General features: G+C 32.5%; 2 protein-coding genes across 20 annotated transcripts; both read left to right on the top strand.

The window, feature by feature from the left end:
* The first annotated feature begins 57,530 nt into the window (after positions 1-57,530).
* Positions 57,531-286,941, top strand: LOC143252947 (uncharacterized). Of its 19 annotated transcripts, none has more exons than XM_076505854.1 (45): positions 57,599-57,908; positions 61,436-61,489; positions 66,237-66,338; positions 66,671-66,769; positions 67,845-68,042; positions 71,328-71,513; positions 72,104-72,202; positions 72,553-72,651; positions 73,122-73,220; positions 74,477-74,575; positions 75,070-75,267; positions 75,650-75,847; positions 76,134-76,331; positions 77,358-77,456; positions 78,787-78,984; positions 79,319-79,417; positions 80,107-80,304; positions 83,929-84,027; positions 85,092-85,275; positions 99,423-99,515; positions 100,750-100,893; positions 112,357-112,480; positions 121,483-121,500; positions 122,928-123,152; positions 126,773-126,933; positions 131,493-131,704; positions 137,541-137,745; positions 159,605-159,701; positions 174,831-175,059; positions 176,208-176,459; positions 181,957-182,032; positions 182,374-182,580; positions 192,516-192,644; positions 200,403-200,503; positions 202,152-202,242; positions 220,785-220,931; positions 230,965-231,159; positions 235,080-236,396; positions 245,304-245,414; positions 250,971-252,926; positions 264,309-273,026; positions 273,689-273,775; positions 275,288-275,425; positions 277,873-277,960; positions 285,430-286,941. In XM_076505854.1, exons 1-45 carry the CDS (start codon positions 57,849-57,851, stop codon positions 285,605-285,607), a joined length of 17,865 nt encoding a protein of 5,954 aa, XP_076361969.1. In that variant the 5' UTR covers positions 57,599-57,848; the 3' UTR covers positions 285,608-286,941. The 19 variants fall into 19 exon arrangements, with proteins under 19 accessions (XP_076361973.1, XP_076361982.1, XP_076361976.1 ...); XM_076505853.1 differs by having other exon boundaries at positions 137,541-137,760; XM_076505858.1 differs by lacking the exon at positions 61,436-61,489 and having other exon boundaries at positions 57,531-57,908; positions 137,541-137,760.
* Positions 127,405-130,827, top strand: LOC143252949 (uncharacterized). The gene is made up of 2 exons (XM_076505875.1): positions 127,405-128,348; positions 128,559-130,827. The coding sequence occupies exon 2, from the start codon at positions 128,685-128,687 to the stop codon at positions 129,090-129,092; it is 408 nt and encodes a 135-aa protein (XP_076361990.1). The 5' UTR covers positions 127,405-128,348; positions 128,559-128,684; the 3' UTR covers positions 129,093-130,827.
* Positions 286,942-288,358: the final 1,417 nt, after the last annotated feature.

Below are 288,358 nucleotides of genomic sequence, written 5' to 3'. Positions count from 1 at the left end.
TGGTACAATAATCTTTTGTTATATCATGGAATATTGCTCGTGCTAAACGTCCATATTCTGATGGTGAATTTATTAAGAAGAACATAGCTGAAGTTCTTGCAGTGTTAGACCCAAATAACACAAAACTTCAGTGACTAATAGCACAAACACCAGCTTCATGCCACACTACAGAGAGATGTATCTCCCAGATCAGTGCTGATGTTGCAGGCAAAATGCAAAATAATTTGAAGAATTCCCTTGCATTCAGCTTAGCCCTTGATGAATCTACAGACATACAAGACAACTTTCAACTAGTGGTATTTCTTCATTATGTTTTCTCTGATGTAACTGTGAAAGAAGAGATGTTAGACTTAGTGGCAGTAAAAGAAACAATTTGTGGTGTTGACATTAAAAATATGCTTGACAAAGCCTTAACAAATGCACAAGATAAACTTGTTAGTGTTGCAACATATGGAGCACCTGCAATGGTGGGGAAAAAATGCAGGATTAATTGCACTTATGAAAAGTTATCCCAGCTTTCCATAGTTTCTCCCTGTTCATTGCATTATTCATCGTGAACACCTGAAAGTCAAATACTTCAAGTATGAAGATGTTATGAAATTTGTTCTTGAAATTGTCAATTTCATATGTTTAAATGGGAAGATCTACTAACAGTTCAAAAATTTTATTGAAGAATTGGAGCTTGAAGATAAACCCATTGATGTCTCTTTCTACTGCATTGTGAGATGGCCTTCAACCAGCAATGTCTTAATTATGTTTGTGTGTTTGTTGGAGCCTATTATTACTTTTCTTGAAGAAATGAAAAGGTTCTATCCTCATCTGGGAAGTGATGAATGGATGCAAGATCTAATGTTCCTTCCTGATATTATGAATCACCTACAAACTTTCAAGTTGGCACTTCAGGGAAGGATAAGATTGTTTCTGATCTTACTCAGACAATTTTTAGTTTTCAGAATAAAATAAGACTTTTTCAAAGAGACATATTGTCAAGAAACTTCAGTTACTTTCTCATCTGAAAAGGAGAGTAAATACATTCCCTGATATTGAAATAAGACTGCAAACTGGAAGAATACAAAGATAAATTACAAGGACTGCTTGATAATTTCCTATACAGATTTAAGGACTTGCAGAAGCTGAAGCCCTGCTTCCCCTTTCTTGTAAATCCATTCATGGTTGATGTGATCAATGATGGTTGTCCAGTTTTCGAACCTTTAGTTACAGAATCATCTGCTGTGGAAATGGAACCAATAGAACTACAGGAGGACCTGGATCTAAAGATGATCCATAAATCCCATTCTATAATTGAGTTCTGGAAGCAAGTTCCAGAAATAAAATATCCAGAACTGAAGAAAACCAGTGTGAGACTCATTTCAATTTTCAGCACAACATACTGCTGTGAATTACTGCACTCTGTAATGAAGTTTGTGAAGTCGAAGCATCATGCAATCCTTACAAATCAACACGTGATGGAGCTAATTCATACATCCTTGACAACACAACAACAGGAATTTCAATGACTCATAAGACCTCTACTAGCAGTAAATGGCCTGATAATTGTACCAATGTCTTTTTGTGTCAGAAAAATATTATGATAAGAGTAAAATTTTGTAAGGTGAAATCTGATTAAAATATTTCTAATTTTATTTTTTTACATATTTTTCTCCATGCTTTGACCAGATATTTACTAAGACAAATAAATATCATTAAAAATATGTTTTAACCCCTTTTATTTTTATTTTTGGCAGTCTCATTTAATGTTAATGAAATGCAAATTTGCATATTTTTCTTAGATGTTTCCATAGTTCAATATAGTTAAAACAATAATGAACCAGGATTTTGAAAACATTTGGTATAAATATATGTACGTGTACTTTGTGATTATTGAAACTAATACATTTTAACAGTTTAAAAACAACATACATGAATAAATATTATGTATATGTATTTTTTAATATTTATGTATACTTTATGTAACAAAATGTGCATGTAAGAATAAAAATGTGTGTAACATTTGTTCGTGTCATGCGAGTCTCAAACATTTGAAGTTTATTGTATGTGGCTCTTTTGTTAAACAAGTTTGGCCACCCCTACACTATGACAGTAGCTGTTTTAGTCATTTTGTTTAAACCTATTATTTTCTAATTTTTCATTAATGGGTTCTTACAGTTTGTTCTGCAATAAATATTTATTTGGTTATTTAACAAAGAAATATATCATTCTTGTATATTTGTTGTAACAAAATGTTATCATTACATTTATTTATAAATATTAGAACTAGAGTTTTGTATGTTATCTACACGTCTCTTGAACTGAAAATTGCTTAATAAAAGCATAGTATAATTTATAGTGTTTTTAGAGGATTGTTTGTGTTAGTTGAGTGCTTTAGTAATGCTTTTCATTGAAAGTTACATGCTGAGAATAATTTTCAGGTTTACAAAGCAATTTTGCTGCACGAAAGCCAGAAAGAGACTGTAGATAGAGATATATGTATGTGTGTGTATTGTATTGCCAAACCTGTAGTTTACAAACAGTATTGAATTGTATTTATGAAGTTATTAAGCTCTTAGAAGAGGCCTAATGGTATTTCTTTTATTTGCTGATCTAATCTGTGCAGATGAGTCTTGAATAGAGAAAATTATAGTTCACAGTGGAGGGTTTGGCTTATCAAGGGAAGCATTAAATCTCCACATCACAGATTATATTCTGAATTTTTCCTTTGCTGAAAAGCAATTTGTAATATAGTCAGTAAACAATTGATCTGCTGTATAATATTGGATAACAAATTAGGTGCAATATCATAGTATTGTTCACACACAAAATTAACTAAGGTTTGCGATATGGTGAGTAAAAAAAGGGACTTAAAAACCTCATAAACATGATACTTTTATATCACCATTATTAGAGGCTTAATTATATTTGATCTGCTGATGAGCTCTCAGTAAACAAAACTGCATTCCATGACATGATTTTGCAGGTATGTTCTTTTCTTTGTCTCTCTTCAAAGTCTATTTTTCTTATTCTTTACTCCACAAAATCCATACTTTTGGCTACTTTGTCTTTTCTATTTTGCCTGGTATTAAAGTCCATGCAGTCTTTTTTTTGAACAACTGTGCACTGGCATTCACGTGCCTTATCTTTCTTACCCACTTGACTCTTTTGTTCTGTTCTACAGCCATTCTTCAATTATGTTCCTTGATTCCTAGTAATTGGAACATCATTTACTTCTTTAGGAAGTGGACTCCTTAACTTCTATTTTACTTTCTAGTGCCCAGATTTTGTACTTTCTACTCTTTCTTACTACCCCCTTTTGCTTCCTCTTGACATTTCACTTTTTATTTTTGAAATATTTCATTGTATTCTGGAATATTTTATCAAGAGAGATTCATCCTCTTCACTACTTTAGCCCGTACCACCACTTCTGCTCTGTCCCTCCTTGCTTAGTTCCTCTGTTTTTGGAATGTATTATTGTTTGGGATGTTCTCCTCACTAATGTTTGCATGCCTTACTTTTATCTCCATTGCTATTATCAACTTTGTTTCTCAGTACATAGATCTTTGGTGATGTTCTTGGCTTTAAAAATTTTGGCTGAGGAAGCCTGACATTGGTCCTCATTTTCTTAAGTTTCATGTCTTTCCAAACCTTGCTCTTTTGTTTCTAGGCCTGCTCAGTCTAAATCTCCCTTTTGTATTTTTGCTTCATGATTTTTTTTCTTTATTTCATTCTTATTTTATTATATCAGGGTCTGGTCCATTGGGTACCTGCTTGTCTTGATTTACCAGCCTTTGGTCTCCATTTCTGGTAAAGAGGTATTTTTTTTCAGATTCTCACCTATGACCTATCTCTTTGCTTCTCTTCCTCCTTTTTCATTTTTTCCTTCCTCTGACCTCTTTTCTTTTCAGGATCTTGCAGATGTAACCTCAAATCTCTTGACCAAGAATGCCATCAAGTATTAACCCATACTCCTGGATATTACTCTTCTTTCTTTGTGGTCCCCAATAAGACTGGAGACTGGTACAAATTATTGACCTGTTATCTCTCAACCAATTTCTAGTTGGGTTTTTGTTCTCTTCAATGTCCTTTTTTGGTCTGTGGATAACTTAGGTTGATGCATCAGATGTTTTTTTATAGATTCAGACTTTCCCATTTCCAAAACATTTTATGCATTTCATCTTTATTGGAATTGAGTCTTCCAGCTACTTGTCCTTTGATATTGCATCTACTTATTATTTCTTCAGTCAAGTTATGGGAACAGTTGTCCACTTCATTCATGGAAAGGAAATGAGGTACCATTATTACATGGATTATTGGCTTCTCCTTGCCCCTTTTCAGAAGGAATTATCTGATGCCTACATTCTTCTGCATGAAGCTGCTTAACTGAGCTACCTTGTCAAGCATTCCAAGTCTTTACTTATGCCTAACTAATAGTTTATATACCTGCACATATTCTTGAACTCTCTTCTCAGTCAGGCGCAGCCTTCTTCACTTTGCCTGTGAGAAATAGAATGTCTTGTCTCCAAGATTTATGCTTCTTTTACTTTTGAAAACTCTGGCATCCTTTGAATTATTCACTTCTTTCGGCCATACCCATAAGTGCCTTCTCCAATGGACATTTCAGGATCAGTGGATCCATTGTTCTTGATTGTGCACCTCCCCATCTTCTTTTTAAGGACTTGTCTTGGTGGCATAGCTGTGTCAATATTACAATGAGCATTCCCCTGTCACTTACCCCACAAACTGGATTTTTACCTGTTCATATAAGTTTTTATATCAGGCTGGGGTGCTTCTCTGAATGGTGATATGATTCTGAGCATGTCAGTTTCGGAGAAATGCACATTCAACATCAGTATGATCAAACTTCTTGCAGTTTGATAGGCATATCAGCATCTTCTTTCTCTTATCATGCATGTGTTGGTCATCATCCACTCCAACAGCTTCATGGGTGTTACTTATACCAATTGTCAGGGAGTACCTGTTCCAGAACTCTTTGCTTCTATGCATTGGACCTGCTATTTTGGGTTCATACTTATTGAGTAGTTTCAGCATGTCATGCATCCATGAGGGTGGGCTCTTAACCTGATGGCATATTGCTTCTCTTAGTTGAGATGGTCTCTCCAGTGTTAGGTTTTCTGTTTGGTTTGTTCTTATTTAGGCAAGCCCCTCACTGATGACTTTGTCACTCCTCTCATCACCAAACTTCCACTCTTCTCATCCTCAGGCTAATGCTCTAAGTTAGGACTGTTCTCACTTGTTTTGGTATGCTTGTCCTCATTTTCATCTCCTTCCTTGTTTTCTCACTTTGATCTGCAACTCCTCTTACCAGGTCATGTTTGTGCACATTTTTGGCCCACACAGCCTGGGTTTTCTCTGCTTTTTAAGTTGGAGTCCAGGCCTCTCTCTCCCCCTCTTCTTCAGGCTTATTCTTCCTTTCTCTTGCTCTGGCCCTACCTGTCTGTTTTTCACCATTGTGTGTTATCCCTTCATTTTCACTTGTAGAATTTGTCCAGTTAATTGCCCATAGGACTAGACTCTACATTTGTGTATCCCTCTTCTTATCCCTTTCTTGTTGTCTTTCTTATTAATAGGAGTGACAACTTTTCAATGCTTCCTTCCTCTTAACCAATCTACTATGACCCACCTTTTGGCCTTTTTTACATAGCTGATGTTTGGGAGACTTTGTCAGGACAGCTGGTATGAGTAGTAAAACTTTTACCAAAATAAAGCAGAGAACAACATTTTGACCATTCTGAGATACATTTTTACTTCAAGTGGGTTTCTCGTCATCACAAATTACTTTCCCATTACTGCTAACTGTTTTCTTCCTCTGTCTTCATCATTTTGTTCCAGTCCTTTTTTGTAAGACTTAGACTACTAAGAAAGGTAATTGTTTTCTCTCCTTCTTGTCTCCCATCTTTCTCATTCTCACATCTGTGTTTATTTGGACCTGGATTGCCTTCCCTGTCTGGTTTTTGCTGTTTGTTGTTATTTGATACAGACATCTACCATTTGGTTTCCTGTCATTATCTGTTTCTGCCTTAAGACCCCTCTTCATCCAAGGATCTGTTGCCTCCTATTCTTACTTGATGGGTCTGCCAACTCATCTCGTTGGAGTATTCTTTTTTTGGATATTGACTCAAGCTTTTTTTATATTTCATCAAGTTTGTTACCTGTCTCATTTCTGTCAATCCTTAGATAAGATCATTCAGATTGACATATGCACAAATCTGCAAGTATTTGTCTCTAATAACCTGGCTGTTTTCTTTCCTATGGGAGTTTGACTCCTTCAAGTTGCTATATTTGATTCTACTTTCTTTTTTTGAGAAGTGTAAATACATTTTCTTTTTCATCACTCTTTTCCCCCATTATAGAATTTTGCCAAATGCTGGTGTTGTCTCCCTTGGTATGCTTGTTTTTCAAAATCTGTAATTAGTCACTGGTAATGAAAAGCATTTAATCCATCTGTCCTGGTTCTACCACTGCCCACTGTTTAGATGAGATGTTCAGCAGGACCACTAGATGTATCTTTGTGGTATTAAAATTTATCAGATGCTTAATCCAGGATACATCATTCCATGGACTATCAGTAAAAAAGTTAACATCAAGGAAGTGATTTCCCTTTTTTGTTTCTCACTTGGTGTCTTTCAGTTATAGGGTTTTGTAATTACCCATTACACTGTCTTTAGCAAAAGATCTTTAAGGGCAAGCATGAGACGGAGATCTGAGTACTTATTCAGATGTCTACAATGCAAATTCTTCTCCCTTCTTCAAGTGGAGCACAAGAGATCCTTGTAACTTGCCAGTTCATAGCCACTGGAGTGGTGAACTAGGAGTGTCTGTCACTAATTATATACAACACAATGCATTTAAAATAGGGTAACGGTAGCATTGTCTGTTTAGTGCAAGTCACTCATTAAACAGCTAATGTTACCTCTTCCTGCAGCAAGTCTTTGTCATCTCTGCTTCCACCTATCCAGTTGAGTTGAGGTCAGACACACATTGTACGGTCTGATCGTATCTTAACTACATTACACTTCATGGCTCATCAACTACTTTTTTGTCAGTGCTCTGTTGGTGGTGGAACAATTTTGCTTATCCCTCTGACATTTCCAGGTAAAGAGTATTCCTTGGTCAAGAAAAGATTCATTCTTCTGAGGGTATATCTCTATGGATTCCCTTTCTTTAGCTTTCTCTTTGGGCACTTTCTGAAGGGAAGTCATCTACCATTTCAGTGAGGGATTCTAACTACTCTGTATGTGTGTGTAGGTGAGGTAATATAAGTTAACATTTTCCTTACCTGAAAATGTATTCCTGATAAATACTTACCATCACATACTTGTCCATCTCACTTCTGGTGTACTTTCGTCTTACCTCATCTAAGACTGAAATTATTTTGAGTGCAAGTGCTTAGAGAGAGTTATTATTCAAGAAGGTTGTGTCACCCTTTTGTTGGTGGATAGCTATCATGCTAGTGTAGCTTGTTTAAACAAATTAATTTTAGACAGGGGTTAGCTCAGTGTGCCTGCATACTATTATCCGAGTTGCTTAGACTGTACAAAGAAATTTATTACTATAGATAAACACAAAACTGTCGAAGCTCTTTGTATTAAACAGTGCTTAGAAAGTAACTATGATATTTGTACAAATACAATAAAAACATTGTCAGTGAAAGACAGAAATTAGGGTATTAAATAATAATAGAAAGATTTGCATCACAAACACCCTCTTTCTACATTATTGTGATATGTAATTAGAAATCGGTAATTACAGATATTTTGAAAGTATACAATAGTGGATAGAAACATATCAATTTTGGTACAAAGTCTCAATATGATTTCAAATCTCACTATTAATATGTAGCATGCATGAAACTTTCTTGATGAATTGTAAGTTTAGTGGGAAAATACAGAACAAGATAATTTTATAAATAAATCTCTGCATATGCTTTGATTAACAATTAGGGTTATATTTATATATCAGTTTGTAAATGCCTTTATGACATTGAATTATCTCATTTTTATTTGGATTTGATTATAGAGGGCAATGTTCATAGTGTATAGACTTGAATAATATTGTTGCATTGCAGTTATTAAAAGTAATTCCAACTACTAATTGTTTATTTTTTTTGTCTTTAATGTGACATAAAGGGTTTTAAAAACAATTTTGAACAACAATATAAATGTTAGTGTTGAAAAAAAAATAAGAAAATATGAACAAAACTCGGACAAAGAAAAAAGAAAAGAAATACAAATATTTTTAAACTTTTAATTTCAACAAAACAACCCAACACAAGAATAATGTTTCTGGTTTGTTTGTTTTTTAAGTTAAACATTTAAGAACATAGATTCCATTCAAAAGCAAAATGCTTTTTAATTATGCCAATGAAAATATATATTTATAATTATACTTGGTTATTATTTCTCGACCATTTGAATATTTTTGTTCATATTGGCCTAAACAAGAAAATAGTTATCCAAATCAGGGTTTGATCCCTGTGGTGCTTATGGCAAAGAAAGTCTACTGTGCAGCTAACATTGAGACAGAAACCTCATCTCATGAGCAGTAATTGATGTTTAGTGAAAGAATTATTTGGCAATGAGTTGTGACTAAAGATGGGATGAACATTGAAGTTCAGTAATCAAGTACAAATACTTTATATTTTTATTAATACAAATAAATGAAATAGGCTGGGTATACACATACATGGGAATCTATTCATGAATGATTTTTTAGGTAATGTACAATAATGATGAAATAGTGGTCAATAAGATTTCAGTACATTTTAGAAAATGAAACAAAATTTGATAAAATGCAATAACAAAGAATTAGAACAAAAGATATATTTTTAAAGGAAACAGATATTATAACTATCCATTGTTCTCTATGAGCATGTCTCTCAAATGCTGTGTAAGTGTGGGAGCAGTAATCAGGTCTGATGGTTTTACCTTCAATGCTAAAATGCTGAGCATATTCTCAGTAGGGGCAGAGGATGCTGGAAGTCTCAGGTAGAGTATGGCTAGTATAATTAGGATAGGAAACTTTTGTTCATGGATCTTCCAATAATTGAGAGGGTTGCTTTTTTCAGGAATGGAAGGGCTGTTGAGGTAGGTGTTTATCTCTGTATCCTGTGAAGATGGGTAGGCTGGTTTCTTGGAGGCAGCAAAGAAACTAAAGAACTAGCTTCTTTTGTGAGGAGAAAATTTGCAGTCCTTTTCGATTTTATGATTGTAGGATTATTTTTTGAGGAAATTTTCTTGACTTTCTGCTGCAAAAGTATTCCATTGGATTCATATACCACGGGTCTAGTAAAACACCAGTCAAGTTTAAATCTGGGATTCAATGCTACAACCAAGCAGAAGACACTCCATTGTTCATTACAAGCCAGCCAGGTATGAACAAATTTCTTCAGTGCAGAGACAAGATTGAAATTATTTCTGGTCTACATGCTGAAAATCTTACTCATCAGCCCATAAACACATGACACTAAATAAATAGAAGTAACAAAGCTCTGACTTTGGAGGAAATATTTTGCCTCTTTGAAAGGTGTCAGGATTGTTACCAAGTCTGCAAGTATAGTTCAGTCATGAAAAGTATATTGATATATTTGTATCTGGGTTATCTATCTTCTCCTTGGGAATTTTAAGTAAGATTTAATCATTTTAATTTCTGAGTTCCATTGTTTTGGTGTTACTGACTGAACTCTGGCCTATCCCTCAAGTAGATCAGTTGCTTGCATTAATGTAGGACACAATGGCTGATGCTTTGGAAATTACTTTCAGAAGTGGTACTGCTCTTTACCACTCCATCCCTGACCACAAGCTGTAGTGTGTGGGAAAAGCAGGGGTCGTGTTTAGAAAGAAATTCGTGTAAATTGTCTGCTGATTTAGGTTAATCCAAAAGTTAATCTTCTGAGTCACTATCTGTAGATGAGCTATTTCTGTCACACTTGATAGTGTTTGTGGTTCACGTCCAGGCAAGTTGAAAGCCTTGATTTTGTTTAATGTATTATCAGGTGTTACATATGACACCTTGTTGTATATGTTAGAGATATATTATTTCATCATACTTAGCTCATTGGTTATCAAATGAGTGATGCCTCTTGAAATGCTGATATACCAGCATGACTATTTATTTGCATTTTCCAGTCAAATATTGAATGACTGGTGATTCCAGGAAAGTTGTGCATTTGTCTGTTACTCTAAATATCTACTGTGACATTGATGTTAGGTAGAAGTTGCAGTAGAGAGATGACATTTTTTTGGACTTCATCAAACCTGTTCTCAACGAACATTGTCAATAAATGCTTGTAAGTGGAAAGACATTATCAAGAACCCATGGCTACCATTATAATTTGAAAATTTGTTTAGCTCCACCAATAAGAAAGATTATAGTGTCATCAGCAAAGTTAATAAGTTTTCATTGATGTGCTTCTGACAAGTGTATAAACTTATATTTAGTTGATGCTGTACAGTATGCTGATATTGCAAGCTGCTGCATCTGGATGGAAGTATCAGAGTTGTGTGTAAACTTTTGTAGCTCTGCATCATGATTGTGCTAGAAACAAAAAAGGGCATCTCAGCCATATGATATAGAATATAGTTTATAATAAAAACATAAAATAGACTAAATAAAATATACAGTTCACCCGTATTATACTGTATAATTTACATAGCATTAATAAAAGTAATGAAGAGGCCTGCCGTCAGATCTTACAGTATGGTAGAAGTGGTTTGCTGATAATATTTACACTTTACTTTGTGAGTAAATATTGCAGTAGGAAGTATGAAGTACTCATAAACCACTGAAGGCAGTTTACTAGACATCTCAAATCCTTTCAATTGACTTGACTGTATTTGGATTAATAACCATGTAATACAATAACATTTAAGGTGAATAGAGAATATGGACTTGGTTTAACCTTCTTGCCACAGGCTTCCTTCACTGTGCACGTAACAATATTTTTAGTAAGATATATTCAAAATTTAATTAAACTGCTTTTATTCATGTTATACCAAATATTATAGCATAAAATTGTAACTAATAATCCATATTTTAATAATAAATAAATTTTAAGTTTTAAATTTTTAGGAACTATTTTTAAAAGATCCCATATTCCCCAAGTATGAGAAATATGATTTTTTATCTGGGCATCCCTCTTTCTGTATTTATTTACCACTAACCCCTCAATGAAACAGGAAATTTAATATACATCACTTACTATAATGTTGTCATAATTCATGGCAAAACACAATTTTCATAGTCTTGAATTTTGTTTGGTTGCATAGTCATCAAATACAAAATCAGATCCTTTTGTTACACCCACCTATCACTCCCTCTTTTTTTTCAAAATTTTGATAAAATTTCATATAACTTGTTTCCAAGGAAAATTTGGTTTAGGAATTTTATGTTGTCAGAACTTTATTGATATACTTATGGTTTGACCATATTTCTGATTGAAAACCTATATGAATAGAATTTAAAATGATAGTCTTTAAAATGAAATTCATTAAAACGGCTTTATTTTGCCTTGGTTAGGTACGTTTATTGTCAGGTTAACCCTTAAATGGCAGCCATCATTAATTGATGCTGCTACCTACAACATTCCTGCTGTTTAAGGGTTAAAATTATAAACTCCATGACAAAGTAATTATATATTTTGTGCTTTTTTTACTTAGTTAAAAGTTTTTTCATAAGTTTGTGAACTTCCAAACTATTTCTGTGATTTTTATTTTGTGTTTACTTAGGCTGTATTGAGGATTTTAAATTGTTCAGTTCTGCATATTTGTTCATGATGTGATTATCTGTACAAAGGTGAACAAAGTCATTACCCAAAGAAGCTTTCTTATGATTTTAGATTACACTTGTCCATCATTTCAGATGACACTTTTATACACTTTTTCAATACAAAAAGAACTAATTTAATTGCTACATTATCCACGTGATGTCAAATTTTCTTTATTGTTTTAGGAGAACCTTAGCATATATTTTTGTTATAGTAAATTCTGTGTTATAGTCACCCATCACAGTTGTTTCTTTTTTGTATTTCAGTTAGGATTTTAAAAAAATTTCAAAAGTTATGTTCTAAAAATTCTTATTATCGGTCTCCAAGAAAAGTGATACAAACTAAACCACTTGTTTTCATGAATTAATTGTTAAAAAAGGCAATTGTTTTATATTCATGACATCAAAAATAAACATTACCATTGTTTGTGTCATCAGTAATCAGTGTGCCACCATGTTTGAGGTGCAGCCCACACAGGTGTTAGTCCCCTTAATATGCTTTATTATAGATATAAATATACCATATTAGTTGTATTTTTTTTGTTATCAAACATACCAACATCACTTGTTGTTAAAAAAAAATTAGATTCACCTGTTAACAGCACTCTCCTCAAGCTTCCTTATCTCACTTTATATCTGATGGCCATTTTTGTCCCTTTGGTTTTATTTGCTCACATAAGAAGTAAATTTTGAGCAGTCATACAAATTTTGAGCAGCCAAAGATATTTGAAATTTGTGGATTATGATTTGACTTAGCTAATTATTTACAGTGTATATTAGAATTATTTTAATTCTGTTTTACTTATTTAAGTTACTTTTAGACTATATGATCAACATTGTTTAATTCCAAATACTTTATTATTATAGTGGAATTCAATTAAAGAGGCCCTTTCAGTTTCATTTGTGAATTGTGAAAGTATTTCTATGTTAAATTATGCTTGTTTGAAAGCTAGTGAATTTTTCTTCAGTGATAAGACATCAAATAACTTGAGAGAGAGTAAGTACATTCAGACTAGGGATGGGTTGAATGGAAACAAAGAAACTTATTAAAAGTTTAACACATTAACAGATGTTCAATGCTTGTAATAGGTTTTGTCATCATCAAGTACAAGTAGTTTACTTAGATACAGGAAACAAAAGTCATATGACTTGAGATTGGTTAAGGCTTAACAAAGATATTTTGTTGGGATTTGGTTATTTGTTCAAAATTGTAGTGTTTCTACTTTTCAATAGAAATGCAACAATTTTTTGAATTGCAGTGTTTGTAGACTGTTTTTTATCATGTTCAACAAATCAAATTAAATCTTTATTATATCAAATAAGTTTAGTTGAGTTTATTATTGAGTGAGTATGATAGGTAACTACAAAATGTTCTGATGACTCAAATCTGTATTGAATATACATATTTTTGTCAGATATCATATCTTACCTTCTATCACAAAACAGTTTTTGTCAATTAGTACTGTTCCCTATCAGGACAGATTTTCAATTCCTGCCATTAGCCTCCACTTCTGTGTATCCAAATATAAATATTTATGCTGCGTCAATAAAAGTGTGACACAAGCCATATTATAACCAGTTCCCTCTTCTCTACATTTGCTAGTCACTTGTTTATTGGCAGCAGTACTGTATAGACATGTTTGTTTAAAATTTGTTGAAATGTTCTTTTGTACTACAGACTTCATTTTTTTATGTTTTTGAATTGTGAAAGGCTGGTTCTTAACTTTTCTAACTTTTTCATTATTTTTTTTATTCAAGTTTGTAATTCTTACTATGTGCTTACAGTTTCAGGTAGTTGCAACTACCAGTTATTACTGTTGCTGCTAGGTTGTGACTGAAATTATTTGATGAGAGATGTCCACTTTCATGCAGTCTTCACCACTACATTAGGAATATCCTGTCTATCAGCTCTTGGGATATCTGATAGGGAGGACATAAATTGGGATAGCCTATTTCCTCTCCTCCTCTTAATGTGCTTCCAAGTCATTAGTGCTATTGGGGAATTTACCCAGACCTCCTTTACCTTTTTTGGAATTAATTCATCATGTTTGTACTGTATTATCCTTTTCTTCAGTTTCCTATGATTCTCAAGCTACCCTCCTTTGGCAATGAATATATGGGCCAATATTTAGTGTTCTTTCCTTCACTTAATGTTGGGGCTTCTGTCCAGTGTTTTGCAGATGAAATTCAATTGGGGGCTAGTATGCCTCGTGTGGCTCATACATCTGCATATCCTGCTTATAAATTTCTTTCAATTATCTTGATTCCCAGTGTCTGGAATCTTTCATTACATTGTAGGATTTAAACCCCTAATGAATTGGTGAATTTCCTAAAGCATCAGTTTCAGTATCAGACTGATGTTGTCTGCAGTTTTTGCATAAATTATTGACTATGGTCTTGCTAGCTCGTTCAATTCACATGTCTCCAGAAGAGTTTTTCAGATGATGTTTACTGTCCTGTGTAATAAAATGATATGGCTTTCATCTTAGGATGTGGCTGATATACTGATAGGACCTCTGAGTTTGGAGATTTATTTTTTAAGTAATGTTCTTGCTACTTCTCTGCACAAAATGTGCATGACACCTTTTTTACATTAAGAGATGTTTGGGCTTTTCCTGACTCATTGGAGGCATGAGGTAAGTCTGTTGTTTCTTTATCTCCCTGCCACATGTCTAACTCCTAGGTGGTCCCAGCTTCTTGTTCTTCATTGATTTACAGTAAAGTTGTTACTTGAGGTGTTTCAGAGGATTACAGAGTTGGGGCTAGTGGGAGCTATGCTTTTCCATTTTTGCCATAAATGAACACCATTTACAATAGATCCATGGGTTCTATAAGCTCTTTCAGCATGTCTGGCTCTTCACTTTTGTTCCCTGTTCCCATTGTTACTTCATTCAGTTTTTTTTTCCTCTCATCAAAAATCTTGTTTCTTCACCAGCATCTAGAATAGGCTGTTTGGGACTATCTATCGAAATAGACCATAGAACTTGGGGAATCTTTTTCAGATGGGATTTTACTCCCCTCTGTTTTTCATACCAAAAAAGTTGGGAGATTGGCAACTGGTTATAGTTTTATCATCCCTGAACCATTTCCTAGGTATACCCAAATTCACATTATTGTATTTCTTAATCCTTCAGTGAATGTTCACTCCTGGGTTGTTGATGATGAAGGTTGATATACTACTGTTTATTTTTCATCTTTGGCAGATTATCAGCATAAATTGTATACTTTTCTCTTGCTACTGGTCACTGCTGAGAATATCGTCTCTCACAACCTTCCCTACTCCAGCTTAATGCATTTTTTACTTTGCTTTTTGATAAGGAATTGTCAGTTTCCTCGATTGCAAGGATTCTTTCAACTAGACTTCACATTCATCCAGCTAGTATAAGACCTATTTTAAAGTCCCTTCACTGGGTGCTATTCAACCAAAAGAGCCTCATTTTAAATCCCTTAGATGTTCCTAAGGTATTTGAGTTTTGTATACATTGGGGTGTTCCTCCATCTATGAAGAATGAGCATCGTACCACTTAGTTGAGAGTAGGGCAGTGGCATTCTGTGTCTGTCAGTGGCATGGTGCACTTTCTATTGCAAATCTGATGTATGATCATTCACCCTGTACACTGCCACATTTCCCTCATTTTTGATCATTCAGATCCTAGTTGCCTCGTGTGTACAATCCAGGTCCTCTGATGGTTTTTTACTTCCCATGCTACCTAATGTGGTTCCTGTAATCATTTGTTTATTCCATGGAATTTTTCCATGTTCTAGGATCTCTCTCCCATTACTCTTACAAATTGGATTCACAGGTTCATTAAGCAGATGTATTTTTCCTTTTCACCTGAAGAGTGTCATCTCACTATATCCTTGGTTGCTGTTCCAGTCTTCCTTTGGAGGTTATTACCAGGGCAGGTGTGTGGACTATGCCTCATACCTTTGTTTCACATTATTTACATAAGTCTATTTTCATTTACCTTCTGTCACCATCTAACACACAGTGGTGCCATTATGACTCGTGAGTACAATGTTTTGTTTCCTTATTTCTTTACATAAGCCTTTTTTTTTGTATATTATAAATCCCACTCTATGGTGAATGGTGTCTGACCAGACATTTGTTTTTTTTTGGAAAATCTGCACCATCCATTTTATGACCAGACTCAATGTCAGTTATGTTGTAGCTCTTCATACCACAGACATGTTGTACAATTTCAGATGCTGCCAAGTGCTGGCTGTGTCTCCATTCAATTGTCATATATATATATATAAAACCAGTTACATCACAGGATTACGTTACTCACACTTTTGAGATGGAATGTTCAGTAGGACCATTTGTGGTTCTCTCAAGTGGTCTTTTGTTTCATAAATAAGTTCATTCTGGATTGTACACTATTGGACAACAATTATGAGTAAAGCAGACAGGGATTGCTGTCCATCTCTGATACTCTCTGATGTTGAGTATCTTCCTGCCACATATCTGATGTACAATTCCAGATGCTGCAAGGTGTTAGTTGAGTGACTTCATCAGTGTGTTAGCTTTGCTTTTCAGAATAGGGTTTTGCAGTCATCTGTTGCACTAACTCTGGTGATTCAGTCCTTTAGGCTCTTCAATTTATTTTTACCTTTCTTTTAGTGGAGTATGAGAGTTCTTGCTATTTATCTGCTCTGAGTCACTGAATTGGTGGACCATTAAGGCATGTCCTCCTGAGTGATGGTTGTTACCACTTAGTTGAGAGTAGGGTGGTGGCATTCTGTAAGTGTCATTGGCATGATGCTTTTTCTATTGCAAACCTGATGTGCAATTCCAGATGTTGACAGGTTTTGGTTCAAGCACCCCCACCATACAGTTTGTCTTCAGGCTGAGACATTCTTTCAATCTACTATTCTCCAGATGCTTCTGAAGGGTGAGGTGTTGGTTGAAGATGGTTTAGCTAAGTAAGTCATTATGTTTTCTGGTTAGTTTCACCCCCCCCCCTCCTGCCCATCATGGACTGGATCAAAAATGCCAAATGCTGCCAGGTTTTGGACTAAAGATACATCCTAGGTTTGCAGTCCCTCTTCCTACTGTTGGTTCCCAGCAGATCTGTTGTTCATTGTATCTGGGCACAATGCATGTATTCCCACTTGTGTAAGGTCATGTATCCTCCTCTTACTGTGGAATGGAAGAAATATACCTAATGGTACCAGGTTTTGGAGTGGAAATGTCATCCTGTGGGATTTCCACCTTTCTGCTATCAGCTGGATGTCAGTTAATGGCAGATCAGGTGTTGTAAATACACATAAGTGGAGACATATCTTGGTAATGGTAACTGTGTAGTGGTATTTAGTTGACATTAGCAATTTATTCACCAAGTAGGAAATGTTGAGATTATCTTGAAAAAAATTGTAGCAAATTATTTTTAGACAGAAATATGTATTTTCCAAATAACAACAACACATGATAAAGTAAATGCACACAGATAGCTTATTCACTTTGTGTCAAAAGTGCCAGTCAATAAAATAATAATGTAACATTTGAAAATAATTATGAAACTAATTCTTACCAATTCTTTTTATTTTATTTTATGTACTTGTATGGGGGTGAGAGGTGTAGAAGGTGTGAACTAATCAGTTTATGAAATGTAATTGTTTAATGAGCCTGTCACTCAATCAGTTAGCAAATATCAATAGTTGCTTAGCTTTACTAGTGGCTGTATAATTGGTTGGTTACCATTTTTCTGTTACTTCTAAATTCAAAACAATACACAGTTTTGCACTTTTAACTTATCAAGTGTCAGGTGTTATACACAGCAGCACTGTTTTGTCAGTTTTTGATTTTCACACTTTACCTTCCTTACTCTTCCAAAACTTGTTTTCAGTATTTCCCTCTAAAAAGTAGACCATTTTAAATGTGACATTTTCCTATAAAGTCTGTATTTTGTGGTAGCTTTGATAAAGCTTCACTTTAAAAGTAATCTGTTATAAATATAAAGACAGATCAAGATCTTATGATAAAACCAGTGTATAGGTAAGTGTATCAGTAAATTTAGCTTTGAATATATTTTATAGAACTTTGGTATTGGATGGTATTGGAATCTTTTTTTTTTACAAATTTTAATGTTTTAAGAATAAATTTTGCAAAATATTGGGCTTGGAATAATCCTCTTTTTGAGGTGATAATACTTATATGCATCAGTCTGCCTGAGTTGCAAAATAACTTAACATTTTTTACCATGTATTGGTGTAGACTTAGTCAGATAGCTCAATGTAATTTTCTGACAGCCCATTTAGATGGTAGATAAAAGCACCACTTTTTGTTGTTTGTCTTGTAAGATATAAATGTCAATTATAAACTGAGAGCTCTTCTCAGTTTTACCCCAGAATGTATAGTAAAGCAATTCCAGTTTAATGAAATTCTACCACAGTTGACATAGATGTTAGACCAGAGCTTTTGAAATATTGCTTAAATGTGATAATTTGGTTATTTTCATTACATAAGATGGATGATCCACAGTGTTGACAGGGACTTGTTCTAGCTTTAGGAACTGGATGACCTGCCATTGAACACCTATCCTTAGTGGGTGCTATCTTGTAGAATAGGAGAAGTGTACACAGAGTTGAATAGTAGTTGAGAGGTATGATAGGCAGCTCAAGCAGTTATTTTCATTGTAAAGCTCGTTTTTTGTGTAGTAACAACACAGCATGATTTATGCAGCTATTTTCTGCAGATCTTCTAAACAGTCCTGTTATGGATGCATTATGCATTTTGGGAATTCCACCTCATATGTGGTCAAAGTAAATAGGGCATACCACAATATATATTTTATGTAGCACATGTAAAAAAATGGCAATCCATTTTTCAGTTTTCATTACTCTCTCATATGAAACACTTTCATTTTATAAAACTTTTTTTTCTTTGTCCTTACATGAATATTCATTTACTTGTATATTGGAAGAGGTGGTTTCCACTGGTGTTTGTGTGTGGTTTTCACATCAACACCAGATGTTTCTATTTGCATTGAAGAGGACAGTTTGACCAATGGACAAACAAACTTGATCATTATCCTTATCCTGATATTTCAAGCTGACATAATTAAGGATATTGCAATGACAAACTCAAAACTTGCAGTTAGTGGCATTTCTTGAAAATGATTCAAAAGTATTACAGAAAATATGAAACCCTTGTAATCAGAGATGTCTTTCCTAATAGTTTCTTTCATGAAAGGTTCTCTGTTCATATTTCTCATCCCTTCTTTAAATATAATCACTGCATTACTTCCCTTATCTTGCTTTTTAACCTTGGGAAAGTGTTTAAGGAAAGGATATTTGTGAATGTCAAAGGCACTAAGATGATCCACATAGATATAATACAAATAGAACACAGTAACATGTTGGTAGTATTTTCATATAAACAGCCTGATCATATGTATACATATCACTGATTAAAAATAACTTCTTTTTAAAACAGAAACGATGAAGCCTGGATTGTTGATGACACTTTAATGGTGGTCCTACATTTCCAACCTCCTAGTTGTTAATCATATGTAGCAGTGTAACGTTATAGCTGTAATATATGGGTTAAACTTCATTTTCTTATTTATGTTGGTTTAATGTAGGTTTGTTTAAAGCAGTAATGTTAGCATGTTAATAATACACAAACATATATACACACACACACACTTAGTTATTGCGACTCTCAGAGAAATGAGTCGGGTGGTTTAAACGCATGTCCATTTTGTTTTCGATTTGTGCCTTGTTCTAGATCGTATTGTCATGGTAACGCATCTCTAGGGGTATTTATGGAAATTTATCGAAGGAACAGCCGTGCTCTCTTACTTGAGTATTAAACCATTCCTGTGGGATATTCTGTTGGCGTACACAATGGTAAATTTCTACCGAAGGGATGACATGTCCATCATTAACAGTTTGTACGAAAGCTAAGCCAAAAATATGTTGCTTCACAATTTAGGGTAAAAAGGTGGTCTGACTGTTTTGATCGACTCGGCGAATTCGTGAGACAAGTAACATGCAAAAGTGGGAAAGTCACCGCCAAATGGCGTCCATTATTTAGAGACTTGCGGAATACACCCATTTTAAGGAATGACACAATTCATAAGTCACATTCCCATAGATGTAGCAGTCTCCCGAATACATAGACCACATCACATCTTAGTAAGAGAACATCCTCATTATCAGGTGAGATGCCTAATTAAAATTGTCGTTCACTACAGCCTGAGGATGAATGGAACGTTTAGGCTTGTCTGTGTGGTTACGCACTTTTAGTTTTCAAGAACGTACAATTATGACGTTAATATTTGTAATAAGTCACAGTTCTATACAGTTACTTATAAAGTTTTAAGATTAACGCGAGAATCAAAAGGTGGTGTATTTCATGTGCTAGCTGAATGTTTCATTAGGTTGTGTGCAAAAGATTTATCATGTCTTTTAGTGAAGATAAAAATTCATACATATGTTTAGACTATCAGGTAAAATATGGTATTTATACTGACTTGAATCAAGATTATCTTTTTCATTCCAAGATTAACTACATCCTTTGTAGGTTCATATGTCACATTCTTAATGCGAATTATTCAGTCCTAACTTGCCAGATCTATAAAAGAACGTTTATCTTAAAAGAAAATGTATAAATATTTGAAAAAAAAAAGATTTTTTATTTCATTTTTAATAAACTAAGATTATAAGACATAAATTACAATGGAATTCAGTGTAACTTTTCATAACTATTAATGACAATATTATAATGACACGAGTTTTAAAGTTGCTTGTTCTTGTTAATATAATTAATTAGTAACATTCATCATATCTATTTGGACAGTTGTAAAATACGTTGTTTTATCCGAAGTTAGAATGTAATAATAAGTCATGTATTATTAAGCCACTACGTCAAATAAACAGTATTTTTACAGATAATCAAAAACTCTCACTAGTACTTTAAATGTATTTATATTACTGTAATTTCTTAATGGTAAGGAATAAAATATTTCTGTTACTAAATTCTCAAAACGTTCATTCATTAGCCCTATTTTGACGACTAAAATTCATATTTCACACCTCGTATTCTACCTATCACTCTTTAACCCTTTCGCTGTCCAATTATTGGAATAGACTTAGTACAGGTTACTTGTATTGGAGCTCTCAGTATAATACGTTTTTACCGGATTTATAAAATAGTTCTTGTTACTTGAGTTGTCGACCCTCCACTGTAGTAAATATATTTACATATTTCATCAGTATATAATTTTTATTCTTACTGTATAGGTTATTATTTCTTAAATAAACATCTCGCAGAAAGAATAGTAATACAAAAAAAGACTGCGGTTAAATTAGCATTTTTTAACAAAATATTTCTTTCAATACAGGATGCCTAGAATATATAAAATAATTTAGTCGCAGACACCGAAATCTAAATCCATTTGTCTTAGACCTATATTCGATAAAGATTTCAATTAACATTGTGTACGTTTTTTGCTTTAATTTAATTAGGACTAAACTTTGCTGTAGTTAATACAATCAATAAATATTGTTATTTTACGATCTAACGTTATTCCTTACTAAAAGGGCCTGGCATGGCCAAGCGCGTAAGGCGTGCGACTTGTAATCCGAGGGTCGCGGGTTCGCGCCGGCGTCGCGCCAAACATGCTCGCCCTCCCAGCCGTGGGGGCGTTATAATGTGACGGTCAATCCCACTAGTTGATGGTAAAAGAGTAGCCCAAGAGTTGGCGGTGGGTCGTGATGACTAGCTGCCTTCCCTCTAGTCTTACACTGCTAAATTAGGGACGGCTAGCACAGATAGCCCTCGAGTAGCTTTGTACGAAATTCCAAAAACCAAACCAACCTTACTAAAAACTCTGATAACCTTTCAACGTTATTGTACAAAATGTATGCTAAAGTATATTCACTTCTGCCTTTTCTTTACACTCATTGAAATGAAGTGCAAGCGCATACGCAGTTAGATAGTAAGGTGGGTGCGCATTTTCAAGACGGACAAAAATTGTATTATTATAATTCTTTAGTGTTTAATCTTTATATAAAGCCCCCACGGTGTGGATTTCTGTACGTGGTGAGGGGACCTCCCAGGGAAGGTTCTGTTCTTTCAGTTTACCTCCTCTGGGATTTAAACATTCACCCACGTGTTTGCCGTGCGTGATGACCTCTGAAGGGGAGAATAGGGGTCGAACCCTAACACTCCACTTTGGCCATGAATTCCTGTAGACGGGTGGCCTTGGGGTGGGCCCCTTCCGTCAATCGGCTGGTTCACTTGGGCTAGGGTCAGCCAAGTTCCAGTGTTGGATGTTCTCAACAGGTGTTGTGGACATTGTATATGATGCTGGTGTTTGGGTGTAATGCTGCAGTGTCCTTGTTTGACATTGTAATGCGTCCCCTCGTAGGGCTTCATGATGGGTGGGGTCAGTGGGCACCGAAATATTCTTTTTATTATGGATCCTCCAAATAAAAACTTATGTAAAATTGTGGAAAAACAGTCCATACATAGGTAAACGACTATGTCTTCAATATCCGTAACACCTGTTGTACCTCATTTTCTTACACTACATTCTCTTTCAGACAAGCCTTTAGGGCAAATGTTTCCCTTTTTCACTCAGAAAGGACTAGAGGGACTTGCTGGCTCTCCAAAGTCAGCAAAGAAGCTTTGCTATGGTGACATATTGGTGGAAACATCAACATCTCAACATTGTGAAGTCCTCTTGCATTCAAAGGCAATTGGGGACATAACTATTGAGGTTACACCTCATGCTACTTTGAATTAATCACAAGTACTTGTTGAGAGGGATTTGAAGATCATTCCTGAATCAGAGATTCTCGCTGATTTCTCCACTTGAGGAGTTTCTGCAGTGAGGCGTATCTCCACTCGCAAAGACGGAATTATGATGCTGACCAATGTCCTCATTCTGACATTTACATCACCACGTCCACCTGCCGCCATCATGGCAGGTTATCTATATAGTAGGGTATGGCCATAAATTTCCAACCCTATCAGATGTTTCCAGTGTCAGCAGTTCAGTCACTCGAAGACGTCATGTCATGGTTCCTTGATATGTGCTCATTGTGGTGGCAAGGACCACGATTCCTATGAGTGTAAAATGGACTCTCATTGCGTCAGTTGCAATGGCTCTCACCTGGCCTACTTTCTTTCTTGCCCTAAATGGTTGGAAGAAAAGAGGTGCAGCATTTCAAAATGATTCAAAACATTACTTACCCCAAGGCTTAAAAGTTGTACACCATTTCATCTCGGACGTATGCTGCTGCACTCTACAACTACAAACGGATCTCTACCTCAAACCAAATGAAAATTCTTTTGACAGAATCAACTTCAACACCAACCTCTGTTCAGAACATGCATATTCCACACTTCCTTTGACTGGGCATTTTCTCACGTACATCTTCTCCCACCTCATGTTGCAAAACGATCATTCATTCATGTCCTCAGTCACTAGAATCCTCTTCCAACAGCAAAGACCTGCCCAATCAACCCAGGGCAGGATCCATGGAGGTCTATAAACCTCCCTCGAATGGACAGTAGTGCATGGAGAGGTAGCACTGTGACATCAAAACACTGATTGCTTGATCAGTATGTGTCCACCCTATTTTTGCACTCAATACACCTTTGGAGGCCACAACCATCTGTGTTTCCTTGGGTCATACCAACACTGTTTGTTCTCTCTACCTGTTGTCTGGAGAGACATGATTAATCAGACCTTGATGCTCTCATCAAACATTTGCTGTCTCCCTTTTTTTTATCCTGGGGGATTTTAATGGACATCATTTCCTCTGGGGAAGTGCTGATATTGATAGGAGGGGTCATACTGTAGAGCATATGCTCTCTGATTACAACCTTTCTCTTTTCAATACTGGTTCTTGTACGTATTTCCATGCACCTAGTCAGTCCTTTACTGATTTTGATCTCTCAGTTTGCTCCCTTTCATTATTCTCCCATTTTTCATGGAGGGTTGACAATAATCCATGAGGCAGTGATCATTTTCCTATAAAGAGAGACTGGCCGTGGTCGATGCCACCCGACCCACGTTCCCCCGGTGGAAGCTGGATCAGGTAAACTGGCCCTTTTTCACTGTTCTCTCAGAACTTGATCCTGCCATCGTGTTTAAGCCATCAATAATCGGCTTATATAAGCAGCTGCTCAATGTATTCCTAAAACCTCGACACGTTTTTTCACAATATTCTCGTTCATGGTTGAATCCTGCTTACCACATGGCATGGAAGGCTCAAAAACGGGTCTTGGATACCTTTTGTTGATATCCCACACTCTCGAACCTCATTACATTCCAGCGGGCCCATGCACATGCTTGGTGGGCAAAACATTAAAGCTAAAAGGAATCTTGGATTAAGTTCACAACTGGAATATCTTCTACCACCAGTTCCAAAGTCATATGGGACAAGAGTCGAAAGGTCAGTGGGCAATACAATTCTGTTCCTTTCCCGATCTTACTCTCTGGTGGCCAGTAAGTAGCTGGTACCCAGAGCGTCGCAATTCTCTTGGTGAAAGCTTTTGCCAGGTATCTAGCACTTCTGCTTCTTTCTCCACCTTCATTTCCATCAAGACTTTGGCAGAGCGATCACCTCTTTCCTTTTGAGCTGGTTGTCTCTATAACTATAATCGTTCCTTTATACTGGTGGAACTTAAACTGGCCTTTCATTGGTTGGGCCAGCTAATATTTAGGCTAATTTCATTGTGTTCACATTTCCCTATTAAATGCTAAAAGTTTTTTTTATTTTTATATTCCCTTTTCTTATTTTCATCTTTTGAAGCTCTACTCAAATAAGTGGTTGAGTCCAACAACGCAAAATGCATATTTTTTCCTTATGTTCATTGGCCTTAAGATTTTAGCCAGCAATGTATTCGGAATCTGTTAAAGTATTTTCGAGTAACTAACACACTAACAAACATGCAACTACTAATACAGTAAAACCTGTCTAAGGCGGAATCGCACGGGACAGTGTAAAATATCCGGCTTAGACAGTAAACATACATTTCCTTAATTATAGGCCCAGCATGGCCAGGTGGTTAAGACACTCGACTCGTAATCCGAGGGTTGCGGGCTTGAATCCCTGTCACACCAAACGTGTTCGCCCTTTCAGCCGTGGGTCATTATATTGTGGTGATCAATTCCACTATTCGTTGGTAAGAGTAGCCCAAGAGTTGGCGGTGGGTGGTGATGACTAGCAGCCTTCCCTCTAGTCTTACACTGCTAAATTAGGGACGGCTAGCGCAGATAGCCCTTGCGTAGCTTTGCGCGATATTCAAAACAAAAGAAACCAATCCTTAAATTTTTTAAACAGCGCAGGTTTTCACTTTTATTTATTACCTGTAGTTTCTCTAGTTTTCCGTCAGCAAATGTGACCAAAAGTACAGTCAATCGTTTTTTTCGAATAGTGACCTCTGGAATAATGACGGCAGAAAAAATAACAGAATATATTTAACCAATACTTACTGTAACAAAATGCCCGAGAAGTTATTAATGTTTAAACAGATTATGAATTAAATAAGAAATTAATATTTAATCAAAAATATTTTTTCCGCCTTACTAAAGTTCTAATCCTACTTGTTGATTGATGAGGTAGGTGAAAGATAGTTTTCAGTCCGCGTTACGCAGGTTTCGCCATATAGAGGGCTTTTTATAAGAGAAATATTACGATAATGTGGCAAAATTTGATATTTCCGGCTTGTACAGGCGTTAATCAATTATCAAAACTTCCAGTTATAAGTGGTATAACTATAAAGAGATTGTTACAAATGCGTGAGTTGTTACAATAACATTGTAAATTTGGTCGTCTCCAGTTAGTGAGCGCGGTTGGCTTAGTTCAGTTTGAATGAGAATTCTAAGGGCTATTCCAACTATAGCAGCTCTGACTCCAGGGATTAAATATTTGTACCAATGTCTTTGTGATTTGTTGAATAAAACCATCGTAGTGAAGTGGCTGAAAGTAAGCGGTAGATTGTAAATCTTTTATTTCCTAGCCACCACATTATTTGTCTAAAAGTGTGGAGTACAGCCTTCTCTATTATTTATGTGGCCTTCCTTATACACCCTCACCCAAAATATTCAGGCGTCGTCGTCTCTGCCTGTGTGGACGTTTCAAAGACTGCTCTTAACTACAGGAATTAGTGAGAGCAATAGGAATGCTGTAAACTTGTTAGTGACCAACGTTATCAACTGTTACGGAGAAGAGTTTGTGTATTTATTTATTTGTTTGTTTCTTGTTTTGGCTTTCTGTCTTCAAAATTATTTTCTGTAGCACATTTCCTGAATCTTATATATGTAAAAACGGCTCGTTTGGGTTGAGAAAATATTTTACGTTGAGGAACGAACAACGTTTCGACCTTCTTCGCTCATCGTCAGGTTTACAAATATTAGTTTATGTTATGCACAAATAGTTGTTAGTACATGCATTTCAGGATCGCTTCATGTCGATCGGTTGTGTAAAAGCAGTGTTTAAGGTTGAATATTCATCTCTTCATAACACTGTTGTCAGATGTTTATTTTGGACCTCCATGTACATGAGGCAGTTAGACATTTCTCAGATTTAACTTTTTTTTTCTTTGATAGTTTCAGGAATGAAAGTGATGGTAAAAAAACGGTAAGTTTTATATAAATGAGCAACAAATACATACTTAACGATTAATTTAAAATTATTCAACTAATACAACTTATTGTTTATTTTTAACAGTTTATTTAACTATTTCATATTGAAGCTATTTCAGTTTAATTTTTCTGTTTGAATTTGTTTATTTATATCTGTTGATTGAATTAATTATACACCAGCCGCTAGCGACTGAATCTTCTTACACTAAATTAGGAAAGAAATTATTCAGTATGTTAAAATAATTGTTATTGTTTGCTCATAAATGGTAGAAATGATACACCTACTGCTAGACTTACGTAGTATATCATTTATGTAGCGCATACTTTGTATATTTAAAAGTTATATATGTGAATATATATAAAAGACGATACAAAATAAACGAGCATTAGAGTATACGAGTTTTTATGAAATACTTTAGGATAAGAAATAAAGCGAAATATTAACCAGTGCAAATGATGAACGTCGAACAGGAATGGATGTGGCCCTAATAGGGTTATTGAAATCGTATTCGTTTATACAGTGCGTGCTTGCTTCGGCAGTACACATACAAAAATTCAAAAGATACAGAGAACAGAGATAACTCGTAAAATCGTAAAGTGACTAAACACCAGTATAGGAGGGAGGAAGAAGTGAAACATTGCACGTGACTCTTCAAGATTCCGAAAATGATTTAGATACCAATAAAGCTGCGATGCGAAAATATTAGTGCTTAAACGTTATTTTAAGCAAATAATATGTTTATATAATACTGTATAGAATGAGTTGTGTGTAATTCTGGAGTATCAGTAGAATTTAAGTTTTCATTAAAATCTACTGATATGTACACATTGTGTACCATGGGATACTGAGTCAATTTGACAAACTTTACAACTGAAAGCATGGCTTAGAAATCCGTGTATTTTATTTAGATGCGTGGAAGTTGGTATAATGGCATACATATCACATCTCAGTAACACACTTGAATGAACATTACTGTTTTAAAAAAGGGACCATGGTAAAGCTCTTTGATTAATTACCTTTTTTGTGACAAAATTAGCGTTTTCAATAAATGTTTCAAATATATTTTTGATTATGGCATTCCTTGGAATTTCATTAATAAATCAACACTTGAAGAAGCGGCAAACTATAATTAATTGTATGTATTATCTTGTGTTATTTCAAGAAACGGTATTAGTAAACCATTCATAGATAAAACAGAAAATAAATTTAATTTTCGCTTGCCACTTAAGCGGCTTCATGCTAAGATTAATTTATTTCGAAACTAAATCCTTTGGGTTTTCTGGAAGAATGATACTTTATCAACAGATGGTTCATTTCTTTGTTGTCTAATCTTAGGAGTTTTAACAATTGGTGCCACGTGATGTTTAGTGAAAGGTAGTATAAGTTTTTTTTTTTGTCTATATATGTATGCTAAATATTTCTTTTATTTTCACCAAGGGTGAAATTGGCCTACTCTTAACCAATCAAAAAATGCATCAGGCCTCTAGTTTTAGGACTGCATTAACCATGGTGCAGATTTGGTTCCTAACAGCAAGGGGTTTTAATGACGATCCAAAAAGTCAATTTAACTACCTCTTTTGTCGATAAATCATCATATTTTATCTGTTATTTGTTCTTTTCTTACTCAGTACACCCACTCAATAATTGATTCCCGGCGGGCTCAACGATTGTATTTTGCATGGCAGGCATTAAAGTGACAGCACGAATTATGTTGTCTTTAGAATGATGCTTCTGTTGAATTCACTTCTTTACAGTCCAGGACATGCATGTAGGGCAAAAGTGTAGTGTTTCACGTTATGGTGATATGTATCGCATTCTGAACTGTACAGTATATTTGCTGTATATAAACTTCTAAACAGATGTTTTTACAAGTTTAGTTGTTTCAAGGAGGCTTGAGAGTAACGAAGAAAATGTTTATAAGACGTTTAATATAGGGTAAGGTAATTGACTAGTTTTCTCTGATCAGACATGGTTTTTGTTAGGTATCGAATAAATTCTCAGGCCAGTACTTCACTATTTAATAGCTTATTTAGGATACTTCATTAATCTCTTTCTCTGACAGTAATACCACTTTTTTTATTTTACTTTCCAATAAAATTATTTCTACAGTATAGTATTTTACTACTCATCCAATAGACTTTTCATTCAGAAAACTTTTCAACCAATAGTAGCAATGCAAATTAGTTTTAGAATAAGTTTAAATTTCTACCAATAAATAAAAGTTCCAAAGAGATCCGATCAATCAAAATAATATTCAAACGGCGGCCATCATCAATTGATGCTGTTACCTACACCATTCCCGTTGTTTAAGGGTTAAATCTACGCATTTCGTAACTAACATGGGTCATTTTAAATTCCACAAGTAGCGAAAACAAATTAATTTCATAACCTTCATTATATTTATATTAACGTATTTAGAATGATTGTTCAGTTATAGAAACTTGTATTTAAAAAGAAAATTAAATATTTTTTAATTTTATTACTGGTTATAATCACGAGAACAACAACAAAAAAGCCGTGATTACATGAGATAAAGAGTCCTCCAGTGGGACAATGATAAGATTACAGACAACACTAACATCCGATGTTCAATTCCCCGCTGTGGACACAGCGGATAACCCAGTGTGATTTTGCTCCAACAAACGACAACAGCAACACACACACACACACACACCCTTGAGATAAATGCCGATATTCAGTATTTACCAATGAAATTAATACAAATAGTTGACAAAAATTTAAAGTAGTCATATAATAAGCTGTCAGTTGACTAGCTTGCCAAACCTATCAGCACATTCTTTTTTCAATATGTGCGCGTTTTAACTTAATAACCTACATATCGCAAACTTGAAGCAGGTGAGTTTTAAGATGGATAAAGAGAAACAAAGTATTGTGTAAATAATTAAAATATAGTTTTCTAGATATTTCCTGTAAACTGCTAGTTTGGTGTCAGGTTTGAGAATTGTGATATGAGGTGTTGCATCTCAAGACCATTTCTCTTAATTACTCACAACAACATTTCATTCTTACGTCATATGTTTTAAGTTAGTAACAAATATATTAATAACATTTCTAATTAACAATTGATTGACCCGTATTTTTAAACTTATTTCTCTTCTTTTTTTTATTCTATTTGTTGAAAGTTCAGTGAATAATGCTTGCATGTCTGCTACTTCTTTCTCTGCTATTCAGTTAACTTGATTGAAGCAGGATGCACAATTAACACGTTCGCTGGCATGTGCCAACACGATGGGTCACAACCGACTTTTTTGTTATGGATCGCGTGACAAACTATTGGGTCACATAATACAAGTGTCTTCAATGAGCTGATTAAACAGAATATAGCTACCCATAAAAATATTAGAACCTAGGTTAAGGTAAGAATAAGAAGTGTTTGATATTAGGATAGGAATTATTAATGCTACTTGTGGCAGTTAACATGTTAAGAATTGCCTGTTCAGAAACTGAATTATTAGTAATCGTTTTATGTCACAAGAAGTTTGGTTTGGTTAATTCTGAATTTCGCGCAAAGCCACACACGAGGGCTATCTGCGCTAGCCCTCCCTAATTTCGCAATATAAGAGTAGAGGGAAGGCAGCTAGTCATCACAACCCACCGCCAACTCTTGGGTTACACTCTTTTACCAACGAATAGTGGGATTGACCGTTACATTATAACGCCCCCACCGCTAAATGGGCGAGCATATTTCGTGTGACGAGGATTCGAACCCGCAACCCTCGGATTACGAGTCGAGTGCCTTAACCACCTGGCCATGCCGGGCCCTCACAAGAACTTCACAGAATGTTTTTAGAAGGCGTACATTGCATATACAGATAAGAAAATTACATATAATAACGTGTCATCTGGGAACAACTCATTCTAAAAATAGATTTATTGCAATACCCAGTTCATAAAAAGTTTTACTTGTTTTGAATACAGCACAAACCTTCCTGAAAATGTGTAATATGCTACAGAACTTTACTATTTGTGTTATTTTATATTTATTAATAAGTTATTTCAAAAATGTTCTAGTTTTTTTCATTTCAGTTTGGGCATGGAAAGCCGTACAAGTAAACATTTTAATTTCAGAAATTTAGGTATTGTTTTTAACTTAATCTTTTACTACATATTTTTATTTTATAAGGTTAAACGTTGTTTTAGTTTAACTGAGATCGTAGTTGCTCTTATTTTTAAATATTGGTTTGACTTCGGTTTATTTTCATTTTGTAGTTTCATGTAGTTTTAGTATACTTCATGGAGGTGCACAAACTAGATTGGTGAGGGAGAGCTCACTAAGGTTTTATTTCTCTTTTCCTTATTGTCAATCCAACAAAATTGCAACAACCAAACTTGCTATTGTTTTATTTGTGTTTGTGTTAATAAAGGTTGTTCTTCCTGACGAACACAGAAATCGGAGAGATAAACAGTCACGCTTCGTAACATGGTATCATTTGAAACTTTCAGTTAGCGGGCCCTGACTGACTACTTTGAGGAAATCTGAGTAAAGTACTACAAATATAGTGGCATATTTGTTTTTGTACAGGCAGTTAAAATAAGGTTTGACGTTTTTGTTTTGTGTGAAATGAGCAATCTTTGCTGAGATGGTAGAGGAAGGTTTATCTTTAAAACATCTGCAGTAGTTACTTTATTTTAATAACAAATGCACTAACAATTTTTTTTATTGAAGTATAGTTTTTAATTTTACATTATAATAATTTCATTGTAATAAATATGTTGTCTACAGCGTTATAAGGATCAACCATCACTTAGAGCTCTGTCTCTAGTCAAGATGTACGAAACTAGTTTAATGATTTTGATTAGTAGGATACTGTTGCAAAAAGTAATGGCCCGGTATGGCCAGGTGGGGTAAGGCGTTTGACTCGTAACCTGAGGGTCGCGGGTTCGAATCCCCGTTGCACCAAACATGCTCAATCTTTGAGCCGTGGGTACGTTAAATGTGACGGTTAATCCCACCATTCGTTGGAAAAAAAGAGTAGCCCAAGAGTTGGCGGTGGGTGGTAATGACTAGCTGCCTTCCCACAATTCTTACACTGCTAAATTGTGGACGGTTAGTGCAGATAGCCCTCGAGTTACGCGAAATTCAAAAACAAACAAAGCAAAAAAGTAAATTATACCCCAGGATGAAATACGACTTATTTTTGTTATTAATACGATAAGTAAAGAACGAGACAGAAGAAACTGAAGCAAATCTTATAGGTTAAAATTTATTTTTGTGTTTAATTTACAGAAATTGAAATTATACAGTCATTCATTCTGCAAATCATAAATGATAGCAGTGTTCTGATAAGTTTAGTTTAATAGAAATGATCAAATTATTTCCTGTGAAATTATTTAATTATATCCTAAGGATAAAATTGAGTATGAACGTATATCAAAGTTTTCGAAACATCTAAATATTATCATGCTAACTTTACGTAACTAACGTGATATATTCAGCAAGGCTTTTTTACTGTAGCTCTAAAGAAAAACGCTTCCATATTTTAACTGTACAAAATGTCTGAAAATATTCAGGATGGTCTATTGTATCCAAATATCAAATCAGCTCTGTACTGGGTTTTGCACAAAGCAATTTTTAGAACTTTTATAAAAATCACTTCTCTTAATGCCTTCGTGGGTTTCCATATAATATGACGTATGAACGTCAAAAGTTTGTTGACTATGGTTGTTTTGAATTCTGAACTTCCTACTCTCTGGGCCAGAAAGTCAGATTTGAGTAAAGGCCTCGGTCAAAGCTAGTTCTCAACTTCGATAAAGACAGTCCAATTTTAGATGGTTCTACTAGACTAGATCAAAGCATTTGTTTTAGAGAAGTAATGCGCAATTATTGTAAATTTTCATTTTATACATTTATATAGAGAAAACGTTCTGAATATTAATTTTTTATTGTATTTAAAATTTAGTTATGTTACTGCTGTGATTTGTGAAATTTTTGTCAAGACAGTTTAATTATGTGATGCTTAGGCATGAATAGTATTTGATTTTAACAGTGTGGTATTTTCAGTTGAAACTGCTTGGCCCTAAGATAAAATAAAATAGGGCCTCTATCTAACATAAGATTCGACCAGAAAGTGTTACGAAGCTTTTATGAATTTATGAAAGACTGGATACAAATGTAAGTAAAATGTAGAACAATATTTATTTTAACACAAAATAATACGGTGTATACTAATAGCATAAAGGGCAAGTTATTTTGTTGGAGATCTGTATAAATTGAAAATCTGCAAGTTCTATAAAATTTTTCTTAGCCTGAGAAAGCATCACTGCATAATATATTTAGAACAGTGGTTTCCAACCTTTTTTATGTCTCGAACCCCTAAAAAATTTTAATATGTTCTCGCACCCCTTACAGTAATTATTTATTTAAGAATAAAGGTGAAGGTGGCCAAAACAAATTTTTATAATTAGTTTTTAATGATATATAAACAAAAACGAAATATTTGGAAAAGAAAAAATATTACAACAAACTAAAAGTTGCATGAACCCTACATGACCGACAAAAAAATAAATTTTCATGTTCACAAGCCAATTTAAATTTAATGACTCTTTTTGTTCCTGTTTATTTCTTATGAGTTTTTCAAAGCGTGGCACTTTGTTACTGATAGCAATCCGCAAGTTTGCCTGTGCACCCAAGCGTTTACGTTTCGTGTGTTGTTTGTTTACAGTTTTTCATTAAAATTTCGGTCTGTGCTGGTGACGGTACAAACGATAGTTTATCGTAACAAGGTAAAAAGCTACGTCTGTAACAAGAAAAATAAGAAATAAAAATCGAACGTAATTTTTGAATATGTAGGACAGTACCTTTAATATAAACAAACAAACAAAACTGAAATGTTATCACACACCCCCTGGAACGCTATCTTGCACCCCTGGTTGGGAACCACTGATTTAGAAATACAACGTTATACTTTTCCAAGGGATTAGCACAGCCCACATGCTGATCACTTCCATTTGAAAATAAGGGAGTTTGTACTGCGAAATAGCACCTGAAGTACTTTTGGAGAAAAATGTTTTTTTTTATACACACGGTAAAATCTTACGGCTATCTTCACCCACTGGCAGATCAGGTGTTATCTCTGGGCGCTGACACAGAATAATAGGTACTTAGAATGAACGTAGCTCAATGACTCTCTTGATCATCTATTTGAAAACGCCACAAACCTAATTTTATATAAACGAAATATGTTGAAATTTACATTAACAAAGGAGGTGGAAAATATACGAAAACAGTTCATCTATTTGATCTGTAGGTTTACTTATCCATTGGGATCGTGTATTATTTGTCTCTGATGTCGTTGTATAGACTGTAGAATATTTTCTACATTGTTTGTTATTAATGAAAATTTTGTATATTTGCATTCATTGCTTATCTTAACGGCCTTTAGTACTGACCAAGATACCCTTTCCTCTTGCTCTTTCATAATATTGAGATTTTGGTTTTCAAATAAGATATGTAGTTACCAAAGACTGTTTGGACAAGACTTGATGACCTTCCCTCGTTCTCTGGGGAGAAATTTTGTAACATTATTAAAGTGAGATAGTGGTATTCTGTGGTAAATGATATTGGTTTGATTTGTTTTGAATTTCGCGCAAAGCTACTCGAGGGCTAGCAGTGTAAGACTAAAGGGAAGGCAGCTAGTCGTCACCACTCATTGCCAACTCTTGAGCTACTCTCTTACCAATGAATAGTGGGATTGATTGTCACATTATAACGCCCCCATTGGTGAAAGGGCGAGCATGTTTGGTGTGACGAGGAATCGAACCTGCAACACTCAGATTACGAGTCGAGTGTAAAAGCACATCAATATGTGGAATATCAGTAATTCCACATTTTGTGCCTTTAGTCGAGATGTTCTTTGTTATATTCCGAATGGGTGATTGTTTGATTTTTTAGTTTCATAGATACAGTAGGGATAGCATGTTTATAAAGACATTGTAATTACGAAAAAAATGTTCCTGTTGGTAATTCAGACACATTTTTTTTGTTTTTTGTACAGCGAGTAACATTTATAGGTTTTTCGTAGACGAGATAATGTAAGTTAAAAGGTATTTTAGTGGTGTGTGAAAAATAACAGACTGATGCATGGCGCCTATCCTGTAGTAGGGAGGTTTCTTGAGGTATAGCTTATTCCTTTAATTTTAAATTGTAGTTATGTGTGTTTTGAATGGAACCTGAAATAAATTAACATTTAATATATCCACATAAAATTTTTACGCTGCTTCAAAGGCTCCTTTGTGATTCACCGATCAAGCTCCTCTCTTAACCCCAGTTACTTCACTATTTACTAAACTCTGGTGTCAGAGCGTGTACCATGTTTGGTCCTGTTAGTTTGTGAGTGGCGTATACAAGCATAGCTTGAAATGGGGCACCTCATGATCCTGAAGATAGTCAGAAACACAAAATATAATGCTAGATTCGTTAAAACGTTTTTATATGTTCACATCACACTTGAGTCGTCACATTTTAGCCTTTTTAGCAGGGGGATACGCCATACAGATAAGGGCATCCTTGAGCTACCTGCATGTTTGGTCCTGCAGTATCCAAATGCATGGTAAATGTTTACATATAAACAAAGAATATGGATTAGTACAGGATTTATTCTAAGGGCCATTTCTAAACATGTACTGCAACGAAAATAAATTAAGTTCTTTGTCAGTTATAATGTAGAGAACATACAACAAAATACAAACTTTTAGGTATTTGCAAAGATTAATGTAATTTCCTTATCCACAGTTTGAGAATAAACAAAAACTATACAATTATTCTGAGATATGAGTATGAGCAAGTAGATAGTCTAGTTATATATATTTATGATAAAAATTCCAGGTACAACGAAGTATGACATTCATTTAGAAGAATGAGCAAGGTTGCTCAATTTACTGCAGTGTTTGGTATTGCTGTTTTAGGTTTAAGTGTTATTTGCTTTTTGTAATAATTGTTATGAGTTATGTGCATGTACGTAAATTGTACTGAATTCGTTAGTCAGTCACATAATGTCAGGATTAGACTGACAAGTGTGAAGCAAACATACATGTATCTTTAAGGTGTAACGTGAAATGAATGAGCTCTTACCATTAGTTGGTTTGTCATGCAGACAGCATTTACGACTGAGTTAATGGAGTTTGATAGCTTATGACGACGTATAGAATCTTACTTTCAGTTATCATTTTTTAAACTCTGCATGTTTTACAAATATATATACATACATACATACATATATATATATATATCCTGATTGAATCAACTGGCATAACATGAACCTTTTCACTAGTAATTTGAAGCATCAATTTCCATGATAACGAATAGACATTTTTGAAACTGCATTATTTTTAGGTGTTGTACAAGCGTTATTTAATTGATTTTTTATTACATTAAGGAAAGTATTTTATGTTTTCAAACAAATATGTCTGAGTCCCCTTTTAGTACCTTCTATAACTGTCTTAATTAATATATATACATACACGTATTATCCATGTGGTTAAATAGTTCTCCATGATGACGAGAAAACCCACTTGTAGAGAATATATATATATGTGTGTAAAACGGCTGCTATGGATAGAGATTTTTTTTAATGCAGAGGAGCAAACAACATTTCGACCTTCTTCGGTCATCGTCAGGTTCACAAAGAAAGAAAAAGGTAACTGATTGATAGCTGACCACATGTTTGAAGGGGGTTGTGTAACTGAGTATAGGAATGTAGAGGGCGTGCTTAGATGTTTGATTATGTTTATTTTATTAATATAAGTATAAAGGTGTTCCTTTGTATTGGTTTGTTTTGGGCTTGAGTTGTTGTATAAGTAAGGCTTTTCTAATTTTGAGTTTGTTTATGTTTATTTCTTTATTTAGTATTTGGGTATTTTCTATGGTTATATTCTGGTTATTTGATTTGCAGTGTTCGAAAACGTGTGAAGGTGACTTTTTGTGTTCTTTGGATCTGGTTTCCATTTTTCTACTTGTTTCTCCAATATAGAAACCGTGGCAGTTATCACATTGTATTTTATAAATAATGTTGATGTTGTGTTTGTCAGTGTAGTTTTTACATAGTATAGACCTTAGATGGTTTTGGAATAAATTTAGTATCAACTGGAATGTCACATTTTGTTACTAGTTTTTGCCAAATGTTGGTTATTTTTCTGCTGATGTCGGGAATATATGGTATGCAGCAGTATATGGTTTCGCGATTTTAATTCGTGGGATATATTTACTTATGTTAATTGATTTTGCTTTTTGTCTAGGTGTGTGCATATAATGTTTTCTACGGTTTGTGGAGGAAACTTATTGATGTCAATGAAGTATTATTTTATTTTGTCTAATTCGTCGTTAATTTTATCTGGTGAGCATAGTTTTATGGCTGTGTTTATTTGGTTTCTTAGTATGTTGCGTTTTTGTTTTGTTTCATGGGCTGAATCCCAAGGAATGTATTGTCCAGTGTGGGTGATTTTTCGGTGGATTTCTGTTTTAAATTGTGTATCGGTTCTTGTAATTTTGAGGTTAAGAAATGATATTTGATTGCTTTCTTCCTGTTCACATGTGAAGTTAATGTTGGGATGTATAGAGTTAATGTGATTGAAAAAATTAAGTGTGTGTTCTGTTGATGTGAATCCCGTAATTGTGTCGTCTACATATCTGTACCAGTGTAGGGGTGGATGTAATGTTGTGTTAATTGCTTGTGTTTCAACTTGTGTCATAAAAATATTGGCTAGAACTGGTGATACTGGGTTGACCATGCTTAGGCTATTTGTTTGTATATAGTTGTTTTAATTTCAAGTCTAATCTAAATCAACTTAATCATAAAGCCTTAATGGCCAGTTTTGATGTTATATCCCTCTTTACAGAAGTCCCAACCGCTGAAGCCTGCGAGATAACTTTAGAACTCTATATTCGAAACCCTAACCCATCAATAGACACTCCCAGCAACCAAGTAGCAACCCTCATAGAATTCACCACGATAAAGACAAACTTCATGTTCAACAACCACAACTATATACAAACAAATGGCCTAAGCATGGGCAACCCAGTATCACCAGTTCTAGCCAATATTTTTATGACACAAGTTGAAACACAAGCAATTAACAGAGCATTACATCCACCACTATATTGGTACAGATATGTAGAAGACACAATTACGGGATTCACATCAACAGAACACACACTTAATTTTTTCAATCACATTAACTCTATACATCCCAACATTAACTTCACATGTGAACAGGAAGAAAGCAATCAAATATCATTTCTTAACCTCAAAATTACAAGAACCGATACACAATTTAAAACAGAAATCCACCGAAAAATCACCCACACTGGACAATTAATTCCTTGGGATTCAGCCCATGAAACAAAACAAAAACGCAACATACTAAGAAACCAAATAAACACAGCCATAAAACTATGCTCACCAGATAAAATTAACGATGAATTAGACAAAATAAAATAATACTTCATCGACATCAATAAGTTTCCTCCACAAACCGTAGAAAACATTATATGCACACACCTAGACAGAAAGTAAAATCAATTAACATAAGTAAATATATCCCACGAATTAAAAAATCACGAAACCATATACTGCTGCATACCATATATTCCCGACATCAGCAGAAAAATAACCAACATTTGGCAAAAACTAGTAACAAAATATGACATTCCAGTTAATACTAACTTTATTCCAAAACCATCTAAGGTTTATACTATGTAAAAACTACACTGACAAACACAACATCAACATTATTTATAAAATACAATGTGATAACTGCCACGGTTTCTATATTGGAGAAACAAGTAGAAAAATGGAAACCAGATTCAAAGAACACAAAAAGTCACCTTCACACGTTTTCGAACACTGCAAATCAAATAACCAGAATATAACCATAGAAAACACCCAAATACTAAATAAAGAAACAACCATAAACAAACTTAAAATTAGAGAAGCTTTACTTATACAACTCAAGCCCAAAATAAACCAATACAAAGGAATACCTTTATAGTTATATTAATAAATATAATCCAACATCTAAGCACGCCCTCTATATTCCTACATTCAGTTACACAACCCCCTTAAAAAATGTGGTCAGCTATCGGTCAATTACTTTTTTTTTTTTTTGTGAACCTGATGATGACCGAAGAAGGTCGAAACGTTGTTCGCTCCTCTACATAAACATTTTCACAATCCAAATCATCCGTTTTACATACATATGGCTAAACTCCCTTATTCTTTGTTAGGAATAACCAGCAATGACGTGAGTAGCACATGCTTTCTGAGAATAATAACATTTTGGTTTTGTATATATTGATTTGTTTTCTCAGTCTGGTCTTGTTTACTGAAGCTTCCAGTAGAGGCACGATAAACCAATGAATATACTGTTACATATTACAATTTATTTTGTTACGTATGCTACGTATTTAGATTTCAAATTACTAGACATTTTTATTTTCATTTAGAAGTTAATTAAATGTTAATGTGTATTAAATTTATGATATTTACCGACAAGATTCATACACACAATTTTCTTTGTTAATACAAATATATTTTAATATACAAACAATAATGAAATATACAATAACTGTTATTACATTACAAATAAGGATTTATATACAAAAGTTATACAAACATACAAACAGTAATGAGTCTGGAACTGTATACTTTGTCGACCATTCACGATTTACTGTTATACCTTTATTTTAATACCTACGATTATTTCAGTTTTTTTTAATGCATGTGACGTATATTGTTGGACGTGTACTGCGTAAGTCCCGTATCATATTTTGATTCATATTAACATTTAATTAATTTCTAAATTTAAGTATAAATTTCCTGTTATATGAAATCGTAATACATAACGTGCGTAACATATCTAGGGATCGAGTCCTAGATCTACATCAGAGACAAAATCAGTTCTAAATTGGAAATCAAATCTTAATTCAGTTTATATTCATCAATGCCAACAAGATTTGATAATGTTTGATTATAAAAGTTTTCTTGTCTCACCCTCCCTCAAACTACTGGAAAGTTATAACAAAAATGAAGTGCTCGAACTTGCCAAAAGTTACAGTTAGAGGTCTAAAAGTCAATGAAAAAAGAATGAAGTTTATCTTTGAGATTTTTGATATGTTGGCTGAGGAAGCATTACGGGAATACTCTAGTCTAGTATCTCCACTAGTCAACCAGAGCTGAGTGATGAAGATAAGTTAGAAATCTAATTAAAACTCAAACAATTCGAACTTGAACGAGCCTCTATATAAGCCGAAAGAGAAAGTAAATGTCTCAAGGCCGAAAAAGTTTGTATTGAAGCTGAGAAAGAAATTAGGCTGAAAGAAACGGAAATTAGACTAAGCTGTGATTGACCAAGGCAAAATGACAACCTTGAATTCAATCGATATATTAAGATACCAGTATTTAATGAAAATGAAGTTGATAAATATTTCCAACATTTTAAGAAAGTTGCTCAAACCTTGGATTAGTCCACCGAAAAATGGTCATTACTATTACGAGTTTTCCACTAAACTCCAAATTTATTCAAAAATCAGGTACAAAACTAAAGTCCATACTATGTAAAAACTACATTGACAAACATAACCGACATAATTTACAAAATACAATGCAACAACTGCCACGACTTCTATATTGGAGAAACAAGCAGAGAAATGGAAACTAAATTCAAACACAAAAACACCATCACACGTTTTCGAACACTGTAAATAAAATAAATACAACATAACCTTAGAAAACACTGAGATATTAAGTAGGGAAACAAATATATACAAACGCAAAATCAAAGAAGCCTTACTTATACATCAACAAAAACCAAAATTAAACCATACGAAGGAACACCTCTATACCTACACTAATTAATAACCTAATATCCACTTCCACACTCCCTACAATCTCGTACCCGTTTATACGCTCGTCCCGAAGACGTGTCCGTCAACGATCACATACAAATTATCTCTTTCTTCACCTGAAGATTACCTGGGAAGGTCGAAACGTTGTTTTCTCCTTATCAATAAAAGTGTTAATACCCATACCAGCCGTTCTGAGATACACGATTAATGATGAATGTTTGATTACGTTATGTTACAGTTTTACATCCTTTCGTTTCATATATGCGCTGCTGGCCAAAATCTTAAGGCCAATGAACATAAAGAAAAAATATGCATTTTGCGTTGTTAGACTCAACCACTTATTTGAGTAGAGCTTCGAAAGATGAAAATAAGAAAAGGGAATATAAAAATAAAAACCTTTTTTAGCATTTAATAGGGAAAATGTGAACACTATGAAATTAGCCTAAATACTAGCTGGCCAAAAGTTTAAGACCTTACTGAAACGAAGCGTTAATTGGTAAACACGTAACGAAATTTAGTCATTTGTGTTCAAGCATTAGCGTTGTCAACATCTCCCACTGACATCTCATGCGTTACATTTGGTGAAAACATGGTAAAGGCTAAAAAGTTGACGTGGCAGAATTGTCGAGCTGCAAAAGGAAGGTCTCTCTCAACGTGTCATCGCTGGTGAGATTGGGCGTAGTAAAACTGCTGTTGCAAATTTCTTAAAAGACACTGAGGGATACGGAACGAGAATTTCAAGTGGTCGACTCAAGAAAATTTCGCCGGCGTTGAGCAGGAGGATTCGACGCTTGTCTAGCAAGACACCAGCCGATCGTCAAAGGAGATTAAGGCCCTTACGGACGCAGAATGCAGCTCAAGAACGATAAGACGGTATCTACGAGATAAAGGTTTTAAAAACCGTAAACGTCTTCAAAGGCCACGCTTCTTTCCACACCAAGAAATAGCTTGGTTAAACTTTGCTGAGAAGCACCAAACATGGGACGTAGACAATTGGAAGAAGGTTTTGTTCTCTGATGACAAAAAAATTTAATCTGGATATCCCACCAGAGACATATTCTACACGACACAGCGGAGGAGGTTCCATCATGATCTGGTGTGCTTTCTTTTTCCATGGAACAATGGAGCTTCAGGTTATACAGGGGCATCAAACAACAGCTGGCTACATTGGCATATTGGAGAGAGCATTCTTATTGACTGAAAGCCCTCCATTGTGTAGAAATGACTGGATCTTTCAGCAGGAAAACGCTACAATCCACAATGCCCACAGGACAAAGGACTTTTTTGTTGACGAATAACGTGATTCTTTTGGACCATCCAGCGTGTTCGCTCGAACTGAACCCCATTAAAAATGTTTGGAGGTGGATGGCAAGGGAAGTCTATAGAAGTGGACGTCAATTCTAAACAGTGCATGATCTTCAGGAAGCCATTTTCACCACTTGGAATAACATTCCAGCCAGCCTTCCGCAAACGCTTATATCGACCATGCCAAATCGAATGTTTGCAGTTATTTACAATGACAACCGTGTAACTAACTCACTACTGAGACCTCTTGTTGGGCATTTCTTACCTGCTTAGGACTTCTTTTTGGTATGGTCTTAAACTTTTGACCAGCTAGTATTTAGGCTAATTTTGTAGTGTTCACATTTTCCTTATTAAATACTAAAAAAGTTTTTTTTTTATTTTCCCTTCTCTTATTTTCATCTTTCGAAGATCTACTCAAATAAGTGGTTCAGTCTAACAACGCAAAATGCATATTGTTTATTTATGTTCATTGGCTTTACGATTTTGGCCAGCAGTGTATTAATATTTCTCTTGGGACCGGTATGGCCAGGTGGTTAAGGCACTCGACTTGTAATTCGAGGGTCGCGTGTTCGAATCCCCGTAATACCAAACATATTCGCCCTTCCAGCCGTGGGGACGTTATAATGTGACGGTAAATTCCACTATCCGTTGTTAAAAGAGTAGCCCAAGAGTTGGCGGTGGGTGGTGATGACTAGCTACCTTCCCTCTAGTCTTACACTGCTAAATTAGGGACGGCTAGCACAGATAGCTCTGGAGTAACTTTGAGCGAAATTCAAAACAAACAAACAATTTATTCAATTTTTAGTGAAAATACTGCAGTTGGATTTTGCGTTTGTAAGTCTTATATTGTAAATGAACATGAAGTTTTAAATATAAGAGTTCTATATTTTATAAAACTGTTATAGTTTTTTTAAAACGACACTATTTTAGAGCTCAGAGCTCTTCGTTCACGGTTTTCAGCAACAAATTTTCTAACCCTTTTCTTTTTTATAGAATGCTAAAGATAAAACACAGAGGACAGGTAGTAATAGTTTTTTCTTAATTCTGCAATGGAATAGCTTTATGTTCTGAAGCTTTAAACTGGCCCGGCATTACCAGGTGGTTGAAGCATTCGACTCGTAATCCGAGCGTCGTGGGTTTGAAACCCCGTCATATCAAACATGCCCTATTAGTCGGGAAGACGTTTTAAGTTGCTGTCAATCCCACGATTATGTGGTAAAATAGTAGCCCATGAATTTGCGGTGTGTGATCATGACTAGCTGACTTACATTACTAAATGAGGGACGGCTAGCGCAGATAGTCTTCGTGTAGGTTTGCGCGAATTTCAAACCAGAAGAAACTTTAAGATAACGTTTGTATTTTTATAGTTAAAACAATAGAAAATAAAACATTAGAATATTTGAATTTTAAACTTTAAATCTGTTTTGTTATGTTTATAGTTACTTTAAATTTTGGTTTAATAAATTTGTTGTTTACCAAGCTTTAATATCCCTTTTTGTAGTATCTGTTTTATAAGGGCCAAACACAAGCCGTAATCCGAGGGTCGCGGGTTCGAATCCTCGTCACACCAAACATGCTCGCCCCTTTTAGCCATGGGGGTGTTATAATGTTACGGTCAATCCCACTATTCGTTGGTAAAACGAATAACGTTACGGTCAATCCCACTATTCATTGGTAAAAGAGTTGTCCAAGAGTTGGCGATGGGTAGTGATGACTAGTTGCCTTCCCTTTAGTCTTACACTGCTAAATTAGGGACGGCTAACGCAGATAGGCCTCGTATAGGTTTGCGCGAAATTCAAAACCCAAACCAAGCACAAGAGTGCGTACTTTGGATCCGCGATTTCATGGTTCGCTTCCCGTTATCGCTAACAACAACAACAAAAAAAAAGTGTTTCGCACTTTCGGTTCATGAGTGCGTTATAAAAGTGATGGGAACATCCCACTATTTTATTAGAGTAGTCCCTGAGTCTGCGATGAGTGTTTTTAATTAGCTGCTTAAATTGTTGTCCATCAATTCAGTATTAAGGACAGATATCGTAAAATAGCCCTGTTGTTTCTTTGTTCGAAATTCAACATACATTAGCAAAAATTATTCTATACATTTTTATAATAGTCAAATGGGCTTGAAGTGGCCTAAAGGTTAACATGCTCGGACTGTGTAAATCCAAGTGTCCCTGTACTGTTGTCACAAAAATGCATTCCGCATTTTGTAGTGTGAGTGCATTATAAGAATGATGGTCAAATCCCATTATACGGTCAGACAAGAGTAACCCAAGAGTTGATGATGAACGACGTTGACTAACTGCCTCGTCATTTTAGCATTATGAACTAAGCAGATGGCTTTTGGTGTTGCTTTATACATATAGATGTTAGATAAAAATATCACATTTTTAATTACGAGCTTTTGTATCTCTGCGAGTGGGAAAATGTTGTCATTTGTCAATTCATCTGTATATTAAATTAGTATATGCCGTTAAATTTGTATGTATATGAATATCATGATATCGTGTTTTTCCGTTCTTTTTCCAAAGAAAGGTTTTACAAATATTAAGGTAGGAACGTCTGTTAGAATTTAAAAAAGGCACGGTTCTAGGTGAACGTCAGAGGAATCCTCAGAAATAAAAAAAAGTTAAATAAACTCTTGCCATGCCTTCACGACACACATAGGGCCGATGCTTTCGAACTCCGATTTCAAGTGCTATAAGCAAATAAGAATGGTTAAGCTCTTACTGACCCTTAGTAACATGAACGCCGATATAATCACTATATTTTACATAACAGTGTCATAAGTTATGTCAGCATGAATATAAAAAAATACATCTTCAAAGAAAGATAATCCTGGTGGAAATATTAAATTAACAAATCGCGACATCAGTGATCACGAAAGCAAAGAGCTACAGCGTTAAAAGTATGCTCGTAACTTAATTTGAACTAATCTCTATCAAATCAGCTGGAAGAAGAGTTCACAAGGTGGGTTGCTGTGGTAGGTTTATCATATTTAGAAATATCTAATGAACAGAAACTCCAAAAACATGAGTAAAATATTGTCAAAGACACAAAAGTTTGATCGGATTAATATCTTTTATGGTATTTTTTAATCAAATCGGCGTGTTTATGTTGAGAACTAAAAAATACAATTTTTAATTCTACGTTAATATATAAAATGTATCAATACATAAATTAACAGGTATTTACATTATTTTGTACGCTTTGTGAGTGAGAGACACTTTATTATATTGCCAAATTTCATGTACTGACAGTTTTTCGGAAGTAGGTAAATGGAAAAATATATTTCTCTTCTTTTTGAATATAGCATCATGAATCATAATTTTAAAAAAGAATCCATTGATTTATCTAATTTCTATTATGTGCGTTAGATGGCAGCAGGGAGAAACCTGGCGATAGAGAAATTTTCATCTTGAAATTACTCATTTGAAAACATTTTGAACAAGATCAGTGTATCACTTCTATCTTACTCACATAAATTTTGAATGTCCTTTCATATTTCTCTTAAATGATCAGTATTCAGATTAATGGAAAAAGATAGTGAGCATTTTTATCAGGTGATTATTTCATTTAGGATTTTCAATATAATTTAACATACACTCTTGTGCAAATTAATTGAAACAAATGGTCATTTTACAATATTTTCAGCATGGCAGCCGGTGTAGGCTCGCTGAACCCGCTGATTTCCTTTAATAGTCATTTTTTCACACACGGCGTCATTAGCTGTGTTTTTCAGTACAGTCGATCTATTTTTGGGATATATGACGAGATTTTGAGGAATATTACGTCATTCGAAATTGCGTTAGAAGGGCAAGGAGACCAGTCGAGAAACAACTTCTTACCGACTCAGTGAAGAAAAAACGGTATCAATGGAGTCTGAAATACAAGAACTGGACGCAAGGACATTAGAGAAAAGTATTATTCAGTGACGACTCATTTGTTCGTACAGGGTCAAAGAAGTCTGCATGTTTGCAGATTTCCAGGTGAGAAACTTCGAGAATCTCACATCAATCAGTTCGTAAAACTTCCCTTGAAGATGTTTTGGGACTTTTTCAGCTACTATGGCGTCGGAGGCTTACATATCATAGAAGGTATGATGCGAGAACCAGAGTACATCGAAATTTCGCAGAGAAGAGTCGTTCCAGAATTGAAAAAGAGATCTCCAGATGGATCTGGCATTTTTCAGCAAGATCTGGCTCCGTGCCACACATCGAAATTTGTGAAGCATTTTATGACTACAACGCGTATAAAGGTGCTGGACTGGCCTAGAATCTCTCCGTACTTAAATCCTATTGAAAATCTTTGGGGAATTTGTAAAGAAAAACTTCGGGAAAAAGACTGTACTACGAAAGATAAGCTAATTGAGGCCATAATTGAGGTGTGGTACTGCGATCCAAAAATTAGTAAAGATTGCAGTCAACACGTGCACTCGATGCTAAAGCGGATTAATGATCTTCTGAAAATTAAAGCCGGTCATATCATATATTAATTTGTGAGTAATTTTTGGATTCTCAGAAATAAAACGCAAAAAATTGAAAAAATCGTAATTTTCCGTCTTGTTTCAATTAATTTGCATAAGGGTGTACTTGCTTAAACCTTCCTATTTGCTAAATAAGTAGTTGTATGTATTCTATCACACGCAAGGAACTTGTTCAGCTTATTTTGAAATAACTATTTTGAGAAAAATGTTATTTTCAAAATCATGCTAGGTTTTATTCTATTCATTGAATGAAACAAATCGGTTTTATGTTTTTTTTTTGTTTTTTAAGTTAGTCAATCCTACTAAAGATATTTTCATTTTATTTAATTTTTGCATGATAAAGGATACAGATTAAAGATACCATTGCTGGAACAGCATGTACGGTAATGATGTTATGGGTATGTTTATTTTACTGTCCTGTGTGCATGTGTAGTACTTATGCATAATTTGAACAATCGTACAAGAGTCTCATTGAAAGAATTCCATCATTTCTACACTTAATGGTCTATATTATAACACCAATGTTTTAACAGCTAACTTGTAACATATTCCTTCCATGTGTCTCTTTTCTCCGAATTTATTTTCTTTTGGGACAGGGGTCAGTCAATGATTCTGATTTCCCGTGGTGGATACAGCAGATATTCCAATGTGGCGTTGCTCTAAAACAAACACAATCTAATAAATTTTATTTATGTGTTTGTGTTGTTTTATTTTATCAAAGCTGTATATGTGTATTTGAATTTCTATTCCGCTTTAGGCTGGAGAAACGGTAAGTATAAATAAATTTCATAGCTTGCCATAACACGTGTATGTATATTTACGTTCGAGCTTCCGATAGCCGTGTTCGTGTATGAATAAATAAAAATACGAAAGAATATTATGATAACAGTATTAGGAATTTTATGCTTTTAAGCTCATTTTACATAATTTGCGTTGATTTTTATTATTTGATGAAAACTTCAGGACGTTAGTGCCGTTGGTGAAATTTAAGGTTTGCCAACTATTATTATATTACTTCGTAATTTAAATTGTATTTTTCGTTCCAAAACTTGACTTAAACTTTTACATTTAATTTCCATCATACATTCCAAATCAGATATTTCTGAAAATAAACTGTACAAGTCATCTACCAAATTAATTAACAATGACCATTTAAGTTTAAACCGTATTAAAGCTGAAACTAAGCTATAAAATCTCAGTCAAAACTGTTTAAACTTACAAAAGTTTGTTAAAGTATACCATTGTAACAGGCCCGGCATGGCCAAGTGTTCAAGGCACTTAACTCGTAATCTGAGGGTCGCGGGTTCAAATCCCCGTCATACCAACATGCCTTTTCAGCCGTGGAGGCGAATAATGTAACGGTCAATCCCACTATTCATTGGTAAAAGACTAGCCCACGAGTTGGTAATAGGTGGTGATGACTAGCTGCCTTCCTCCTAGTCTTACACTGCTAAATTAGGGACGGCTAGCGCAGATAGCCCTCGAGTAGCTTTGCGCGAATTTCAAACCAAACCATTATAACAAAACCCAAACCTAAAGGAATATTGCTTGCTAACGTAGAACTACAATGGAAATGAATATCAAATTTAAATCTTCTGAAAAGTTAGCCAGTTGCTTAAGTACTTCAATAATTTTGCTTAGAAATAAATATTGCAAAATCACCATAAAATTCTCAAAATATTATTTGTGAACAGCAGCAAAAATAGCTTTAAATATATATATTATACAGTAAAAACATAAAAAAATGATAGAGTGTTACTATTTTCTTTTTTATCTAGACTTCATTAGTCTCGGTTTTTATGTATTTTTAGAATATGGAAAAATATTATCAGACAAATACTAAAGGAAGTGGAATACTCAGGATAAAGATATTCATAGTATTTATGATGAATCCGTCGATTTTTATGACGGGCTTAAGAAATTGAAGGTCTTTATATCGTTCATACTGTTCATCGCTGGTACAGCGGTAAGTCTATGGACTTACAACGCTAATATCAGGGGTTTGATTACCCTCGGTAGACTCAGCAGATAGCCCGATGATTCTTTACTATAAGAAAAAAACATACACACTCGTTCATACCTAAATTTCAATACGACACCTAACTATAGTTGGGTGATTAATTTTCAATAATTACTCATAATTCATTGTGTATAGCTTTAAGATTTTATTGCCAGTATATAAATTCTTTTCCCCCTATTCTCCTTTTCGTTATTTAATGTCAATTGCATTTTTCCTACTGACACAAAACAAAATTCTATCTATAGTGGTATTCAGAAGTTGACTTTCCGTCAACTGTATGTTATGTAGCAACAAGCCGCTTGAGTACCGCCCAGATCTCTCTATTCGAAGCTCTGGAAGATCAAAATAGAATATAGGTTGTATTATTCGCGAACCAATTTCGGTAATTGGCTTGTAGCCCAAAAGAAGGGCCACACCTAGTTTCGCGTGCATCGACGTTAATGCTGTTGTCGAGCGAAGCCATTTCACTGTTGTGCATATGAATCAAGTTTATGTTTTTGTGATCGCAAAGTTTGTTTTGGGATGATGAAAGTCATGATGGTCATATTGTGCTCTATCTGATTATTTTTCTGCATATGTCACAAACATTTTAGAAAAAAACAATACTATTGAGAACCCTATGTTTAATGAGTTTCACAGTTCTACAGTTCCTGAGACATAATCGTTGAAAGTGATTCACTATTGTTAAGACATTCGATTCATAATCCCACGGTCGCGGGTTCCAATCCTCGTCACATCAAACATGTTCACCCTTTAACTTGTGAGTGCATTATTATGTGATGGTCAATCCCACTATTCATTGGTAAAAGAGTAGCCCAAGAGTTACACTGCTAAATTAAAGACGGCTAGCGGAGATAGCCCTCGCGTAGCTTTATGTAAAATGTAAGGAAACAAACAAATACTGTTGTTAATTAGTGATAACAACTTAATCATATATTTTTAATGACAGTCGAAGGTCTGTTCCCGTATTGTGCAATATTTAAGGAAAAACATAAGTTTCAAACAAAGCCATATCAAATTAAGACCACATTATCTTAACTTTGTAATATTTTTCAGGTAATGTGCTGCTATACCCTCTAAGGTTTTTATTACAAATATACCTGATTTTTAGTAGGGCTGTTTGTAATTGTGAACTGTTGATAACAGAGAAGACAAATGGCACTTGCTTTCCTTAGAAAATGAGAAACACAATTCTTTCTTTATTCATTCAACATATGTATATATATATATATTTTTTATTCAATTGACAATTTCATTCTACTCCACCTTCCCCCAAAAGTTTGCTTGTCTCTGGAAAAATGTTTACAGATGCACATGGTTAAAGGGCAGTTACTAGTTATTTATCCAATATACTAATTAGTCCAAGTATTTTACCAGTATAAAATACTCAAAATATGATGTTATCAACAAATGTTACTAATTTACTAACTATACACTATCAATTTTATTAATTTAAATAAGGAAATGTAAATATCAGGCTCAAGCAATGATCAATGAGTAACAAAACAAGTAACAAAGATAAAGTTTAACTGAACTTCTTTAATAACAAGTTTTGGCTTTTTTTATGAATTCACCTTACAATGCATTTAACTTGTGTTTCTTTCTTTACTCATTTAATTTTTATATCTATTCTTTTTATAGCACTTTAATAAAGTGCTATAATTTGTTAAAGAAATTTAAATAAACCATATTTATTCCACTTTCACCATCTTGAAGATGAAAATGGAAGTTACCCAAAATATTGAGGTATACCACAGGCTGTTGCTGCTCATGAAGAAACTTCCTCATGTATCACATATACCCATCAAGTATAATTCTCAAAAAAGTTAATAGATTAGCAGAACAAGTTTTCCCTTTAGTGAATCCATCTTAATTTTTTATGATATATTTCTCTAAATGATTTTGCAACCTTCTTTTATCAGATTTTTTTATATTACAAAAATAAGACTGATTGACTTGTAATTTCCTGGATGACTCTTATTACCTTTTTAAAAAACAGAGGTAGTATTATCACCTTGTGAAATGGCATTCCTTCATTTCTAATGTACTTTATCTACTCTAATTTAGTTTTGTTAACTCTTTAAGTTTGTTTATGCATGATTTCAACTCTCACATTCATAGAATTAATTGTGAAACTATTCTGAAAGTGAGACAAAGTGACTGTGTTTGTTGTCATATGTATAGTGACACTATGACTATATGTAAATCAATTTTTACATTTGTAAAATATAAGCTGATTAGATATTTTATCAATGTAAATCATTATTTTACTAAAGTGTGTTTATGGCTGCTTATAACTTGACTTGCTGGAATCAATGTCATCAACCTGCCATGCATTCTCATTCTCTAAGGAGTGACATAGTGAGTTTGTGTTTTGTTTTGATTCCCCTGTATCTCTCCATAGGACCTCTTATATGTGTTGAACAGGTACATCAGCTAGTGCTCAATAATCATCCACCGCTGACGTGTAATCTCATTGCTTGGTTGTAAATAGAAGTATGTGTACAAAGGTAACTGAAAACTGTATAAACTAGACACTCAAGAATGTGGAGGTTTAGATTGGATATTACTTGAAACTTAGCTACAACTTAAAAGTGCTATGAACTGTAATTAATTAAAGAGTTTTTATATGTTGTATCAACAAGAGGCTTTGTGATAATGTACTAACATAGGCATTTTTTTCCCTCTCAAGTTCCTTTTTCTAACTTATTGCATTGAGGATATATTGTTGAGTAAGAGGTATGAGGCTCATTTGTGTCACTTGTAAAAATCTGGACATGGAATTGTCAAACTGTGAGTTTAATTCTGTGCAACTTGTATGAATTCTTATAAGTCCTTTTTTTTTTTTTAAGAATCTCAGTATTAATGGTGACTGAATAACAAGTCTGAGGGATTATAATGATAAGGTATTAACACTTGTTAAGGGAAGAGTACAGACAATCCAGCCCACTGTGTAGCTATATGCTTAATAACAAGTAAATAAACATTCAGTTATTCATAATATAGATTATAATATTTGTTACAACCTCTTGGCCTACTAAAAATGAAGAAGCTCACTTATTTGATCTTTGACCTCCAGAATTTTAATCCTGTAAAAAATACTTTCTTATCATAGTGCTTTTTCAATTTTTAATTCTCAATCTTTTTACTTATTACCAAAAATTAACATTTACATTATTATCAGTATATGTTCTCAATTTCCAGAAGTCCCTCAATGCTCTGTAAATGTAGTTTAACACTTTGGCCCCCAAGGGTATCTTGCCAATACTTTTCAGGGTCCCACTAATCATTTTACAATAATATTTTTTAGAAAGAGTGTATATATAGTTATTGTGTCCAAGCCAATAAGGGGCCCTTTAAAAAGAAAATAGAGCACGACTCATTAAGACATTGGATTCATAGATCCCTGGCACCATGGCCCTGAAAGGACCTCTTTCTTTCTTCTCTCCCCTTTCCATTCAACTTCTATCAACCCTGCTCCTATTTTTCTTACTACTACTTATGGTCATCTTTTAGTTTTATCTAGCTGCCTTCAACTCTCTCTCCCCCATCTCTTACTCTCTCCTTCACACTTCATTAATAGACTTACTGCAGCCTGCATCTTACTGTCAGACTTTGTATCCTGATATTGCTGAGTTCTTCCATGCATCTTGCCATCCAGGCCTGCACTTTGAGGTCTGGTCTCTCCGAACCTTCCTTTCCAGTTTTTCCCAACACACGACCTACATCAAGTGTGCCAGGTGTAAAACCCACAATGCAACTCTAATGCCTAACCTTACAATGTGTGCAGGGCTGAAGAGAAACAAATGTTTTTGAGCACCCAGGTTGTCTCACAAGCCCTCTAGGGTGTGCAAGATATATAACCTAAATGACTGTCAAGTAGATTTGGATTTAGAACTCACCAATGGGTCATGTGGGAGCCAGCACATTAAACTGTTTTTAATGAAGTTATTTAGAACATCTCCAAACATGCAATTTAGCCTGCTTAAGTGAAGCCTGTCTCTAATACACAATTCACCCTTACTCTGAAAACTTATCTTGCAGGTCCTATCTTTGCAACACTGAGCATATTTTTGATATTTCTCAAAAGAACATGCCTATTTTTTTCCCTAAACATGTGAAGTAGTTTTTTATTCTCTTTAAGTGGCTCTTTCAAATTATTTTGAACATCATTTTCTCCTACATGTTCAGAAAAAAGTGAATGCACTTTGGCACAAACAGCTAAATTATGAGCATACTCTGTTATGTCCTGTACTTTAGTTCCTTGCAAGCAAAACCAGGTTATAGACTTTCTGTACTTCCATGTGCTAATAACATTATCCTTAAACCTCTAACAATAATGTTTTTTAAGCAGCTTTTCCAATTAATGTTTAACATCATTTGTTCTTACATGTTCTAGAAAAAGAGAAATCTCAGTGAAACTGGCAGTACTAGCTACATATTAGCTAATTGTCTGATCTTTTGTGATTTTGGAGTTCCTTCTAGCAAGTTATTATTGTGCTTGTGATGGAATAGGATATAACTGCTAGTGGCCAAGTTGCTGACAAAATAAGCATAAAAGTATGTACCTATGATAGACTAAAGGAAAGGTGACTAGTCAACACCCACCACCAACACTTGGGCTACTTTTTACCAATCAATAGTGGGATTTAGTGTCACATTTTAACATTCTCATAGTTAAAAGGCTGAGCATGTTCAAAGAATGGCCTAAAACTCATGATCAACAGGTTGTAACTTGTGAGTCAACCCAGGCCCCACAAGGATTTCAAGAAAGGATACTTCTTGTGAGAAAGGTTGACAACAACATATACAGACAAAAAAAAAATCTAAAAAATTCCTGCAACAGTGAAGAAAAGAACGTTACCAGCAGGACTTTGCTGCTTCAAATATCGATGCTCGGCCATTCTTTCTTTCATCACACAATTTTAGTACATGCTATTTTACTTCTTAAGTTCCTCACTGAATGTATCCATCTGTTTGGATTCTTAGGAATTTGGGGGAAGATTTTATAACTACAAGTGAAACAGTTCATGCTGAAGTCAAGTATTGAATATTCAGATTGTCTTTTTTGAGGTGTTGACTCCATCTTAAATTTCTGATATCCAGTACATTTCAGTTCCCGTTGTAAATATACGACTTCAATGTATAACTGAGGCACAGGTATTGGGAATTTTTATTGTTAGTCTTTCTTTCAGTTTTATATGAAAAATATTTTTACACTCAATGCTAAACCAGTTATGTGGCATTTAATACACCAACTGTATAGTGTTTCTGTCGTACTGAAGCAGGAACACTGTTGCTAAAATTATACATTGACTTCAATAATTAACATATCAGCAGCTAGGTGACTAACAACTCATTCTTCCTGTTTAAGTCATCTGATGTAAGACAGCTCCTGTAGCATGTAGTTTGTTTTTTGAATTTCACACAAAGCTACTCGAGGGCTATCTGTGCTAGCCGCCCCTAATTTAGCAGTGTAAGACTAGAGGGAAGGCAGCTTGTCATCACCACCCACCGCCAATTCTTGGGCTAATCTTTTACCAACGAACAGTGGGATTGACCGTCACATTATAACGCCCCCACGGTTGAAAGGGCGAGTATGTTTGGCTCGACGGGGATGTGAACTCGCGACCCTCGGATTACGAGTCGCACGCCTTAACCCACCTGGCCATGCCAGGCCCGGCATGTAGTAGTTTAAATAATTTTTGTATGTAAATATTGTTAGATAGAGCACCAGTCAAATCCACAACATTTACTGAGGCCATTTAAGACTGAGCCAGTACACGCTCACAACGTGAATATCCTAAGCGTTTTTCACATTCGAAGTTTTGGGAGACCGCCTCGTCTACAAAGTATAGAGTTGAAATATTTCGCTAAAGTACTGCACTGACAAGTTTCGCCTAAACTAACGTCAACATGTGCAAAACTTTTCTTACAAGTATTAGTTTTGTACTTTACAGATGATCCTTTTAAGCCAGACCATATAATGTATCCTGATGCGTACTGCATTAAAGCATAACTGTGGAACATATTATCATAATTTCTTGCTGTTTTTGATGAGATGATGACATGTTGAATGGATGTACGACAGTAAAACTATATTTCCACCAATTATATTATTTGTGATGCGGTGTATCACTTTAGATCTTAAGTACACAATTTTAATATTCATGTATTAAATTTTTACACGAACCTTTTTGTGTCGTTATTTATCAAAGTATAGCACATTATCTCAGTTTCCTATTTTTCCGTGAAATACTTTTTTTTTCGAGAAGAGTGAGATGAATGCTATGTAAACATTTCCTTGACTGTCAACATTATTTTTTGAAATTTTCTTACATTCCTCATTTGCCCGGCGAGGCCAGAAAATTAGGACGCTTGACTCGTAATTTGAGGGTGGCGGGTTCGAATCCTCATCACACCAAACATGTTTGCTCTTTCAATCGTGGGTCGTTATAATGTAGTGGTCAATCTCACTGTTCGTTGGTAAACGGCCCGGCATAGCCAGGTGGGTTAAGGCGTTCGACTCGTAATCTGAGGTCGCGGGCTCGAATTCCCGTCGCACCAAACACGCTCATCCTTTCAGCCATGTGGGCGTTATAATGTCACGGTCAATCCCAATATTCGTTGGTAAAAAAGTAGCCCAAGAGTTGGCGGTGGGTGGTGATGACTAGCTGCCTTCCCTCTAGTCTTACACTGCTAAATGAGGGACGGCTAGCGTAGATAGCCCTCGAGTAGCTTTGCGCGAAATTCAAAAACAAACAAACAAATTGTTGGTAAAATAATAGCCCAAGCGTTGGCGGTGGGTGGTGATGACTAATTCCTCTAGTCTTACACTACTAAATTAGGGGCAGCTAACGCAGATAGCCCTCGTGTAGCTTTTCGCGAAATCAAAAGAAACAAACATTCCTAATGCTGTATAAGTTTCTTCTTTTTTGTCAACTTAGAATTATTAGTTTTCCTCAGATATTTTTCATTATTCTGCAAACTTTTCGAATGTTAATAACAAGCCTGACATATTTTCAGATATTCTTCGGAGAGAGAAAAAATATACCATGAAGTTTTATAATATTTATATATTTGAGGACTAAAATTGAAAGTACATGTTTTATGAACAACATATTTCTTGAAGTAACGAAAACATACCAAGAATTTGCCCGAAATTCACAGTAGGAAGTTTTATTTGTTTGTTTTTTATTGTTTTATTTTAGTTTTCAGTTAAATAGTGTGTCATCAAGGTGTTATCAAGGGTAGTTTTCTTCACGAAGTCAACTGAAATGCCTTATCTATATCATAATATGCTGACATTGAATTTTAAAGAAACATTGACTGTATCATAAAAATAGCATAAATTTCAGTTACTATGGTGAATGTTTAAAGATAGAGGTAGATTAACATTAATCACTCGTATGTTACAGTAATGTTTTCCTATATAATTATATATATACATATATTGATTATTATGTATATTTGAATGCTAGTAGTTTGGTCGGTAGGTTTCTTTGTTAAATTAGTTTTAAGTTCACATACACAGTTTAAGCCGATACTTTTCTTGAACTTCTGAATAACATTAATTTAAACGAGAATGCAACGCTATAAAGTTTTAGAAAGTAGTTTCTGTGTTCATTAAATTTACTAAGATTCTAAAAGAGGTGATAGTCAGATTTAAAAACAATAACAACATGAATATTAGGTTACATCTGGAAAAAAAAATATTTATGTAAAATGTTAGCGAGTTGTTGTTTTGATTTTCGTATATTGTCGTTATTGATTTGGAAAGTAGTAGTAGCATATATATACCATGTTTAGAAAGGTTACGTAGCCAGAATGAGGCTAAAAAAAGGAAGTCGAAACAATATTGTGGTAGATTGGTGTCTTTATTTTGATGAAAAAGGAGAATTGAAACCTTAGTAATCCATATTTTGAATTCTAGGATTTTTATGCACCATCTCTCAATCAGAAAAGAGATCACTTAAAGGCTGGACAAGTCACATATAATAAAAATAGAAATTTATTTTTGTGTGTAGCAGCACAAATTGTTACCCTTACAGTTATGGTGTGAAATTTAGGTGTACTTTAACAGCATTTAGTTAACTCAGTAATGTGTAGATTCATAAAACAGTTTTTTTTTTTTTGTTTACTAGTACTACTTCAGTCTTTTGATTAAATACAAATACAACACAACATGCTAATCTTTCAAATACAAAACAGTAGGTCTTTTAGTTTAACTACGCCGTTGACTAGTACACAATTCATAAGTTTTATGTTTGTTTGTTTTGGAAATTCGCACAAAGCTACTCGAGGGCTATCTGTGCTAGCCGTCCCTAATTTAGCAGTGTAAGACTAGAGGGAAGGCAGCTAGTCATCACCACCCACCGCCAACTATTGGGCTACTCTTTTACCAACGAATAGTGGGATTGACTGTCACATTATAACGCCCCCACGGCTGGGAGGGCGAGCATGTTTGGCGCGACGCGGGCGCGAACCCGCGACCTTCGGATTATGAGTCGCACGCCTTACGCGCTTGGCCATGTCGGGCCCAGTTTTATGTTATACAGATAGTTTCAAAAAGTTTTATTGTAGCGTTTATCTGAATTTATTACGTTTGTTTCGGTTTGTTTCACACTTTCTTACAATTGGTTCGTTAGTCCAGCGTTTAGGTTAAAAACGTGTTTTTAAATTAAGTATTAAAGAAATATATAAAAAAGTGACTTTACACAGAGCAAAAGACACACCAGTACGGTAGAGAACAGTATTGAAAGCCATTAATATTACGTTCGACAAACTATTACCACTACACTCGAAAGTGCCATGATAATATTTTTATTACTTTAGTGATCCGGATGCAGTGTTTGTTATAGTGAAAAGCAATTTGTTATTTTTATTTAATTTCTAGTCCGATTTTATTAAAACTACGTCTGTGTGTATGTATGACTTTTTTTTAAATAGCGAAAACGTGCCTGCTGTCATTGTTGCGTACATACACATAAGTAACCAATTTTTAATGAAGAGAAACTATGCAAAACTAAAAATATGAAAGCATGTGTATATGTAAGGAAAATGTGAATTAATTTTTAAAGAAAACGAAATAATACTGATCTCATTTAAACAACGTCGTTTTTCATTACTCATTTTCAGTGGCGGATTTAAGGTTGTGTGGGCCTAGGGGCTAATAATTTTTATGTGTCCTACATTTCATGTAATTTAACATAGAATAAAGTTATCAATGGACCCCCATGATCTTAATAGATCATGAGCCCTAGGGCTGAGCCACCTCTAGCAGCTACCTAAATACGCCACTGCTTATTTCATTGTATAACATAGGGTTAGCTCATTTTGTTTATCTGTATTGCTTGGAAGATTCTGCTAAATTTGAATAGCTGATAGTTAAAAATATCTTCGTAAATTCACATCAAGTATTTGGGCATACACGTTATCGGGAAGTTCGCCAACCACAGGGGAAGAGCGTTTTTGCCAAAACTGTTCAGAGCTTTGAGTTTTTTTTTTTTTTTTCATCCTGTAAATGGTATATATATTCGACTTCTTAGTTCTGGCGTATTCTAAAAATTCACCATAACGAGACTACTACTATTGTAGTAAGTAATTTAGAGGTTTACGATTATTTAGCGAACGATACTTTCATTGTGCTCGAGCGAACGAATCGATTCGAACGGAGTCGTGTTTTTGACTGCAACGATTATCGAACTGACCAATTTTTTGTTTTCGTGTATTACTTCCAAGTGATTAATTTACCAAGAAGCTATAGAACTAACCAGCCTAATTCATTCTTCATGTTGAAAATGTTAATGAAAAGGTTCCCATCTGTCGGTAATGCAATTTATCAGTTGCAGGTAGGTAAGATTTATTATGACCGACTAGTTAATTAGTTCGTTTATTTACACTTACATTTATGGTGGTTTTTGTTTAAGTACCATTGTTTCTTACAGTTACTTTTATAGTGATCACCGTTTATTAAGTTCCAGTGTTTGTTATGGAAGCCTCTGTGGTGACCATTGTTTACGAAGTAACAGTTTCGTAGGTGTACTTTTTGGTGACAATTTTTTGCTATCTGTGTGTGTTATAAACTCTGGGTATTGCACATACTAGAAATATTTTTTTTTGTCGCTGTAGACATGCTTTTATACGTTCGTCTTAAATCTTGGTTTTAGCTACCATGTTAATCACTCTTTGTTTGGGTTGCACCACCCTGATGTTTTGATTACTCGTGTTGACAGCGTAGACGTGTGAAAAGTAGTCTTATAATGTACTGTATGTGTACGTTTGTGCCTCTCTCTCTTTCTCTCTTTATATATATAGTTTAAGAAGGTTAATTGTGTTGCAATCTTGGTTTCACTTAGAGCCAAAACTCTGAGCTACGTATATCGCTCATCGTGAAACTAATTGTTGATTATTTCAATCATGCTAAGAGCCGCTCAGTGCTCAGTAATAACGTAGGTAAATTTAGTTTTGTATTCTTTAATTTACGTCATATTTTGAAATGTAGATGATAGTGTGATTAGTTCCTAACAATCTAGTGTAGAATATCCTGCTTATAAAATAGTGTTTGGCATTATTATTATTCATGCCTATTCTTTCATCATTTCAAAAGTGAATGTTAATCTTTGCCTGCATGCGCAAAATTTCAAACGGGACACAGACGAACGCTCGGATAGACATCACATTAGCAATCGTGCACCCACACTTGTTAAAATAGCGGGTTATTAAATAGCGGGAAATTCTTCCATCATTTCAAAAGTGAATGTTAATCTTTGCCTGCATGCACAATTTTTCAAACGGGACACAGACGAACGCTCGGATAAACATCACATTAGCAATCGTGCACCCACACTTGTCAAAATAGCGGGTTATTTACGGCAACTTACGGGAGGTGCTCTTAATCATGGAATATGGCTAGTAGTGTATTGTTAGCTTGTTAGTAGTGTTGCACAAAATGCTATTGTTATTACTTTTTATTACCAAGGTTATAAGTTCGACTAAGAAAATCGCTTTTAGCCAAAGTAGTGTAACTTGGTCATGTGCATTTAGAGTTGCATAAATTGAAAGCAGAAGAGAGCTGTGCCTTTCCAACAATGTTAGTCCGTCAAGTTGACAAATCTGTGGTTTTGTGAAAATTTTGTTTCTACTGTGTTGACTTTCTTAAGTGCTTTTGCGATTTTAATTTGTATTGCACACTTAGCTCATTCCTACCATGATATCATTCATATTATAGCAGTATAGAATATTCTGATAGTTCATTTGTTTCAGATTTTAGGAAATTTACGTTATAAAGATACAAAACGTCTTATATTTTCCCTCTTTTGTAAGAAAGGATTTTTCTCTATTTATTACTACACTTTGTTATACAAGAACAAAATGATTTATTCATTGTGATTATTTTTAAGCATCGTGTTCTTTCTTTTCTTTTTGAGTCTAGCATGGCTAGGTTGTCAGTGGAATTGGACTCGCAATTTGAGGTTCGCGTGTTCGAATCCCCACCCCACCAGAAATGCCACGCTTTCAACCGTGGGGACGTTATAATTTTTGGTCAATCCCACTACAAGAGTTAGCAGTGAGTGATGATGGCTAGCTGCCTTCAAGTCTTTCACTGCTAAATTATGGATGGCTAGTGCAGATAGTCCTCGTGCAGCTTTGCCCGAAATTTCAAGCAAACTGAACTAGTTTATTTTTTGTTAGAAATGTCGCTCCTTGTGTTATCACTACGTTATGCTAGTAGGTGCGCACTAATAATATCTGAATTTTTTAGAACATCAGCATATGGATATGTAACCTGAAGAATACAGAAATAGTGTAAACCAGGAAAGTTGAATTTATTTATAGTTGCAATTGAACAATTGGGAAGGTGCTGCATTAGAGATGGTTTATTTTTATTGAACATTTATCAAATCTAAATCGTATTTAAATAAGAAAGTTCCTTTAAAATCCGATTATTTTAGCCAATTTTCTTTTTTCTTCATTTTTCTATGCTACATGTTTTCGTTAATTGCAAGTTATCTCACAAAAATACAAATAACATATTAGTTACCTGTTTTATTTGTTATTCTTTTAACTGTGAATTCAGTTGTCGAATCTTGGTCAAATTGAGTTTGGGTTGGCCTGTGATAGAGTTTAGGTTTTCGTAGTTTGTGAACTGCGTTTGAGTCCTTGCTATACCTCAATATTTCTTTACTATAAGTTGTGGATGCGTTGTAACAGATATAGTAAATTACTTAGTGTTAAAAATGGGTGGTAAGGTGCTATTAACTGACTGGCTCTTTTTGGCCAGTAGTTTGTTTGTTTTGGAATTTCGCACAAAGCTACTCGAGGGCTATCTGTGCTAGCCGTCCCTAATTTAGCAGTGTAAGACTAGAGGGAAGGCAGCTAGTCATCACCAACCACCGCCAACTCTTGGGCTACTCTTTTACTAACGAATAGTGGGATTGACCGTAACATTATACACCCCCACGGATGGGAGGGCGAGCATGTTTAGCGCGACGCGGGCGCGAACCCGCGACCCTCGGATTACGAGTCGCACGCCTTACGCGCTTGGCCATGCCAGGCCGCCAGTAGTTCAAAATTAGAGATAAGCGTAGATATCGTTAATATCTCTACAATATATACAGATTTACCAGATTAGCATTATTTTCTTATAATATTCTTTAATGATTGTCATTTCTTATACTTCATAACTAAACAATAGTATAAAGGTTGTATCCAACTTTTATTATAATTTAACACATTTTTTCACACTGTTATGTTAAAATAAGTGTGTAGTTAGTTGTTTACATATTAGCTAAACATTGATTTTTCGTTACAGAGTTTCTTATATTTATAATTATGTCGTGACATTTAATTAAAACGTTTTGATGTTATGTAGCAATACGATAAAGTTGGGGGAGAAGGGGCTTCAGTTACGATTTCTGAATATTTGCTGTTTATAAGTTTGATATTATGTTTCAAAATCAGACAGTTTAATAAAAAGATGACCGTTGTTGACGTTCACAAACTATGCCCACGTGAATACATGGACGGTGGTATTGGCGCCGGGATTTGGTGAATACCATCGATGGGGTTCCGCAGAGAAAACCAGAGCATGCGTCACCAAGAAAATCAATATTGACGTCTCAGTTGGAAATGCTGCATCGACGATAGATCGAATCACTTGGCAACGTAACATCATCAGAAGAGTGGTGGCAACCGCTTCGTTTGACAGATTGCTTAATTCAGTGCCTCGTAGAATTTGTATTATGTAATACAACTTTATATAAAGAGTTAAGAAGCTTTGGTCCTAGGTGAAGTTCTGTAATGCTTAATTCTGTCAATGTGGTGATTTCACTTTGTTTGTCGTTTTGAATCTGCCCACCTATTTCTCTACCTCAAGCTTCTATCCAGAGTTGTTCTAGCTGTTGCCATGGTAGCCGAAGATCAAGGGCAGGTAGGTTTTATAAAATTGACCAAGAATCCTTATGATAATGTTAACGAAATGCCGAGTGTAAATGTTTAGTAAAATATAAAATAGCAAAGCATTTTTTGTGCGCCGTACGATTTGTTTCATAATAAGGACATAAGCGCATTGTCGACCTTTACGTCCATCAGAAGAAGAGTGTGAATCGACATTTCTCTTCCTGTAGTGCAGGTATGACGTTATAGTATCGTACGCCATTCTGACAAGTGCAACAAAATGGTTTTTTATATACACAGAAATACATACATCTGTCTTATGTTTTTAGTTTACATTTTTTACCAGTTTATTTTTCAGAGCTTTCACTGTTCTACTAGATTTTATTATCCTGTATGAAAATTACCAGTTAACGAAATGAACTACAACACTCCAAAAAAACCTTATAGAAAGAGCTCAGCAGAACCAATCTTTCCTGTGGACTTACGAGCGTAAAAATGCTGTTTTGTAGTCTAGAAATACCTGCTAGCGGCCTCATATATTGATTGATTTTTAGAGGTTATGGGTATTTTTGGTGTGTTCTTCTAAGTTTCATTGTTTATTGCTTTAAATCTATCATACGAAAAAATCAATAAAATATGCCGATAATAACAAACAAATAGCATGATAAAAGTTGAATTTACAAAGAACTGTGCAAACTAAATGCAAGGGAAATAATATATTTCTTTGATGATTGTTAAAAAAACCCATCATTGTATCCTGACGAAATGGTAAAAAATAAAACATTGATAAATCTTTACTGTGTTTGTCTTTTAGCAGTATGCCCCACTCTAGTACAGCGGTAAGTCTTCGGATTTATAACGCTAAAATCAGGGTTCGATTCCCCTCGCTGAGCTTAGCAGATAGCCCGATGTGGCTTTGTTATTAGAAAAACACAAACTGTCACCGGTACTGATTTAGTATTTTATTATTGAAACTAGTATATGGTACAAAAATCTTAGATCTGTTTTTCAAAATGTTGAACAAAACTTTTTCTCTTTGCAAAGAAAATAGAATAACTAGGTTATATGTTTATTATGCGTTTGTTTTTTAAATCCAGGAAAAATTAAATCAATAAATTTATTAAAAACTAGACCCTTTCAACGTTGTTTCTTTTAAAGAATTTGGAAGTTTTAGTTGCGTCCATTTCATGCATATGAACATCGCAAACGAAAGCTTACAGAAGAAAACGAAACTGCAGTTTTATATGAACATTATCATTTATTGCACGATGAAAATAAGCCAAAGATCTGGTATACTGTGTAAATGAGAATATATACAGCTTTGCAAAAAATACATTATTTTATTTGGCTTTATATTGAAGATGACTAAGGTTATTTTGATTTGAAATGTGTTTTATTCTTTTCTCTTTTTTTACCTATATGTTGTGAGAGTGATTTTATGGACAAACGTTATATATGTGTGTTTGCATTTATGAAGTTATCTTTGTATTGAATTGATGACGACATTTTAAGTGACCAGCTTATATTCTTAAACCTAATGTTCTGATTATCGTGCTATTTCTTTTTAACTTCGTAAACTATAACTATCATACACGGTGACCTACTATTATTACTAACCTAACTCATTGTTCGTATTACGCGATCCTTGCCGTAGATGCGTTATACACATCTGGCCAAAATCTTAAGGTCAATGAACACAAAGAAAAATATGCATTTTGCGTTGTTAGACTCGACCACTTACTTGAGTAGAGCTAGTGTTTAGGCTAATTTCATTGTGTTCACATTTTCCCTATTAAATACTAAAAAGTTTTTATTTTTATTTTCCCGTTTCTTATTTTCATCTTTCGAAGCTCTGCTCAATTAAGTGGTTGAGTCTAACAACGCGAAATGCATATTTTTTCTTTATGTTCGTTGGCCATAAGATTTTGGCCAGCAGTGTATGCAAAAAATAAGCTAATAAAATACATTATTATAATCGAGGGAGCGTCAAGTCCTCACTACGTATGCATTATTAAACTTCCACTGGTCCAGTTCAAATCTCATAAGAATTAAGATAGCATAATATTGTTCAAATGAGGACTTGTGTATATTGATTTTAAGTTTTATAATATTTTGATTTCAGATATGATATATTAAAAATCAAGTAAGTTTTATTAGCAGTGTATTCTACTTATGTCTTTTGTATAAAAGAAATATTAAAATACCCCTCCATGACGCTAATCAGTATTTCATTTAGACAATATAAGATGTTTGGAAACCATGCAAATTGTACGAGCTGCAGTATACCAAAATCTGCAAATCTAAAAGTGAGTAAAACTTGGTGGGCAAGAGGTTGATATTTATGACTCATTATCCTCACTTCAGGCAAGTTTTATGACAACTTTTAGTATCATAGTTGTTTTGAACTGTATTTTTTGTCTGTATTGGTTGAAGAGTTGATGAATGTGCATGTTTGAACTACCTCAGCATCTCAAAGTTATATTTAGAAAAGAACTATAATTAGACTGCATCTTGTACCTACTTCACAGTTTCAGGATCTTGGTTCAAATATAACTTATGTTGCACTTCCATGTTCTATAAAATAAATTCATGGGTTAGAATTATAATATGTTGCACATTAAATGTGATGATGTTGTAATTTATATGCTGGTCTGTTTTTTTATAATGATTTAAAATGATAAAAATGTGTATTTAAAACTTTCAAAGGGCAGAATTCAGTTTTCAAATAATCAACCACAATAATCTGCTGGTTTTGTGGTCAATTTTACTCAACTAATGAACTTTTTATCTCATTATTTTCAGCTGCATTGTTCTCCATAAAATCAGCTGCTTCTTGTTTTTCAGTTTCTGGTTAGCTCTTCATTGCATCTTTGGTGTAGTTGGGCTCAAAGACTCTTTTGGGTTTTTTCTTCTTATCTTATTAACAATTGCTGGTTCTTCACACTTTCTGCATGACCAGGTATTCCATTTATATATATATATATGTATAATATGATAGATCCTCTGTCTGTTATCCTTTTGAATGGGTTCTTACTTCACACATGTTTTGCCTACATTTCTTAGCAATATATCCTTTAAAGTTTCATTTGAAACATCTATTGTGTTGTAGTTTATTTCTTCTGTTCTGTGTACTAATCCTTTCAGTAGTTCGGATGTTTCAGTACTACTCAATCTGATGATCCTGTAACTTCTAGAAGGTGTCTTTAGTTGTTTATTTGCAACTTTCATGGTTTCAACTTTCATTGCCTACTGTGGAGCTTTCTTTAAAGATGTACATGTGATTTGTTTCATCTTAATTTTCATACTGTTGTCTGTTATAGCACCATGAAATTGGCCACATGTCAATAAATCCATCATTTCAAGCAAAGTATCTGGTAAGATAACTTAACAAGCCTTTCCAAATTTTCTTCAAGTTCAGTTAACATCTCTTCTTTCCTTGTACCCCATTTTAGAACTTTGCTCTGGATACTCCTTTCTGGTGTGTTAACTCCAATTATGTTTGGTAAGATGACTACCATTGCTTGATAGTTGTTATGGTTGTAAGCTGAAATGTTACTTAAGACATTTAAAGTGGTCCCTTTAGATGGGAAGCAAGATGAATAGCTTGTTAACTATTCCAGCTGTTCACTTTGAAAATGATTTTCATCTGACCCTGATATGCCTTATATGGTATCTTTTCATAATAGTCTGTTAGTTTATTAATTGGATAATGTTTCTGAATTGGCCAGCTAAATTTTGGGACTGGTTTTACACTGTTTGAGAAAAATGAATTGCCATATTTGTGATTGTGTAACTGAATAGATATGATAAACCTCACCTCTAATGCTAAAAATGTTTTTGACACTGAACTCATAAATTCAACAAACATTGATTAATTTCACTTATGTATTGAAATAACATTTTTCTTCTCTGTATTTTAGTCTTTTTACTAATGAAGATAAACATAGTTGAAAAGATGAAAAATGTTTTACTTGTATGATAAATCAAACGTTTTGGAATATATTTATTCCATCATCAGCAAGACTGAAAACAATGTGTATTGATATATAAGTACAAATAAATTCTTAATGATATTGAAAACAGGAAGTTTAGTAATCATTGGAAGAGCAATAGATTTAATACACATAAACCATAAAGTAAACAGCAGAATACAACCAAACATTAAAATTATAAAAAATTAGTGCAAACACATATACACAAAACAAAAAGACAATTTGAAAAATAAATACTAATGTATCAGTCACAGCATATATGAAATATAAATTGATTAAAGAGTTTTTTAGTTGGAAGAATGTTTATCAGTTATTTAGATCATGGTGATTCTTTACAATTAGAAGGCTTTCTTTAAAAGAAATTCAAGATTTGTAAACTCGGTTGTTTTATGGTAAAGTATTTCATTGATATTTTGTAACTGTATGTCTTTATTACTATACTTTGTTTTTCCCCTTGTGAGTCTATCATTTATGTCTTTTCATTTTTAAATAAATTATACACAAGAGCTTGCATACTGATTATGAAGAAATTGTTTCTAGTTATTGAATGTTATTTCAAAAAAAATTGCTAGAATGCATATGTCATTTTTAAATTTAATATTATGGATCTAATGTATTGCTTTCAATTCACAAAGGGAAAACTAGAAAGTAAGTGCATTTTTCAATTTTTAACACATAGTTTTGCAGTTAATATTATGTAATAGAAGAAACAACATTTTAAAAACTTTCAAACAGATTTATTTTTAATCAGTATAACTTGTCCTTATTTGTGTAACTAACTTTTTTCAGACTGATGGTAATGCTAGCTTTCTGCGAGCAGCCAGGGCAGGCAACTTTGAAAAAGTCTTAGAATATCTGAAGGGGAGTATTGATATCAATACCAGCAATGCTGTAAGTTGACTATTTTATGCTGTTTGAGAAAAATGAATTGCCATATATGTTATTTCATTAAAGTATTTTTAAGAGAAAGCTGGAGTGATATTTTCTTTTTTTTAAACAAATAGGATACTACAAATCAAAATCAATTTTTATATGCTAACAACAGTATCTTAGATTTTTGTCTGTATTCATTGAATACAGAAGATTATTGTGTGTGGCATTTTGTGAAGGTAAATCTCTAATATAAACTTTTTTCTTATATTTTATTTAAACAATTAGAACATCTTGTTGTATGACTTATAACTTAGACCCTTTTCTACAATAAAAAGATGTATCTTGTATAGAATGGACTGAATGCCTTGCACCTTGCATCTAAAGAGGGCCATGTGAACATTGTTAGTGAGCTTTTGAAGCGAGGAGCTAATGTTAATGCTGCTACTAAGGTAAGTTTATGTACAAGAACAAAAGAAAAATTTCATTATGTCAGAGTGATTGTTTTAGAACTTTTAATTTTATCATAATCTTCAAAACTGAGTATTAGTCTGTCTCATTATTTTTATTTTGTTTTGTCAGCTCTAGGATTTTAGTGTACCATTACAAATGAAATGTGTTTTTTTTAAATATGTTTTTAAAAGCATAATTTCAAAAAATAAATTTGAGTGGATTTTTAGCTGCCATAAAGTGAACTAATGGAACAGGATTATACTTTTTTGTATCATTACATTTTTTACAGAATTAAGGCATTCTAAGTATTTAATTTCTGTCTGGTTACATAAAATATTTTATTAAAACCTAATTCTTAAGCATATTTTAATTTGAAAAAGGAAAGGGACAATAAAAAAGAATGAAACTTTGGATTAATAACTGACTTATTTTGTTTCTCACTTTTGTCTTAGAGTGTTATCAAACACTCAATATTTATATTTCTCTTTTTTTTTAATATTTTATGTAATATATTTATGATGTATCCAAAAAGTTGCCTCTATGATTAATTTTTATAAGGTACTGTGATAAAATGTGTCAATGTTAGTGGTAATATATAATTTGTTGGTACATAATCTACCCATGTTGTTAATGAAAGGGTTAATTATATTTTAGAAAATGTCACTTATTTTGTAAGAGAAAAGTATATGTTAATACAAAAAATGTTTGTTCATCAACATATCTAGGCTTTACATTATGTAATGATTTAATTGAAAATAAAGCCAATATAGATAGAGTACCATGTATCTCATCATGGTAAAAGTAATCTTTATTCCCTATTGTCACCCGCTAGTACAGCGGTATCTCTACGGATTTACAACGCTAAAATCAGGGGCTCAATTCCACTCAGTGGGCTCAGCAGATTTCCTGAGGTGGCTTTGCTATAAGAAAACATGCACACACACACACACACACACACACACACACACACACACACACACACACACACACACACATTCCTTGTTAAGTATTAATAATGGTTTACATGTGTGGATGAATGTGAAAATTGTACTCTCATATTTTTCTGCCCAACAGAAAGGAAATACAGCCTTACATATAGCCTCCCTAGCTGGTCAAGAGGCTGTGGTGAAGATTCTGGTGCAGAGTGGGGCCAATGTTAATGTTCAGTCTCAGAATGGCTTCACTCCTCTTTACATGGCTGCACAAGAGAACCATGACAATGTTGTTTGCTTCTTACTTGCTAATGGAGCTAATCAAAGCCTTGCAACAGAGGTTGGATATAATTTTAGAGAACTCTCTGTTAGCTATATTTATTAGATATTCTTCAAAAGGCACAGATTCTATTCAGGATTATTTCACTTTTATGGCCATACATAAGTATATTCTAAGAGTTTTACTAAGCATGTTTATTTTGTTTTTTATTTCAGGAGTTGCACAATAAACAAATAAATAAATAAACATAAAAAAATAGATACGTAAAATAATATACCATTTAAAGGTTCATTATTTTGTATATTTATACACATTTTTACACTTACTTATAAAAGCACTTATCTATCTTAGGAATCTTTCATTATATAAATTTGAATAGATTGTGTTTTAATACATGCATCAAAACTGTGTGGATTTGTACTTGTTTTTTTGGTAGAATTATAAAAACATGAAAATTTGAGGATTTTGCTTTTATGTCTGCAATTTTTCACAAAGGCTAAGCAAAACCAGTGCAAATTTTTGAAGCATAATAATAGCAAAAGGTTTATTACATTGTTATATATATAAAATTCAGTAAAATATTACCAAAAATCATAAGCAAAGAAGAAGGTAAAGGAATATGTAGTAACTTTTAGAACAGCATCCTCAGTTTACTTTAGATAATTATTATATATTCATATTGTTATGCTAAAATTTAGTGGTACAAGGTTTATTTCATTCTTTATATTTTTTCCAAGCTTTCTAATAAAACTTTGGTTATTCTGCAAGAAATGTTGCTGAGGTTGAGAGTATATGCATGATTTCAAATTAGTATACTTCATTTTATCAAAGTTGTTCTTCCTTAAAGTGATACTATAAATTTTTAAAGAATCTTGATCAAGATTTTAACTTTGTTTGGATTCTAGTGCAGGAAAATGCATAAGAACACTTGTATAGTTTATGAAATATTTTTAACCAACTGAACCTAGAATAAGAAAAATTACACATTTGAAATGTTAAGGTTTTATTTTTTATATTAATTTATTTGTTAAAAACAGCTCTTCTGTTGTAATTGTGAAATTGACACCATGACAAATTATGAATATTTTAAGATTGACCCCCATTTTATTTATACTTTTACAATATTGATTTGTTTTTAAGTCTTTACTCTGAGCTTTAAAACTACACAAGGAAGAAAGGCAAAACAAACATTATTTTTGCCTTGAATTATGAGCCATTAAAATATAAAAATAACATTTTTAAAAAAGTAAGGAACAACATAATAAACACAAGATATTGGTAAAGAAGAGATGTTTAACAATTCATTTAAGATTTCATTTTATGGTAATTCTTTGTCATTTTATTCAGTTTTAATGAAATTGGTTTAAGTAAAATATTGTTAAATTATAAGGTAACATCAAAATAATTTAGCTTAAGAGCTTGACTTTATAAAATTTATTCCATACGAAGATAGTTTGACTGTTACACATTTAAGATAGGTTACAGGGCTTTGTTGTTCCACATACTTTTAATTTATTATTTATTGAATTTGATTTGATATAGATTAAATATTTTCTTTGTTAAACTTAAAAATGTGGATGGTTGGAGCAAATCAGCTGAAAGATTCTCAGAAAAATGTGCTAGTTTACTACTCATACCAACTTGTTAATGACTTGTGTGCAGCTGCTTAGTTGGTCATGTTCATATTCCACCAATTTCTGTAACACTTTGGGCTCTTTTACCTTTTCTTCACTGTTTTCTTGGCTGAGATGAGATGAGGTTTCCCATAAGTTGTTCCTATGGATTCCCTGCCACTGGGTGTCAAACTCTAATATGCACATTCTGAGGGAGCTCAGCTAGTTAAATTTTGCACTGGCCCTTTCACCATTTCAAATGGAATTCTTACATTTCTATGTGAGAGGTGAGTTATCATCACAGATGTTAGCATTTGTCTAATCTAATAAAATATTTCTAATTAACCAACTTCATCACTTCTGGTGCATCATGTTTTTCCCATGCCTTGTCTGAGAATGAAATTATTACAAGTGCAAGTGTATAGGGTGCGTTACTACATATGAAGATTGTGTCAGTTATTTGTTGGTGGAGGACTATTGTCACGTGATGATGCCATCCTGCACTAATGCAGTTTATGTTAAACACATGAATTTAGGTGGTAACTAGTTGAAGGCTAGAGGCATGCAAGTTGTATAAGCAGACATAGAAGGGAAACAGCATTTCTGTATGCAGAGGTATCTATTTGAAATATATTTTCTGATTAGGAAAGTATTAACTTTGTAGCTGTGCAACCAGACAAATCCATGCAGTTTAAAGGAATATAATCTTTAGATAGTGCAATTAAATTCCTTAACTCCAAATAATAAAAGAACAATTATAATGTCCATTTAAAATGTAGCTCAGGATGGCTAGTATGGGTATTAACACTTTTACTAATAAAGCAGAGAACAATGTTTCGATCTTGCTAGGGTCATATTTAGATTAACAGAGAATGTTGAAATGTTGTTCTATGCTTTATTAGTAAAAGTATTAATACCCATACCAGCCATCCTGAGATGCATTTTTACTTTATGTGGGTTTCTCATCATCACGAATGTCCATTTAAGTTTATGAGCTAAAGGAAATTCCTGTTGTGACAATTATTAAATTTTCTGGATGGTTTCAGTCAGTGTTTTTTAAGTTAAAACATCAAAAATATACTTAAAAGTTAAGGTGATACATGTGTTTTTGTGACTTAAGTCAGAGGAACTTTCAGTTTTCTTTTTCTTCGTTAACCCAAGGCACTGTTATATAATATTTCACAAACATGCCTATTGTACATTTTTACATCGATTTATATGCATAAGAAGCAGTCATGAATTATAAAAATGAATTAGTAGTTACTCAGTATTTTGTCTCTACAAATTTCATTAGTGTGGATTATTTTAGTAAACAAAAAATTACTGTAACAATGTTTAAATAAAATTGAAACAAAGTTAATTGGGATGTTTAAATCAAATGATAATTAGTAATAATGATGAGGCTTAAACCAGAATTAGGATGTTTATTACATGACTTATAGAGCGACAAAATTTTGTAATATATTTTTACACTAACAGTATTTGGTGGTAAGTTCAGGTACTATTTTATAGGTATGAATATTTCATTCTTGTTTCATTTTAACTTCTTAAGGTTTTTTTTTATACAGATATCGTCCTTTTTTATACTAGTTATAATTCATCATATCAAATTTATTGTTGATGAAATTATTTTAAAATAATTTAAAGATGTAAGCTAGTGTTTTTAAAATTATTTGTTTGTATTTTATTTATTTTGTTCTGAATATTACATGTGTATGTTTTTGCTCCATAGGATGGCTTTACCCCCCTTGCTGTAGCTCTCCAGCAAGGCCATGACAAAGTTGTAGCAGTTTTACTAGAAAACGATGCCAAAGGAAGAGTTCGTCTTCCTGCCCTCCACATTGCTGCAAAGAAAGATGATTGTAAGGCAGCTGCTCTGCTTCTTCAGAATGATCATAACCCAGATATTACTTCAAAGGTATAGAATTTAAACATATTGTAACAGTTTCTTGTTTTGAAAATTACCTAATATAGAAAACACAGACATATTTAGAAGAAATACAGCATTCTGAGACTGTACTGTAACCAAGCTAAGTACATCCAATTTAAACTTGGCCATCTTGTAACTACTAATGCAAGGTTAAATGTAAAATGCAGAAACCTTGAATATATTTTGTATTTCTGATTTATCTTTCATAATATATACACAATGATATTTTTTATTATGTATTTGAGACTTTACAAATAGTAAATCAGAAAGTAGTATTATTTTCAACATTGGTATTCCAAAGGTTTAGAAAGTATAATTATATTAATATTGGCTGCTAATTTAGAATATATGTAGGACTATTAGTATTGAGGAAAATAATGAATAAAAATGAAAATGTCTGTGTTTTTAATACTTACTAGCAATAATCTAGCATGAACTTTGTTCATGTGCTTTCTCTGTTGTAATTTTATATTATTTGAAATATTTGTTTTGGTAATTTAAAAAGTTAACTTTTTATGTCTGAAAGACTGGTAAATGTATTGTTAAAGAGAAAATACATATATTTGTGAAATTTTCAGAGTGGTTTCACTCCACTACACATTGCAGCCCACTATGGCAATGACAGTATTGGTCGACTTCTACTTGAGAAGGGTGCTGAAATAAATTATGCTGCTAAGGTAACTTCATTCTTTAATTTAAGTTAATATTATCTGTAATTTTTTTTAGCTTTTGGTTATATGGTATATGATGAAGAAATATGTATTTTAAAGTAAATATAAAAAATAAATATGTTTATCTCCTATAATTCAAACTAATAAATTCTACTTTATATCTAATTATAAGGGATAAACATATTTATTTTTATATTTACTTTAAAATACATATTTTTTGTAACTATGAGTGTTTAATACAACAAATTTCAGCAATTTAATCCTGTGTTTTGAATTATAATTGTTAGTAAAGAAGTGTTCTATTATTATTAGTTGCTAGAAGTAATTATTTCTCTTTCTGTTTTTTCTGTTCCTAGCATCAAATAACTCCTCTTCACGTAGCATCAAAATGGGGTAAAGCAAACATGGCAACCTTACTTTTAGACAAAGGGGCTAAAATTGATGCATCTACTAGGGTAAGTATGAATCATTAATTTGTGTCTGCTGTTGTAAGTATAAGTTGAAATTTCTTAATTTCTTTAAGCTCTTGCATTAATTATTCACAGTTGTTTTGTTGGTGGTGTGTATGTGAAAAAAAAAAAGAGATAAAATCAAGTACAGTTTAGCATTTGCGTAAACACTGGAAATGAGTAAATGATGTGTATATATAGATATTATTAATAGGTAAAGTTAGATTGGGTTAGTGTTTCAAATTACGGATGAGGATTGATACAACACTGTACTTAATGCTAACTTGTTTTGGAAGTATCTTAAGAAAAACATTGGTTTTAAGACCTGTTTAAAGAAATGATGGCTTTATCGTTATAACTTTTTTTTAATAACAGTTTTGGAATTTTAACAGAAAGAGTATGAAATATATAAGATTGAGAAGATTTAGAAGTGTTTAATATAAAATGTTCTGATGTAAAATATTTTTGTTTTGCAGGATGGTCTTACACCTCTTCACTGTGCTGCTCGCAGTGGTCATGATCATGTTGTAGATTTGTTGCTTGAAAGAGGTGCCCCTATTACAGCTAAAACAAAGGTGCACAGAAAGTTAACAACTTTTAGTGTTTTTATTACTTGGGGTATTGTTTTATGTCTCTTTAATTTAAGTTGAAATATATTTAATTAAAAATATTAAGATATTAAAAATAGTTTTATAAATATTTTCAAAATGTTAAAGTTCTGTTATAATGTCAGGTTTATGTGCAGTAAAATATAACCTCTAAAATGTTGTGGAACATGCATTAAAAGAGATAGAAGAAAACTAACAGTAAGAATTATATTCCTTATCTATGGAATTTGAATTTCTTTAGATAAAGAGCATAAGGGTCAAGAAGAAAGTAGCAATAGAAAATTATGTAACAAGTTGTTTACTATGTTATGTGTACTATAACAATTAACTGCCTTCAACAGGTGAAGAATAAAAATAACTTATATAAGTTTGTAAATTTAAATCTGGTGATATGTAGAAAACTAAAAATAATTTGGAAGCAAACACTTTCAGTAGGTGTTGGAGTTTAGAGTACATTGTGAACTATAGTTTGTAAAAAATAACAGAAATTTACACACTTGTAAGCTGTAAATTGTTGTTATAACATTTTTAAGGACCCTCTTATTTTTAACTTTTTTTCCTTTTCATCAACTCTGCAGCTCATTTTGTCACTAATTACTGTTTGAGTGACATTTTGCTATTTTTATTATTTATCAATTTTTTGTATGATATTTATATTTGTAGTAGAATATACTAGTTAACAACTAACTATTTCTCCATTTTTATTCTATCTTTGACATAACTATTGTGGGTTATTTTTATTTCTATTTATGATATGGCTTGTTGATATTCATAATCCAGTTTAAGAGTTATATATTGGTTGCAGCACATTCAATCTGGTACTAAAATTGTTCTGACAGTGTTATAAACAATTTGTATATTATTAAAGTTTCTTCAGCTGGCAGACTGGTCAATGCATATTGTTTTAAGTAAACCATTCTTTTTAGTGTGTGCTGGCTTAAAAGCTTCTAGAGTTCAATTATAACATGTTTAAAATATTTTAATTAATTAAATGATTAACTTTAAAAATAGGAAATAGTAACATTTTTTTTTTAGTGAAAAATAATGATTCATCTGCTATTGGACTAACATTTTATAGCTCTTAAGATTTGTTATTGATGTTAAAAATGAATTATTTTTTTAAAAATTGTGTAATATTCTTTCTTATTTTTACATTAAATTGGATTTGTTTTCTTGAAATGGATTTAGATTTGATAATATAAATTCGGATTTTTTTTTTTCAGAATGGTCTTGCTCCTCTTCACATGGCATCTCAAGGTGACCATGTAGATGGAGCTAGGATTTTGTTGTATCATAAAGCTCCTGTAGATGATGTTACAGTTGTAAGTAAAATACAAAAGTAAATAAATATTTGTTAGTAGATTCTGCCCTGGGTAATTATATTAGGTTATGCCTCTTAAATATATACCATTCCAAAAAAATATAATTATTTTTTCAAGAGATAGCATGAGTTTATTAAATTATTCTTCAAAGTAAAATAATATTTTTTAAAGGAACCTATCACTTAGTTCTCTTTGCAAAATTTGACATATTTTCATACTTTCCTGATTATATTAAAATCATGTAATATGTGATTTTTTTAAAACAAGTATAGAGTATGTAGAGTAGTCTTACAATTTTATTCATAAAATACTATGGAAAACACTAAAAGAAGCAATGAATGAAAAACAAAATGACTACAGCACAAAATTACTGTAGATAAATTTTGTCAAAACATAATTATCTAAATATTTTAACTTGATTTTTACAACATGAAAAATAATACGAATTATAATGTTTTTACTGTGTTATTTAAAGAAAATAATTATTTTTTCAGGACTATCTTACAGCTTTACATGTAGCTGCTCACTGTGGCCATGTTAGAGTGGCCAAACTTCTTCTTGATCGTAAAGCTGATCCTAATGCAAGAGCCCTGAATGGTTTTACTCCACTTCACATTGCATGTAAAAAAAACAGAATTAAAGTAGTTGAACTGCTCTTGAAACATGGAGCTTCTATTGAAGCTAGAACAGAGGTGTGTTTCAGGGTTTGATATCTAATTCTGAGTTTCCTCAATAATTTATTTAATAACTTAAGAAGCTAACATGACATGAGTTAAATGCATTCAATCAGTTAGCTATATCATTTTTTACTTTAAAATGCCAAAAGCTAAAAACAAATTTAATCTAATGTTTCAAGATCTAATTCTAATGAATTAAAAATATTTTTAAATTTTAATTTTGATTTATACTAACTGAATCCAAAATTTTATGTGAGTAATAAAATTATTTTTTTAATGTTTTAGAAGTAGCAAAAGAATTGTATTACATTTTCAATGTATTAAAAAGTTTTATTTTTCCAAGTTTTATATTTCTTTTGGAGAAATATATATAAATGCATGAATGTAATTTTTTTAGTCTGGTCTTACACCTCTCCATGTGGCTGCCTTTATGGGAAATATGAATATTGTTATCTTCTTGATTCAACATGGAGCTGATCCAGATATTCCAACTGTCCGAGGAGAAACTCCAATCCATCTGGCTGCAAGAGCTAATCAAGCCGATATTATTCGTATTCTTTTAAGAAATGGTGCTCGTGTGGATGCTAAAGCTAGAGCAAGTGTTTTGCACTTTTTTTACAAGTTTCAAATTTTTTCCATTATTTGAGCATATTTTCTTAAACTAATATGAATTACATGCTTTTAATTTTGTTGATTTATTTCTTTGATTTTTTTTATATTTTTGGAATAAGTGAGAAGGAAAGATATGCGTGTGAGTAATAAAATAACTTTTTCATATAATTTATTCAGTTGTGCAGTTCATATGATTGTTTTACACCAGTTTTCGTGAAATTTCTTTTCTAAATTTGAGTACATTTGTATAAATGTTGTTTTTTTAATAGGAACATCAGACTCCCTTGCACATTGCTGCTCGACTTGGTAATGTGGACATTGTGAGTTTGTTGATTCAGCATGGGGCAGCAGTGGATGCTACAACCAAAGATATGTACACAGCTCTTCACATTGCATCTAAAGAAGGACAGGAAGAGGTGGCTTCTGTTTTATTAGACAATGGAGCATCACTCACTGCAACTACTAAGGTATTGTCTGTTTTTCATTTGAGAACTTTGTTAAAATTTGCATTTGCTAGCCAACGAATCATCAGAATCTTTTAAGTGCTCTGACTTCATCATCTGAGGTTCTCCAAATTACTACAAAGTTGGTACTTTTTGGCATTTTAACAAAGTGGCAAAATGCTTATTTCCGTACATTTAATTTATTGCATTGGTATTTAAATGCTGTAAATGCAAACAGTCAGACAGTGAACTTTAGTATTATATAGTTTTTTGTATAATATGAAAAACTTAAGGTCCTAAATGTAGGAGTTTCAAGTGATAAAAGCACTGTGACAAATTTCTTTTGCTTTAAATGGCCTCACATAAAAAATAGGTACAATCAAATATACAAACAGTGTTGTCCCAACAGTCATAATACTTTCATCAATTTTTCAATTTATAGACTTCTAGTGACAAGATTTTAGGTATTAATAATTTTGAGTATTATTGGTTAAAATCTGAATGCTAACAAACTAAAGATAGTAACTGCTAACTTCTAAATTTTCAAGAAGGTGTTTGGAAATTTGTAAAGTTATGTTTTCTTAATAACTATGCATTATATGCAGTATCTAAATTAAGAAGTAAAACTGTACATGTTGCTGTTAACATAACTTTTCCCAGAGAGCTAAATTCTAATTTTGGAAATTCATTAGGTTTATTAAATGGAAATATAGAAACTTTAAGAAAAATTGTTATAGGCTTTTAAATTTTTGTTTGTAGTGTAAAATCTCCTGTTGTAGGTAATACCTTTATGATTGTCATGACTGGACAGGTTATAAATTAAAGTCCTTTTATTGTAAAATAAATTTGTGTGTAGTTTAAATATTATTGAAATGCACTAACTGATACTTCTGTATTTAAAACTAGTGTATTTGAGGTTAATTTTAGTATGTTCTTTTATGATAATGTTTTTTGAGTTTGAAATTCAGTACAAGTTTATTGTTCCTATTTGGTTCAGTAACAACTATACTTCTTAAACGTGGGATATGTTTGCCTCTTTGAAACTTGCAGAAAGGTTTTACTCCCCTTCACTTAGCTGCTAAGTATGGAAATATTAAAGTTGCAAGACTTTTACTTCAGAAAGATGCTCCAGTTGATGCACAGGGAAAGGTAAACCTATTATTTTTTATTTTATTTTATTAAAATAGATATATTTGTATGCTTGTATATTTTTGGAACTTTTAACACAATGTGTAAATCATAGCTTTAGTAAAGCTTTAGGAAGTAAGTTATCCAACACCAGTTTTACTTCAAGTAATACAGAGAGTTGAGTACATTACATTAAAATGGTTTTGAATATGCATGTCTGCAAGTCACGTGACAACTATGGTTGATATAAAGACAAAGAAAGTGAAATATATCAGAACTACTTTTTTTTTTTTACTTAGTTTGGCATTTAATACATACTTTGATGTCACCAAAAAATTTTACATTTAAAAGGGCTATTGCATACAAGTCTTACTCTAGATACGTCAAGCAATGTGTGGCATCTTGTAACAGAATCTTGTATGAGAATCCATGAATACAAAGTTCAGTAGCGAAAACATTAATATTGTTCCAGGAAATTTTATGTAACAAGAAGAAAAAGCAACACAAATCATACGTACACAAGATGCTTTAATGACATATTTGTTTAACTATCACATACTTCAAGCATCTGGAGAATGAAATGAGTATCCAAGTATCCATATATTTCCTTACAAAAACATAACAGTAAGTTGTTGGATACAATGCCAATGGATTTTTATGTGATTGAACTGTTGAAGTGAATGCTGGAATGTGTGGTCCTTATGTAACAGATGATTATGAAAATTCTGTTGGGAGAATGACGTTTCATACATTGCAGCCTTATGATGAAGTCTTTTTACAGTAGTAACTACACTGCACAACCATTATCAAGATACACAGACGTTAATCAGAAGAGATGAAGTGTAATGATGTAGTAAGACTTCAGAATTTATTTAATGTAATATTCTTAACACTGTAGACGTAAATCATGCTATGGATCTAAATTACTTAATCCTAAAATTTATGATTGTATTGTTGACAATTTTGTTTTATCTTTAGTTTTTCTTTTTTTGTGTTAGAATGTATTTTTTATAAATATGTTATAAAAAATTAGTTACAGAAAATATAGTTTAGAATGGGTCTAGGCTGTGTTTAAACTTATATTCTTAAAGCTACAGTACAGCTTACATTGTACAAGGAAAGCTGTGTGTTTGATATCACAGTGTATACAGTCAAATGAAATAGGAGATGTCAACTAACAGTTGTTTCAGTGAGATTATTATTTTTATTGTTTAATCAGTGTGGTTAAAATATTTAAAACTTGTAGTTATAATATCTTGGTTACTGATAAAGAGCAGCTTAATTTAATTTTAGGGAAGATTTGATAAATGTTATGGTAGGGATATACAGATTACTATGTTTTGTTATTTAGAATGGTGTAACACCACTCCATGTTGCAGCACATTATGACCATGTCAATGTAGCATTACTGTTGCTTGACAAAGGAGCTTCCCCTCATGCTACTGCAAAAAATGGTTATACCCCTCTCCATATTGCTGCTAAAAAGAGCCAGATGGATATTGCAACAACTCTCTTGGAATATGGAGCTAAAGCAAATTCTGAATCTAAAGTAAGAAATTTTTCAAAATTTGAATAGTGTTGTTTTTCTAGGAAATAATACTGAAAGAAACCATATTTTTGTTTTAAATATTTTTGGGCTTTCATGGGCAAAATCTTATTTACAGTATGTATTAATTTTGTAATAGAAACCTTTTTTTTTTACTGAAATTGTATGATATTATTAAAGTTGGGAAAAAAGGGTCTTTACTTTATCAAATATTGATAATAATAAACTTCTTATTTCAGCCAACACTTTGTTATTGCAGCTTTGTTTGTGTACTTATAGTAATGTGTTTTTATACCATAAGAGGTTTTGTTCTTGATTATGTTTTTATATATTTTAGGCTGGTTTCACTCCTCTTCACCTAGCTGCTCAGGAAGGCCACACAGATATGACAACACTGTTGATTGAACACCGAGCTGATGTAAACATGAAGGCTAAAGTAGGAATTTGTTTAATTTTTGCTATCTCATCCTCCTAAATGTATGCACTTTAAAAATATGTATATATTCAAATACTGATTGGTATATTAATACTTGCATTGATGACTTAGAGGTCTAGTTGATAGAAATTAGAAGTGTTTTAACTTTTACAAAAGTTCATTATGACATGGTTAGATAGGAGTGCCAGGTTGTTCAGTGTGTTTGTGTCATCAAGACATGAAGCTTTCTTCTGAAGATAATCCTTCTGAATATGTATGTATGAGTGTAGGAAGATAAGATATTCAATGAATGTTTTAACTTCTAATTTAGCTCATTACCTGAAATATAAAGATTTAGTCAACAGAACCGGTGTTTTTGTGAGGACGTTGGTGTTAGTTTTGAGTAAGTATTTATTAATCTATAAAGGATATGTTTCATTGAATGTTTGTAGAAGAGAAAAATATGCGACTTATTTTTCTAAGGCTGTAAATAGACAATATCATGATTGATTTTTGATAGTAGAAGTTATATCATTAGTGTTACTGTTTTTCTTACCTGGTGAGAGTTATTAAAATCAATCAAATAACATCAAAAGTCTTTGGAGTATTCAGTGTTACTTATTTTTACAACTTTTAAACATTCTAAAGATTTTCTTGTTTTTTAAGCAATAATTCATATCATTGATGTGTTTGAATTATTGTATATTTAGAATGGTCTTACTCCACTTCATCTTTGTGCCCAAGAGGATCATGTAAATGTGGCAGCAATTTTGGTAAAGAATGATGCAGAGAATGATCCAGAAACTAATGCAGGGTACACTCCTTTGCATGTTGCCTGTCACTTTGGTCAAGTCAACATGGTTAGGTTCCTGCTCCAGCATACAGCTAATGTTAACTCTGTTACTTCGGTAAGTCTGCCGAGTTGAAGAGAAAAGTTAATAATGCATTTTCAGCTCATGTAGGAATTGAAAAGAAATTTTAAGAACATTTTCATAATCAAGTAAATTGTTATTATTCTTTGAATGTAGGTAAATTAGAGAGTACATTTTTTTTTTTTTTACTTTCAGTTATAAGTACATATTCCTAAGACATATTTTCTACCTAAGGTAGAAAAGCCAAATTTGATGTAGTGCTGTTGTACAGTAAATAGAATGGACTCTGTTGATTACAGATGAAGCTGTCTAAGTTTGTAGTACATACTAGAGGGATTTACACATTAGGTAAAAAATTTAGAAAAAGGACCTTTCCATGATGTTCCATTGTTTGAAAACAGTCATCAGTTTATAAGTCATAACCAATGTAAATGTCACAAAATAATATTCCAGAAAGTTTGTTTTGTAGAAACTTTAATCAAATGATTTAAGTTAGATTAATGTTATGAAAGGAACATGAAAGTGAATAGGTAGAACCTTTTCTTATTGCCAAACATATATTTAGCATTCTATTTTTGCAACTACTTGTTTAATACTAGAGTAAAATCTTGAGTAAATAACTAGCAACATAGTAACTGTTGCTCACAAGCTTGTTAATACTTTTTTTTCTCATTTATGTAGGGATGCTAGAAGTATATGTAGGAATATCACATAAATTTCCCTACTATGTTTGGAAAACACATAATAGAGCTTTATTATCATTATTAGGGTATTTTATCTATTAAATATGTCATTCTGGATGAGTGCATTTTCTCTTGAGGGTCAAATAGCACCACTGAATTAAAAATTATTGTTTAAATAAAAGTGTACTCATTATTCTAATATTTAAAGTAAAAAACCTCAGAGTTATTCAACAAAAATGATTTATTGATTTAATTTCAAACATAAAAAATTAAGAACTAGCAAATTTTTTATTTTATTTTGCTCTAAACGAAATTATTAGCCTTTATAAATTTATTGGACTTTGTTTGAGCATACTACAGTACTTTATAGTCCTCTATGAAGAAAGTAATAATAGTTTTTAACAAAATAACCATAATATAACCATCTAATCCGAATACACTGCTTCAGAACTTCTGTTGTCATAGTGTGATATCATTGCTTGTATATAAGTGTCAAGGTGTAATAGACTGGTGATTTACATACTTAATTAAAGCTATTGTTCTGTTCTTTACAATTGTATAAACTATTGTGGTGTTTTCAGTTCAGTATGAATTTGTGTATGGTTCTGAATAAAATGATAAATACTCAGCATAGTGTTATGTTACAGGAAGAAATGATGTTTGTGAACAACTAACACAGTTATAGACCTGGTTTCTTTTTAAACCTTTCCTTATTAGTTTATGCTACAATTGAATTATGATTTTGAAGTATGATAGGAAAAGAAATGTTTATATTTGGAGCAAGATGAGGCATACTTAGTTAAATTGTTTTACTCTTGACTCTATAAGGTTTTGTTTCACTGAAAAAGCTACTGTATTAGATCATTGATGACGAGAAAACCCACTTGTAGAGAAAAATATGTATGTAAAAACAGCTGGTTTGGGTTGAGAAAATTTGTAGTGGAGCGAACAACATTTCGACCTTCTTTGGTCATAGTCAGGTTCAAAATCCAGGCACAAAACTAAGGTCTATACTATGTAAAAACTGCACTGACAAACACCACACCAAAATTATTTATAAAATACAATATGATAACTACCACAATTTCTATATTGGAGAAAGAAGTAGAAAATGGAAACCAGATTCAAAGAACACAAAAAGTCACCTTCACATGCTTTCGACACTGCAATCAAATAAACACAACATAACCATAGAAAACCCCCAAATACTAAATAAAGAAACAAGCATAAACAAATGCAAAATTAAAGAAGCCTTACTTATACAACAAATCAAGCCCAAAATAAACCAATACAAAGGAACACCTTTATACCTATATCAAGAAATATAATCAAACATCTAAGCACGCCCTTTACATTCCTACACTCAATTACACAACTGCCTTCAAACATGTGGTCAGCTACCAGTCAGTAACCCTTTCTTTCTTTGTGAACCTGACAATGACCAAAGAAGGTAGAAATGCTATTCGCTCCTCTACATAAAAAAATTTTCTCAACCCAAACCAGCTGTTTTTGCATACGTATTAGATCATGTTTACACTAGGTGTTTTTGGTCCAAGAACTGTCTGAATGGACAAAAGAAACCACTGGAAAGAAATATAAAAATATACATACATATATAAAAAATTAATGTATAACTGGTTTAAAAACTTATTATGTATATTAAGTGAAAACAATTTTAAAACATTTAGCATGGTAATAAAGTTATTTTTATTCTATGCCAGTGAGTGTATATATAGTGAATTGCATAGTGTTTTTCCAATTGAGAAAAAGATAATATTTACAATTTTGTAAAATCAAACTTTATAAGAAAGTTTTACATTTGTATTGGAAGACATAAAAATAAGTAATTAAGGCTACAAGACAGATAAGCATTTTAAATTGTTTCTTAAAAAGAACACATTACAAAAATGAAATATTTTCAAAACTGTAAATTCATGAAAAGTTTCATTAAAATAAATATGCTTTTATATGCAGCAGGTATATAATCTGTACAATGCAATTCTGAAAATCCAAACTATTTTATCCAGTAGTTTTGTTTGTAATGCAATAAAACAGACCATACAGTAATTATATTAACAACATTGATCACCTTAGAAAGTTGAACATAAAGTGAAATTTCAAAATATATGATTTAGAAAAAACCACAACTTTTGTAGTAGTTTATTGTGAACATCAGATGTGTTTTACTGTATACCATCAGTTCATTTGCAGGCCTCAAATGTTATTGCTGATGTTATTGGATTCAATGTTTAAGACATGATTTAATGTAATTTTTTTTATAATAAAGAATCTGAAATTAATACAAATTAGAGGTGAATTATTGAAGTCTCTATGAAGAAAGATAGAATTATGTGATCATTTGTTTGGCCATATAACTCTTATTAGGTTTCATTGTCTTCATTATTATGTGCTAATGAAATTAAATGAGGGCTAAATTTCAAGTTGTCATGAGTAACTAAGAAACTCAAATGACAACTTTATGTCAATTATATCTCGAACATTTTGGCCCTTAAAATATTTAACTTCAAATTAGACATTATTTTACTTGAAGAGAGTTAGTATTTTATTTGCAATTCAGTGCTAACACTACCTGGAAAAATGCATAGTTACAGTTTATGGTAGGAAAATGTATTTCTGCTGAGTCAAATAATTCAGAAATATTATATTACAAAGAGACATTTCTGAGAAAAGTGTAAAATTAAGTGTTTACAATGAAGTTTTACATGTTAATCAACAAAATTACATTTTACTAAAAGTTATGAATGGATTGTTAAACAATATTTTATGCAAAATTTTTATTTTTCAAATGGGGCACTACAGGATTTTTAGTGTATGTATATGAGCATCAAAAGGTACATATTTAGGCTGCCCAGGAACGTTTTTACTTCATAGGTTGTATGGTTTAAGGGGTACTGTTGCAGTTTGTTTTTGGATGTGTAAATGTTTGTAACTTTTTTCTTTTTTCTGTTACTCTCAGCATGGGTACACACCTCTTCATCAAGCAGCCCAGCAGGGACACACTTTAATTATTAGTCTTCTACTTGAAAATAAAGCTTCTCCAAATGCTTTGACAAATGTAAGTGTTAATATTAAGTTCAGGGTTGAGCAGTTACTTTCTTTAACATACATTCTCACTTATGCATAATCTATATATTAATTGGAATACCACATTTACTGTTAAATATGAACATTCTTGGCTAGAGAATTAAATCTTGTGAAGAGACATACTTTTCTGATATCTTTAATAATTGAAGAATTAATATAAAATATGAATGTTTTGGTTAAATAGTTTAAATCTTATTTAACTCGCAGAAATATTTATCTGATGTCATTATTAATTAAAGTATTTCTACCAAAGGTGAAAGCTCTTAGTTAAAAATTAAATAATTACATTGAAAAATGTGCCTGAGAAGTTTCCAAGGGTGATATGACTTACAAAGTAGTATGAACATGAACTGTTGATGATAAGGATAAAAAATGAAATGTGTCTAATACAAAAATACAAAGTATAAAGAAAATGGTTATGGCTGTTTTGAGTGTGTGGGTTACATTTTAATGTTGAATGATGAACATAGAAAAATAAGTTATTGAAGTGCAATGTATAAATTATTTGGCTTTTTTTGGTAATAGAACTTAAAAAATAATTATCAACATTTTTAATGGTATATACAATGGAAATATTTATCCTACATGTATAACAGAGTAGCATATATTTAACTACAATAAACATGCTTGCTTATCAAAGGAGTTGTACATCAGAAAGTTTACACTGATAGTTGTTAGTTGTCTTGTGTGTTTTGAAATTTGTAATCAGCATCTTGTGGTTGATTATATTATGCACATCTAAGTACATTAGAAATCTGGTGGAATTGAAAATGCTTTTCTTACATATTTTTCATATTGTGCAAAGTGTTTCTCGTATAATGTGGTTGAAATACTCTTACTGTGCTGTCTCTTAATTATTGAAACCTTTAGGGACAAGATTCAGGATGTAGTGTTAAGAAATATAACAGGCCTAGCGAAATGTCTTGTGACAAGTATAATTAATTATAATCATGCTTTGCTAGCAGGTATGATGTTTTCATACCATAACAAAAATAATAACATTCTATGAATGTTGTTTAATTCTTAAATTAACAGCAAGGACAAACAGCTTTGTCTATTGCCAGACGTCTTGGTTACATATCTGTTGTGGAAACTCTGAAGGTTGTAACAGAAACTACTACTATAACTACCACTACTACTGTTGTAGAAGAAAAGTACAAAGTTTTAGCACCTGAAACCATGCAGGAAACATTCATGAGTGATTCTGAGGATGAAGGAGGTAAGTTAAAAGTATTCTGGATGCTTCTTATAAAGCTATATAGATGTGTGTATGTATGTATGTGTGTGTGTGTGTGTGTGTGTGTGCAGGAAAATGATGTTATTAACTCTTAAATATGAACCAGTTAATATTAACTTCTGATCAGAGCAAACATAGTCATAATACAGAAATCAAAATCCATCGAGTGGTGAGTGTAACTAATTAAATACACTCTTTACTTTTTGGCTTATAATGATAGGATGCATTGTTTTATTATTTTAGTATCCTCTTTGTTAAAGATAATTTTGGACATGATTTCAATAACACCTCATGATGTTTTGGCCAGATTAGTAGATATAGGTTAGTCCAGATCTGTATCCTGAGATAATATCGCAAAATAATACATTTAATAAGAATATTATAATAAAAATAGATGTATCTAAAATATATCTTGTAGTGATAAAATAAAATTGTATGGTAAACTTTATGTGCCAGAAAGTGAAAGGCTAATGGAGTACTTTTTGAGATTAAATTTGTAGATGTTTAAGTAGTTATGCTGGGATAGTTGATACTTTGAAACTCATATGTGTTTGTGCTGATTTTTCTCCATGTTATTAGCATTCTTTCTACCTTTATTCTTTACCACTTATAATAATGGTGAAAACTGATATGTATTTAAATTATTTGTGCCACCCAGTGGCTAAATGGTAAACCTGAGGATTTGTAATGTTAAAAATTAGCTGTTGATACCTGTGATAGGCTGAGCAACAGATAGTCCTTCTTGTGGTTTTGTGCTTACTATGAAGAAACAAACAGTTATGTTTCTGAATCTGATAAAAGTCATATCATGGCTGTAAATTTTAATTTTTTGCATTTAATTTGATGAGTTATATATTAAAATGCTAGAATAAAGCTCAATGTGTTAATTTGAGAGACGTCAGAATTGAAACTTTTGTTATATGAGGTATGTTTAACACTAACAACTTTGAATAATTCCATGAATATCATCTATCATTGTATATTCTCAATCATTATGTAATATTTGTAGCAAGTGTTATGTAATTTGTACATAATTATATAAATGAACAGCTGTATATACTGATTAGAATGTTTTTTGTTTTTTTTTCACATTCTTCGCAGAATATCCCATGAATTTTAATTATTGTTATGTGGTTTCAGTTATTGTTTCAGTTTTACATTTTTTTTTCTGTTAAGTTTTCCTAATACTTTGAATGTGATTATTATATGTTTTTATGAACTTTATTCAGTGTATATGTTTTACACCATAAACTTACAGTTTTGGAAGTTTCAAAATTAACTGGTTTGATATATAATTACTTAATAAGTCAGATGCTGTGAAAGCATCAGAAAGACTTTCAAAATGAAAAGTGGTTGTACTTGCTTAAAGCAGCAAAAGATTTAATAAAAGCATTGGATAATACTTTAACCCCCCATCAGCTCACCCTTGAAAAGTTATGTTATGGAATACCTGGGGTCCAACTGAATGCCAGCAAAAACTTACCATTATAATAGGCATTACAACTTTTATTAGAGTTAGCATGTAATGTGAACAACATAAAAATACATGTATTCAACAGGAAATATGTTGACAGATGAAGAAATTACAAAATTATGTTGTATCTAGTGTACAAATAAGTAGTATTAAACCGTTCCTTATAGAAACGGTGTATAAAAAAATGCAATTTTCATTGTACTTCTGTATTCAAGTCATTATCTACAAATATATGGTAAGATTACCACAATACTGAAAGTTTACATTGTGGGTTGCCTTAGGTCCAACCAAAACTCAATACAAATGTGTCCTGAAAATTGGTTATCAAACAAGGTTTATGTAAAATAGGACATTATAAGCAGTTGTCAAAGAGAACACTTGTTGAAAAGTGGAATATGCATACATGCTTACCACAATGATGCTATTAGCAAACAGATGAGATGATACTTTACTGCTTTGATGAATGAACCTCTACAACATGTGAAATAAAGGTTCACAAATGTGTTTTGTATGCTATATGGTAAATTGAATACACAGTGATGGCCAATGATAGTATGGGGTCTGCATAGACCCAGGTAAATATAAGATTATAGTTTCATACTCCATTTGCCTATTTCAATAGCAGTAGTGGCATATTGATCCAGGGTTTCTGCTTGATGATTACATAAATGGATGTAAATTTGTAATTCTTATATATATATATAAAAAAAAGTATATGTAACCAAGAAAGTCATTGGGGTCCATGTGGACCCCAAGTGTTGTGGTAAAGGTTAAAAGTTGTCTTACTAGAATTTACATTTTTTAAATATGTAATGTCTACTTTAGCTGATACTTAACAACATGTTTGTTATTAAAGCAGGAAGAAAATGTGAAAAGTATAAATAACACTCTTCCAGTTTAATTATACAGGTCTGTGAATTTAAACTTCATAAAAGTTGTTTTGATTTTAATAATGGATTTTCCATAATTCAGCTACATGAAGATTTCAAATATAATACAAAATGAGGATTTTTTACAAATCAGCTAGAACAAAAACTTACTTAGGTTAAATTTACAACAAATTTACCAAAAACATAAAAGAAAATGCTTGGATCATTTACAGGACATTTTGTTGCCATAGCAATGAATAAATAATATGAAAAAGAAAAGAAATAATGTGAAAGTACATGCACAAAAAAATACTGTTCAGAAATGCCATACAGCTTGTTTACCATTTATATTTTCAATGTAAACAAATAAATTTGACATCAAAATATAGCTAATAAATTAAATTTTGATATTATACAAGTTTTATATTTTTACTTTTATAAGAAAATATTTGAAAAAGTCCCCAGTGTTTCTTAGTATGAGAATTGATGTTTGCTTTCTGTTCTTTCCCTCTTCTCTAATTTATTTACCACCCCCTCCAATGGAATTTATTATAAAAATTACTTATTATAATATAGTTATTAGTCAGTCAAAGCATAAACAATTTTAGTTTCCAGTTAGGCCAGATGTAAAAATAGTTTTATTTGCTGTTACCCTGAACTGCTTTAAAATGTTGGTAGGTGAGTAAGTGTGTGTATGTATATGTTTTATTTTGTTTTTCAAATTGCATGTCAAAAAACTGTTTGAAGTAACTAGTTCTATGATCACTTAAAACGTGACACTTTAAACCATGAAAATAATTGCTGTGAACATTTCTTCTATGAAGAGAACTACAGAAATTTCACTTTCTTTCCCATCTTGCATTTGCTGGTCAATATTGACCTCGATTTAATGATGGTGAATTGACTGTTGTTGACAATTTTATGGTTTTTTCTTTTGATTCGTTTTACTTACCAAGTAAATTAAAAAGTACTTCCTTTCACCTGGATAAGTTTCCAGTCATAATTAATTTGTTTTTGGATTCAAATCCTCAATCCATGAAAACACTTTCTTGAGATGGATACACTTGTATTTACTATGTTTTTGATGTATGCTTGTCCAGAATAAATTCTTCCCTGATAGGTTGAGTATTAGTTTAGTATGATAGGTTCTGGGGATGAGATAAACCATGTTGTTTAACCTCAATGCATTGAAATTAATGAATAGTTTGAACAATTGCCAAATATTAAAAAAAAATTCTTTCAAGAAAGAAAACTTTTTCATCTAGCACTTTTCATCAGATCATACAAGTTTACAACAGCTTCAATATGCACTTCACAGCTAAATTTACAAAGACACAGTCTAGGTATATTTGACCATATTTCTTACTAACTTTATCTTGCTTGAACTACATTTTATTATAAATAGCAACTGAGGCTTAGAAGTTTCCCCACAAAGTGAGATATTATGATGTATTAATTCTTGAGGAAAATCTGGAAAATTCTAAGGCGTGATGCAGTAACACAACAATCACCAATTTATGACAACTGAACCACACAATGTATGATTTGCAGAATTATACAAACAAACCCATGATAAACTATCACTTCTAAAGATAATTGAATTTAACACTCATGTTATACTTATTGATGTATTGTGAGTATTGATGTGAGGGGTCGTGCTATAGAGCATATGCTCCTGAATCACAACCTGCCTCTCTTCAGTATTAGCTCTTACACTTACTTTCATGCACCCAGTCAGTCATTTACTGCTATAGATTTTTCTATCTTCTCCCCTTTGCTTTTCACTTGTTTTTCTTTGGAGGTTGACATCAATCCATGGGGTAGTGATCATTTTCCTATCATATTAAGAGAGATTGGTCATGGTCAGTGTCACCTGACCTGTGTGCCTCAGTGGAAGTTGGACCAGACCAACTGGCCCTCTTTCACTGCTCTCTCCGAACTTGGTCCTGCCATCTTATGTAAATCATTGATAGGTTATTGTGTAGCAGCAGTAACTAACTGTACTGTCCAAGCAGCTGCTCAATGTATCTCCAAAACCTCAACATCTTTCCCACGGCATCCCCGCCCTTGGTGGAATTCTGTTTGCTCTATAACATGGAAAGCTCAGAAATGTGCTTGGGATAAATTTCGTAGATATCCCATGCTTACAAACCGCATTGCATTTCAGCAAGCCCGTTTACAGGCTTGGCGAGTTAGATGTCAAAGCCAGAAGGAATCTTGGATTAAATATACCTCCAGCATTTCTTCAACCACCAGTTCAAAAGTCATATGGGACAAGATTTGGAAGGTGAGTGGATGGTTTTCTTTTGCCCCCTCTCTATCTTAATATTCAATGGCCAGGAAGTTGCTGATGCTCAGAGCATTGCCAGTAGGTTTGGTGAATGTTTCTCTCATGTTTCTAGCTCTTCAAACTCATCCCCTTCCTTCTAAGCTATTAAAACACAAGTTTAACATCTGCCTCTTTCCTCTTCAACTGATCACCTCTATGACTACAATCACCCTCTTACACTGGTGGAACTCAAACTTGCACTTCATCGGTCTGGCAATACATCAGTTGGACCTGATGATATACATTATGAGATGATATACCACCTTTCTCCTGCCTCTGTTACTATTCTCCTGGCTGTCTTTAACTGGATATGGCAGGAGAATGCCTTTCCTAGTGCTTGGTGCCAAACTATTTTACTCCCTACTCTTAAACCTGGGAAGGATCCAAAGATTTCTTTGAATTACCATCCAATTGCTTTGATGAGTTGTCTCAGTAAGACCTTAGAGAGGATAATTAATGCTCGTCTTGTTTGGTTTCTTGAATCAACCAACCTTCTCTCCCCCATTCGGTGTGGGTTCTGAAAACAACTCTTCATGATAGACCACTTAATTCACCTTCAAACATCTGTTAGAGAAGTGCCTTTTTGAAGCGATAACATCTAGTTTCAATTTTTTTTTTATTTAGAAAAAGCTTATGATATGGCATGGAGATATGGCATCTTGCAAGACCTTTACTCATATGGATTGTGTGGCAGTTTGCCACTTTTTGTCAAGCATTTTTTAATGAACTGCTGATTCTAGGTTTGTGTGGGCTCAACACTTTTCCATAGGAACTTGGAGTCCCCCAGGGCTGTGTTCTGAGTGTTGCACTTTTCATTATAAAGATTTAATGCCATTAGTGAACAGCTGCTCTCAACAGTTGCAAATGAGCTTTTTATTGATGACTTTCACATCTCATTTCATTCATCAAACATGGGGTTTATTGAGCAGCAGCTACAAACTGCAATCAATCATATACTTAAGTGGACCACAGCAAATGGTTTTCAACTTTCTCTCTCTAAAACTGTTTGTGTACATTTCTGACACTAGTGGGGTATTCATTCAGACCCAGAACTTCATACTGATGATGCTGTACTTCCTGTTGTCCCTGAGGCAAAGTTCTTAGGTCTTATATTTGACTGTAAATTAAACTTTATTTCCTTCTTGAGGAGCAGAGCAATACTCCATACTGAAAATTTATCATGATCTTATCCGATCCAAACTTGACTATGGGTCTATGGTTTATAGTTCTGCCAGAACCTCAGCACTGAAAATGCTGGATCCTCTCCACCATCAGGGGCCTTGGCTTTGCACTAGGGCCTTTCGTACTTCTCCTGTCCAAAGTTTGTATGTGGAGTCCCATGAACCTCCTCTGTATATTCGCAGTTTTCACCTGTCTCTTGTATATGCTTCCAAACTTTGCTCTTTACCACAGAATCCTACTTGGGGTTGTGTTTTCCATCCTCAGTGGGCCACACTTTTCTCTAATAGAAAATCTGCCATTGTTCCTTTTAGCCTTCGTATCTGGGCTCAATCAGAAAAATTGGATATATCTTTTGAATAGCATAGCAGAATCAACAGTTCAGCCTCTTCCACCATGGTTAATTATTACTATCCCCAGTCCAGTTTTTTTTTGGATACCAGGTCATGTTGGTATTTGTGGGAATGAGCTCGCTGACAGAGAGACAAAGTCCATCTGCTCTGGGTTTATCACCACTGGCCCTGTTCCATACATGGACTATGGTCCAGTTATCAAAACCTGACTGTACACCAGTTGGCAGTCAACCTGGAGTGAGCAACGAAATAAGTTTTCTTCAAATAAAGCCTTCTTTAGCTCTTTGGCCATCTTGTTCCTATGAAGATCAAAAGGGAGGAAGTAGTTGTGGCTAGGCTATGTATTGGTCAGTTTTTTTAACTCACCACTCCCTTTTATCTGGTACTGATGCACCAATGTGTGGTCTATATGGCTCTCAGGTCACAATCATACATATTTTATTATCAGGCCATCATTACAGCCAAGAACAACAATGTCATTTTAAACATTTTTAAGGTAGGTTTGCCCTTGACATTAGACAATGTCATAGGTGATACTGGCCTCTTCACTCATGTTTTTACATTTTGAACAAGAGGAGCCATTGGTCTTCTTAACTTAATTTAAAGTTTTTATTGGACTACACACTGTTTTAGCATGATTTCTTTTACACATTTTAATTTTTTTCGAACCTGTATCCAGGACTGGAAAGGCCAACTTCAGGTGACTGACAGCAAGTTTGAACTTAATGCTTTAGTCTTCCTGGCAGGTCTTACTTTTACATATTATATATATTTTTATGTTCATTTCCATATACCATTCGAGTATACTACATCTTGTTTGGCACAGATGGCCTAGTAGCTTTGTGCCAATAAACATACAATACCTACCTACCTACCATTCCAGAAAGAAGAAAAGTGTCATAGTTTAGAAAAAAAGAGGTAAGATAAAAAGTTTTTCAACAAAAATATCTGGACATTTATTTAGAAAGGTTTAAGGACTATAGGAATAAAATTTGAAAATTTTCATATTAAAAAGGTATTTTTAATCTTAACATTAAAATCAATTTACAATCAGAGCAGTCTGGTACCATGTAATTATGAGTAAAGATTTAGTTAAAAAGATATCATTGAAATTCTGTTTTTGTTTACAAAAGGCTTTTAAAGTTTATTGAAAGCTTGCGAAATTTCATGCCAATTAATTAAGTACTTTCAGAATCCTGGTGTGTATACTGCCATAGTTACATGGTAGTATCAAGATTGTATAAAATACATGAACAAGTTGTTATAAGGTTAATGCAGCAAAAAGATTTAAATTATTTGATCAACAATTTGAAATTATACACTGTAGAATTCCTGGTTATTCAGTGACTTTGTAGTATAATATATAAAAATGATGTGGCAAAGTTTAAAATTGTTACACTTAACTAAAGTATAATAGCTTGAAAATAATATTCAAGAGGGTATTATTCATAATTAATGCATTCTAATATTTGACAGTTTTACGTTTCAAGGAAATAACAAATACAATTTTAAGAATTTTAAGCAGACTGTCTAGTTTGCAAGCAACAAAGTCATAACTAAATCAAAAATTGTAAATCTAGTAGCACTGACCTAGACTTCACTAAGTCTAAAAGATGAGACTCATTATGCAGTCATCCACTCATTATGTGGTCATATGTCTATTATGCAGATAATGGCACAACTATTTTATCACATGAAACTTAGGACACTCCTCAAGTTATGTTATCTAGTAGTAAAAGTTAAACTTGTCATCCAATTTTTACAGTTGCATTTTATAGAATACTTTGATCATTATGGATTTTTAAAGGCCAAGTTCAAGGAATAAGTTGTTATGTACATCTTCTTAAGGTTCATTTCACCAACTTGTTTTTTAAAATTTTTGTCTTTAACTAGGAATAACACTATGCAACACAAATTTTGTTCCTGGATAATATGTGTTATTTCTTAATTGCTTATGTTGTAAAAGTACAGAAAATGGCCATTATTCCCTTCAAACTTTGCTTTTGTGACCTGGATTATGAAATTTAGAAATTAACCTATTTTTTATGTAAAAAAAGGCAAATTTGCACATTTTCATTGACATAAGGTCTGAATAAAACAACATATGAATCAAGATTTACATGTATTTATACTAAAGTTATACAAAAATGAACAAAAATGCTTTGAAGTGAGTAGTTTTTCAAGATTTGCAACTGTAATGCAAATCACTTTCATATATCACCCCCAAAATATAGTCTCTCATCATGTTTTTGTTATATGCTCCCAGGTCACAAAAGCAAAGTTTTAAGAGAAAAATAGGTCTTTTCCATTTACTTTAGGCATAAGCAATTGGGAAATAACACTTTCAGCCCAGGAACAAGAAAAAGTAAAAAATTTGTTACATAGTGTAATAGTTTATGTGTGCAACATCATTGGCTAGAAATTTCACATCTGCATCTAAATGTTAATTTTAGATTTATTCCATATCCATGGTGTATTAAATCACAGTACTAACAATTTGAGCTTAAATAGTTATTATTGTGTTTTAACCTGTATTGTATTGTATGCAATGTGTGGATAAAACTGAAAATTTTAGGCCAAGAAAGAATTAGCTTAGACACAGTGTTAGAAATAAACAAATTATTGTTTATTTAAAATTTCCTTTGGGCAAGTTAGAATTATCTTTCAAGTATGAAGTAAAATCCTGGGAAAGAAAATTTGTTTAATATAATAAGATTAACGTAATAATTAATAAGCACTTCTATGTGTCATTTAATTATTGTTTATCCTGCCAGATTTAAGAAAATGAAACTTTGGAAATTGAATTAAGAAAAACAGTTGAACAACACAAAGATTATTTGTATGATAAAGGCATTAAATATCCATATAATTTGTAAATTCTAAAAAAAAAGTACTTTGATGTTATGTTTATTTAAGACTGAACTCTGCAGATTAGATCTTATGTATAATTTCTTGTAAGCTTTCATTTTATGTTGCACAGTCTGCTATTAAAATGAGATGTTGCTTTTTTATATTAAACATATAATTGATGTAATGGAAATATGAAGTGATAAGAAAATTTACAGACCTATTCTCTTACTATGGGCATCCTTATGTGCACAGGTTATGAGGTTTTATTGAGTTACATTCAAAATGTAATTAAACCAATTTTTTTGTCATGACATGTTAATAAATGTAGCATTAAAACATAAATAATAATTCAAATGAATACAAATAACTTAATGCTAACTGAAAGCCTGTGAAATTTTTGTGAATATACATAAAAGATATTAGAAGTTATTGTATTTAAACTTAAACTTAAAGGTCAGTTTTGAGTTAATTTTGTTGGCATAATGAACAGATCCCATGGTGAGAGAGCTAAAGAGTACAGAATTTTTCATACAAGCTCTTGATTATTGTTACAATTGGAATTTTTTCTGGTTCACTGATTTCATTAAATGTTATGTTTTATTATCATTGATTGGAGTATGTTATATAATTGTTCTTTAGCTCACAGAAGGAGTTTTTAAGCATACATATCTTAGGAAAATACAAACCATGGGAAAAGAGTATACACAAATGGGCACTCATTTTAAAGTGGGAATAGAAATTACTTATGTATCATTCTTTTTATTTTATATTCATATGTCTTGTTTATTAAGTTTAACTTTGAATGAATACAAAAAGGTCATGTGGTTGGTAAAATTGACCAAGCTCATGTATCAAAGACATTATAGATTTGATTCTACCAATTTTTAATATTGTTTGTTTGTATCTTCACAAAAGCCCTTCAAAATAGAAAAGATGGAAAGCCTACAGAAAATTTGTCACTTTTTTTCATACCAGGGGAAATTCAGGACTTTTTGAAGTATTGTCTTATAAAATTAAGAACTTAAAACTATTACACTATAAATATATGGGTTATTAGCTACAATTTTATGTTATAATAATTGGTATAACGTAAATGAAAAGTACTTTAATAATATTTTAAATGTAAACCACAAAAACCTCATGACCTGAGCAGTAGATAATGCCCAGGCAGGTAGCGTTAATCTAAAAATGCTAAGACATTTGAACTACAAAAATGTTAAAGCTTGACTATTGTCAGTATTGCTAGTGAATCTGTAAAAGAATTTCAACTGAAAGTTTCAAAGAGGATGTTATTTACAAGCTCTTGATTATTGTTACAATTGGAATTTTGTCTGGTTCACTGATTTCATAAAATGTTATGTTTTATTAATGTTGATTGGAGTATGTTATATAATTGTTCTTTCACTCACAGAAAGAATTTTTAAGCATGTATAAGTTAGGAAAATAGAAACCATGGGAAAAGAGTATGCAAACATGTACAGAACTGCAAAGACAGTGCACCTTAGTGTGTAATTTAAATAGATTAGTGTTTAGACACATCTAAATTTGACTATTTCTTGTGAGAGGAAGAAGGTAATGTAGAAGAAATTCACCATTTAATACACTTTAAATGTAGATTTTGATTTACTATATTTGTAGCAAATTTCTTATTAACATGCTTTTTTAGCTTGTTGTTAACAAAGTGGGGAATTCCTGTGAATTAAAACGTTGAGAGGTTTTCTTCATCATGTATAGTTTAAACCATGCCAGTGAAGTTCTGATTATGTAGTAATAAACCTGCATAAATTATTTTTTGCACCATTAACTTATATTTAAAGGAACTAGATATTATCTTGTACTACAGAGGATTAATCTCATTTTATTTCAAGTCCTATAATATCTATTGGAAATATCATTGATTATACTCACTCCCATAGTCATAATTACACATCATTGTGCAAAACTACAATTTCTATTGTAACTAGTTTCTTTGAAGCAATGAAAAGAAAATCTTAGACCATAGAAATGCAAATCACTCTTATAAAATGCAGTTAACTATCTGTATAGATGCTTAAAAATATGTTTACCTGGAAAATAGGATTATTAGGTGGCCTGATGTATCTATATAATTGTATAAGGCTTAAATAATTGCTCTTTTAGATTAATTCTGGATGATTTTATCCTCAGAATGCTGAGATAATATAAGAGGTTGATGTTGCTATAAATGATATTCAAAAATTTACTTAAGGCCTAATTTGAAATTTGTATTTACATAATTTTTATACACCTAAAAGAGAGAGAAAATGACAACATTTTTGAAGGAATGGTGTGTTTGTTGTTCAAACTGTGAAAACCATAAAATTTACCCTCAGCAGCCATATTACTAACTTAAAATTGATTCAGTATTATTTCACTTGCTGTAGCAGTAAGTTCATACATTATATAAGGAAATATAATGGCAGATGAGGGCATGTTTATGATACAAGCTAAGAAGTATAGATGATGATGTATATGTGAATGAAAAGTTTAGTAACTAAATTATCTATGAAAAGCATGAATATGAAATGACAAAATGCTTGAAAGAAGATAATGCACAATATTATGTTCAGTTTGCACAGTTTGTTTTATTTAAACAAGCACAGATTTAAAAATTATTAATATTTAGGTAAACATTTTTTTTTTTTGCTAATCTCATCATGACCCTTTTTTGCATTTAAAATATGGTTTTACTGTCTATATTAAAAGAAAGAAAAATGTATAAATTTTTACATATTTTATTATTTCATTGTTTTTATTATGTTTGAGAATGAAAAATATGTTATTTCTTTGTATGTAATATTGCATGTTAATTTTTAACAAAATTGCTTCTATGGGACAAAACAGCTCTGATTAAGTAGTTAACAAGAAGTGTTCTTGAAGCTATTAATCATTCAATAAAATTAAATGTAGATGCACATTTAGTGTTATAGCTAAGCAGTTAGTAGAATTTAACTAGTTAATTATTGGATGCATTAATTATTTACTGTTAACTAAACATTATTCACATATAAGATTTGAGTATTTGGAATAATGAAAAATAGTAATAATTGGAAACATTAATTTTTTAGTTGTAATTTTGAACTGTTGATAACATATATGACATTAGCCAACCTAATTGATACTTGTAGGTAATCAATTATATCTCATACCTCTTGCTAGTACACATATTAAAGAGATTCAACAAATTTCTTTTCAAATTATATTGTTTATGATTAAACAAGTTTATTTGAATTGTGTGTTTCACATAAAACCTTTTATTAATAAATATGTTCAGTTAAACAGGAATGAGAACAAGATATAAACATAAAATTTAGAGAAGCATTTTCAAATTGTAGTTAGAAAATTTTGGTGACATTCTGGTTTAATATTACAACTATCTCTTTGTTCTGTATTTGTATTTTTTCATACTGAAAATTGTAGAGAAAAGAATATATTCTTATGAAGTAATTTATTGTTGGAGCAATGTACTGTAGTTATCAATAAATAAGCATTTTATTTTTTATGTTTATAAATGAGGAACCTTGCTGTTTTTAAATGACATGCTGTTATCCTGCCCTAATTTAGAATTTTAAGTACTTGTATTATACTGATTTGTGATTGTAATAATTGCATTTATAAATGTAGAGGTTGAGTACATTATATTAGAACAGTTTTGGAGCCTTAATAGGTTTTTATAATTTATGTTATCATGTCCAGGCAAGCTGTACATGAGAACCATGCATTGTAGTTTCCTTTGGAAAAGGCTATATTCTAAGGCTCTCACATCAAACACACCATTCCTCTCTGCAAGTTATTCATAATTCATCACGTGTATGAGAACAATGGTTTTCAAGTAGCCATTTTAACAGGTGATGCTTCTGGCTACTTGAATATTATATCTTTCTATAGATTAGAATGAATAATAAATACCTTTTTTATTTTCCATCTACTTGAGTTATGTGCTTCTTAAATGGATATGTCATTGAAGTAGGGGGAAGTTTTTAAGATTGTTAAATTGTGACTCCTACTGACATGAAAATATTAATGTTTTTTTGGCCATCCCAAGCTAATCCTATGTCCTCAGATGGAAATGCCAGAAATACCACTGCAAGACAGCAACTTGTGTAGATTTTCTAGAAGTCGAATTCATCTTGATAATGTTGTGTCCTGTTACATGGGATACTTTGACAGCTTTACTACTGACATTTGTATTAATGGATTCCCAACTGTTATAAAATAAAACACTTTACTTACCACAGCTGAGGTAATCCATTTTCGAATGATTCTGGTATCCTAGGTTGATCTGTATTCCTCTGTTTTCCATTAAGTACAAAAAATATCCTCTTCTTTAAAATTTGAAATGCTGATCTGAACAAATATTTATAATACAAATGTGTGAATATCTTTTAGCAGGAAGAACTGTTATGCAACCTTCCCAAATTCAGTTAATTTTCCGTCACATCACATTATCTACAAAGCCCTAGAGAATGTCAGAATTTAATTCTGATATATAAGAAGTTCCATCACAATTGTATATGATGGTTATCATGTGACTTGTTCATTTGAATTTTCAAAATCATTTTAATATAACATACTCAACTCTCTGTATATTTACTTAGAGGAGGAATGTTCATTGAACAATTCCTCTTTTCAGAACTTCTTTACAGTTTGTTTTATATTTAACTCTGTTAAACATATAAAAAAGATGTTTACATTGTTTAAACTTTTTCTCTTATTAATTAATATACAGTAGTGCTTAAATGGTTTTTCTTTTTCAACATTTTATCTACTGCATTTTTGTTTTAGAAAAAAAAACACCTGCAATTTTAATTCCTTTATTTGGGCTTGATTTTCACTAATGAACATTAAACTGCTTGTGGGAATCAGGTTGCAAGTAAAATATGTATTTTTCAAGCTATAACTCACAAACTAATTATCCAATATTGTTTAAATAAGATAGTAAAATGTCTTTAACATAGAATGGTTCTTAAAAGAGATTATAATGGTACAGCAGCAGGGTGGGTGCTGCACTGTGGCATGGGTTGATCTTGTCTCCTGTTCATACCTCCTTGGTACAGGTGATGAAATTGAAGATACTGCCCTGTTCGGAAAACCCACCCACGCTACTCATGTGTATCTACCATATTACGAGGGTCAAAAGTTGCAAACGCGTAAGTTGATCTCCAGTCACCCTCCCTCCCTTCCTGCCTTCCTGCTGGTGTGCCGGAATATATATATCTTTAAACAACTGGTATTTATGCTTTCGCTTTGGTTCTTTTTGGGTGCTTTTGTAGTGCTTGCGGTGATAGATTGCTTTCAGTTTATCTAAGTTTGGTATTTGTTTGACATTCCTTTGTGTCAAGAGTTAGTTGAATATTGATACCTTGTAAAGTTAGATTACATTTTGAAACATTCATATGAGAAGGTATTTGCTTCAAACAACTCTACTAAAACTAGATTTTTTCCTTTCTGAATGGAGAATAAATTTGCATTATGTCAACCTAACTATATTAAAACATAGAGAAAAAAATTCAAAATTAAAATTATTTAAGATTGAATATATATATCCAACATCATTCACTTTGTATCACTTTAATATATCAGTAAAAAGTAACATTTTAAGTTAAACATGTATCAGTAATCAATTATCGCCTTATAACTTTCTTGTAAATTAATTGAAAATTCATGCAAACAGAAATTCTGTCTATATATCTATAATATAGTTTCAGTTTTAAATTCGTAATGATGTTGGCTGCTGGGGGTTTATTCAAGATAGAGTTATGCAATCATTTCTGTTTTCTCTTTGTGTTTGTCTGTCTGTCAATACCTTTTGTTCCTACATATTTTTGTATGCATGAATAAATATCACACCTTGCACTTGTCTAAGTAAATTATTTTTAATTCTTGCTATTTAATAACTGAGTAAAGTTTAGTGAGATATTTGTTTTAATGTTTCTAATAGTAAAAGTAAACAAATAACTTGATGATATGCATGTGTGAAACAAATAAATAAAAATTATTCTATTTCAAATTAATAATGTGTTACTGTTTTGTTTTGAAGGTAATTTGATGTTCCATTTAATGACATTGATGTACATGCTATAAACCAAAATTTTGTGTTGCACTAAAATATGTTTTAATCTTTCAGATGTAACATTTAAAGAGTGTTAACCAAAATCTTTTTATTCACAATGGATAAACTATAATTTAATATGTAATTTGGTTTTGCCAATCACATTCTCTACATATGAATATATACAGGCACAATTTGAGCAATATTTTAAGTATAAACATATTTTTCTCTATAGTGTACATTTGGTTGTATTCTGTTGTTAGTTTTATGTTGTTGTGATCAACCATTAAAATGTACATACTGATGTTTTATACTTATATGTAATATATTAGGAGAAGATACAATACTTGGAGATCAGTCCATGCGTTATCTGACAGTAGATGAAATGAAATCGCTTGGAGATGACTCTTTGCCTATTGATGTCACCAAAGATGAAAGAACTGCTGAATCTATGTTGTTGAGTGCTGATTCTGGAGGTGAATATTTAGTGCAACTTGGTATTTAAAAGTGAACCTAGATTATTTTTATGTTTTATTCATTATTGTATGTTGTTTCAATAGTAAAAAGTTAATTTTAAGAACTTGTCAGTGAGAAGAAATAAGAATATTCCATCCACACCATGTTTGCCATATTGATTTTTGATGAGACTCTTTGCCCAATACCAAGGCTTATCAGGTTAGCTGAGGTAAGAAAGACATAATTATTTATTTATATCATTAACTGCATGAACAAAAATTGTACTGGTGTGAACTGTAATTATTATCAATTTTATTTAAGTCATCAAAAGTTAAAATTATGGTAACAATTTGTAACAGAATTTAAATTATTCTTCGAAATATAAATTCAGAAACATTTATTTACTATTGCAAACTAAGATCTAGTACCTCATACCAATGTTAAGATTTTTAGACATGCCACAAATATTGACCAAAATTGTCACACCTTTATGTATTAATGTGGATTGCACCAGACTATGATGTAATCATCATTAAACTATACTTTTTCCAGGTAACACCTTCCATGCACAGTAATCTTTGTGAGCACTGTCTTTGGACAATGGCCCATTCTTTAGTTTAGCATTGCTTTGTTTTTAAGAGCTGATGGAAGTTTTTAGCTTTTCTTTAGTTCTATTGCTTATGAGAAAGAAAGATGCCAAATTTTGAACATTACAATAAGAACATTAATTTGAATTACCTCCAGCTTGATTTTTTCTTTTAATCAGATTGTAATTTTGGGTTATGTGTTCTACTATATGTTTCATTTCCTGTTATTTTTACTAAATATACAGGTTTTATAAAGTGCTTTTCATAGTCATCATTATGTTAGTGATCTAGGCCTATCTGTGATTGACATATAAGGCCATATTTTATTTATTAAGGAAAAAAAAATATATGCATGTATATTAGACAGTTTCACAAATCACCTGGATTACAGATTCATGTTTCCACATGGTTTCTTTTGCAGTGATGTTTCCTGTTATTTTAACACAGTGTAAAGGTATTATTAAGTGCTTTTCACTGTCAACACACTAGGTCAACTGTTATTTATAAAACAATAACAAATATATGTATGTATCATATGGTGTCCTGGATCACCTGGTTTTGCAATTCATTTTCCGTTTTTTGACATATTTCAAGATTCTAACACTTCAACAGGAGTCATTCACTAATCTAACTGTGGCTGAAGTAACTTTGATGGCTGATGGTGTTATTGTTATTGTGCACCAGGTGGTTGATTCTACTGTGATATCAAATTCAGAATTCCCAACTTCCTGCATCTGCTACTTCAATCAACTAAGACTGCTCCATCTTTAGATAAAGTTGATCAATTAAATACATGCCAACTAGCATTTTTCTTGCTTGGATTTGATGGATATGTAATTTTTTCTCTTTAGTTATTTTTTTATTGATTCTCTAGGTTTGTTGTTGCACCTTAATCACAATAAGCATTTTCCTTCAACTTAGTGCTCTCTTGTTTTTCTACTTTTTTTTACTGTCTCCTTCTATTAATCTTTGTCTCTTACATACTGTGGACTGTCACTGGATAAAGGAATGATGCCCACAAACAGTGAGCTGAGCATAAAGCAATATATCAAAGACAAACCGATCAGGTGAGGCCTAAAAACGTTTATTTTATGTGAAAGCAAAAGTGGATGCATTAGGAATGGGGAGGTGTATATGGGGAAAGTTAATGTGTATCAGCCATAGGAAACAGCACTGGGTGCTTGGTTGCTTGGTTGTGCAAACAATTTGAAGAGTGCAATCACTTCATACATACTGATTGATTTTACACTTGTGTAAATGTCATGTTGCAGAGTACTTGGTGGAGAAACAAGGTACACAATTGTGTAGTATAGCTTTGACCAATAGGAAGAAATTTCCTAAGGAACTTGTCAAAAAGAAAGTGGTCTGTGGTTCTCATTTATTGTTGTACAATGGTAAGACTACTGCTGTTGTGTGGTATGACAAGAAGCCAGTTTATTTTTTGGCAATAAAGTATATCAGTGATAGTGATGTAACAGTATGACAGCGAGGAACACAAACAAATGCCAGTGCCATTCCCAGCTTTAATGAAGGCCTTTAATACCTATATGGCTGGCAAAAATAATAATGACCAGATGATGAAGCTACAAAGATGTAGATGCCATTACAAGTGGCCAAGATGACTTGTGGTGAAATTCGCTGTCTGGTTACATGTAATACTTATGTCATACAAAGCTGCTACAAAACACTCAAGGAAGCTGGAAAGCTGTTCATACCTTCCATATGTTTGTCAACAAACTGTGTCGTGAAATAGTGGTTACACAATGTCATGCACAGATCCCTATGTTACATTGAAAGTCCAGCTCAGATAAGATACAACTGTTGAATGAACCAAATGTTCCAGTACCCCTACACAAGGAGAAACTTCAAACAACAGATGCATTGTCTGCGTAGAGAAATACAAGTGGGCAAAGAGAGGGATTCTGGAAGCTAAGGACAAGGTCCTGTTAAAAGGTATTAAAACAGTTTACTGGTGTAAATCATATGAGGTGTTCCTGTGTAGTGGATCTAGCAATAAGAACTACTTTGAGGCTTATCATTCCAAAGTTTAATTCTGGCAATAAATCACTGAACTGTAGCACCAATGATGGTATGCTATTAGAAAAGTTTTGAATAAGTAAATTCGTTGTTTTGTACTATAGACTCAAAATTATGTTATATCATTCTAGGAAGTCACCTTGTAAGATTATTGTAGTTTTCAAATTTAAAAGTTTTCCAGAATGGTTGGAAATTGTTGGGTGCCCAGGGTCATGATGCTGAAAGGGTGAGGAGTGTGGGTCTCAAAAGGTTCACCATTGCTCACATTTTCCTTGTATGTTTTCTCTCTTAGGATATATTTTATTGCTTTCACTTATGAGATTTGTCACACACATTTTGGCTTTTAATGCCTCCCAGTCACTTTACCAGAGAGAGAGGTTTATATCATTTACTGAATTTTCCTTCTTCTTTATATCTTTCTTAGGAGGGTGATCAGATGTTTTGTTTAATCAACCTCCTTTCCATTTTTTCTATGTACAGTTGTTTGAATCCCATTCATTTCATTTGTCACATATGGGCTGTTTGCTGTTATATCACCTGTATTGCCCTTTCAAGGTAGTTGAAAATGTATTTTCTTGTTATAAGGTTTGTCTCCCTCTAGTAGCTTATCCTCTTAAACTTTGACTAGTTTTATTATATACTGCATCGTTTATGAATGATGGCCATTCTTGTCTTTTTATCTCTTCATATTAATATTATTATCTCCTGGCTTCTCTTACTTTTATCTCTTGATATTCCCCTGGATGAGATGTTTTATCCCCAACACTATTATATCACACTTATCACATTTCAATTTCATCTATCTTTTTTTTTGTCTCTCTCCTGTCAACATTCTCCAATCCTCATGATGGAACCTACCATGTGACCAGTGTTGACTCTCAGGAAATACTTTTTTCTCCTAAACCCCACATCAGGATAGAAGATGATAAGCCTCTTTGTCCCTTCTTAGTTTCTATTATTAAGATGATGGAACCTCCTCCACTTTGTCGTGTATATAATGTCTCCGGTGGGATATCCTTATCGTGCCAGTAATGTTGGAAGCCATCTGGATCATCCAGGTTAAATTTTTTTCTCATCAGAGAACAAAACCTTTGTCCATTCTTCTCATGTCTCATGTTTGGTGCTTCTCAGCAAAGTTTAACCGAGCTGTTTCGTGGTGTGGAAGGTGGCGTGACCTTTGAAGACACCTTTATGGTTTTAAAGCCTTTCTCTCACAGATGCTGTCTTATTGTTCTTGAGCTGCATTCTGTGTCCTTAAGGGCCTTAATCTGGTTTGACAATTGGCTGGTGTCTTGCTGGAAAGCCCGTCGAATCTTCCTACTCAACGCTGGCGATATTTTCATGGGCCGACCACTTGAAATTCTCGTTCTGTATTCCTCAGGGTCTTTTAAGAAATTTACAACAGCAGTTTTAATATGCCCAGTCTCACCAGCGATGGCACGTTGAGAGAGACCTTGCTTTTGCAGCTCGACAATTTTGCCACGTTCAAACTCGGTCAATGTTTTAGCCTTTGTCATGTTTTTACCCAATGTAACACAGGCGGTATCAGTGGGAGATGTTGACAACGCTAATGGTTGAACACAAATGACTAAATTTTGTTACGTGTTTACCGATTAATCCTTCATTTCAGTATGGTCTTAAACTTTTCACCAGCTAGTAGTTAGGCTAATTTCATGGTGTTCACATTTTCCCTATTAAATGTTAAAAAAAGTTTTTAATTTTTATTTTCCCTTTTCTTATTTTCGTCTTTCGAAGCTCTACTCAAATAAGTGGTTGAGTCTAACAATGCAAAATGCATATTTTTTCTTTATGTTCATTGGCCTTTAGATTTTGGCCAGCAGTGTATGGATGTAAATATATTTTGCTTTTTAGGCTATACTTCAGGAAGAAAAAAAAAAGCACAAAGTGTGAGTCTTCTGCACTCACACCTAGTTAATGCCTCCTGTCCCAATTTACTATAACCAATTGCAAATCTACTATTATGGAACCTTATACAAAGTATAGAAAATCTGTTTCATTCAGGTACCTCTTGTTATTCCCTTCCAACAGAGAAAGTGATACAGTAGAGTATGCTAGCAGTGATATAGTCCTTGTAGCGCACATAGGGGCTAATGATGTAGGAGAGGGTAAGTGAAAGAAGCTAATTATTAATACAAGAAACTAAAAGAAAATGGGCTATAATAAGTTAATTTTGTCAGAAATACTGCTAAGATTTACTTATAGTGATGAAATAATAAAGACAGTAGAATCAAATACTAGGCTTAAGTTAGTATGTGAGATCAGTTCAATGGGAAAATTTATTATTATTATTTTAATAGGATGAATGTTTTTACATTTGAATAGGGTAGGGGCTGACTTGTTTGCAAGAGCTAGAAACATAAGTATAAGGACAGATTTAAACTAGGACTAGATAGTGGTGAGAGGCAGAATATGGATAACTGTAAAGCACTGGTAAGAATAAAGGACTTTGAGGTGATGAAAGTAACTGATATTTGATTAAAGGTAGCCAGTGTTGATGGCTGGAATGTTTTTGAAACACAGGGTTAGGGATTGTGCAATAGGGACAGAGTACTAAATGAAGGTGGGAACCTACTAGGAACATGGTATTTTGAATTTATCACTAACTTTAATATAGGAATGGTTGATAGGGTGGAGATTGGGTAACTTCTGGATGAAGTGAATCATTGCTTTATTAGATTTGATGTTTTAGTGCATATAGAGTTAAGGAATAATGAGGCATTGATTTCAAATTTAATAAAAGGTCATTTTGAAAGGATGATATAACACTTTAATTAATTCAGTTTTCAAATTCCAATTAAATGAGATACTTATCATATATGGAAAATTTGAAACACAGGGTTAGGGATTGTGCAATAGGGACAGAGTACTAAATGAAGGTGGGAACCTACTAGGAACATGGTATTTTGAATTTATCACTAACTTTAATATAGGAATGGTTGATAGGGTGGAGATTGGGTAACTTCTGGATGAAGTGAATCATTGCTTTATTAGATTTGATGTTTTAGTGCATATAGAGTTAAGGAATAATGAGGCATTGATTTCAAATTTAATAAAAGGTCATTTTGAAAGGATGATATAACACTTTAATTAATTCAGTTTTCAAATTCCAATTAAATGAGATACTTATCATATATGGAAAATTTGAAACACAGGATTAGGGATTGTGTAATAGGGACAGAGTACTAAATGAAGGTGGGAACCTACTAGGAACATGGTATTTTGAATTTATCACTAACTTTAATATAGGAATGGTTGATAGGGTGGAGATTGGGTAACTTCTGGATGAAGTGAATCATTGCTTTATTAGATTTGATGTTTTAGTGCATATAGAGTTAAGGAATAATGAGGCGTTGATTTCAAATTTAATAAAAGGTCATTTTGAAAGGATGATATAACACTTTAATTAATTCAGTTTTCAAATTCCAATTAAATGAGATACTTATCATATATGGAAAATTTGAAACACAGGGTTAGGGATTGTGCAATAGGGACAGAGTACTAAATGAAGGTGGGAACCTACTAGGAACATGGTATTTTGAATTTATCACTAACTTTAATATAGGAATGGTTGATAGGGTGGAGATTGGGTAACTTCTGGATGAAGTGAATCATTGCTTTATTAGATTTGATGTTTTAGTGCATATAGAGTTAAGGAATAATGAGGCATTGATTTCAAATTTAATAAAAGGTCATTTTGAAAGGATGATATAACACTTTAATTAATTCAGTTTTCAAATTCCAATTAAATGAGATACTTATCATATATGGAAAATTTGAAACACAGGATTAGGGATTGTGTAATAGGGACAGAGTACTAAATGAAGGTGGGAACCTACTAGGAACATGGTATTTTGAATTTATCACTAACTTTAATATAGGAATGGTTGATAGGGTGGAGATTGGGTAACTTCTGGATGAAGTGAGTCATTGCTTTATTAGATTTGATGTTTTAGTGCATATAGAGTTAAGGAATAATGAGGCGTTGATTTCAAATTTAATAAAAGGTCATTTTGAAAGGATGATATAACACTTTAATTAATTCAGTTTTCAAATTCCAATTAAATGAGATACTTATCATATATGGAAAATTTGTTTACAAATATGTTATTGAATATTTAAAATAGACATATTCCTTATAGGAACAACATGGGGAAATTTTTGGAATTAAAACAAGGGTGGTTCACTAAGGGTATATAGGATAAAATTAAAGTGTAAAAATAGCAAAAATTTCTTTAAGTACATAAAGGGTAAGCAGAATATTAAAATAGGGCCTTTGAGAGATGATACTGGACAGTCATTTCCCAATAATTATAGAATGTAAAAGCTTATAAATGATAATATTCACCCAAAAGTTTTGATGGAGGTTAAAGATTGGATAAGTGGGCTGCTTGCTACTATTTTTTATAATCCCTTAAATAGTGAGTAGGTGCCAAAAGATTGGAAGTTGGCTAATGATAAAAAATGGTCCCAGCAATTATAGGCCTATTAGTCTTAAATCAGTAGTGGGGAAGTTATGGAAAATCTGATTAAAGGATGCTGTGCAAAGTAAATTAATTAAGTTTAAAATTTTGTTGGAAAGCCAAAATGGATTTTAAGAGCATTTGACAAGTTGACACACAAAAGGCATGCTAAAAAAGGTAGGTGTGAGGAATAGGTTGGCTTGTTGGATAGAAAACTAGCTTGACGAAAGATAGTAGAGGGTTATAAATAGAGTTCAATTAAACTGGGCTCATGTCATGAGTGGAGTATTTCAGAGATCAGTATTAGGAACTAATATTAGAAACTATGTTAATTTATCATTTCTCAAAAACAAGAAGTCTGTCATCACTACAAATACACCAGAATACATGTAATAAACATACGGTCTAATTTTTTCTTAATAGATAACAAAATACCCATCATAGATATAGCTACAACCACAGGAAAAAAAAAATTACTGGAACAAAAAATAATTCAGTTTTAAAATAGTTAACAGTCCAGAAAGCCATAATGTTAAACCTCACATTATGGATAATTATGTATTTTAAATTGATTTTTGTGTATTAATCATATCTGAAGTGTACAAAATGCAACACTTTATGAATATAGTTTGTATTACAAAAGATCTTAAGAAAAAGAAAAAAAGAGAACACATCACTACAATCCACAATGGTTCTTTATTTTAGATACCTTGGACATATGGTAAAGAAAGTAAATGCCAAGAATAAGAAGGTAAAAATTACACTCGCATCCATTGTTTGAAATGTCAAACATCTCTGATAATATACAAAGGATAAAAAACAGCTTAAAGGTAGAGCAGTATTGTTAACACAATGTCCACAGAGTTAGTACTTACTAAACCAATAAAAGCCCAATCATCATCATCATCCCTTTCTTAACCTGATGTGGTCCATATGGCAGCTATGAAGGCTCTTCATTGTGTTCAGATTTCTGTTGAGTCCTCACATCTGTTCTGTCCAGTTCTTTATTTTCTGTATCCCTCTCTGTTGTTTTATGCCAAGTATATTTTGGTCTTCCTCTGCTCCTTCTCCCAGTTGCTTGACTTAACAGTGTATTTTTATTCATTCTTAGAACATGACTGTGGTATTTCTATATATACAACTTGAGCTTTGCTGTGATTAATTGTTGTCCACTTCTTGCTCTTAACTCTCTCACTAAAGTCGGTCAAAGGAATGACTTTTTAGAGAATTACGTTCAGAGTTTAATTAAACTACTCTATTATTATTGTATGCAAATAAACTTAGCATCAAAATGAAATTAATAAGTCAAATCTTAATATTATAAAAGTTTTCAGTTTTTAGTATGAAAATTGGAATATTTGCTATCTAGATCTTCCCTCTTCTCTAATTTATTTACCACTCTTCCAACAAAATAAATTAACATAAATTACTCAAAATAATTTTAATATTAGTCAGGTTAAACATAAATTTTATAGCCATCAATTTCATTTGCTTACTGAGCCATAAACTATAAGATCCGCCCAATGTGCTGTGCCCACTAGTCGCATCCTCCCTTTCAGAAATTGTCAGTAATTCTCTTTAACATTTTATACAATATTATTTATAATAAATAAAAAGCAAAAGTTTCAGTTTATCAAATGACATATTATATTATGCTGTTTTCTGTAGAGAGAATTGTCTATTTTACTTCTAGTTCAAACTTTATTCCTATGGGAAACACATTGTTGAGCTTAGCTGAATTTTTAATGTTTCTTCCTTCTAGCATAGTTAGAAAGTTAGAGAAGCTGTTATAGTTATAGGACGTTGTCAACTTTTTGCATATTATTATTCTGTGTTCTTTGATTAAATGAAAAATAACTTCAGAAGAACCATAAATATAAAAGGTAGGGTTAAGGTTCATTAACAGATAACAGCAAAGTGTGTACTATATTTCTTGTTTTTTTGTGTATTCTTTACTTATTGCTATAAAAGTAACTAAAATGTAAAAATTAAAAACTTTTAGGTTAGATTAAGTATTATAAAGAAAAAATTCTTCATGAGGTATGTATGCTAACTAACAGTTTGTAAGTAGCTCTTGCTTTCAATGATTTGATATGGTAACATAAGTTACACATTTACTGAGTAATTTACAACTTGCATAGCAGGATTATTAATTAAACACAGTTGAAAGGACAATAAAACAAAATTTAAGTAGAAAAAGTTGTATAGTGTTACAAAATGTAAGCTATCTAGGATAAACAACTGGAATTTCCTCTTCCAATCTGCAGTCATGCATAGTGGTAACAAGGTCAGTCAAATTGACCAAATTAGGGTAAAGAAAATAACAGATAAAATATAAAGTTTTAGTGTAAAAAAGTTATGACATTTATTTAGAGGTTTTAGAAATTATGCAAATCAAATTTGAAAATTTTCAGATAAAGAAAAGTATTCTACATATATGATAGTGAATAAGTGCATAAGATTAGATATTTTTATTCATTTTACTTCCAGTTTTTATTTTTGAACTCATTTGAAATGTACATAATGATAGATATTTTATCTCTCTTATTCTCAAAGAAAATTATGTAAGTCATTTTATTAATACATGTCTGTGAATACTTTATCCTCCAAAAATTGTCCTAGTACTGTAGCTTTAATTTCTGAATGAATAAAATTTAATATTAGCAGGCCTTTAAGCATTTGGTTTTAACTACATTGTTTGAAACTTTTATGTTTTAACTTTAATTTTGTCTGTATCAGTAAAATAAAGGGTTTTTAGTCTAATTATTTTATTAAACCCCTTAATTTTAGGGATGTGATCTATTGTTATTAAAGATCTCTAATATATTATAACGATATATTAGAAATATCTAATAATATTAACTACAGTGTTTATAATAGTTCTATAACTATAGATTAATTTAATTTGACATAATATGAAATGTTTCAGTTTAGCCATTAAGGATATTTTACCCAAACATAGATGGAGATTGCTTTACTGGTTGTAAATTCTACACGAAAACTTAGATGTCACAAATTTGAATTTTGTGTTTCCATGTATCAGGTCATCCCATGAGTAATGTCCAAAAATTTAATACAGAAAGTGTATTGTCATTTCTGTCTTTGTAGGAGGCTTTAATGACTAAAAAATGTAGTGGGACATGTATAAAAATGTTCAACTAAAAGAAACTTTAACCCAACTTCACTCTTTCAGATCATTAATGGAATAAACCCTTATGAAGATGGATGTGCCTAAGGAGTGCATTAGGCATATAATGCTTTATGAGTTCAAAAAAGGCAATAGTGCAGCAGAAACTACACGAAACATTCAAGTTGTTTATGGTGCCGAGTTGCTCAATGAAATAAAATATCAAAGGTGGTTCCAGAAGTTCAGATCAGGTGACTACAGCGTAAGTGATGCACCATGGTCAGGCAATTCTGTTGTGTTTAATGATTATGATTGCACTGTAATAGTTGAAGAACTAGCACAGAAGCTAAATTCAACCCATTCAATAGTTCACCGTCATCTGCAACATCTTGGAAGGGTGTCAAAACTTGAAAAATGATTTGACAGAAGCTAACCTCAGAGCAATAGTGAACGTTTGTACTTCTCTGCACTTTCGTGAACGTAACTTACCTTTTTTTTTGGACAGGTTAGTGACTGGAGATGAAAAACTGATATCTTATGAAAATGCTAAGTGCTGCAGACAATGGCTCAGAGCAGGTAAACTGGCTAAAGCACAGCCCAAAATGGACCTCCACCCTAACAAAGTCTTGTTAAGCATTTGTTGGATGTTGTTGGTGTGATCCACTTTGAGTTGCTGCCATTCAATGTAATGATTACAGACTTCTGTTGTCAGCAGTCAGAGCACTTAAATGTTGCACTGAAAGAAAAGAGGCCTGCTTTGATCAATCTTAAAGGTGTTGTGTTACACTAGGATAAAGCACAGTTCCATACAGCAAGGCTCACATCTGCAAAGATTGAAGAACTAGACTGGGAAAAACTTTCACATCTACCATGTTCTCCAGACCTTACCCCATCTGATTATCATCTATTCCAAAGTTTGCAGAACTATCTTGATAGAAAAGAGCTTGGAGCACATGAAAGTATGAAAACTACTTTCTTTACATTCTTTTCCTTCAAACCCCAAGAATTTTATAGAAGTGGCATGCAGAGGCTTGTGAATCATTGGCAGGAAGTAATTAATAATAATGAAACATACATTATTGATACAATAACATTAAAAGCATTTGAAATCCTTTCTCTTTTTCTGAACCTAAAATCGGACATTACTTAAGGGATGACCTGATACTAATGTTGATAACAGCAATGTGTGTATGAAGACATAAATAAAACATCAACATTTTTAATTCTCAAATTAAATGTTATATTTTCTAGCCCCATTAACAGTAGAGGAAGACCACCTCTCACCTCTGCACATTAGGCATGATATTGAATCTGTGTTTGTGAGCAATTATGCTGCAGATAATGTTGACATCTCAAGAGCACCTGTTCATGCAGGGTAGGTAGAAACCTTTTATTTTTTCATGAATCTAAAAGATATGAAACTGCATGACATGAAAGTGTACATAATTTTTCTTTTTTCTTTTAGTTTTGGATTCTTTATGATTATTAATAAGTTTGAGCATTTATGTGAATGGTACATGCTCTTTTATAGAATCTAACCTTGTTTTGGATATTGAAAGTTTATTCCTTATTTATATGTGTAAACATATGTAGCTGTATTTCTTATGAAATATGACTTTTACATCTATTATATTCTTGCTGTAGTAAGGAATTAAAAATATTTAACATATTATTATTTTATATATTTGTTTTCAGTTGAATTGTTGATATGCTTCTTATTTCTTTTAAACATTTTTTAATCTTTATCTAGTGTTAAATTTTATGAGGCCATCTAATAAGAAGAGGCAAACCTGAAAGAAACAATTTAGTGTTTAGAAACATACCTCCTCTCCCACTACAGCTTGACTGCTAGAGTTTCATCATCCAATTTAATTATTGGGTTGATTTTTTCTCACTTGCTGCAGTCTTTTATTCCACACTTAATTGGCCTTGACAATTTTTGTCTGGTAACACTCTACCTTCATCAATATTCCCTTTATCTTGGTACTGTATATAGCACCTCATTCAGATAACGTTATCACTTTTTCTTGACAAAGCATTATTAATGGGTTTCTCAGAACTATGATCATTATTGGGAAAAAAACAAAAAAAAAAAAATATTTCCAGATTATCAGGTCTCTCCCATTCCAATTCTGATATTTAATGTTGCACACTGGTCAAGACAGTTGAGGCTGTCAGTAATCTTAATCATAGTGATGTAAAGACTAATATTTGGTATGATGGTGTTCTTCCAGAGACCTCTCAACATTGTGGAGAAAATTTAGATTCACTTCTTCCTATTCTTTATTTTATTCTGTAGGATAATGGTAAGTTTACGGACTTGGAGGACTGGAATCTGGGTTTGATTCCTGATAATGGACATAGCAGATAGCCCTTTGCTGCTTTGCACTAATGAAAGAAACTTACCTGGCTAAATGTTGTTTCAATCAGTGATAATAACAACTTTCTTTAAAAGAAATAAAAATGATTATCTATCTGTGATTTGTTTTTTCAATTTGTTTATCAAGAGTGTGATGTTTTGAGTCTTTCTCCAGTTGCTTATGATTCTGCTTCTTACTTGATGGTCGAAAGATCTGGGAGTGAATATTTAGTTTTTTTATTCATTAATGGACATTGTGGTTCATGCAGGAAGTTTTACTATTCAGTTAGTGGAGGGACATCTGTGTTATGTCTGGCATTTTTATCAGAACTATTTGATTTAGCCTACTACCCCAAGCATATTCTGACCTTCAAATAATATATTTGCTCTTCAGAATTAGGAGTTTGAAGTTAACCTGAAATTATCAATATCTTTTTGTGGTACAATGATGAGTTTATGGGCTTACAAATCTAAAATCCATTGTGATTTTTTCGTAACACTAAACTTTGTTGGAAGACATTTAGGATCACCAACTTCATAAGACAAACTGAAACCACTGTTAAGATGCACATTGATTCATTTGTTTGCTTCAACATTCATCTTTGTTGCTATTGGTGTCTCAAATTTCATTAGTTCCTACAGGGAGTTTATAGTTCCATACCTCTTTGAGAGTCCTTACCCCTAACATCAGTTTGGTTGGTCTGGGAGTGAGTCATGTTAGTTTTTTTTAGGTTTATTCTCATCAGTTGTTGGGCCTATGAAGACAGGCAGTTGGTATCCAGTCATTGATCTTTCTTGGCTTTATCAATGCCTAGCTTCTCCAAAGTTCACAAGTTACCCATTCCTTGATCTCAGTTGACATTTGTTACTGACGGTGTGAATGTCCAATTTTTTGTAACTTGCTCCTGTCTGCACATTGATATGGTGGTAGCATTCCACCACTATCAACATTTTTTGTGCACAAGGGTCAGATACTGCAGTTCAGGATTCTTACCTTTGGACTAACATCAGCACCACATGGGCTCTGTTGAATCATGCAAGCTTTTTCTCATCACCTCTATTCCATAACTCTGTGCACACACCTTCTCACTGACAACTGGTTACTGTTGGCACCATTTCACCAGTTGTCAGAATGTCGCACCCAGAATCTACTTTCAGAAATATTCAAGGCCTACTTCATTCTTAGAACTCAGACATTTATTTTTCCTGCAACTCAGTATGTTATTAATCTGGGTATTTTTTTTTTCTTGCAAATCTTAGTTGGGTATAGCTGAATCTTATCATGCTTTAGTTATGGAATGGTTAGCTCCCAACTCTTAGTCACTTCTCATTCTTTCACTGCACAGACAATCTTTCTATTTTTGGAATGCGGGGATCACTTGAATTTCTTATGGCTTTGGGATGAGCACAGAAGAGATTCTTTCAACCAAGAAATTATAAACGTCAATTCACTTTATTCATCACTTTTTTTATTCAGGATCATTATTCACTCTCAAGGAGTTGTTAAGACACTACTAAGATGTGGGTTATTCTGCTGCCATTACTTTGTGATCCATCCTTTCATGAATGCTTCATTTCAAGGATAGGGTGCATACCTCAACAGTCAGGAATTCCAGGGTCTACATACAGATGATGAAGCTTTCCTACAAAATGTTTTAATCCTTTTTTCTCTTCAAAATGTGATACCTCATGGTCTGGAGTTATTAAGGGGAAAATCGTCAGGCTTCTTACAGACATTTCCATGGTGGTGTCTTGCATTTCCTGTCAAGGAAGCACTTGGTCTGGGACTTCCTGTTTTTAAACCTTGAATCTCCTTTCTCAAGACCACTGCTATTGTATCATCCTACTAGCTTGCCATGTTCAGTTGCTTTGATTCAAACATATTCTCCTGACAGAATAAGGTTCTATTGGATTGGCTGTCATTTTGAATGCATTCCATCAGGATGGGATTGGATTACAACTCTAGACCTTCTCTTCAATATGTATGTTACCCAATTACCCAAGTCACTAAGTATGATTTGTTCCAACACATTGTCAGGTCCTGTTGATAGCACACGATTGGCAGCTACACCCTAGATTCTGTTTCTGCAGTACCTTTCACTTTCATCTCCTCTTTGGCCATTTCTCTGGAGGCAGCCATGATTTGACATAGTACACCCTCTATCCAGAAGCTTAAGCTTCAGGCGTGCTTGTTATTCATTCATTCACATGGGTCTATGTGCCAACCATAGATAACTTTTTAAACTGGTTCTTTTGCTAGGATTTTGCATTTTACCCATTTGACCTGCAGAAGATGGCCTTATCAATTCCCATTATATATAATGACAAAAATTCTTTGCGTTCCCAGTTCTCTCCAGATTTCTGAAGTTACTGTAGATCATTTGCTTAGGCCTGCAATGAATATTTATCAGCAGAAATGGTACATACACTACGTGGCCAAAAGTATATGTGGACATCAGACCATCACACCCATATGTGCTTGTTGAACATCTCATTCCAAGACAATGGGCATTAATATGGAGTTGGTTCCCACTTTGCTGCTATAACAGCCTCAAATCTTCTGGGAAGGCTTTTTACTACATTTTGGAACATGGTGTGGGGATTTGCTCCTATTCCCACAATAGCATTAGTGAGACTGGGCACTGATGTCAGGCAAGAAGGCCTGGCTCTCAGTCGGGGTTCATCCCAAAGGTATTTGATGGGATTGAGAACGGGGCCCTGTGCAGGTCAGTCAAGTTTTTCCACATCAACCTTGGCAAACCATGTCTTTATGAATAACTCTTTGTGCAAGGGGGCATTGTCATGCTGAAACAAAAAAGGGCCTTTCCCAAACTGTTGCCACAAAGTTGGAAGCACACAATTCTCTAGAATGTCATTATATGCTGTAGCATTAAGAGTTTTCTTCACTGGAATTAAAGAGTCTAGTCCAAACCATGAAAAACAGCCCCAGACCATTATTTCTTTTCCAAAAAACTTGACAGTTGGCACTGTGCATTCAGGCAGGTAGAGTTCTCCTGGCATTTGACAAACCAAGATTCGTCTGTCAGACTGCCAGATAGTGAAACGTGATTAATCACTCTAGAGAATGGATTTCTACTGCTCCAGAGTCCAATGATGGTGTGCTTTACACAATTGCAGCCAACACTTGGCATTGCACATGGTGAACTTAGGCTTGTGTGAGGCTGGTCCTTATAGAAACCCATTTCATGAAGCTCCCAACAAACAGTTCTTGTGCTGATGTTACTTCCAGAGGCAGTTTGGAACTCAGTTGTGAGATTGCAACTGTAGACAGATGAGTTTTATGTGCTACATGCTTCAGCACTCAGCAGTTTCATTCTGTGAGCTTTGTGGCTGAGCTGTTGTTTCTCCTAGATGTTTCCACTTCACAATAACAGCACTTACAGTTGACAGGAGCAACTCTAACAGGGCAGAAATTTGATGAACTGACTTGTTGGAAAGGTGGCATCATGTGACGGTGCCACAATGAAAGATACTGAGCTCTTCAGTACAATCCATTCTACTGCCACTGTTTGTGTGTGGAGATTGCATGGCTGTATGCTTGATTTTATGCACCTATTAGCAGTGGGTGTGGCTGAAATAGCTAAACCTACTAATTAGAAGAGGTGTCCACATACTTTTAGCCATTTAGTGTGTATTGGCAGTGGTGTATTGAGAACAGGTTTAATCCACTTCAGTCAGATGTGCCAACCATAAATCATTTTTGAACTGATTCTTTGGCAAGGATTTTGCATTTTCACATTTGACCTATAGAAGATGGTCTTATCAATTCCTGTTACATATCAAGACAAAAATTCTTTGAGCTCTCAGTTCTCTCCAGATCTCTCAAGTTACTTTAGGTCATTTGCTCCACCTGAGCTTGGCCCTTTTTTGTGATCAATAGTGGCTCAATACATTGTTCATCAAAGAGGGTACCTTGTCTCCTTATAATTCCAAATGCAGAATAGTCTCATCCTGGATTCTTGAGCACATCCATGCTCTTTTCATAATTCTAGGGGAAGAGACATTTACCTTGCTCACACAGTTGGGGAGAGAAGATAATTTTTCATAATTCCAAACCAGATAAGCTCTTTTTCCTCAGGTTAAGTAAAGCACATAAGATCTTATCATTTTAAGCTTGGGGTGTTGCCTTTTGGACTTGTTCAGGTTGAGGAAAAGATTTGTCCATTTCAATGTTGCTTACTTTTTGATCCTTATTTTGTTGGCTTGGAATACATCACTCTATAGTTAAAGGTTGTTACCCATTTATAAGTAAATATATATTGTTATTCAATTGCCCTAGCTGCCTCTGAGCAGTGGAACCTTGGCTGTCTGGTTGGGGCTTGACCAGCAATGATGATAACTCATGTAAAATTCTATCCACAGTACATGAATAAGTTCCAAGTGAGGTTCCCCTACTGGGGTGCCAGTTTTCTGTTGAAACACCAATGATCCATGTTTTCTGTATGGATAATGCCCTCATTGATCCCTCTAGCTTTTCCTTATGGAATTCTAGCTGTAGTGTGCGCAGAGATAAGTATATTTTAGAAGTTAACATTTTCTTAAATCGAAAGTGTATGTCCAATAATACTTACTTGCTCTTCCACCCTTCCTCTCCATTAAGAGCTGGTCTTAGAGGCTGTGGATTGAGTCATTCTTGAAAAATTGATAACATTATCTAAATGATGTACTTGTATACGATACTGGGATAGGGAATGCATTGACAGAGGTGGAGAGTGTTAAGACAAGTATCACCAAATAAAATTAAGTTGGGTATAAAATGCTGGAGCAGGTGTGAACAAAAATGAGACCAATGCTTAAATGATTGAAAGAAGAAACCCTGGTAGTTGAGTAATAGTTGAAGTGTAAGTGGAGTTAGATATTATTGGAAACATATTTTCGATATAAGAAAATGTTAACATTTATTAACACACGTTACCAAAATATTTCTGTAGGTTTAAGTTCATTTTATTCAAGAAGTATTTTAATTTTGTAGTTCCAGTTTAGCTTTGCTAGTGTGTATTTATTCTGTATTCCTTATCATAATAAAATGTTTAAATAATTTATGATGCCTTTCTCAGGCATAGACTTCATAAACCAGTTGACTTAAAAATGGTAGTGAATACATATTTATGGAGTGATGTTGAGGATTATTAATCTTGATAGCATCAACAATACCAATGATTGAATATGTTACTATATAATTGCAAGTATTTTGTGTAGCTTCTTCATGCATGATTTACAGAAATGCTTAACATATTTCAATGGTACAGCTTTCACTTATAGAGGTGTGTGCAAACCTAATGGCTGATGGTTGAGTGAATTTATATTTTAGTCATAAAGATTTCCATGCACTAGGAACCAAGAAATTTACATTTCACTGGTAGAATAACATCAGTGTATGAAAAAACTACAAATTCTTGCATGAAACTAATCAGTGTTGAAGTGATGAATTATTATATATGATAAAAGGCAGGTAAACTATGAGGTGTTTAAACAATGCTCTTATATAAGTTTTTTGTCCAAAAAAGTCTTCAATATTCAAATGATCCAAAAAGCATTTATTAATAGTATGATAATGAACAATAAAGGTATTCTATATTAACATTTCTAAGGCTAGCAAATATTAATCCTGTTTGTATGAAAAAGATGAGTTTTAATCAGCCCAACCTCCTATAATAATAAGTGCTCTTCTAGGATGTGTAGAATTTATTTTATAATAAGAAATGTTTGTTTCATTCAAACCACCTCATTCGGTGCACATATAAAATATTTCAAACTGTTATCTGCCTATTTCACAATTATTTTTTATGAAATAATTCACTTAATGTACTTTTGTCATAAGTATCTTTATCTTCCCTTTTAGTCCTCAGATAAGGATTATACCATACAAGGAACATCATACATAAAGTTTAATGATGCTGAAAAGATGATGTATATCACCAACACAGAATTAATGGATTCTGAATTTACTTCTTTGTTATCAGTGTAATTTAAATTAGCTCTAACAGAATCAAGAAGTTTTCCCTGTCTAAAGCTCTAGAAAGAGATCAGCTAGAGCTAAAAGGTTTTTGATGTTTATTTTTTTACTTTGCAATAATAAAAGAAACCTTAACAAAGTAAGAATCCCAAGAGAATTACCTGTAAGTAAATAAATGAGATGGTTTAGTAGTTATGGTAATCTGTCCATTAGATGTAGAATGTTTTCACCTTTTCTAAATCCATAATTTTGAACTTATTTATGTCATGTTGCCTTTTCTGGACATCACTCAGTGAAGACAGTTTCAACATACACAACTTTCAGATATTGATGAAAGATTGTCTGAATCATTCAAATCAATACCCAAGTCCAAAGGATGATCCATACATATTTTCTGTATACAGGAAATATTTGCACTTTTGTACTTTCAGGTGGAACACTATGAGGTGCGAGAGTCACTAATGGAAGAAACTGTGAATGTTTAATTTCTCAACAAGTTTGCAGGATAGAATTTAATGATATTTTGACACTTCAGTATTTGTTTGTTACTCTTCAAACAGCATGCTCTTAAGTTGAATTCCACTTTCAGATATTAGGTGGTGAGAGATGCCTTGACATGGGATGATCTCTTTCTCTAGCAAGAATGTGAACAGCTGGTTATCATCGTCAGTTGAAATAATGCAATTCATTTTGTGAAATATTCTGTATATATATATGTATACAACAAAACCCTTTGGAAGTTCATGGTAGTGAAGTTGCAAAATACATTTCAAAGTATTCTGTGAGATAAGTAAGAACAATAGGAACCAGTAAATCTTCTGATTTCCAGGTCTTTAAAAAGAACATTGAGATCTCTGAAAGGCTACATATATTTTAACACGTCATTGTATATCTCACCAAAAGAAAAAAAAAGTGTTTTAGAGGTTTTGATATTTTTAGGCATTTTGTCAGAGAAAGTTCATAATAATTATGGAAGACAGAATCACTTAAAGAGTGCAGAATACATAAGTATGATATTTTATTGTGATGACATTGTTCAGAAGGATATATTGCACACAGCATACTTTCCTGCTGTGTGCAATATATAAAAAGATTGAAATACCGCTAACCATCAAACAAAGGCTACCATTCAAAATAGCGAAAATTCTAACATAAGCTATGTATGATTCAAGATATATTTGATATGTGAGGTAGATAATTTGTTGTTACATCACTAACTGATTACTACTAGTATTGGTAAATCATCAGTTGCTTTATCTAACATATCCACAAGATTATGGGATGCATTTTTAGGCACAACATTCAAGTCATCCAACTGGAATGAATGATTGGAACTTGTGTAACTATTAATATCAAATAAATAATTAAACAAAGGGGCACTTTGTAGAGTATCTACCTCCATCACACAGTGTGGATTTTGTTTGGCTCTCAAAAAACGAAAGTGTGTCCATATGTCTGTTGAGAATCAAGAGAGAAACAGTTTTCATAGAACACTAATCTGTGTAATATGTCAATTGGGTAGCCACAGTGTGCTACTAGATTATTTATATTTTTAGTGGAAGAAGCAAATTCATTTCTTCAGGCATATTTGTGTAAGTTAAAAATCTAAGAATGGTTTGTTTATTGTACTTTTATTTATAGGTTTGATTATTGTACAGTATGTGACCTGAGTGTGTATTTTCTCAAGTAAAAAAAAAGTTGTTTGTTAAGTGTTTTCAACCATAAATTTTAGAATTTAACGTTTTTTTTTTCCTCTTGCAATATTTGTGTGCAAGTGAGTTTATTTTCAATGTTTCTAACGTAGATAATTTATTAATTACTCACTTATTAATATATTTTTATTGATATGTTAATAATATTTGAATATGCATGTTTTTAATTCTTGATGATTTTGATAACTTTTTTTTTCTGCTTTTTTGAGTTGGCTACAGACTGCATTAATGTATTAACTTATAGTATAAGCAGTAACTTCTTTTAAGCTAACTGTTGTTTTTTTTTTTTTCTACCCTACTACCTTTTCATGCTTCCTTGGGATTTTTAGCAAGCTTAAATGGAAGACGTAAGTTACTTCTCATATGATTTTTCAAGAATATATTTTATAAGCTATTGGGTATTATAATTTATCTCAGATGAGTCTTCAATTTATTATGTTACATACATTACATATTAGGATTTCAAATAGCTGGAAATGTTAATCAAAATGTATCAAATTTATGATATTTATCAACAAGATTGATGCACACAACTTTCTTAACAAAAATATATATTTTTATATATAAACAACAATACAGTTTATAATAACAGTTATTACAACTACTTACTACAAATAATGATTTATATACAGAAGTTGTACAAACTTCCAAACAACACTGAGTCTTCTGTCTGGTCTGGAACTGAATCTTTTATTGATGGTTCTTAGAGAGCGGATTAATTCTATGTTGATACAGTTGCACTTTGTTCACAGAAAGCTAGCTAGCTACTTTACTGAGTGTTTGAAACTTGTAAATGTTATGGGTGAAATATGTGTAATTTTTGTTTCGTAATCATTTATCACAATTATAACTTCTGAGGTTTATATTGATATACTGACTGTAGCAAAACAGTATTATTAAATTGTCTACCTTGCATGCTGTGATGGTCACCTTTTATATTCATTAAACTAAAAAATTCAGCTGGCCCAACAATAATGGTATTTATGTAGATGTATAAATTACTGATTTTCTACAAATTCACAGAGCAGGCAGGACTTTTGCAATGAATATATGAATTTCCAAATATATATTAAACTGAAACAAACATTAATATTAAAATAAGTATACATCAGTAAATCTGTTACAAAGTAAAAATATAATAAAAGCATGTTTAAGTGTAAGGCAAGATATCAATATGTTGTAAACCTGTTTTTATTAAGATATCATTTTGTTTGTATTTCAGTACAGGTGGGACATTTTTTCACTTTTAGTTATGTTCTATTAATAAAAGCATACTTTTTGTGTTCCAGTTTTATTAATTGCATGAACACTGAAGTGTTAACATGTATGAGGTTTAATGTCAGCATATTATCTGAATGAATAATTTAAAAAAAATTGTTATTGTGAATTGATGTCTAGTTTTGGGTTGTTTGACATGACTTATCTTTCATAGTGATGCATAGTGACCTCCTTATTAAATTTTCACAACTTCCATTTCAAGATTTTTCATTTAATTAGAAATGCTCACAACCTTAACTTTGCATCTTAGATAGCTATGTGTTTGAAGTAAATTCTTCAAGAAAATACACTTTTCATTTAGTTAACTTTGTATTTAAGCTCTTTTTTCTAAAAATAAACCATTTAATTTTAGAATTTAATTTTGTGGGTGTAATACTGGCATTTTTGTAAAGTGTTATTGTATTCTAGAGAGATTAATTTTTCAAGTATAGTTTTTCTAAATACTTTCATTGTTAATTGAAAATTAAAATAACTGGCATCATAAATATTTTTGTAGGTTTCTTGTCAGCTTTATGGTGGATGCTCGTGGAGGTGCCATGCGAGGATGTCGACATTCAGGTGTAAGAGTAATAATTCCTCCTCGTAAAGCACCCATGCCCATGAGGATCACGTGCCGTTACTTAAGAAAAGAGAAGCTTACTCATCCTCCTCCACTGATGGAAGGGGAAGCTTGTGCCTCACGAATATTAGAGATTGGACCTGTTGGGGCCAAATTCTTAGGGTAAATTCAGTTTTAGGAATTTACTTCTGCATGTGTATGATTAAAATACTATTTTATTGTTATACCCCTACTGTGAAATATTGCAGAGTGAGTTATATCAGTATGCTCATTTCTGTCTGTTTGTCTTATGTCTCAGTCTTGTGGACAGCATATTTTGAGATTGGATATGTGGATATTGACCAGACTTAAATGACATACTATATACAAGAATCTAGATCTGATTAACTTTTGGAGGTCATTAGTTGAATTCAAAATGTCAGTGGCACCAAGAAAATTAACCTCAACCTTGTGAACAACCACTACATCATTAATTTGGGGGCTTAAAATAAACAATGTAACATTGTCAGGAGCATAGGTGTTTTGTAAACACAATTTGCATTTATTATAGTAGTTTTTACAAATTTTCACTATTAGTCACTCATAGATGATGGTAGTGTAAATGAGAATCTATATCTGTACATTGGAATTCCCAAAGAGTAAAAAACGTGTATTATGGGACTGTATAATATTCCAAAACACCTAATCATACCAAAAGTTCACTGTAAGTAATTTGATGAAGAAATAGAATACCACAGGACTTACTAATGTGGAATATGTGCCTTTCTGATCAATCATGATCACTCTTCATCCATGTGAACTTTATAAACATGTCATGAAACCACACATTTGACATTACCTTCATTGGGACTGAAATGAGAGCTTAGGATTGCCATGTTAACTCTCTGCAGGGAGCTCACTTCCACAGGTTTTCATTAACAGACTATACCCAAATATTTGTGAGTGTTAGGTTTCTGTTTTTATCGTGCCTTGAGCATCAAAAATGTGGTGAAAAACAATGAAATAAACCATCTTGTGACCCCTTGGTGTGGATTCCTGTATGTGGTAAGGAAACCTCCCAGGGAAGGTTCTGTTCTTTCAGTGTACCTCCTCTGGGATCTAAACATCCACCCATGTGTATTCCATGCGTGATGACCCGTGAAGGGGAGGAGAGGATCTTGGTGGTTGAGGGGTCCAACCCTAACACACCACTTTGGCCTTGAATTCCTGTATGTGGGCAGCCTTGGGGTGGTTGCCCTTGGGTCAACCAAGTACCCAATATGTTGAATGTTTTACGCACTTGTTGTGGACATTGTATCTGATGCTGGCATTGGGATATAGTGTTCGTGAAACCCTGGCATTGCTGCTGTATCCTTGTTTGGCATTGTAGTGCATCTCCTCATGGGACTCCATGGTGGGTGGGGTCAATGGGTGCCAAAATATTCTTTTTTTATTATGGATCCTCCAATTAAAAACTTAAATAAAATAGTGAAAAAACAGTCTGTAGGTAAATGATTATGTCTTGAAGATTCTGAGCAGCAATTTTCAACATCTGTAATATCTGTACCTCATTCTTTATATTACATTTTCTTTCAGACAGACCTTTAGGGCAGATGTCTCCCTTTTTCATTCAGAAGGGACTAGAGGGACTTGCTGGCTCTCCAAAGTCAGTAAAGAAGCTTAGTTCTGGTGATATATTGGTGGAAACATCCACATCTTAACACAGTGAAGTCCTCTTGCATTCAAAGCTGATTGGGGATATACCTATTGAGGTTATGCCTCATGCACTTTTAATTCATCACAAGGAGTTATTGTTGAGAGGGATCTGAAGAACATTCCCAAGTCGGAGAATTTTGCTAGTTTCTCCACCCAAGGAGTTTCTGCAGCGAGGCGTATTTCCACTTGCAAAGATGGAATTATGATGCCGACCAATCTACTCATTCTGGCATTTATATCACCCTGTCTACATGTCACCATCAAGGCAGGTTATGTTAATTGCAAGGTACAGCCATACATTTCACATTCTCTCAGATATTTCCAATGTCAGCAGTTCGGTCATTCAAAAACATCATGTCGTGGTTCCTTGATGTGTGCTTGTTGTGGTGGCAAGGACAATGATACCTGTGAGTGTGAAATGGACCCTCATTGCTTCAATTGCAATGACTCTCTCCTATTTTACTTTCGTTCCTGCCTAAATGGTTGGAAGAAAAGGAGGAGCAACATTTGAAAGTGATTCAAAACATTACTTACCCTGAGGCTCGAAAGTTGATATCCACCACTTCATCTTGGATGTAAGCCTGGGAAGGAGCCTAAGATTCATTCAAACTACCATCCAGTTGCTTTGGCAAGCTGTTTCTGTAAGACCTTAGAGAGTATGGTTAATGCTTGTCTTGTTTGGTTCCTCGAATCAAAAAATCTCCTTTCGCCCACCCAGTGTGGGCTCTGACAAAGAGCTCCACCATGGATCATCTGATTTGACTTGAAATGTCAATCAGAGATGCCTTTCTCAAATGACAACATCTAGTATCAATATTCTTTGACATTAAGAAGGCTTATCATGTTTTGTTTTACCTTAATTTCCTTTTATAAATTTTAATAATTTTACTTTAATTTTAACTTTTTTACTGAATGTTTGGTGCAGATAGTCTAGTTGCTTTATGCCATAAGATACCAAACCAACCAACCATCTTGTGGAGTGTTGATTCCCACTATTTGTTATTCAAGTTGGATAAATAGTTTTGGTTTTCTTGGTATTAACTTGACTTAACCTTGGTTATGGCTATGTCATCTCAGTAATGAAGAGTCATGGGGCTAGTGCTATGGTATGTGATTGTTTTAACAGGTTTGAACTTTATATATTAATAACGATTAACAGAACCATGATAATGTCTATATTACATTACAAAGCTTTTTCAGCAGTTGTTTAAATGAGATAAAATTCATAAGCAGCCTCTTCATAATAGGCTATTATGAAGCCTAATATGCCATTAGTATGCCCAGAATCTACTTTCAGAAATATTCAAGGCCTACTTCATTCTTAGAACTCAGACATTTATTTTTTTATTTTTTTTTGCAGGAAAAATAAATGTCAGATATATACACTTATATAGTCCTGATTTCTCCAAGCCCGTTCCCTTGGCTGTGGTTTCACTAGATAATTTACTATTTCTCTAGATAGTAAAGACTTTTATTATCTTTATTATTTAGATAATAAAGCCCTTATCTAAATCTAGTTGAACCAGCAGTCTGAAATGTTTTGGATTGCTATGTGAAGTACTGGAAAATAGACTTGGAAATCTATTTTAGAATAAGAGATGCCAAAATGAGAGTCTTTTCACTAAATGTGTACTAAAAGTTAATGGTAAGTGTTCATTGTCAATGACACGTGTGGAGAGTTTCTTTTTTAAAATGGAATCTCAGTGGGAAACAGAATATTGCTCAAAGTGTGGTGCCCCAGTACTTTTGAAAATATAGTATATATGCATGAACAACATAGAATTTGAATAGCTTCTACAAAGCTTTAGGCAATGAAATGATAACAAATATAGATGTTTAGTTCACTTTGTATTAATAAACTTTCAAAATATATGTTTAGCTTTGTGCTGTTATGTGAATGTTTGCTTTGCCTGATAAAGTATTTTTCATGCTATCTCCATAAAATGTGTAAAAGCAAAGAATTAAATCTCATATTCCAGACATTAACTATTGAATATATAGTTTCTAATTGTTATGTTATAAAATGTAAACTCTGATAGCCTTTTTTACTGTATACGTGTAAAATACAAATTCTTTAATATTTTAAGGCCTGTGATTATTGAGGTTCCTCATTTTGCATCTCTTCGAGGAAAAGAGCGAGAAATAACAATTTTACGCAGTGATAATGGGGAAGCCTGGCGAGAACACACACTTGAAGCAACAGAAGAAGCAGTGCAAGATGTTTTAAATGAAAGTTTTGAAGGTGAAGGTGAATATCAAGATCTTCTTTGTTAGGTATTTTGTGGAAACTTAGCAATCACTTGAGTACTTCAGAATAAGATCAGACTAACACTTTAACTCTTGCAATGGGCTTAGTAGAAAATAATGAGTGAGTCCATATACACAGTTGCACTCATTAAGTATTTATACTATATTTGTGTACAGCATGTGTTTTTTCACAAATTTGGCAGACATCAGGGAAACATTAAAAGTCTTTTGTTTACAAACAAATTCCAAATTTTAATGAAATATTTTTACTAAAGGTTTTTTGTGTGAGTATATCAAGTCTGTTTTTTGCTAGTCCAAGTGTAAAGTGTTTTTCTTGTTAAGAATAAAACTACCTTTTTTCATCACAAAAAAGTTTCAAGTTTCATTTCAGTAATCCTTGAAACTGCTTAAATATATTTCAAACTTTTTTTTTCAATAAAATTTTATATTTTATCTGTTTTTTTTCTCTAGCCTCACTCTCTTTATACAGTTGGACAATTTGTATAACCTGGTAACTGCAAAAAAAAAATCTTTTTAAGTTTTTTTCTTTTTAAAATGACTTAAAATTGTAACATGAAGCTTTAAACTTGTAACAGTATATATCTGTTTATAGTTAAGTTTTATTTTGTTATTCCCCTTTGAACTGTGTCTAATATTATTCAGAACATTATTAGTTGTAAATGACTTGTAGCAAATTCAGCTCACGTTATGCTGTCAAATTACTTTACCCATGAAGTAACCTGAGCTGCTTATATATGTGTTTCATGAAAAATATTTATTATAATTATTTGTTTCACCTAAACTGACCTGAAGAGTTTTCTTTTCTAATATTTTAATTACTTTTGTGATAACACTATGTAACAAAATTTTCACTTTTTCTTGTTCCTGGGCAGAAGTGTTATTTCCCAATTGCTTATGCCTAAAACAAATGGAAAAGACCTGTTTTTCTCTTCAAACTTTGCTTTTGTGATTTGGGTAATGAAAATTTCAAATTTACCCATTTTCCAGAACATTTCAGGTAGATTCAGTGCTGAGTAGCTGATACAGAATTTTCAAGAACTTTCTAGAATGTTGTAGAATTTGCAAGAATTTTCTAGAATAATCCATAGTAATATATATATATATATATATATATACTCACCACTCACCACTTCAGTTTAGTTCTAGTTGCCTAAGTGAACACGTAGACCTATCTGATTTTATCAGAGATGGCATCAAGAAGCAGCAAGCATTCTCCAGATGCAGACTGCTGTGTGTGTAATCAATTTATCAAGACAAGAGCAAAAACGTACTCTGTGATGACATCTGCTGAAATGTGTGAAGCCTACAAGGCATATTTCGGCATGTCTGTCAGGGATCAAGATAAACTCTAAACACCTCATTTTACCTGTGAGCACTGCAAAAAAAATCTAGAAGGTAAGATGGACAATTTTTGTTTGCTTGAATACTAAGATTTTATATTATACAAATTTTAGACCTTTTAAAATTTAAATATCTTTTTTTTTTTAATTTCCAGTAGTATAGAAAAAATATCACATATAAAATATTTTGCATGAACCTCTTACACATTAGTTGTGGATGAAATAAATTTATTCTTCATAATAATTTTATTTTACTCTTTTGCAGGATGGTACAGAGAGGAAAAGAGAGCTGTGAAGTTTGCTATTCCAAGAATTTGGCATGAACCCACTGACTACTCAAGCAATTGTTACTTCTGCATGATGGACCCTTCCAAACATCGGGCTAGCAAGAATGCATCTTCTATCATGCATCTGGACCTTCCATCATCCAGTGCCATACTGCCCTGAGCTTTCTGTACCCACTCCGCCAGAGAGAAAGCAGCCATCCTCAGAAGAGAGTATCAAACCAGAAGAGGAGGTAGACTTTGGAGATCCAGATTACAATTTCAGAGGTGTAGTTGGTGAGAGAAACCCATACTTTCCCAACCAAAGAGACCTCAATGACTTGATCAGAGATCTTGGTCTAACAAGGTTGAATGCTGAGCTTTTGACATCTAGGCTCAAGGAGCGAGATTTGTTGGATGAAAGTGTGCAAGTTGCAAATCAGATGAAGCATCACCAACATTTTTCAAGCTTCTTCACATGTCAAGATGGGCTCTGCTTCAGCCACAATGTATCTTATTTGTGTGAGGCAACTTGAATTGCCTGTAACTTGAACGAGTGGCACCTCTTCATTGATAACTCATCCAGAAGCCTCAAAGCTGTGCTGCTTCATGATGGGAATAAGTATCCGTCTCTTTCCTTGACTCATTTGGTGCACTTCAAAGAGGAATACAACAATGTCAAGACCATGCTAGAAGCCTTGAAGTATGATGAGTATGACTGGAAGGTTATCAGAGACTTCAAAATGGTGACATTCCTGATGGGTTTCCAAGGAGGCTTTACCAAGTTTCCCTGTATCTCTGCGTTTGGGACAGCAGGGACGCTGCAGTGCACTACAACAGGAAGTATTGGCCACAAGGGGCCGAGTTCTCTGCGGAGAGGCACAGTGTCAAATGTGAGCCACTAGTGGACCTCCAGAAGGTGTTGTTCCCACCATTGCACATAAAATTGAGTTTTATGAAACAATTTGTCACAGTTCTTGGTTAAGGAGTCTGCAGCTTTCAAATACTTTCGAGACTTCTTCCCTTAGCTCTCTGAGGTCAAGGTCAAAGGTGGTGTCTTTGTTGGACCACAAAGATCCTGGAGTGCACAGAATTTTCCAAGAAGCTCAGTAGGAAGGAAAAAAAGCTTGGAGCAGCTTTGTTGCAGTGGTCCGAGGCTTCTTGGGCAATCACAAGGCCAAATTTATGTGGAACTGCAACAAAATAGGCTGCAGGATGCCCATGAAAGTCCATATCCTTGACACTCATCTTGATAAATTCAAAGAGAACATGGGACCATACTTAGAGGAGCAAGGCGAGCACTTGCACCAAGATATACTGGACTTTGAATGCTGCTACCAAGGAACATATAACAAAAACGTGATGCGAGACTATATTTGGGGACTGATACAGGAAAGTGATTTACATTACAGTCACAAATCTTGAAAAACTACTCACTTCTAAACATTTTTGTATAACTTTAGTATAAATACTTGTAAATCTTGATTCATATGCTGTTTATTCAGACCTTATGTAAATGAAAATGTGCAAATTTTTCTGTTTTTACATAGAAAATATGTTAATTTCTAAATTTTGTTATCTAGGTCACAAAAGCAAAGTTTGAAGGGAATAATGACCATTTTCTGTACTTTTACAACATAAGCAAAATAACATACAAAATAACACATACTATCCAGTAACAAAATGTGTGTTACATAGTGTAATAAATAAAAAATACACATTGAAAACAAGAAATAAAGTACTTACCTAGCATTTTACAGTTCTTCACTTTCAACTGCTGATGACACTTAACACTTAAGTTTTTTATACTAATTGTGATACTCCACTAAATAGTTTTTATTGAATTAGATAATACACCAAAGAACATGGAATAATTACACATGAAAAGCAGATCGTGTTTCATAACTATCACAGTTTTTTTTCTGGTTTTCTAATTATGTGACAAGAGCCATTTAAAAATTCATCTAAGCTGATTGATGTGTTTGTCATGGGAATGAAGCTTGTACTGAAAGAGAAATTGACAATTGTCTGTAAGAAAGCAACATAATATTACATATAGTTTGATAGATGAAAACCTTGGATTTTAGTTCGTTATAAATCATATAATGTTAACATTAAGAGAGAATTGGCAATTTTAAAATGAAAGGATATGATAGATGGGTGTGGCAAGAGGGTCTGATTCCATATTTGATGGCTTTGTAACAAAACAAGATTGAAGGTTGCAAAAATTATACTTTTCCCTGATTAATAATAACATTATAATGAGTAATTTACATTAAATTTTTTACTTGTTTGAGAGGTGGTAAATAAATTAGAGAAGAGGAAATGCTTAGAGAAGTAATGCCACATTTTTTACACTGAAGAAGATATTGCATTATAAAGTTAAGAACTCAAGACTTGTATATTATTAAAATATTGATTGTTATTTATGATTCTATGCTATACTAACTGATATAACATAAACTAAGAGTCATTTAATCAAATTTTGAATCTGACTCACTGAAAATCTTAAGGTATACACACTGAAAGATCCCAGGAGAGCAAGGGTTAAACCTATTGTTGTTGGAATTTTTATGAGTAAGTTTGGACACTGTTCAGTCATGAAAAAGGCGTGAGCTGGATTTTCTGAGAAAGTATTGGTTTGAAAAAATAAAGTGCTTTTTTATAGATTTTGTTACTTAAAACAGTTTCATGTAGACTTACATAGACACATACATAAGTTAATTTAAACCATTATCTGAAATACCAAATTCACTTGTATAGTTTTTTGTAACTCAAACATTGAGTAAAATCATTATAATTCTACCATAAGAAACATCATTTTTTATTTTTAATCTTGTGGTATTATATTAATGTCAGGTTTTTTAGAATAGTTTAGTGTAATTTCAGATGTCTGCAAGTAAAGAATCACATATAAAAACTTGTTTGTTTTGTAGAACTTAACGCCCTTCAGGATCTTAACACAAGCCGCATTACTCAAATTTTGACCACAGACTTCCCACAGTATTTTGCTATTATTACACGTGTAAGACAGGAAGTTCATGCTATAGGACCAGAAGGAGGAATGGTCAGTTCTACAGTAGTTCCTCAGGTCCAGGCAATCTTCCCAGAAGGAGCACTGACGAAAAAGATTAAAGTTGGACTTCAGGTAACATTCCATGGTAGTGATACTAGAGAATAACCTTTATTTTTGTAACAAAAAAATAATTCCCAAATACATTCTGTTAATCTATGATATTAAAATTGTCAGATCCTATGTAAGTACACTCTTGTTTTTCAAAAAATATAAAATCCTTTTATTTCTTATCATTCTCCTAAACTGAGTTTGGATTTTTGGCAACATTATTCTGTATAACATTTTATAATGAGAATTGTTTTCAAGCATGTATGAAATAATTTAAAATACAGAGCCAAAACAGTTTCACTGGATTATTTATATTTAGCTCTTTTTTTTTTTTTTACAGGAATAAAAACCAACTTATTGTGATTCTAATTTTATGAAATGACAGAATTTTATGAATTCTATGTTCATGAGGTTAGTCCACTAGACCAAGCCCATACCGGAGTATTAATATTTACTATAACTGGAAATTTAATTTTTGTATTTTCAAAAAACTTGATTAACTTTTAGTAAGTGATACAAGTATACTGTGTGCAAGAATCTGAATTTTTAAAATAGTATTTCTGTTAAATATCTGTTTCTCTGTTGATTCATACTCTGACCAGTGTGAATGCAAGTTATTTTTCATGTTAAGAGTAAAAATACATTTTTCATCTTAATTTTCATAGTTCATTTACATAACATCTGGAACCTCCTCAATGGACATCAAAAGTTTGTTCTTTAATAAAACTTTATACTTTCTTTCTTATTTTCTTTACCTTCACACTAACAAAAGTTAAAATATATATGAAATTAAATCAACAGTACCACTGTTTCTAGGGTGACTGCAGATTGTAACACACAATTTTAATTATTTATGCTAACAGCTTCATTCCTCTAATTATTAAACTAGTATAACAAAGCAACAAATCTCCCAGTGAGAGCTTTATATAAGTTACAGTAAAAAGAGTATTGTCTTAGATCATAGAGGAACAGCTGACTTGTATTCTTCATTGAAAATATTTTTCATTTAAGTTTTTGTCAAGCCTAATAAGATTATAATTTCTGTATCTGAGCTACTTTTAAATAATAAATAAAAAATTATTTGTAAAAAGCAAGAATTCTAGTATTTAATTCTAAACCTTGTCTTTTTAGAGTTTTTGTCACTCTAACAGCAAAGTTCCCAAGGTCCACTGAGCTTTGTCTTGTATTGCTGGTATTGTCTCACAAATGATTTTTCTTAAACTAATGGTGTGTAGATTATAAAACAAAATATTGTCATGCACGAAACATATGATGTTGTAAAACTACCATAATTTTACTAACTGTCTAATTAAGCATTAAAAATGGGCTAAAATTTGTTACCTTATCAAGCTGAATTTAGACAGTGGTAAACAAAGAAACTGGGGCCATTTTTCAGAAACCTATTGGCTGAACAATTTAGCCTTATAGAAAAAATCAGAAAGTATAATCTTCTGTTTCTTTTGATATAAGTAAGTAACAATTTACTGTCAGAGAGAATTCTTGACATTTTTTGATAGGTTGGGTATGGTAGAAGAGGATTGACATGTATTCTTCCTCATATGTTAGTTTTTTCAGTAAAGCAAGAGTCTTGGAAGATAGAAATTTACATTCTGGCTTGAGAATACTGTAGTATAAATATATAATTTATAAAAATCTTAGACAGAAAGAAAATCTGAAATTATAAATTCAAAGCAAAGAAGTGTCTTATGATATGGAGAAATGAAGACTGAGAATTTATTCAAATAGCATTTTTTGAAATTGATAACAAAACTGTTTAATTAAATTTTGAACATACCTTTAGAGAAAGTACACTTTGAACCTTACCCATGTACATAAGGCTAAAAAGAAAGTCTTGTTCTGAACATAATTTCAACAACAGATTTATTGCAAAACTGTTTGTGTTTGCATATTCAAGAACATCAGATAACTATGGCAAATGAAAAATTATATATATATGTATATGTGTTCTTTTTTTTCTTACAGTAATATTTCATTAAATTTTCCTGGTTGAGAATGTACTGACAGATGTTCATGTATATTGAACAACTGAGTATTTGTTTTTTGCTCAAGATTTTGATATTGTACCTGATTTTAAGAATGTCCTATACATGTATATGAGGTATTAATATTAACTTCTCATTAGTGCAAACTACCTACTTAGATCAAAACTGAAAATCAACCTGTTAATAAGTATAGCTAATTTAATATACTTTTATGTTTTTACTTAGAAAGATTTGAATACATTGTTTTATAATTTGGGTACCTAAGTCTTAAAGTTTGATCATAGTTAAAATATATTTTGTAACTTTTAACAAACTCTTTACTTAAGAAATGATAATAGTAATGATACTCTCATAAATTTAAATGGGTAATGAAAGTTAAGAATTATTTTATTCCATTAGGATATGTTGAAGGCTTTTTGTGTAATATATCTATATGTTTGTTTGTGTGTGTTTATTTTTTTATTTCCAAGTAAGTCTGCATAGCTTCTTAACCTTCCTGTTGCAAGGAAGTCCAAGTGCACATCTCATAGCTTTTGAGAGAGTTACATTCAAAACATGATCAAACTATGTTATTGTATATTACTAAAAAGGGTATCAAAATCTAAGTAATAAGTCAAAATTCCAATACTATACAATACCTCTTCCCACATATATATAGCTGTTCTCCTTCCATGCTGCTATCTGTAAATAAATAAATAAACAAACAAAATTGCACTCCCACTCAGTAGTTATTCTCAAGTTAAAATTCCAGTCAAGTGTGGATTTTTTTTAATAACTTTGTATTAATAATTAACTCATTATGTTTAGGGCTATGTCTTACAATATTAGGGAAAAACAGAATAACATGATACTTTAAATTAGTAATTTGAATTATTTGTTAATATTCAGTTACAAAAACTGGGTGTTACAGTGGTCATAGCACACAATTTCATCTATCATCTGAAAGCCTTATGTTCAAGTTTCAATCAAGCTTGGATTTTATATTTACTTTTTAATCATATTTATATCTTTTATTTATTATCATATTTACAGCAAAATTTTGAATATTTGGAAAAGTATAAATACCATTATAATCATGATGAAATCAGAGATTATATCATAGTACCTATAATCCTGTTTTCTGTGCCAAACAACTTAAATATTATTTTAATCTAATAGGAGGTGTGACAATACATTATTATTGATGTTTCTCAATGTAGTAGACTTTCAAAATTGTTTTTCAAAACTCTTATAAGCATTTTTCATGAAAGTTATACCTTTTGTCCTTCGTCCTCAAATTCTTTCTGTTTGTCGTGACATTTAATAAATTGCAGGGTCAGACATTTGACCATGTAGAAACATTTCATTGAAAATCAGTTTTTCTTTGCATGCTTCAACCTCTATAAAGCTTTATCAAAAAGCAGGTTTGAACATGGCATAAAAATATACACTTGTCAAAAGTATAATAACAAAAACCACTTGTAGGAGATGATCAAATACACACAAGAAATGTTGTTTTCTTGAAATACTAGAAATACACAACAGATATTGTTACTATAATTAATTTTTAGTAAACATTTATTTAGATTTAATTTTCAAAAGTAAAATTGATCACCCCTTACTGTCATATTTATGTAAATAGCAAATAGCTATTTAGAGTTAAAATACTTTTAATTGCAAGCTTTTAGTTCTCTTACTCTTCATTGAATAATAATATACTAGGTGGTAAAAAATATTTATTAAACAGTGGAACACGGCTTTAAAATAGGTATCTGAGCAAAAATTATAGCATCTTTTGTTAAAGTTATTTAACATGTAGAATTATGATGAATGCATACATACATACATACATACATGATTGCCTTGATATAATAATGGTAGTCCACTATCTTGTTCTTTGATAGCAGTAGCTTCTTTGGTTTTTGTTTATTTGGTGCTTTCTTTTCTGTCTATTATTTTGGCATTATATAGATTCATTATATAGTTGTTTTCCTGAGTGTCAAAAGCTATAGCACAGTACTTGATATCTCTTTGGTTTTCTTCAAACCTTCCCTATAACAGGTGTTGTGTTTCCCCAATATATTGTTTATCACACTGGTACCAAGCACTGTAAACCATGTTCTTTGTAAGAGGATTGGGAAATAAGGATATTTACCTTCATAAGATTGTCGCATAGTTTTGGAGAACTAAGATGATGTTAAGTGTATTCATTATTCTACATAGTTTTTCTCATAGGCCTGGTATGTTAGGAATAAATACCTTTTTTGTGATTTTTAGGTTGTGTTTCATCAGTAGTTGAGACAGATAAGCCATATAACACATCTTGAATTGTTTTACTTTTATAACCATTATTCCTGAAAATCTTCTCAAGATGTTTAAGTTCTTCATCTAGGTAAAACAAGGATCATGTACTTGTAACTCTAGACTTTTGTGTTTTGATAATCCCAGTTTTGAAGCTATTGTATGGCATGAGCAAAATTCAGATATTTTACTTCTTTAAGCCTTCTTTCGATAAATGGTAGTGGTCAACTTTTCCAAACTTGTACTCTTGTGAATAAGAACATGAAGGAATGGATGAGTGTTATTAATTTCAAGTTTTGTAGAAATTTGTATGCTGATGAAAGGATTGAGCTCTTCCTCTCGATGGGTCCATGAAATAAACATATCTTACCTATATATGAGACTGATGAAGATAAGCCATTCCAATGGGATTAATTTGCATTAAGACAGATATCCAGCAAGATTGCAATGTCTGTTACAAGATGAAAATTATAGAATTTAACTAAAATGAATTTGTCTGTACCTCCAAAATAGATCTACTCTTTACTTATTTCATCAGTCTTAAAGTGATTTTTTGTCTTCACATTTTTAGTAAAAACAACTCAGAAAAATGAAATTTTATCACATAAAAGTATATGTGCACTGTGAAAGAGACTTAAGTAGCAGTCTTAAGCCTTTTTTACTGTATTCTAGGTCAGGAAATAGAAAACATAGTTTGGACATTCTGACACATTTTTGACTTGTTTAGCTGTACAAAGGATAAAAGATATTTGGTAGTGATTTTGCTTTATGTTTTAAGGCCAAACAGGTAATATATGTGTTAAAATACTAAAATAACATATTTTAATGAATGCTTATTTATCACTTAAAACTTTTTACATGCTCACCCTGTAATGTTAGTAATAGTAGGCCTATTTGTAATCTAATTTATGCATTGGGCCTAATACATAAAGGCTCATTATTTGGTAAATTTTATTTTGTTTTTATCTTCAACTTAATGTAATAAAACTTCTGAATTCAACTCTTTTGCTGCCATATCAACAAACTTATAAAAAGTAAATAATAAGAAAGGAACCTTTGTAAGAAATCAACATGAAAATTGAGCATTCAGTGTAAACATCATAGTTGGCCTAAGAACAATCAGGTGATATTTTTGTTGTACATATATTTTTGAACATTACAGAAAGAGTTATGGCAGTGTTCTTGACAAAATGACAAAAAGAATAGGTCTTTTATAGTTAGTGATAAAATATTCAGGGTTTAGAAATATAGATTAACTAATATACTTTTCTTTACACTCTTAATTCTTCACTTTCCTCTGCTTTTCTTACATTTAGTTTTTAATATGTTTGAGAAAACCCTAAAAGTTGATGAATATCAAACATGAAATTATTTGTTTGGGCATGCATTCCATTTATTTTGTACTGGTCATTTTCAGTGTTTATTTAATTTGTTAGTGTCTATTTATTTATTATTAATTGCTTAATTTAAGCAAATATGTGGAACACTGACATTTTGCTTTTTTATGTTCTACATTCATTTTTTATCTCTTTCCTCTTTTTTTTCATGATATTGACATCATATTTATTTTTTTACAGACACAACCAATCCCACCAGAGCTTGTATCAAAGTTGCTGGGAAATCGTGTGGGTGTCAGCCCTATCGTTACTGTAGAACCACGACGCCGAAAGTTTCACAAACCCATCACCCTCACAATTCCTGTGCCACAAGCTGCAACAAAGGGCATGATCAACCAGTATAGTGGAGATGCCCCAACGCTGAGGTTATTGTGCAGCATAACAGGTAGTAGAATGTCAGGTTTGTCTCTTCTCTGTTTTCGTGGCTTTCTCCTTTTGTTTTTCAATTTCTGTTCTTATTTTTACGCAATCACAAAACCACACCAAAACATTGTAGGCCAAAATGTGTCATTTAATCAGTATTATTTAGATCAGTCTATTCATGTAACATTTGATGTTTTATTACATAGTTTTATGTGAACATTCAGTACTTCTTTGGATCCTCATTATATATCTTGTTAATATGTTCAGAGAATTTTGGAAGAATCAGATGGTGAAATAAATTTTTGTTTCATTTAAGCCAAGAACAAACATTTTCTCTTTCTGAATAATTTGAATAAATGAATCTTAATAGCCAGTGTTCACACAACATGCAACATGTAATAAAAAAACACAACAAAATAAGTATACGGTAGTGTGGATAATATTTGCATATGGCTGGTATTATGGAGTCTATTTTTTTTCTCATGTTACGTGTTCTCAGCTGTCTAAAGCAGAAAATATACCCTATATTTTCCCAGAATTTGACTTTAAATAATTAGTACTTAATTTCATATTTCACATATTAAGTTACTTTTCTTGCATATTTAACCTTGTTTGAGTTAATTCCAAAGTTTGTCTGTATATTTTTGCATGTACTACTTCAATAAAATATTTTCATTAATAAAAAAGACAGTAATTTCAAATGCTTCATATAATAGTTACAGAATTACCATATATGAGCAAGCATATTTACACCTTATTGTCTATTGCTTTTACTGACATGTTTTATGTTTATTTCTTCAAAATATCTTGTTTTTTGTTGTTTTTCTGAATTTCTAACAAGTTCAGTAAAACCATGTACTGTAATCGCCAGTTGATTTTGTTCTCCTGAAGGAGGTAAAAGTTAGGCAGAGAAATAAAAAATGTGCTCAAATTGCATGTGTTATGTAACCGTTTTTGCCTTGAAAAGGTTTTTGACCTGTTCTGAAAAGTAAATTAGAGTGTGTGTAGTCTTTAGTACTATATTAGTACTCGTAGTTTTGCATTTTTGAATTAGATATTTCAAAATTTATTTTGTAGCAGTATTTTGCATTCATTATTTTGACTTACATCAAAACCATTAAATAATTTATTGCAGTAGATGGTTTACTTGCTTGAACTGTTTATTTATTGTGAAGCAAAAGGTTACTCTGCTCTGTCCTTGATAAGTGTCGAAACCACATTTTCAGCACTATAAGTCTTCATACTTACCACTGAGGGACTGTTTGCAAAAGGTGCTTGTATAAATATAATTTAACCCTTGAAGAACTGCATCTTATGTTTTGGAAGCTGTAAGTATAAATATATTTATCACAATTTTTCTGATAACATGGAAGGATTTTTTTTTTATATTTGGAAGGTGAAATAAACATCCTTAGTAAGAAAATGATGTGCCTATGTATATATAGACACACACACACACACACACACACACACACACACACACACACACACACACACACATAAACACACAGACAGTTGTAATGATAAAAAAATAGTGTGCATTCAAAATCAGTGTTCTGGCTTTAACAGTGGTTTGAGACTATAATGTTTTGCATACATGTATTAGTAGATTAGAATGTTTCTGTACATTTCAAAGTAAAATAAAATGTTATTATATACTTAAATTTATTAACAAATTAATATTCAGATGTTTGTTTTCATGAGTTGTTCTCATACTGTCAACAAAATGTGATCGAAATTCTAAATATTCTTCACACATTGCACAATATTTATCATTTTACCTATAACATTTTGTTTTTTTCTTCCTATATCTGAGTTATTGGTCTTTTGTTAAAAACATACATAAGCTCTGCCTTTCAGCCATAAGTCTATTTTTACACAGTAAATTCAAAAGTCAGTGTTAGTTATGGTATGGGTACATGCAATAGTATTGGTACTTTTACAATTTTGTGTACCTTACTTACTCCATATATATTTAGCATGCATCCAATGGTTGCATTTTGAATCTTTATTTATTAGCTTATTTGGCTTATTAGTGCATAGTTATCTCCTGTTGGCCCAGATGGGTTTCAAAGTTGTGTAGCTGTTGAAGTTACAGAACACCTATCATTTTTCTGTGATTTTGAACAAGATCTCTCTTTTGATGAGACCTAGTTATCTTCAGTATGTACAGAGTATTTGTTTGATAGCTCTGATTCTGAAGAAGTTTTGTAATGGTCTAAAATAACACATTGCTACAACCCAGGTTCAACAACAACAAATGATTAAAGTGTAAGAATACTTGGAATAAATTTAGCACTTACCAAAAACATAGTTAACAAACATGTGCCTGGCCAGGACTTGATATTAATGTCAACGAACCAGAACAACAAAAAAACAAATTTCAGAAAAATTTCTATATTAATAATAATATTGAGTGACAAAAAGCAACAGTTCACACAGTATAATTCACTAATATTTTAAATATTTTATGAAACTCCTGTCAGGGTATTTTATTAGTTAGTCTCAAAAAAGGAAGATCTGTCATACCAGATCCAGTTTGGCTAGTGTGTAAGACATAGACTCATGAATAAACGTTTTAATGGCTAGAGAAAATTCAAATGAATGATTATTTCTAATTTGATTTTTTTTTTTCAATGTAAGTAGATATTCTGTTTCTGTGTCTGTTTACTCTTTCAGTAACTGAAGATGATATGGTGTTGTAATAGTATGCTCAATTCCCATAACTTTACAAGTTTCATCAGTTGAAACACAAATCGTTATGATGTAAATAGATTAATTTTCCACGGTTTTATAGATAGAATGAACTTTCAGATGTTGCTTGGAGGAAGATTTTGTTTCTTTCACTAGTAGATCAATCACCATGTGTGTTACCATTTCCATCTGTTATATCAGTATTGAGACAAGATCCTTTAAACTTGCCACATCAGATTTTCTAATTTCAATAGTAACAGAGTTGCTGTCATAACAAATTCACTTATCACTGAATTGAGAAAAAAATAAATAAATTCAAAAGTCACAGTTTCTACTGACTTCTTTCCTATGTACCTCAGGGCACTGGTACAGTAAGGTTATAATATTCAGTATTTTGGTCTTTATTCATTCTACCTTCTCATGATGTTTGAATTGTTGATGATTATTTTAGGAACTAGCAAAGTATTAATAGCTTTCATATTCTTCAATTTTGTCATACTGGTAATTTTTTTAACATAGTCATTATAGACTATACATATTCAGATTAGCTGTTTGGTGACAGAGGGCTGACTTCCACAATTTATTTTACTTTGGTCTATTCTCAGTTGCATTGCTATCTGTAATTTGTTTTGAGAATTTCTTGTTCTGCACAGTTATTAGCTAATATTGTTCAATTTATTCCTTTATGCAAGTTGAAATATCCTCCTTGCAGTTGTCATAAGCTATTAGCCTCATAGATATATTTTTATCATGTTATTTTTATGTGCCTTAACACTTTAGCCCACAAGATGTTTGTTTCTTCTCCCTCCAACATTTCAGCTGACTTTGAAGAGATTTGTTTCTGCATCATTTGATCTTTGCAGATATTTCATTCAAACTGGTGTTCTGTTCACAAGCACATTAGCAGGAGTTGGTTAGGGTTTTAGTATTAGTAGTCATTTTGCCATTTTCAAAATGTCCAGCAAATAATGATTTTTCTCTTGTCTTATGTTACTCATTTCCTTCTCCACTGTTGGACAGATACTTCAATTCATTTTCTTCTTTAACTTCTTCTGTCTTCCTCTTTTTCTCAACTTATTATTTCTTTTTCCTTCTATTTACATGCAACTTCTGGATCAAAAAGCCTCAAATAATTTCAGTTGCTCTTTTCTGAAGAAAATTTATCTTGCTTCTCCAGTTTTCACTCTTGCTTCTTTATAGTTCTAAAGAAAATGGGAATTTGAAGATATATTGTTGACCTGTTTCAGTTCAGTCTTTACCTGGATAGTTGATAATGTTATTCAAGTTTCTTTATCAAGATTGCTAGATGATGAAAGAGAATACAGAGGATGCTTATCATATCCCTATTCATCTGTCATCACATTTTTCCTTTGGAGGTTGGTTTTTCACTCAACTTCCATTTTTTGGCTCCATTCATTTTCTATCAAGTAATTAAAATATTTTATGGGCTTCTTAATTATCTTGACACTGATTTTCACTTGGTGGTATTTCTTTTAACCCTTTCTTCTACTAATTCTTTTACACAGACTCATTTGACTACCAATCTGAATACATTTTGGAGTAGTTCATCTAGCACTCTCAGCCCCATTTAGTACCAGTACAGTATTTAGTACATCTGAGATTTTGGTTTAACATGGTTTAATCCATCTGCTATGCCATTGTAAGCTTTGAACTTGTGTTTTAGCTTCTGTGTTCCACACCTGTTTCCAGAGACTTCTTTTCTTTTTTGAGGACAGTCACCTTAATTCACTGAGTCATTCCCTTTAAGTATGCTCATGTGCATCATCTTCAATAGAACCTTGCTTAGAGATTTCTGATTTCTGACCTGTTATATTGCATTATTGCTCTCCTGCTTTCACTCCTGAGATTCTCCAAGTTCGGTTGAATAGAAAGTTTATAGCAGCAAAATCTCTTCTCTTTTACCTGTATTTTTTTCACAAATACTCCTCTCATTGATTGCAGTGTTGTTGGGGGATCAACTTTGTTCTGGTTATTGGATCTTTCAAGAAACAACAGCTTACAGCAACATATTAGAACTTTAGACTGTGCAATGTCCCTTTCTCATATTCACTACTATTCTGTTTAAGTTCACATAGGCAACTTTGCTGTCATGGTTTACTAACATTCTGGGTAGTACTCATTCTTGCAGCATCTGTGGTGTTGCACTTTCTTCATTCTCAACATCTTCATCTTTGAGCCTGTCACATTCCCAGTGTGATGAACATTTTGGCTGACTTTCTTTCTTGAATTGATCACCTACTTCCCACATTTAGATCCTTCATCTTTTAGATTTTTAATAGACTGTTAGGTGACTGGGTCATCTGATGATCTGTGTTACATTGATCAACTATTTTCTTCCACTCTATTGATCTCTATTTACAAATTCAAATTTTCTGGCAGTGGATGCCCTGATTCTCTTTCTATTATACTTATTTTTCATTCTGCCTTTTTTCTTGGATTCTTGTCAAGATCAATTACTCAAAATACCGAGTTTTCTTATTTTTTCACTTTGACTTACTCAACCATGGTTTCCTTTATTATGTCAACTTTCTTATGAGGAACCAGTCCAATTACCATTGTTAAATTACCTGCTAAACCAAACTTACATGCCAATTTTTCACAGTGATGTTTGATTCCTTGTACTTGGTTGCTTGAATGTGATCCTGTTCTTTCAAACTGGCTGTTTATCAATGCCATAAGGATATTTTACAAAAATATTATAATAGATTAGATATGATATATTTTCTTCACCTTCAACTCCACAAAAAAAATATTATTTTTTCTTTATGCATTTGTTTCATATGCACAGTTTATCAGCTTCTTCTGCAGTTAATGAGAGAGCAGCCTCATCTGGACTTTCAGATGCAACAGAAGCAGGCAACAGTTTCTTTTTTGTCTCCATTATCTCTAAGTTTACAGAGGTATACCTATTTAGTAGTTTGTGTATCCAGCAAAACATATGAATATAAAAATACTTTTTTGAACTAAATGTTTTTTTTTTCAAATGTCACTTGCTTAAGCCCTAGGACCTCTAAAATGTGTGTCAAAAGTTTTTTTTAAAGATTTTCATTTGGTTATATTCTTAATTGCATGTCTTTACATTTTCACTTATAGGTTATTTTTAAAGTTTTATTTTCCTTTCCTTTAGCATTATTATTATTTATTGTGATACACATCATTGGGCATCCTCTTCCAATGTTACGGTGTCATGGGCAAATGAACTTTAACTAAACATCAACAGAATGTGGTGCTGTATGTGGATTACACCAACTCTTGTGAACTGAGAAAGTGTTGAGTTGTACAGAAATAATTATTAAATCTGTCAAGTATGCTTCTTAAATTTAACTGTGTATTTAATTAACATATTGCTAAGTGAGAAACAATGCTAAAATGCCAGTGAGTACAAATACAGCAACAATAACAGGGAGACCTTTATTGGTTCTGTATGGAATACTTCTTGCCAGTTTTAAAATATCTTTTGAGAAACTGCATTTTAAAATATATTCTCTCTATTGGTTATAAACATCTAGTTGAACTAAGTATGATTGGCTGAAAAATCAAACTGTGTGTGTAGAAAGTAGGCATGGCATCTGTCAAGAGCTCGAAGAAATTGATTTCTCATTTCTTTGAACATGACCTAAAGAGCATTAAAGAAGAATGTGGTATACAGAGCAATTAACTTAGTTTCTATCTATACGTTGCAGTATAGTGTACGTGAAGAAGTATTCAAGTTACAGAGATGAGAAGTTAAGAATCTGTGAACTTGTGCATAAATGACAACTTAAACTGAAGTTTAAGAATTTTCTTTAAGATTTCTTTTGAAATAAATTTCTTGTTAGATAATATAAAACTTTGAACTATACTGTAAATATTAATGTAAATGTCACTAGCAATATATTGATTATAAGATTGCTTAATTAAATTTTGAAAGTAACTAAGTAACATCTTGTGACATGCACAAAACAGGGATTCATAAGTTTACGAGTTTTTCAAAGAGTTCTTTTGTGTATTTCATCTTCAGTGATCCTGAGTTTTTAAATAATAACCTAAAAGGGACTTGAGTTTTTTTTTATTAAGTTTCTTGGCTTCTTTTTAACCCTTTAATTTTGGTTTCTTTGTAATCCTTTTCTCAATATTTATTTTCTTTTTTACTGGTATAAGACAGAAATATGATACCTATGCCCCCGGTGATGCATCTCATGCCTTATTTTCTCATAGTGTTATAATGGTATCATTATTATGCCGTTTCATACGTAAAACTTGTGCTTCAAGAGAAGGTGACCACTGTTTTTCACTTGATGTGTTGTCTGTCTGTACTGATCATGATTCTGTTTTAGAAGAATGCTTTTAATGTACTATCAGGCTATTTGTTATAATTTTGCACATACTGAATTTTCCAAAAAGTCTTGGAAAGGTTTGTTTATACTTTACAATTAATCACGCTTTTAAGATTTCTGACTGCTTTAGCAAATTGGATTGTGTAGTTGATTTGTCTTGTATATTGGGATGTTCACATACACCTTAAAAGTGAAGTTCATGTTTGTATCTCACTAATTGTGCCATTTGATGGTACCTTTGGTGTCCTAGTTGTAATACCCCTTAGAGGGTATTTTGCATGTCCGAATGTTTGCTTTTTTGTGATTCTTCAAGCCAGGTGGATTCCTGATTTGAGGGGTTATTCTTTGTTTCCAATTAGATTCACACTTATGTTGTGCATTATAACAAAAGTGTAAATAAACTGCAAACACTGTTTTTATCAATTAAAAGGGTATTTGAAGTTATGTAGTGAAGAAATACACAATAAAACATTGACTCTCATTGGAAATGAGATTCTGTGTTTTAATAGATTCATCCAGTCTGGACTCTCACATATTCAGGTACCTCTGCAAATGTCCTAAACAGCTTATACTTTCTACATTTGTACTCTCTGGAAGTGCACAGAGGATGCAATCTGGTGGTTAATGATACCTTGGCAGATACCCTTCTCATCTCTGTATGTACATTTTTGCAGAACATTGGAAACAAGACAACAATTCTCTATATAATACTTCATAACTCTAATCTGCATTGAGAACACCTTACTATTTTATTTTTATCTTCTTGACTCATTTGTTGTTCTCACTTCAGTGTCCTACAGTTGTCAAGCCCATCATCTGGTCTGCCTACCTTTTCTCTGTTGTTGCTCAGTGCCATTAAACTTGGCTAGTTTCAACTAAACAGGGTGTTTAGTTATTAGTTATTACTGGTTTACTCATCTGAGAGTGTTCCACTTCAGCTACAGAACAACACATTGTGATCTGATCCTGAATACCTGTAATCATACCTGAGAATGTGATAGTTCCACAGGTAAATGCATACTGTTTGTCTCCCTTTTATATGTTATTTAATGGGTGATGAAGGTGAGGAGGAACCCTGCTGAGAAAAATGCATTTTCTAAATCTTCTCATTCATTCCAGTCTCTTATGAGATGTGTCCACTTAACTCATTTACTTATGAATCCAGTTCATTGAATCTATTCTTTTTTCTGAATTATCTTCAAAATTACTTCATCATGTTTTCAACTATCTTAGTCATGGTTGTAACCTTTTGGCCTAAGAACTAAAATTTTTGTCACCAATGGTCCATATGAATCTCTCCAGTTCCATCTTTCATCTCATTGTGGGTGTTTTGGCTTTTTGTATTTCAGAAGTAAGTTTGCTGTTTTTAGTTTTATATTTTTAAATTAAAATGAATTTCATGTAGTGACGTCATATCTCTGCAATACATTTCCACGCATCTTGTGGTTCCTATCATAGCTGCAACTACAGAATTTGATTATGGAAGGAAAGCAGAGCATACATATGCCCTACTGATATGAGGAAATAATTTATACTTCATTTTAAAAACTTGCATAGTAAGTTTTGTTATCACACAAAATGTAATTGATTTCTCACAGAAATTTCTTCTATTATTAATCAACTATGAATTATATATATATTTAAGTCTATATTTTATACTAACAAATAGTTCCTATTTCATGTTTTTGTGAGCATGCCTGCATTTGTTTATTTTTAGCCATACTAGCCAATCAAACAATGTGTACATTTATGTTAAACACTACATTCACAAATACTTTCACGAAAAAGCTTAAAACATATAATATGAAATGTTATTTCCTTTTTTAAATTTTAATTTTTACCAAAATTATTATTTTTACTTTTTTCTCCCAACTATTATTTTTCTAAAAGTTTCTTGAAAGTTTAAGATATTGTTATTAATAATCCAGAGTGATGTTACAATAATATATTGAAATTAAAGTAGAAATGTGCAAGTTTTTAATACATTTCAGCAGGTGAAGATAATTTTTATTAGGCATTCAATGTATGAAAATAACAGTTATTTCACTTTATTATTTTAAACTTTTTTCCTTTTTTCAGTGTTTCATTTTGATGTCTTGTGATAGCTTTTTTATGTGCTATTTCTTCCTTCCTTTCATTATTTGTATTAAATATTTAAAATACTGTTTTTTTGTAAAAAAATTGTAAAGAAAGAAGAATGATTCTGAATGGGTTTCTCTTTTAATTTGTGTTTTATATATATATATATATATATTGTTTTAATAATGATTTATTAATGAGTAATCCAATGATATTCCTATCACTTTTATTTAAACATGTGTATTTCACCCAAGAATTTGCTTATAAATCATACACTGGTTTCTATAGATAGAACTCTAAATGATTGGAATTGATGGAAAAACTCCAATTGCAAAATTACTGAATTAGAAGTATCTCCATTCATATTACTTCTAAAAAAATAAGAAAGTGGTTAATTTCTGAAGGTACATGAAAAAGAAAGAAGAAAAAGGAATAATTATTTGGAAATAAAATTACAGAATTTATTTCAGTGCTTATTTTCTTTCCTCTTAAAAGTATTATTTGTCCATGAAATAAGTTATTAAAAACTTTATTGTGTTTTTATGATCTGATAATTGTTTATACTTAAATTCAAATAGTTTGGGTCTATAAAATTCCATATCTAAATTGACAAAATTTTCTTTAAAAGTTAAACTTCGTTGTTTGATAAGTTCTTTGCTGAATTTTGAGTACCTTCACTCATTTAAAATCCAGATGACCCCATTTTTCAATTCCAGATGTTTTTTTTATTAATTCCTTTTGTTTCTTTTAAGATTAATATTTTCTTTTGTGTAATATATCAAAAGTAACTTTACATCATGTACTTGTTGGATTTATCTTAATAGGAAACTTTTATTATCATTTCGTTTATTACTTTGAGGAAGAAAATACAAATATTTGTAATTGATACTAATTTTTTATCAAAAGATTTAGGTAATGTGAATTTTTAATATTGCTTAAACTAGAAGTGTGGATAATATTACAAGATTTGGTAAATTGAGAATTTGAGTATCTGTCTAATTTAATCATTCTTTAAAATTGAAGAATTGTAAACAAAATACATTGTGTATTAATAGTAAAATAAATCAGTTTTTACCAGGAAAAAAGCTTAGTAATATTTATATATACATGGAGTCAATGTAACTTTATTTTTGTTGCTTCTAATTGGTCATTGAAACAGTGGATGCATCACAGGTATAAATAAATGAATGTTGGCATAAATAACCACAACTTTTTATATAATGAGGATATAAACATTAGATCTGTGGTGTTGGGAAAGTAAAAACTTTCAGTAAGAAAATGGCATTATGTTTATACAATAGTGATGAGTTACTGGCTTTAATAATTATTTCAGACTAAAAATGTCAAGCTGCAAGTACTTTTATAAAAACTAGAATGTTTTTATACACTTCTGAGTATTAAAAAAAAGTAATATAGTTAAATTCCTAATTCCTACATGTTTGTTTTCATGTGAAAATTAACATAGGCAGATTTACCTTTTGAAGTATAAAGTCTTTGTTGGGTTGTTCTCATGCTGTTAAGAAAACTGTGATTCTAAAATTATATTATCTTTGACACAATGCAGAGAATTCATGAACTTACCTGTAATTTTCTATTCTTTAGAAGTAATACTGCACATGCAGTTATTGTTCCATGACTATAAGATTCCAAAATATGGAATAGTTTATTTAGCATAAAATAATTGTAGTATTTTTTTAACATAAGACTTAATTGAGGTTGAATTAAATAAATGGCAGTTTTTTATATGCAAAAACGGCTCGTTTGGGCTGAGAAAACACTTTACATAGAAGAGCGAACAACGTTTCGACCTTCTTCGGTCATCGTCAGGTTCACAAAGAAAGAGGTAACTGACCGGAAGCTGACCACGTGTTTGAAAGGGGTTGTTCGCTCTTCTATGTAAAGTGTTTTCTCAGCCCAAACGAGCCGTTTTTGCATATAAATTCTCAACAAGTGGGTTTCGTCATCACTGAAATGGCAGTTTTGTTCACTGTATTGTTCTAAGTGGTATTTGACAAATGTTTTTTTTCCAATCTCTTAGAGCCCCCTCCCCCACTAGTACAGCGGTATGCCTATGGATTTACAATGCTAAGATCAGGGGTTTGATTCCCCTCGGTGGGCTCAGCAGATTGCCCAATTATTTGCTATAAGAAAACACACACACACACACCCATTCTCTTAGAAGTACAAAGAAGCTGCATATGCTGATTAAATGTATACCGTGGGTAGTATGCACAGCTCTTATTTTTATTCATGTGAAGCATGCAGATAATAAATTGAAAAATTCTGTTTTTCAATTATTTATTTTAAAGAATATAATTCATACAGATTTATTCTTACAAGAAATCATTTTCTCTTCACATGTTGTTAATGAATGTTATGTGAATTGGAGAAAAGTTTCTTGAAAATTTATTGTTCAGTTTTTATTTTGACTACAAGTAATTCTGTAAACTTTTGATTTTCCTTGATTTCAAATAGTATGTTTCCGTGCTGAATGTGTGTTATTGTTCAAGTTGTACCTCTTATATTCAACTTTTAATTTGCACAGAGGGAAAGAGGTTTATGTGAAATACAGAGAAAATTTTAAATCCAGAATGTTACACATGCAGTTATTATGCCATACCAACTAAGTTACAAAATATGGAATCATTGTAAGTAACAAAATAATTATATTTGTCTAATATAATAATTATTTGGGGCTGAATCTAGCAAAAGTAAGTTAAGAATCAGCTATTTAACCCAGTTATGATTTTTTTTTTTTAAACTTTGCTTAATTAAACACAAGGACACCAGCAACCAAGTAGAATACTGTTTAATTGTATATGGTGTAGAAAAACAGCATCAAAGCTTATAATTTTTACTTATAACTCATAAAAGACAGTGATAGATGAAATACTGATATACACATTTCATACTGGGAACAGATGTTAAGATAGTTAGATGTAGAGTACCAGCCTTGCTATAGTTTAAGGGGTTATGTTTCACCATATTTAACTTAACATAGCATATACTAATTTCCAGTTTTTAACTTACGGCTATGTAAATGATACTTATGTTATAAATGCTTTATGAACAACAGCAACTATGTTTTAATTATAACAATTATGAATAAGATTAAAGAATTATTTGTCCATGGAATTAATGCTTTTAAATTTTTATTTGGAACATTTGGACTGAACAAGACCAGTGGAGCTGGTCAATTGAAAAAGTCCATAATTGCTCTCATTTGTGAATGAGCATATATTTGATTTAGGTACAGCATACTGCACATTAAAAGCCTTCATATTTTGCATTTTACTTCTTTATGCTTTGATCACACTGCAGGAGTATTCTTAGTTCACCAGAACTTCTAGAAAATGTTCGTATTTTAAAGGTGTTTAACTTTGTTTATATTTTATAACACAGAGTATTATTTACAGATTTTTTTATATCTTTTGCACAAAATTTAAGAAAGGTGCAAGGAAAATTGATCTTGCTAATTTTTTTGAGTTCAGAAATCATCTTGTAAGTTAATTAATCCTAGTAATTGATTTAATATTTAGGTTTTTTAGAGATGAAAAAAAATGTTTCAAATACTAACAACTAGTAGCACTGTTATTCATTATTACTTAGAATCAAACTTTTAACAAATATTTAGAATATATTCACACTGTAATAATTATCCTAAATTTTCTAATTTATAAATTCAGAAGCACAAATAAAAATTGACTAATTATTTATATACTTTTATTTTGTAGAAACATTCATTCTGGTAGGTTTTAGGGGAGCATCAAAAATTTATTTTGGACCTCTAATGATAACAGCTGAAGATTTGTTTTGTGAAGATATGGTAAAAATACATATAATGAGGTTTACTATGAAGTACATTATATTAAATGAGTTTGAACCTTAAAATGTCATTCTAGCTCATAATGCCATGTTTGACCATGCTCTGTCTGATAACTAATCATTTTGAAAATAGCCTTGCACTGTAGTTTCAGTTGCAGGAGGATGACCTGATGGTTAAGGCACTTGACTTGCAATCTGAATGTCATGGGTTTGAATTCCTGTCACTGAACATGGTCACTCCTTTAGCCATTGGATGTATTATAATGTAATGATCAATCCTACTGTTTTTTGGTAAAAGAGTAGCATAAAAGTTGGCATTGAGTGGTTTTGTCTAGCTGTCTTCTATCTAGTTTATCACTGCTAAATTAGAAATGGCTAGAGCAGATAGTTCTTGTGTTTCTTTGCACAAATTTAAAATAAAACACACCAAATCACTACAAAATACTCGAGGCTTTTATTTTCAAGCATGTTACTCTTTCGTAGGATGGTGTCCTAGCACCTGTTTGAATAATTCAGTCACACAGAAATCTGTAGATGTTGTATCTGGTGATCTGACTACTGTGTCTTTGTCTTTATGAGCATGAATGCTCATTCTCCAGTTTCTTGAAGCATGCAATTGTTTTGATTGTTCATTTGATATGTTATGGAACAAACTTACTTACACTAGACTGTAGTTGCTTTTCCAGACAGGTATCTGTCTTCATGATGTATACTGTTGTCAGTAGTCATTATGTTTATGAGTTTTCACTTGTTATAAGATACTGTATTCTGCTTATTATAGCTATGATATGACACTTGTTAAAAGTTTCTTTTTAGATTGTTCTGGTGGCCTAAAGTGATCAAAATTCCTTTGTTTATCAGTGGTATTAATCCTGTTGTGATCAACAAATGGGTTTTGTGATGTTGAGTGTACTCCTGCATATAAAATTTTGAAATTTTAAGTAAAACTAGTAGTTCGAATTCTATTTGAATATGTATTTTACACAAAAATATTTTCTAATTGATATTTTTACAACTTTGCAAACTTGATTTAATGTAATTTTTAAAGAAAAAAAGTTTAATTCAATATCTGTGCAGTTCTAACGTATTATTGCCTATAAATAATGCAATTACAGTTTTTTCAATTTTCTTCCTCATTGCAAAGTATTTGTTTATATTTGCTCAGACACTCTTGTACCTTGGAAATAAACTTCATTCATATTTTGTTTCTCAACTGACTTTCCTTTTCTCTCTGCAATTTCATTTCTACAGTTGTTTGTCATCAGCCTTTTATCATTTTTTCCTTTATAATCAGGTTAGGTAACTTAGACAGTAATTAATAAATCTTATCCTGGAGAACAGATGGACCTAATGGCTATCAGTAATTGACAGGAAATATGATTAATTACACAGATGAATGTTAAAGTTTGAATTAGCTGTTCAGTTACCTAAGTTGTGATAAAAGATCGGTAGCTATTTGCGGATTGTTTAATCTAGGCTTCATTTGAAAGAAGCCTCTTCTTTACTCATAACATAGCCTCATTTTCAGCTTTACCATGTAATTTTTATTACATGTAATTTGCATTAAGCAAATGCACATCAAATATGTTTCCTTAAAAGATCTTCTAGTCTGTAATAGTTGACCTGACTAAGCGTCCCCACGTGATTGGCAGCAGAATTCACAACTAAGTAACATGTGACTGTTGAGGAAAATGGATATGATCTTTAAACCTCAAAAATATTCTAAATTCTCAAAAAAGGTCTAAACACAAATTGAAGGTGAATTTGTGGATAGACTGTTGTAAATTAATATTATGTGGTCCCAACCCCCACTATTTTCAAAGTAATCTGTAAATAAAAACACAAGACTATTCTACAAGTGAAGGAGATGCTTTTATTCCTTCAAATGAGGCCTAAGAAAGATTTATGTTAATATAAATTTAATAAAGTAAATGAAGTGGGATTAGGAGGTAGTTTATCATTTCTAAGAAAATTACTAGTTGAATGTCTCTCGGAGGAGAATCAGGATTTAAATACAGAGTTTCAAAATGAAGGAACAAGACACAAACCTAGGAATTTTGTGTTGTTTCTTTTGATCCTCGTGATAATTTTTGTGTTATAGTATGTCTGTTTTGAAAGCTACAGGAATATCGTCTGAGAAGAGATCAGGTAAGGATACTTATGGTTAATAGTACAGTGAACGAGGATATCTGTGACAACAAACTATTTAGATGGCACAAAAAGTTTTATTTATGTGATTAGTAAAGTTAATGTTACTAAAGCAACAATTAGAAGTAAAGAAACCTCTTATTTATTGTAAATAAAGGAAAACTATTAGAGTGAAATTGAGCTTCACCAAAAACATAATTGTGTAATGTTCACATATATATCAGTGTAAGCCAAGAATAGAAATAGAAATTTTAGTTCTATATTTAGTGTTCATCAGTATTTTATGCTATTTTCTCAGTAATATAACTCAAAAAAATAGGTAAAGCAAAATGAAGATATATTAGAACTTATTGGATACATAAAATAGAGCTTTCTCACAAGTAATATTACAAAAATCCAACTTTTTTGTTTATTTCACATTTGCTACTCATTACTTTCATTGTGTATCTGAACTCGTATGAACAAACAATAAAATGAGTATGCTGTTACTTGACCAACATACATATGAAAGTTGTACTAGCATTGGAAAAATAACACTTTTGGGATACATTTTCAATATTTCAGGCACAAAAAACAACAACCAGAAAGTCTTAGGCAAAAGGAATAAAATTTCTTAAAAGTCACAGTAAAATTTATTGCAGATACTGTGTCACACTATATAATTTTTCAAGCATAGTGTCGAAATTATCTAGAACGTGTGTATCAGGTTTCATACAATTAGATTAAGTGTTTTAATTATAAGAATAAAACAAATGGGGAGTGGTCACAGTGAGACCCTGGTACTTAAATAGTAAGGAATATTCCCTTCTTAGAAATTGTTAATCCCATATATAAACACATCTTTATGCATGAATATTTTTTGTTGGAAACGGCTGTTACGTACCCTTCCAAGAAAAAAAAAAAGGCATCCTACTGCCTATAAAATACAACAATGTATAGATGTAGTTTTGATAGAATCCACTGCAGCTATATCTCAGATGTGGTTGTCATGTGATTTGCTTATTTACATACCGAAAATTCTATTAATATAGCATACTCAACCCTTTGTATAATCCCTGAAAAGGAAAGTTTATCATTGTTTCCTTAGAATTTGTATTTGGAATGTAAGTTAATGTAGAATAAGACATATTGTTGTATATGCTTTTACTTAGTTTAATCAGAGTGGCATTATTAATATATTTTTAACTAATAATTTGTAATCATAGAAATGAATCCTAAACATTAAGATTCTAATTACTAGTATTTTTTCATTATTAATCTACTACATTTCTTAAAAGATTTAAAACAAAAGTTAAGAAATTAAGTCTTCTAGTTCATATCCAGTAATATGTTTGAATAAAACTAATAATTTGTTTTAGAAGGAGTGTCACTAAAACTGTTAAACCAATAAACTATATTTACTTAACTCTTTTCATTTAGCTTTTCTTTGTTTTCAGTTTAAAAATCTCATAATGATTGAGAACAATGACATAAACAGTATTTTCCAATGGAATTATTGTATATTTAAATTTGATGGTGTCTTTACCAAAATTTATCCATATTTTCTAAACATTCTTCTTCCATCTTGTTTGTAATCCAACAACTGTAATTATAGCAAGATACTTTAGAATTGAACTGGGTTTGCTCTTAATTTGGAAATTGTTTGTAAAAGAGGAGAAGCTTCAAATACAGATTTGTGACTGTGGAATATCAGCAATGAACCTTGCAAGAAACATGATTTTCTAATGTTGATTTTGAGTTAAAGGATTAATCTATAAATTGACTAAGTTGATTTGAAAAAATTACAAAAACTTTCATATGTATGAGGAATCTTGTTTTTTCCAAAGATACATGCTACAACTTTCACTGAAGTAATAGGTCAAATTAAAGAACAGAGTTAAAATTTGAACACTGTGAGAACTCTCTAATATTTATCTGTTAATTACATCTAGGAAATTTGTGTTTTAAAATTTGAAAATTGTTTATCAGTATAGCTTTACTACTTGCAATTATTGGTATATAGGTTCTATAGTTAGAACCTTTGAATCTACACTGACACAAGATCAATATAGGAGACGAATATATAACCAAGTCTATAACTGCCTATCCAGTGCTACAAAGGCCTTATTATGCATGTAGTAGTGATTGAAATGCCACTTTATGTTAGCAAATCATTTTACACAACAACAGTTACAGTGTGAACTAGGATAAGTTAATGAAGTGTCATTTTTCATTTATTTTATTTGTTACAACTCATTAGACAAACATTTGCATGTTTAGAATGCATCAGTAAAGTAAGATGAAAGTTTCTAAGAGTACTTTTTTTAGGCAATATATTTATTTAATTTTATATATTTGTTGTAAGCAAAAGTGTATCTATCATATAGTTAATTCTGTACATTTATTACCTGAGTTATCTTTGATACAAGTTTTAGCAGTTTATTTTCTTTTTCTGAGTCGTAAAATTAATTGTTGCCAAGAATGAACTAAGATGTGAAACTAAGGGAATGACAAGGTGTGAGTTTAGTTGTACATTTTCTAAGTGCTGTTTTCATCTTCTAAAGTCTTGTGTCAGCATCTTTATTTAAGAATTAAGTTTCAAAGATGTGGGAAACCATAAGCCTTCAAAAATCCCTTTTATCTCCCATTTTTAGAAATCACTATTTTAACATTGAGAATCTAAATTGTTTTATATCTGTCCATTTCAGTGGACACTATGAATTGATTTGAAGTGACTGATCTGCTCATGTTTTAAGAAATTTATTAATATCTGCATTTTTTTTTATTATTCTATTATTTTTAAGGTAGTATCTCATTAAATGCTATTTGTTAGATTTTTCATTGTGTGATGTTTTAGAATTATAATTAATTAAATTCTGTTGAGATATCGTAAGTCATTGATGTCATTTATTATTCATTTTATAAAGCTAGTTTTTCTCTATTCAAGAGACCTCTGAAATTTATATTGTAATTTTTTTTCATGTTTGCAGTTTTTTTTATAAATTTTCAGTAAACATATAAATTTTCATACAGAAATATAAGATGTATGTTATATGTAATATTTTTAGAGATTAAGCTAGGGGCTGATCTTGTGCTTTGTATATGAAACAGTTCTGAAAACTTTATAGAATGTAAAAACAGTGTTGTGTATTTTAATTAATTAAAACAGTTAAGTGACCTACTTAGATTACTCATGTATGAGGTAAGATAAGTAGAGTTATGAATGAATCTGATGACAATGCAGGGAACCTCAGTAAGTGTGAGGTTAAACCTAAGTGGGTAAAATTTATTTCACAATATATGATATCTACCAAACACCTCTAATACAAAAGATTGTTTATGAACTAAATGATTTAATCAAAACCGAATAAACTGACTAACTTATTTAATAACACACATCAGAAATTATTATGGCTTTCCAAACTTTGGTATTGCAGCTATATTAAAACTCCATAGGGTGATGGTACTGGTACTCTAAGTGCCTATAAATAAATGTATTTGACTCAAATGGATTTCATTTCAGTTGGAAAAGAATTGATTTCCAACATAACAGTAGAAAGTATTTTTATTTTGTTCAAGACAATGCTACTTTAATTTACACAATAATGTTATGTTTACTTATAGGGTTTTGAGTTCTTTTAAAACATCATACACTAAACTAAATGAATTTAGGTATGTTAGTATTGTTAGAAAATTGCACCTAGTTCATTTTTGGTATTATACAATGGGCCAACTGTGTAATGATGATATACACTGCTGGTCAAAATCTTAAGGCCAATGAACATAAAGAAAAAATGTGCATTTTGCTTTGTTAGACTCAACCAATTATTTGAGTAGAGCTTCGAAAGATGAAAATAAGAAAAGGGAACATAAAAATAAACTTTTTAGCATTTAATAGGGCAAATGTGAACACTATGAAATAAGCCTAAATACTAGCTGGTCAAAAGTTTAAGACCATACCAAAAAGAAGTCCTAAGCAGGGTAGGAAATGCCCAACAAGGGGTCTCAGTAGTGAGTTGCACAGTTGTCATATCATCCATGCCAAATCGAATGTTAGCAGTTATTTCCAATAAGTGTTTGCAGAAGGCTGGCTGGAATGTTATTCCAAGTGGTGAAGATGGCTTCTCAAAGATCATGCACTGTTTAGAATTGATGTCCATTACTATAGACTTCCCTTGCCATCCACCCCCAAACATTTTCAATGGGGTTCAGTTCAAGCAAACACACTGGATTGTCTAAAAAAATCATGTTATTCATCATGAAAAAGTCCTTTGTCCTGCAGGCATTGTGGATTGCAGAGTCGTCCTGCTGAAAGATCCAATTATTTCCACACAAGCAAGGGCCTTCAGTCAATAAGGATGCTCTCTCCAACATGTCAATGTAGCCAGTTGCTATTTGACACCACTGTATAATCTGAAGTTCCATTGTTCTGTGGAAGGAGAAAGCACCCCAGATCATGATGGAATCTCCTCCACTGTGTTGTATAGAAAATGTCTCCAGTGGGATATCCTTATCATGCCAGTAACGTTGGAAGCTATCTGGACCATCCAGGTTAAATTTTTTCTCCTCAGAGAACAAAACCTTCATCTGCTTTTCTATGTCCCATGTTTGGTGCTTCTCAGCAAAGTTTAACTGAGCTGTTTCATGGTGTGGAAGAAGGCGTGGCCTTTGAAGACATTTACGGTTATAAAGCCCTTCTCTCATAGATGCTGTCTTATTGTTCTTGAGCTGCATTGTGTGTTCTTAAGGGCTTTAATCTAGTTTGACAATCGGTTGGTGTCTCGCTGGACAACCCATTGAATCCTCCTGCTCAACACTGGCGAAAGTTTCATAGGCTGACCACTTGAAATTCTCATTCCATATCCCTCAGGGACTTTTAAGAAATTTGCAACAGCAGTTTTATTATGCTCAATCTCACCAGCGATGGCACATTGAGAGAGACCTTGCTTTTGCAGCTCAACAATTCTGCCAAGTTCAAACTCTGTCAACTTTTTAGCCTTTGCCATGTTTTTACCCAATGTAACACAGGAGATGTCAGTGGGAGATGTTGACAATGCTAATGGTTGAATACAAATAACTAAATTTCTTTACGTGTTTACCGATTAATGCTTCATTTCAGTATGGTCTTAAACTTTTGATTAGGTAGTATTTAGGCTAATTTCATATTGTTAAAATTTTCTCTATTAAATGCTAAAAATGTTTTTTATTTTTATTTTCTGTTTTCTTATTTTCATCTTTTGAAGCTGTACTCAAATAAGTGGTTGAGTCTAACAATGCAAAATGCATATTTTTTCTTTATGTTCATTGGCCTTAAAATTTTGGCCAGCAATGTATATGTATATGTGTGTGTTTATATACAGCTGTATCCTTTGCTGTGTACTGTATTTTTTTGGTTTGCTGATCAAAACTGTGCTGATGAGCCTTGAATAGGTGAAACTGTAGTACACAGCAGAGTATGGCCAATCAAGGATTTGCATTAGGTCTCTACATTACATATTCTCTTTTAAACCTGTAAGTATATAGAGTTATATACACACAGTTTTACTTTTAGTACAATATATCAGTGACATAAAGCTGAAGAAGGGTTATATCGTGTAAATGCAATGGTGTATTATGGTTTGAAACTAATTTTGTAAGAATGTATTTACTTTGAAGGATAACTAATATTTCATTAGTTTTTGCAGAACTTGCCACCCAGTTATAAGCTTCTGATAAACAAGATTTTGTGTAAATATGTTATTGGTTAAATGATATAAAAATTCTAATTATATTTGATCACTGTAAGATGATTTAGTATTTTATTATTTACATCAAATAATAATGTATGCTTAAAATTTGTCTAGGGTATGTGAGTTATCTACCATCAACTCTCTGAAGTATATACAATTACAATTGACCTAGGTGAATGACTTATGAGGAATTAAATATATGTTTACTGATTAAAATGTAATTTGTTCAGTACCATTATTTTATCCAGTACTACTTCCATTTTGAAAAGTTTTCATTGTTTGTAATTATAAGTACACTTTAAATATGGCTTCATTTCAGTGTCATTTTTAATGGATTAGAAGAAACAAATCAAGAAACTTGTTTCTTAATGGCACTAAAATCTACTGATAATGCAAAAAATGCAAAAGAAGAGAAATAGTTTAGCAAGTAAATTGTTTATATTACTGTTACATCATTTACTTGGAAATATTTTTCATATTTCATTTTCATTTCAAATAATATTTTATTAAATATTTTTTTTATTTATGAAAATTGGGGTTCACCTGGCTTGTGTATTGAAATTAAGATTGATGTCTTATAGAATTTTTAAGTTTTTGATGGACTGTATAACTGTTGTAGTAGGTGGCACATTATGTATTAATTGGGAGTTGAAGAATGGTTGGATAGTATCTCAGAATGGCTAGTATGGGTATTAACACTTTTATTGATAAGGAGAGAACAATGTTTTGACCTTCCTAGATCATCTTTCTTAACCTGAAGATGACCTAGGAAAGTTGAAACATTATTTTTTTTCCTTGTCAGTAAAAGTATTAATATCCACACCTGCCATTCTGAGACACATTTTTATTTTAAGTGGACTTTTCATCATCAAGAATGGTTGGATAGAGTTTTTGTATTTGATTTCACCTAATAGCTTTTGTTTCTTATGGTTTTGGAGAACACCTAAAAACTTACATTTATGTACTGTTATTTCTGAAGTGGAAATAAATAATTAGCTGAAATATATATATAATCTATTGATTATTTGCACAAAGAGATATACTAATTTATAAGTATAAAGAACCATTACATTTATTTTCCCCACATTAGGAGGAGTTACCAAAGCTCAGTGGGAGGATGTAACAGGATCAACACCTCTAACCTTTGTCAATGACTGTGTTTCCTTCACAACTACAGTATCAGCAAGGTATTGTACATCATTATTCAGATAATTAAGTGAATTAAACTAACTGACTACTTAATTGGGATTATAACTTAATATTGGATTAATCCACATTCCAGTGCAAAAATAACATGAACTTGGTAGAGAATAGACATCACAAAATGTCAAAAGATGTTTTATTTGATTGTAGTCCATTTGCTAAAGTGTATCACGGAAGAGGATTATGGTAGCAAATGCAACATTCATATTTATCTTTATAAGATTAAGATTGTGCACTTATGGTAGTCAGGGCAAATTACTGGTTGTACTATTAATTATGGACATTATTAACTCGATGTACACAGGGTTAATCCAGTAGATTGACCCCATATTGGAGAAGTAACATTGACTATATATACAGATTTACAGAAGAAAAAGAAAAGTTTTGCAAGTAACGTTATATCTGTGATGTGATAGTTAAAGAAAAGCACTTACCCATCAGTAGAAACAATTATTAACAAAGTTAGGACATTACCTGGATATCAGTTGCTTTTGTAAAGGAATTAAAGGACCTTATTTACTGCCACATGAATGTTCTCTACACCAGCATTTTGCATTGTCAGTACAAAATAAAGAATTAAGAGTGTCTTGTATGTTTTCTCCATATTTTTCACACTATCACAAGCATAGAATAGGCTCATGAGACCACATTGCAACTTTTGCTTGTCTAACATCACTGAAGCTGTGGTTTCCTATTTGTATCTGAAGTAAAACATTTTTTCAACATAGCTGAAAGGTAGAAACCTCCATTGAAAAAGCATAGTATTTCCTTACATTTCAGCTATAGACTTTTTTGTGTCAAGAGAATTGTAAGCTACTGGAAATATGTCTGATTGAGTGTAAAACTGAAAAGTGTTCAACTGGTTTCGTTGGAGATAATCAAATCCTGACTAATCTAGGAATCAATCACTTGAAAGAGAGCTTGAGGTTTATCACACTTTAACATAAAATTTTGGGACAACATGGGAGCTATTGGTTCATCTCAGCTATTTCATTCTCTAAACTAAATTTGTAAATAAATATATTTTGAAACATCTTGCAGACAACATTTATCATTCATATGCATATCAATCTTTCTTTTAAACCATCTTAAATTTACTGCCTGCACAACATCAGAAGGCAATCCATTCCAAAGGCCAATTATCCTGTTAAAAAATAAAACTGCTTTAGCTGAAATGAAGAGAAAACAATTAGAGAGATTTTAACCCCTCCTCATATGACAATCCCTCCATCCGAGACACCATTCTAGTAACCCTTCTCTGAACCGTTTCCAACAACTCAATGCCTTTCCTAAGGTAAGAATTCCATGACTGAATAAAATATTTCAAATGTGGCCTAACCATTGCCCCTTGGTGTGGACTCCTGTACATGGTGACAGGACTTCCCAGGAACGGTTCTGTTCTTTCACTTTACTTCCTCTAGGATATAAACATCCACCCACATGTTTGCTGTGCATGGTGACCCATGAAGGGGAGAAGATGATCCTGGTAATTGAGGGGTCCAACCCTAACACACCACTTTGACCTTGAATTCCTGTATACGGGCAGCCTTGGGGTGGCCCCCCTTGGATCTATTGGCTGGTCCACTTGGGCAAGGGTCAACCAAGTACTGGTGTTGGATGTTCTCAACAGGTGTTGTGGACATTGTATCTGATGCAAACCCTGGCATTGCTGCTGCATTCTTGTTTGGCATTGTAGTGCATCCCCTCATAGGGCTTCATGGTAGGTGGGGTCAGTGGACACCAATATATTCTTTTTTATTATGTATCCTCCAAATAGAAACTTAAATAAAATAGTGAAAAACAGTCCATAGGTAAATGACCATGTCTTCAAGATTCTGAGCAGCAATCTTCAACATCTGTAACACCTGTTGTACCTTATTTTCTTATCCTACATTCTCTTTCAGACAAACCTTTAGGGCAGATGTCTCCCTTTTTAATTCAGAAGGGACTACAGGGACTTGCTGGCTCACCAGAGTCAATCAGAAAGCTTTGCTCTGGTGATACATTGGTGGAAACATCCACATCTCAACACGGTGAACTCCTTCTGCATTCAGAGGCGATTGGGAATATACCTAATAAAGGTATGCCTCATGCTACTTTGAATTAATCACAAGAAGTTACTGTTGAGAGGGATTTGAAGAATATCCTCGAGTCCGAGATTCTCGCTGGTTTCTCCACGTAAGGAGTTTCTGCAGTGAGGCATATCTCCACTCGCAAAGATAGAATTATGATGCCAACCAGTGCCCTCATTCTGACATTTACATCACCACATCTACCTGCCACCATGAAGGCAGGTTATGTTAATTGCGAGGTATGACTATATGTTCCAAACTCTCTCAGATATTTCCAGTTTCAACAGTTTGGTCACTTGAAAACATCATATTGTGGTTCCTTGACATGTGCTTATTGCAGTGGCAAGGACCACGATGCCTGTGAGTGTGAAACAGATTCTCATTGCATCAATTGTAATGGCTCTCACCCATCCTACTTTTGTTCTTGCCCTAAATGGTTGGAAGAAAAAGAGGTGCAGCATTTGAAAACAATTCAAAACATTACTTACCCTGAGGCTTGAGAGTTGATATCTACCACTTCATCTTGGACATATGCTGCTTCACTTTGTTTCACTACTACAGTGGGAGTGCAAATGGATCTCTCTGTGCCTCCAAAAGAATCATTCTCAAACCAAATGAAAAGTCTTTTGGCCTCTGTGGTTAAAAAGTTGATGAATCAACGTCACACCCATCTCTGTCCATAAAATATATTCCAGCAAAGCCCAAGATCCACTTCCTTTGGTTCTGGGTATGGGCATTCCATCAGGTAAGTCTTTTTCTCCCATCCCAAGATGCAAAACGATCATTCCTTCACATCCTCAGTTGCAGGAATCCTCTTCCAACAACAAAGACTTGTCTAATTGACCCAAGGCAGGATCCATGGAGGTTGACAGACCTCCCTTGAATAAAGACAACAAACAATAAAGATGGTTGTAAACAGGAGGGCACTCCACCAATTTGCCTACTCATAAATAAAAATGGCCAACTATATGTAATGAAATTGTCAAAGTTTACATTCTAATCTGGATGATGTAAAAGCACTGATTGCTTCCTACCATCCTGTGTATCTTTTCTTACAGTAAACATTTCTGAAATCTGTTGATACAGTCACCTTTTGGCAGTTTTTTTGTGTGTGTACATAAATGACATACTGTGTGATGGAAAAGTGCATGAAGTGGTGGTATCTTGGTTGATCAGCATGTGCCCACCCTGTCTTTGTCATACCCTTGGAACCTGTAGCCATCCATGTTTCCTTGGGTATTACCATCACTGTTATTTCTACCTGTTGCCTGGAAAGACCTATGATCAATCAGACCTTGATGCTCTCATTGAACACTTGCTCTCTCCCTTTTTAATCCCAGAGGACTTTAATGGACATCATACCCTTTGGGGAAGTGCTGATATTGATGAGAGGGGTTGCTCTGTAGAGCATATGCTCTCTGATTACAACCTTTCTCTTTTCAATAGTGATTTTTATGCTTATTTTCATTCACCTAGTCTGTCTATTGATCTCTCAGTTTGCTCCCTTTTACTGTTCTACCAATTTTCATATAGGGTTGACAGTAATCCACAAGGCAGTGATCATTTTCCTTTAAATTTGAGAGAGACTGGCTGTGGTCAATATCACCCGATTCATGTGCTGAGGTGGAAGCTGGATGAAGCAAACTGGTCCTCTTTCACTACTCCTGCAGAACTTGATCCTGCCATCGTCTGTAAGCCATCAATAGATGATTGTGTGGCAGCAGTAATTAACTGTATTATACAGGCAGCTGCTCAATGTATTCCTAAAACCTCGACACATTTTCTATGATTTCCTTATCCATGGTGGAATCCTGCCTGCCACATAGCACAGAAGGCTCAAAAATGAGCCTGGGATACTTTTTGTAGGTATCCCACACTCGCACTGCATCGCTTTCCAACAGTCCTGTAAACATGCTTGGTGCATAAGACGTCAAAGCCAGAAGGACTCTTGGATTAAGTTCACAAGCGGCATATCTTATACCACTAGTTCCAAAGTCACATGGGACAAGTTTGAAAGGACAGTGAGCAATATAATTCTGTCTCTCTCTTGATCTTACTCTCTGATGGCCAGGAAGTATCTGATATCCAGAGCATTTCCAATACTCTAGGTGAAAGCTTTTGCCAGGTATCTATCTAGCACTTCTGTTTTTTCTTCCACCTTTTTAGCCATCACGACTCAGGTAGTGATTACCTCTTTGCTTTCAAGCTAATCGTCTCTATGACTATAATCGTCCCTTCACACTGGTGGAACTGAAAATGGCCCTTCATCAGTTTGGTAGTACATTGGTCGGACCTGATGATATATACTATGAAATTCTGCGCCATCCACCACTTGCTTCTCTTGCTATTCTTCTGATTGTTTTTAACCAGATTTGGCAGGGGAATGTTTTTCCTGATGCCTGGCACCAGGCTTTTGTCCTACCTTTCTCTATGTCTGAGAAGGAACCCAAAATTTCTTCAAACTGCCGTCCAGTTGCTTTGGCAAGCTGCCTCTGTAAGATGGTAAAGAGGATGGTTAATGCTTGTTTTGCTTGGTTCTTTGAATCAGACAATCTCCCTTCGCCCACCCAGTGTGGGTTCTGACAACAGCTCTTCATTGTGGACCACCTGATTTGACATAAAACATCAATCAGGGAAGCCTTTCTCAAATGACAACATCTTGTATCAATATTCTTTGACATTGAGAAGGCTTAAGATACAACATGGTTGTGGTGGCAAGGACAATGATACCTGTGAGTTTGAAATGGACCCTAATTGCTTCAATTGCAATGGCTCTCTCCTATTTTACTTTTGTTCCTGCCTAAATGGTTGGAAGAAAAGAAGGAGCAACATTTGAAAGTGATTCAAAACATTACTTACCCTGATGCTCGAAAGTTGATATCCACCACTTTATCTTGGATGTAAGTCTGGGAAGGAACCAAAGATTCATTCAAACTACCATCCAGTTGCTTTGATGAGTTGTCACTGTAAGACCTTAGAGAGGATGGCTGTTGGTCATCTTGTTTGGTTCCTTGAATCAAAAAATCTCTCGCCCACCCAAAAGTTCTCCATCATGGACCATCTTATTCAACTTGAAATGTCAATCAGAGAAGCCTTTCTCAAATGACAACATCTTGTATCAATATTCTTTGACATTGAGAAGGCTTAAGATACAACATGGAGGGATGGCATTTTGAGAGACCTTCACACATAAGGTTACATTGCCATTTGCCCATTTTTATTAAAATTTTTTCAGTGAACTGGTGATCTCAAGTTCTTGACACATTCCCGTTCTTTTCTACAGGCACTTGGAATCTCTCAGGGCTGTGTTTTGAGTGCCACTCTTTTAAGTATAAAGATTAATGCTGTCACTGAATGACTCCCATTGTTGCAAATGGAGCTCTATGTCAATGACTTTCACATCTCATGTCAGTCGTCGAACATGAGGTATACTGAGTGGCAGCTACTCGCTGCTCTCAATTGTTTACTTAAGTGGACCACACCAATGGCTATAACTTTTCTCTCTCTGAAACCATTTGCATGCACTTTTGCCACCAACTGAGTATTCACTATGATCTTGATCAGTGAAGTTGTGCTGTCCATTGTCCCTGAGATAAAATTTTTGGGGCTTATTTTTGACCATAAGCTGACATTTATACCACACAACTGCGGTATAAGAGCACTGAACATCTTCTGTGTCCTCTCTTCCACCACTTTGGGAGTGAATCGATGTTCTATGCTAAAGATATATTGTACTCTTGTTCGATCGAAATTAGACTATTGATCACTGGTTTATGGCTCTGCCAGGAACTAGGTCTTAAAGACGGTGGACCCCATTCATTGTCAGGGACTATGGCTTCCCCAGTTCAGAGCTTATACCCAGAGTCTTATGAACCTTCTTTGCACATTTGACACATCTGGCCATGCTTTTTCAGAACAGATAATCTGTCATTGCTCCTTTTGGCCTTCATATCCAGGCACAGTTGGATGAATTGGGTCTGTCCTTGGATAACATTGCTGTATCCACTGGTCTGCCCATCCCATCATGGCTTATTACAGTCCCCAAATGTGACCTATCTTTAAGTCATCTGAGAAAAGCAGACACTCCCAATTGAAAATACTGTCTGTTATTTGCTGAACATCTTTCAAACCATCCTTCCATACCTATTTATACAGATGGTTTGAAATCAGGTGACTCTGTGGACTCTTCTATGGTTTGTTGTGATTTGGTGGTTGCGTGCAGAATCCCTTCTACAGCTTCTGTGTTCACTGCTGAAGTGTATGCCATTTCTCTTGTCCTGGATCACATAGAAGCTAAGCAGTACTCAAATTGCACTATTTATACTGACTTGCTTAGTTCTTTATTGGTCCTGGAATCGCTTCACATTAGTTCACACCCTCTTCTCACCAATATTCAAAACTGACTGGCGACTGGCCCATTTCTCTTTAACTTCTATGTCTATCCAATTTTTCTGGATACCGAGCCATGTTGGTATTTGAGGGAACGAGCTCGCCCGCACCACACTTAAATCTCTCTGTTCTGGCACCATCACTGCTGTGCCTGTTCAATACATGGACTGTGGTCCTGTATTCAAAGCTCAGCTCAGTACCAGTTAGCAGTTGACTTGGAGTGAGCAACTTGAAAACAAGTTTTTTCCAAATAAAACCCTCCATTGGACTTTGGCCATCTCACTTCCATAATGATTGGAAAGAGGAAGTTGTTCTAACTAGACTACGCATTGGTCACAGTTTTTCAACTCGTCATTTTCTTTTATCGGGGACTGATGCACCAGTGTGTAGTTTGTATAACACTTAAATCACAATAAGCCACATTTTATTGTTTTGTTATCGTTATGACTCTCAACGACGGCACAATTTCAAACATGTTCTGTCCCAATGTTTATCTGTAACATTAGACAATTTTATTGGCAATGGTGACACTGTCGACCTTAGAAATGTTTTTAGTTTTTTGAAGGCTGTTAATCCTTTCAATGCTGTTTAAGTTTTTAATTTATACATTAGACCTTTTTAAATGTGATTCCCTTTTAAGAATGAAAGTACATCTAGTTCAATTTGAAATTTAGAAAATGGCTGTAATGTCAAATAACTTGAAACCAGGATTGGAAAGGCCAACTTCAGGTGACTAACACTGCTGTTTGAACTACCCGTTAGTCATCCTGGTGAGTTGTTATTAAAATTTTGCTACAAGTCTTTTAAAACGTTTATCACTTTAGTTTCTGAAAATGTCCATAACATCAAGTAACTTTTAACAAGGACTGGAAAGGCCAACTTCAGGTGACTTACAGTGGTTTTTGAACTTACCTGTTAGTCCTCCTGGTGAGTTATGATGATTACAGTTGTGCTACAGAAAATTCTTCACAACTTGTATTACTGTAGTTTTTCTCTTACCACTGTAGACTAGATGAAAATTTGGATTTAATGCTATTTATGTTTTTAATCCAAAAATTAAACTTTGTTTTGTTTTATCTCAATTTCCTTTTATGAATTTTAATAATTTTACTTTAATTTTAACTTTTTACCAGGTATTTGGCAGAGATTGCTAAGTTGCTTTATGCCATAAAACACCAAACCAACCAATCAAGCCTAACCATTGACATATACAAGGAAATTATTACCTCTTTAAACTTGTATTTAATATTTCTGTAGGTACAACCTAAAATCTTGTTTGCTCTACCATTTGCAACAGCACAGTGCTTGGATGGCTTCAGAGATTGATCAGCTGTTACACTGTTACCCTTTCTTTTGTGACATTGTTAAGGTTATTCCCATTCAAATTATGATAACCCACATCAAATATCTTGTATTTATTATAATTAAAACTCATTTTCTATTTTATTTGCCCAACTTTCTAAATGAGCTAAATCCTTTTCTAAATCAGCAGCATCTTCTGGACAACTAGGAACACCCAAGATTTTAATATCATTTGCAAATTTAAGTACTTTATTGACCTTTATTTTATCTTTATCATTATGGAAATCAAAGAGAGTAAAGGCCCTAAGATTGACCCCTGAAATACAACACTTGTGACATTAATCCAGTTTGACTGAACTTCATTTGTAACAATTCTTGGCTTTCTTCTATCCAGTTTGCTATGTTATTCCTCACACATATAGAAATAATTGCTTTAAAACTCTTTTATGTGGCCCTTGTTAAATGCCTTTCTGAAAATCTAAATACACCAAATATACATTCTTACTCTCATCTAGATAAGCAGTAACTTTTTTAAAGAATGTTAAAAGATTTGTAAGGTAGAATTTTCCTTTAGTGAAATCATGTTGACTATCCAATAAAATTTTAACCTTTGTTCAGCAACTTTGCAAAGCATTTTTTATCAAACTTTCTAAACCTTTCCCATAACTGTTGTAAGACTAATAGTTCTATAATTACTGGGACAAATTTTATGACCTCTCTTGAAAAGAGGAGTAATATTAATTAACTTCCAATTCTCTGGTAACTGCCCACTATTCAAGGACTGACAAAAAATAATAGCAAGTAGCTTACACATCCCCAGGAAATATTATCTGGCTTATTCGCCTTCTTGTTCTTTATGCTTTTCAGTATTTGTTTTTTAACTACCTCAGAATTAATGCAGAAATCCACACTGTCAATTTTTACATTTTCAGCCAACCTTTTTTCATACATCCTTTTTGATGTCCTAATTTTCTATTTTACTAACTTTCTTGATCTTCTATAAACCTCTAAATCTATCGTATCAGTCAATTTAAGTTTCTTAAATTTATGATGCTTTTTTAAATCTTAGCTCTCATACTCTCTGTGAGCAAACCTTGTTCTTTACATGCAACTACCCTTTTTTTTTCTGTAAGGAATATATCTACCCTAAGTATTTAAATTAATTTTTACAAATTTTCCATATCTGACCAGTGTTTCCAAATAATTCTGTTTCCCAATTCACAACAAATAATTTTTGTCACATTCCTTCAAATTTCGTAACCAAAATATCATTATTCCTCATCTTCATATACAGCAAAACATCGAACCTAATAGAGCAATGATAACCTGCACCCACATATTCCCCAGTTACCTCCCTCTCAGTCATTTCTGTTGTTAACAATAAATCTAAATAGTATTGTTCCTTGTAGGTTCTTTTACTATTTAGTTAAGAAAGCTATGATGAACAGTTTACCAAAATCTGTCTCCCTCATTGTTTGGCTCTAGCATTTCCCAACCTATATGCCCTAAATTAAAATCACCTAGTAATAGCTGAAATATTAATATCAGTGCACAAACCTATATGATTATATTTTTTTTCTGTCTAGAGTCCAGTGGTTGATTGCCACAGTTTTCCATAATGACAAACAGGACACTTAGCATTATACCCTTTTAACAATGAAAGAGGTGCATCATTTTACTGAATGTCTTCCAAATTAACTATTTTATTATTGTATCAGTGTAGATACAGGACTTAACAGTCATTTGATGTATCACATTATTAGTTTTTTTTTTTGTTTGTTTTTTATATACATATACAAATAAATTGATGTTCTACAATATGTGTGTATTTTGGAAGGTAATTTAGTAGACAGCCTGAGAAAGTTATTATACAGTGGCTAATTTTTTCTTTTGTAATAAAAACATTTTAAAAATGTATAAAATCAGTTTTCTACTTACTGACATAGTTTATTGAAAGATAATTGTTTTTATTTGCTGAAAAGCATAAAAGAAATGTAGAAGTTTCATGGGTATACATTATTTCAACTGTTGCTACTTTGTCTTTAATGTGTACAGTAATGTGTTTTAGATATATGTTTTACATTATCAACAATAAAAATGGCTTATAAGAAAACAAGTTTTATTATAACAGTTTTGAACAGTTGCATGTGAAATAATTCAAAGCTGTATTGCTCATTTGATACTTGTACATCAAGTGGCCCAAAGCTTAGAAAAAGTTTCTGCAACTTGTTTTTTTCCTTGTTTTATATGTAAAATATAGATCTAACTCATATATAAGCTAGTGTGTATCTCATCACACTTGAAAAAGGAGGAGTCATAAAAGTCAAGTGTGTTTATCCAGATAGAATAACTTGATTACTGTCTGCTTATTATGATTTTAGCAACAGATGTGCAAGAGAGCCATGAGGAGTTGGTGATTGTACTGTGAATCCTTATAAGTGTAGTCAGTGCTGGTATAATAAGCTTGAATTAAAATGGTATTATGGAATCACCTAATCTGTAGCCAAGTGCATAAAATTCATCATGAAAGTAAAATTAACAATTCAATTTTAAATTTAAATTATTTCTGAATTAAACTATTTTCTGTAATATCACCAACATTTTAAATAAAAAACAAACCTCTTTAATCAGTAGAGGCTCTAAACTAAGAAACCACTGAATATTTTTTTTTTCAGTTTTGTTGTGTATGTATTTCATTTCATACCTTTAGTACATAGACCAGCAATAATATTATGTTATACTTTTGTTGCTAAGCAACATGACATAGAAACCATTGTTGGAATGTAGTGTCATCAAAATGCCCTGGCTTTTCTGTGTGGTAGAAATTTCATGAATGATTTTAATTTTGATGATTAGTTCATGAAGAAATTTACTAACGTTTGACTGCCTCAGTTGCACTTTTCAACCTCTTTGTTGGTCAGGCTTGATTCCAGTACATAAACTATGCATTTCAAAGTTCATCTTACCACTTTGAAGAGTACAACAGTGACTAACATTTTTGGAGGCCTCAGATGCAGATGTTCCAACTATAGAATTATCTGTTGTTATACATCAGAAGGTATAATGTTACAGTGTCCAACCTTTCTTCCCAGACTTTGCCACATTTTTGACTTGAATCATTTTAATCTCCATATACCTTAGGGTCTTGTATATTTCTCCTTTTCTGAGGCTCCATGTATTTCTTTGCTCCCATCTCTTATAGTATTGAGCTGCAAGTGGTGTCAGTCTAATGGCAGTCTGTCCATACAACTTTAGTAACCCATTTGTATATGTTGGAACATCACATGCCACCTATTCCTCCCAACCCTTTCTCTTTCCTTCAGTTTTGGGTCCATCTTTTTGTCGATTTCTTGATTTTTCCTGTTGCCACTGATACTGGTTTACTACCCTGTGGTCATGGCTGGACTAGGCCCAGTTAGTGTGCCATTTTCTCCTCTACACCATATTATACATCTGCTCATGGATACTTCCTTTTAGGGTTGTAAGGCTTGAGTCCATCATCACAAAACATTGGACCATTTGTCTGCACTCAAGACTGTTTTGTTTGTGGATTTACTCAACCTTCTCATGGTTCATCAGACTTTATATAACATCCATTTTCTTACCTATTAACATGGTGATTCTTTCAGACATTTTTTAAAATAGGGGTCTGATCAACCATGAAATAATTGTGCAGTCCAGAGATCTTTGTTTTGAACTTTTGGATCTTCTACACTGGGCCCATGCACATAACATTCATCTTATCTTACGTCACATGCTGGGTGTCTTTAATCCAGTTGCAGCTTGTCTTTTACACCTGGGACAAATTTTATTATAATCATTTGATCCACTTGTTTTTTAGCGACCTATGCCTTTGAGGGAGTTCTACCCAAATAGATATATTTCACATGGGCCTCAGTACACGTTTGCATCTTATTTTGTTACTTGTACTTCATCCATAGGCTCTAGCTTTCAAGGCCTTCACCCAGGATTGATGTCACACATATTTTATGTGCACTTACTCATTATGTAATTTTTCTGGTACAGTTCACTTCTTGGCTGGTTGATTTGGTTGCACTCCAGTGGTCAGAACAGCCTTAGTTTTCAGAGGCTCCAGTATCTAATTCTCTTGCCACCTGTTGCTCTTCTTCTTTTTCTCTCCTTTCTGCATCAACCTTGATCTTTTGTTCTATATCCTAGTCTCACCTTCCTGCATCTTCAAGCCTGGTTTTTGTCTGGTCCTTGGTGAGAATATCCAGCTATGCATGTAGAGTCTTCTTCCATTTCTCGATCTTCCATGGAAGTGTAGCAGCACAGGTGGAAAATCTTTCACTGTTTGTCAGCTGGTATGGGATTTCTTGCCATCTAACCTTCAGTTGGTTGAGTGGCATAATTTCTCACCTGGCTTTTGAACTGTGAGTCTTTGATTTCCTTGCTCTCTGGTTTTAAGGTTGCCCTCTCCCATACCTTTTGTTTTTCCAGTAATTGTAAGACTGTACATTTCCTTTTCTCGCTCTGCTTATATGTTCCTTTCAGATATAGAGGCCTCCTAGGCACCCTCACTTTCACATTGGATGATTACCGAGATCTTTCATGTTATGACTTTATCTCTGTTGTTTGAACCATTTTTCCTAGTGCTTCTTATTTCATTTGTCTGTTAAGATATATTTCTTTTTTCTCTTGGCTTGTGGACATTGCCAGTCTGATTTGTTTGCCATTGATGTTTTATGCATCCCTTAGCACTCCACCTATCTTCTGCTTTCTCTCCAAATCCATGGTGGAGTAGGAAGGTTGTTCCTTCTTGTCTTTACTCTTGTCCAGACTCTGTGTCCAGTCAGAGACTTCAGTTGTGATACTGGGTGTACAGCTATTCTCCAGGGTATGTGCAACCATCTTTTTATTCTCTGGCAATCTTTTTCAATTTTGGATCTAGCCCCTTCTTCCTCACAAATTGGGTCTGATTTCTGGTCCACTGGACTTATTCCTCTCTGCCTTATTTGTCCTGTACCTTAATTTATGTTTTATCCCATGTACTCTGTCTTCTCACTTCTTATCTTCATCATCCATTGGAGGAGATTTCTGCACTTGCATATGGTCCACACTCAGTGCATTTATCTCCCACTATCTTCATCTCATTGTGGTTTAGTCCATGTTGGGGTTTCATCTTTAACTGGTAAGTTTTGTTCATTTTTCTCATTCTCATGGACTTGTATTTCTTTTCCTTTATCACACAGATTCTGCTCTGTGGTGAGTGGTGTCCAAATAGGTATTCTTCAACTTTAAATCAATACTGTAAGCCATGTAGACTTGTCCTCTCTCATCCATGCTTCATACGATTGCTGTAGAAATTGTGTTCCACAAAATATCTGGAAGGTTATCTACCTGATGATAATTGCTTCATAAAAATGTCTGATCTAGACCCTACAATGCATGGGTAAAGCAGAAGGGTATAGCTGCTCATCCATGTCATGCCTTGAGTGAATAACTTATTGTGGTCATATTTTCAAAATAGGGGTTTTTTGGTCACCCATTGCACTGTCTCTGGTTGTGACATTCTTCCTGACTCTCCAACACATCACATTCTCACTCTCCTTTGAGTAGAGTATGGGAGTCCTTATCACTTTCCAGTTCCAAGCCTCTGGGATTGTTGACCATATAAAACACTCTTTTGAATGGGTTCCAAAAAAAAACATTGGCTATAACCATTTAGTTGAGAGTAGGGCAGTAGTGTCCTGCTGGAGTAGATGTGACGTGGCCTCCAGAGGAGTTGAATCATCCCCTTGCTGGTGGACATAACCTCCTGAATCTGCTTGCACAATTGCAGAAGTTAATCTTTTACCATAGTGGATGATGTGATATCTTTATACTGTTTACACATTCATCAATATCCACAAAAATTGGAGTTAATTCATCACCTTTCAAGATGATATGGCCTTCTGATACTCATTCCATACCAACTGGAGTTGATACATCACAAATGTAGTCCTCCCACCCCTCACTCCTTCACTGGGAGTCCTCATCCTACCTTCTTATGGATGTTGGTTCCCTGCATCGTGGTGTTGGATTGAAGTGAACCAATCAACATAAGTCCTTGTACAAGATGAATTTATCCCATTGATGATGGATGATCAATTCCCAATTGCTGTAGAGTGTTGATCCTTGTGAAGTACCCAGTAATTGCAGTGAGTCTTAACCTCTGATTAATGGGTTGGAGTTGAAGATGATATAATCCTCACCATCCTCTCACTTTGATGGTGGTGCCTTGTAGAAGAACTTTCAGATGTAGTTGACTTGCTGAGTATGGTTTGATGCACTCTAGCCACACAACACTTTGCAATTTCTTCTTTGTGTTTTACAAATTATATAGAAAAGATACATTTCTCCTTCTCTGATCTTCATATCTCTTCCTCTCATTGTCAGGGTTACCCCTTTGGATACTTTAGGGCACTTATGTTATTCCCTTGCAGAATTCGAGTTAATCTTGTGAAAAAAGGTAAGTAGCATATCAAAAGTTATAATTTTCCTGAAAATGTATTTCTGATATGCACTTACCTCCTCTCCCACTTCCAACCTTTTTTCCTCACTTCTCTGGTGTTCACACCTTCTGCCAAACTTCAAAGTGAAGTTTTGAATTTAGAGGGAGTCACATGCATCATGTGAGTGTGATATGATACTATTGGTTGATGGATGGTGCATGATGGTTTGCATGAGAGAAACATTGGAATATGTTAATCCTAATGAAGAAGGAGTTCAAGGCTTGTGGCATATCTAAAGAAAAAGTTAGCATACAGAGGACAGCATTGAACAAGAATAGTTAATCTTTTGAGAGAGGTAAGTACCTATCAAAAATTCATTTTTAGTATAGGTAAATTATAACTTTTGCAAACTTTATTTATTTCACTTAGCTGTGAGTGTGTTAGGATATACTATGGGATGTGGGTGGTAGCACTTGCCTCATCATTTTTGCTGGGCTGTATGCTAATTTCTAAATAAAAGTAGTTAGAGCTAATATAAAAATTTGATTCATAGTTTGTATTTCATTTTACCTAGAAATTGGAAAAATAAAAATTGTGAAATTACTTGCAAGCAAAAAAAAAATTTTGAATGCTTGCAATGAAGTTGTTTGGGTATCGAAAGGAGAAAAAACTTACTTATAGGTTAAAATATTTAATATATCTTTATTGAAAAAAATAATTTTGTGTATGTTTTGTGTAATATGTAATAAATTTTGTGGTATTAGTTAGTACATTGTAAATATCTTACATTATTTTACAAGCATGTTAAAACATATTTTACAAAAATGTATTTTATTGTAAGTTTATTTTACACAATTACCCAGTGTAAGTGTATAGTTCTGTTTTATAATTTCAGATTCTGGTTGATGGACTGTAGGCAGGTTAATGAAGTTACAAAGTATGCAACTGAGCTTTATCGAGAAGCAGTACATGTTCCCTTTATGGCCAAATTTGTGGTGTTTGCCAAACACTATGAGGCTATGGAAGCTCAACTACGAGTCTTTTGCATGACAGATGATAAGGAAGACAAGACACTAGAAAGCCAAGAAAAGTTTTCTGAGATTGCGAAGAGTCGTGATGTGGAAGTAAGCTTGTGTCACCTGTGGCACATTTAATGTGCAGAGTTATTATAAAGAAAAACCCCATTTGTATAAAAATAACTATACCTTGAAAGGCACTTATTCCAATTGATAATCAAATTTTACCAGAGGCATAAAACAGAATCATAAGTTTTAATCATGAAAGATTGGCCATGGTACATGGTGTTTAGTAACTATATTATACAGTATATTTGGACTGGTTTCTTCATAAACTGACATTGAAAACACCACTTTCAAACAATGTAGGGCTGTCATTTATATTTGATTGCTCAGTGTAAAGGCAGAAATGGCTAGTGATATTAGATATTGCACCAGCAAATTTTTGGCTGTGGTGTTTTATCAAAAGAAATGTCTGTTAGAAGGTTTCATGGAATTTGTATGATCTGAAAACTGCCATCAGAAATTATGAAGCAAGTAGTAGTTAAACACTGACCAGAATGATGATGTTTGCTGTAGCGTAATTTTTAGATTAGCTTGATATTCTGAGACTAAGATTAATGGAAAGTGTATTGTACACTTCTGTGAAGGTTTTTGAAAAACCCTATACCAAGTCTAGAATTTTCTGAAAGAAATGTGATATATAATATATATTTCTATATATCTAGGACAAATATTTCTTGAAGTGTAATCATTTTAAATATGGGTTTTCTTATAATCATCATGTATCTGATATTATTACTATGCTAATAAAGAATTATCTATGTAAGTAAATAAATATACCTTAAGTTATATGTATAGTTTTTGTATAATAAACTTTCATTATTTATAAACTGCATTTATGGAAAACCTTAATTTTTTTTTCTGGCAAAAAATTCATACAAAGCATGTTCTTGTGTGCATTTCTAATAATTGTCATGAAGAAAGTTGGAGATACGGATTTAAATTTTGAATTTTTTTCATATCTGTGATTTGCAAAGAATTTTTTTTTAATTTCAATTAAGGGATATTATGAATTAAAATAGATAAAAAGGTAGTATTCTGGGTTTCTAGAAAAAGTATTCTTGCTAGGAAAAGTAATTAAATATTAAAAGAATGTACTGTATTTTACAATTACTTGTCAGGTTATGGTGATGTTACATTGTTAACAATTTGTTTTACATGAAAGTAAGATCTTTTGTTTACACTTTGAATAGGTCTTTGAAGGTAAATTTCAGTATTTAGAATTTGCTGGAAACCTTGTACCAGTTACAAAGTCTGGAGAACAGCTAGCACTGAACTTTCAGGCTTTCAGAGAAAACAGGTTACCATTTGTTGTGCGAGTCAAAGACCCACACCAGGAATCTGTTGGTAGAATAGCTTTTATGAGGGAGCCTAAAGTTGGCCGTGGTGAGCCTCCGCAGACTCCTATATGCAACCTAAATATTGTATTACCTGATATTTGCAAGGTAAGGCACAGAGGTATCATTAAAAATTAATGTAATATTTTTCTGTATGGGTTTGAATGTAGATATTTTTAATGGAAAAAATGGGTCACTTTGAACCTTGTGATATGTGTTTGTTGTTGTTTTTTTATGCATCCAAACTATAGAAGAGTCATTGTTCATATAGGTTCACTGAATGAATGTTTGAAGGTTTTTTTTGTAGAAAAATATATTCAATTGCTGTACATATTTGTCATTTAAGATTGATGATCTGTTTGAGATTTTAAATTCTTTCAGGTTTTAGAAACTGTTTTTCATGAATGTGAATTTTCATCAGTTATGTTGTTTTCACTCACTCACTATTTTTTTGCTTAATGCACAATTTATTTATAAATATATACAATAAAAACTAACTTAAAAAACATATAGTAAACTGAAGGGGCATACCCTTTCTTCATAGTAATATAAAAGTTAAAATCACATTATTTTTTTGTTAGAATGCAGAGGACAGTATAATATTCTTACCTTTACTGTATTATTTGTGACTTTTGTATTTCATGCTATTTATTTGTTTCAATGGCCATTTCAAGCTTCTTGTAGATGTCAAACGTGGTAGATATCTAGTCTACTCTTTGGGAAAGAATGAATTGCACATTTTACAAATTTAAATAAAATAAAACCAAACCTTTATGTTTTATTTCTAGTTGGACAGAGCATAAAATAAGAACCAACATTTGGCAAATTACAAATATCTTCAAATAAAGTGGGTTATCTAAACATCTAATGGTTTTCTAGTGTTAAGCATTCATATTTTGTGTTTATTGTATTTCTGGTTTAGAGAAATAATAGCAAACAGGTAAAATCCCACTGCTTAACAAGAAGCTTTGAAGATATTGCCTGATGAAATGTTGATATGATGAAAAGTAAAGAAGAGAGGAAACAAATAAGTTTGGTAAACACAACTATGCACTATGTATTAATGTTTCATGCACAGTTGTGTTATGTAGTTTTTAGGTTGAAAAAATGAAATTAAAGTAAGACTATATGTAAAACTTGGAAAGTTAACTTGCATTATCAGCAGAAGGAGTGAATAAAAGAGTAACGTGGACAAAATTTTGTCAGCAAGTCTTGATCCTTTAAAAAAAAACAAAAAAAACTGTTCCCTTCAAAGATCAAAACAGATCTCTCAAAAAGCTCCAAAATTGAATATATAAAGCACATCCTCTCTCTAGAAGAAGAGCATTGAAATACAATAATATTTTTGTTACATCTGACAGCCATGAGGTATCGTTAAAGATAATGCCAGTATTCAGTGAAATAGCAAGTTCCTAAATGGGATAAGCTATGAATAGTAATATCTTTAATTTCTTAATATAATATTTCTTTAGTTATGGTGGTACAATAAAACATATGTCAAAGTATAACTCTTTAAATACAACAATAAAAACAAACTTTTAATTAAATATGGCTGCAAAATAAAAGTGTAATAAAATCACAATTAATACAGCTTAGGAAGAAATTATGGCAAAATTTGCGATGCACACAACAAAAAAAATGTAAATGCTTTGAAACACTGAATTACTCAACTTGTGGTTAAACAAAAATAATTCCAACATTGGACAAAATGCATTAGAAACAAGACTTCAAAACAAAATTTCATGAAAAAACGTGTTTAAGTTTCAAAATTTTAAAGAAAAATTACAAGGCAGCATGGAACCTTTCACTTATCATGAAGGTTAGAGTAAGGACAAAACTTCTTAGTGTTGCTCAATACCAAGTCAAAATTACAGAAAGCAATGATGTCAACACTGGTGAACTTATTTAGAGAAAGGTCAATAGTTCAGGCTTCACTGTAGGATGCTGAATTGTTAAAATTATATTCCAATCATACTTTGTAGTTTCTCATGCTATCAATACATAGTTGAATAAGCAGATTTTACATTTTTGCACTTTGCTGAAGCAATTTTAATGAGCTTCCATATCATGTTCAACACAACTGTCTTTGCATGTGTGCCTACATATAGTGATTGAGTGCTGATATCCCTTCCTAGTTCTCAGGTAGCATGAAAACAGCACTTCATTTGGCACTGTACAGAGTGGCACAAGAAAGAAAAAAGGACAGTTGTAGCCCTGTTGCAAGCAATGTGCAATTGTATTACTCTAGCAGACACCTTACTAAACTTAAAGTGCACATAGGATACAGTATCCACTACATTGTTGTATGTGTTGTTTGCAGCTACAAGAGTTATTGACCTCCCTTTCTTGGCTCTGGGTGGCATGGCTGTAACCAGCACCATAGTTGACTTAATTATTTCAATACTTGTATGTGTGTGACAAAAAGGGAAAGTTAGAGCTATGAACTTAAACAAACTCTATACCTTTTGTTACACAGCATGAGAGAAAAATATGTCTTAGTTTGAAGAATCATGAATTTTCAAACTGTGATAACAAGAAAAATATTACTACTTAACTCTTCCAATTTTCTCTGCTGTATATGCTAATCACCAATGATGTTTTTTTTTTTAACTGACTTTGTGCTGTGCACAAAAAGCAGCCAAATATTGGAAATTTGCTGTCTGTTTTACTCTTTACTTTTATTGTATTATTTAAATTAAATTATCTTTTTTTCATACATAGGTTTTTGATATATAGACTAATGGGTTTCAGTGAATGTGCTTAGAGGTACATGTGTGCAGCACACACATACACACATGAATTTTTGGTTGACAGGAAATTCAAACATAGTGGGTAAATAGTTGAAATATTGTGCACTTTAACTGTTAGAAAAAACTTGAACTGTTAAATAAATTGTGTTACCATCCATGAGTACACAACATTACTAATGCTAAGTAAACAATTCACTAAGATAAACTTTTTTGAGATAAAAAATATATAAATAAATAAATACTGCTGCTCTTCACTTCTTTCTGTTTGAAGTTGCAAGTAGTTTGTAATACAAAAACATGCAAGTTTTGAATGTTATTCAACAGTATTTTACCTATCTCTCTGCCATCACTATGTGTATAAACTAGACTTTTTCTCTTAACACACTTGATCTTCATTCCATAGGTAAGAGCAACTACTATGTACACTAATTAGTTATTTCATAGTACATACATAGGTGTTTCACATACACAATAGGAGGTAAAATCTCTTCATAGCTGTATACCCATGTGTGTTGAAGATATGTTTACAAGAACTTATGAACATAATATGTATTTATTTATTTTGAAGTACACTGGTGTTCTTGGTATTTAACTTTTATCAGTGGTTTGCAAGCCATTATCATTCTAGATTCACAAGCTGTTACTACGTAATATTTTGATAAATTAAAATTGAATACATATATCATATATGTGAAAGAGTCATTAGATGCTCAGAAAGTAAGAATTACAAATCCATTGGAGCTTTAGATGCTTCTAAATATCTACTGGCATCAGCTTTATAACTTTTCAAACCTAGTAAATTTCAATAAAGCATACCACACACACATTCATGTATGTGTGTGTGTATATAAAAATGCTGCAAAAATTTATATATATGCACTAATGTGTACATGAAATACATATTTGTTGAAGAAGTTCTAGATTGTTTTCACTAGGTAGCTTGAAAATTATAGAACACAAGTTGCTTCAGGTGGTTAATTTAGTGAATGACTCATCATCCTCAGTTTTGGTCCAACCAAACCCAGCCTGCTTCAAGCAGTGTTTAAAGTGGCTGGTAGACTCATGACCTTGTTGGTAATCCTACAGAAATATTGTAAGTGAATCTTCTTCCTTAAACCATGCTAAGGAAATGAAGACAAAAGCAAAGCTACTACCTTTCTGCATAAGTCTCTCATCTGCATTAACAAATTAGTTACCAGTGACTTTCCCTTACAGTTTGGGGCTGTGTAATACGTGCATAATGCATTTTGCACTTCTTTTGCATTTACTATGTGTATCCATGGCCCTCTGTTCATAATAGGGTGAAAAGACTGGCTGAGAGACTGATGGTTGCCTGTATAACACATTCCCTTGTTGTTTGTCTCCTTTTTTAGGTCAATTATAGGTGCCTTGCTTCACCATCAGTACAGGCAATGTTGAGAGTGACAGATTGTAAAACTTGCAATGTCACAAAGATGTCAACAGGTGACCAAATTGTCATGTTCTCTAAGTTCTGACATAGGGTTATGGAAAATATTGCATGTAGTAGTAAGTTTTTCTGGGCAATACGTACAAGAAACTATCTTAGGTTGGATTTTTTATCTGCTTTTTCACTTTCAGCTTTCTGTAGATTCTTCTGCACTATCATAACATGGTTGATGAAGGACTGTGTACAGAGCAAATCTACAGAGCTCACCTGTTGCTCACCATTCCATTTTAAACCAGATCATATTCTGGTCAGAGCACCAAAATTCTTCATATGTTTATATAGTGGTTTAAAGGAATAATGTCTCCCAGGTAAACTACTTCCTGCATAGAAAGAGGTTTGAAGACTTGGTGGAATTGAATACTAAATATGAAAAGAAATGTAGCAAAGACGAAAAAGAAAAGGTAAATAAAACAACAAGTACTCTTTATGTTTCATGTAAAATTGTGTTACATGGTTTCCAGGCTGAAAAAATTAAATTAAAGTAAAATAAGACAGAATTTAAAGATTGAAAGAAGTTGACTTACCTAGTCAGCAGAATGTGTGGGTGGATAAAACATTAATAAGAATGAAACTTCAACAACAAGTTGTGATTCTCTCAAAAAAAGAATTCCCTTCAGTAAAGATGAAAATGAATCTCTCTGAAATTGTTGAAATTTCATATGCAAAGTACATTATTTTTGTAGCTGACAAATTAGAAAAGGGATGCTGAAATGTGGAAATATTTTTCTTCTGTGTGGAAACCACAAGATATTCTCCAAACACATGGTCAAACACGACACAATACAGCTATCCCATGAGACAGCAGATAAGTTCCTTGACCAGTCAAGCTACAAAAATAAAACACCTCATGCTGCAGTTCCTCATGTGACATCAACCAGGTTTAGAGAGTTTCAAAATGAGAACTTTGGAAAAAATCATGAATTTTGTAAATAATAGATATATACTATGAGAGAGAAGATGTACAGCATCTGTATACTACATGTTCAATGGCTATGTATGATCAAGTTTTTGGGTCAGAAATGTGGTCAATTAAGGTTAATTTTCTCTTAATGAAAAATAGGTAATTGCTGTCAAAATAAGTTTATAACATCAAGTTCAAATGGAATATATTATTTTTAATTTAGTAATACCAAACATTTTTAAAATGCCAGTTTGCTTTCTCTTTCCTCAACATTAAGCTAAAAGCTATCTTGCAGGAGGTGATGTGCTGAAAATCATGCATGTAACTGTGTTCACTAGTATGGCCTCTTGTAATCTTGTTGAAAAAAAAAAAAGGATGCTTTTCGGATTTTTTATGTTTTGATATTAGGTGATTTTAGTTATTTGGACTAATCAGATATTAATAATAACCTAAATTATTCACTGCTATCTTTATATTTTTTCCTAGGTTGAAATTAAATCAGTACCAACAGAACTAGTAAGGTTAGAAAAAAAATATGGTTTTGTTGAAGAAACAGGACTAGGTAAGTGTAAAATGAAGTATTTTTAGAGAAAACATATCCATAAGACTCTTATTATCATTAACTTAAAAATTAGTAAGTTAGAAAGTTGTGTAAACTTAACATGCTACAATGTCTTTAGGGCATTAAATCAAAATGTGTCATATTTGTGGTACTTCATTTCCATCAAACCATGATTGTATGGTTTTCTGAGTAAAGTTCTATTCTATAGTTGTTGTTGTTTTTATTTATTGATCTATTTCTTAACAGGAATAGCTAATCTTACTCTACAAATAATAATAGAATGTTGAATTTATATTAACTTTTAAACACAAAAATTTTATTGTGTAAAATGTTGTTTTAAGCAAAACCAGAGCTTATCCATCGTGCTGACCTTCGATTGTCTGATATTGCACGAGGTTTGGATCAAGATTGGGTGCAGCTAGCAGACCAACTTGACATTTCTGAATCTGATGTGAATAACATTAAGAAAGAACAACCCAATGACTCAGTGCAACAAGCTTTGGTGATGCTTAGACTATGGTTACAGCAGGTTAATGAAGATGCAACTGGTGAGAAAAAAATTCTGATTTTTAATCTTATTTACTGCATAGTATTCTATGGTAAAAATCATGTAAATTATATCAATTGCAAACAGAACAATTTTATTATTTGTTTATTATAGCAAAAAAAAAATGCAGAAATTGAGGCTTTGAATTTATAAAGTTAATTGTTAAAAAACAAAACTAGTTAAATCACTTAGCAAATTTAGTGAATTTTAAAAATTGATAACTGGGGCTATATGTAAACTGTAGATAATTAAATTAACCAATGTTTTAGTTTTAACAGTATATTTCACCTTAAGATGAACACCTTTGTTTTTCAATAACAAAAGGGATTTGTGTTCCCTTCTATTATAAATAAACAGTGTAATTTATCTTAAGTATAATTATCCATTTTATTATTAAAATTTGTTTTTCTCGGAATACATTAATTATGTTTCACCTTTTATTAGCCTTTACATCATATGGTTGGTAGTTACTTTAGTACTATGAATGTAATAGGTCCTTTTTATTAGTTTGTTTATTACTGAAGCAATACCCACAGAGGCTACAGGTGTTGATCAAGGGCTTTTATTTGTATTTATTTGTGACATATATATATATATGGTTATGAAAATACATTTTACTAAAATTCTTAAACTGTGTCACCTCCTTTCTATTTAGCCAAAAGAATAAAAGAAGTTTAGGGTTTATATGTCTTAACACCTTTTATACTGACAATGACATCAGTAAAGATAAGTAACAGATATATAAGAAAAGCACATATAAACACACAAAAAAAGTTTTATATAAAATGTATTTATAATTGTAATTATATTAAAGTGTCCTGATTTTCTTTCATTACCTCTACAAATCCCCCCTCCAAACAGATTTAAAACATTTCTTTGCTACGAACAAACAGAAACAAAAGTTGCCTTGAATGCATAAAATAGTAGCTAACTTCTGCCAGTAATGTTTTGTAATTAAAACATTTGTACGTAGAAAATAAAAATATTTTCTTTTCCAATAAGTTTATGAGAAATCAATCAGTGTTATTATTTTATGTTACTTAATTGTTCCCTGAAATGTGCTAGGAAAAACTAAAGATGAGTAATGAAAACTTAAAATTGTGTTTGATTTTGCATAACATTCTTGAACTCATAACACAGAGGGTTGAGTGCATTATAGTAAAAGAATTTTTAAAATGCAAATCAGCAAGTCACATGATAATCATGTGTAAAGTCACAGTGGTTCACAATTTATCAGAGTTATGTTTTGACATTGCTCAGCATTTTATAGGTAGTGTGATACAACCAAGTATTTATAACTTGTAGGTAAGAAATGTAAAAGAAATGTACCTTTCTGGTACAACATATTTATAAAATCTAATCATAAAGATGTGCTTAAATTTGATATCCTTTGAACCTAATGGTATTGGAAAAAAAAAAAGAATACTGATCACTTTTGAGGACCAGAATCATCTAGAAAAAGACTTGCAACAGGTTATACATTGCAGGCCAATTGTCAAGATGGATGGTCATTCAGGTAGAGCATGATATGGTTTGGAGATGTACATTAAAAATGTGGTGAGGCTTAAAAATTGTTTTAAAACAGCATGCTTAACCACTGTACTATTTAATATATAAATATTCTTATTTATTCAGTAAATTCATATGAATTGATTAAAGCCAGCATTGATTTAGCACTGCTGTATGCTACTTCACATTTATGATTTTGTCTTTTTTTTTTTCTTAAATCCAAATGCAGAACATACTGAACCTATTTGAGGTCATGGGCTAAATTGAGCCTTAGGTGTTATTTTGTGTAATAAGTCCAGTCATGGGAACTGTTTACTATTTCTTGAATTGTCTGTGTTGTGTTCTGCTTTACTTTGTTTATGTTGGACTGCTTTGTGACTGTTATATGGAGAAAAGATGTATCTAGTTTTCTGATTTGTTTGTTACAGAAAATGATCTCTTGATGCAGATTAACATGTTCAAACTTACTTGTTTTTGTTTTGAAGGAGCTATGATGTGTCAGTTTATTTTCAATATGTTTAGCATGCTGATTTTGTGTCTGTGTGTGTCAAATACAACTTATTTTATTTTAATTTAAATCCACTGTACATGTTGAGTCAAGGGTTTACACATGTTCTTGAAATCCTTTAACACTTTTTATACCTTGTAGCCATAAAATAGCAATCAGATTTCCATGCAATAACTCTTAATATGTTTTGTGTATCTTCAAGAAATTTAGCAAACTTTCAGTAAACATTATAAGTATTTTGTACACAAAGTATCAGATTTTTTATCTTTCCCCTCATGGGCTCTGCTGAACCTGCCAAGCTCTTGACCCCAAATTGACCATTATAATTGCTATACTAAAATTTCTAGCATCTTTTGTTTCTCTTCAAAAAAATTGCAGTCTTTCAGTAATCATTAAGAGTCTTTTCTGGATGGTCCCCCAGTGGCTCAGCGGTATGTCTGCGGACTTACAATGCTAAAAACTGGGTTTCTATACCTGTAGTGGGCAGAGCACAGATAGCCCATTGTGTAGCTTTGTGCTTAATTCAAAAAACAAACAAACAAACTTTTGTGGACAAAAAGTCAGGATCTCTGAGAGGTATTTACACAAACATTTCTTCCTCAACATATGGAGTCACAGTATTGACTGCTCTGAATGCAAAGTGATTTTTGTATTATGATTAAAAATACTTTTCTTCACTTGAAAAAAAAACAACCCAAATTTTATTTTTATAATCTCCAAAATCTCTTAAATAAATTTCAGCCATTTTGTTTTTAATAAAACTTTATTTTGTCTAGTCTACTGACATATGAGGTGGTCAGTGTTGAAGCTATCTATACTAAAACTTTGAATTTACTGATTGTATCATCACAACTTTTGACTAACTTTTAATAAACATTATGTATATGTTGTTTCAGAAAATCAAAGTTTTTATTGTGTGTTTCTACTAGTGATTTTTTGAAGTCTTTACTGAGTTAGACTCTGTGCAAAATAATTTTCATGCTAAGAATAATAATACTTCTTTTCATGTTACAGTTTTTGTATTTCATTTGCATAATCTCAAAACCCCTTTAAATAAATAGTTTTTTTTTGTAAAACTGTATGCTCTATCTTTTATTTTTTGTACTCTAAACACTATTTCTACAGAAATTGTAAGAAGTATAAGTTGCAACATCTCAATTAATAATATTCACAGTTTCAACTTTCAACTCTTTCATGTATGTTTTATTTTAATCTTATTGTTTTATTGCCTAGCTTATACTAAATAATGTATTCATCCCTGTAAAGCAGTATATCACAGTAGAAATACATTAATAGATTCTTATAAACCAAGGTTCTACATGGTGTGATACATATAATTTTAATGTATAGTTAAGTAGGCCTAGTGTTTTTCTTTAAGTTCATTGTCTGATTAAACAGAAATTCATTTACTCTTCATGTATGTATTTTAGAACATAAAAAATGCACCAATTGCTAGAATAGAATGTCCCAAAAGTTTATCATGTAACAGGCTTTCTAACTAAGTTGTAAATGGGTACAAAGCTCTATTAATGATGCAAGCAACCATTTTTCTTACTTTTCAGTGGTCACTTTCTTTTACCTAATGTCTGTTGCTGCCAAATACAATTTTGTGTTGATGATAAATTTGTAAATAAAATAAAAACTTGTGACTTTGAAACCTTCCTTGAAAACACAGTAGAAGTGTGGTGTTTCTGTTGCAGTTTAGAAAAATATAATGATTTTCACCAAATGGAAGAGTTTGGATATTTAAATTGTACATTTGACCATTTTGTTATTTGTAGCTTTTTTTGTATTAGATGTTATTGAAGATCTGTAAATCATTGTGACGTTTACAGTCAATCAACACCATGCATAGTGGGTTAACAGTTAACATTAGAATCTATCCAGAACAACTGGTACTACTCACTTGACATTTATACAAGATTATTTTAAGTTGTATAGATGTATGCATATATAGTCAATGCAAATTATAAACTAGTGTCATGTAGACCACATGTGTATATGTAAGCACTTTTAATATTTCTGATAGTTGTTATATTCCCCCCTACCTCTTCCTTCTTCTCTGTGCTGGTCATAATAAGACTTATCATGGTTTTGCTGTACCTGGCCAGGTTTTCTCTTAGAGTGACATTTTTCTCACTCTGTAAAGTTCAAAACATGTTAGTTAACAACTGTGAATTCATTATATTAATATACCTTTTTCCCTTACATTTCTGATGTAGCCATGACAATTTTTCAACCCTCTTCCACTGTGACGACCCAGTACCCTAGTGGGCTATCACTTCTGCATACTCTATCTGAAACTAAGTATATTCTAAATAAAATATGTAACTACAAAATTTCTGTCTTACTTTCATCTAGAATTACCATCATTTTTGCCATCTGCTTTCTTGATTCTTACCACTACTTATGGTCAGTTTCAAAAATAACTACTCTATCTGCTTTATCTATAAAATTCAAAGTCATGCAGTGTTCATTAAAATTTGACACTTACCATCAGCCATCACTGTGATTGTTGATCCAATTCTCAAATCTCTGCTTGGTGCTGTCATTTAAACTGTGGCTTAAAGAATTTTGTTGTAGGAAACAGTTTAGATGTCTGTATAACATTTTAGACTTTTCTTATAATTGTTTATACATTTGTGTAATAACATGGCCAAAATTGATCACACAGTGTTAGAAAAAAAAAAAAAAAAAAGTGAGCCTGTCAACAGCATTGTGTCCAAAAGGGCAGGAACTCTAGACATAAACGAATGATACTGTTGCAATATGTTAATAATTGCTATGGTGCATGGTGTGTCATTATATAAAAGACTGTTTGGTGTAGATGTTAATAATTTATTTTGTGAATGAATATTTTATGATTTATTAGTTGTTTTTTTTATAATAAGAGACTTAAAAGCAGAAGATTATTTGAAGTTGTGTTTGTAGCTCATTGATGTTGAGAATATAGCGAGTAGATGATTTAGTAATAAACATATAAATAGTATGAAGTGAGTGGGAAACAGCAGAAGAGAGTACAGTCAATCCCAAGGAAATGTTTGGCATAAAGTTAACTGCATTAGAAGTGATAGGCTTAATGCTTAATATGTTAGAGTAAGACTAACAGTAGAAAACAGATAATAATAAGAATTTATTCCTGAGGAATAGAGGATATTTTGAAGAAGGAAGACCAAATGATTACTGGAAGAGTAGTATACAACTGCAAAAACTTGTGCCACAATTGTAAGTGAATTATACACAGATTATTGGGGCAATATAAATAGGGAAAAGTAGTTTAGGTTGTCAACTGAAATTTTAAAGTAATTGAATAGGTCTGAATGGACGTTTGACAACAAGAAGAGAACCACATAGTGTTTTTGGTCACTATAGTGCAAGTAATTTGTTGAACATACGTTAAACTAGTTTTGAATATATATTTATATATCATTTGGAAAACAAATGGAGTTCATGTTGTTTACTTGACACTGAATTTATTGCTAACAAGTTGCACATAACTGCTGTAGAAGAATTCTAAGCCTGACAGCAAGAACAATACAGTATATACTTATACTATAAAGAAGTATTAGTAAAAACCTTTAACTGTCAGTTAGTGAATGCATATTGTGCATCTGACAATGTGTCATGTCTGTCATATAAACATGAAGTTACAGCTGTGTAGGGATGCATGTAGTAGATTGAGACCCCATATAAACCACAGACAGCATTAAAAAGATTAAGGGTGTCAACAGTTATACAGCTACTGTTATTTGCTAGATAGTCAAGTAAACTTAAAAATTATCTCATATAATGTGCAATGATGCATTTAGTAATTTTGCCCAGGTTTTATTAAACACTTGCAACCATTTTTGCTATAGGCTGATGAAACAATAATAACAAATGGGCAATCACTATTATAAACCATTAAGATGGTTTATGATAATAAATTCTACCAGAAGAGTTGCTAAACATCGTCAATAAAAATTATAATTAATAGTATTTAGCCTTAATTATAAGTGACAGAGAAATCACATAAATTATCTGTGACCATTCTGCATTAAGCCATCAGTTAGGTATCTTCACTGTTATCATTGTTTTCAGTCCATATAAAGAGAAGATGTAACCTTGAGACATTGCTAGATACTGCTGTCTAAATTTTTGCAAAATGAAAAACACTACAACCAATATTCCATGGCCAGACCACCAGTAGTAACTTTCTTGACCAGATGTTATATGAAAAGTACACGTGTGGATAACTGAGAAATTTTAAAAAATAGTATATAAATTTAAGAAAGTAGAATATACGTGATATGTGTATATATCACGTTTTTCTTCTTTTAATTCAAGCTTCTCTTCAAGTTTACAGTTAATTTTAACTTGAAAATCTGCAAAGTTTTTAAGGGCTACAATTACTTTGTTTCACCACTGTAAGAACTTACATGCAACACAAATGCATAACCCTTTGACAAAAATATCCAGTAATAATGAAAATCCTTTAACAAAGATACAGTACACACTGAAAGTTCCTTTATCAATAACTGAAACAAATTAGATTCTTAAGAATGAATACAAGTTTGTACTATATAGCAGAAATGGTTGATGTTGGTATTAACAACTTTTATTTAAAAATGCAAGTAACATTGTTTCAAACTCCTTCGGTCATCATCAGGTTAAGAATTACTTTGAAAAAGTAACTGTTCCTGATCATGTGTTGTGGGGACAACAATACTGACAGGTACAAGTAGTTTGGAATGTTGTATATATTTCATTGTATTATATTTGATAGTTAACAGTGTAATGTGTGTGAACAAATTTAATTAAGTCATTAATATCAGTATAAAAGTGTTTCTTGGTGTTGGTTTAACATGGGTTTAAGTTCTTACATTTAGATGCACTTCTTTAATTGTTCATTCATTTACATTTGTTTCTCTGTTGATATGTTAGTGTCTTTTATGCTTATACAGTTATTTTCAGTTGCAGGATTCAAAAAGCATGGCAGTGTTTTTGTGTGTACTGAACTAAGTTTTTATTTCTTGGCTGGTTTCTAGATGTAAAATTCATAGAAGTTGAATTTTATAAATAGTGTTATTATTGTGCTTGTTAGAGTAGTCTTTACATGGTATAGATTTTCTCTTGATATTTCGTTTTTGAATGAGTTCAATGTTTACTGGAGTATTATGTTTTGGTTATAATTTGTTTTGTAACTGATGTCTGAGATGTAAGGTATGTGGCAATGAAGTGCTTTGTTCTTGATTGGTCATCTTCAGTCTGTTGGTTGGCTGTCCATTGGTTGAGGTTTCTGTGTATAATTCTTTCTACAAGTAATGGAAGAAATTTATTTACATTGATGAATAGCTATTTTAATTGTTAACTCATCATTAAGGTTATCAGGTGGGAAAAGTTTTGTGGCTGGGTTTATTAAGTTTTTTTTTGTTTTTTTTAGTACATTAAGTTTCTGTTTTGTTTCCAGTAGTGAGTCTTAGGGAATTTAGTGTCCAGTGTAAGTGATTTTCCCATGGATTTTCTGTTTTGTTTTAATTGCCAAGTCCAAGGGAATGTAGAGTCTGCTGTGAGTGATTTTCCTTTGAAATTTTGTTTTGAACTAAGTATCTGTTTGGTTCGGTGGTAAGTGGGCAATAGCCAACTTCATGACAGGATAATTTGGTAACAGTAAATTATATCGAAAGACAGGTCATCAACTGGACAAGTTGTTGAACAATCAACTTGTTGACAGCAAATTTTCAGCAGTTGTGTCATGTGATAGATTTGTTGTTATATTTGTGTTTACATGTACCTGTTCAGGTTTACAACATATATGAGTAATTTGTTGCATTTTGAATAAATAGATACAAAATGTAATGATTTAATACGGATTAAACACTTTATTATAACAACAGAACAAAATTATACCCCACATTTTTGAGATAGAGTAGAATCTGAGCATTATTCTAGAATTCTTGATAATGTGTAACCATGTTCTGTCAGAGTCTTTTTGTCGGATGTTTTACTAGCCAGTATTTATCTGGAGTATGACAGTTTCAGTGTCGTGCTGCTCCTTTTGTATTTCATTCAGCAATGAAAACACCAATACTCTCCTCTTGTTCACCATTTTGTTAAAATTTTTGTGCCATCCCTCTACAACATAATTAATTCTAATAATGATTTATACAGTAAAAGAGTTACCTGACGTTTTTATGGAAGGTGATTCCCCTTCCAAACAATAATAACCCTCCTACTCTCCACGTTCCTCACCACCTTTCACTTACGTCATCAGCTCTCTTCAGCACAGGTGAAGTGCAGTTACATTTTCATTTATTGTTTTTTTATTGTGTTTATAATTTTTGTGGTTAACTTTATGCATGTAAGTATTATTATACAGGTATAAATAAGCAATATTTTTACTTAAAATGCTTCATAATGCATAATTTTTGGAGGTCTGTAACAGATTAATTTAATTTAATGGGAAAAATTGATTCGATTTTTGTACAGCCTTCTGGAACGGATTAGGTTTGAGAACCGAGGTACCACTGTATTGTCACTGCACATCAGTTGACTGATTACATTTAGTTCTTTAAAATTAATTTTGCACTTTTTTGAAATGTTGCACAAAATGTGTGCACATATTATTTTCATTGCAATGACATGAGTCAATTAACAAATTACACTTTATTTTCTGTTTGTTTGTGTTTGAATTTTGCACAAAGCTACATGAAGGCCATATGTGCTAGCCATCCCTAATTTAATAGTGTAAGACTAGAAAAAAGGCAGCTAGTCATCACCATCTGCTGCAAACTCTTGGGCTACTCTTTTACCAGTGAATAGTGGGATTGACCATTACATTATAATGTCCCCATGGCTGAAAGAGTGTTTGGTGTGATGGGGATTTGAACCCAAGTCCCTCAGATTATGAGTCAAGTGCTCTAACTACTTGGCCAAGACAGTATCAAATAATTTTGCATATTCATGAACATACTTAAAATTTTGCAAACTAATTACCACTTTTTAATTTAAATTAGATCACTAGTTAAAAAAATGATGGTGAAAATGAATCTCTACAACTGGCTCTTGAAATCATCTGTCCCCACTGAAAAGAAATTTAGTAACAGTTTCATTAGGATCAAACTTAAATGTGCTTCCACTACTTAATGCAATAAATAATTTTTACATTTGTATTTTATCTTGGGTGTTGCTGTAATGTATGGATACGTTTGAGTTATAACATGAAAATAATCTTTCTGCCAGCATACTGTGCAGTGTGACTATTACAATTACAGTAGTAGTTTCTTGATGGACACCATGGCAGATACATAAGAGCTTACACAGTTTTTGAGTTAATCAAGAATGATGACAAAAGGAAGTTGGAGAAGTTCTTTGAGACCACTGTGCTACACAGTCAATAGATTGCTGAGTTATTCCTAGGAATATTTGCAAAAATAATACTTTTACAAGCTTGCAGTAAATGTTTGTTATTGTGTCATAACTATAGATGTAAGAAATTATATCATAAGAACATAATCATTATTAGATATATATAGCTACATATATTTCATGGAAGAGACAAGGAAAAACTTGGGAAAGGCTTTTGAAATGATAAAATTTTTCATTTGGGGCTCTAAAGCCCCTTATGCCCAAATGGATAAGTTTTAAAATGTTAATAATTTATTGTATTATGTGTATGTACGCTTTTCAATGGATGTATGCTTGCCTCAGAAATAGCCATATTGTTGCTAACTGCAGGGGATTTTTTTATTTATTGAGGAGCAAATGCCCTCCTCTCAGTTTGTATATGTAATTGGAAACCTGAAAATTGGTTTCTAGGTTTAATGTTTATCAGTAGAATATTTTTAGTAGTTTTAATAACATGCCAAGGAAATAATTTCTAATAATTTCAAAAAATTGTTTTTCGAATAAATGCTGAGATTATTGGTTGCTATATGTAGGCAATAATCTTGAAAAGGCCCTTAGAAAAATTGGAAGGGAAGATATTGTCAACAGCTGCATGTTTAATGTGGAAATTGTTACTGATGATGTGGAAAAAGCAGTTGCAAAAGTACATTTGGACCAATCAGGTAAATATTTGTTTATTTGAAAGTAGAATATTTCTAATGTGTGTTAAAACTATTACTCATTTACTAAAAACAAAAAGAACTTTCTTCTTTAGAAAAAGTAATACTTTAATAAATCAACATTTTAATTTATGTCCTTGGGAGAAACTCATGACACAGTGTAATACAAAAACTAAGTGCAATTGATATAAAATGATGCTTTTGTATAAATAGAATCTAGAAGTATCACATTAAATAATCTTGTAACATCACATACAGGACAATAATGAAATGATGTTAGCTTAAAACTTTTTAACATGATGTGTTAGTTGTGGCTTATTTTATGAATTTTAAATATTGGAATTGTTAATCTGTATTATTACACTGTAGAAGAAAAGTAATAAGCATAAATAACATGGAATTGATGTTGCAGTGTGCAGATGTAATGGACACCCAACTGCTCCTGTAAGTGAAATAAAAGTTTTAGTTTAACATAAGGGAGGTGATATTAAAAGAAAGTAAGACAGATAGGTTTCATGCTGATTTGTTGAAAATGCCTGAATAAGTTGTTATATTTGATATTTAGGTTGCTTTCAGGGAAACTGAGTTGCTGCTTGCTTTTAAAATGTTCAGTAATAAATATGGTACAAGGTGAATTTAGAAAACAATAAAACTTTTGCAATGACTGTAGGTCATTGTTCCATTTTTATATTTAAAGATGGCTTTAAATTATAATAAGTGAACTTGTACCGAGAATGCATATGCTCTTTGTTCAAACAAGTTGAGAAAAAAAACCCCAAATACATCATCATTCATTTTGTATGTCTGTAGAGATAGCATTGAAAAAGGCAGCTGCAGATGTTTTCACTGACAAAACTGACATAGTTGTCAATTTCTTTGTCACAGGGATGGAAATGTATAATTGTAAGACATTGTGACTGAATAACGTTGTGTTAAAATTTATGACCTTACTGCTCTTTTCTTTAATATTTTTTAACTAAGTAATCAGTGCTTATTAAGAATGAAGACATTTTTTGTTAAAAAATGGTATAGGATCTGCGACAGTTTCTCAGTGGTTGAGCCATTTGTAGATAATATGTTGGATTTGTGGACTTTGAAAACAACATTGAAGTGGGTACACAGCTGTGCATGAGTTTTAAGATTCATAAATTTTAGTGAATTTTAAGTAAGGGAGAGTTTAGATTTCTTTTAGTACATTGAGAAAAGATTTAAAAGAACCTCATTTTATCCAGTTTCTATAAACTCAGTAAGACATAGAAATAGAGGTTAACAATTTTAAACTGTTCTCACTCACAGAATCTTGATGTATAACATTTGTATAGATATGTCACATGATCTTTTCTTATTTATCATACCATTTATTGATTTTCCTGTGACTGTGTTTTTGTATTTATTTATATTAATTTCCTTATTTATGAAAACATAATAAGTAGTTAATCTTTTATATACACATATTGTAATATTATACAATTTATGAGAAGTACCTTCAGATGTTATTTGTACAAGTATTTGCTTACTATAATACTCTAAAATTTGTTCACATATTGAAGCAATTTGTATCTAAACTGTCTTTATATATCAATTCCTTTTCATACATATCTACTAACTTTTGTTTTTCTATAATTTGCCTTCCAGTCATAAATAGTGTGGCTTTGTGCTTAATAAGTAAACAAATCTATAACTCAATAATATAACTTGTATATTAAGATATGTACATAAAAATATATAACAGAAAACCTAATCTGAGACATGCTATTAAAAACTTTTAATTTTATACTGTTTGACTGTTCTCCCATTTGCAATATTGTGAAGATACTCAGTGTGCTTTTTTTAATTGTAATTGTAAATAATCCTAGTTTTATATCAGTTGTACTCATATTTTATATTACAATAACAGAAACCCACAAAAAATTTGCTGCCAAATTAGTATCTTTATTACAACAGTACTATTTTAAATATAGGATTTGTAGAGTAATACAAAATATTTCTAATTACAGACACTGAAATCTGTAAGTTCACTTGTCTTTGTCCTGACATTATGCAAGACTTTATTAACTATTAGCTGGAGTATATGTACCCTAGAGGGAGTTATGTAAATTCTTGATTAATGAAAGGTATCTTAGGACGTGAAAAATTGTTTCCTTTATATATAATTAAAAAAAAAACACTCATAAAAAAGCAGCAAAGCACAAAATGTGAAACCATAAATTTGAATGTATTTTTTCATGGACCCAACAAACCTACATGGGCAAAATAGTGGTAAGAAAACCCTGCAAAAACACTCAAAATCTGCAAAATCGAAAATTGTATTTCCCCATGGACCTAATGAACCTCCATACTAATTTTGGTGAAGATCCTTTTACACCCTACAAAGTATTTACATGGAAATACAACAGACAGTACTATTATATTTATATAGATGGTGCTATTGCATTAGATCTGCACCCTGTGACAGGAAATGGTAAAACTGTGACCACTATTGCAAATCTACATGCACACAGGATAAAAATTTCTTTATGTTGGGGCTGCACATTGCATAATAAAAATGTTTTTCCAGTATCATTCAAGCAAGAATTCCATTAAAACATGATGAACTATATTTGAAAATAAAGATGAATACTGAACTTGTGTACATTTTTTATATTTGTAAAAACGGCTCATTTGGGTTGAGAAAATTTTTTACGTAGAGGAGTGAACAAAGTTTTGACCTTCTTCGGTCATCATTAGGTTCACAAAGAAAGAGAGAGGTAACTGACCGAAAGCTGACCACATGTTTGAAAGGGGTTGTGTAACTGAGTGTCAGAATGTAGAGGGTGGGCTTAGATGTTTGAATATATAATTTTATATAATTATTTTATTATTATTATTTATTATATTATTTTTTTAATATAAATATAAAGTTGTTCATTTGTATTGGTTTATTTTGGGTTTAAGTTGTTGTATAAGTAAGGCTTCTTTAATTTTGCATTTGTTTATGTTTGTTTCTTTATTTAGTATTTGAGGGTTTTCTATGATTATGCTGTGTTTATTTGACTTGCAGTGTTTGAAAACGTGTGAAGGTAATATAGATATAAAGTTGTTCATTTGTATTGGTTTATTTTGGGTTTAAGTTGTTGTATAAGTAAGGCTTCTTTAATTTTGCATTTGTTTATGTTTGTTTCTTTATTTAGTATTTGAGTGTTTTCTATGATTATGCTGTGTTTATTTGACTTGCAGTGTTTGAAAACGTGTGAAGGTGACTTTTTATGTTCTTTAAATCTGGTTTCCATCGACATCACTGTGTACATTTTTTTGTTTTTATTCAGTTGGAGTTAAACCTTAATGCACTTAATACTAACAATAAATAATATTCTAATATAATTCTGATATAGTTTAAAATCTTTTAAAACTTTGATGCGACTTGTGGGGTAGTGTAGAACAGAGCCTCTCCTACACCAGAACTCTTGAGCTCTAGAGGTGTGATGTGCATGGCCCATTGATGTGTGGACATGCCTTGACATCCACCATTCAAGACCCAACTATGGGTTAAATAATTCGGTTGCCTTGCAGATTACGTTTTAAGGGTGTCCATATTGGTGTAAGGATACCTGCCAGGGGTCATCTACAACTGTGAGGGTGCTATTTAGTGCCATTGGTCGGTCACTGCCTGCATAACCCAGGCAGCTCCTGGGCAACAGACACTGACCCATCACTGTATACCTGCCTTATTGGGCATATGGGGCTTAGGGGCAGTGCCTCAACAAGTGGACAGTAATTTGTCACCTACAGATACAATAAACTCGACAATTAGCACCCATGCAAGTGCTGACCACCACTGCAGAGTGCATGCACCTGGACAGATGACCCAAATGATCAACAGGAGAAGAGTGGATAGGAGTAAGAGGAGGAAAAGAGGTTGTAGGAAGAAGAGACCTGTGAAAATAGCTGGAAAGAGATGACTCATTGGAAAATGTGAAAGATTGAGAACTAAACATCTTATGGTTGCATACTGCAACATCAGGGAAATAAGAGGAAGCAAACCTCTCTTGGAGAAGGTAATTGGGGCATTCAACCTGCTATTTCTGCAGGAGACCAAGCTTCAATACAATGCTGAATTTGATATGGAAGGATGGACTTTGTATGGACTTTTAGGCAATAGTGGACTAGCCATCGCTAGCTGGATTGATAGCACTATCACAGTGGAACATTTGTATGACCGAGCATACAACACCCACAACAGAAAGATCGAGTTAGTAACAGTGTCCGACCCCAGACTACCCAGCCCACTCACCATGGCCAACCTTTATATGGCCTGTGACAATGCACCCAGTGCTACAGAGTGGGAATTCTTTCAGGACCTGTGCTTCAATTATAGCCCATTTCTCATTGTGGGAGACTTCAATTCACACCACACCAGCTGGGATTCCATGGGCTGCAACAGGAATGGCCTAGGACTGTTTAAGGCCCTTACTAAGTTAAATCTTTGCATCCCAAACACTGGAGAACCTACAAGGCTTATGGGGAGATATGGGGCCCCTGACACAGTGATTGATCTGGCTCCATCATGTCACTCCTTTAAGGAAAAAGGCCTTGTATAGCTAGAGGGACAAAACTGGGGTTTGGGCTACTATCAAGGACAGGACCAGGAAAGAGAAACGTCTAATGACCATAATAACATATAAGAATGCTCCAAACTGGTGGAATTATAATGTGGATGCAGCCTGGAAAGAAAAGAACAGAAAGGAAAGAGAGTTTGAGCAGTGCAGGGGCACCACTAACTTGGAAGTCTTCACCAAGCTAAGGATTAAACATAACCATGCTACCTCAAGGTTCAAGAGAACTACAATTAGAACCATCAGAGCACAATGGAATAGGTTATGTGATAAGTCTAACCTCAACACCAGGGAGTTTTGGAAGTTTTGTAACAAGCTGAAAGCTTAGAGGTCTTCTGGAAGAACCACTTTGTACAGTGACTCTGGACAAGTACTACTCATTGATGAGGACCAAGAAAAAGCTTTTCTTGATAGATTCATTGATCAAAGTAGTCACAATGACCAGGATCACAAGACAGTGGTCAGGAATCAAATTGAAGAGATGGTTAAGATGAGTAAGCCCATGCAGTGCTTCAACATGGAAAGTGTGATGGATGCTATCAGGACCAGTAAGGAAAGAGCACCCAGACCAGATGGCATCACTGTCAAGAATGTTAAACACCTGCCAACAGAGGTGATCAAGAGCTTAGCAAAGGTGTATGAACAGAGCTGAAAGTCAGGAGTCATCCCAGAAGTCTGGACAGATGCTTTCATAAGTGCTGTGTCAAAGTCAGGAAAAGACCACAAAAGCCTTAAGGGATATCATATCATTGTGGTACAGAATGTTATTGGAAAGATCCCTAAGTGAGTTGTTGCTCACTACATCACCAAACAGGTTGAATGCCTGCTTCCTGATGGTCTTGGAGGATACAGGGCTCAATGTGAAATTTGGATCAGTGCTGCCAGCTTCACAACAGAAACGTTTTGAATGGAAGGAGAACACTCTAGCAGTTACCCTTGATTTTGAAAATGCTTACCATAGGGTGTGACTTCCTCTACTCACTGACAGGATGTTGTACTTGAGACTCACAACTTTGCTTATCAGAGGGATTATGTTGGCCCTCAGCCAGTGCCATGTCATCATGAAACATGGTGAATGGAGGTTAACCATAAACACTGGCCTCCCACAGGGCTCACCTCTGTCACCTGTTTTTTTTTAACATTTATAATAAATAAATTTGTACTGAGAATGTATATGCTCTTTGTTCAAGCATGTTGAGAAAAAAAACTCAAATAAGTCATCATTCCTTTTGTATGTCTGTAGAAATCAGCATTGAAACTCCAGTAACTGTTATCATGGATGAAACTTAATACTTATTCAATCTGCTAAAGAGGATTATCCTAAAAAGGCAGCTGCAGATGTTCTCACTAATATTTACACCCTTGACCTAGCAAGATTGGACACACTTGACATCAAAATCAAAACCTTTGCTGATGACATCTTGGTTCATACCAGTGGGACATCTACAGAAATGATCACAAGTAGGATTCAACCCTGGCTGTACCACATAAGAGACTGGTATAAAAATAATGACATGCTGATTAATCCAGAGAAGGCCAAAGCACTGTTCCTTACTCTCAATAATTATGCTGACACATCAGATATTCCCATTCCAACCTTCGGAGGCACAAGAATTACACACGAGGGCTCATTGTGCTATCTTGGCATTGTGTCTGACAGGCAACTGAACTTCTCCAAGCATGTGGATGAGTTCATTGTCAGGGCCACAAAAGGAATGAATGCACTTCTTGCTGCAGCAGACAAGCATGCTAAGAAATATCATTTGAAAATGTTGTACAGAAGCCTTGTGCTTTCAGTGGTTGATTATGCACTGCCCAGTACAACTCAGCAACAACCAACTTGGAAGGCTGGAAAGGCTGAAGAATGCATGTCTCAGGATCATCACAGGTTGTAATCAATTCCAGTTCCAATATTCCATCATCTCAATGGATTCCCAAGTATCAAGGACAGGCAAACATCATAAAGAGCTGTTTTGTTTGCCAAGGCTTGGCAAAATCCAAGACAAGGACTTCACATCCTTACAAGGAAGTACTCTTTCACTGCTGAACTATCCAACCAACAAAGACATTCTATATGCCACATAAGACTTGAAGTAGCACCTAGGTCTTATCTAAAGAGGAAGTCATTGCTTGAAGTCACTGCACTGGCTTGCAAGAAGATCTGCAATTCATATTCCCTTTCCAACAAACCTTCATGGCTTTGGTCTGCAGAAGAGGAATGGCCATGCCAACCTGCAGTAATTGTCAAGTTCAACAGAGATTACAGAGAGTGGCTTCAAGGGCAGCAGAAGCAGCATGCCAGGAGATGTTCTAGGAACTTGGCCAGAAGGGAAATCTCATCATTGCAACAGACAGTTCATTCACCCCAGAGATCATGAGAGCAGGTTGGAGGTTTGCTGCATTTCTGGATGGCACACCCATAAGTGAGAAGTCTGGAGCATGCGCCCAGTATACAAGTAACACTTTGATGGAACTTGAGGCTGTGAAGCAAACTCTTGGATGGCTTGTCTGAGAATCCCCTGATGTCACCACAGTTGTGTTTGCTGCTGACTCAATGGCAGTGTTGCAGAGAATCCTGAGTGACTGGCTACCTGATGGGTGGAGGAAGGCTGCGCCTTATCTCCATGATAAATCTCCCACCTTTGTGTATGTCCCAGACCACAGTGGTTTCAAGTACAATGAGAAGGCTGACCAACTTGCAGCAGCAGCAGAACCAACAGACCAGATATCACTCTTTCCTCGAGATATAAAACTCTTATGCCAGCAGTCAGCATGCCAGGGCATCAGAGAGTCTCTCATGCACTCATAAGAGGGAGATAGAATTCTCAGCCTCAGGTCCCCTTTTGGCATCTCTTGTGACAGCCACAACAAAGGACCAGATAGATACCACAGGAATCAGCTGAGAACAGGCAATATTAGCAAATGTACACTCAACCTCCATTGACTGGAAGGGTCAAGGCAGAGAGGATTTGTGACCCACTGGACAACCCAAGTAACTTGGAATCACCTAAGCCTGATGATGGCTTTTGCAATGTAACCAAACTATTGTTCAATAAAAAATGTTTAAATGTGAAGAATTCCTGAGTACTTTTTCACTTATATTTTAGTGTTTCAGCTTACTGATTGCTTCAGTTCATATTTTGAGCAGTTCTTTTTTTTTTTTTTATAGGATTTGATGCCTTCAAAGATGAACTTGGGTCTTCAAGGGATGCATCATTGCGACGAGACATTTCTCTTGATGTATCTTATGATGAACAGGACATAATGAAAGTATGTTTTAAGCATCTGTATAATAAGATTTCTTCTTCCCATGTATGATTGCCTTTTTCTTTGATTGTAGTTGCTTAACTGCTCTAGCCTGTACTAAAAACTATTTTAGTATTAAAAAAAATTAATGCAGAATTATAATAATTAAATTAGTTTGTCAGACATTTATTGTGTGAAGTAAGAAAACAGACAAATTATCATTAATTAGTGCCTGAAGCAAGAGATTATTTTTTAAGTTCAAAATATAGTATTTGTAATTTTTACAGTGTGACTGACCTATGACTGATCTTAAACCTGTACAAAACAGATGACTTTACTAGAAGCAAAAACTGATATAAATATTTTAGGACTAGTATCTATTTTTGCTTCATAATAATTGTGATTTCACTTTTTGTGAAAAGTAATGCAGTATCTAACAATAATTCACGATTAAATGATTGATTGCATTGAAACACTTGTATAGGAGTTTTTAATTTAATAATTTGCCGTACTGAAAGTTCCAAGCTCAATAAAATAATGGCATTGAAGCCTTAGCTGAAGTCAGTTGTAGTCTTAGCTGGTATAAATAAACTGTAGACTACTAAAGCTCAGATCATCATTATACATACACATGTATGTAGCAGTGGGTTTCAGTTTTTTTTAAAAAAGGTTTTACCTTAAAAGTTGTTCATTAGAAGCAAATCACATTAGGTAAAAGTTGCCAGCTGTTTCTTTCTGGTTGGCATGTTTGTACTGTGAATCCAAGGATTCATATTTTGTATAAGCCACAAAAACACTCCATGTGTTGGTACCCTCTACAAAAGCATTTAAAGTGTTTTTGGTTGGTGTTGTTATTGTTTGTTTTCCTTTAATGTATCATTACAAGGTTATGGAAAGTTATGTAAAGTTAGTTTTTTATGTAGCTTTTCTTGAAACAAACAAATTAAGAATGAAAAGTGTGTGGTAATGCACTGGTATAAGAAAAAAGGGAGTGTGTGATCATTTGATAATTAACCTGAATGTTTTTTATATGTATAATGAATCAATGGTACGATAAACAAAACCTTTTAAAGTGTTTTTTTTTAAACTAGTAGACTTTAATAAAGATTGTGCTAATTACTAAATGCAGGAAATTTTCATGGTATATATTTTTAATTCTGATATTTTAGCCTCATATTGTGCATGTGTGTAGACATAGATATCTGATTCTTACTGAATTTCTCTTGGTGGCTCAGAAGTAAGTTTGAAGGCTTTTAATACTAAAATCAGGTTTTGATACCTGTAGTCAACATAACATAGATAGCCCATTGTGTATCTTTGTGCTTAACAACAAAACACACTGAATTTCCTACCCTTTGATAACGCAAAACAACTATGATTAAACTTAAGGCTGGAAGGACATGAAAGGTTTTTCCACTTAGAAATATTTATATAGTGAGAGCTTTAAATGCTATAGACCAAAGCATACAACGTTTTCAAGAAATACTTAATGATAATGAATGTATTCCATTGCAGGATGAGACTTTTTAAAGTATAATTAACCTCAACATAGTGAAACATCATACTGTATTCTAAACTCTCTTGTGTTGATATTACAATCACCTGTCATATTTGATGCTTTCACATGTTATGAAAGAAAGTCCAAGTGACACACATTACTTAACTTTTATAGGAAGCAGAATCAGCTGAAGAAACCAGCAGCGAGGCTGGTTCACTCCATGAAAAGAAACCATTCACGCCAGAGGAAAGGAAACAAGAAGAAGGTAATTCTTATCACCAGAATATATTTCTGTAAAGTGTTGTGCTAAATATGTTGACAAATATTATAATTTTTGTGATTAATTATAAATAATTATATATCTGATAGTTTTACAATTGTAAATATTTTAAAAATTATTTTAATAATATTTTTTATTTTGTCATGACTTAGTGATTCTAAACCTTATTTTAAGCATTATCTTAACTGTTTTGCTAATGATTGTATTTCAGTGTTCGTTTATGAGTCAAAACTAGCAGTAAGTTTGCTATGTTATCATCTTCTTAATAAGACTGAGATTATTCAGTAATGGTAAAAACAATTGTTGAGTGATATAAAATGCGTAATACAAGTGTCTTTAAACTGATGTTATCTTTTTCATCCCTTAGTAATTTGCAGCTTGGATATCAAACACAAACTAGACAAAGTCTAACTGTTCAAATATAAAATAAAAATAGATCATTGCTAAACTATTGCAGGGAATATTGTTAAAGTATGTATATGTGTTTTTCTGAAACCTGTAACATTTTTATGCTTGCTTTTACTAGATCTACACAAACATTCATATAATCTATCACATATTCTGGGATTAAGTTGTTTTGTTTTATATTCCTGCATAAGTAAGTTGCTTTTCACATTTTATATTAATACCAATGGAAAGAAGAGTAGTTTAAGCTTGCCAGCTATCACCATACAAGAACCATCTATTTCACAGTTATTCTTGCTCATAGGGGAGGACACAGATTTCTTCACATTACATTTTGTCATTTTACTTTGCACTTCCCAAAACCTTAAAATTTGAGTTTCATAGGCTAGCTTTCAAATTTATAAATTGCTCTATGATAGTAAAAGTTATATTTTGATTTCTTTTATAACATGTGTATTTATTTGTTTCAAAATTAAGTAACATGTTCGATAATAAATACTCTTGCTTGACTAATTTTTGTTTTTAAACTTAAAAGTATTTTAAGAGATGTGTTCAGCATGCAAAAGTTTTAAACTTAATTTGTCAGGATGGTTTGAATATTCTACATCTTTTTTTTTATACAGTTTGTATTATCTTTAATAGTAAGTATTACAATGAATCAATTTTATGATAAAGACAAAGATTATTAATAATTAACTTAAGTAAGAAAATAACAATCATATATGTTGGAAAGTAAATATTCCAAAACATATTTACCTCAGTTGACACATGTAGCAATTAACCACTAGGGTTTCTTCTTTGCCATCTTAAGTACTGGTCTGATTTTTACTCGCTTGCTGCCGTCTTTAATACTCCACTCACTTGCACTTCATGATATTTATTTTGTGATACTTTTACTATGTCATTGTAACCTCTAACCTGGTATGGTAAATAAGCACCTCATTCAGATAATTTTATCACTTTTTCTCAGTAGAGCATCACTAATGGGTTTCTCAGTATTACAATTGTTTGGAGATACTTTGAATGTTATTGTGTTATCCAGTTGATTTTCATAATAACATTAATGTAAAAAATCTTTCTTCTTCTGACTAGTAAGCCAATTCCGGTTTGAATTCCTGGATTATTATTTTTAGCATGGAGGCAATTTGGATCTCTCCTCTCTCACCTCTGATATTTAGTTTTGCACAAGAATTAGGGAAGGGAGAGAGTCACTCTTGGTTGAGACCATCAGTGATCTTATTTGTAGTGAGATGTAGACATATATTCAAATCTGTGGTGATCCTCTGGAAGACTGTGAGGCTGCATTTGAGGGCTATCCTAGAAATTTTGTAGATACTTTATGTACCAATTTTTCTGAACCTTGTTGGATTTTCAGCCCACTTTTGAGACGGTTGTAAGTTTACAGACTCACAGTGCTTAAATATGGGGTTTGATTCCTTAGGGTGCACACAGCAAATGGCCAAAGTTGCTTTACTCTAACAAAACAACCTACTTTACCTCATAAAATTCTGTTCCAGTCAGTGGTAATCAACACAGTCTTTATATGGCTTATGTAAAATGAAAAAGAGGCCACTTTGGGCAAAGTTGCCTTTGATTCATTTTTCTTCTATTAATTCTTCAAAAAGTGATGTTTTGGGCTTATTCCCAGTTACTTTTGAGCCTGCAACTTACTTGATGGATGAAAGATCTTGGAGCAAGTTTTTAATTTTTTTTCTCTATACATAGTTATTGTGGTTCATGCTGAAAGATTTACTTCTTATTTATGTGAAGAAACAGTTAGGCCTTATCTTACATGTTGTTAGAACTTTGTGATTTAACCTACCACTACCAGCTGGAAGCATTTTTTAAACTGTCAGATAATCCATCTATTTTTCAAATTTTGGATTCTGAAGTAAAGCTATACGTATACATATTTATGTCCCCTGTTGAGACAGAGTAAGGAGTAAATCTACAGTCTAGCAATGTAAATTCAACATTTTGTTTCCTCTTGCTTCATTTTGTTAGAAGCTGGATCCATTTTTATCATGAGCATTGGTTGAATTTTGTGGCTTTTACAATCCTCCCAGTTGTTGTTTGAATGTACAATTTCAACAGCTTTTACAAGGGATCATAATTCTGGACCTATTTGTGAGTTCTGACCCCTGACATTAGCTCCTTGTTTTGTTGGTACTCAGAATAGATTCTGTCTATATTCAAGGTTTCCACTACTTAGTTGAACTGTCAGCAGTGTTATTGATTTTTGAACATTTTTAGGGGATGTGAGGGTTTGGTTTCAAGTATTTCTGGATTTGTGGTAACCTTAACCATGGGTTCAAGAGCTCTGCAGGTCCTTGAATCATAATTTGTCGTTCAATTCATATCTTTCATACTTTTATCCATCTGATCTGTAAGGTTTCCACAGTTCATTGAGAGTTTAAACTTGGTTCTAGGGTTATCTGACTTTGTTGGTCTGGTAGTAGTGAGAGAGTCAGTATAGTTCTTCAGAGTTTTTATTCCTGTCAGGTGTTGGGCTTATGTAGACAGGAGATTGATGTTCAGTCATCTATCTTTCTTGTCTATATCGATGCCAAGACTCTCTAAGGTTCAAAGTTTTCTCATTCCCTAGTCTGTGTTGATTCTTTTACTGGAATTTTAAGTGTCCATGTTTGTTGTAGTCAGCTCCTGAATGCATGTTGCCTTAATGGTGGAATCTCACTACTCTATGTGTTTGTGGTGCACAATAGTTAGGTACTGCACTTTGTGGTTTTTCCCATTTGGTCTTGCATAGGCTTCACATTGGTTCTGTTGTGTTACAGGAGTCATGTTTTTTCACCTGCCATTTCATTGTATTGTGCACATCCATTCTGTGGATGGCTGGATACAGCTGGCACCATGTTGTCCATTGTTAGACCATAACATCCTAATTCTACTTTCAGGTACAACTCGGGCAGATTCTTTTTTCAGGATTGCAACATCTATTTTTGCTCCAATTTAATATGTCATCAGTCATCATCTTTCAGTAAGGCATACAAGATCCCATCATTCAAAGCCTAGTTGTTGCCTTTAGGACTTTTTCAGGTTGAGGAGAAGGTTTATTTATTGCAGTGTTGCTTATTTCTCTTTGGGATTCTAGTAGATCAGAGTGTATCACTCTGTAGCTGCAGGTTGAGATCTCCTCATAATTGTGAGTGTTTATGTATATGTATATATTGCAGTTCAATTGCCCTCATCACCAAGGTGGGATATAAGAACCATGACCTTATAATTCCAACCCTGAGCAGTGGAACCTCAGCTATCTGGTTGGGGGCTGGCCAGTACTAATAATAAATCACATAAATTTCCACCCATGGTACACAAATTAAGTTCCATATGAAGAACATATCTGTTATAAATGTAGTGTGGTTTCCTTAAAAGAATGCCAACCTTCTGTTCACGCAGCCATGATCTGTGCAGATGCCTTTTGTATGGATAATACTCCCATTGGCCTTTCCACCTTTTCAATGTGGATTCTAGTTATAAGGGGGCATGAAAGTATGTGCGTTTGGGATGTTAACATTTTTTTAAATTAAAAATGTATTTCCAATAACACCTATTCACTTTCTCACTCTCCCACCCTTTCTCCCCACTAAAGAGTCTATCTTAGAGACTACAGGTTAAGTCAGTGTCAAAAAGTGATAATGTTATCTGAGTGATGTGCTTATGTACAGTACCAGGTTAGAAGTTGCATTAATGTAAGTGTAGAGTATCATGAGACAAATATCACCAAGGAATTGAGTGAGGTATAAAAGAATGGAGCAAGCAAGACAAAATAAGACTAAATCTTAAATTGTCAAAGATGAACCATGGCAGCTAAGCAATAGCTCTAAGAGTCAGCAAAGAGAAATGTTATTGGAAATAAATGTGTAATTTAGGGAACAGTTAACATAGAAAAAAACAACAACAATTTTTTTTATGTTAGGGTCTCATTTATAGGACAAAAATAAAAAAATTCAAAAGATTAGTCCATCCTCTAAATCATATATACAAATTATTTATCTTTACTGTGATATTACTTGTAATTGTCTGGTGTTATCATTTATTAAGTTGTATAGATAAAAATCGTGTATACATACATATCTCAACCATAATATTTACAGAAATAGTGTTTATCTTTTGTTTTTCAAATCTCTGCTATGTCCACTAATAAAGTTGGTATTACATATCTGGAGACAGTTATATGTATAAGAATTTTTTATTTTCTTGAGAAAGTTAACTTAAATATTTGTATTTGGAGATTATAAAATAAAGACATACTGTAAATACTATAATAGTTTTAGGGAAAATTATAAATTAATTAAATTTAGTATTTTTACCTGTTTTGATATATTTAGAATGTAGAAAAGAATATTTAAGTAAAGGTTAAATGTAGTTACATGTATAAATTATTTTATTAAAAAATATTGTTTGATCTCTGATGAGAAGTAAATATTTCTGAGTGGTACCTAATTAAATATATTTTTAACAACTGAATATGTTTGTTTAACTTGTACTTGCTGACAGAAGAAAAGAGATGATAATAACAGGTTATCACCCATAAAACCATATTTACAACACTGTTTTTACTCCTTGAAATAGTTGTGTTAATTTTGATTTTCAGTATTGTTTTTGCTGATCTTTATCACAATAATTAATGTACTATTATATACATTATTCAATTTTCTATGAGATAATTTTAACCACGTGTATGCTTAACAATGCAGAAGCCTGTGCAGTTTTACTAACAGGATGCTTGTTAAAACATTAAATGTTTTACATAGGTAACATTTTATTTAAACAAAATTCAAATATATTGTTTTATAAAGACTGTTGTAAAGTTCTGCTTAACCATTTATGCTTTGCAGAAGTGTTGTAGTGAGTTACACGTGTAAAACATTCAGTTATAACTAACTTGTGTAATTTGCCTGAGTTTCAAAAACCAGTTTAATATAATTTTAACTTCTGTTATCATTCTAAAAGTTTGACTTGTAAGAGTTCATTTGAAAAATTATTTCTTATAAAAATTAATGTTTGAAGTTCTTTACCATTTCTGTTGGAGAAATCAGCTTGTCAAGTTCAAGTTTCTGAGCTTATATGAGCAGAAGAGAATATCAAAAACTATAAGTAGGAATTCTCTAATTTGTAACAATAATGTCTATAATAATAGTTACTTAATAAAAAAAGTATCTGAAGCTTGATCTATAGCCCTGCTGTAAGAATTCATTGAAGTTTAATTGTTTACTTAATGACCTTATATCTAGCTTATTTAGCATACTTGGCAATTTGCAAATGTTTCTGGGCAAGTACTATGTGGTAAAGTGGAGATTTACAAACATTGTGTATCCTTATATTTCATTTTTCTGATTACTTTGTTGGTTGGGTCACTAAGTCTTATTTTAAAACTTCAGATTTAAATATTTTTTGTTTATTTTTTAAAATTATAATCTGTCAGTGTTTAGATATTTTAGGGTTTTACTACAATATTTACTTTTATAGCAATTTGTCAGCTTAACTGTGCCAGACCAATGTTTGGATGGTAATATTTATATAAAGTTCAATTTTATTTTTAATTTGCTGGTCTTAATCATCTGAAAAATCCAAGTCAAGTTTCAGTAATTTTCTGCCATGTTTATATTTTATTGTGATAGTGAGATCAAGCGTGTCTGAAAGTTTTTTTTAAGTATAATTGACAAAAAATACAAGATTTTATAAACTTGTTACCATCACCACCTGGCATTCCCAGCAGAATGAACAGAGAAGCTTCATTAATGTATATTTAATGAAATAATTAATAAACAATTGCAAACTTATTAACTGTCTTGATACATATGATAATCTGAAGATTTGGGCTGCACAAAGTTAAGGTGGTCCTTTGTGTCCATCAAACAACAAAAGCTATGGTGATTTGAAAGATAACCATAATTATATCATAGAAAATGTGCTATTAGCAGAAATGTCAATCTTATGTCAAACAATTTTCTTAACCTTAATACGTGTTGGGGGGTATTATTATAGTCTATGGATCGTTTTTCATTTAACTTGTGCATGGTTGTTCTCTTTTATTTGTTTTTTTGCTGAAATTATGAATAATTTATAAGTATTTTCAGAAGTATAATATGTAATTTTTTTTTATTGTTCCCAAATTTAATGTGTATGATTTTTCCGCTTTCATAAATATCATCTTATTATTTGTATCTTGCATGCCTTGACTAAAATTTTGCATGTTATAAGCATTTATGTTGCATGTAGTATTTGCTTGCTGCATATCAATTTGTTTTTTTAGCCAGTATTTCAGCAGTTTCTTGCTCATGCTTTTAAATATTGCAATGTTTTGTGCTTTCTTGGTGATAGCATTGATCCTACCTTAACAGCTGAGATGTCTAATACATAATTCATCATCTGAGATGAAAGAAGATTAAACTTAGTTCACTGGAATTCTTGTCAAACAATCAATGGAACTTTAAATTCCCAGTTGCCCAACTACTACAGCAAGAGTCTTGGAAAGAAGTTAAGGATCATCAGAAAGATGGGTTGAAGACTGAGCAAAGGATGACTTCAACTTCTCAGGAAGAAATTTTACAAGTAAAGGAGAGTGAAGACATGTTGCAGGTCAAATATATTGTGGAGCAAGAGTCAACTTTAAAGGAATTTGAAGGTAAAGAAGAAAAATGGGAAGAATTGGAAAAACCAGAGGAAGTTACTGAAAAGGAAGATATGTCAGCATGTGAAGAAGTAGAAAACCCATTAGAACATTTAGAATTTGAACACATAACTGGATCACAAACACCTAAAGAAGTAGAAAGACCATTAAAACATTTAAAATTTGAGCCTATAACTGGATCACAACCACTTGAAGAAGAGGAAAAGTTTGAATCATTAGAAAAGTCTTTGGAAGAAATACAAGAAGATCAAACTCTTGTTTCAGTAGAATCTGTTTCTGAAACAGAAGCAGAAGATCAGGAATGGGAAAAAATAGAAAAATTTGAGGAAGAAAAGTTATCTCCATTTGAAGAATTAGAAAAACTAGAAAATCAGTCAAAAGAATTTAAGTTGGTGCTTGAACAGGAAATTGTTGCAGAAAAGATGGATCTGAACAATGGGAAAAGCTAGAAAAGTCAAAAGATGCAATTATGAAAAAAAGCAGAAGTGAATCTTTTTACTGAGTCGGAGTCTCTTTAGAGAAAAAGAGCCTTCATTGGAACTTGAGTCTGGTATAGAAGAAACGTTTAAAGAGCCAAAAGCCATGCCATTAAATCTGTCTGAACCATTTGTAGAAAAACGAAACAAAGAATATAATATTCCTCTAGAATTGGAAAAACATATTAAACAAGATGTTATGTTTGTAGCTGAACCTGAATATGTTGTTGTAAAAACAGAGATGAAAACAAATATACATGATGAGGAGCCAGAAAAGACACAAGAAACAGAAGATAAGTTTATAATTGAGCCTGAACTTTAAAGAAAACAGAAATGGAAGATCAGAAGCCAGAAATGGAAGAACTACTAAAACCAGTTGTTGCATTTGAATTTGAGCATACTGAAGAAATGCCAGGAATAGAAGTTCAAGAAGTTAAACCTGTATTTGACAAAGAAGAAATAAGAAAACAAGAAATGCCAATGGTATCAGATTTCAAACAAACAGTTCAAACAATTGAAACTGAGCCCATATTAAAAGCAACAATGAAAGAGGAACTTCAACAACTAGAAAAAAATCATGAAACTGACTTTATTTTAAAAACAACATTAAAGGAAGAGCTTGAACAACAAAACAAAACTATAGAATTGGATGTTAAGCCTGTGGGTGAACTTAAAATCATTGTTAAAAAGTCAGAAGTAAAAGACAAAAAAACTGACGAATTAGAGAAATCTGTAGAAACAGAAGTTGAATCTGTGGTTGAACTTGAGCCATTTGTAGATTTAATAGATGAAGAAGAACCTAAAGGATCTAAACTAAAGAAAGAACAACAGCTTAATGAAATAGCTGAACAACTAAAACAAAATATCAAGCATGTGCTTGGTAGTGAATCAGTTGTAAATTTAATTAAAAAAAATGAAAAAGAACCTAAAGAATCAAAGTTAGAGTTCAAACCTTTAGTTGTTACTGATTCTGATATAAAATTTTCAGCAGAGGTAGTAAAAGAACTTGAACTTGACAAAACAGGAGAGCCAGAAGTTGAACCTGTAGTGAAAATTGAGTCAGTTGTAGAAGTAGTAGAGGAAGAAGAGCAAGAACTAAAAAAATCAAAACAGGAAGTCAGATTTGTAGCTGTTAATGAGGAAGATAAAAAGAGTAAAGAAATAGAAAAATCAGTGCAACCAGAAGTTTTTCCCATTGTTGGAACAGAGCTTGTTGTCATTAAGCAGAAAGAAGGACAAACACTTGAACAAGCATTAAAACCCAAAATTATTCCTCTGTTTGGTATTGATCTTGTCACAAAACCACCAGAAGAAGATGAGAAAATGCCTAAGAAACTGACAGAAATAGGAGAACCAGAGATTAATCCTGTGACTGAACTTGAGTTTACCATTGACCATCATGGACAACAAGAAAAACTTGAAAAATATGTGGAATCAAGAGGCATACATGAGACACAACATGAACCTGTTGTAGATTTAATAGATGAGGTCCTTAAAGAGTCAAAACCAGAAACCAAACTTACAGTTGTAACTCATCTTAGCATAAAACCACTAGACAGTGAGCTTGAAAAACTGGTGACAACTGGTGAAGTAGAAGTGAAACCAATTGTTGGACAAGAGCCTGTTGTTGAACAAGAACCACAAGAACAAGTAGTTAATCCTCTAGTTTTTACTAGCGTTGTCACAAAATCTCCAGAAGAGAAAGATGAAAGTCATGAAGAATTAGAAAAATTAGAAAAACCAGAATTTAGGACTGTTGATGAAACTGAGGTTATTGTTGACCAACAAGAAGAACAAAAATGTGAAGAATTTGTTGAATCAGTAGTCATATCTATGGTTGAAGCTGAGCCTGTTGTCAATCAAGAAAAAAAAGAGCAAAAACTTGAAGAAGTTGAATCTGTAATTGTTCTTGATTATATCAGAGAACCACCAGGAAAGGACAGGAAAGAGCTTGAAGAACTAGAAGAAATGGGAGAGTCAAAAACCAAACTTATTACTGAACCAGAATTTATTGTTAGTGAAGGAGAACTAAAGTGTTTACAGTCAGAAGGACAAGAGATCAAACTTGTAGCTTTTACTGATTTTGTCACAAAAGTATCAGAAGAGGAAGGAAAAAAGCATGAAGAATTTAAACAAATTATAGAACCAGAAGTCAAGTCCATAGTTAAACCTGAGCTTGTTGATTATCAACAAGAACAACAAAAACTTGAAAAGGCCATAGAATCAATAGAACAAAAATCAAATTTGTTAATGAAACTGAGCCAATTCCAAATTTAACAGAAGACAAAAAGGAGGAACCTAAAGAATCAAAACCAGATATTATACATCTATCTGTAATTGATTCTGACATGAAATCACTAGAAGATGAAGAGAAAGAGATTAAAGAAGCAAATACAACAAAAGAATTAGAAGTCGCAGCCATAGCTGACACTGAGCCAGCTGTTGAACATGACAGAGTTGAAAAATATTTGAAACATACAGTTAAACCTGTAGATGTTTCTGATCTTGTCATAAAATCACTAGAAGAAGGAAAGAGATATGAAGAACAAGAAAAAACTGTAGATTTAAAAGTCAAATCTGTGTTTGAACCTAAGCTTGTTATTAATCAACAGGAAGGACAACAAAAATTTAAAGAATCTTTAGAATTCACAGGGCAAGAAGACCATCCTGTAGTTGAACCTAAATCTGTTTTTAATATAACAGGAATAGAAGAAAAACCTAAAGAACCAAAATTCAAAGATTTATCAGTTATTGGGACTGATTTTGTCATAAAATCACCAAAAGTGGATGAAAAAATACTTGACGAACTGGAAAATGTAATAGAACCAAAATTCAAGCCCATGGTTGAACCTGAGCTTGTTGTAGAAAAATCAAATTTGGGTAAACAGAAATTAGAAGAGTTAGAAAAGCTATTAGAACTAAAAATCAATCCTCTGATTGTATGTGAGCCTGTTCAAAAAGAATTGGAGGTTGAAGAGAAAAATGTTGAAGCCTTAGAAAAACTGAAAGTTACATCTATAGAATCCATGAAAATTATATCTGAAAATAAATCCACTGAAAAAAGAACCACACCAGACAGAACTGTTTTCTCTGACAGTTTAATTACATGCCATCCTGAAGAGAGAGTTTCTTCTCAGTTGAAACCTGTATGTGAAGTAAAATCCAGTCCTTCAACAGTACCAGCAGCAGAAGGTATTCTGTTAAGTGATATTTTACATGTGAATCCATTCAGGTATGTGTGATATTTGTGCAAATAGTGTGATTATGTAAGCAGTACATTTGTAATTTGAGGACTCCATATTGCTATTGAATGAAATTGAGTGTAATGTATATCTATATCCCTGTAGAGAGGTTCTGGAAGATGCTTATTGTATTTTTAGTTATGAATATTTCAAATTTTATTTTTGCAATCTTTTTGTATGCTGTAGACAGTAATTTGTTTATAAATAAATGTGTGTGTGTGTGTGTGTGTGTGTATATGTTTATGAAATAGCTATAATATTGATTAAAATTTTGAGCAGAAAACTATTTCTGTGATTAAATATGTTTGCATAACTTCTGTCAGTGTCATTAAATTTTTAATAATTGGTGCATATATTTATTTGAGATTCACTAATCTAATTTGAAATGCTTAGATTTATAAGGTTTCAAAGGAAACTTCCTTTCTTCTTAAGAGCTCAATCAGTAAATGCTAGTTTATTTGTGCAACAAAGAACATATTATTGATGGCCACTTCACAGTAATTTACTTTAATCTAGTGTACTGACAATTGATGTGATGACACACAACCCATCTCTTTATAGTTGTGTGCTTGTAATGATAATTGCACACATGCCTCATAAAACTGCTAATCTACTCTTTGCACTGATGCATAAAAATGATAAGATTTGTTAATATATTTCATCCTGTTTTTTTCAAATTTGAGATTATTTAATTGATTTAATAATGCCAAAGGAAGTTTTGATATATAATAATAAAACATGTATATGAGTATAAAGTGGTTTAAAAAAAAATTAAAGAGTGGTCCTTAGTTTAAACTCAAAAATTGGTGTTTTTGTTTAAATTTTTGCAAAGTAATTTAGATATTTTTATGTTTTTCTCTGGAAGTATTTAAGAAGCAAATGTGTATATAGTGTTTCTTGTTCTTGATATTGTTTTGCAAATTTCATTTTTCATTCTGCTGTTTGTTTGAGGACATAAAACTACAACCAAGAATGTATCAACATTTACAAAACTCTTAATTTTGCATTTGAATATATATATATTTCAGTTTAGAAATTTTATTTTAATTTGACTCTAATTATTATTATAAATGGAATGTGTTAATTGTTAAAATAATTACATCAAGTATAGATTGAAACATACATATAATATTTAAAAAGGATTGCAATGCTTAATATCAGTTATTAGTTCTCTATGCAATTGATATTAAAGAAGTGTCACACCAAACAAAACAAGAAAATGTTCTTGGAAAAAAAATTCAACTGTTCAAAAGTTTTGCAGTTTTGTGACATATTCTTGTATTGGCCTCCATATTTAAACTAACCTAATGAGGATGTATTTGTTTGTTAGGAAAAAATATATAATTTTTTTATTTTTATTTTTACATATGAGATTCAAATTTATGTTATGGTAAAGACAAAATGAATTATGACTGATAACTGTATGAAAAGAAAGCAAGAATTGGATATTAGTTGGAATATACAAATTTTTCAGCCTTTGACATTATGTGTTGAATTCTTTCCCTAATTTTAATAATGTATGTTAATTATGAAAGTTTGTTTTGAAACAGAACTATGATATGTAATTCTATTATTAGGAAATCTTTACATTAATGTGGTTCAGTTCCACAGTTATATTTATTACTAGTGTCCATTAATTATTTTTTATATAAAATATACAGAGCCTAATAAAGAGGAAATTATGGACTCATCCATAATTGCAGAACTCTCTGACCATATATCCCCACCACTTGAACCAAAGATAACAACAGCAGATGTTGAAATTCTGCCTAGTGAGTCTGGAAAATTAAATTTATTAGCTTATTCCTTTTGTGACAAGTTAAGAGTCAAAGGCCATGCCATTGAGTTTGTTGACATGTATTCAAAATTTTATTGAACTGCTGTTTCGTGAATTTATGTCAATATACTTGGTATCAGATTATAGATTATAATCCAAATTTTAATATTTTATATGAGTTAATTTCTATACTTAAAAGCAAATATTAAAAGAACAGATCTAAATATGGATTTTAGTGAGTCACATGGTATGCTGAATGCAGCACTGTTCAAAATTAGCTGTTTGTGATGTCAGAATACAAAGTCTATAGTTTTGTATGAATTAGGAACTAGCATTACTAGTACTGACAAGCTAGGATATAAAATAAGAACTTTTTTACTAAGATATGGCTTGTGTGCTGAATCAAACACAGTGACCCTGTACACCTCTTACCATTTTTGGAAATGGTCCTTTATATACACATACTTTAATATATGACATGTGAATAACCATTCAACAGCTTAGAATGACCCACTAGTGATTTTCTCAGTAATTTTAGTCTGTTAAAAGACTAACAAATTTTTTGAACTTAGATTTCTAGTAGGTAGCCTGTATCTTTAATCTGCTCAAAGTTTCATGTTATTTAAACCTGAATATAACTTGATAAATTATAATGAAATTCTGTTGAATCAGTTTAGTAATTTATAATTTTTTCTCATTCAACTGTATGTGTAAAACCTTTTAAAATATATTGTTTCATGTAAACCACATGCAAAATTTTAAAAGGCTTTAGCAACCGAGTTCAAAGGTTGTATATAGAAGAGATAATTGTGTAAATTACTTTTTTATTTGTTGTTCTATATTTTAAGAAAAATAAGTTTTATAGTTTAGTTCTAAATAGTAATAATCTATAAACATGTTTAATGTATAACAATTGAAATGTGACCTTATATTACAGAATGCTAGTACACTAAAATACAGCTTAGACAGGGTCACTTTGTAAAGACTAAAGTCAGCTTTATATTATTGGATAGAGTAACATGAGTGCACATCCATCTCATTAATGCAAGTTATGATGCTAGCCAGGCACAAGAGAAAGCTTAGTATAATTAAAAAAAAATCAAACCTATATATATAACATTATGAGACTTAAGCTATACAGACTAAACTTTTGTATTTTTGCATTAATATTTATATTTATTTCCTAACTTTCTTATGATTGTTATGAGGTCGGTCAAATTTACTGACTCCACACAGTTAGGATAAAGAAAATAACGGACAAAATATAAAGTCTTACTGAAAACAAACAATTAAAATGTATATAGGAAGTTTTAGAGATTACACAAGTATTAGAGATTTTTGGGGTGAATAATAGTTTTTTAATTATAACATGAAATCGTTTTGCACTGAGACTAGTAATTAAATAGATTTGATGTTTTCACAAACAAATCTTTAGTGAAAATATTTCATTAAATGTCTGATTTTTTGTGTACAAAGAACTTCACAAAAATCTTCACTGAAAGTCTATGAAATTTCATGAAGTACATATACTGAATCAAAAGTTCTGGTATAAATACTTAACATGTGCAAATGTGTATACAAACTTGTGCGTATTGTACGAAGTTTGTTGCAAAAAAGTTAAACAGAGCTTTACAGTTATGTTTTTATTTTATCATTTGGTTAATTTTCTGAACTATGCAAGAGATGGAACACCAGTAATACTTTCAATTAGAATAACAGTCTGTTATATTTATGTTATGTATATATAGCCATTGATAGTCATATTATGAGCTTTTATTGTTGCTGTTCAAGCTATTGCACTGATGCTTCTATGTTATCTTAAAATTATGAATGACACGAACCTTCATTACAGAAATGCAAATTTATCATTGTTAAGTACAAATGAATAAAAATTGCATAAAAAGTAGTTGGAATGTGCTTAGTAATTTAGATATTATAGCTCATTCTTTTAAAAATAACTTATGCTATAAACCAAATAATATCTAATGAGTTTTGATTAGCTTAAAAGATTTAAGTTAAATTTAAATGAATATATTAAGCTAAGAGTATAAAACGTCTGGGTTATTATGGGGTCATTTATACTGAAAAAAATGTTTACTATATTTATGAACCAGTACTATTTCACATAAAATAACTGTTAGTGATTAGTTAAATGAAAGGTAGGGTTCAGTTTTTAACAAACTGTGAGATTGCTGAAGTGAAAGATAAATTTTTTCTGCCAAATTTATTTTTGAAACAAAAATATGTAACTAGCTTAATGATGTTGTGTAATGTTTTTTTTTGCATAGTGTATGAATAGTATTTCTATTTTGTTTTTTCCTTGTTAAGTAGTAACTATAATAAATGTTATACATTTTGTGTCACATACAGTACATCCAATTACATATACCCTAATATCATATTATAACATTTAAATAATTGTGCAATACATATTTTTTCAACTAATCCATCGTTTAATTATTTGTATGTGAAGTTATTTGAATGCTTAATGGTAAAAAACAGAACAGTAATTAAGAATCTTCCTTGCAGTCTACTGCTGCATCTTCATTTGTTCCTATAATATTGCATATTAATCCATTCTTTTTACTGTTAGAATATTAAATGCACATTATATGATATGTAAGTTGTATATGTTACTTATGACACCAGTTTATGTCAGCTTTGCAAGTTTAACTAAGAAGTTAAATATTGTGTTCAAGTGACAACTCAAATAAAACAAAAGCCAAATGAGATTTTAATTATGTTATTTTGGAAGAAGGAACCTTGGCCCTTTACTTGTCTAACTTGTCATCTTAAGTTCTAAGGAAAAGTAATTAATGTCCTTAAATAAAATATATTTATGCAACATTTATTGAAAAGAAAATTTTCTTTATTAACAAGTGTTGTTACTAGTGAGAAAAAATTAACTTATGATTAAAGGAATTATTTATTCCTATACCATACATACCTCTTATCACACAAAAGCTATTCCTGGTGTTCGTCTTCAAAACTTTTATTCTTTCTTAACTCACTAGCTTATATACCCCTTCAGTTGAAGCTGCTCGTTTGTCATGCATAATGCATGCAATAACTCTTCACCAATAGAAGCACGACCCATATTCCTTGAGCAACTTGCTATTTCTGTATTAAACTTCACGTACATCACTTTCTCAATTAATGTAATTTGAGTTGAACATGTTTCTCACTTAATTTTAATTATCAGTACTGAATACTGTTTGTTTTTTTCAATGTGTGTACTTTCATTCCATCTTGAATTATGTCATGATATAAATTTTGATTCTCTGTTTCACACAAATTATTGTGCTTTCTACATTTTGCATTTCTTATGATTCCCAACGTTATTATTGCAGCTTGTGGAAGCATATTTATATTTCTTACCCAAGCCACAGGATTGACAGTGCCTGCTAAAGGGGAACATATCTTAGTTTATCAAGGGTTGACTTTCTCCATTTAGCCTGGACCTTCTTCTCCACAATGATTAAAGCATATTCCAGCTTTTCTGTTTGTTCAAGAATGTTGATGATTTTGTAGTTTTATTTTTATTGATTCAATTGTCATGTTGCTGAATCTTTCAGTTTGGTGAAGGTCTGTTCTTCTTCTCTCTTCTAATTTATTTTGGTTCTCCCAGTAGCTCAGTGGTAAGAATTTTGACTTGTATACTACCAACCATGTTGCTATACCTATGATAGACATGGCTCAAGTGGCTTTTTTCTTATTTCCACACCTGAACATCCAGTGTTTCACATTACCAATGTTCTTACATTGGTAAGTTTGATATTAATTTTCAGTGGGTTGGCAGTTAGATACTAGTTGGTAATTTGTTTTATTGGCAAAATATATTCAGACAGTCCCCTTCCCCCAAAAGTAGTCTAGCAGTATGTCTGCAGACTTACAATACTAGAAATTGGATTTTGATGCCCTTGATGGGCAGATCACACTTAGTCCATTGTGCGACTTTGTGTTTAATTCCAAACAAACAGATTTAAACAATTTGTAAGTTTAATATTAATGAGTACTTTGTTTATTAGGTATGTGTAGCTGGTTTATAAGTTTTGTAAGTATTAATAACTAGTTTTTAATTATAATGATTATAAATGGTATTCATTATAAATCAATAAATAATAGTAATGTGATTTTAACAGTAATTTGTGGTTCTCTCTGAATTATTTGTGTTTTAATTATTATTCAATATATATATATATATATATATATATCTTAATCTTAATAAGTGTCGGATGTTTTTTTTCTCTTTTTATTGCTACATCACTGCATCATTTGCTTTCTTTATTTTATCTTTTCTCATCTGTTTGACATGCCATCTTTTCTCTGGTGACTCTTTTTTATCATCTTCTGGAAGTAATTATCCAGGCTGGACTGTGAACTGCTACTTTTTATTTCTCATTATTTGCTTCATTTGGCTGTATCCTTCTCTGGTAGATATTGTTTCCCTTCAGTTGTGATTCTCCAAGGGCCTCTCCTTGTGTCTTCATTACATAATCTGATCCTGTGCAGTGATGAGTGTTGTCTGGCCATGTAGGTCTTACTTTAACCTGCACCTGCTAAATTGAAGGTGTAACATACACTGTTGAGGTAGTGTTTCTCAAGATCACTAGTGACTTATCTAGTGGTATATATATCTATAATTCTATTCTGCACATGGAGGACTGTTACTCGTATTGTGAGTAAAGCAGAAGAGAATTTTTGCCCATTCCTGCTGCTCTGTCGATTGAATAAGTCAGAATGTTCTGCTTTTCAAAATTTCAGGTTCAGTTTAGTACACTTCTTGACTCCTATAGTTTATCTGGAAGTTTGGCTGGTGATTGACATTTTCTTGCTTCTCATTGTACTTCTGGTTGTTTGCAGTATGGCACTCTGTTTACTTTTATTCGGGTCTGATGTACATCTGTTGTTCACTGTCTGCTTGCCCTGGCCACATTGTATTGTATATACCCAATTGATTTTTTGGCATTTTCTTCCACTTTGTAATGTCAAGGGCAGGGCATGGAACCTTGTTTGTCCAGTTGAGGTTGAGGAGAGTTTTGCTTCAATGTTTTCTCAGGCCTTTCATTATTGGTTTGGTCCTTGATGCCATTTATTTTATGATACCTCACTTCTAGGGTGAATGGCATACCTGTTTCAAAAGTGGTACTATCCCTTTCATGTATGTTTTCATTCTGTTGTTGTGAACATCTATTCAATTGCCTGTGGATGTCTTCTATAGGGTCTCTTTTACTTCTATTTTACCCTGGCCCCTCACCTCCTCAGTGTGAGATTATAGCTTTTGCCTTACAGGTAGTATGTCTTGTATTGGAAGTTGTTATTTTTCTATACTTAAAATTCACAACACTTGTATGAGTGTAGTAAAAAATTCAAATGTAAGCAATAACTTTATGATACAATTCATAACTATACATATACAGGATAAAGATAGGATATATCTTTCAAATATATTTCATGAGATATTCTTTTGATGCAAGGGAAAGCATAATAATAGTATTGAAATTATGTTAATAGTAATTTAATGTTTAAATATACAGTATTAATTTTATTTTGTCTTAGTTTTCTATATTGGATAGAAAGTAAAACAAATGAGTAAGTTTTAGTGTAAAATTAAGCCATAGAAGAATACATGAAACACTTTGCAATGCAAACTGATGTGTGTGTGTTGAATTGCTTTAAAGTAAGACACAAAAAAAACTGTTTTATACCTTAACTTATAAAATAATTTATTGAAATTGTTATTTTTCTACTTGTATTACACATCCAAAAATTTTATTTTAGTTTTTAACATAAAGAAATTTAGTTGATTGCGACATTATGGTATTTTAAAGAAACATGAATTTTGATTAAGCATTTGGTATTGATAAATTTATTTCACCTATTAAAAAAAAGTGTGGAATTCTGGCTGGTACTATTTTATTACACCTTAAAAATGTAGTGTAAATGCTTACTTGCTATTTTATTTTACTTAGAATCACTTGCAATAAAACACAATACTGAAACAGAAGAGACTGATGATGGACAAACCTCCACAACTACAACTGAAACAGGAGAAATTTTAGTTGATGACACTACCAAACATAGCATCATCTCTGTTACCAAGACTACTGTTGACCATGGTAAGACTGCATGTACTTACATGATGTAGGTTGTTTAACAGTTTAGGTTTTATTTAGGCTCTAGAAATCCTGGACAGTCCTTGGAAAATGATGATGTAGTCACAAGTCTTGTGAAAGTAAAATGCCTTTATAAGAACATTTTTATCAAAAAAGATTAAAATATCACCAAATAAAACATTTTTACTTCATCAACTACCTTAAATACTGATCCTCAATATTAACTTTCCAGAACCATGTATTAAATATGAAATGTAAATACGTAAGTAGTTATTTACTGCCTGGACTGTATGTGGTGTAGTAATAATTATATGACTATAAGGTAACAGATCATCTAATAATGAAATATATAAATATAGAATTATTGTTTTATAATACATTCATAATCTGGGCACCCCTATGAATAATGTCATTTTGGTGTAGATGTTGATAGAATGTGTGCACACTGCTCCTTTGTTATTAACTTCATTGGTATTCATGATGTTAATTTATTGCCTCATTTTGATGCAGCTTTATTCTGAAACATAAGTTTTAGTATGAAGTACTTCCATTTTGGAAATTGAAAGACTTATTGTACATTAGAAGTTTGATTCCTCTGGCAAGCATTAAGTATATGTAATTAGGTATTTAATTGGTTGAAGTTGAAGAGCAGTGTTGTTTCATTATTTATGTCAGTCAAATTGGCGTTGCATGGATTATCAATTTGTTGATTTAATAAAGTCTTATGTGATTATCATGCTACTTTGAACCTGAATAAAGTGTGCTTATCTCATTAAACCTAAAGATTTCAATAGCAGGTTTGTTTGTTTTTTGAGCCATATCAATCATTTATATGCAACTGGAATGATAATAGGCAATAATAGTAAAAACAACAACAATCATGCAGTTCTATCTTATATTTATGTAATGAAATATTTATACTCCTACTCATTGCTTACATCAAGCACGAGTACCAAATGACTCAAAGTGTAAATCAAAATATTTCAGCCTTTTTTAAAACAACTGTATATTGCATTCTACATAATTACTGATCTTTTTATAAAGTATGTTGTTCATCACTATGAATTTTATTTTAAGCATAAAATGTTCCTGGAGCAATTAACTATGTATATATAGCATTACTAATTGATATGAATTTCCAATATAACAAGCTGTCTACTTGGAGTAAAACTAAAAATCAATCTGGTAAAGAATATAGTTAATTAAATGTGTTCTTATTAGAGATCGGAATTATTGTTTTAACATTTGAGTACCCATCTTTTAATAATAATTTCTGGTGTAAACTCAGTAATATCTTTTGAGATTTGGCTAATGTAGGACATTTAAGTTAGTCCTAAATAACAAATATTCATCTGACAATATAAAACCATGATAAAAGTATGATAATAAAAAGTAAAATCAAAAATAATAAGAGTAGATATGTTAAACAATGTAATCGATACTGTTAATTAAAGTAACAAAAAAATAATAGTGTATGCCACAATTATGGAACATACTAACACTATCTGTAATAGATTTAATGTTTGTTGAACAGTGTGATATCTGTATAAACAGAACTTTCCACAACCCTTCCTAAAAAAAAAAATGTTGTGATTAATGAAAACCCATTTAACATCTCAAGTAGTGTAACTATTTAGTAATTTAGTGTAACTATTAAATAGTGTGGTGTCTCAGCTAAATTGTTAAATCATGCTGTCGGTGCAAAACTTCATCAAGATTACAGCCAATAACTAATATTTATGAAGATAAAAAATAAGTTAAACAAATACCTGAATCATACATTAAATGGCTAGGATATTAATTATGCAATTAAAATGTCCAAATGTTAAATGTACTACAAAGAAATCAGTATGTTAAACATACTATGAGGGGTGTCTAACACAACTACTTGCATTTTAACTAACCTATGTAACTCAAGAAAAATTCTTATAGTAGGCAATAGGAAACAGTAAAGTTGAACCATCTGTAAGTGTAATAATCTTCAAGAAAGTTCAATAATAATAATAATAATCCTTAGAAAGAAAAGTTACAACAATCATGAATATGACAAATAAAGTTATTAGTAAAAACTAATTTAACTAAGGACACAATATCATACAAAATGTAGAACTATTACGTAGCTGATATTAAATATCTATATAAATAATGCACTCTTATTTGTTTGTTCAGAACTTTTCTTGCAAGTTTCTCAGTAAAATGTTACAAATTTTGTATCATTAGAAAAGTATTTTTCAGAGGATTCCAGAGTGCATGTTGGCTTTTCCTTACCTGTTTTTTACTTAGTAAATATTTTTAATGCAGCAAGTAGGCTATAGAAGGGTACAATTTTATCATCACGTGATGACTGGCCTCAATTCGCACAAACAATGCTTAGCTCACATGTAATTTTCTAAAAGGGATAAACATTACACTGATTACAATTTTATTTAGGTTTTAAATATACATCCAAAGTTTATTCAAAACCTTACACTTATCACTATGTGAACATACCTTCAGACATTTCTGTTTATTCAGCTAAGTTAGCCTTCTTTATAAATTTATATTTACTTTATTTTGCAATAACTTAGCCTTGGTTTAATAGACTGCTATAAACACCTATACTACTTTCTCTTTAGTGTTGGTTTTTATTTTTATTTTTTGTTTGTTTCAACTCATAAAACTGTGTCATACACTGAACACATAGCTGTTTCATACTGTATACACTATTTTTAATACAGTTACTTTATTGTTTACTTTATGTGTAGTTTTATTAATTGAAGTTAGCTCTAGGTGACTACGTTTGTCTGATCCTGTAAAAGTTTTCAAATGGATCAAAATTTATTGATCTAACCAATAATGCCTGTAAGAAAGCATTGCTTAAATGGTAAACATGAAAATGCTAGAATGAAGAAAACTCAAATGAAGGGCATATGTTTTGTGGATTATGGCTAGTACATAATAGAAGCTTAATCGTCTGCATATGGTTTGATTAATGTTAAATATGACAAAGTTTTGCAGAGTTACATTAAAACTTTTATTAATTTAATTACCATTGTATGTTGGTAACTTGACATCAAAATGTAGATGATAATTCAACTCTTTATATTATCTACATTTTATTATTTTCTTAATTTCAGAAGGAAATATTTAAATAACATATCAATGTTTTACTCTTTGTGTCACATTTTGGTTTTCCTCTTCTGGATTTTACTTCTTCCCTGTTATGGATTTTAGAATGTCTAACCAATAAGAAACACCTACAGTAGGTTATAACAAGCCTTAACATATAATATTTTAACATCATATCTTCTTGATTTGCTGAGGTATAAATAAATGTGTGAAACTCACCAGATGGGAGGGGGGCATCTTATCATAACTTTCAAGGATATTATTCATACCATGTTTTTATTTGATGGAAATGTTTATAAGTGAAAGAAAGAATATATTTTTTCCTCTACTAAAATAATAATATGGTTATATCTTTATGGTAGTCATATGTAGACAATTTCAGGTTCTTTTATCTGAACAGCTAACATAATTTTGTACACTTATTTCCAGCTTTTTAGAAAGTGATTTTATGTTATGGTAGTTTTGATACATTATATTCTAGTGCTTATATTAATTGTATTCTAAAATGAATATTTGAAAGCTATATGAATTTTTCTTTGAACAACTAACTTACTGTGATTTACCATTTTTGACAGAATGTGATGATTAAACATACCCTTAGTAAACCCCTATACTTAAAAAAAAAAAAAGGTGAAAATGTAAACAGTTAAAACTCTGAAGATTAATAGACTGATAATCTAGCAAACCGATACATTTGAATAAGAGAAGTTACTATTGATTTTATTTCATATTTTTCAGCTTTTCATTTCACTTAAAATGATTTTGGTACATTAGTTAGACACAATACAGTTTTAGTAAAAATAAACTTGATATTTGTTTAAGATACTCTAGTGATTATGCATCTGAAGTATAAAAACTAGAAGATGAAAAAGTAGTTATTTTAGCATGATAATCAACTTACATCAAGAGTTTCTCGGTAAAAGCTTTGGAAATTCACACATCAATCCTGTAGAAATACTTCATTAAAAATTATAAGCTTTTGTTTACAAGATTTGTAATCTTTAGTAAGAGACTGCCAACTTTTATGAAGATACATTTAGTAAATTCAGTATTATTATAAACATTACTAGCATAAACATCTGTGTTTAGTGTGCAGCACACGTTTTGGCCTCACATACTAGGAAAAAATAATATGCCCGTGTATAAGGTGCAGAGCAATTTTAACAGCTGATTGATCTTTGTTTAGTGAGAGATGTATTGCTATATTGATTAGTAATTGTACAGGCTTTGCTGAATCAGTTGCATACATAACCCCAAATGGACTTTTATATTTTTCATACTATAACATCAAGGCTATATCTTCACAAAATTTGGCAAGCTTTCAGTAATCATTAAGAGTCATTTGTGGAAAATAAATAATAATTTTAAGTGAATTATTTATGCCAAACATTTCTTGAATATATGGAGTCAAAGTTTTGACTGCTGTAGGTGTAAACTCATTTTCATGTTAAGATTATAAATACTTTTCTTTATTTGAAAAATCTTAAATTTAATTTGTGTAATTTCTAAAAGCTATATTTTTCAGTAAACTTGTGCATTTGATGTTATTTTCTCTATATGTGTGTTTGGTTAAACTAAATAACTTCATAAATTACCTTAATAGTAATAAATAAAGAATACACTTGAAAATCAAAGAATGAAATACTTACTTGGATCTTAATCCTTTTTTTTTCTGTTTACTGTTGATTAAACTTAATTTTTTGTATTATTGATACTACTGCACAAAATAATTTTTTATTTAATGGAATAATGCAGAAAAAAACAAAGTGATAACATTCAAAAAGCATATAATTATTGCAATTTCTTCATGCTTTCTAACTATATCACAAGAGTGATTAAAATACTTCAGCTAAGCTCATGTTTCCCATGTTAAGAGACAATTGTTTGCACAGAAAATAACATAATATGATACCACTGGGGGACAAATATGTATGTTTAATAAATTTTGAATAGACAGTTTAACCTAGTGGTAAAAGTATATGCATTAATCTTCAAAAAAATGTTTTTAGCACAAAATTGAAATAGATATTTGAATGTGAAAGCAAAGCTTATTAAGCAGTAAAAATCTGCACCAGATGATAAGCTTCAAGGACTTGAAAGCTTGTGATTAAATTGAAAAATTTATTTACAGCATAAAAATACCTATTGTAGAATCTCATTGAAAATGGTGCACTGATATAAGAATGGCAAATAAGTGAGTGCACTGAAATAAGACTGCATACATTCAAGAACTGTACATTAATTTATAATGAATCACTGAAACAGTAAATTTATTATGAAAATTGAAAGAAACCTTATTTGTAATCTCTTTAGTGAAAAGTAGTCTGACAAAGAGCTTTACAGAAGGAAGTAATGGTATGTTTATGCCTTCTTATGATTCAAGGCCTATTCTTTTGAATCAATAATTGGATTTCAGAACACCAAGTTTGAAGTTGATAGGATTCATTTAGGTGACATTTCTTTTTCTTTGTCAGCAATTGACTAGTTTTCTTTTTATGTTTTTCCTTTGTCCATTAACTAAATATTCTTTATTGTGCATTATATTATTTAAATACCCATGCTCAAATTGGTGGAATTCTATTACATTAAATAAGACATGTTAACACATACATTCTTTCATTTTTATTTCATGTTTCTTTTGTGTATTTTATTTTTATTTCTGTTTAACCATTTTGTGTTTTTGAATTCACTTATTTATATTGTTGAAGCTAAAACTTGGTTAATTTTTTCAGAGTCAATGTCTGAATGTAAATTATCTTACATCATTTCAGATTAACTTCAGCAAGATGATACATAACTTAATTTGTAAAGGATACACAAATTAACCACACATAGTTTCATTCTTATAGTGAAGAAGATTCTCCTATCTACTTGGGCTGTGAAAGTCTCTTATTTTCTTCATATATGAAAATCAAATATAATATTTATGTTAAGTTGTATATTGTTTTTATTTATAAAGAAATGTTAAACACACAAATTTCAAACACTTTGCCAGAATTAAAAGTTTGTGTATACAAGAATCAAACAGAGAAAAACTATGAAACAGAAGGAAATAATTACTGTATTTTCTGGTTAATAAGCCGAATCGCCGAATAAGCCCGAGGCCAATTTTCAGCTCTGAAAATGAGGGTTTTTGCTTATTACCGCCAAATAAGCCGAAGCCATTTTTAAGAAGTGACAAGTTTCTTCAAAATGATTTCTTAGTCTCGTTTCAGCGTCAGCATGCATGTTGTGTGTGATCATTGGCGTTCTCTAGTAAAGCAGAACGTGTCGTATTGAGACAGAGATGGAATCAATATGTCATTCGTTATTGGCTCCACTCACTGTAATTAGGTAACCAATGAAATTCCAGAAACAACGTTTCACTGTAGTCTTAACGTGTTTTGCTGATGGGACAAAATTACCGCCTATGGTAATTTTCAAAAGAAAAACATTTCCTAAGAAGAAGAAATTTCCGAAAGGAGTGATCGGCCAATAAGCCGACCCCCAAAAATCAGGTCCAAAATTTAGGGCCAGAAATTCGGCTTATTAGGCGGAAAATACGGTATATTACATATTGTATTTTTCTTTGTAGTAATTTTAATTAAATCATAATCTACTAAAACTACTGAACCTTGCAGTAGCAAGCTATATTTCTCTTTAGTCATAAAAATATTCCATGGTATTCAGTTGGCTCATTTTGCCCAAATACAATCAGAGTATTTTAGCTTCTTGCCTGTTAAGATTTTATAGGGGTTCAATTCTTTAAGTGTCTGTGATTTGCTAAAGATAAATTTCAACACTAAATGGACATCATATAATCCACTTATTTTAAAATAATATATTTTAAACAAGTTCACTATACAGTTAATTATCACAGTTATCTTCAGAGCTTTAAATAGTTGTCTCTTTTTGTCAAGAGTCCACAGAGGCTGATTCAGTGATTTTAGAACCCAATGGACAAGATTAATTTTTCATTTCTACTATTTTTTCATTATCACAATAGAATCAATGATAAATTTACTTATTATACCCCATGGGTTACCACAGCTACATCCAGAGTTTTAAATAACTATCTTTTACATTGAAAGTTCACACAGGCTGGTTCAGTTACTTTATACATCTGACAATAATTATTCTACTCTGTTATTGCAATACTATCTGCAATTTTGAAACTTTAAAAGTTGCCTCTATATACTCTGTACGACTAGTTATAAATACAGTCTACATCTATTTGACTATATATCGCACTAACTTTGTCTTACTTTCACTAACTTACTTGCAGTAACTTGGTCACCTATATATATAAATCTTAAGGCCAATGAACATAAAGAAAAAATATGCATTTTGCGTTGTTAGACTCAACCACTTATTTGTGTAGAGCTTCAAAAGATGAAAATAAGAAAAGGAAAAATAAAAATAAAAACCTTTTTAGCATTTAATAGGGAAAATGGTGACCCTGAAATTAACCTAAATACTAGCTGGTCAAAACTTTAAGACCATACTGAAACTAAGCATTAATCGGTAAACACGTAACGAAATTTAGTTATTTGTGTTCAAGCATTAGCATTGTCAACATCTCCCGCTGACATCTCCTGTGTTACATTAGGTAAAAACATGCAAAGGCTAAAAAGTTGACGGAGTTTGAACGTGGCAGAATTGTGGAGCTGCAAGAACAAGGTCTCTATCAATGTGCCATGGTTGGTGAGATTGGGCGTAGTAAAACTGCTGTTGCAAATTTCTTAAAAGACCCTAAGGGATATGGAACGAGAATTTTAAGTGGTTGGCCTAAGAAAATTTTGCCGGCGTTGAGCAGGAGGATTGTATGAGTTGTCCAGCAAGACACCAGTAGATCGTCAAACCAGATTAAGGCTCCTACGGATGCAGAATGCAGCTAAAGAACAATAAGACAATATCTACGAGAGAAAGGGTTTAAAAACCGTAATCGTCTTCAAAGGCTACGCCTCCTTCCATACCACGAAACAGCTCGGTTAAACTTTGCTGAGAAGCACCAAACATGGGACGTAGAAATGTAGAAGAAGGTTTTGTTCTCTGGTGAGAAAAAATTTGACCTGGATATCCCACTGGAGATTTTTTCTACATGACACAGTGAAGGAGGTTCCATCATGATCTGGGGTGCTTTCATCTTCCATGGAACAATGGAGCTTCAGGTTATACAGGGGAATCAAACAGCAGTTGGCTACATTGGCATATTGGAGAGAGCATCCTTATTGACTGAAGGCCCTTGCTTGTGTGGAAATGAATGGATCTTTCAGCAGGACAACTCTGCAATCCACAATGCTTGCAGAATAAAGGAATTTTTCATAGCAAATAACATGATTCTTTTGGACCATCCAGCATGTTTGCCCAAACTGAACCCCATTGAAAATGTTCGGGGGGTGAATGGCAAGGAAAGTCTATAGAAGTAGATGTAAATTCCAAACAGTACATGATCTTTGTGAAGCCATTTTCACCACTTGAAATAACATTCCAGCCAGCCTTCTACAAACGCTTATATTGACCATGCCAAAGTGTATGTTTGAAGTTATTCGCAGTGACAACTGTGCAACTCACTATAAAGAACTCTTGTTGGGCATTTCTTACCCTGTTTAGGACTTCTTTTTGGTATGGTCTTAAACATTTGACCAGCTAGTATTTAGGCTAATTTCATAGTGTTCACATTTTCCCAATTAAATGCTAAAAAAGTTTTTTATTTTTATTTTCCCATTTCTTATTTTGATCTTTTGAAGCTCTACTTAAATAAGTGGTTGAGTTTAACAACTCAAAATGCACATTTTTCTTTATGTTCATTGGCTTTACGATTTTGGTCAGTATTGTATATTGCCCCATGAGGTGTAATTGGTGTTGCAAAAAAGAATGTTCTTTTTTTTTCTTTCAACAAGAAAAAATTTAGCAAGTCTGTAGGCCCTTGCAAAAATTGATACATGTGATGATTCTGTGTACAAAATGTTATTATCATGCAATTAACATATAGTTAACATCATTTTTTATCACATCATAATTTATCATGATGTTGAAGCTTTGAATTGTTGCATTGCAATGGGAAATTTGAAGAATCCCATATCAGCAAAACTCATTACAGAACTCATTAAACTACTGGGAAAAGTGCCTAGTGTTGGTGGTACTTTAATCTCAAATAAGAAAACTTTGGCAATGAACTGAAAGAAAGCAACAACATTCAGCATCTTCACTGCAATTTGTTCACAACAAAAAAGGTAAGCATTTCAAAGCAGTAAAAAGAACACCAGAAAACAACTCACAGTCACTCATCACATCACTGTCTGGAGAGCTTTGGATTGCAATTAATGTATTTCATTGTTAAAATAATTCAAATATCACTTAGAAATAGTTAAAAAGTATTGACTAAGGTTTTTTCTTCAATTATTAACTTCTTGGTTTATTCAGTTTCAAGGGAAAAAGGACATTCTTTTTTTGCAACATCCTTTAGAGTTTTTTAAAGTGTCAATTGGTTTGTTTATATCAATGTAATATGAGAAGATAAATAGATATTGCTATATCTAATGAAAAATATTTTTCTACATTATTTAAAGCAACCTCAATGACTGAGAGAAAAAAAAAGGGGGGGGGTTTAAATTATTTTTTATTTACACAAGTGAGTTTGAAGAATCAGTATAAATTATATATTAGTGTGCCTAAAATCAATCAATGTAGTAATTTTTTTACTTGAAATAACATAAGATAATCTATCTGTCATTTATTGTTTTTTGCCATTACAGACAAATCAGCAAAGAGATGTGATTTTTTATTTTCTCTTCCACTAATTTCTTGAATATAGAACTAATATTATGTTTCATTCTGATAATATGTTTTATTTCATGCTTTTTTATGTTTTGACATGATTTATGATGGCAGAAAACTTAAAACTTTAGTGTTTGTCTTAGTAAGAATTTAGATGAACTTTCTCCAGAATTGAGAGACCAAATGACCAAGCAAGCTGGATTAGAGGAATGGTCCTCAAATGGAATGGAAACTAGTCAGCTTTCCTTTTCTGGTCTTCCTGAAGATGAACAGTCAGAATTAAGCACTATTTCCACCATTATCACACTGGAACCAGAAGTAGGAGAGAAAAAAACTGAAGTAGACTTCAATGCTGTTGAGAAAGGTAGAATAGTACTTTTATGTTAATCTCTTTAGAATCTGATACTTATTAGTCTCTTTTCCCTTTTCCCATTGCTGGCAGTTTTCCATTTTCTGTTTTTTGACAATATCCTTATCAAGTTTATTTTATGATACGTTTTTGACTAAACTATTGTTATAATTTATTGTACTTGTATTTAAATTTAATATGAACATTTATTTCTTATAAATGCTGATTTGTATTTCAAGATATTCTTTGAAGTATGCAATACAGATTACTGTGAGAAACCAATCAGTGGTTTACAAAATTAAATTATACTGAAAAGTAAGAGCAAAATATGATTTTTTTAAACTTGTGAAGAGGTTTTGTTCGGCCTGTTTGTAAAAAGCTGTAGTCAAGGTGTTGAAAGCCTGTTCCTAGATGAGTTTAACTGTGTTAAAAGTATTAACTCTTCTTTTAATTTTAGGAAATGAATATAAATTTGAAGTTCTTTTAAAATTAAAGGCAAAGGTTGTTAAAGTGGTCATTTTTTAAACATGTAATATTTTAAATAACATTTAAACTTAAAACATTATATTTGCCATAGTTATCACTTTCTGTGTTGTTTTTGTTGTATTACTTTGTCTGACCATGAAAACTAAAACAAAAGATATTTGGTGTTAAAAGGGTCAATCTATAGCTACTCAGCTAAACCTCTATCCATATTTCAGTGGTAGGAGGAGAAGTTAGATATTAAAGAAAAATTTTTTCATGTAAATGTATTGAGTTCTCAAAGACAAAACACAAACTAGTGTATGATGGGATAGATATTTGTAGGGTGTCTCTATGCTTTGTAAAGTTGATGGTCTCAGCCAGTAGATAATTTTACAGTGGCTCAACTTTTGACATCCTGCCTTGTAGTGCTTCTTTTTATTGTGCAGTTACCATCTGTTACAGAAATACTTCATACTACTTTGGTGTGTTGCTTGTGGTCTTTTGATGGTGGTAAGCTTTTATCTGACATTCCCAGCTTTTGTTCATTTATAGATACAAAATTAAGCTCATAGTTTATTTTATATTGAGAAAATCACACTGGAAGTAAAGCTGTGATTTTTTGCAATATCTGTAACAAATTAATTTTACTGTATTTTTTTAATAAACTATCATTGCATTTCATTTTAACCATATTTAAAAATGTTCAGTGAACATGATTCTGCAGTAAGTATTTATTTCTTACCAATGCTGTATTTATAGCTTAAAATATTCTTTTAGGTATGTGACACACATTACAGTGATAGATTATTCTGAAATGTAAACAAAATGTAATATTTTTAACTTTTTGTGAACAGCTTATACAAAAAGTAATTAATTATGCATAAATAACCCTTTTATTTCTTCAAGTTTAGATAATTCAGTTTATTTGAAGGGCAGAAATTGTACTTTTATATAAGACACCCAAATTAAGACTTTTAGGACTACCAAAAAAATAGGCATTTTTATTTATATATTTTAACCTGTTCACTGTAATTTGATATTTTATGACAGGGTTATATTTGCCGATGTCAGAAAAAGAGTTGAACATATTATAATAGGATTTTATTATTAAGATGCTTATAATAGTTATTTGTTACTAGTTTTAATTAAGCCCCTATACTAGAATCTTTGTTGGTCTAAAAATTTTTAAAACTTTTCTCTGGAAAAATAGAACAGCCTGACCATGGATCTTTCTCTAAAACTTAAGGAAATGATTGTTTCAAAAATAGAAAATGCTGTAAACTGCCAGTTTCAGGCTCTAATTTGGTAAAGATGATTTTATTCATGTAATTGGTATAATGGTCAGAGAGTGTAACAGATTTTTAGCTGTGTGTATATAAATTATAATTTTAAAGCCTTATTTAAAAAATACAAATAAAATTAGTTACTTTCTGTAATTGTGATTTATAAGTTTTGATATAAAAAAACAGAAATTATAATGAAGTCTACTGAATTTAAAATTGTTATTCTAATAATTTGAGGATGTTTAATTAACAACACTGAAACAAATTTTAACTAACCTTAAAATAAGAAATTACATTTTGTGACTGATGTAATAAAATATTATTCCCCTGAAAAAAAGAATGCAAGATGTAATTTCAAGCATTTGTAAACTTATCTTTATTTTACCCAGTTTTAAAATTTAAACGTATTGAAATTGCCTTTTAATCCCCCTTTTATGCAATATTATTTTTATTTACCAAGATAAATAATTTTTTAAAATGCTGTTTCAATTTTTGCTAATTGGATAAGTCCAGTGAAGGATGTTAATTAGCATCCTGAGATTAACTTATTGTTATTTTTGCTGTCATACAATCATTTATTTCTTTGCTTTAAGTAACAAAATTGTTTAACACCAGTTTATTTTGTGTCATACTCTTGTGTTTCTGAAGAAGGGTTTACTTTCTTTCTCTTGTTCTTTTCAATAATTCTCTACAATTATTTTTGTCACCTTACTGAATTTGATGTTTAGTGATTATGTGTGAGAAGCTTGCTAAAAGGTAATTTTTTTTTGCTTGTAATGATAGTTATTTGATAAGCAGTTTTAATTAATACACAACTAGAAGAGTATTCTAGATTTATTTAACGTATGTGTGATCTAACTTTAATCATCTGGGTTACTTTCTCCTAATAAAGTGGGCATTTTTTTGTTCAAATTTAATTGCTACTACTAACAAAACTGCATATTAGTCATTTATAATATTTTATTTTTAGTTCCTTCCACAATTCTCATAATTATGAGTTTGAATATTGTTTTTCTATTGTCAACAAAATAAAAAAAAGGAAATATAACACTTAATACATGGCATTGGAGAAACTAAGTTCAGACATAAATTTTCCAGTTTTCAAGTCTAGATTTGTATAACTGTCAAACTTTTCAGTTGCTTTTGTGCTGAATTCGAAAATAAGTAAAAATGTTTATGGTTTGTAGTGTGATTTTACTCATGCTTGTATGAGACTAACAGTTTTTAACAGCTTTAAACTATAATAAATAAATCTACATGATATTCCTTGTTTCAGATGATTTAGATATCATTTCATTAACATGAGAATGGATGTTTCAACAAAAATATTTATATGATATCTTAAATTATATTGCATTAAAATTATAGAGCAATACATTTGAAAAAAAAATACTGTATAGGTAACATTCTCAGAAGCTCACCAAATATGTGTTCAATTGTATATGATATGACAGTTCTTATGTTACTTTCTTAATGTCTTACTGTTGATCATGTTTACAAAACATGAAAATGGTTTTTGCAGTGTTTATATTTAGGTATTGTAAATATTGAATGACTTAAAATCACACAATCAATTACATATTCAGTAGAGGTTTAAAGTAAAAATAAGAAATATGCAAAAATTAGATAAACTTAAAAATACATTTGTACTTTTTGGAAGTTAAACTGAATGTATTGCAGTACCTATAAACTGTAATTTTTATGTTATAAAAGTTTTACATAAAAGTACTTTACTACACTGTGTTTACTTTAAAAATATATATATATTGCTGTCATTGAACTCATTTACCATAGCATTTGACAAGTTACAAGTTGGAGGTTATTCTTGAAGAGTTTGGAAAACATAAAGTATTTAATTGACACACAAAAAGTATTTCCTCAAAAATGTTGTTGTTACTCATGACACAATAATGCTGAGTATAATTAATGTATAACTAAGTGTATTGCGATTGTGATCTCATATGTAATTTTGCATGAGAAAAAGACCTAAATTGATGGCAAACTCACAGGTTTCAACATATTAACCTGCCTGGTCTGCTAGCATGCCTGTATAGTCACCTTAAAATGCACTCAAATAAGTAGAGCTTGAGTGCTGTATGTGTGATTAATCAACAGGTAGCAACAATCAAAATGTAGTTAAAGACTGTTTAATGTATTTATATGCATATTTTATAAACCATATTACAGAATCTATGGAAGGCGACTTCCAGATTGCAGCAGAATCTGCTATTATGCTGCCACTGGATAGTCTTGTGGCTCAAGTAGAAAAAGTTGAAGAAAGTCCACAAAAGGAAAATGAACAAAAAGAAATTGCCAATTCAATAAGAGAGGTGGATTATGGAAATGAGAAACAAGTTCCATTGATTTCAAAAGGCAAAAATTATCCACTGTCAGATCAGTCTCTGAAACCATCAGTGGATGCACTGAAATATGAAAATGAATTTCAACTTAATCAAGAACAGTCAGCATCTTCTACCACTACTCCATCAATTGAAGTTCTTATGGACCGAAAAGTATTTGATATTACCACCTGTCAAGCCACTTCAGAAAGCAAAGTGACTGTTCCATCTTCCACTGTAGTATATCCACTTGATATTTACTTTAAGACTGAATCACAGATTCAGATTTCTTCTGGATCAGGATCTTTCTCCCCTAAGTCCTCTCAAGAACAAGTTGATATTGGAATTGAAACTGACTCTCAAGATCGATTAGACAGAGGAAATAGTCCTGCTCCACTACCAAGTATGACAGATACTGCTGTTAGTCCAATTGTTGGAAGTCCAACTGAAACATACATAGATAAGCAACATGATCAAGAGGATACACCACTGTCAAATAAGTCTACTAATAAAACTGAAATACTTTTTGATAGTAACTTATTAGGAAATAGTGAAGAAGGCATTGAACCACATATTTCAAGTCCTCAGGATTATTGTTTTGAAAAACATGAAACAAAAGATGAAATACAAATTTTGCCATTCTCTCAAGTTAAGAATTTAAACATTGAAAATTCCAAAATAAAGATTGACACAAAAGATGAGAGAGGCACATCTATTGAATACCAAAACTTGATTTACAAAAACTGCCCCCCTTCAAAAATGAAGTTTGATGAGGAAAATCAGAAAACAGAAGTCTCTTTTGATTACCAAACTGTGGTTGACAACAAAGAAGTGTGCCTTCCAGGAAAAGAAAATAGTGTAACAGTTGAATCTAACATTGGTCTTGATTCTTTAAACTTGGATGACTATAAAAACAGACAACTCACAGAAGTTGGAAGTCATAGTGTAAATTATGTTTTGGAAAGTGATCAACAAGAGGAATATTCTAAGCTGGTAGACTACACAGCAAATATAGACAGTCATATTGATAATTTTGATAGTCTTAACAATGAAGTTACAAAAGAGAATGATGATGATGATGAAGAAATGGTCAAAAGTATGATCTGCTCAGAAGATCTGCCTCAGCATAATAGTACTATACAGGCTGATAAAGTTCATATCTCTGGTATGTCAACCTTTGAAAATCAGTTTTTACATTCTTGTGTAGACAAATTACAAAACCTTATTATAGAACAAAAGGGATCAAGGGATGAAATTGAAGCTAGTCTAGAGCCAGATCCTCAAGAACAATCAGAAGGAACTGAAAAAGAAGTTACTCTGGATTTTCTGAGGCAAATTACTGACTTAGCTGATCAAATGAGAAAAGTCTTGCACACTCTTAGAAGAAGTCATTTGAGCTCAGATATTTTAAGTTCAGTATCAGGAGCAACTCTTGGACATATCTTATTTCATTCAAACTTGAAAAACAGTTTAGATGGTAAATCTTCTGCAGCTGAAATCACCAAATCTCATTCAGAAAATTCTTCAAATAATGAAGAAGTAATTCTGCCTGTGTCTTCAGTGCCTAACAGTTTGACAGATAATTCTTATGAGTCCTTGAATGATGTTAAAATTCCACAAACAGGAGAATCTGTAACTTTTGCTCAGGAAACTGTAAGAAGAACAGAGCAAATAGTTGAAAATAGCTTAACTTCAGGCAGTGATACACAAAATCATTAAAAATCTGTTGTGTCAAGATCTTTGAAGCTAAAAATTATGCAAAAACTTAAGCACTAAAATTCACACTTTTCTGAAAATTTGTAATTTGAAGAACATGAATTCTTAATTTGATTTGAAGCTTTAGAGTAGTTTATATGCTGTTATTATATGGTTCTGAGCTTTTGTCATTTTTCATATAGGAAGTTTTAGTGTGTTTAACATAACTATGTTGCAGTTGATAAAGTGAGAATTATATATTTGTGAAGTACAGAATGAGTTAATATTATCTAAAAGAATAACTGAGTATGTTTTTAATGTAGCTTTCCAAATTGTAAAATTTTACAGTGAACATTTTTTCAGTTTGCTAATCTTCATTATTTTACAGCATTATAATATGTACCTTATTATATAGATCAATAGTTGAGAATTTTAACTACAGAATTTCAGAGTTGCCAAAATCTTCAAACATATTTATTTAGAAAATATAATAATATAAACAATATTTGCATTGCAGAGTATCATTGTTTTTCATAGAAACACTTTTCAAGATTCATCTTAATAATTTTATTTTAAATCTTTTTCTTTATATTAATGGTGTAAAACTAATAACCATACAAATTAGACCAACAGTACAGCATTCTGTGTAGGGGCCATATTAATTCAAAAATATTGTGTGTTATATAGATGAACAATTATTTCAGGTCAGCAAACTAAACCAAGTATAAAGATTACGTTCCCTAAGACTCTCCAAGAAGAATTTTCACTTTCATGTAACAACAAAAAATGACATAATTTACCAAACTGCTGTTATTTATCACCTGTAAAGGAAGTTTTATCAAAAGAAGAAAAAGAACCTGTTAAAGAATACGTCCAAAATGTTTTAACTGTTTTATTGCAAGTAAGTTCAAAGATATAGATGTTTCACAGTTAAGAGTATGTCTGAAAATAAGAGAAGTATTTATAGTAAAATGCCTATTTTTGGTTCAAAAAGTTCAGAGTTTTCTTACAAACCTTTACAACAAATTGAAAGATCATCTGTAACTAATAGTGGTGCTAGTCATGTTGAACAAAACATACAGCAGTCTGGTCTAAGTGTAAACATAAATCTTGATGGCAGTGCTGATCAGTTATTAACTGAGTTTGAATCTTCAGCAGCAGAAGAAGAACAAGGTATTGAATACTTTTCAGAAGGAACTTCTAGTGTTAAAAATTGTTCTGTAGAACAGGTGACTAATGTTAAAGATAAAGCAGAATTCACACAAATTATGAAACAACAAAACATAATGCTAAGTCATTGTATGGAAAGTGCAATCTTATTACCTGAACATGATGTGAATAGCTTAACAGATTATGAAGAGATTGTTTGCTCAGGGGAAGAAGATGCAGAATATACTGAAGATAACAATTCACCTATTGAATTAGATATAGAAGTTAGTGATTTAACAAAGAAATATGGGGAGCTACATGTTGAATGTGTAAAGGATAATTCTGATGTGAATTTAAGCCAACTTGCTACAAATGAAATAAAAACAAAATTATTTAGCTCTTTGCAAAGAAGACCACAAATTCCATATATCACATCCGTACCAGAAATATGTTTCTCTCTAGGACAAACTTCAGAAACTGATGAAATAGTAAATGAAAGTAATTTTAAGACTTTAGTAAACTCTGAAGAAATGATTCTACCATTTGATAACGTTAGAGAAACACATGTGGGAGACATGATAGTTTCTGAAGAGCATAAGCACCAATTAGATAAGTCTGAATGTAAATCACATATTTCAGTGTGTGAAAATCTTTGGAGAATAGAAGAATGTTTTGTTGATCTAGTTAAAAGTAAGGATGAACTTAGAGCAAAAACAAGAATTAAAGGAAAAGATCATCAGGTTAATACTGAGACAGAAGACATTTCATCTTTAGGAGATGAAGTTGAAGAACTTGTGAATGAGAAATTTAATAATCAAGATATTGGAGCAGTTAATGTTGATAGTGAATTTATTAAGATCTTTGAAAATACCAGAGTTAAAAGTTCGAGTAAATGTCAATCAGATGTGACATTTTTTTTTGGCAAAAGACACAATGATGAGGTTGATGATGTAGGTTATCATCGCAGATTGACACTTCCTGTTATAGAAAAAGAATCTACAACAGACACTGAAGAACTAAGTGATGTGGAACAAGAGCATGTGATTAACACTAAAGATTGTAGGCTTTTCAATGAATTGCAAAGACCACTATTTTCAGTAGCATTTTTGCCTTTGAGGAGACTTTCATATGAAGTAACCACTGACATAGAAGAATTGAGTGAAGATGACAGAATACACAGAGATAGTAGCATGAGTATTAACCATAATCAACAGAAATGTAATGTGAAATCCAAGAAATTATCTTCAGTTCATCATTTAAATGTAGTTATTCTTAGCAAAATGAAAGACAAGACTGCAAATGTCATAGAAAAATCACCTAGAAATGTGAGAAGTTGTACTTTAGCACCACTGTCTTTACGAAGTAAACAACAAGTGGGTATGGAACAAACAACTGATGATAAATTTTTGTATAAAGATAAAAAATTAAGAAATGACAAAAACAATATGAAGGGCAATCCTCAGAAAGCATATACTCAAATACAAAATCTATCTGCATCTTATCATTCTTTGTTATTAAGTGACATTTTAAGGAACCTGTAACAGATGTGGAGGATTTAAGTGAAGATGATGATAAAAAGGAAGAAACCAGTTATAAAAAATCATTTGTTCCTGATGCATTTTTACCATTCAATGATATATTCCAAGAGCAAACTACTGATATTGAGGAGTTAAGTGGAAATGAGGTACAACTTGATGAGAAACCTCATACATCATATAGACAGTTAAGAAAGCCATTTGGTCCTGATGCTATTTTAAAATTGAATGATATGTTACAAGAACAAATTATTCATGTTGAGAAGTTAAGCAGATATGAAGAAGAACTAGATGAGAAATTTCAAACATCATACAGATTGTTAAGAAAACAATCTGCTTCTGATGCATTTTTAACACTGAATGATATGTCACAAGAACCAGTTACTGATGTTGAGGAGTTAAGTGGAAATGAAAAAGAACTGGATGAGAAACCTCATACATCATGTAGACGATTAAGAAAACCAGTTGCTTCTGATGTCTTTTTAACACTGAATGATATGTTACAAGAACCAGTTAATGGTACGGAATTAAGTGGAAATGAAGAACTGGATAAGAAACCTCAGGCATCCTATAGGTGGTTACGAAAATCATCTGCTTCTGATGAATTTTTAATACCGAATTATATGTTACAAGAACAAATTACTGATGTTGAGGAATTAAGGGGAGATGAGGAAACAGCAGTTAAGAAACCTCAAACAGTGTATAGACAACTAAGAAAACCACTTTATCCTGATGTTTTTTTGTCACTGTATGATGTTTTACAAGAACCAATTGCTGAAGTTGAGAAATTAAGTGGAATCAAGGAAGAAGTGGATAAGAAACCTCATACATCATATAGATGGTTACAAAAACCATTTGCTCCTGATGCATGTTTAAGACTTAATGATATGTTACAAGAACCAGTTACTGATGTTGAGGAGCTGAGTGGAAATGAAGAAGAACTGGATAAAAAAACTCAGCCATCATATAGATGGTTAAGAAAACCATCTGCTTCTGATGCTTTTTTGTCACTGTATGATATGTTACAAGAATCAATTACTGAAGTTGAGGAATTAAGTGGAAATGAAGAGGACCTGGATAAGAAAACTCAGCCATCATACAGATGGTTAAGAAGACCATCTACTCATGATGCATTTTTAATACTGAATGACAATTATTCAAAAAACTCTATTAATATAGACAGGGATGTAACTTCTGTAGAGCTGTCCTTGAAAGAGTTACAAGACTCAAGAAAATATTCAAGTGTGTTGTTAGAAGATGAGGATGAAAATCAACCTTTTTCTAGGGTAACAAGTGTAGGTACTGATTCTGAAGATATAATTGCATCAGAGGAAGAAAAAGATATAATGAGAAACTACCATAGATCCACAGTACTTCACTTTGAACAAAACCCGTATTTTACTACTGAAGAGAAACGGAAATGTGTCTTTCCCCAAAGTATTGATGAAGAAAGGCTGTCAAAGGAGTGTTTATATTCAATTACTGATCTTTCAGATGCCATAACAGAATCTGAAGACATGTTTTTTTCAGATTGCGAGATACCTGTTTATTATTTTGAAAACAGCAGTTGTCATTTAGACTCAAATCTGAAGGTTAAATATAGTGATAATTCAGCTGTATCTAGCTTAGGAAGTGAGACTAGCACACCCCATCGAAATTATTTGAAAGTACCCATTTCAGATGTAGACCTGCATACTTACACAGAAGATATGTTTTTTTCAGATATTAGTGACTCTAGGTCTAGAAGCAATTCACAGCAGTCAGAATCTTTACACAAAGAGCCAGAATCAAGTGAAATTGCTGAACAATTGAAAATTCAAAAAATAGGTAAAAACTATGAGAAATGTATTCAGAAAACAAAAAGTAGAAGAAAAAATAAAAATGACTTTAGGTCATCAGTTGATATTTCAATACAACATTCTGAAATTCTTTCCAGAGCATACATTCGTGAAAAAGAAAATAGTGCTTGTGTATGTATTGTGCCTTATAATGGAAATGTAATAAATAATGTAGATCCAGAACTCAATGTCTGCATAAATAAAAGAAATGAAGAGGTAGAAATTAAGCTTCAGCCGGAGAATTTTGAGCAGAACTTGGAGTTCCTGAACGATGATGTACCATCAGCAACAGGTACTGAAAGTTTACTTTTTTTACTGATCAAAGTCACCCCCACTCCCCCACCACCAAAGCATGGTTTAGTGGACAGACTGGTCTCCTCCACTTTAGCATTCCTAGAAAATATTAAACTATTAGCAAAATTTCTAGCATTGTTTTTTTTTCTAACCCTTTATATGCAATATATGCTTACCCTGCTCTGTGTGTAGTAAACTAATACAAAGTAAGTATTGAATAAAGATTATTTCATTACCTTTTCAATAACTGCATCATTAGTATTAAGTGATGAATAATATAAAATTATTTGTTTTTTGTACACATTTTGAAAATAAAAGTTTGAATAGTACCACATAATTTCAGTATGTGAAATTAGAATAAAGAAGAGATTCTCACAACAACAAGGGGATATGGCAATTTACTTTATTACTTTATTTTTGTCATGCCTATACATATGTGACCAAAAAGAAAAAAAAGTTCTTTTGTTAAGATAAACACTGTACCTTTTGTCACAGAGCATAAAAGAAAAGCTTCTTTATTATGTTTGAAAACTACTGTATAACGTAGCCTGTTTTTAAATTGTGCAGTGCAAACATCAAAATCCCCTTTCTTGAGCTGATTTTATGCTGGCCAGGGAAAACCTGCAGCCACACAAATTACAAAGATTCTCTGTGTCTCTCACTTTGTACTCTTGTTTAAAATTTTGATCTAAGCAGCAAAATTTCCTAGTAGGTTCATACTGTGGTATTTTTGATTTAAATAAATAATGGTACAGAGGTAAACTATCTGCTTATAACAGGAGATTCTAAGGTATTGGTGGATGGAATGTTAGCCCTACCAAGATTAATCTTCATATGGTCATTGGTCAAAGGCCATGTCATTGCATTTGTTGACTTGTATTCAAACTTTTTAAATTACTATGTTATGAATTGGATATCAAAACATAGATTTTAAATCCAATTTTAATATTATACATTAGTTACTCTTTCCATTTAAACATAAATATTAAAATAAAACACACCTAAATATACATTTTAGTGATTCACGTGATATATTGAAAGCAGCACACTTTTAAAATTAGATGTTTGTGATGTCAAAGTACTGATGTTGACAAGCTAGAGTATTAAAAAAAAAATGTCCTTCTTTCTTTTCTATTTCCTGAAGTATTGTTCATGTTTTGAAACATATATAGTGGCCACTCTCACCTCTTTCCATTTTTAGAAATGCTCCTTAATATACAGTTACTTCTGTCTATGACATGTAGATAACCAGATGAGAGCTCAGAATGTTTGCCTAGTGACTTTCTCAGTCATTTTTAAATGAGAAATTGTTATTTTTTTTCTTTGAAACAAGACTTCAAGAAGATAGGTTGAGTTTTTAGTCTTCCCAAAATCTCATATTTATTTAGACTCAAATACAGCTTAGTTACTAAGCTTGATAAATTGTAGTGTAATTCTTTGGTATTGATGTAAATATTTATGATTTTTTGTTATTTCAAATGCACATAAAAAAACAAAAAAAAATATTTTGTTTCATATCCTCCATGTGTGAAAATTTAAAAGGCTTAGCAGTGACAGCAATCAGCAAAAGAGTACAAAGGTCATTATAGCTAGAAGATATAATTGTTTGCTATATTATTATATTTTATGTTCTGTGTTTTAAGAAAAACGTTTAAGAAATTATTCATAAATATAAATAATCTATATACATATACAATGTATAATAAATCACTTTGTAAAGACTAAAAGTCAGTTTTATTGGATACTGCAACATGAGTGCACGTGTCACATCAGTGCAAGTTCTGTACTGTTAGCCAGGCATGACTGGAAGGTCAGTGTAATGAAAACAGTAAATACATATAAATATATAATGCTATGACATTTAAGCTATGTAGACTAAAAATTTGTGTTTTCCTGTTGCAACTCAGTCATTCTGGAATGAAAAAAGCATAATTTATATTTATTTTTTGCTTTTTTATAGTGATTACAAAGTCAGTCAAAAGTATCAAACATATACAGAGATTGCAATTCAACATTTAGAATATGATAAAATATAATCTTTTCTTTAAAAAACATTGGATAATTATCTAGAATTTATAAAGATTTCACATGTTAAATTAGAAAATTTTCTGCTGCACAAAAGTATTTTTTAACCTTAAAGTGAAAATTACTCTGCATTTTGGATAGTCAACATTATAAAAGAAAAAAAATTACAAGAAGATGTTTAATTAAAAATATCTTAATACGTAAATCAGAAACTGATATTTTGTGTACAAAATCCTTGTAATATTCACTAGTAATCTGCAAAATCTTGTAAGCATATGCTTACATTATTAAGAATCATAGTATGATTACTTTAATGGGTGTTTTTGTAGTTATGAGCTGGGTAGATTCCACCCAAACTGTAATGAAATGATTAATTTGAGAAGGAATGCAGATGAGAAGGAATAAACTAGTTTGAGGAATGAAATAAAATACTGTTTATTTCACACTACACATACAGTTGTATTACTTATAGGCTGAGAAGACAAAATTAAATGGAATGAACTTTAAATTAACATGAAATTAAACTAAAATGCACACAATTATTATTGGAAATAGGGCAATACAACGAATAGACTTTTACAGTGAGTTCTGGCTCTTTCAGATTATAGACAGACCATATTTGTTAAAAGTTAGAATAAATTTCTATCAGAGGCTGCCAAAACTGCTTTATTTCTGAAGTTAACAAATTAAAAGAAAATGGGAAGTGTGTGGAAGTATTTCTACTCCATGTAAGTTTTAATGTATTCTGGAAATGCAAATTTTATTAACTAGTCAAGTTACAGAAAGTAGTAGTTCAGTAATAGGTGGAATTTTTGCACCGAACATCAACTCCGAAAATTAGGACTTAGAAAGCTTTAAGAACTTTATAGCGATGGAGTAGATAATACAGAAAAGTAATATATATATATATATATATCTAGCATTTGTATACTATAGTGCAACATTGTTGTTCTAGTAGTATATGTGAAACATTGGCTAAATTTTATTTAATTCAAAAAATTTTCGCTCTTTTTCTCTGACTGTGTCATCTTTCTTACCAAAATGTACATAATACTTTAGTAACAGTTGGACAGGTGTATGAAATTCATAAGTAATTTTTAATGTGAGTAAACATTTAAAATTTTAGGTGTGATATTTTTACATTATTGAATTGTGTACTTCATGCTTGTTGTACACATAGCCTCTGTATTCCTTCTGTGAATTGTTGTGTAATTATGTCTATAAAAGCCACAAGAAACACTTGTTTGAAATGTGGGCCAAATAAATATTAATGTGTAGTTTTTTTTTATTATGTAAATACTTCTGTGGTAAGTAAATTGTATTTGAGAAAGTAAAATTGTATAGTCGATATTGAGAATAACATAACTATAGGCTTATAAAACATTTTAGATTATTTATTATTGCAAATATCATATAAACAGTGTCACATCAAGATTTTAAAAAATAGTAGAAATATTCGTGTTTTCCAATTATTGTTTGATAACTTGCTTTCAGTTGTTTTAAGACCTCATAATAATATCTGAATGGTTTTAATAGCATGGGCAGAAAAAGATGAATCAGGAGCTGTTCAACATACTATTCAGAAGGAAAAACAAAGCACATTCACTGTCAAAGATGGTCAATCAGAAAGTCATCCAGGAACTGAAAGTGAGCTAAAACAGTGTTTATAACTTGTAATTTATTTCGTAGTTTTTGTATATATTCTATTATAGAGTTGCACCTTTACAAAGCACTTTTATTAACATAATATTCTTTTATTTTGCTAAATTGTTATTTTTGTTTCCTTTAGTTCATGGCTGGTCAGTCAAGAGTGAGGTGGCATGAATTTGGATAAGTTTTAGATTAAAAAAAAGTATAATCTGTTGTTTTGTTGATGATGCCTACACAGCATGAAAATTATATGTGAACTGTACATTTATTTCTTTAAATGTTTACTATATTGTAATTTAGTGACGTATAAACAATGTTATGTAAGTTCTTGATAAGAACATATAAATTTCTGGGGAAAATCCAAACATTCAAAATTCAATTTATCATAACAGTAAAAAATACTATCATTTCACCCAATTTGATTTTATTTAGACCACGATTTTAAGTTCAGTTCTCAAAACACATTATTTTGTTTTGAAGACCTACAAATAACTGATTACATTGTTAGAATTAGAATACTCTGATTTGACATTGTTCTTACAGCTCAATAGTTTGTATTATCTCTCTTTACTGAGTTTATTTTAGTAGTTGTAACAATAAAAAACAGAATAAAATGTTTATTTAAGTGTCAGAAAATCTGTTAAGAAAGAAAAGCCACTTTACATTTTATTAAATATGTTTATCATTCCTTACAAACATGTATGGCTTTTTATGGCATGCTAGTGGTTTTGGTTTTAAGTAGTAAGAGTATTCTGATAATTACCACATGTAATGTTTCTGTAATTAAATTATGAACTACTTTTCTTGTTAATATCTTTTAATTTTTTCAATAATTCTTGAGTGTAAAAAAAATTTCCAAACCATACAAAACACTGACACTATTGGTATTTCTCAATCTCCCTGGTTTCCACTCATTGCCCATCTAAACATTGAGAACATTTTCTCCCATTCTTTAATACCTTGCTCAAATGCTTATTGCAAATTGTAATTTGCATTTTTCTCTGCTAACTTTAATGCATCCTCTATGTAGGTACTATCTCAATAATATAATCTCCCTTTCACGAAAAAAACAATGTGGCACGAGTTTCTATCAATAGGGGTGTTGTGATTATTTACTTTTTATATTGTGAATTTGAACACAACATTTATACAGTTATATTTATTGTTATACATTATTTAATGACAACAAGAACACCAAACATTTACCAACAGATACAAATTTTTGAGTTAATGTTTCTACTGGAGAGGTTTGTCAACAGCTGAGGTAGGGGTTACACTCAGTTAAGACTATCTGTGGTATGATCTGTGGACTGAAGGTGTCTCTTCAGGGGGATTTGAGATGGCTTTTGCAAATGACTCGGGAACAATTAGTGAAAATGTAGCTTACCTTTCCAAGCCCCTTTTTTTATTAGGTCGGCCTCAATAGGGAATCATTTTAAGTAGCCATCTCCAGCCCCTTTTCTTCAGTTAGCTACTTAGCTTTGTTAGGTTTTAGGGATCTCTCCTGTTGCTTTTGGCTCTACTCATTCCTTGTAAGCAGAAAGGATGGCAAGTGACTACTTGGTTTTCCCTCCTCCTCCTGATATTGCTGCTCATACTGAGACATTTTCTTCTTATTTATGTGATGAGATAGCTATACTTTGTCCCCCACGTTTATTGGATCACAATACTTTGGCTTATTACTGCCAGGAGGAGACCTATTTAGATTCTCAATGGATGGGCCAAGTTTTGGATTTGTGGGAGTATAGATTGGAAACTTTGCTCACTTTAAACAGATCACAGTTTTCTCACATTTGCCTTACACTCATGACTGTCCTGAGGTAATTTATCTTCAATCCAACTTTTGCCTGAAGCTTATCAATGTTCCCCTCAGCAACTTGGGGATTTTGTTGATTTCCATCTTAGTCAGATTTTCTTTTTCCATTCTTCCTTTGGTTTCCTGGCTGATCTGTTGTTGGAATTTATTGGGTAGACTTTTTTTTTTTACCATCTTCTACTTTCAGTAAGTTATGGGAAGCTTCTTTTCTCCTTCCCATGTTATTTGCTAGAATTACAGAGACCTTAGAATTCTGAATTGTTACTACCCATTTACATTAATCTTTACCATCCTTGACATTTCATCTTTCTGGTTCTAATTTAGAAATCTTGGCCCACAGTGTTTTCCAACCTCTCTCCTCCAGTTCCCAGCTCTATTGGTTCTCATAATATAGGGTCCATTTGTATTATCAAGGATCTTTAGCCTGGGCAGATCAATACTATTGCCATTGGTGACTATCCTGGGGACAGGGAAGCAGTGGGAGCATGATTATGTCACTTCCTAGATGTTTGGAAATATTTTACAAGGGATCAGTGGGTACTTCAGGTTCTGGCTTCAAAGTCAGCCATTCAGTTTACATCAATTCTACTATTGTGTGCTCATCCTCTTACTTTTTCACCTCCAAAAGATACATAGTCAGTATAGCTTCAGTTCCCAGTCACAAGAGAATTGTTATTCAAAAAGACACTAGAAGGAATCAATCTCATTCTTTTTTGGACTTGAATGAGCACCTTGTGTCTTCTGCAGAGTTGAGTTTTTTTTTTCTCATTACTTGCATTCCTTTTGTCTGTGCATATATCATTATATGGATGATTGACTCTTTCTGGCTCCATACTATCAATTAACAGAACAATGCTGTCAGGTTCTCCTTTTTGAAACCACAGAAATGGACTTTTTTTATCAGATTGTAAAAATCTGTCTTGTCACTAATGCAATATCTCATCCATTAGGATGTGTTTTGTCAATATTCACTTAATGTGTGCTCAACCAACCCCTCTCAGACTTCAAGCCATGGAGAGAGCTATCAAGCTTTTATTTCTATTTTCCTCTCCTACTGCACAAGTGGTTCTTTCTATCTTTTTCTTGGGAATATGGGCATCCTTTGAAACTCTCATTTCTATGGGACAAATCCATGTGAGGTCCTTTCAGTGGTAAGTGTACAGCCAATGGACCTTGCATTCTGATTTCTTGGATCATCCTTTCTCATTACTCAGGAGCAGCATCATACACTGTGAATGGTGGTTGTATCAGAGCAACACTACTATTTGGGTACCCATTTCACTACCTTTTTCTGTTTACAAATGTATCTCTTCAGAGATGGGGAGCTTATTTTCAAGATCAGGAGCTCTAGGGTATTTGGACAAAAGACAAGTCTACCATCAATCTTCTCAAACTTCTTGCAGTGCATTGGACAATATTTTAAAATCTGTCTCTTTTCAAGGGAAAAACTGTCACAATCCATTCTGATATTTTTACGGTGGTATCTCGTATTTCTCATCAAGGAGGCACACATTCTCAAGACCCTTGTTTTTCATACCTTGGATCTTCTGTGCTGGGCTTATTCCTATCATATCAATCTTTTTATCATGTTGTGTTTGAGGATGATGAATTTAATTGCAGATCACTCTCAGACCAACTGGATTCTCCTGACAAAAGGGATGCTACATCACAAGTTTTTTCAATGGATTTTCTCTTTATTCAGGTCTCCAACAACTCATGCCTTTGCCACTCATTGGAATTTTTAGTTGCAATTGTTCTGGTCTTTAATTCCTTGTCCTCAAACATTGGTAGTAGATGTGTTCAGTCATGATTAGATAGGCTTACATTTTTATGCCTTTCCCTCCAATTTGGCTATTGCCCTGGGTTCTGACTATAGTTCCTCAAGTTCTCTTGCTTGCACTGTATTGATCAGCTCAAGCACGGTTTCTGCTTCTTCAGTATCTATAGAAGTGTCTACCTCTTCCATATTGGAAGTCTCTGTTGAGACAGCTGTAATTGGATATTCTCAAACCAGATGTTTGTAAGTTATATGGCCCTTTGCCCAGCATAAGGTGTTAAATTTTAAAGTTTCTCTGTACTTAACTAAATATTTCCATATTCTGACCACAGTTATTTATCAATGGAAATGGAATAATCTTCATTAGTGGTGTATTTAGTGGAAGTTAAACCCTCTTCATTCAAAAGTATCTATCATATCCCATTTTCTTACTTGAGTAGTTGAGAAGGGGCTTTCTTCATCTACAGTGGATTTACCTAAGGCATCTTTATCCATTATTTTTAGGTATTCTAAATATTGGATGATTTTTTTTTATCTCCAGTTCTGTTAGGTCTGCTAAAATAATTTGTATTCTTCAGCTTAAATAACCTTTTCAATTACAACATTGAAATCATACAGCTGTTTTACACAAGTTGAATCAACCTGTGTTTGAGCCCTTTGTTTCACATTCTTTTTTTAACTCTCTCTTAAATTGTATGTTTTATTGTTGTTAGCTTGTGGATTTCATTGATCAGAGTTGTTTGCAATCCAAGTGCATAGGACTCTATCATTTCACATTTATCCTTCTTTTCTTTCCAAGACTAGCAGCCAGGGAAGAGGAAAGATCCTTCTCACCAATCCATTTGTCAGCCATTTCTCACCTTTATGATTGCTCTGATCCTGATAATTTGTTATGTCCTGTCAGTACCCTGAATTGTTATGTGACTTGTACTAACTCATTTCAAGTTATTAAGAACCAGTTATTGATCCATTTGGATTCTTCTAGTTTCTGTGACTTATCTCCCATTATCCTTTAAAGGTGGCTGCTTAAATTGATTCACATGGCTTGTAATGGATAATCATTACAGGAGAGGAATCCTTTGCATGTCACATCTCGCAAGATTCATCATATCTCTATGTCATTAGTAGTCCAACTAAGTTGCTGTCTGGTTAATACTTTGCAGGCTGGTATGTGGACTACTAATACATTCCTATTTCATTACTTACATGATTGGTCAGTTTCTTCTTCCAAGGTTTTCAACTGTCCCCTGTAGCTATTTTGACCATATCTGTTACTTTAATCAGAGGTGAGTATTTTTCGTGCTTGTATACTCTGATTTCCAGAGTCCCTTTATTTTTCACCGGATCTCACTCTGTGGCAAGTGTTGCTCAGGCAGGTATGCTTTCTCTTCTCAATTCCATATTAGCAACCACTTTCACTATAATTACTACAGGTTACAATATGTTCTGTTGAAATTGTGTGTTCCATAAGACCATCTAGGCACTTACCATATGGTGTTATCTTGTTATGGAAAACCAGTTACGGACATTCTCCCACCCTACTTCCCACTCAAAACTTGTTTACATTATCAGATGGAGGGACTTGAATACTGTACATAGATAGAGGGCACATTGAAGTTGGTGGAGAAACTTGCAAATTAAAATTTTCCTAAGGTATTCAAGTCAGATATAAAACACTGGGGGCAAGCATTTTTAGTGTTTAGATTGACGAAGAGTGGAACTTCTGGAAATCGAGAAACAGTTATAGTGTCAGTGGAAGTAAGTATTTTAGGAAATTGTTAACTTTAGATCTCCATTTAGTTGCTTTCTTTGTACCTGTGTGCTGTATGCATGTGAATGCTTTTTTCAAGGAAGTTCTGTTCCAGCATGAATAGTATTTCTTTAAGCAAGCACTGAAGATTTATGTACAAAAGAAATCAATCCACAGCTGAGATTTGCCACCTTCCCTCCTTGACATCAGGTGGTGACACAACTGTCTCTTCATCTTCATCAGTTGTTTCCAAGATCAATCAAGAACTGAAACACGAAGAAAGAGGTCTCAGCTTTACAGAAAAAAGAGACTTTTTCCAAAAATTAAGTGAGACATATGACTCTCAGGCAAAAAAGATAGATCCTTCCCTAGATTTTACATTTCATGATGGTGTTGATTCAGATATACAGAAATCTAAAGATTATGACATCCAGAAAATCCAAATGGAGATTGAACATTACCCTCAGAAAAGTGAAATTATTGAAGAGCATAAAAGTTTTAAGGAACGACTACATTTTTTCAAAACAAGCATTGGAGAATCTGACCAAAGTGGCTTTCCAAAAGGAAACATTCCTACTGAAACATCTACAAAGGGAATGCCCAAAGACATTCCTGAGAATGAAAGAAAGCATAAAACAGATTTCACTGAAACTGTTATAAAAGATACAGCAGTCCCTGCATCAGAATTTAGTGAAATGTTTCCTGAAATTGTTAGTAATGTGGGAAATGAAATGCGTAGGAAAGAAAATATATCTGAGCTTGCACCAAAAGAACAAAGAATGCAGAAGTTATGTGAAGTAGAAGAAAACATTCAACAAGAATTGATTAAAAACCATAATGGTTTTGCATTGGAAATGTCAGCTATCTCTGACGAGTTATCCCCTCTTTCTGATGTCATTGTAAAAGAAGGGTTACAGGAGACATTTGAAGAGAAGTCTGTGCAAGAAATTAGCCAAACCAGCCTTGATGAGAAAGTTTTAGTGAAACCTAAACAAAGTATTATTGATCATGAACAACTTTTGATTGACTGGGACTTGAAACAATTAGAAATGCAGCAGGATAGGGTAGACAAAAAGATTTTATCTGATATCAACACAACTGTTATTGATAACAAGTACCTAATTTCTTCACATTCTGAGGAAGGTGATATTTCTGAAAAGAATGAGACTTTGACTAAAACAAAGTTTGAAGAGCTGAAATTATCTGAGACCGAAGAATGTAAGCTGAAGTTAGAAGTAAGCAAAACTGTGAAGGAAGAGGAGTCATTAGACATGAGGAAAACTGAACAAACTGTTTTGGAACAAGAAAGATTTCTCAGTGAACGTAACTTGGAGTATCAAGAATTACAAAGAGAAGAGGAGATGCAAGATACTGAACTAATACAAAAATTTGAAGACATTCAAGTTAGTTTTGAAAAAGAATTTCCAATTTCAATTTCAAATACTACAGAACAGATAGAAAAAGATTTCATGTATTGTCTGGAAGAACCCAGAAGTACATTAGCTGAGGATCACTTGTCAAAGGAACTAGAGACAACAAAACTAGAATATACAAAACAAGCATGTTCTTTGACTTCAGAAAGCTCTACTGAAAGTTTCATTCAAGGAGAGCAATTTAGCACTGAGAAGTATGAGACTATCAGTATGAAAAAAGAAATTGAACAAGCTCAAAAGAATGTTTCATTCAATTCCGAAGAAGAAGAGAGAGAGATGTTGGAGAAAGAATTAGAACAAACTTCACTGAAAGATGTTGAACAACAGGCTACATCAATGCTCTCTGAAGTCTCTAAAGAGAGTCTAGTTGTTGAAATTGGTACCACTTGTGACTCAGAGAAGACATCTGAAGAAGATGAATTATGGAAAGAGGTTGAAGATAGTAATGAATCAGTAAAAAAAGAAGCTGATTCTTTTGAAATTGACTCCCAAAGCCCCACAGAAAAAGAGAGATTGGATAAACAAATAATATCAGATGCTAGTTTAAGTGTTACAAGTACTGACTTGTCAAGGTTACCCGAACAGTTTGTTCAGAAGGATAAAACAGAATCAAAGACATACAGAGAAATTATAAAAGACCTTAAGAAGGAAAGTGTTATTGAAATAGATGACAAACAAAGTGTTTTCTCTAACCAGAAATCACCATCAGTTTCACTAACTTCTCAAGCATTTGGTAAGAAATCATTAATAGAAAGGTTTAATTGTAGTTTCTAGATGTGTTAGTTTGATATAGAGATATAATTTTCCTTGAAATTAAATAGTTTGCAGTTTTATAAGCTAAAGAGTCTAGGGACAGGTTTAGTAATGTTTTTCTTTATACTTTCAAAAAGATATCTAATCTTTTATTTACATGCATAGCTGTTCTCATTCAGTGCTGCCCATTATTTGACACAAGCTTTTACCCCCTGCATATCCTTTTGTTTGCATGGTTCAAGTGATTCATGCATGCATTTACAATGCCAGAAATTTCTACTAATAGATGTACCCCCGATATACATGACTGTTTGACTTCATCTGTGCTATTGTATCTAATTATCACTTCTTATATGACAATGCTTGTATCTGGATGTTTTATTTTATGCTTTCTTTGAATTTCTGTAGCCTTTATTATATCATTTTCTTTTTTTTAAATAAACTTATTAATTATTATAGGATTTCAATTTAACCCAGTTATGGAACTTAATCATTTTTCCATGATTTTCATCCCTACCCAACACAGTTGTGTTTGGTTTTTACTTGCATTATAAATTTTAAAGTGTGTGTTACTACACCAGGGGTTATACCTTCCACCAGCACATTTATTGAAGTTTCATGGTGTGGGAGAACTTGGTTTTGTAATTGTATCTCGGTTATATGATGGCATAGGCATACCTTGCCCTCCAATGGCTTTGGATCAGTTTGATTCAGCATAAAATGAGGCTGATTTTCCAATTGTTGATTCTCAGCAACAGGAATCCATTTTACCCATTTGGGAGGCAGACTTTGGTTCCACTGTTCTTTTGTCACATCTCAATTTTTCTTGCCTTTATCTTCCCCCCATGTATCTCTTATGGTACTTGTCTACCATATACTTCCTCTCCAAGATAATCATGGGTTGAGCTTCCACCATTACATGGACGATTAGCATTTGTTGACTCATTCTGAAATGGAGTCCACCTGGCACACTTGTCAGCTTCATTTAAAACCAGCTAGGCTCAGTTGATTGATCAAATTGAAGAAATTCTTCCTTTCTCCTATCCAATATTTGAATGTTTTGTTCAACATTCATCTCAGTTAGACCCAGCCTTCTCCTTTTTGACTTTGTTTGATGAAGTTTGCAGTTATCAATGCTCTTACTGCTCATGAAGTCCTATCGTTTTTGGGAATGTTGTCCTCTGTGGTGGCATTTACCCCCATGGGTTGTCCTCCTATGAGATTACTTCAATATACACTTCATGATCAATAGCACCTTGCATGGATTCTTTTGGATGTTCCTATTACCATTTCTTCTTCCCTTGTAGATGATCTGAATTGGAGGTTAAATGAGAATCACACTTTGGTGGAGGTTCTGCTTTCTCCCCTCTCATTCATTTTTACAAATTTTCACAAATGCTTTGCTTCACAAGTGGTAGGGGGCATGGGTCAAGCAGCAAGTTATCTTGCTCACAGTCATCTGGTTACAATCTATACAGACAATTTTACAGTAGTAGCATATATCAATCATTCCCTTTGTTGTATAATGTTGGGTCTCTTTTTTTAGACCTGCAAACATACACAATATTAATTTACTTGTGTGTCATATTCTGGGTGCTTTTTACCATCTTGCAGATTATCAATCCCACGTGAACAAAATTTAACCAGTGTAGTTGTCTCTAGATCATCAGGTTTATCAATAGTTATGCACTCAGGTGGGTACCCCAGACCTGGAAGCATTTACCACTGTCCTCAATACCATTTGCCTTAGTTTGGTCTCTGGTATCTCATCCACTTGCTTTGGTTGTTGAGAAGTTGAGTCAGGATTGGACACACAAATTCCTTTATATGTATCCTTCTATCAGACTCCTTCCCAGGGTGATTTCTATCATTCACTCTATTACATGTCATGCCCTGTTAATTACATCCTACTTTTCCAAATACTCCATATTCTCTATAGTAGCCTTAGTCCCAGTTAGTTCGTCCTGTCATTCTTACACTGTTTTCACACCTGGTTTTTATTAGATCTTTGTTGAAAAAATCTTGTCTATCACAGTGTGTAGCTTCATCATTGGCATGTTCATTTTGACCTTCTTTTATAGAGGTTTATCAGTGTAAGTGGAACATTTTTGTGCCATTGGTCATTGGGTTGTGGGTTCTCCCTGGCTTGCCCCATTGTTCCTGTTATCATGGTTTTTATCACTTGGTTACATGATCAAAGGTCTTTAGTCTCCTTGACTGCAGGTTTTTGGGTGGCTTTATCCTGAACTTTGTTTTTTTCTGCTACCATAATTTTTTTTGCCTCCCATACCTTCTCACTCTTGTTATGTTGAATCATACCCTCCCAAGGTTCTGCAGCTTTAGAGAGTAATTTCTCATTCTTGCTGATTTCTCTTCCTTTCATTTCTAATCTGTATTCCAGATCTGGTCTAGATAGACTTCTACATCCCATTTATGCTCTTCATTGTTATATAGCTGGTATAGCTTTCTTCCATTATAACCATTCCCATCTATCTGTCCCTTAGCAACTATTTTTTGTTGTGATCTCTTTCCTTCCACATCTACCAGTTGGATTTGGCTTTTTATTTGATTGACGTATTCTTTTTTGTCTCCTTTTATTCATCATTTATTCCACATGTCTTCTTTTCAGATTAGGCATGTCTAATGGTTGAGGTTTGTTGCATGATCATTTGCATACATTAATTGTTATCACATGAAAAAACTGACTAGTCAGTAGACAAGACTGCTAGTAATAACATGTCCAAAGTAAATATAATATATTTTTCATCATCCCTAAACAACACCAGATGTTTTGCATCTGATTACCACAGAAGTTGTTGAGAAGTAAGATATGAGTATTTCAGGTCTGGCCTCAACTTTACTGACTTGTGTCTGACTTATTAAAACATGTTTAAAGATGGTCTCTCATTCATTCTAATAGTAGTTAAAGAAATTATTGTATTATAAAAAGATATTAATAGATATTGTGGTTCTTAGCCTGGTTTGAATATACAGGATAGTATTTATCAAAGTAATGTTAGTTGGTAGATGACCATCTTTCTTATAAGTCAGTAAAGATGCAGTTAATTTTATAAGAATGTTTGTTAACTAATTTCTTTTAACCATAAATGATTTTTAATGAAAAATGTACTTGTCTTAGAAATAAAATTTTTACCACTTGTAACTATCAGGTGACTGTCTACCTATATTGCTAAATAAATGAATGAAAAATACAAAAGAAACTACCTGAATAACTTTGGTTAGAATTGTAGGTCTGCAGAGTAGACTTGTTACTCAATGAATAGTTTAATATACTAAGACACTTGTAGTTTATTGATAAACTGAGCAATCTTAGTACATAAGTTAACCATTTTGAATTTAAGTGGTTATTCCCCCTAAAAAAAAAAGTAATGTTACTAAGTTAGTTATTTCTGTACTACTGTAAGAAATTAAGAGTACTCATATTTTTTTAAACTTACACATAAAATTTCATTAGTACATATATAAGAACTAAAGAATCATTCTACTTTCTGAGAATTATGTAAAATGTAAGTTGTGTGGCTGTTTAATATATGATTATTTTCCTAAAAGGGTCTGAAGACTGTCCAGAGGAGTGACATGTTTTAACCACTCACACCAACATACGATAATGTGTTGTTTATCAGTCAGTAATCACTAAAATGATGCCACATAAGAGATCCTTAATGCTACGATTTGTATTGTCTTGATATCAATAAGATGTGTGCATACCATGAATTATGATAACAATTAGGCACTTTAAAGGCTACAACACATTATGACATATAAACTTCAAAAGCAAGAAATAATTATATTTGTTTCTCTTAATTTTGGTTTTATTTACTTTTAAAACAGAATGCTTTCAGGGATCCTATGGAAGTACATCTAGTAATAGTTTTGTTTGTGACCTACCACTAGCCCTCTATAACTAACTTTTAGATCAGGGATTTCCAACAGGCAGGACATGGCATGGCTTTGTGTGGCCCACAAAGATCTATTGAAAAATAACCTACTTTTATAAATTTTTTTTTGTAGTGAAGAAATGAAAAATTCTGACTTGCAAGGTAAAAATGCATGAAAGCTCCAACTGACATTCACTAATGAAATTTTAAAATTTATTTTATGTGCACCTCTATGTTTATTATTTATGCCTCAATAATTTTACAGTAATAACTTGATAGTAATAGCTTTTAAATTATATCACATACACCTCGGCATATTATACAATCATTCTCCCTGATGGACAAAGTGGACTCGCTCAGCTACATACTCCCTCCCTTCCGCTAGACAAAGTGAACTCACCCAGCTGGTGGCTGTTGCCAGTCTGTCTATTTGCTGTTGTGGAGGTTGATGTGTCATACATTATCACTGTTCAGTTTCGTGGTAAATATAAACATCAGCAAAGTTTTTAAGAAACATAAGATTAACAGTGAAAATAGTGTACCAGGAACATTGGGAACTTGATTATTTAATTACAAACAATAATGGCAAGTTGCAGTGTTTTTTTTTTTGTATGCAAATTATATCAGTGTCCAGAGAATTTAATGGGAAAAGGCATTATTCAATGATGCATGGAGAAACGTGTAAAAAATATGAAGGAGAAACTCAAAGTTTTGATTGCAGATTTCAGCAAGAAATTAAAACAACAAATGAGTATGTTTAGCAAGTTATCAGAAAGCCAAGCATCTGCTTTGAATGCTTCGTACATCATTTCTCTTGAACTTGCAAGAGCCAAAAAAACCTTTTATTGATGGAAGTTTAGTAAATAAATGTGTTGTTGAAATGGCAAAGGTGTTTATGGATGCCAAAATTGCTGAGAAATTTGAATCAGTGCTGCTTTCCAACCAAACCGCACAAAGTAGGGTCACTGATGTGGGAGAACAATTAGAAAACTCGTTTGTTGGAAAAAGTACTTATTTTTCGCTTTGTCTTAATGAAAGTACTGATCAAGCAGATGTAAGTCAGCTGTTCATACTTGTATGCATTATTCATGAGGATTTTTCAATGAAAGATGAATTATTGAATATACATGCTCTTCGTGGGACCACAAAAGGAAAGAATATCTTCAAGGCTGTGAAAAATTTAGTTGGTAAAATCAGAGGTTTCAATAGGTATTCAGCAGTAGTGACTGATAGCACACCTGCGATGATTGGACAAAATTAGGCTTTGTTTATTTTCTTAGAGAAAATGAAGAAACTTGGCCAACATTTCATTATGTTATCCATTAAGGAGCTTTGTGTGGGAAATCAATAAAACAAAATGAGGTTTTTAAACTTGTTGTTAAAGTAAGTAACATGATAATAAGAGGAAACAAAGCTCTTTTACATTGGCAGCTGAAGCAGTTTTTGGAGGATATGGAGGCAGAATATGGGGATTTAGCTCATTTACAACCAAGTAATGTGGCTCGGTGCTGGAAAGTGTCTTGAACAGTTCTTTGGAATAAGGAAGAAATCCCTTCATTGCTTGATCAGTTTGTTTCATTGGATACAACACAATTAGAAAAAGAGCTCAAAAGTAAGGATTTTCTGAAACAACTGGCTTTTCTCACAGATGTCTCCACTCACCTTAAAGTTCTCAACCTGTAGCTCCAGGGGCAAAACCAGATGGTATCAGATTTAATGGGAAACATAAATGGGTTTTGAAATAAGTTAAGAATTTTTAAAGTTTGTTCAGAAAACAATGACTTGGCCCACTTTCCTAGTTGTCAGCAATTAACAGAACAGTTCAAAGATGATGAGCCACTTGATTTTTCACAATTTTGTGTAAACATTGAAGATAGGATAGATGAGTTTAATGCAAAATTCAAAGAATTTGAAATGCTAAAAAGCAGGATAAAGCTGTTCAGTATTCCTCTTTTTTTCTGACAGAGAAAATCAGCTATCTGATGTTCGACTTGAAGTATGTGATTTGCAAGCTGATTTATTTCTGCAAACCAGACAAGAAAAAGGACCAGATTTCTCTAAATTACTTTGACAAAAATCGATTTCCAAATCTGCCTGTTTTTGGACAGAAAATAACATCAGTGTTTGATAGCACATACATATGTGAAAGTGTGTTCTCCACAGTGAAATTAATTAAGAACCACAATATAATTCGCCTCATGAATTCTTCTCTGCTTTACCTCCTGAGACTAGCAACAACAGAACTCCATGTCGACATACCTGCTTTGGTCAGTGCTGCTGAGCGACCTCATAGTTCATGTTGAAAATTTTATGTCCTTACTACGTTAAACATCATAGATATGTTTGCTATTTTAGTGTTTTTTATGTGCAGCATTTTTTCATTAAATTTATTTATTACATAATTGAACATGTTTAAATTACATTTTCCTTTTATTTTCACAATGAAATACATCTTTTTTTCAAAAATATGCCTGCCAAAATATCATGTAATGTAAAATAAGTCACATTCAGATTAACTCCTTCCCCATTTGTAACTCATTTTACCATGTTGAAAGTACATAAATTAACCCTACCATGGATCTATTTGCTCTTTATTTTGCATTACATAATACACCAACAAGCCCTAATTTGACAAAAATATAATGTTGCCCTCAACTAGACTCGTAAACATAGTTGTGGCCCTCAGGCACTCATAAGTTGGAAACCTCTGTTCTAGACAATTATGTATGTATGCATTTCAACTGAGAAAGTAGTTTTGCCTAGAAATTTTAAGATATATTTATGAAAATTGAAAGCCTTTTATGGCTTCTCCTAAATTCTGTATAGGTATTTTCATTTAGAAAGATCTTAGTCTTTTTCAGATTGTAATGAACCAAAGAATGTTGTAGCTAAGAAAAAAGAAGTGAAAAATATCAATTAATTTTGACTACATGACCAACCCAAATTAAGTAGTAAACTTATTTCTGTTGGAAAAAAGAGGTCTTTCAGATATTTGCTGGAATTCAATTTTTATTATACAAGTTTTTTTTTTAAATATAATTTAGGAAATACAATGAAATGATAAAAAAATTAGACATAGAATAATGTTACTAGAAAATGAATATAATAGTGCTCAAGACAAATGTACTTCATTGTATTTTTTATAAAATGTTTTTTTTTATCAGTAATGTTTTGATGGCTTGTATCTTTATAGATTTTCTGTGAATATAAAACAAGTGTGAATTCTTTTATCATTGTTGGCATTACATTGTTTAAAATATTGAATGCTCTAACCAAAACATGAGACTGAATAAAAATAGACTTTTATTCATTAGGTGCCACAATTGAATGAATATTGTTATTGCATCTCTTCTCAAACACTTGAAATTCATGTAATATATTTAGCTTGTATGGTGTCATTATGATACTCTTCCTTCTACTGGTCAAAATATAGTTCTATGATTTATAACCCAACTATGGAAGGAGGTAGTTTTGAATGCTTTGATTTCTTTTAGAATTAATTATAATGATTTATACAGATTTTGTTCATTTGTGCTTAGCTTGAATTTGTCTTGCTTTGCTAGTTGAACTAATCTCAATAAACGATCTCAAAAATTAGGATATTTGCACAGATTAGACCAGCAGGATTTATTAATATTTTTGGAATGATTCTCTTGCCTCAGAAAGAGATAGCTATTTTTTGGATGCTTGCCATTTAGAATTTCTTACATGCCACTGACACTGTCTTCCACTTAAATCATATGTTTCAATGGAAACTGTACTAGTACATGGTGTAATCATTCATTATGTGGCAGTAACTCTCCATCAATAAGAGGACAAAACATTCCCCATGTGCAGTGGACTCCCATGAGTAATTGTACTTGATATGAGCTTCATTCTTAAAATTGTTACTGTCATCAGGGGCATAGATCCTGGGGGGATGCATCCCCCCATCATTTTAGGTGGGGGGTATGGTGCATACAATCATCCATCCCTACAGGTTGGTCTGTTGATTTGTTTTATTGCATCACAGGCCTACAGATTGTGTGTTTGTTGTTGTGATTCTCGTGTTCTTACCAATCGAATTACCTAATTAGGCCTAGATGTAGGCTTTTTCAGTAGCCGAAATGTACATCTTTAATATAGGTGTGCTTCTGAGCTTTTACATCTCTGCGATAGTTCTTAAGTATCAGTCAGTTTGTGTGGAAAGCCATATCATCCAGATGCACAACTAATACCACAACAGAAAGCAAAATCTCAAAATATCAACTTCCAGGGCAAGTGGTTTGATGAATTCCCATGACTGCACTTCAACAATCAGACTCAAAAAAATTGTATGCTTTCATTGTGCCAAGGCGGAAAATAGAGGCCTTTTCACAGGGAAATTGGAGAGGCCAGTGGAGTATACCTGGCACTTGAGAACATGATCACATCTGGCAAGATTGACAACTCGGTTATAAACTTCAATCCAGAAATCTCTGCACAACAGCTCGAGTTTCAGTTGCCCATGTTCAAAGGAACAACAAAAGCAGTATATCTGAAAGGTGCAAAGGATGCTTACTGCAAAATGCATGAAACAAGCAAGCAGATATTTAGTGAAGCGTTTCTACTCATGAAAATTTTGTTTGTATGTCCAGTATCCAGCTGTGAATGTTAATGCAGCTTTTCTGCATTAAGACGGTTAAAGACATGGTTAAGGTCAACTATGTCTCAGTGCCGCCTCAACCATGTGACAGTTTGTCACACTTGCAAAGATGAGGTCGACAAGATAAATATAGAAAAGCTTATGAAAGAATTCATAAACAGATCATCACAAAGGAGGTCTATGTTTGGGAACATGTAGACTAGAGGACTAAATGAATCTTACTTCAATGAAAAGTGAATAATTATGTGCTACATTGTATTGATGTGTAATTTTCAATAGTTTGCAAAGACATTCTAATTATTCTTATCAAACAACATGAACAGTTTTTCAGTAGATATAAACTTATCAAGGGCAATTACTAATTTTATTAATATTTGATAACGTAATCCATGCAATGAAAGTTATTAGTAACCTTGTCAAGTATAATGGACATCTTTTAGACTGTGCAGTGTGCAGGAATAAATTCATGTGGTAGTTAATTTATGACACATTTGTCTTTATTCTATTAACATTTTGAAAACTGTTCACAACACCTCACTTATACAAACCTACATAATGACCCATAACCAAAGGTTTAATTTTTCTCTTCATGTTTGAAATGTTTTGCATGACTTTTCTGATTGATTTGATGTAGGAGCTTTTATTATCATAGTAGTATTCTTTCAGGCTGTTTTTTCATTTAGTGCATGCCTGTTCTTAATATCTACTTTTATGATATTTATAATTTTATTTTTCACTTTGTTTATTCCCAAACAAAAGGATACTAAAAGCTGTATCAGGTTACCCTTCACATTACTTTTCGATTCTTTCAATGGACATTCCTCTGACTTTGTCCTCCTGAAGTTCTATCTTCGTTCAAGAAAGCATACAAGGTTATGTCTCTAGATTCTTCACAGTTTTTACCATGTTTATATCTGCTGGAGGCTTTTTGACTGTGGAAGGTGCTACTCCCAATTTTTTCCATTTATGGATTTCACCTTTCTTGCCAGATCCTCTATCTCCTATGTGTTTTTAATTCCTTTGGCTTATGCTTTTCTCCAGCTCTTCCTGCTGCCTGGTATTTCCCTTGCCTTGTCATTTTCTGTTGAGGTATATGTTATTCCTTTCTGGCTTTTCTACTTTTAATGGGTATTTAGTATGCTTTCTTCTGTATTTTAAACCTTTTCACAATTTTTATTTCATGCTTTAATGCTGTATTTTTCTCCACCTGTCTTTAGTATTCCTTCATTCCCACTCATTCTTATTTCAGTGATCCCTTTAACATGACTAATGGTTGCTGCCTTACCTCCTTTTTTAATCATAAAATGAAATTGTTTTGCATTCAGACTAGTGATGAAACAGACTCAATATTTTCACAAATAGATCTTTAGTAGATATATGTCAATAAAATGTCTGATTCTTGTGTACAAAAAAAACTTGTAATCTTTACTAAAAGTCTACTAAATTTTGTGAAGATACACATGCTTTATTAAAAGTTATAGTGCAGGTAGTTAATGTATGTAAATGTGAAGACAAACTCTTCTGTATTATACCAATCATATTGTGAAAGGATTAACTGTGGAGTTTATGAGAAAGTATACCCTGTTTGAGAAGGATGCAGTCTCACACAAGTAATCTATATCTAGTAAGCCCTTCTTATTGGTTTTCAGACTTCAAGAACTTTACCCTTCTGTTGGATACTTATTGTTTACTGGTTTTGATCAGTGGGATGAACAGTGTTCTCCTTGAGAAGCAGGAAAAATGATAGTCCCCATTCCTTTATGTATGGATATAATATAGTATAACAGAACACATACCAAATTGTACAGTCTGATTACTGTCCTAGCTATACTATACCTCATGTACATCTGACCTAAAATGTGCAAATGCTTAATTGATTATGTATTTTTCCACCCATCGCTACACATTGAGTCATCTTTTTCTTCTTCCCTTCATACTTCCATCCAGACAAAGAGCATATCCTGTCTGAGAAGGATGCAGTCTTGCAAGAGTTATGCCCCTGTAGTAAGCAAGGTTTTCGTTTGTCACACTTCATGGATTTCTTTTTCTGATGCGTTTTCTGTAAGGAACTCATTTCGATTTTCTGATTTACATCTGTTCCTCCACCATATCTGTGTAGATTTCAAGATGCTCTGTGCAGAGAGCTCAATGGATTATTTTGAAAATTAACATTTTTCCTTACCTGAAAATGTATTTCTGATATTTAGTTATTTCACTGCACATTCTTCCCATATTTCCTCTCTACTACTAAGAATAAAGTTAGTTTTAAGTGCGAGTGCTTACGTGGATGTACTGTGTATATAGATGATGAGTCGTCCTTTTGGTGAAGGGATATTGCTGCACAATGATGATGTACTAGCACAGTTCATATCAAAATGTGTTTAGGTAGGAGATATTTCATGGCTAGTGGCACTCAGAATCTCAACAGACATGCAAGAAATAGCTACTGGATGCAGAGAGAGAAGTATTTATGAGAAATATATTTTTCAGGTAAGGTAACTGTTAACATTGTTTTCTAGGATGAATTTCAATACTGTATTTAATTTTTATTATCATTTCATTTTGATAAATGTGAAAATAAGATGATACAAAAGGACTTGAAAGTCTTGAGTGTGCTTGTCTTATTTATAAATCTTTTCCAATTAATAGAGAAATAAATGTATTCATTAAACCTTCTACTAAATATTGCAAGTGTGTGACTTGTTAATTTGAAATGCCATTTTATGTATATAATATAACTGTACACTAATTTCACAAACAGCTTGATATAGGTTCCATGGCCCAAAACTACCAGATGTACACTTGAAAGCTACTAACTTTTTCTTCACTAATATTATAGCACCTGACTCCACTGTACATCAACCTCAAGCAGCAAGTGATACAGAAAGAGAATCTTCCCATATAGAACCAGCATTTCCTTGTACTGAACATAAACATTTTTCACATGAAGATAAAGAGTCTCCTTTGTCCCGTCCTTCTCCTCCTGAAACTGCTTCATACTGTGCAGAACGGGAAATATCACCTGCAGCTGATTATACGGTATATCTTGTACCAGAAATGCAAGTTCATGTTGGAGTGTCACCAACAGAAAGTAAGCCAGCTACAAGTGAAAGGGATAAAGATGAAGAAAAACACATTAAAAAATTGGAAGGGGACTTTTGCTCAAAATTGGTATCTGAGCCTTTATCTGAAACTGTTAAAAAGCCTTTAACTACATCATCTCCCAAAAAAACATATTCTGAAATACAAAGAACTGAATATGTTTATGGAAGCAAAGGCTTAAAAAGTTCTGATGACATTGAAGATGTTTCATCTAAAACTTATCAAGTACAAACTTGGACAGAAACAGCTGGAACTCATTTATCTGAAATTTCTCAAGGATCTGAATTAGATATAGCATTTTATGAAACTCCTGTTGGATATGAAAATACAGCTTTTGCAGGAGTTGATGTTATAGATGAACCTGCCTTGGAAGAACAAGATTCTGGAAGAGCTACTAGTCCTTATGAAGTGCTGCGACCATCAACACCCACATTACCTACTGGTCAAGATAAAACTGTCAACATGGACCAAGAAATATTTTCTCAGTTTTCAAAACGGAATATTGATACAAGTAAAAATGATACTAAAACTCATGTTGAACACCACATAAAATCACAGATTTTTAATGAAGAACTTGATCTGTCAATAGAAGAAAACACTCCAGAAAAGAAAGACATTCTAGAGGAAAAATCCATGAGGCAAACAGAAGTAGACAGAAATATGATAGTTGCTCAGCAAATTCGTTCTGAAATATTTGCTCATGAACTAGCAGAAGATATAGAAAGTGACTTGCCAGAAGGAAAGGACATTCCACATGATCGAGAGAATGCTGAAAACATGAGAAAGATTAAAATTGGAGCTTATGAGGAGAAAGAGGAGATAATGGACCAAATTATTTCAAGATATGACATGAATATTGCACAACCTAATGATAAACAAGTTTATGAAAATGAGTTCTCTGAAGAAAATATTAGCTTCATTGAGAAATCAGAATGGGAACAGAAATCAAAGGTTGTTGCAGTGGAACATGTAATGTGGGAGACCTCAGTTCAACAAGGATCAGAAGAAATTATTGAAGAAGTAGTTAAAGAACTTCCCAGAGAAAAACAAATAATTGTAGAACATGAAGAAAATGAAAGTTTGGAAGATAGTATAGATGAAGAAAATAGAGATGATGAGGTAATTTTTTCTTTAAGAAAGGAAGCAACCAAAGTTGCTCAGGATATTATTGAAGATATTAAAACAGAAGTAAGTCGGTGTCATACACTAGAACATTCTCTCTCGGAAATATCTGATGAAGATCTTGTTGAAAAGTCAGAAGAGTATATGCTAAGCCATCAAGAAGTAGAAAATTTATTAAAAACTAGGGATAAACCAGAAGAAAAAAGAGTGTCTTTTTCTGAAGACATTCCTGAAATCCCTCAAATAACAACAGAAGAAATTGAAACTTTAGAATGTGATCAAATACATACAGAAGAAGAGGAGTGCAAAAGTGAACTAGAACACTATGCACATTTTAAGGAAATAGTGTTATCTTCTGAACAAAAAGTACACCAGAAAGAAACAGTTAAAGGGGAAGATAGTTACATTGAATCAAAATCAAGTAATGGTATTAAATGTGAAAAAGAAAAGGAGAAATATACAATAGAAGCACCGAAACTTCCAAATGAGTTGCAGAAAACTCTGGCACAAGCAACTGGAGAAAAGACAGATAATTTCTCTCAATGTTTGTCATCTTTTGAAGAAACTAGATCAGATGATAAAGTAGTGACATTTACAAATACAGAAAAAGAAACTAAAGAAGAAATTGCTAATATAATGACATCTGAAATAACATTATTTGAAAAAGTTACAGAGGAGCTGAAGGAAAAAGAATCGGACCTTCTTTCAACACATGCTGAAGATGATGAGAAAATGTACAAAGAAAGTATAGTAGAAAAGTTGCAGAAACAAGATTACATGTCATCTACTCCAGTAATTCTTTATGAGAAACAGGAAGAAAAAACTCCATCAGAGGAACAGTTAGAGTTTTCTTCCATTTCTACTTACACACATGTAGAGAAGTGCATATCTGATGACTTTATTAAAACTGAAAAGGATAAAGAGATTTTTGATATAAATCTAACCCCTGGTGAAAACATGCAAATACTTGAAAGAAAACATGAGTTTAGTCAGCAACCAGGAGGTGAATATTTTGATGTCAATAAAGAAACATCAGTTAAAAAATCAGAATTATCTGAAAATACCACATACAGAGACATACAGTCTTTCACTCAGCAGAAAGAATCAATTATTCTAGACAGTTCAGAAGAGCTCACTAAATCTCTTTATGAATGTGATCAGTTAATGAAAGATGAAAAGAAAACTACATCTGGCCAAAAAAGTACAATACATTATAAGAGTGAAGACAGCTCTTTTGAATCAGTAGACCTTCAGGAAAAAGCAGTCATAAGAGATCAAACCATTTCAGAAGCTACAGTCAAATCTGATGATGAGAAAAAAAATGAATATGATAAGTTAGAGAAATTTACCTCTGGAAGAACAACTGATTTATCTGAACTATCTAACTCAACCAGAAAAGAAAAACAGATAAACAGAGAAGGTGAGACCTACTCTAGTTCAGGGGAAACTGACAGCCATTATTATTCATTTGAAATGTCTGATAGTGGAAGAACACCTCGTGAAACACCAGCAACAAGTAGACCATGTTCATCAGAATTTGATATAAATATTAGTGCACCAATATCCTCAGAATATGAGACTTGTGCTACTTCACAAGAAGCTTCAGGAGACATCTCAGGTTCCTATTCCACAGCTTATACCTCTCAAGAAATATCCTTTGCTACAGCTCATTCATCACTTAGTCATAGTTCTCAGGAGTCTGCTGTTTCAGTAGATTCAGAGAGTTCAGGGCATTTAGCTAGTGTAGAAATTTCATCAGAGGCAAGTGAAACTCTTGTTCCTTCTGCTCAAGAAATAGAACAAGAGTTTGGAAGAGATGTAGAAACACCAACTCCTGATGGTGATGAAATGGCTCAGGCATTTATTGTCAGAGAACCGTATGACTCTGAAATACCTGAAGAGGTGATTCGAGGAGGTGTGGAGGTTCCATTTTTAAGTGACTGGAAAACAAAAGAATCTTTTGAAGCTTCTTATCAACAGAGCTCAGGAGTTATATTCAGTAAGTGGTCAAACATAAGTGAATTGTGTGAAATCCCATCTAGTCCTTTTGAAATCATCACAGAAGAAGACTTAGCAGATTATCCAGGAGATTATGTAGAACATATTTCAGAATCCAAATGTTTGGACACTTACAAAACTGAAGAAAGTAAGCTCAAAGATATACATAAACTAGATAAAAATTCAAAAGAAATTAAGTCTCATGAAAGTATCCTTGAGCATACTACCACTGATGTTGTGGTGGTGAATGAAACAGTTCAAAGAACAGTAGGTAGTGAGGGCCAAAGAAGTATATATGATGAACAGACTCCCATTTTAGATGGCCAGTTATTTTCTGATGAGCATGCATTAAGATCTTCTATTTATAGACAGGAATCAGGTGCTTATTTAGCAGCTGAATCAGTGGATGACCTAACAGATCAAATGAGCTGTAGCCAAGAAGAACTCTCTGCCTCAGAAAGTTCTGTTACCCATAGTGAACAAACCTGGTTGTCTTCAAGTGTTGAAACCACCATCTTGGCTACTGAACAACAAGTATGGCCTTGCTCTGGAGCTGTTAGTCAAGACCAGCAGGTAACTGAAACTATGCATATCTTTACTGAGCAACAGTTCTCAACACCTGAATTACCTGATGTAGTATCTGAACAACCTCCAGAACACTCACCTCATCCAAGTGATTTAATGCTTTATCCTCAACTTAATGGCCCAGTTGAAGTAGACTATGTTCCCGAATATGATGCTACATATCCAGAATCACAAGAACAAGAAACAGAAGTAGAGTCAACCTTTGCTGAAGGAACTTCAACTTTTGCAGTAACAGGTGAAAGCAATAGTAGTGATACACAAGACACATCAGAGCAAACAAGTTTGGTTGAAACAACAAGGAATGTACTTCTTTCAGGAACAGAAATATCTGCTTTCCTACCTTCCCAGATTCACCAACCTGAAAGTGAAAGGGTTTATGCTGAAAGCCAAGAATTACAACCACCAGCAGTATCTTTAGGACACACTGTTTCAGAACAATATTCTGAGTCTGATTCATCAGAGGGAGATATACAAGACATTCAAACTATTCAAGAAATACAAGAACTTCAAGAGCAGGAGTATGGTCAAGAATATGAAACATGTAGAGCTGAAGCTGATGAAGTGTATTTTCAGTACTATCAACGTCAGTATGAAGAAAATGAAGAAGAAACACAGAATTTTCCATGTGAAGTAGATAAAACAGTTGATTGGCCTGAATCAGAGCTGTTAGAAGAGTTTTATAAGTCAGATAAAATAGCTGAAGTTTCAGATGACCAGGTGGATTCAGAAATAAAAAGTGTATTGAGCCATGCAGTAGAATCAGAGCAACAAAAAGATTTAGAAGACATAGAACGCCCAATGTCGCCTGAGCCACCATATTATAGTTCTTTGGGAGAAGATGACAGTTACCTCCCAGAAAGTGATCAAGGTTCAGCATTCCTTCAGAAAAATATATCATCAGCTCAAGAAACTAGTCTTAGCCACACTTCTACCACTTCAACAACACAATTTGCAGCTACTGAAATTACAAGTGAATCTATATCTACAGATCAACAATTGGTCACCTGTACTGAGAGTTTTTCCAAGCAGTTTCAAACAGATTCACACACTAGTGAATCATTTGAAATTATGGATAAAAATGAAGTTGTTGACACTAAACCGGAGGAAGATACTTATGACATCATTTTTGAAAATCAAATTCAAGCAGTTTCTTCTATTGAGAAATCCTCCTCTAGTAAAATACAGCAAGGAGACATCATGGAAGAATCTTTATTGTCAAAAGCTCAGAAATCTTGTGGACAACAGTGTTTGACAGAATCACACATAGCGACAGCTGTGGCAGAGAAATTCACAATACAAGCACATCAAGCTTATAAGCATGACATTGAACTGGACAGTGATTTCCAAAGCAAAAATATGATGGAAGAAGACAAAGATGATAAATCATCTGGGGAAAAAGTAAAATATACTTGTGGTATACAGTTTGAAATTAAAAAACAGCATGACTTAGAAGAAGACAGTTTTGGAGAATTATATACACATCGTGAAGAAGATGAAGATGGACTTGAAGAAATTGAAAGAGCTAGTAAAACCAAACCATCCTTTTGTGAAGAGATTAATTCTTCAGATCTTGGTGTATTTGCAGATAGAAAGTATACAAGTAAAAGTGAGCAAGATGATAAATCAGTTTTATCCCTACAAGAATTTGAAAAGCTGGAGTTGGACGTTACAATAGGACAGAAATCCAGTCTGGGATTGGGTGATTTAGTTTTTGATAAAACAGTTTTAAGTAAGTCAGAAGAAGTGGATGATATTTCTCTCTGTTCTCAGACTGAGTTTGAACAGTTAGAAAAGGAGTGTGAAGAAGTTGGGCATGAACCAACCAAGGAAGACTTCTCAAAACCTTTTGAAATTAAAGAAAGTTATCATGTTCAAGAAATCACAGAGGATGCAGCATCAAGTGAATCAGATGACTATGAGAAAAGAATGAGTGAAATTGATGAAATTATTCGACAGGCCCAAACCAATGTTGAACAGTTCCATAGTGATCATGACCAGTCACTTTCAGAATCTACTGGTTTTACTGTTAAGTTACAAAAATATACAGGAGCACTTTCAAGTGAAAGCACAGAAAGTAGCCTCATGGAGAAGACCTCATCTCAGAAAGATGATCATGACATTGATTCATTAAATGGAAATGAGATTTTGGAAAGACAAGCTTCTGTAGAAGGTTATATATTAGAAACAAATGAAGAAAGTATTATCCATGAGTTAGAAACTCGTCCTGCTTTACTTCATCACATTACAGTTGGTAGAACTGTAAGTGGTCACTCAGCTGAAAGTTGTGATTCTCAGCCACGAAGCTCTACTTCTACTGTGACTCAGTATGATATAGAGTCTTTGAGAGAAAGAGAAGCTGAACTAGAAGAGACAGAAGCTGTTGGTGACCTGAAATCTAGGTTCTTCACAGACCAAAGAGTTGAAAAATATAAAACTCTAGTAGAGCATAAAGATTTTATGCATGAAGAATCTGATCATTTTTTTTGTGAAGATTCAATTTATGAAAAAAAGGAAATTCATGCTGAAGAAAGTTCTTTGCTTAGTGATAAATCAGCTGATGTAGACTCATTATTAGAAGAAAGAGCAGATAAAGACTCACTGCAAGAAGAAAGAGATGTTGACCAAGATTCTCTTCATGAAGAGATGGATTTACCAGATGATCAGGAAGATGTCTTACCTGGGGCACAGAAAGCTTCAAAACAAGTAATAATAAAAAGTTCTTGGCACCAGAGACATTTATCTGATGATGAATGTGACAAAGACTCTTTGAAAGATGAATATCTTGCAGGACAAGACACAAGTTCAAGTGGAAAAGACGGAAAAGATAGTGGAGGTAAAGGTGACTGTATGATATCAAGCACAGATTCTCTGGAGCCAAGCAGTTCTACAGCTACACATGCCACTTATCAATTTGAAACTGATTCAGTAATGTCTTCTAGTGTAAACAGTGTTCATACTTCAGGAGAAGAGTCAACAATGGTATCTAGCACTGACACTATTGAACCAGAAGTAGTTCTTTCTTATTCAGTGGGTGATATGACTGAAGCTGCAGAATCTCATCTGATTTTCAGCAGAAATCAAGTAGAGAGCCAGTTACAATTAAAATCTGAGATTAGGTCACTTGTAAAAGATGCTGATAAGAACTACAAAACTATTATATCACAAAGCATGACACAGCCAAGTCAGTTAGTTATTTGTCTCAGTGAAGAAGGCACTAAACCTCACATGAGTCATGATGGAGAGCAGATGCTTGGAAAAGATGCTGAAATGCTTAGTGCTGGTGAATTATCTGAAAATTATGAAATTGAAGCCAAAGATGAAAGTAAAAACCAAGTGGTTATTCATCCTGTGGAAGAATATATTGTGTGTCCAGAAAAACTTGATAGCACAGTATCTGAAGCAGATGTTAAAGAGCAACTGAAAGATTTTATTGAAAAACAAGCTAGTGGGGTTACATATAGTAATGAACCTCAAAAAGATCACTCAGTAGATGAAAAGGGTAATCTATATATTACAAAAATGGTCAAACAACATTTAAAATCTGAACCACAAGTGATGAATTACCTGGATGAAGAAACTCCTGAGCCTAGTGTGGCTTCTTATGTAAAAAAGTCATTTGAGGCTGAGAAAAATATAGCTGTTATAGAAGAACTATCTGAAAGAAAAGAAGAAAATGAAATCATGGATGCAAGGGGAAATCAAGTTATTATCCATCATAATAAAGATGATATCCATCAAGCAAATCACAATATTGCAGATTCTGAAAGAGTCGTTGAAAAACATGTGAAAGATTGTATACCTAAACAGACAATTGATATTGATTATGGTGATGATGAAGTTGAAGGACATCACTCAGTAGATGAAAAGGAAAATGTAGTCATCACAAAAACTGTAAAAGATCCCTTGAAATATGAATCACAGGGCCCAGAAGACATAATTGCTTGCCATCTAGTTACTCATATAGATGACAAAAACTTGGAATCTGGCTCAACATCTGATGCTGTAGAAGCATTTGAGACTGAGAAAGATGTAAGTATAACTTTTAAAGATAAAACACGTGAAAGTGTAGGTGAAATTAAAACCACAGATGTTAAGAGAAATATCTCATATAAACCTACCATTAGCAATACAGATAACATAGAAGAAAGATTAAAAGAGTTATTAAAGAAACAGACCCTAGGTGTTGGTAAAGATCAGGAAGAAGTTGAAGAACATCAAAAGGTGGATGAAAAAGGAAATGTAATCATCACAAGGACAGTAAAACGACATGTAACATCAGAACCACAGATTCATAAAAAAACCTTTATAGGCCCAGATGCTGAGAAACAGACTAAAGAGTTTTTTCAAAGTTTTGACTCACTGAAACCTACTGAAGATGAAGACCACTATGAAGGAGTTGATGAAGAAGGAAACATGATACGTGTAACCCAGAAATTTGTTGTGAAGCCAGAGATACACACAGTGACATTTACTGGCCCTGATGCTCATAAACAAATGGAATATTTTATGAAAACTTGGAATGAAAGTCAGGATGATGAAAAGGATTCTAATGATGCATATTGTCATAGAGTAAAAGTTTACACAAATGATCCCTCAGGTGAAGGTGAAAAAACTCACTCTTTTGAAGCTGAACCTCAATATACCCAATCCCAACCTGTTTACTCCTGTGCCTCCTCTCTTTCTAAAATGCATGAATCAGATGGCCACCAACACATCTCATCTGACCAGACTGATCAAGGATTGGAGTCAGGTAGCTGCTCATAAGACTGTTTTTGCAACTATTTTTTTCTTTCCTTCTTCTTGTCCTTCTATGCTGCATGTTTTAATTAAACAGGCATCCATTTGCATGAGATCATATTACTTGTAATGAACATTATTAATCCAGTTATTTTGTGATAGAATATATCTAAAGGTTCATTGAGTATAAAATGTTATGGAACCTTTAATTTTATTTTTATTTTTGTAAATGCCATATTATTAAAATTATGTACAAGTAAAACATTTAACATATCTCAAAGTGAACTTGAGAAGTAAAATTAATGTTACAATTGAATGAGGTGCCAACCTGAAAATTTGAGGATTTAGTAAATTGTTCATCTTCATATTATAAAGCATGTATAAGTTATTTTTCAAATATATTTGCCTCTCATTATGCTGTAAGTAAAATTCCTTAGATGCACAGTCAGATACGTTTTTTAAAATGTTTAACAAAGTTAATTAAAATAATGAAAGAAATATTATTTCACCTTTCTTGCCATATTTTTGTCATAAAAGTAGTACTGACCCATTATTTGTAATAATAAAATAATAAACTTCAAGGGAACTAGGAAGATAATATATTACTGAAAAATTCTAGCTATTTAATCCATCACCTTCATTTCTTTTTTCTTTCTTACTTGGCTTAATTCTTAGATCCAGTATTTCATCTTAAGACTCAGGAGCCAACTTCAGCAGCAGGTCAAATGTTGGACAGTGGGACTCACCAGTTTCATTATAGAGGTTCTATATTAGAGTCATTGTACTTAATATTCAGAGAGTTCTGTGTTTTGCTGTTACTAATAACTTATTTCATGTAATAGAACAAAGCTCTTAATTGATGGTGTTCCCTTTTCACAAACTTGTGTTTACTAATGCACTTTTTTATGTTTCTAGTTTTTATAGGAAAAAATTACCTGCCACAGTGATTTATTAATGCATGGATTTGTGTTTCCTCTTAATTTTTTTTTAATAACATTTGAAACTTTAGTACGTTGAAGGTAACATGAATTGACAGAATTATTGCAGTAATTGTACTAGAAAAATATAAGTTATTAAACATGCTTCTGTATGTTTAAAAATAATAATTTGTATGTTTTTATCTGTTTTATTTGATTAATTTCCCTCATTTTGTGTCTATCTATTTAAGTATTGTTTTGTGTGCTTATTTTTAATTTGATAAAAAAATTAATATTATATTTCAAAACTTTTTTTTACTGTGGTAGTATTTCTTTGAATAAAGAACCTTCTTGTAACTATATATGCCTAAACGTTTTTAAAGTATAAGGGTTGTTTTGAGTATTTTTACTTCATTTATGTATCTTATCTGCTTAACAGTTAGTCTGTCTTTTAATAAGTAGTATTACTATGTTTATATCCAGGATTTGCTTACAGCATAAAATTGTTTTTAGTTTATAAGATTCAAGATCTGTTAGTCATATTTTATTATTTTCACCAAATTCAGCAGTGTTTGTTTCTCACATTTTCCAGTTGATGTTAATAGTTTTAAATAATAGAGTTATTTGAGAAGGTAAATGCTCTTAGACAGCTTGAATCATATTTACTGGAAAATTATCATTTATATCAGATTCATCTGATATTTTTATTGATGCTTGCTGCATATTTGAGTTTTAGTATTTTATATAAAAATATGCCAAATTTTGTGCTGAAATTTATACTGACCAGCCACTTCATTAGGACCCCACCCTAATGACAGAGTAGACCGCCATTTACTGTAATAAAATGTTGGTGTCTGAGTGGTACACACCCCACAACATGAAGAAAATATGTCAGTTGTACCTTATTTATTAAGAAGTATGATCTATACTTGATTCACTGCTGTATGCAGAAGGATATGGTAGAAAATGCAATGTTGCATGTTTATACTTAAAATACTTAATCAAGTTTTAGGCAGTTTTTTGTGCTTTTCATATCAGTTTCAAATACCTTTATGTGGAAGTCCTAGTTAAGTGGTAAATAAGTAGAAATGAAGTGCTGAGTCATTAGAGGGATCAAAGCAAGCTTTTGAACATGGTAATAAAAGTATTTTAATTTTGATAGACACCTGGTATTATTTTGTGTTACTAGATCAATGCAAGTCTTTTCACATATTAAAAACAAAGTATTTTTATGTTAAGTTTAATAGACACTTGTTATTAATTCCTGTAGTCTAGCATATGGAGTTTAAAATTGTAAAGTTAGCTATTAGACAAAAGTATGGACTTCATTAGTGCCATTGTTTCATCTTTCATACAGATGTCTCTGATGGAGTGCCTCTGCCAGCATCTTTAACTCGGCACACTGTTTACCCTCAAGATGAAAGAACAGTGCAATTTGATCCGAGGGAATGTGACCATGAATTTCATTCAAAATTACTCTCTCATTTCATAAGTGGTATGCTATGAATTATATCATTTTACAAAACATCATTGTACAACTAATCATGCTTTGTTGGAGGAATGTAATAAACATTATAGATCCTAAAAGTTCAAGGATTGACACATGTGCCATGATAAATTTGTTTATCAATCTTTTTTTCTGTTCATTTTTAAAGGATTGATGTGGCATTTGGAACTTGTAATTTGTTATAAGTAACATGAGTTGACAGAATTTATAAAATTAAAGGGCTTTATACACATGTTAAACTGATTTGAGTTAGTGGTGTGTCAAAAGTTAAACATTTTACATATGGCATGCTTGATATATATAACAAACGTCCTCATGTGAAGGAGAAACTTAAGACAGTCTGCTTTTATGGGTAGTCTTGACTCAGAAATGGAGTTAATTAGAACTTAATTCAGCAATAAAATTGAGGCATTGTATCATCAGTATCTCAAGTTAACATATACCCTTTACACAGTGAAATCTATGTTTTGGCTTTTTTATCAGAAAAAAAAATCTTCATACTAAGATTTTTCTTTGAAGATATATTGAAATTGAAATAGAGACATATTCTAGTACACCTGTAATATTTTCAACTGCAGTTATTTTACATGTTATAGAAATAAGGAAATGTAAGAGAAATGTTTTATGTTGCCAATAATTTCTACAAACATGACTGAATGTATCTGAAAATAGGCCCAGATTTTGATGGGATGTAGAGAATTAGTCAGAAATAAGGAAACTTTTAAAATTAATTCAAGATATAATAAATACACCCTAAGTTGAACATGGTAATACAGTAATTCATTAATGGTCATTCAATAAAATCAAGCTCTTATAAACTATACCTTAATACACACTATAAATACACTAATAACACATATATATATATATATATATATCAATTTTGAAATCTATAGTGTCAACAGGTCTAAAATTATGAGGTAAAACCCACTATAAGAATGTCAGTTTTCAGATTTTGGGGAAAAAAAAATGTTTAAAGGCGTTTAGATGGAAAACCTTTTATTTTTCACACTTCTTGAGGATTTATAGTTTAGCCAAAACTTTTTTTTTGCACTGGACATTAAAAGTAAAGAAATTAAGAATTCAAAATATGCAAAAAACCACAAAAAAACTGATATTTCTGACACTTAAATGGTATATGTTACCTTAATTATGTTCCAACTTTTCATAACAAAGTTGTTTCTTTTAATTCATCTGGAAACCATTATTGATATCTTTTGTTTTTGTCATTTCTATTTTGTTCCTGGATAGTATGTGTTCTTTCTTAATTGTTTGTGTTGTAAAAGTACAGAAAATGGCCATTATTCCCTTAAAACTTTGTTTTTGTGACCTGGATGATGAAATTTAGAAATTAACCTATTTTCTATGTAAAAACGGGCAAATCTGCACATTTTCATTTGCATAATGTCTGAATAAAACAACATATGAATCAAGATTTACATGTATTTTTCTAAAGTTATACAAAAATGTTTAGAAGTGAGTAGTTTTTCAAGGTTTACGACTGTAATGTAAATCACTTTCATGTATCAGCCCCCAGATATAGTCTCCCATCATGTTTTCTTTATATGCTCCCAGGTTACAAAAGTGAAGTTTGAAGAGAAAAATTTACTTTAAGCATAAGCAATTGGGAAATAACACTTTCTGCCCAGGAACAAGAAAAAATAAAAATTTTGTTACATAGTGTTATTTATTGAAATGTTTAACCACTGTTACGTGTAATATGATATTTCATGTATTCAGTAACCTAATCTTTATAAAATTTGAAAATAATCTTATTAGAATTATGTAAATGTTAGTGAATGTATTTCATAAACCTTTAATTTTGATATAATTTTTAGTTTTTGAAATTTGTAGTGTTATGTCTGTTGAAATTGTTAACTTTCTGTCACAAATAATTAACTGAGTTTTAAATATAGATTGAAGAGAGGATACATTTACACAACATAGTCTGTTTTTTGTTCTTGTTATTACATTTAACAAAAACTGATTTGATTCTATATCAGTTGTAAGTTGTTGTTTTTATATAATATGTTATAATTTCATGTCTGACTGATAATTGTTGTAATAAATAAGTGTTTTTGCTTTTGGTAAGTGACATTTTAATGCTGCTAGATATTTCTGATTGAATTTCTAGGTTAACAGATATACAAATCTTGTTGATACCACTTATAAGGGTAGGTTAATGACATTGATAGAAATGTATAAATGACATTTTTAGATTCAAATTATATTTTGTATTAAAACAATATTAGATTATATCAATTTCTCATAATCAAACATTGTTATGGAATGACATCTTAACTTGAGAATCATATAGTTAATAACTATTACAAGAAATATTATGAAAATTGAGCACCTAAATGTCAAAGTTTTTTTAACCAATCTCCTCTAAAGTGTATTGACCATATGATTATAATAAACGTTATTTTTAACAGAAGAGGAAAATAAGGAGTTTGGCAGTGACGACTGGCAACAAGATAGTGGTGATGGTCATTGGACAGACCAGAGTACCACAGAAGTCAGGTAGGCCAACTTACCACATTATCTCAGAAAAATGGAAAATTGGCACCCTACTTGTACCGTAATTGGATTTGTTATGTCAGACATTATATAGTACTTGCATTATTTTTACTTTTGCAAAATTGATTAAGCATTTACTATGCTGACCTGAAGTGAATTTTGATTCATATAGTAGAAGAAGGCACTTATATGTGTATGTAGGATAGATGTATATAAGATTGTGAAAATTTTGTTGATAAGTCTAAGTTATATGGGTGTATGTAGAAACTGGCGATATTACTTACTCTGGACAGAGGAACTTCATAATATATCCTCCTATTGTTACCCATAACAATTAGTTACTTTTATGAAGATGTTGTAAGAGAAAACAAATTCATAATTTATGTATATGTGTGTGTGTGTATGGCTAAAGAAGTAGGACCCGCATAACAGTGAGGGGACACCATCTGTCAATCTTAACTTCCATTTGCCAGTCTCACATAAGAAATATAGAATAGCAATAGATATAGAATTAGAAATAGAAGCTAGGAGAGATGTGGGTGTTGAAGCCCACAATGTTCCACATTTATATCACCCTTCACTGCCTGCAAACAGTTGTGGGAAGGTGACTATTCTCCCAAGTAAAGAATTAATTGAAATAAAAATAAAGAAATAAGGTACTCCCATTTGGGAGTAAGATAAAAACTTACCTCTTGATGTTAGCATTTCAGCATCCAATATGGTAGAAAGTCACTAATTGACAGCACAGCAAAAACTATACTAGCATGAAGTGTCCCATTCAGCTGTATAAACTAGTATAGCTCCCAAACACCAACCATTCATCAAGTCTACTGTGACTATTATGCTCTAAATAAGCCTTTATATGTGGCAACTGAAAATAACCTGATGGCCAGTGATATTACTGTCATTGTGCTTTTCTTCCTTTGTTATTTTTCCACCCTCCCAAGTTCCCTGCATCTTCAGCATCTGGAGGAAGCTGAATCTTCTCTTTAGACTATTGATCCTACTGATCCTTGGATTAGTTTCTTATTATCCCTTAATTCAAAATAACCACTCTGTTGATGCTCCATCAAGACCTTCATCTTTCTGATGCTACATTACCAGAAAGGAACTCACTTTTTAAATTCTTCATCAATTTTTTTAACATCTTCCTAGTGTTACTTATCTTGCTGTTACTTCTGTGAAGAGGTGTTCAACATTTCTGAATAATATTTTTCATGCCTGAAAACAAATGCCACCTCTCTACAAACATCCTAACCATCCTCCTGATTTCCAATGTTTCTTTTGCCTCTTAATAATGAGCTTTCAATACATTATTACTCTGCTAACACTACAGCTGTTATTGACTGCCAGGATTTCTTTCTTTGCCCATCTAAGCAATGATCTGATTTTTTCTCACATACTTCAATCTTTAATACCCTACTTAATTGCCCTTGGCAATATTTGTCTCATGACACTTTCAACTTTGTCAGTATGCTATCTATCCTAGTACTCTATATAAGCACCTCATTTAAATAATGTTATCACCTTTTCTTGACAAATTGTTGTTAATGGATTTTTAGTGCTATAATCATTCAGAAATACACTGAGTATTTTACATGTTACCTAGGTTGATTTAGTAGATTTTCATAAAAAATAATACTTTTTTCTCAGTTACTTTGTATAGTTACAAATAATTGGGTGGAGCAGAGCCATTCTCAGTGATCTTATTTGTAGTGAGATGGAAACATATATTTGATTTGGTGATATTCCTCTAGGTGCTTTGAGGCTAAAATTGAGAATGATTCTTGACATTCTGGAGAGAAATTAGATTCATTATTTTCTGCACCTTTTTTAGTCTATTGATTTCTTTGTCCTCCTGTGGATCAGTTTTACGTTTATGGACATTCAGTGCTGAAGTCCAGGATTCAGTTCCCTATAGTGGACATAGCAGATTGCTTTAATAAAACAAACATACTTATTGTTGTTCCAATCTATGGTAATAAACACAGTATTTAAAAATGAAAGAAAAAGAAAAGTGGCAACTTTAAGATAAGCTACATTTTATTTGCTTATTTCAGTTGGTTTATCCTAATGTTTTGGGTCTTTCCCCAGTTGTTTTGAGTCTGCATCTTACTTGATGGCTGAAAGGTCTGTGAGTAAATATTTAATTTTCTCTCATCCATGCACATTGTAGTTCATGCAGGGGGGGGGTTACTTCTCAGTTACATGAAGGGACAGTTATGCCTTTTTTGACATGATTGTGAGAACTTCATTATTTAGCCAACCACTGCCAATTGGAAGCATATTCCAACTCTCAAATACTAAATCTGCTCCTCAAAGTTAGGAGTTCTAAGGCAAAGTTTGTAGTTATTCTAAATAGATCAACTTCCCCTTGTAGAATAGGGTAAGTTTGTGGACTTTCAACTCTAAAATCCAATGTCATTGATGACAAGCTGCAACCATTGTTAGGATGTACATTGGTTCAATTGTTGACTTCTACATTCATCCCTGTTATTGCAGGTGTTTCACATTTTGTCAGCTCCTGACCTTGGCCCCTCATTACATTGGTACCCACAGTAAGTTCTGTCATATCCAAGGGTTTTGCTGCTTGGTTATATTGCTGCCAGTGGTATTGGTAATTATTGTATGCCTTAGGCTTTGAGAATTTCTGTATGTGGGGTAATTTTAACCATGTATCCATGGGTACTGCACGTTCCTGAGCTGAGATTACTCGTTCTATTCACATATTCACCATCATTATTCACTCAAGCTGTAAAGTTTCCATCTCATGCAAATACTTGGATTTTGTAACTTAGTTCTATGACTATCAGAGTTTGGTTGGTCTGGGGGTAGAGAGAGAGTTATGCTAGTTCTTCTGGAGTTTTATTCCCAACAGGATTTTGGCCTATGAAGACAGGAAATTGGTATCCAGTCATTGATCTTTCTTGTCGATATCAATGCCTAGATTCTCCAAGGTTCACAAGTTACTCATTTCTCAGTCATTTAAAAGCATGAAAGATCCATTCAATGGCCTTAAATATTGATACACTGTATTCCCCAGTTTCCTTAGTCATGATCATTCTTTAGTCTTGAGGGGCTACTAAGTCAGGGCACCACTATAATATAGGTTCCTCTGCCACCACCTCATCCATAGTTCCATTTTTCATGAATGTCTCACTTCAGGGATGAGGTGCTTATACCAACAGTCAGGAATTCAAAGGCTCTGTGCATGGACAGTGAAGTTTCATTCCTACAATTCCATTGTGGTATTTTGCATTTCTCATTGAGAAGAAACTTTGTTCAGGACTCCTTGTTTTTGAACCTTGGAAAAAATTCTTGAAACCACTCCTCTCATATTACCTTGCTAACTTGCCATGTTTCACAAGTGATGACTGTGATATCAGGTCAATTGTCCCAACCTAGACAGCCTCTGCCAACAGAATAGATGCTGCATTGCAAGTTTCTGTTGGATTGGCTCTCATTTTGCAATTTAATTGGTGGATTGGCCACTCATTGGACCACCCAACTACTGGAAGTTTGGTCTTCAGTACTTTGCTTTTGGGCTTTGACAATGGATGCATTCTGTCAGGATGGATGTATTGAGAGGAGGTTGAACTCACTTTGATCAGAAGTGCCAACCATAACTCGTTTTTTGACCTAAATCTTTGGCAAAGGTTTTTGCATCTTCCACAGTTGGCCTATATAATGCAGCCTTATCAACTACTGTTCAACACTTGTGACAAAATATTCTTTGAGTCCCCAGTGCTCTTTAGATTCCTCAAGTTGCTTTGGGTTCTCTGTCTAAAAAAGCAATTCCAGTTACATGCCCATTCAAGACCTGTTTGTGAACTTATTCTAATATACCATGTATCATCTTTATCTGAATGTTTATTTTTATTACTGTTGACCTACAAATGATACTGGTCAGAGTGGTTTGCATTGTTTATCCATACAATACTTTATCAATTCACTCACATCATTGAACTGGTTCTTCTTACCCAACACTATCAGACAGTGAAGATGGCCAATATCTTTCACCAATTCATCTGATCACTATTTCTCACTTTTACGACCAAGCAAATTTTGATCATTGTTATGTCCAGTGAGGGCCTTGAAAGTATTGTTGCTCACACCAATGCCTTTAGAGATGCTACACAATGATTATTTATTCAGGGCTCTCTTTCAAGATGAGGAATCACGTGCAAGTCACATCTAATCAGATTTGTCACATTTCTGTGTCTGATTTGAATCATCCACTAGAGGACATTGTGCTGACCTGCATGTGGATTTCCTCAAATACTTTTATCCCACTTTTTTGAATGATCTGTCAATGTTGTTATCTGAGGGTTTTTGCTGTATCTATCATTATCACATCTAGTAGATTATACAGATGTAGATTATACAGATATAGATTATACAGTCTTTGTAATTCCAAACACAGTTGTTCCATGTCCTCCTCATAATTCTGAAAGCAAAAGGAATGTATCTGATCCACATGGTTTGGGAGTGAGAATGAGTTTTCATAATTCCAGATCAAATGAATTCTGTTTCCTCAGGTTGAACAAGGCATTCAAGATTCCATCATTCCAAGCCTGGGGTATTTCCTTTAGGAATTCTTCAAGTTGAGAAGAAGATATGTTAATTTATGTTGCCTACTGTCTCTTTGTGATTCCAGTGGCTTAAAATGCATCACTCTGTGGCTGCAAATTGAGATCCACTCATAAGTGTGTGTGTGCATCTTGCAGTTCAATTGCCATGATCACTAAGATGGGACATAGGGACGATGTAATTACAACCCTGAACAGTGGAACCTTGGCTATGTGATTGGAGCCTAGTTAGTACTAATAATAACTCGCGTAAAATTTCACCCACAGTACATATATTAAGTTCAGGGTGAAGAGCATACCTGTCTTATATGTAGTGTGGTTCCTTCATTAGGGTGCCAACCTTATATTTATACACTCATGATCTATGCAAATGCTTTCTATATGGATAATGCTCTCACTGGTATTTCCACCTTCTCAGTGTGGGATTCTAGTTATAATTGAGAGTGGAGGTATGTATGTTTTGGAAATTAACATTTTCCTAAGTCAGAAATGTATTTGCAGTAACACTTACTACCTCTCACACTCTCCTGCTCTTCCTCCCCACTAAGAGCTGGTTTTAAAGACTGCAGTTTGAGTCGGTCTTAAATAAATAATAATGCTATCTGAACGATTAGCTTGTGTACAGTACTGGGATAGAGGATGTATTGATAGAGGCAGAGAGTGTCACAAGAGAGATATTGTCAAGGGAATTGAGTGATGTATAAAAGACTGGAGCAAGTAAGAAAAAATCAGATTAATGCTTTTGTGGACAAAGGAAGAAACTCTGGCAGTCAATACTAGTTATAGTTTTAAAGAAAAGTAAGCATTATTGGAAATACATTTTTGATTTAAGAAAATGTTGACCTGTGTTAAGACTCTTGGTGCTCATGGAGTCTATTGTACGTATAGAATATGTCATTCCTATTGGTTGAGGGCTGTAGTCTAATGCTTATTGAATCATTGTCTAGTGTTGTACACGTTAATACATGTTTGGGTGGGAGCTTCTTTCCAGGTTTGGCACATGCATGAAAATATTTTCAGCAGTGGTGGAAAGTAATAGCTATCAGTTCTGTGGAGATATGAATATCCACCTAATATACATTTTCAATAATGAAAATATAAATATTTATCTTCAAAACATTGTTCATTTCTCCTTGTTGAGGAGCCCTCTTTCTGTCAAAGTCATATGGTATAACGTTTTGAATGTCCATGATGCAGTGCTGTACTTAGATCTGGGATTGACTACTGTGAGGTTACTTTTTGTACTCCACAAATAGTTCTTCATCTTTTCACAGGTACATCTTATATCAATTGTCATAGGAATCACCCATTATTACAGTCTATATCATGTGGGTGTCTTCCTGTTGCTGTGATTTCACTTTTACAGTTTTCATCTTCACACTTGTCATGTGGTTGACATGTTGAAAATTCTGACATACTCTCATGGGATTATTGAGGTTTTTCCTACTCAATGGTCTCATCACCTGTCTGTTTTCTGTTGAATACATGATTGTTTTGAACATCCCATGCTCAATGCTTTCACTTCTTCAGACAGCATTTTTTTTGTTTTGGGTCCCTTGTTCTAGAATCTAGATCTTTCTGCTCTGGCTGTGGACTGTTTTGAGCTAGAATTAAAAGTATCTAATGTTTTGTATTTATGCTCCTCATGTACTCCAAAATCCTCCATGTTGTGCTGAGTTTTTCTCATAGCACCATTTTGGCTAGCACAACCATGGTTTCCTCTTTTCTACCATTTATGTCTGAAAGATCCCCTTCCTTCTTGGTCTAATCTTTTTTGTCAACCTCAAACCTCCAACTTTCATTCTGAACTTTGACATCAACATCTTCACAATTTTTTTTGCAATATTCCAATTGCTCTGTTCTCATGTTGGCAAGGTCATATTTAGATTCATCTACTTTTTTTGAATCCTCTCTAGGTGCCTGCAGGACCAGTTAGTGGCTAAACATATTTTTGTTTGCTGTTTTTCTGTACAGAAGTAGTAGATCATTATACCCTTGGAGGTTTTCCAATTGTTGTTTACTAAATAATAAAATGATGTGGTCTTTGTTTCTTCCACCCAGTCCAGTAGAATGGATACTAAGTTCCTGAGTGACAATTAAAACGTATAAACAACCTTTTAAAATTTTGTAATGTAACATAGCAGCATTACATGTGTCAAAGTACTGTACATTAATAATCTCTGGATGGACAAAACCAAATTTTGTCACTATCTATATATTTATTAAATAGCTTCCAAAAATCTTTTTTTCTAGTATATTCACATTTCTGTGTAGAAAAAGTAACTGAGTTTTACAAGTAGCTTGTATTTTTATTAAACTAATGGGGAGATACAAAGGCATTCTTTGGAATGATATATGGTGACAGATCTGAATGCTGCTCCCCTGTGTTACTCTTCAAGGAGCCCTGAGGATTCACCACATTTGGTAGACATAAGTGTAAATCTGTAGTCATGAAGGAGAATGCAAAATGATACTTCTGGTTTATATGTATATATATATATATATATATATATATATGTATGTATATATATGTGTGTGTGTGTGTGTGTGTGTGTGTGTGTGTGTGTGTGTGTGTGTGTGTGTGTGTGTGTGTAAATATATATTACTGGTATGATGAAGAATTATATTTTCTTACCAGTATTTTTACATTCAAAATATTTGTGTTATATCCAGGATAAATTCGTTTTTTTCCTACAGTGACCTTTGTTAATATCATTTATCATACATATTTACAATGTATTTATCATGAAGCAGTTGTACTTTTTATTGTTTTGTACAATACCCTTTATTAATATCTTTGAATTTAGGTATATTTGCAGTATGTTCATCATGAAGTAGTAGCACTGCATAATATTAAGACATATGTAATAATGTTTCCTTTAGGTTGGAAACCACACATACCACCACCACAGTAGGGGCTGTCACTGAAACAACCACCCAACACAGTGATATCAACAAACAAGACAGTCTTCAGCAGAGCATGCAGGAGATTCTAAATCAGTTCATGACTGATGAGGGCAGTTCACAGACTGTCTATCATTTTGATAATGATAAAGAATAAACAGTCGTTATATCTAGACAGTGTTCTACAATGCCGTTAACTCCTCAATGGCACCTGTTGTCTTTAAATTCTATCCTTATTCTGTTGTTGTCTTGAGTAATATTTCATTTAGTCATTAAGTCATAATTGTTTGTTTGATTTTGGACTATTATGTAACTTTTAAAGGCAATGACAACTACAAACTATTAAAGAAGCTCCAAGTATTGTGAAGGAATTTAAGCATTTAAACATAAACATCCCAGCTTTGCTGTGCCATACAAGTGTATGTATTGATGTTTCTTTGCTGTAGATGAAAAAGTTGTAAGAGTAAGATTGTGATATCTAATGAACTATTTACCCTGCAATTCAAATTTTAATTTATGATCTTGTATTTTAATATAATGGCTTTTTAAAATATTCCAAAAACACTTGTAAAGCTCTGTCATTATATTACCAAATTATATTGGTGACTTCAGGTACATAATTTAATTTACTTGACTAAGACAGCAGGTCAGTTTGAATGTTGAAAAATAACAAAAAAGGAGAATCTTTTCACTTGCTTGAATTTAGCTGTAGTTGTATGCTTTAGTTTGCTTTGGGTATTTAAAAGTAACTACAGTACAAGCATATGTATTATATTTGACACAAAATGATAAAAAACATTTGGACTTCAATTTTTTTATTCTTCTCTGTTCTGATATATTGTTTTTTGTGTTTTTTTTTGCTTTAGGAAACTTTAAGAGCTTAATATAAGAAAAAATATTTCTTCAAAGCAAAGTTCAGATGAGTTAATATTTATTAAATATTGTTTTAAAGCATTGTATTATTTAAAAAAGGTTAAAAGGGATATTATAATAGGTAGCAAAATATAATACTTACTAGATTATAAGTTTTGCATAGAACTGTTGTCATATCAGTCAAGAGTTTTTCCACCAGAAATGGCACAGTTGTAATCAAGTGAAATGGTATCTTATCCTCATCATTGCCTTACCATATTTGTCTACTGTTATCAAGTTGTGAGTTAGTTAAGAATCCATCTTTAGTTATTTTAGGGCTTTGATTTTTAGTATAGCAGCTTGTTATTGAAAAACTTCTTAGAGTGTCAGTAGAACTTGGGAAATGAAACCAGATTTAACCCCCAGCTGCATGGTACATTTTACTAAATGTGATTTGTCTAATGCAGGATTTTTTTCAAAAAAAAATTCAATATTTGGAACCTTGGAGATGGGTAAGTATTTGCCTCTGCTTATCCATCCCTAGGGATTTAATTTTGAGCTGGTAAAAATATATTTTGTTTCATTCTTTATGGTGATTTGGAAAATTTCAAGTTTAATAAAGCTTTCTTGTTCACAGAAGTTCATGTGTGTGTTATTTCTTATTCTTCATGCAATAGCTTTCATAATTGGGGTAAAACTATCAAATAGGAGATCATACACATAAGGTGAACTGTGTACCTCTGCTTTAAGGTAAACGTACTTTTGGAACTAAATTGACTTTATATTTAATGAGGGAACCCAAATGTTTCTCTAAATTTCTGAAAAATTTCAGCTTTTGTCTGGTAACTTACAAATATCTAAACTATGACATTTCACCTCTTCAATGAAGTTTCTTCAATTAGTAAAAGATAAAAAAATTATACTTGTCACACACCATTAATATTAGGCTTATGATATATTTCAACACTGCATGCTTTATTTAGTCCCTTAGAGATTTTCAAGAAAAATAATTTATAATAATAATATTCCAATCATACTGTGTTACTCATTGCTGAAGAAACGTTTGTGCAATTTTTTATTGATATGTCAATAATATCCCCCATTCCCATGGCACAGCCTTGTGTAGCAAACTTATAGTTCTAGAATCTGGGTTTTGACACTTATAGTGAGCAGGACGTAGGTAGCCCATTGTGATCCATGATTAACCATAAGTTATCTTCAATGAGATGATGTAGCAGTTGTCTGTTTGTTTTGTTGCAGTTGAAATCAGAGTGTTTAGTGTTTTAAGTGCAAAGAGTGTTAAATAATGAAATTAACCTTTATTTTATTCTCTGTGAAATCCAAGTTAATACTGGGGGAACTATTGTGAAGTTCTCACATGTGAATGGGGGGATACCCTCAGGATACGTTCCCTCAACTTATGGATTCTGTAGTATGTATCATGGCTGCTATTGAAAAAAACAATGGGTCAAGTTTGCTATTACCTATATTTTTTTAATAAAGTCATCATGGTCAGACCCTGTAGTTACCATTATTGTTTTGTAAATAATTAAGTCTAATGCTTTATTATCCAAACTCAAGATAGTAGCAACTCTTTTTCCTTTGATCAAGTAGCTTGTTTGTTTGATAATGTTATGTTACAAAATTTTTACTTTTTTCTTGTTCCTGGGCAGAAAATGTTATTTGCCAATTTCTTATGCCTAAAATAAATAGAAAAGACCTATTTTTCTCTTCAAACTTTGCTTTTTTGACCTGGTTAATGAAATTTTCAAATTAACTCATTTTCCAGAACATTCCAGGTAGATTCTGTGCTGAGATCTCAATGACTTGATCAGAGATCTTGGTCTAACAAAGTCGAATGCCGAGCTTTTGACATCTAGGCTCAAGGAGTGGGATTTGTTGGATGAAAGTGCAAGTTGCAAGTCAGAGAAAGCGTTACCAACATTGTTCAAGCTTTTTCACTCATCAAGATAAGCTCTGCTTCTTCCACAATGTATCTGGTCTGTGCGAGGCAATTGGAATTGCCTGTAACCTGAATGAGTGGTTAAAAACTTTT

This window comes from Tachypleus tridentatus, chromosome 6, assembly GCF_004210375.1.
Source record: "Tachypleus tridentatus isolate NWPU-2018 chromosome 6, ASM421037v1, whole genome shotgun sequence".
NCBI classification, from domain to species: domain Eukaryota; kingdom Metazoa; phylum Arthropoda; class Merostomata; order Xiphosura; family Limulidae; genus Tachypleus; species Tachypleus tridentatus.
This window is presented reverse-complemented; position numbering and strand designations above follow the sequence as displayed.

Coding starts and splice junctions, on each gene's coding strand:
- LOC143252947 (XM_076505853.1), top strand. CDS start 57,849: ATGTTGAAAATGTTAATGAAAAGGTTCCCATCTGTCGGTAATGCAATT. Junction 61,490..66,236: donor TAGCCGAAGATCAAGGGCAG/GTAGGTTTTATA, acceptor AACTTTTTTCAG/ACTGATGGTAATGCTAGCTT. Junction 66,770..67,844: donor ATGTTAATGCTGCTACTAAG/GTAAGTTTATGT, acceptor TCTGCCCAACAG/AAAGGAAATACAGCCTTACA.
- LOC143252949 (XM_076505875.1), top strand. CDS start 128,685: ATGCATCTTCTATCATGCATCTGGACCTTCCATCATCCAGTGCCATAC.